At 47.5% G+C, this 278399-nt stretch overlaps 4 protein-coding genes and 1 long non-coding RNA gene across 15 annotated transcripts in view; 3 read left to right on the forward strand and 2 right to left on the reverse strand.

Annotated features, from left to right (window-relative positions):
- The first annotated feature begins 356 nt into the window (after positions 1 to 356).
- LOC144592842 (uncharacterized) lies at positions 357 to 10113 on the forward strand. Its single transcript, XM_078397987.1, has 2 exons — positions 357 to 5600; positions 9103 to 10113. Exons 1-2 carry the CDS (start codon positions 395 to 397, stop codon positions 9960 to 9962), a joined length of 6066 nt encoding a protein of 2021 aa, XP_078254113.1. The 5' UTR covers positions 357 to 394; the 3' UTR covers positions 9963 to 10113.
- A 7515-nt stretch (positions 10114 to 17628) lies between these two features.
- On the forward strand, positions 17629 to 19793 carry LOC144593182 (uncharacterized). The gene is made up of 3 exons (XR_013547217.1): positions 17629 to 17703; positions 18022 to 18075; positions 19726 to 19793. It is a non-coding gene; the product is annotated as an uncharacterized LOC144593182 (long non-coding RNA).
- An 11721-nt stretch (positions 19794 to 31514) lies between these two features.
- Positions 31515 to 131727, reverse strand: osbpl1a (oxysterol binding protein-like 1A). 6 transcript variants are annotated; one of them, XM_078397988.1, is made up of 27 exons: positions 131601 to 131727; positions 129691 to 129776; positions 128638 to 128712; positions 125312 to 125423; positions 122760 to 122845; positions 121358 to 121502; positions 117721 to 117788; positions 114600 to 114644; positions 114031 to 114104; positions 113871 to 113934; positions 112470 to 112571; positions 111440 to 111565; positions 108220 to 108301; positions 103129 to 103235; positions 90652 to 90802; positions 71994 to 72141; positions 54051 to 54126; positions 50363 to 50497; positions 46459 to 46556; positions 43314 to 43496; positions 42234 to 42341; positions 41382 to 41471; positions 39744 to 39870; positions 39017 to 39142; positions 37916 to 38039; positions 36163 to 36253; positions 31515 to 33146 (listed from the first exon to the last, which is right to left on the reverse strand). In XM_078397988.1, exons 1-27 carry the CDS (start codon positions 131725 to 131727, stop codon positions 33044 to 33046), a joined length of 2859 nt encoding a protein of 952 aa, XP_078254114.1. In that variant the 3' UTR covers positions 31515 to 33043. The 6 variants fall into 6 exon arrangements, with proteins under 6 accessions (XP_078254114.1, XP_078254116.1, XP_078254118.1 ...); XM_078397990.1 differs by lacking the exons at positions 103129 to 103235; positions 108220 to 108301; positions 111440 to 111565; ... (9 more) ...; positions 129691 to 129776; positions 131601 to 131727 and adding an exon at positions 99847 to 99917; XM_078397992.1 differs by lacking the exons at positions 90652 to 90802; positions 103129 to 103235; positions 108220 to 108301; ... (10 more) ...; positions 129691 to 129776; positions 131601 to 131727 and adding an exon at positions 100704 to 100821.
- Positions 131728 to 140548: 8821 nt separating this feature from the next.
- Positions 140549 to 167473, forward strand: impact (impact RWD domain protein). 2 transcript variants are annotated; one of them, XM_078398669.1, is made up of 11 exons: positions 140549 to 141059; positions 146287 to 146409; positions 148746 to 148798; positions 150858 to 150920; positions 152639 to 152724; positions 154639 to 154758; positions 155162 to 155256; positions 161390 to 161463; positions 165519 to 165609; positions 166495 to 166629; positions 167312 to 167473. In XM_078398669.1, exons 1-11 carry the CDS (start codon positions 141012 to 141014, stop codon positions 167363 to 167365), a joined length of 942 nt encoding a protein of 313 aa, XP_078254795.1. In that variant the 5' UTR covers positions 140549 to 141011; the 3' UTR covers positions 167366 to 167473. The 2 variants fall into 2 exon arrangements, with proteins under 2 accessions (XP_078254795.1, XP_078254796.1); XM_078398670.1 differs by lacking the exons at positions 140549 to 141059; positions 148746 to 148798 and adding an exon at positions 141137 to 141265.
- A 33617-nt stretch (positions 167474 to 201090) lies between these two features.
- The window catches only part of znf521 (zinc finger protein 521), a 313369-nt gene continuing 236060 nt past the window's right edge, over positions 201091 to 278399 (reverse strand). For all 5 annotated transcript variants that reach the window (XM_078397998.1, XM_078397996.1, XM_078397997.1 and 2 more), the window contains 3 exons: positions 238823 to 238954; positions 235651 to 235766; positions 201091 to 201754 (listed from right to left, as the gene is read on the reverse strand). In XM_078397998.1, the coding sequence (XP_078254124.1) occupies positions 201725 to 201754; positions 235651 to 235766; positions 238823 to 238954 (278 nt within the window). In that variant the 3' untranslated portion in view covers positions 201091 to 201724. The remainder of the gene's footprint in view (positions 201755 to 235650; positions 235767 to 238822; positions 238955 to 278399) is intronic.

Raw genomic sequence — 278399 nt, forward strand, 5'->3', positions numbered from 1 at the left:
ACCTGTTCCTCTTCCATATGAAACTCTAATTATGACTCAGCCTCATCGACAAGGTCCTCTACCTTGTCCTGCTCCATATGACTACATGGTTAAAAGTTCACCCATTCATCAAGAGATTATACATCCCCCATATGAACCACCAAAATCACCAGTTCATCAAGTAACCATACCTTCTACAGGTGACAGCAAGATTATGTCTGCTTCACCAGCAGCTGAATCTCCACAGCAGACGGTGACTTCACCTCCTCAAACAGAACGTGCACCTACGACTTATAGTAACAAGACCATGGAGGTTTGTCCGGCTCCTGGCTCATTAACATCTCCCTTAGGCCGGGGTACGTCCCCAGTCGCACCTCAATATGAACGTAAATCCCCAGCTATTTACCAACCATCAATGACATCTCAATATCAGTCCCCTCCTGTTTACGCACAACCTGTACCGTCTCCATTTCAACCTTATTATCAAGGGGTGCCACATCAATATGCAAATGTTGGTCCAGTTGTTTACCAGCCCTTATCATCTCAATACAATAATAGATCTCCTGTTTATCAACAAACCACATCACCTCAATATCCATTAATGAATCAACAAACAGTGCCTCTTGGATATGACAGTTGTTCTCCACCCATCGAAGACAAGTCTGTTTATAAATCAACCGTTGGTGACGCTTCATTATCTCGACGTGTCGAACAACCATCTGTGTGGCTCCAATCACCTTCTCCACAGGAAGACTTAAGGATGAGCTCTGTTCGTCAAGAAACTTCAGCTGCTGGAACTGGAGAGGTCTCAATTATTTGTGAGGACCATTCATGTGATCAGTGTAAGAAGGTACCATCCATTCACCAAGATCAGATGGCTCCTGGCAGTACGACATCTATCTGTGAAGAACATTCATGTGAGCGTTGTATGAGTCAGGACAAAACATCTACGAGTGGTGGAGTCACAACAGTGTGTCAAGACCATTCATGTGATGAGTGCATGAAGAAGTCATCTACTCAGCTGCTCGTATCTGCTCCGAGTGGCGATGTCGCCGCTGATTATAAAGAAAATTTGTGTGATCAATGCAAGAAGTTATCTCGTAAAAAGTTATCAGCTGCTCCAAGTGGCGATATCGCGGTTGATTGCAAAGAACACTCATGTGATATGTGTAAGCAGAAGTCAGCTAGTCGGCAACAATTATCCTCTGCTCCAAGTGGTGATGTCTTAGCAGTGTGTGAGGAACATTCATGTGATCAGTGTAAGAAGTCAACAACTCAACAAGTAACCTCTGATCCATGTGATGAAGATGTTGCAGCAGTTTGTGAAGAACATTCTTGTGATCAATGCAAAAAATCAATTTCTAGTGAACCAGTATCCTCTGCTCCAAGTGGCACTGTCGCAGCTGTTTGCGATGAACATACATGCGATCAATGCAAGAAGTCAGATACCCTTCTAGTATCCACCACTCCAAGTGGCAATGTTGCAGCTGTTTGTGAAGAACATTCATGCGATCAGTGCAAGAAGTCAGATACCCGTCCTGTATCCACCGCTCCAAGTGGCAATGTCTCAGTTATTTGTGAGGAACATTCATGCGATCAGTGTAAGAAGTCAGATACACGTCCTGTATCCACCGCTCCAAGTGGCAATGTCTCAGTTATTTGTGAGGAACATTCATGCGATCAGTGTAAGAAGTCAGATACCCGTCCTGTATCCACCGCTCCAAGTGGCAATGTCTCAGTTATTTGTGAAGAACATTCATGCGATCAGTGTAAGAAGTCAGATACCCGTCCTGTATCCACCGCTCCAAGTGGCAATGTCTCAGTTATTTGTGAAGAACATTCATGCGATCAGTGTAAGAAGTCAGATACCCGTCCTGTATCCACCGCTCCAAGTGGCAATGTCTCAGTTATTTGTGAAGAACATTCATGCGATCAGTGTAAGAAGTCAGATACCCGTCCTGTATCCACCGCTCCAAGTGGCAATGTTGCATCTGTTTGCGAGGAACATTCATGCGATCAATGCAAGAAGTCAGATACCCGTCTTGTATCCACCGCTCCAAGTGGCAACGTCTCAGTTATTTGTGAGGAACATTCATGCGATCAGTGCAGGAAGTCAGATACACGTCCAGTATCCACCGCTCCAAGTGGCAACGTCTCAGTTATTTGTGAGGAACATTCATGCGATCAGTGCAAGAAGTCAGATACACGTCCAGTATCCACCGCTCCAAGTGGCAATGTCGCAGCTGTTTGTGAGGAACATTCATGTGATCAGTGCAAGAAGTCAGATACCCGTCAACAGGTATCCTCCGCTCCAAGTGGCAATGTATCAGCTGTTTGTGAGGATCATTCATGCGATCAGTGTAAGAAGTCAGATAGTTATCAGCAGGTATCCTCCGCTCCAAGTGGCAACGTCTCAGCTGTTTGTGAGGATCATTCTTGTGATCTGTGCAAGAAAAAGTCATCTGGCAGTCAACAGTTTTTGTCCGGTGCAAGTGGTAATCTCTCACCAGTCTGTGAGGAACATTCATGTGATCAGTGCAAAAAGTCAGATAACCGTCAACAAGTATCCGGCGCTCCAAGTGGCAATGTATCAGCTGTTTGTGAGGAACATTCATGTGATCAGTGTAAGAAGTCAGATAGTTCTGCACAAAGATCCTCCGGTGGAAGTGGCAACATCTCACCTGTTTGTGAGGAACATACATGTGATGTGTGCAAGAAGAAGTCATCTGGCAGTCAATTTCAGTCCGGTGCAAGTGGTAATCTCTCACCAGTCTGTGAGGAACATACATGTGATCAGTGCAAGTTGTCATCTGATGATCACGGATTATCCTCTGCTAATAGTGGCGATGTCTCTTCTGCATCTGACGAACATTCGTGTGATAAGTGCAAGAAGAAATCATCTACCTGTCAGTTGTCTTCTGCTCAAAGTGGTAATGTTTCTTCTGCTAGCGAGGAACATTCGTGTGATCAGTGCAAGAAGAAATCATCCACCTGTCAGTTGTCCTCTGCTCCAAGTGGTGATGTTTCTTCTCCTTGCGAGGAACATTCGTGTGATCAGTGCAAGAAGAAATCATCCACCTGTCAGTTGTCCTCTGCTCCAAGTGGTGATGTTTCTGCTGGCGAGGAACATTCGTGTGATCAGTGCAAGAAGAAATCATCCACCTGTCAGGCGTTGTCCTCAGCTCCAAGTGGTGATGTTTCTTCTCCTTGCGAGGAACATTCGTGTGATCAGTGCAAGAAGAAATCATCCACCTGTCAGGAGTTGTCCTCTGCTCCAAGTGGTGATGTTTCTTCTCCTTGCGAGGAACATTCGTGTGATCAGTGCAAGAAGAAATCATCCACCTGTCAGGAGTTGTCCTCTGCTCCAAGTGGTGATGTTTCTTCTCCTTGCGAGGAACATTCGTGTGATCAGTGCAAGAAGAAATCATCCACCTGTCAGGAGTTGTCCTCTGCTCCAAGTGGTGATGTTTCTTCTCCTTGCGAGGAACATTCGTGTGATCAGTGCAAGAAGAAATCATCCACCTGTCAGGAGTTGTCCTCTGCTCCAAGTGGTGATGTTTCTTCTCCTTGCGAGGAACATTCGTGTGATCAGTGCAAGAAGAAATCATCCACCTGTCAGGAGTTGTCCTCTGCTCCAAGTGGTGATGTTTCTTCTGCTGGCGAGGAACATTCGTGTGATCAGTGCAAGAAGAAATCATCTACCTGTCAGGAGTTGTCCTCTGCTCCAAGTGGCGATGTTTCCTCGGTTTGCGAGGAGCATTCTTGTGATCAGTGCAAGAGGTCATCAACTTCTCAACAGGTTTCATCTGCTTCAAGTGGTGATGTCTCAGGCGATTGTCAAGAACATTCATGTGACCAATGTAAGAAGAAATCATCGACCAATCAACAGTTCTTGTCTGTTCCAAGTGGTGATCTGTCCACAAGTTGCCAGGACCCTTCATGTAATCAATGCAATAAAAGATCATCCACCTCTCAACCAGCCTTGTCTGTTCCAAGCAATGATCTTTCAGGTGATTGTCAAGAACATTCATGCGATCAGTGCCGGATATCATCCTCATCTGGTGCAGAACTTTCAACTGCTACAAGTGCTAACCCCTCATCCAGTTGCCAGGACCATACATGCGATATGTGTCAAAAGGCGTCTTCCACACGTCCAGAACTTTCATCTGCTCCAAGTGCTAATGTCTCATCCAGTTGCCAGGACCATACATGCGATATGTGTCAAAAGGCGTCTTCCACACGTCCAGAACTTTCATCTGCTCCAAGTGCTAATGTCTCATCCAGTTGCCAGGACCATACATGCGATATGTGTCAAAAGGCGTCTTCCACACGTCCAGAACTTTCATCTGATCCAAGCGCTACTGCCTCATCCAGTTGTCAGGACCATACATGTGATCAGTGTAGGAAGGTGTCCTCCACACGGCCAGAGTATTCATCTGCTCTAAGTACAAATGCCTCATCTAGCTGTCAGGATCATTCTTGTGATCAGTGCAGGAAAGTGTCCTCAACTTGTCAAGATCAAGATTATTCATCTGGTCTAAGTACGAATGCTTCATCCAGTTGCCAGGACCATTCATGTGATCAGTGTACAAAAATGTCCTCCACGTGTCAAGATTATTCATCTGCTCCAAGCACCAATGCTTCTTCGAGTTGTCAAGATCATTCATGTGATCTCTGCACGAAGACATCATCTGCTCAAGATTATTCATCGGCTCCAATAGGTGAGTCATCTGTTTGTCAAGAGCATACGTGTGAGCAATGTAAGAAGGAGTCATCTACCCAACAAGTCTATTCCTCGGCTCCAAGCAGCAATGCCTCGTCTAGTTTTCCAGAACACTCATGTGATCAGTGTAAAAAATCTGCATCCGGACAAGAAGATTATTCGTCAGGTCCGAGTCGCACTATCTCATTTGGTTGTCAAGATCCTTCGTGTGAACAATGCAAGAAGGCTTCATCTAAACCTATTAGCAATGTTTCAATGGCTGACCAAGAACATTCATGTGATCAGTGTAGAAAGGAATCATCTACTAATCAAGAATCTGCACCATGCGGGACATGTTTAGAATGTGCCTCAAAAGCCTCTAGTCAAAATTCAACAAGTGGTCAAGATATCCAGGCTCCAACTTTGCAGTGCTTGTATAAAGCTCCATCATCTGCAGATGGTCCACCATATAATACGTCAACTGAGCCGTCAACAACTTTCAGTCCACAGAACAGTATATGCAAGGCCCCACACTATCAGCAAGGAAGTCCTGATGGAGGTAATTATGACACAGTACCCACTAATAAGCCTATTTTCATGCACCTTTCCACAAAATGTTGCATTGTTAACTACAGTGATTCAGCAACTTGCATTGAACCTGTAACTTACCATGAAACCACAATGCACCAAGTGTCAGAAATCCACTTGAAGGATGAACCTGAAGCAGTTTGCGATAAAGAGGAGCCACCTAAAGAAGCAGAGGCTGATGCATGTTCCGTTGAGGATAAGAAACCTGAGCAAGCATCACCCTGTCCTCCATCTGAAGAGGATACATCCTGTCGTAGCTCTACAGATTCTGTATGTGACAAATCAGAAGGGGATGCATATGATAAAACATCCACTGGCGAAGCGTGTGCCGGTAAGGAAGATTCAGATATTTGAAGATTAAATAATTTTAATCAAAATTTCTGAACGTAAAAGAATAGGAAAGAAAATGTTGGTCAGTCATATCTTTCTACCGAGCAATGAACGTTGTCAGTCCAAAGGAGATACTTGTAGTTAAAATAGGTTGGGGAATTTACAACTTGCTTTCAACTGTATCAAATTTGCACTTGACAAAGTCACCCACTTAAAATCGCATTGGATTTATAACTGACCAATTGATGCTGAGCTTGGTATACATTCTCCCAACACATAACGACATTCCTTTGTTTCAACTTAGGGGTTTAAGATAAAATTAAGGAAAGGGTAGAAATTATATTTAATTATAGCATCACCCCAACTGCTGTTGTCACCCAAGGCCAGGCTAAAGAACTGTGTAGGTGTCTCTGCCAAGAGAGATTTGCCAAGAAATAGATCCAAGATCAAGTTTTTTTTTCTCTACGTTTCCTCATGATCCAGATATTGCAAGAATGCTCACTCAGCTTCAGAAGGTAAAATTGACATTCCCATGTCTTCTTAACCATGTTATTTACCATTATCCCTGTAGACAATTCCATCCTTTTCCAAAGAACACAATCAATCACTAATAACCAAAGAATCTCCCTAAAATTTAAACCCTTCTCTTCGGTTTCCAACCATGTGATTACAAAGGGCACACAAGAGAGGAATAGATCAGGTAGATGCACAGTGTCTCTTGCCCAGAATAGGCGAATCAAGTTCAAGAGGAGATAGGTTTAAGATGAAGGGGTACCTTTCTCACACAAAGGGTGGCGGGGGTATGGAACAAGCTGCCAGAGGAGGTAGTTGATGCAAGGACTATCCCAACATTTGAGAACAAGTTAGACAGGTACATGAATAGGACAGGTTTGGAGGTATACGGGCCAAACGCAGGCAGGTGGGACTAGTGTAGCTGGAATATGTTGGCAGGTGTGGGCAAGTTGGGCCGACGGGCCTGTTTCCACGCTATGACTATGACAACCAATTTCCATTGTCTTTCAGGCCGTTGTGGTTTGGAAAGTGGCCTGCGATGAGTTAATGAGATCATACTATAAAAACAACCTGGCATTCCGCTATCCAAAATGGCCAATCAGCCTGCCCTGTTTATTTTGAAGCCAGTGCAGATCCTTTTATGTGTATATGTTGTTCTTTTTGTTACAGTTTAAGTGTATTGGTATTGGTTTATTTTTAAAGTGGGTAATGTAAAATTAGGAAGATGGAGGAAAAAAATGCACGTGACAAAAGGGTATAAAAGATGTGAAGTTTAAACTCTGCCTGTCTCCTTCCTCACAGATCCCTCAGGCTTTATATTTCACTCCTCTCCTTGTCTGAAACTTTTTTATCTTCTTTTCAACTCTACTCTGTCACAATCTGCACCCATCTGCCAGTCACTCCTCTCCCTCACTTGCCAGGCTTTCCCCCACCACACCTCCAGCTTTCTTCCCCCGTACTCCATCAGTTTGAAAAACGGTCCCAACCTGAAACATGACCTCTCCATTCCCTCCACAGATGTTACCTGACCCATTGAGGTTCTCCAACATGTTGTGTTTTGAGGGAACGCAAAGTTGTACCTAAATTTCATGAATTATCATGTACCGTGAGTTGTATGGATGCAGCGAAAGCAAAATGAACATACGACATATGGAATTCACTGTGAAAATGGTTGACGTTTCGGGTCAAGACCCTACTTCAGAGTCTGAAGAAGAATCTCGAACCGAAATGTCAACCATTCCTTCCTCCAGAGAAGCTGCCTGTTCCGTTGAGTTTCTCCAGCATTTTGTGCCTATTTTCGGTGTAAATCAGCATCTGTAAAACCAACCAGTAAACCAGAAGTCAATGAAGTCTCAAAGTCTGCCTAAACCTACCTTATCTCCCATTGCTAAACACTTTAACTCCGCCTCCCATTTCCACATTGCCCTTTCTGTCCTGGGCCTCCTTCATTGGCAGAGTGAGGCCCAGCGCAAATTGGAGGAACAGCACTTCATATTTCGCTCTGGCAGCTTACACCCCAGCGTTACGAACATTGACTTCTCTAATTTCATGTAACCCTTGCTTTCCCTCTCTCACCATCGTTTCCCCTTCCCAGTTCTCTAACCAGCCTGACTTTCTCCGATTACATTTTATCTCTGTTTGCTTCGTAGTTACCTTCTCCCAGCTAACAATGATCTATTCTACATTTTCCTTGATCTCCATTCCCTTTGTCCTGTTTTCACGCCTCACAGACCTTATCTATGTATCTCCCTCTCCCCTAACATCTGGCTGAAGATGGGTCTCGACCCAAAACGTCACCCATTCCTTCTCTCCAGAGATGCTGCCTGTCCCGCTGAGTTACGCCAGCATTTTGTGTCTATCTTCGGTTGAAACCAGCATCTGCAGTTCGTTCCTAAACATACGTTAACTGACTGGATTGCTCTTGAGAATGAGCATAACTTCACTGAGCCAAATGATTCTAAATTGGGATGATCAATTACATCATTAGCTCCAGTTATTAATTAACATACCGTTAACCACGCAAGATCAGCCAACCATTTGAATTGCTATCAAGCTTTCTTTTCCACAAGACGTTAACAATTACATGGATTTAAGGTGAAAAGGAAATCATTTATCAGTGACCTGCAGGAGCAATTTCTTTATACAAAGGGTTCTACATAATTGGTGTAGGAAAATAACTGCAGATACTGGTACAAATCGAAGCTATCACAAAATGCTGGAGTAACCAGCAGGTCAGGCAGCATCATGGAGAGAGGGAATGGGTGACGTTTCGGGTCGAGACCCTTCTTCAGACTGAAGAAGGGTCTCGACCCGAAACGTCACCCATTCCCTCTCTCCTAGATGCTGCCTGACCTGCTGAGTTACTCCAGCATTTTGTTCTACAGAATTGGAACAAGCTGCCGGAGGAAGCGGTAGAGGTGGGCACATTATCAATGTTTAAAAGATATTTAGACAGCTACGCAGATAGCAAAGGTTTAGAAGGATATGGGCCAAATGCAATACGTTGAACTGGCTTCTATTATAAAACTTCGTCGGCATGGATGGGTTGGGCCGAGGTGCCTGTTTCCTTGACTCTAAAGTCATCTCTTGCAGGAAAATAATCATCTTTTCTTGACAATTCCCAGTCAACTCCTAAATTCCAGGCTACAGCACTCTGTCCTTCACTCAAACATTCAAATCACCGTCACAATCATCTTATTTTCTTCGGTGACTGTCTATTCAGCATTAAAAAGCAGTCCATAACCTGACGTCAAGCTGTGCTACTTCAATAATTCATTATTCATTCCAATCGCTACTATCAATCTGTATCTGTCGGTGTGTGTAGTCTTTCCTCACACACACTTTTCCTAACCATAACTTTGCTACGCTCTTTGCAAATATCTGTAGCTCCAACTACCAGTACTCCAGTTGAGTATCCTCCTGTCATTGTTAGTTATTGTTGTTTACATCCATTTTGATTCCATTCACATGATGTTTGCTTTCCAATATAGGTATTCAGAAACCTGAACAGACTGACAATGATGCTAGCTGCCCATTACATTCGTCTAGCAATGATGGGGTCACAACACCTCCCTTCACTGAGGAACAGACATCAGACTCCATTCCACATTGCCATCTGGCTCAAACTTCTTCAAACGAAGCAGCAGATGCAAAGTCTCATTCTCCAGAAATGGATCTTGTTGCATCTTGTCCCGAGGAAAAGAATGCTGAGGGCAAGGACAAGCAATTGCCCTGCATGGTTGATAAGGGCTTTAAAATGGTGTATGGTAGAATTGATGAGTTGGGAACTAAAATGGATGATTTAATTGGCAGTATTAAAAATCTTGCTGATGTAATGTCCAAGGACCAAACTGCAGATGAGAAGCAACAACGAAAAGCAGAACCTACCGCAGAAGGAACATGCCCAGCAAAATCTTCAGAAGCGACTCCAGCAGCAGCAAGATCTCCAGAACCAACACCAGCAGCAAAATCCCCAGAAGCAACCTCACCTGGGACAAAATCTCCAGAACCAGGGTCACCTGAGACAAAATCCCCAGAAGCAATGACTCAAGAAGGAGCGAAATCCCCAGAAGCAGCAACTCCAGGTGAGGAATCAGCTGAAAAAATATCTCCAGAAGAAACCACACCTGGAGGAAACCCTCCAGAAGCAACAACCCCAGGAGCAGAATCACCTGGAGCTAAAACACCAGAAGCAACAATGCCTGGAGAAGCATCACCAGGAGCAATAAGTCCCGGAGCCAAGACCCCAGATGCACCAGAGGCAGAAGCAGAAGCAACAGATCCAGAAGCAAAAACGCCAGAACCAGAAGTAGAAGCAGAAGCAGAAGCAGTAGAATCAAAAGAAGAATAAATGACAGAACCGGGACAACAATGTATTCTACTCTCTTTGAATCTGTGTGGAAAGACTGTCTAGGGTATGTCTTCTTAAGCAAAACACAAGAGAAGGCTGAAGACAATAGTTATGATAGTGAATCCTGGTACTTTAAAGAAACTTGTAAGAATCTGTGCAATAAAGATCTAATTGCCAATTAGTTCCCATTTCTTTAAAAAAATTCTAGATAGTAATTCCCATTAATTGCAAGGTAATATGTTTAATTCATGCATGTCTTGATGAGGATCACACATATTTAGATGTTTCCTCCCTTAGTCCTGCACAAGCTGACTATGCAGCTTCGTTTTCATGCTAACTGGTAGCGGGGGAGGGGGCCCTGCTACCATGTGCGGCGACAGGCAGTAGATAGGACTGTTTGGTACTTTCTTTGTCGGTGCCGACACATGGCAACACTTGTGTGCTGCCTAAGTTGTAAGCAAAATAAAGTATCATTCATATCTGGTCAAATCATATGCATTATAATATATACAATTACCATTTATAGCAAAGCTGGAACTATATATGAAAAATAATAAAATAGAAGGATTCATTGATGAGTTTAGACGATGAAGGGTGAAGGGGAACAATTTCTTGGAAGCTTCTCTAAAAGTCCTTTTACCAGCAGTCAGGCCAAAAGAACAGAATTGTATGGCACTGTAAGTAGAGCCTGGATTTCTGATACCAGACAATGGAATCGGACTAAGCATATCATGTTTGATTCATTTTGGATACACATTCTGATGAAATATTCAGGTTCAGATCAAGCCATGCCCTGGCAGTCTGGCTCACTACGTTATCTAGGTCAGGATGATTTGTTGTACAGGTGATTCTTACATCAAGGGGGTGGGCTACATTTCTAGAAAGCAGGCTGTATCACATTTTCCCATAAAGTTAAGCCGCATCATCAATGCTCTCAAGTTGTAACAAAAAACTGAGTTGATTTTACTTTTTTTCCACATGAATTCCATGAGAATGTTTTATCCCATATCTCAAATACTTGGAGTGATTTGAGCATTTAATAAGGGTGAATTTTCATAACCTGAACAGCCCTCATGCATTACGTGGCCACTGCTCACATTTGATTGATTTAATTGACTGAAAGACACAGCATGGAAACAGGCCCTTAAGCCCACCGAGCCATCTACGACCATCAATCACTCGTTCACACTAGTTCGATGTTATACCACTTTCGCATCCACTCCCTACACACAAGGGGCAATATACAGAGGCCAATTAACCTACAAACATGCATCTCTTTTGGATGTGGGAGTAAACCTGGAACGCCCGGGGGAAACCCACGTGGTCACAGGGAGAACATGCATATTCTGCACAAATAGCACCCGAGGTCAGGATGGAATCTGGGTCTCTGACACTGTGGTAGCTCTACCAGCTGTGACATTTAGTGTTTGCCCATCAAAATTATCAATTTATTATTGTCACAATACAGTGTTAGAGTGAAAAAATGTTGCTTTATGTGCTACCCAGTCAAATCATACACAAGTAAAGAAGTAGATCGATTGTAGTGCATAATAGTAGATTCTCTTTAGGGATATCATGCAGAGTCGCCAAGTTACTGGTGCCATCTTGTAATTATCAATTCTCTGGTCTCTGCAAATATAGTCTGATCTTGGCCGAAGGAGATATGCATTTCTTATTTTTGTTCTTTTGTCATTTGAATGTATGGTGTTCTGAAGGCACTGGGTGAGTCTGGGGCTGTGGATGATATAGAGTGCCTGGTCCAGTGCCATGCTGTCAGTTCCTTTCACAGCCATGCAGCTGCTGAACGCTGAGCTCGATATGCTTGCTCACTAGGCCGCTGTAGAACCTCCAGTGATCGCCTTGTTTTCCCATTCCTACATGTATATTTATGGCACCTCCAATCGCAGTAGGTAATGAGAAACTTGAGGTACCGCCTCCTACAGATGCCCCTGCTTCTTGCTCCGAGGTTGCCATGTCCTGCTTGAGCAGCAGAATAGGTCTTCTCAAGCTGACCACGACTTTAGGCCACTTTCCGAGGCATGTGGGAGGCGAGTTATACTTACAATGATGACTAGATTACTTGTCATAAAAACTACACGTACGTGGTCTTTGATCAGGTTTAGTTTTATACCAAAGCAAGCCTAACTGAAAGTTAGCTCCATAAAAGGTTAAAGTGAGAAATTACAGTTTGTGCAGGAAGTCAGCAATACCTCATAATGCTACTTTGCAAATTCCAAATAGCCTTTCCTTTTATACGTTACACTACTCTTGCCTTCCATAAGGAACTGTCTCAAAGAGTTTGCCACCAGTAAATATTTTCATCTTAGGACATACCACTGAAAGGCTATTTGGAGGTGTAGTGTTCTGAGAAAAACTTTCTCGTCGCAATTTTCCACAATGCATACCTCTTTTCACATTGAATCCCATATTATAAGTAGAGATGCTTTCTTGTTTTACTCTCATATTAAGCCATTTTATCAGCTATGACAATGTGACTGTCATTTAACAATTGGGCCATTTAGATTCTGTCAAATAACATGTACGTGCATTTGGAAAGCCATAGGTTGTGTAGTGATAGTAATGTTTTGTGCATGGGGAGTGGTGTCCCACGAATTTTGAAGAGATATTCAAGAAGGATGATAAGGGCAAGGCAGTAGAGGTAGTTCATATGGACTTCAGCAAGACCTCAGATAAGATTCTGCATGGTAGGCTCCTCTGGATCTAAATCAATAATATGGATGAGAATGTACAAGGAATAATTAGGTTTGAAGATGACATTAAAACATAGTATCACAGATGGTTATCAAAAATTACAGCATGATCTGGATCAGCTGGGCAAGTGGACTGTGGAATGGCAAATAGGAGGTTTATTCAGGTAAGCGTGAGATGTAGCATTTCGGCATGTCAATGCAATGGTAGGTCCTTCAGAGTAAACGGTCTGGAGATCAAGGTGGAGTTTACATTATCACCATGACAACGTGGGTTTCCTCCGTGTTCCAATTTTCTCTCACATCAGAAAGATGTATTGGTTTATAGGTAAATTGGCCTCTGTAAATTGCCCCATGTCTACTGTAGGGAGTGGATCTTCTTTTGTGTCCATCATTCAAATGTTGCATCACTATCATCGTCCGTCCTGAAAAGGGCGACAATCAGTGGGAGCCTCACTTGTACAGTAGGCGATGGTGGTCGCAGAATTAGTTCAGGACATTTCCAGTTTCCAGCCCGCGACGTGGATGCTTCTGCTCTGGGGCCAGGGAGTGGAACAGAAAGTGGGATAACATAAAACTAGTGTGAACGGGTGATCGACAGTGGACTCAGTGGGCCAAAGGGCCTGTTTCCATACTGTATCCTTAAACTAAACTAAACTCATGGGATTAGGCAGCATCTGTAGAAGAGTCCCAACCCAAAACATCGTCTGTCCATTTCCCTCCACAGATGCTGAGTTCTTCCAGCACTTTGCCTTTGGATCTACTACTATACTTTTGTTTTGATTACACTGCATACTTTGGTTTTTGCACAATAATGATTATCTAGTATTACTGAATATTTATATTATTGATTATTGTATATTTATCGATATGCCATAATGTTAAATTATCTGCAAAACTGCAGAGTAAGAATTTCATTGTTCTGTTGTCAGTACATATGACAATTAAACACCTTGACTCCCTCGAGGAGCCACTGACCATGAAGGTCGCATCTTCAGATAGTACAGCCAGGAACTGCAGATGCTAGTTAACAAAGAAAGGTACAAAGATCTGGAGTAACTCAGTTACTCTTTAGTTTATTGTCACATGTACCAAAGTACAGTGAAAATATTTTGTTGCGTGCTATCCAACTCAGCGGGTCAGGCATCTCTGGAGAACGTGGATGGGTGATGTTCAGGTTGGGACCCTCCTTCGGACATTGTAGGGCAAAGGAAAAAACTGGAAGGGAGGTGGGGGCAAGACAAAGCATGCAAATAATAGGTGAATACAGATTTGGAGGGCTTTTGTTGGGCAGATGGTTGGACAAAGGCCAGAGATGAAAAGACAGGTGTGATACAAAAGATTTGAAAAGTTCTGGATTGAGAGGCAAGAGAAAGGAATGTAGGTAAAGGGGTAAGAAAGAAATAGGTATAAGTCCAGGCAGGGCACCAGGGAGTGGGAAGAATGGGGTGTATGTGGGTGAAAGATGAACGTGGGTTGGCAGGTACCTAAAATTGGAGAATTCAATGGTTATCCCATTGGGTTGTAAACTACCCAAGTGAAATATGAGGTGCTGTTCCTCCAGTTTATGTGTGTCCTCACTCTAGCAATGGAGGAGGCCCAGGACAAAAAGGTCAGTGTGGGAAGGAGTTGGATTAGCAACCAGTAGACCTTGGCGGACTGAATGTCACCATTCCATGTTCTCCATCAATGCTGCCTGTCCCGCTCAGTTACTCCAGCACTTTGTGTCTTTCTTCACTAAATCTGAGGTGGTCACATATCCACCCTGCCGGTCACGTGTCCCCGAGTGACGTCGACAATCCCGCCGTTGCAGCGGGCGGGAAAACGCAGGCGCCGCGCATGCACGACGAGGTGCTGCGAGGCAGGTAGAGGCGGCGGAGCGTCGAGCGCCGCCGGGACCCAGTCCCTTCTCCTTCTCCTTCTCCTTCTCGGCCCTACATGGTAAGAATAAGGAGCATCGAGTACCTCGTTCCGTGCGACGTGTAATTTAACGGCAAAGACGGGTGGACTGCTGACCCAAGGGCGTGGAGAGCCTGGTTTGGGGGAGCAGCAGCTCCGTCGCCATCTTGGAGGCGGTGTGCGCGTCCTGCGGAGTGGCTGCGTGCGGGGACAGGCGACACGTGACCGCGCTGGCCCACGTGACCCGTCCGTTCGGCCCCTCGTCACCGTTCCCTCCCATGCTGACTCCGTGACCCTCCACCCAGGTCAAGCTCTCTGCACCGCGGCCACCTTCAGCTGAGGGAAGCAAATCAAAAGGGAAAATCCGCCCCCAAAACCACCGACCACCACAATCGTGTGTTGGGTATTGTAAATAGCATTTGTTGGCATAGAATTTTTCAGCTGATAACTTTCCACCGTTTCTTTAAAATTCTTTTAGTATCTGGGTGCTAGATCTCGATGACCAGATCTAGGCGAGAGGTAGACCTAGGCGATCAGTATCTAGGCGGCCATTTCACAGAACATTTGCGTTCAGTCCGCCAAGATCTCCCAGTTGCTAACCATTTTAACTTCCCTTCCCATTCCTACACTGGCCTTTCAGTCCCGGGCCTTGTCCATTGCCAGAGCGAGGCCACGTGCAAACTGGAGGAACAGCATCTAATATGCCACTTGGGGGGCTTACAACCCAACCGTATGAACATTGATAGACACAAAAAACTAGAGTAAGGCAGCATCTCTGGAGAGAAGGAATGGGTGACGTTTTGGGTCGAGACCCTTACGAACATTGAATTCCCCCACCTCCTCTCTTTGGCTATCTCCCTTCAATCTTTTCTCAATCCCTTTATCTTTCCTTCATTAGCTTTTCTCTGCAATCCATTTGACAATTCGACCCAAAATATGAATGGTTTTCATCTCCAGTGATTTTGCCCCATTTGCTGAGTATTTTAAGCATTCTGTGTAGGAAGGAACTGCAGATGCTGGTTTACACCGAATTGTAAACAATTTGCAGATAGATACTGGTTAACACAGAATTGGGAGTAGGGGAGGCAGGTAGGAAGAAGTGTAGTCCAGATGGCTGCGGGAGTCAGTAGGCTTATAATAGCTAAGAAGGGCCTCGACCCGAAACGTCACCCATTCCTTCTCTCCCGAGATGCTGCCTGACCTGCTGAGTTACTCCAGCATTTTGTGAATAAATCGATTTGTACCAGCATCTGCAGTTATTTTCTTATATAGGCTTATAATAGCTGTCAGTCGATGGTCCACCTCCTGTGATAGAGACGGTGTGATCAAGAAACAGAAGGGAGATGTCGGAGATGGTTCAAGTGAATTTGAGTGCAGGATAGAAATTAGTAGTGAAGTTAATGAAGTCAGTGAGTTCTGCATGGATGCAGGAGGCAGCCCCGATGCAGTTGTCAATGTAGCAAAGGTAGAGTTCAAGGATAGGCCCAGTGTTTGATGTACCCTACAAAGAGGCAGGTATAGCTGGAGCCCATAGCTATGCCTTGGATTTGGGGGAAGCGGGAAGGGTCGAAGGAGAAGTTGTTAAGAGTAACAGCCAGCTCCACTAGGCGGAGGAGTGTTGGTAGAGGGAAATTGGCATCCGTCTACGCCCAAGATGAGATGTTGCATAGCAAGACATCTGGCATGTCCTCATTCTTTAGGTAACAGGGTTCCCATCTTCTATCATAGATGAGGCTCTCACATGTGTCTCCTCAGATCCTGCAGCTCCACTCTTGCACCCCCTCCCCCCAGTCGCAATGTGGGCAGAGACCCCCTAGCTACCTTTCACCCCATCAGCTGTCGTATACAACACATAATCCTCCCAACAATTTGGCTACCTCCAACGAGATCCCAATACTAGCCACATCTTCCCATCTCTACCCCTTTCTGCAGAAACTGTTCCCTTTGCAGCTCCCTTGTTAACAGATCCCTTCCTATACAAACCAGTCCCTCCCCAGGTACTTTCCCCTGCAATCGCAAGAGATGCAACGCCTGTCCCTATACCTCCTCCCTCGACTCCGTCCAAAGACCCCAACAGTCCTTTTATGTCAGGCAGAGCTTCACATGCACCTCTTCCAACCTCAACTACTGTATCCGCTGTTCCAGTTGTGGACTCCTATGTATCGGCGAGACCAACGCAGGCTCGGCGATCGTTTCGCTGAACACCTTCGCCTAGACCTACATTTTTTTCCAGGTGCTAAACACTTTAAGTCTCCTTCCCATTCCCACACTGACCTTTCTGTCCTGGGCCTCTTCCACTGTCAGAGTGAGGCCCAACTCAAATTGGAGGAACAATTCATATGCCTGAATATGGAATATTCATCTCATATTTTGCTTAGGCAGCTTATAACCCATCGGTATGAATATTGATTTCTCTAATTGAGTAACCCTGGCGTTCCATCCCTCTCTATCCCTTCCCCATCCTAATTCTCCGACTGGTTTCACTGTTGTCCTGATTAAATTTAACTGATTGTGTGCCTCTTTGTCACCTTCCCCTTAGCTATCAATGATCAATACTACATTTCCCTTTGAACTTTGCCCCCTTTGATCTGTGTTTTCACACCTTACCCTTCCATATCTCTCTGTCTCCCTCTCCCCTGCCGCTCAGTCTGAAGAAGGGTCTCGACCCGAAAATCACCTATTCCTTCTCTCCAGAGATGTTGCCCATCCAGCATTTTGTGTCTATCTTAAGCATTCTGGGTTTTATTTCAACGTTAGATCAGTACGATTTATTGTTTACTTTCACTGTTTTCCAGTGTTGCACTAGGATGGCAATTGTGTCAACCTGTCTGCATTAATGGAGTTGTTTAAATGACAACTAAGGTATGTGGAAAATATTATTTGTTTGTTTTATCTTGCATGTTTTTGAGAACTATGCAGTAAATCAACTATGTAGAAAACTATACAGTTTTTGTACCCTTTAATTCAGAACCACTGAACAGATCCCTGGAAGATGGCCTGCGATAAAGCTATAATTCCTTACGGCTTCAAGACTGTCGTGAAAACACTTGGGAAAATTGTTCTGTTAAAACAACCTGCAGATATACACAAATTTGCCTCCATTTATTTCAAAGAATTATTAGCGTTCAGAGCTGGTTTGTATTCGTTATGTTCCTTTATCGCACTACTATTGTCTATTCATTTGTCTGTGTTTTTTATATGTACTGACTTTTTTTGTTATGAGTTTTACGAGTAATATGTTTATGTATCTGTTGTGTTGCTGCAAGTAAGAATTTCATTGTTCAATTTCGGGGCATATGACAATAAAATATTCTTGACTATTAGAGGATTTTTTTCAAGGATACATACTTTTGAAAACTGTCTGGGAAAGCTTTCTATTTTTGTTTTCTTGAGACATTCAACATTTCATTTCTTTTTGCCAATCAATAACATTTTCTATTTTTCTTTTGCAGTTAATCCATCCCTTGATTTAAAAGAACTGGTGAATTTATTCTATGTAAAGAAGGGTAAGAGAGTCAAATTTGCCGTATTTGGTAAACAATTTTGATTTAAGTATTTAGAGGCTGACAATTGGAACACAGTGTTCAGTTTTGGTCACCCTGCTGTAGGGAGCATGCCATTAAACTGAAAAGGGAGCAGGGAAGATTTACGGGGATATCGCCAGGATTCGAGGGCCTGATTTATAGAGAGAAGTTGGGCAAGCTAGGGCTTTATTCCTGGGAGCACATGAAGCTGAGGGGTGATCTTAGAGAGGCATATAAAATCACGAGGGCTTTATTGAAGGTGAATGCAGTCTTTTAGCCAGAGTAGGGAAATCTAGAGATAGAAGGCTAAGGTTTGAGGTGAGAGGGAAAAGATTTAATAGGAACCAGAGGGGCATCTTTTTCACACTGGTGGAACAAGTTGTCAGAGGTAGTTGAGGCCGGTGCAATAACAACATTTAAAAGACATTCGGACAGGTACTTGGAGAGGAAATGTTTAGTGGAATATGGGCCAAACACAGGCAAATAGGACTAGCTGAGATGGGGTATCTTGGTTGCCAGGGACTTGTTGGGCTGAAGGTCCTGTTTCCATTCTGTATGACAATAAATAAAAAGATGGGATTTACTTGGAGCAGACAGAAATTATTTTCCTCAGTTGTTTAAAACAACATTATTATTGTATAAAGTGCAATTTAGTGGTCTCCTAATAAATACTGGATTAATAATAATAACAAAATGTTCCTATTAATGTAATATCCTATTTTTCTTGTAAATAAAAAGTCACAATCTTGCAGCCCGCAGTGTATAGATTTTGCTCTATTTTTTTCATTCGTTTTCCCACATACACTGACAGGCAATAGGTTTTATCACCAAGAATCAACCTATTACCTGCCAGGAGCTGGTTGAAGACTCAGTTGAGACCCAGTTTGAAGAGGGGTTTCGACCCAAAATGTCACCTATCCAAGTTCTCCAGGGATGCTGCCTGACCTGCTCAGTTACTCCAGCACTTTGAGTCCTTTTGTATTTTACTTGCTGGACTTTATCCTGCCCCTGCTCTTTTCCAGCTTTCTTTCTACCCCCACTACAATCGTTCTGAAGAAAGGTCCCAAACCAAAATTTCACCAATCCGTGCCTCCACAGATGCAGCTGCCTGACTTGCTGACTTACCACGGCACTTTGTGTCTTTTATCGATGTAACATTGGTTCAGAATTCAGGCTTTTGGCCAGTAGCACCTTGGACGGCACAGTGGCGCAGCAGTATAGATGCTGCCTCACAGCGCCGGAGACCCGTGTTTGATCCTGACGACAGAAAATGCCTATGTGAAGTTTGCATGCTCTCCCAGTGACCATGTGGGTTTTCTTTGGGTGCTCCGAATCCCTCCCACATTCCAAAGACGTGCAGGTATGTAGGTTGATTGGCTTCGGTGAAAATTGTAAGTTGTTCCTAGTGTGTATGATAATGCTACTGTACGGGGTGATTGCTGGTCGGAATGGACTCAGTGGGCCGAAGGGCCTGTTTCCACACATTATCTTTAAACTAAACTAACTTGAGAGCCATGGTATTGTACTTTGTAGATATCACAGTAAAGGTACTTAGTTTCTAAAATTTAGATGATTATTATGTGGGTTAAACCAAAACTACTCGTGATATTTGATTGTTTTGTGTTCAACAAGTAGTGATAACTGAAGGTTTGGAGAACAAGACGGCATCTGAGCCAGAATCTGCTGACCAACATAACCAAGATGTATCTCTTCCTTGCAATAAGTTTGCACCCATCGACCAGAAAGCTTGCTCCTCTATTATGTGCCCCTCCTTCGAAGCTATGCCTGTTAGGCATGAGGATTCAATGCAGAGGGGATCAATGACAGATTCAAGCACTAATAAATCGAATGCAATGTTCACGGAGGAACTTGCTGAAAGGGCAGCTGAAGATAAACCTTGCTTTGTGTATCTTTACACGAGTTCTGTGAACCAGGATAAATCTGCGTTTGCTTACATTTGTCCAGATGTTTCTTTAGTTGAACAAGACAACAGATTAAAGATCATTAAGCAGGAACCAGCTCACCTTGACGCTACAGTGCCGAACATGACCGATAAAGGCCCCAGCTCTAACTGCAGGCATTCGTCCAAAGAATTCAGTAGCATTCCAATTTTGACTCGGATACAACAAGCCCAGGTTTATAAAAGCACAAACATGCAAGTGCCTGTTCACAAGAGTGGAAAGATGACTCGAAGATCAGAATCTTTTCCAGAGACTTGTTTGCTTCATCGAGTGCTCTCATCTGATGAGACAGTGATCCAGAACCCAGTCCATATGATTCACAAAGCAGTTCCCATTCATTCCGAGGCAATTTCAGCCTACGCGGAGCATATTCCCATTCTGTCCACTGACCTGTCGGTGCTGAATAGCTACAAACAACATTTGCTTCCTCTGGAAGGTGATTCGATTGCCACAGTTGTGTCAGACGATAAGGAATTTGGTGAGAAGCATCTGGAGAAATGCAATTCTCATGAATGTCTCTCACTCCCTGAAAGTGGAAAAATAACAGGGGAAATACCAGGAGGGTCAGCTGAAAATGTGCAGAACACTGAGGCAACAAATGTGAATGATACACATCCAAATAGGATGGAATATGTAAAAGAAACTGGTAAGATTTTATTGATTCATGTCTGTAATAAAAACCTTTTTGAGTCTGAAATTAATACAGCTTGTATTTAACAGTTGATCATCAACTTCAGATTTTACAGCAAAAGTAAACAGACTGCTGGAGGAACTCAGAGAGTCAGGCAGCATCTGTGGAGGGAAATGGTCAGTTGACATTTTGTATCAAGAGTTCCACATAGGAGATTAGTGGGCAAAATTAGAGCACATGGTATTGGAGGTAGGGTACACTGACATGGATAGAAAATTGGTTGACAGACAGAAAGCAAAGAGTGGGGATAAATGGGTCCCTTTCAGAATGGCAGGCAGTAACTAGTGGGGTACCGCAAGGCTCAGTGCTGGGACCGCAGCTATTTACAATATACATTAATGACTTGGATGAAGGGATTAAAAGTACCATTAGCAAATTTGCAGATGATACAAAGCTGGGTGGTAGTGTGAACTGTGAGGAAGATGCTATGAGGTTGCAGGGTGACTTGGACAGGTTGTGTGAGTGGGCGGATGCATGGCAGATGCAGTTTAATGTGGATAAGTGTGAGGTTATCCACTTTGGTGGTAAGAATAGGAAGGCAGAGTATTATCTGAATGGTGTCAAGTTAGGAATAGAGATCTGGGTGTCCTAGTGCATCAGTCACTGAAAGGAAGCATGCAGGTACAGCAGGCAGTGAAGAAAGCCAATGGAATGTTGGTCTTCATAACAAGAGGAGTTGAGTATAGGAGCAAAGAGGTCCTTCTGCAGTTGTACAGGGCCCTAGTGAGACCGCACCTGGAGTACTGTGTGCAGTTTTTGTCTCCAAATTTGAGGAAGGATATTCTTGCTATTGAGGGCGTGCAGCGTAGGTTTACTAGGTTAATTCCCGGAATGGCGGGACTATCATATGTTGAAAGACTGGAGCGACTAGGCTTGTATACACTGGAATTTAGAAAGATGAGAGGAGATCTTATCGAAACGTATAAGATTATTAAGCGGTTGGACACGTTAGAGGCAGGAAACATGTTCCCAATGTTGGGGGAGTCCAGAACAATGGGCCACAGTTTAAGAATAAGGGGTAGGCCATTTAGAACTGAGATGAGGAAAAACTTTTTCATTCTTAGAGTTGTGAATCTGTGGAATTCTCTGCCTCAGAAGGCAGTGGAGGCCAATTCTCTGAATGCATTCAAGAGAGAGCTGGATAGAGCTCTTAAGGATAGCGGAGTCAGGGGGTATGGGGAGAAGGCAGGAACGGGGTACTGATTGAGAATGATCAGCCATGATCACATTGAATGGCGGTGCTGGCTCGAAGGGCCGAATGGCCTCCTCCTGCACCTATTGTCTAAGGGTCTCAACCCAAAACGTTGGCTACATTTCACTCCACAGATGCTGCCTGACTGCATCTGCAGTGTCATCAGATTTTTATATATATTGTCATATAAGTAAAAGAAAACCTGAACTCCTTTGTACTTTATCTTACGTTATACCCTTTACTCTGTATCTGTGCACTGTGTACGGCTAGATTGTAATCATGTATAGTCTTTCCGTTGACTAGATAGCATGCAACAAAAAAGCTTAACACTGTACCTCGGTACACGTGACAAAAACCTGAACTAAGGTTAAATTAAAAGAATAAAAAATAGAACAATACCATTGCATTGTCATGTAGAAAAGTATATTAGTCTTAAAATATTTTAGTGGCTGTTTTGGTAGTTGATTCATTCTGTGGCATTCATGTAGATCAATCGATGGCAAGTGGTGAATTGCAGTAAATCAGCAATAGGGATAATTGCCCGCTCGAGTCCTGAGCTGACACTTTACTGCAACAGCTGAGTTTAGTTCAGATACAGCATGAAAACAGGCTGTGTATCCCTCCAAGTGCACACCGACCACCAATCACCCATTCACATTAGTTCTATGTTATCCCACTTTCTCATCCTACACACTAAGGGCAATTTACAGAAGTCCCACTCCTACAAACCGGCACGTGTTTGGAATGCGGGGGTAAACCGAAGCGCCTGGAGAAAGCCCACGCGGTCACAGGGAGAACGTACAACTCCATACTGACAGCACCTGTAGTCAGGGTCTCTGGTGAGGCTGCAACTCTACCACTGTGCCGCCCATTACTGAGCGTTTGCTGTGCTTTCAGAAAGGTTCACTTGAACGAGGCAAGTTCTCATCTGCTCTGATCAGTCTGAAGAAGAGTTCTGACCCTCTGTCCATTCTCTTCAAAGATGCTTCCTGAATTGCTTAGTTTACATAGACCAGTATTGACTCCCCACTGATTTCCAATTGCTGGCTCAACATCAACTGTCTTGCCTTCTCCACTGCCCTTCCCCACTCCAATCTCACCCCTTCTGAGAACACAACTCTCCACTCACTAAGAAGCAGTCAGTAGAAGAGTCCCAAACTGAAATATCACCTGTCCATGTACTCCAGAAATAGAACAGTACAGCACAAGAACAGGCCCTTCGGCCCACAATGTCTATGCCAAACATGATGTCAAGACCATCTCTTTATCTGCACATAATCCATATCCCTTCATCTCCTGCATATCCATGTGCCAATCCAAAATTCTCTCTAAGTGCCACTATCATATCTTCCTCCACCACCACCCTGGCAACACGTTCCAGGCACCCACCACCCTCTGTAAAAAAAAAAATCTTGCCACGCACATCTCCTTTAAAATGTGACCCTCTCACCTTAAAGCTATGCCCTCTAGTAATCAGGAAAAAGGTTCTACCCTATCTTTGCCTCTCATAATTTTATATACTGATGCTGCCTGACCTGATGAATTATTCCAGCACTTTGTATCTTTTTTGTAAACCAGCATCTGCAATTCCTTGTGTCCCCATAGAACAGTACAGCACAGGAACGGGCCCTTTGGCCCACAATGTCCATACCGTACATGGTACCAGATTAATTTCCTCTACCTCTATGAGTTCCTCCAGCACTTCATCTTTTGCTCAAGGTTCCAGCATCTGCAGTTTCCAATGCTTCCATTGGCTGTCTCGAGTGGTGTAAAGTATCTCACAGCACTGTATCAATGAAGTGCAGTAAAACTGTCCAGTTACGTCACTGAAGCAGTTTATTTGGACATATGCATGGACAGGAAAGGTTTAAAAGGATATGGGCCAAATGCAGGCAAGTTGGACTATCCTAGATGGGGCATATTGGTTGGCATGGACATGTTGGGCCGAAGGGCATGTTTCGGTGCTGTATGATTCTATAACTCTATCTGGTTGCAATTACTTGTTTTTTTGTGAATATTTCCTGTGCAGATGTTTGGGTGCCACAATTCCTATATTGTTATCAATGATTATCCTTCAGAAGTTCTTGACTGGTTGAAAGATGCGTTGGGACAACCCAAAGACATACAGGCCACTAGTTTGGACTTCAACGTTATATCTTTGCACTAAATGTTGAACCCTTTATCTTTAATTGTGCACTGTGGACGGCTTAATTGTATAAATGTATAGTCTTTTCTTTCACTGGATAGCGTGCAAACAAAAGCTTTATCATATCATATCATATATATACAGCCGGAAACAGGCCTTTTCGGCCCTCCAAGTCCGTGCCGCCCAGCGATCCCCGTACATTAACACTATCCTACACCCACTAGGGACAATTTTTACATTTACCCAGCCAATTAACCTACATACCTGTACGTCTTTGCATTGTATCTTGGTGCACGTGACAATAAACTGAACTAAACGTATGCACTTAGGTGGCACTAGAAAACTGTAGGCACTAGAAAGCCACTTCCTCCATGCCCTCACCCCCTCACCCCCTCCCCAGTCCACCTCGCCTTGCCCTCCAAATGACTGATTGCATATGCCCAGAGCTGCCTCTGACGTTTGGAATGACTTATCCAACAAGAACTCCTGTAATGAAGGGTAGACAACATGAGAAATAAGGACAGGGATGTTCTGTAGCCCTTCAGGCCTGCTGAACCATTCATTAACATCATTATCACCCTTTAATGGCCGGCCTTAACTCCTGCTTCCTACCTACATCCCATAACTCTTGATTTCCCCGTAGTTCAATTAACCAGCTCTCTCGCCTTTATGAGGAAATATATGAGGATGTTGGGTGTTGCCATGGCAGCTGCCTCCGGGTGTTTTATTCATTAACTCGTCTTATTGAACACCAGATTAACCAATGTCAACTATCAGGCAAAGATTATTTAGTGAAGTACGTCTCCTTGCAACCTTAGGTACGATTTTGAAGAAGTCTGAAGAAGGGCCTCAACCCGAAACGTAACCTATTCCTTTTCTCAGGAGATGCTGTCCGACCCGCTGAGTTTCTCCAGCTTTTTGTGTCTATCTCCAATTTTTCTGTTCACCTATCAGTTTGAAGTAATTTCGACAAACTTCCTTGAAACTTATAAATAAAACTGCTCTGCTGTGCATGGAATCTCTTTGTGATCCAAAGAGCTCATTACGGTGAAGAGACACAAAGTGCTAGAGTAACAGCAGGTCACGCAGGATCTCTCGAGAACGTGTACAGGTGGTGTTATGGGTTGGGACCCTTCTTCAGATATGCTAAAAGTAGCTTTACAGGTAGATCGGGTGGCCAAGAAAGCTTTTGGCACATTGGCTTTCATCAGTCACAATATTGAGTATAGAAGTTGGAATGTTATGTCACAGTTGTACAAGACATCGGTGAGACCACATTTGAAATATTGTGTTCAGTTTTGGTCACCCTGCTGGAAAGGGTGCAGAAAAGATTTATGGGAATGTTGCCAGGACTCAAGGGCATGAGCTACAGGAAGAGGTTGGGCAGGTTAAGACTTTATACATTGGAGCACAAGAAGATGAGGGGTGATCTCGCAGGTTTATAAGATCATGAGGGGAATAGAGAGGGTAAATGCACAGAATCTATAACCCAGAGTGGGGAATCAAGAACCTGAGAACATAGGTTTAGGATGAGGGAGGAAAGATTTATTAGAATCCTGAGGGGCAACTTTTATATACAAAGGGTGGTGGGTATATGGAACGAGCTGCCAAAGGTGGGAGATAAGGCAGGTTTTAACATTTAAATGGCATTTGGACAGGAAAGGTTTAGAGGGATATGGGTCAAACACGGGCAGGTGACACCAGTGTAGATGGGGCATCTTGGTTGATCTGGAAAGTTGGGGAAGGGCCTGTTTCCGTGTTGTATGATTATGAGATTGTAGTGGGGAGGAGAGAAACTGGCAAAAGGTCAGGGCTGGACAAAGCTTGCAAGTAATAGGTGAAGTGAAATGACAAAAAAGTGTGAGATAAGTGTAGTAGAGCAGCGAAATGTGAAGCCAGAGGAAGGAATATAGGGGAAAGGAGAAAGAGAGAAATTGATGCATATCTAGGTGGGGGTACAGGAAAGAGGGTTAGGGGGAATGGAGGTTGAGGGGAGTTTGCAGATTAATTACCTAAAATTGGAGAATTCAATGATCATGCCTTTGGGGTTGTAAGCAAAAGGAAAATTAAGGTGCTGTTCCTCCAGTTTGCAGGTGGCCTCACTCTAGGAATAGAGGAGGCCCAGGACAGTAAGGTTATTATGGGATGAGGAGTTAAGATGGTTAGCAACCGGGAAATCCAGCAGGCCTTGGCGGACTAACTCACTCTCCTGCCCCCTCCCTTACCTGTGCCCGATGCCTCTTCTATTCTGCGTTCTGTATCTTCCCCATTGCTCTACCTATTGTACTTGAGTTTGACCTGATTTTATATATGGATAGTATTATCTGATCTGTTTGGATAGCATGCAAAACTCGATACATGTGACAATAATAAAGCTAAACCATATCTTTTCTGATACTTTTTGGCTTTTCATCTCTGGTCTTTGTACAACCATCTGCCAATCGAAACCTCCCCTCACACGTATCCACCTATCACTCGCCAGGCTTTGTCCTGCCCTTCCTCTCATCCAAGCTTTTTTCCCACTACTACAATCAGTCTGAAGAAGGGTCCCAACCCAAAATGGCGCTTATCCGTGTTCTCTAGAGATGCTGCCCGAGCCGCTGAGTTACTCTAGCACTTTGTATCTTTTCTTGTAAACCAGCATCTACAATTCTTTGTGAGTTCATTACAATGAAATGGAAAGGATTTAGCTGCAGCTCATGTATTTTACTGGAGAAAAAATAATACTCCGAACTGACGTTCTTGGATTAGTGTCTTTTGAACTGTTCCATCTTGCTGGGAGGCAGTGGGTGATTAGGATTTGATTTGTGCTGCTTGACAAAATGCTTTATATAGAATTAGTAGTAGTCTATTGATTCAGTACTTGTTGAATGTTACACCAGCTGTTAGAATGAGTTCCTCAGTAACGGATTAGAGAGTATTAGCTAAAGGAGATGTTCAGCAAACTTGGATTGTTTTCTCTGGAGCGTCAGAGGCTGAGGGGAGACCTGATATAAATTTATAAAATTATGAGAGACATAGATGGGATAGACAGTCAGAAACGTTTCCCCAAACTGGGAATGTCAATGACCAGACGGCAAGGCTTTAAGATCAAAGGGGGAAAGTTTTAAATAGATGCGTGGGGCAAGGTTTTTTTACACAGAAGGTGATGAGTGACTGGAACATGCGGCCAGTGGTGGTGGTGGAGGCAGATACGATAGTGGCATTTAAAAGGCTTTTAGATAGGCCCATGGATCTGTGTTGGGTCCACTGTTGTTTGTCATTTACATTAATGATCTGGATGATGGTGTGGCAAATTGGATTAGTAAATATGCAGATGATACTAAGATAGGTGGAGTAGTTGATAGTGAGGTAGATTTTCAAAGTCTACAGAGAGACTTGGGCCTTTTGGAAGGGTGGGCTGAAAGATGGCAGATGGAGTTTAATGCTGATAAGTGTGAGGTGCTGCATTTTGGTAGGACAAATCAAAATAGGACGTACAGGGTAAATGGTAGGGAATTGAGGAATGCAGTGGAACAGAGGGATCTGGGAATAACTGTGCATTGTTCCCTGAAGGTGGAATCTCATGTGGATAGGGTGGTGAAGAAGGCGTTTGGTATGCTTGCCTTTATAAATCAGAGCATCGAGTATAGAAGTTGGGATGTAATGTTGAAATTGTACAGGGCATTGGTGAGGCCGAATCTGGAGTATGGTGTGCAGTTCTGGTCGCCAAATTATAGGAAGGATGTCGACAAAATGGAGAGGGTATAGAGGAGATTTACTAGAATGTTGCCTGGGTTTCAGCACTTAGGCTACAGAGAGAGGTTGAACAGGTTGGGTCTTTATTCTTTGGAGCGTAGAAGGTTGAGGGGGGACTTGATAGAGGTTTTTTAAATTTTGAGAGGGACGGACAGAGTTGACGTGGGTAGGCTTTTCCCTTTGAGAGTGGGGAAGATTCCAACAAGGGGACATAGCTTCAGAATTGAGGGACAGAGGTTTAGGGGTAACATGAGGGGGAATTTCTTTACTCAGAGGGTTGTGGCTGTATGGAATGGACTTCCGGTGGAAGTGGTGGAGGCTGGCTCGATTTTATTATTTAAGAGTAAATTGGATAGGTATATGGATAGGAGGGGATTGGAGGGTTATGGTCTGAGTGCAGGTAGATGAGACTAGGTCAGGGAGAATGGTCGGCGTGGACTGGTAGGGCCGGACAGGCCTGTTTCCATGCTGTAGTTGTTATATGTTATATATGATATGCAGGGAATGGAGGGGTACGGTTCAGGAGCAGGCAAAGGAGATTAGTTTAACTTGGATCCTTGGATTAGTTTAACTTGAATTATCCAAGTTTAGGTCATCTCTAACCAACCTCCCGTCCACTTTTTGCTCCCAACCACCTACACTCATCAAACCGTCTCACACCTACTGTTCTTATTCCTGGGCTTTACTCCATCTGCCTACCCCCCCCCCCCCCCCCCCGCTTTTGTCCACCTCTCCCCTTTTCAAGCATCCTCCCCCCCCCCCCCCCCCCCATAATCAGTCTGAAGGATCTCGACCCGAAAAGTCACCTATCCATGTTCTCCCGTGATGCTACCTGACCCACTGACTCAAAATATGATCTTTCTCGAAACAATATGTATAAAAATGCTGGCTAGGCTGTTAAAAGTCCACATTTCGTATTGCTGTTCTAGTTTACTTTTCAAGTTGGACAGTGACGCAGCAGGTAGATCTGCTACCTCATAATACCAAAGATACTGGTTCGATCCTGATCTCAGGTGCTGTCTGTGAATAATTTGCACGTTCTCCCTACGACCGCATGGTGTTCTGGTTTCCTCCCATATCGCAAAGACGTGTGGGTTTGTAAGTTAATTGGCCCTCTGTAAATTGCTACAAGTATATATTGATTGGCCAAACGCCCTAATTCTATTCCTATAATGTATGAAGATGCATAGGCGTGAAAGTGGGATAACATAGAACTAGTGTGAATGGGTGATCGATGGTCAGTGCGGACTCAGTGGTTATGTTATATGTCCAAACCAAATAGCTTGGTGGCGCACTGATAGGGTTACTGCCTTACAGCACCGGAGACTCGGGTTCGATCCTGCCTACAGGTGCTGTCTACGGAGTTTGTACGTTCTCCCCGTGACCTGCGTGCGTTTTCTCCAGGATCTCTGGTTTTCTCCCACACTCCAAAGACGTATGGGTTTGTAGATTAATTGGCTTGGTGTAAATGTAAATTCTTCCTAGTGTGTGTAAGTGCGTGGGGATCGCTGGTCGGCGTAGACTCGGTAGGCCAAAGGGCCTGTTTCCGCGCAGTATCTCTAAACGAGACACTAAACATTGTCATGACTTTTCCCAAAATTGTATGCATGCCTTTTCTGATCTGCATTTGCCCTGTGCAGGAGTTGATAAAACTGTAAATGAAACACAGGATATGGAATCTATATCGACGCACTCCCAAAGTGAAAGAAATTCCGAAAATGATTTTTATCCAGCCCTGACTTACTGCAGTTACAGTCCGGCATCAAACCCACTGGATGTACACATGTTGCATTCGGAAACTCAGCAGGAGTCACTTAGCATCATAACTGAAGTCTTCCACAAGATGCTGCTCCGACTGGGCGATCTGGAACTCCGAGTGCAAGACATGGTGAATCGTCTCGGAGACTTGACTCTCACCGTGAACGAAATACATTCTGCTATGAACATCACGGTAACAGGTAACGCATTTAGTTGTAACTGTTTTGATCAGCATGAGAGTTATTTTCAAAATTAATTATGAAGCATAGTTCCGTGGTCATATCAGTGTCAATCTACTTAAGTGGAAGATCAGGATACAACAAAAAGTCTGATTTTCTGCAATAAAAATGGCTTTGTAATTCAATTATGCTTTGTTGTCCAGTGTCCATCAGGTTTATAAGGTAACAGTTAATTCAGCGAATTGAGCCTCTACGCTCTAAAGACGAGGTGAATCCTGCTAAATTATATATATAAAAAATGGACAAAGTGAACGTTAGTATACAAGGGGAACGTGCAACCAAAGGGATGCAGTTTCAGCATTGAGAGGCTAGATAGGCTTGGACTTTTTTCATTGGAGCTTAGGGGCGATCTTCTACAAATGCTCCATACAACATGTTAGTCTGGCCCGACAAGAAACGTGGCCTTTCCACGTTCTCCAGAGATCCCCAGGCTTCTGAACGGCCCTTCCATAAGCTAGGGTACTGTCCAATTCACCTCTACCCCATTGCGGATATTGAACTTTGTCTGTGAAACTCAGGTGCTACAAAATATATATTCTGCACTCTGTATCTTTCCCCTTGCTCTACCTATTGTACTTGAGTTTGAACTGATTGTATTTATGTATGGTATTATCTAACTTGATTAGCTAGCATGCAAAACAAAGCTTTTCACTGTGTATCAGTACAATAATGAACCTAAACCTTAGATGTGCAAGAATATGAGGGGCATGGATGCAATGAACTCAGTCTTTTTCCCCTACAATGGTGAGTCTAAAACTAGAAGGCACAGGGTTAAGATGAGAGTGGAGAGAATTGAGAGACCTCAGGAGAACTTTTTTTCCCCACTCAGAGGGTATCCGTATCTGGAACAAGCTGCCCAGATTAAGCAAGAGAAGTGGACACAATTACGAATTTTATGCGAAAAGGACGGGTTTAAAGGGACATTGGTCAAATGCAGGCAATTGGGACTGGTCCTGCATGTCAACTTGGTCGGCATGGACTAGGTTGGCCGAAGGGCCTGTTTTAGTGCTGTACAGACAGCTCAATGGCTCTGTGACGGTGGAGCATTTAACACCAAGTTGGGGAGGAATTGGGTTGTGACCCTTTGGCATTCTTTGCTCCAGTGGGCTCATTCGTTTCCCACCATCACTATTCCCATCCCTATCCACCCCCCCCCCCCCCACCCTCACTGTAATTTAAAACCAACTTTATTTTCTCTTTTCCTCATATAAAGGGTTTTGGACCTGAAAACATCACCTTTGTTTCTCTCTCCACAGATGCTGCCTGGCATGCCAGGTGTTTCCTACACTTTGTTTTTATTTCAGATTTCCAGTAGCTGCAGTTTTTCAAAAACATTTTCTCGATTGGGGACGGTGCAGTGGTAGAGTTGTTGCCTTACAGCGCCAGAGACCGGGGTTCAATTCTGACTACGGGTGCTGTTTGTACAGAGTTTGTATGTTCTCTCTGTGGCTTCATGGGTCTTCTTTGGGTGGTCTGGTTTCCTCCCACACTCGAAAAACATACAGGTTGGGAGGTTAATTGGCTTTGGTAAAATTGTGAATTGTCTCCAGTGTGTAAGATAGTGCTGATGTACGTGGTGATCGCTGGTCGGCGCAGACGCAGTGGGCTGAAAGGCTTGTTTCCTCGCTGTATCTCTCAAGTCTATTTTAGACATTGAAATATTCAAGTTTTTTTGTAAAGCCTTTATTTAGCAGCAATAACATTTTATATATTTGCATTAAATGACAAAACAGTTGTTAAAAATCCAACAGTATTGCCCTTACGTTAATTCTGAAATGTAAACTAGATACCTAGAAATACGATACTTTAATCCAATACTCTGCCAGTGGGGTTCTAAGAACAGACCCAGGAGGTACAGAGATTGATCTCAAGCCAGCTTCAGGTTCTCCAATGTTGAGAAATGAAAATAGAAAAAAATATCAAGTGACTTAACAATCCAATCAGAAGTTTAATCGAATTCAGTGACAATGCATCACCCACGTAAAATGTGCTGAAAGTTGAGGGATTGTTTTTTTAAAATTCCAGTTATTTCATATTTTTGTATCAATTGGATGATGTGCACACATGTTGCCGGGGCCAATAATTGTTAGTATTTCACAATCAATTGAATTGATTGATTTAATTAAAGATTGTTTAATTGATGATTGATTTACAGGGAAGATGAATTGTAAATCTGCAGAGAATAGAATTCACCATTGTAGAATGGGAGTGTTTTGTCCAATTTGTTTATGGTGTATAAACCGATCATTATCTCAGACATTGCAGCTTTAAGAAAACACGACCTGAGTTGTCTTTTTTTAATCTAAGTTTCAGATTTCAGGAACTCAAGCTCTGATGTTCTGTACAAATAATTACACAATTCTCTTTACACTTTTTAGCGATACAGCTTATCAAACTGGGGCCGCAAAGCTGCTCACGGCTTTAGAACTCCTGAGTAAAACACTACATGACAAGTCAAATTCAAAAACAAACACACATTAAATAAACGGAAAAAAAAAGAAACTGGAAAATAAATGTTATGATTTACTAACGACTGACTTAATAATAGGCGGGAGCACTTTGCACTAAGGTAAAGATATACTTCCACACACACGCACACTTCTGGAGTGAGAGGTCCTTTACAGAGATAGCAATCTGAACACTTGTTCATTCTATGTCCGCCGAAGTAATTCAATTAATGGGCGACTGTTGCAGTTTCTATGGGAAAATGTACTGTGTACAAAGCAGTTTGAAGAGGGGGGGCTGCTTTATAATTACAGTCTTTATCTCTACAACTGATCAGAACAAATGCAATATTCACTCCCCCTTGCATGTTGTTGAAATACTGTAACATTATTAACGTGATGTGAGAATGATTAAGTTAAACACGAACAACTGGGTAAAAACAGTAAAGTTACCAAACAATAATCTGTCTTAAAGTCCACAGGCCAATTATGCTCCAAGATCACTTTCCACGAAACCCAGCCAGAGGTATGTCGACACTTTCGTGCCGAGGTTTCAATAATTGTGCAAAAGCTGGAGAAACAGCAACAGGTTCTCAGTGAGAGAGTTCTAGGGTAAATACTTGGCAGTACTTAATAACTCTCAACAGACATTAGTGCTGGAAGAAATGAAACAGAAGTAGATTTGCATTTGGTTGAGGTTGTACTGTTTAAAAAAATATCTGTCCTGAAACTTGCCCACGGTAGTAAGTAGTGAGACGCTGACAGAATCAATCTTCAAGTGTTAATAAATGTCATAGCAACGCGAATAATTCCTGTCCCAATACCCTCCGGAGTACAGCCAGTCTGACGCACCTATGTATGGATTGGGCCCTTGATGGAACCACCTGTAAAGAAATCGCATTAAAGTACGTGAAGGTTAAAAAAGAATACACAGCTGAATAAAAGTGGAATAAAAACAGAAACACTCAGGGTCAGGCAGTACATGCGTAAAGAGAAATGGAAATCGGCCCTCTGTAAATTGCCCCTAGTGTGTAGGCAGTGGATGAGAGAGTGGGATAACAGAACTAGTGTGAATAGGTGATTGATGGTCGGCGTGGATTTGGTCGGCCTGTTTCCATGCTGTATCGTTCATTTTATTTATTTATTTATAATGAATGATCTCTTGCTATCCACTTTGCTGCTGTAACTGTAAATATCCCCGGTGTGGGACGAATAAGGGAATATATTATTATTATTAAATTATTATTATTATCTCCAAAACTAAACTAAACTTTTCAATAAAGGATTGGATATTGATTTTGGGCTTTATCTCATTTAAGTGTGGCCAATCATTTCTCCAAATATCAGGTTTGGATTCTAATCAATAATCAAAAATACAATAAATTAATAACAGTAATACCAGGTAATCATAATAGTGCATAAACCAAAGTCCAGGGTGCAACCACAGATATGGTCCAGAGAACATCATAATTTAGACTTTAGCGATACAACGGGGAAACAGGCCCTGAGTCCGTGCCGACCAACAACCACCCCGTACACTAGCTCTATCCTACACTCTGGGATCAATTTACAGAAGCCAATTCACGTTCAAACTTGCACGTCTTTGGAATGTGGGAGGAAACCGGAGCACCCAGAGGAAACCCGCGCGGTCACAAGCAGAACATGCAAACTCCGTACAGACAGCACACGCAGTCAGGATCGAATCCAGATCTCTGGTGCTGCAAGCTAGCAACTCTCACTACGCCATTGTGCCGACCCCAATTGTCGACTGCGACATGCCTCTAATGTGGAAGAGTGTCGGAAGAAGAATCTGGGATAAGGTGATGAGTACGTGAGAGGGGATGAGATACAGGGCAATGAAATGGGGAATAAGACTGCAAACAGATAAATTCCATACAGCCAGCACCCATAATCAGGATAGAACCGGGTCTTTGGCACTGTAAAGCAGCAACTCTACCGCCATGCCACTGCTGCCCATTGCATATCAAAGAGAGTCAATATTAATCCAAGCATTAAAAACACACAGCAAGAGCAAACAGGGTGCAAATGAACCAAACCTGGGCCCCTCTGCCAACTGGTTCCTTGGGGGATAATTGTAGAGAGAAGCACAGATCATTAGACTATATTTGAACAACATTTAATTTTGCTAAACCGAAATTCAACCTTCAAATCTATGAATAAAGAACATCTGATTGTTGGATTGATTGAAAGTTACAGCATAGAAACAAGCCCTTCGGCCCACCGAGTCCACACCCACCAACGTTCACCTGTTCACACTTAGACATGGAGGGATATGGATCACGTGCAGGCAGAGGAGAATAGTTTAACCGGTTTGTGTTTGTTGCAGACATCGTGGGCGGAAGGGCCTGTCCCTGTGCTATACTGTTTTTGTTTTGATTGACTGAAAGATACAGCATGGAAACAAGCCCTTTAGCCCACTCAGTTCACGCCAATCATCGATCACTCGTTCACACTAGATTGATTAGTAAGGGTGTCGAAGGTGATGGGGAGAAAGCAGGAGAATGTAGTTGAAAAAGAAAGATAAATCAGCATTGATTGAATGGTAGAGTGGACATAATGGGCTGAATGGCCTAATTTTGCTCCTATGACTTATGAACATGAAAATGTGACAAATGTACAACTTTCAGGTCTTTAAGTTCAAGGCAGCCACTCGGGTTAATGTAACTTGGGACACATCAACATTAAAATTACATATTACCCAATGAATGTCACATTTAGAACAATGAACAGCACAAAAATAAAGACACAAAGTGCTGGAGTAACTCAGCGGGTCAGGCAGCATCTCTGGAGAACATGGATAGGTGTTCCGGGTTGGGACCCTTCTTCAGATCGAAACCTTCAGTCTCGCCTCGAAATTTTACCTATCCATGTTCTACAGAGATGCTGCGTGACCCACTGAGTTACACCAGAACCTTTGTGTCTTTTTCTGTAAACTAGCATCTGCAGTTCCTTGTACATAGCGCAGCACAACGGACAGGCCCTTGGGCCTACAATGAGGTCAAGTTAAACTAATCTCTGCCTGCACGTGACCAATATCCCTCCATTCCCTACATATCCATGTGCCTAAAAACCTCTTGAACACCACTACTGTATCCACCAGCACCCCTGGCCGCATGTTCCAGCCACACACCACTTTATGTATTAGAAATTTGCCCTGCACGTCTCCTTTAAACTTTTCCCTTTTCAGCTTAGAGCTATGCCCTCTCTCACATTTCTTATGTCTTATTTTCTTATACGTGGACAGAAGACGTACCTGTTTACTTTCTCTTTCCCCCTTTCATTGTCCTATCTCCCATCCCCTCTCACATGCTCATCACCTTCTCCCTGATTCTCCCTCCGACCCACTCCCACACTAGAGACACGTTGCAGTCGACAACTGGGGGTGGCACGGTGCCACAGCGGTAGAGTTGCTGCCTCAGAGATCTGGGTTCAATCCTGACTATGTCTGTACAGAGTTTGTATGTTTTCTCTGTGACTTCGTGAATTTCCTCTGGGTGCTCCGGTTTCCTGTCACATCCCAAAGACATGCAGGTTTGTAGGTGAATTGTCCTCTTGTGTGTAGGGTGTGAATGGGACAACGTAGATCGATGGTCGGCGCAGACTCAGTAAGCTGAAGGGCATGTTTCCATGCTGTATCTTTCAATCAATCAATGCAGGGCTGAGCGTAATCATGAACAGCATCTACTAATGAGAACTTTAACACCAATTTGAACAGCTATTTTAGTTCTGACATGTGACGGAATCATTCCAAATTGTAAGAAATCAGTCTCATTAAGTTATCTGGATCTATACAAATGAAGGTATCCGGGGGAGAATATCTTAATCTTTTAAAACTAACAGTAAGCTACAAAAACATAAGCGATTAAATTCAGCACTAACTTGTTTTTCCATTCAGTGTTGGACTTGGCGCGCTGTTTGCGTGCAGCTCTTTGCTTCTCTTCCAATCTCTTCTTCTCTTCGCTGGCTAAATCTACAGAACGGGAAAGTTTGCAGAGTCATACAGCATGGAAACAGGCCCTTCAACCCAACTCATCCATGCCCACCAAGATTCCCCATCTCAGATAGTCCCATTTGCTTGCGTTTGGTCCATATCCCCCCCATAAACCTTTCCTATCCATGTTTAGCTTAGTTTTGTTTAGAGATACACAGCTCTTCGGCCTACCGAGTCCACACCGACAATTTATACTTATACCAAGCCAATTAAACTACAAACCTGTTTATTCACAAAATGCTGGAGTAACTCAGCAGGTCAGGCAGCATCTCGGGAGAGAAGGAATGGGTGACGTTTCGGGTCGAGACCCTTCTTCAGACTGATGTCAGGGCTGCGGGACAAAGGAATGATATAGGTGGAGACAGGAAGATAGAGGGAGATCTGGGAAGGAAGAGGGGAAGGGAGGGACAGAGGAGCTATCTGAAGTTGGAGAAGTCGACGTTCATACCACCGGGCTGCAAACTGCCCAGGCGAAATATGAGGTGCTGCTCCTCCAATTTCCGGCGGGCCTCACTATGGCACTGGAGGAGGCCCATGACAGAAAGGTCAGACTGGGAATGGGAGGGAGAGTTCAACCTCATCTATTGCATCCGCTGCTCTAGATGTCAACTTATTTACATCGGCGAAACCAAGCGCAGGCTCGGCGATCGCTTCGCTGAACACCTGCGCTCGGTCCGCATTAACAAAACTGATCTCCCGGTGGCCGAGCACTTTAATTCCCCCTCCCATTCTGACCTGTCATGGGCCTCATCCAGTGCCATAGTAGGCCCACCGGAAATTGGAGGAACAGCACCTCATATTTCGCCTGGGCAGTTTGCAGCCCGGTGGTATGAACGTCGACTTCTCCAACTTCAGATAGCTCCTCTGTCCCTCCCTTCCCCTCCTCCTTCCCAGATCTCCCTCTATCTTCCTGTCTCCACCTATATCCTTCCTTTGTCCCGCCCCCCTGACATCAGTCTGAAGAAGGGTCTCGACCCGAAACGTCACCCATTCCTTCTCTCCCGAGATGCTGCCTGACCTGCTGAGTTACTCCAGCATTTTGTGAATAAATCGATTTGTACCAGCATCTGCAGTTATTTTCTTAAACTACAAACCTGTACGTCTTTGGAGTGTGGGAGGAAACCGAAAATCCACAGATACACTACCCTCTGACTAAAGAAATTCCTCCTCATCTCCTTTCTAAAGGTACTTCCTTTTATTCTGAACTGTGGCCTCGAGTCCACATCCACTCTATGCAATTCTTTCACTGTCCGGTAAGTTTCAATGAGGTCCCCCCTCATCCTGAACTCCAGCAGATACAGGCACAGTGCCATCAAACACTCATCAATCATTCCTGGGATCATTCTCATAAACTCCTCTGGACACTCTCCAATGCCAGCACATCATTCCTCAGATATGGCCCCCAAAACTGCTCACAATATTCCAGATGCGACTGACCTGTGCCTTATAAAGCCTTTGAATTACATCCCTGTTTCGACCCAAAACGTCGCCTATCCATGTTCTCCAGAGATGCTGCCTGTCCCGCTGCGTTACTCTAGCACTTTGTGTCCTTTTGCATATCAACCAGCATCTGCAGTTCCTGGTTTCTAGATAATGAAGGCTGCTTTCTCACCGTCTGCGTGACGTTACACCTGGTCATACCTATGTCTCCATTTTCCATCGCTTTAATGTCAGGCCGTAATCGACAATCTGTGGGAGCAATGACGTTTTCCATTTCCTTATCCAGTTCGTTCAGTGACATTGCAAAGTTGGTGAAATTGTACATCTGTCCAAAAGATTTCAATAAAACTAATTACTTGCTTGTGCGACTAAAATAGAAACTACTGACACCTTTAACACCTGGATTTTGCAAGACAGAACGATCTTGAGCAAGGAGGCCTTTGCAGAACTAAACATTAACTGGAATTTACTGTTTATATTATATTTATTTTTATATTTATTTTATATTTCAGATACAGCGCGGAAACAGGCCTTTTCGGCCCACCAAGTCCGCACCGCCCAGCGATCCCCGCACATTAACACTATCCTAGACACACTAGGGACAATTTTTTACATTTACCCAGTCAATTGATCTACATACCTGTACGTCTTTGGAGTGTGGGAGGAAACCGAAGATCTCGGAGAAAACCCACGCAGGTCACGGGGAGAACGTACAAACTCCTTACAGTACAGCACCCGTAGTCAGGATCGAACCTGAGTCTCCGGCGCTGCATTCGCTGTAAGGCAACAACTCTACCGCTGCGCCACCGTGCCGCCCATTTATTTATTTTAGAGATACAGCATGGAAACTGGCCCTTTGGCCCACGCCAACCATCGATCACCTATTCACACTGGTTCTGTTATTCCACTTTTTCACATCCAACAATTTACAGAGGGCCAATTAACCTACAGGCCCGCATATCTTTGGAGTGTGGGAGGGAACCAGAGCACCCGGAGGAAACCCACATGGTCAGAGTGCGCGTAAACTCCACGTACAGGTAGGGACAACACAGAGGCACAGCGGTAGAGCTGTTACCTTTCAGCGCCAGGGACCCGGGTTCGATCCCCATTACAGGTGCTGTCTGTCTGGAGTCTAAAGTCAGCACCCAATGTCAAGATTGAATCCGGCTCTCTAGAGCAGTGAGGCAGCAGCTCGGCCAGCTGTGCCGCTATGTCGCCCAACTACCTTAAATTATTATAAAGAGAACCGTCACACTTCTATCTACCGATTCTTCTCACGTTCAAGGGAGTCAAGAGACTGACCTGTTCAGAGTTTGATGGCCTTGGTGCTATTCTCCACAGCAACCGACTTCCGGGTATAACTTGTACACTCTCCGAGGAATCTGGCAGTGGCATGTCATCCAGATCCGGTTTCTCCGAAGCTACCGACTAGGATAATCATACAGATCATAGATTCATACAGTGTGGAAACAGGCCCACCTGCCTGCGTTTGGCCTATAGATAGATCCCTCTAAATCTGCCTTATACATGCACCTGTCGGAATGTTTCTTAAATGTTGTTCAGAAGTTCATAAGTTGTAGGAGCAGAATTAGGCCATTTGGCCCATCATGTCCACTCCACCATTCGATCATGGGTGATCTATCCCTCTCAACCCCATTCTCCTGCCTTCACCCCATAACCCCTGACAATGGCCGAGTAGACTTGAAGGGCCGAATGTCCTAATTCTGCTCCTTGAACTTACGAACACGGACATTGTGGGCTGAAGGGCCTGCTCCTGTGCTGCACCTTTTGTACGTTCTATGTTCTATAGAAATGCAGGGAATGGCGTGATATGGATCACGTGCAGCTAGTGGAGATTAGTTTATATTAGCATCATGTTCGGCATGGACATTGTGGGCTGAAGGCCCTGTTCTTGTGCTGCCCTGCTCTATGATCCAGTTACAGCACAGACGTGAAGCTACATGTTCGAAGCAGAGTAACGGCATGGAACAAACAACCCGGCAACGATTTAAATTAATTCACCATTTACCGATTTAGTCGATTTCTTCTCCTCCGCGTTTTTCTTGTCATTCTTCTTGTAGGTGTCGAAGGTACTAGGGTCGACGGCCCACAGACACTCTGTCCACTTGCCATAGATGGCACAGAGCTTCCTCTTACTGCAACAGAGCAGGGAACAACATTCAGCATAGACCGACCGGCATGTCCCCAACAACTCTCACCAACCTCTACAGACATGCCACTGGATGCATCACAGCATGGTTTGGGAACAACTCCATCCAACACCGTAAAAAATTGCAGAGAACTGTGGACGTAGCCCCGACCATCACGCAAACCAACCTTCATTCCATTGACTCCATCTACACCTCACGCCAGGCCAGCAGCATAATCAAGGACGAGTCGCACTCTGGCCACTCCCTCTTCTCCCCGCTCCCTTAACTGGAACACGCACACTTCCAGTTTCAGGAACAGTTTCTTCCCAGCTGTTATCAGGCAACTGAACCATCCTTCCAACGTAGAGGGCAGTCCTGAACTACTGTCTACTTTATTGGAGACCCTCTGACTGGCTTTATCTTGCACTAAATGTTATTTCATTTATCATGTATCTGTCCACTGTGAACGGCTCGATTGTAATCATGTATAGTCATTCCGCTGACTGGTTAGTACCCAACAAAAGCTTTTCATTGTACCTCAGTACACGTGACAATAAACTAAACTAAAGTGTGAAGTGCAGTAAACCCTCGCGTTTCAGAGGGATTGCATTGTTAGAAAACCCTTTTTACATGTTTTCTTAACAATCCCTTTCCCATTGAATACCACATTATAAGTGGAGAGGTGTTCCCACAGGAAGTTTTTCACAACATAAACACACATCTGATGCAAAACAAATCTGTTCACTGTACCTCGGTACAAGTGACAATAAACCTAAACCTAATGGGAGGCGGATTTGCTTTGGAAACTTACAAACCCACACGCCTTGGAGCTCAGGAGAATGAGGGCTAATCTTGGAGGAGTATAAGATCATGAAGGGAATAGATAGGGTGAATGCACCAAATCTTTTACCTAGGGTAAGGGAATCAAGAACCAGAGGACATAGGTTTACGGTGAGGGAGGGAAAAGATTCTGTGCGATGTATAGAAAACGGAATTCTGATTGTACGTGTATGAAGGAACCACAGATGCTGGTTTATAACGAAGATAGACACAAAGTGCTGGAGTAAGTCAGCGGGTCAGGCAGCATCTCTAGAGAAGAGGAATAGATGACTTTTGGGGTCGAGACCCGTCTTTATTCTGATTGTATTGCAGGCAGGAGAGAAAGGATTGCCGGGAAATAGATGTAACATTGTTTGATAAAATGTCATAACCAGAGTGCCTTGTCGGTTTCCAAAGTAAATTCTTTACGTGGCCTTCCATTAGGTTTAGGTTTAGGTTTATTGTTGTCACATGTACCGAGCTTTGTTTTGCATCAGACATGTGTTTGTTTATTTTTAAACACACAAATTCTGCAAGAGTGAATAAAGATTCAATATATCTCAATTTTCTGGTCACAATTTGTGAACTTGATAAAGTGGCATTTCTGCCGTATCACAGGGGAAGACTGTACGAGAGCAACATTAGGAGCAAAATGGTTTGATGCATTGTAACAAAATGGGCAGAAAGATTCATCCTACCTTTTGTCCTGAATATAGCCTTCAACTTTATGTAATTCTTTGCCAAAGAGACCACATGGTTTAAAGTTCAGAATACATTTCTCTCCTGACCTGTGGACAGACAAACACAATTCATAAATCACCACTTTTGATCAATCAACGTTTGATTGATTGAAAGTTGCAGCATGGAAACAGGCCCTTCCGCCCACCGAGTCCTCGTCGACCACCCGTTCACACCAGTGCTATGATCATCCACCTTCGCATCCACTCCCCACACACTGGAGGCAACAAAGCGGTCAATTAACCTACAAACCCGCAAGTCTTGGGGCACAGGAAAATGAGAGGTAATCTTAGAGAGATGTATAAGATCGCAGGGGAATAGATCGGGTGAATGCACCAAGTCTTACCCAGGGTAGTGGAGTCAAGAACCAGACGGCATAGCTTTAAGGTGAGAGGGGAAGATTTAATTGGGACCTACCTGAGGGGCAACATTTTCACGCAGAGTGTGGGTGGATGGAATCAGCTGCCGGAGGTGGTGGTTGAGGCAGGTACTATAACAGCATTTAAAATGACACCTGGACAGGTACATGGATAGGAAAGGTTTGGAGAGATATGGGCCAATCGCAGGCATATGGGTCTAGCACAGATAAGGCATCTTGGTCGGTGTGGCCTAGGGCCTGTTTCCATGTTCTATAACTCTACGAAACCAGAGCACCTGGAGGAAACCCACACGGTCACAGGGAGAATGTGCAAACTCTACAAAGAGCAGAGCACCAGAGGTCAGGATCAAACACGGGTCTCAGGCGCTGTGAGGCAGCGGCTCTACCCGCTGCGCCACGATTAGGATGAATTCGAACGCGGCACAGTTCTTACTTGTGATTGATTATCTCCACGTTTCCGTACTGTTCAATCCACAAACGGCCAACGATGATGTTATGCACACAGCAGGTCGGGTTTGACCACGTGTAAGATTCGTTGTGTCTGTAAGAAGAATACAGCAGTCGCTGGCAGGTGCAATAGGTGTATCGCCAACGCACTCGCTGCTGTCGTATCTGCCTCCACCATCACCCCTGGCAACGCATTCAAGGCTCCCAACACCCTCTGCAAAACACCTGTCCCGCACATCTCCTTTAAACTTTGCTCCTCTCACCTTAAATCTATGCCCTCTAATATTCCATCTGGGAAGAAGATTCTAACTGTCTACCATATCTATGCCACTCATGATTTTATATACTATCAGATCTCCTCCTACAAACGTGCAAACTCCGCACAGACAGCACCCGTGGTCAGGATCGAACCCCAGTCTCAGGCGCTGTAAGGCAGCAACTACCGCTGGCTGCACCACCGTGTCTTCGGTTGGACTACAGACTACGGTTTTTGCACTATTATGGTTAACTAGTATTATTGATCTTTAATTATTGCATTTTTGATTATTATTATTATCTGCGACATTGTGTTTACAGGCCTAGAAAGCTACAACTAGTTCGAGCTTCATTCTTCCATTGTCGGTACATATGACAATGAAACATTCTCCACTCTCTTGAATCTGGCACTTATACAGTTAATGCAAACCCTGGCACTTACACAGTTGACAAGGATTTAAAATGGAAACAAATTATTTATTTATCTTGCATGAGCCTACAAGGATTATTTCCTAAAGATAGACACGATTATTTCCCAAAGATAGACACAAATTGCTGGAGTAACTCAGCGGGTCAGGCAGCATCTCTGGAAAAAAAAGATGGGTGATGTTTCGGGTCAGGACCCTTCTTCAGACCTACGATTATTTCCTAAACCAGATAATAAGGTCATAAGTAATAGGAGCAAAATTAGGCCATTTGGCCCATAATGTGTATTTCCAATGCAGTCACTGTTTTGCTGTTTATTTCAACCATTGCAATCAGCATGTCATGTTTCCACGACTCTCCGTGACCAACAGAACCCGCTACTTACTTGTTAAGTTCTAATGTTATAATTCCTTTTGGTTCGGCTTCCACGCTCTTCCCCCAAAATTTCAGTTTAGGATATATGGATCCATGGAAAACAAACTTCTGATGGAGTCCCTCAGCATGGAACACACTGACTGGAGGGTGGTGGCTAACTTGTTCTGATATCAGCTTGAATCCCAGATCCTGTCTGTGGAAACAGGCAGTTCATTAACTTAGAGATGAGACACAAGGAACTGCAGATGCTAGTTTACAAAAACAAAAACACAAAGTGCTGGAGTAACTGGCAGCACGGTGGCGCAGCAGTAGATTTGCTGCCATACAGCGCCAGAGACCCGAGTGCGATCCTGACAATGGGTGATGTCTGTAGAGAGTTTGTACGTTCTCCTTGTGACCGCGTGGGTTTTCTCTGGGTGCTCCAGTTTCCTCCAACACTTCATAGACGTACAGGTTTGTAGGTTAATTGGCATCTGTAAATCGTTGCATATACCCACCACCCACTGTGTGAAAAGGTTGCCCCTCAGGTTCCTATGAAATCTTTCCCCTCTCACCTAAAACCTTTACTCTCTGGTTCTTGATTCCCCTACTCTGAGTAAAAGACTTCCATCTACACCGCATCTGTGCCCAGGATGAGGTGTTCTGTACAAGGTCATCGGAGATGTCCTCATTCTTTAGGAAACGGGGGTTCTCCTCTTCCATTATAGATGAGGCTTTCACTAGGGTCTCCTCTATATCCCGCAGCTCCGCTCTTGCTCACCCTCCCCCTATTCGTAACAAGGACAGAGTCCCCCTTGTCCTCACCTTCCAGCCAACCAGCCGTCGCATACGACATATTATCCACCACCTCCAACGGGATCCCACTACTGGCCACACCTTCCCATCTCCACCTCTTCCTGCTTTCCGCAGAGACCGTTCTCTCCGAAACTCCCTGGTCCACTCGTCCCTTCCCACCCAAACCACCCCCTCCCCAGGTAACCACAGGAGATGCAACACCTGTCCCTTTACCTCCCCCCTCGACTCCATCCAAGGACCCAAACAGTCTTTCCAGGTGAGGCAGAGGTTCACCTGCACCTCCTCCAACCTCATCTACTGATCCGCTGTTCCAGGTGTTAACTTCTCTACATCGGCGAGACCAAGCGCAGGCTCGGCGATCGTTTGGCTGAACACCTCCGCTCAGTCCGTCTTAACCTACCTGGACTCCCGGTGGCTTAGCACTTCAACTCCCCCTCCCATTCCCAATCTGACCTGGGCCTCCTCCATTGTCAGAGTGAGGCCCAACGCAAATTGAAGGAACAGCACCTCATATTTTGCTTGGGTAGTTTACACCCCAGCGGTATGAACATTGACTTCTCTAATTTCAGATAGTCCCTGCTTTCCCTCTCTATCCACTCCCCCTTCCCCTTCCCAGTTCTCCCACTAGTCTTCCTGTCTCCAACTGCATTCTATCTTTCTCCCGCCTCTCCCCTGACATCAGTCTGAACAAGGGTGTCGACCCGAAATGTCACCCATTCCTCTCCTGAGATACTGCCTGACCCGCTGAGTTGCTCCAACATTTTGTGTCTACCTTCGATTTTAACCATCATCCGCAGTTTTTTTTCCATAGATCCTGTGCGTTCACCCTTTCCATCCCCATAATTTTATACACTTCTAGAAGATTTGCAGGGACTGTTCTCCCTGGAGCGCAGCACAGCACAGGAGGCTGAGGGGTGACCCTGTAAAGGATTTTTTTTAAATCATGAGGGACATAGATGAAGTGATGGTCTTTATCCCAGTACAGATGAGTCTAAAACTCGGGAGTACAAGTTTAAGGTGAGAGGGAAAAGATTACATATTAACCCAAGGGACAACCTTTTTTCCCCCACACAGTGTGGAACGAGCTGCCAGAGGAGGTAGTTAAGGCAGAAACAATTACAATATTTAAAAGACAATTGGACACATACGTGGATATGAATGGTTTAGAGGGATATGGGTCAAAAGCATGCAACTGGTACTGAGATGGGTTATCTTGGTCAGCATGGACGAGTTGGTCCAAAGGGCCTGTTCCATGCTCTATGGCTCTACAACAGTACAGATGTTGTATAAATGTCTTGCTTGTTTTTCCTTGCATTTCGCTGGCTTCTCATAGTCATAGCATGGAAACAGGCCCCCTTGAGTCCTACTTGCCCACACTGACCAGCATGTCCCATCTACATTAATCCCATCTGCCTGTGTTTGGTCCATATCCCACTGAGCCGATCCAATCCATGTCCCTTTCCATAAGTTTTTTAAATATTGTGATAATACCTGCCTCAACTATCTCCTCTGGCAGCTCGATCCATAATATCGACCACCCTTTGCGTGAAAAAGCTGCCCCTCATCCCTATTAAATCTTTCCCTCCTCACCTTAAACCCCATGTCCTCTAGTTCTTGATTCCCTTTCTCTGTGCATTTACCTGATCTATTCCTCTAATGATCTTATACACCTCTATAAGATCACCCCTCATCCTCCTGCACTCCAAGGAATAAAGTCCTAGCCTGCTCAACCTCTCCCTATCGCTCAGGCCCACAAGTCCTGGAAAGGCAAATCCTCTCTGCACCATTCCAGCTTAACTACATCTTTCCTATAACTGGATGACCAAAACTGAACACAATACTCTAAATGTAGCCTCACCAATGTCTTGTACAACTGCAACATAAAGTCCCAACTTCTATACTTAATACTCAATACTCAAGGCCAATATGCTGAAAGCCTTCTTGACCACCCGATCTACTTGTGACAACACTTTCACCTCCTTCTGAAAGGAATTGATGTTTAGTTTAGTTTAGAGATAAGCGCAGAAACTCCCTGCACACTCACACTATCCTACACACTAGGGACAATTTATAATTATCCCAAGCCAATTGGAGTGTGGGAGGAAACCGGAGCACCCGGTGAAAACCCACGCAGTCACGGGGAGAATGTGCAAACTCCGTACAGACAGCACCCGTAGTCAGAATCAAATCCGGGTCTCTCTCTGTGGCTGTGAAGCGGCAACTCTATCGCTGTGCCACTGTGCCACTGTGCCGCGCTAAGGATCTTTGCCTCCAACACTTGTGGTGGTGAATTTACACATCGGCAGCGCACCACTAATACACTGGTCAAGGCGAATGAGTGAAGCAAACATATTGCTCACCTGATAAGTTCATAGGTCTCGCCGAGCAGGGGGTTAAATGGCTTCCCCGTTCTCTCCCACTGAGACGCCACGGCTGAAACCGCAAAGGCTGCCACACACTGTAGTCCGTAAAAATAAAAAGTGCAGAAAAGATCTGTGAGAGTTGGACAGTCATACAGCACGGAATCAGGCCCTGAGGAGACCCAAGATGCTCCATCTACACCAGTCCCACCTGCCCGCGTTTGGCCCATATCCCTCTAAACCTTAAATGGACACTGAGTGTTGGAGTCAGGCAGCATCTCTGGAGGACAGGTAACGTTTTTGGTCGGGACCCTTCTTCAGACCCGACCCGAAACTTCTATACTTAGATCCATTTTCTCCAGAGATGCTGCCCGACCTGCTGAGTTACTCCAGCATTTCGTGTCTATATTTGGTATAAAACAGCATCTGCAGTTCGTTCCTACACATTCTCTCTAAACCTTAGCTGGAAACAAAGTGCTGGAGTAGTTCAGTGGATCAGGCAGCATCTCCAGAGGTCATGGATAGGTGACGTTTTGGGTCAGGTCTGAAAAAGGGTCTGGACCCAAAACGCCACCTATCCATTTTCTCCAGAGATGCTGACTGACCCGCTGAGTTACTCCAGCATTTTTTTTGTCCATCTTTGGTATAAACCAGCTTCTGCAGTTCTTTGTTTCTACATTCCTCTAAACCTTACCTATCCATGTACTCTCCAAATGTCTTTTAAAAGTTGTTCCCTCAGGTCCCTATTAAATCTTTGCCCTCTCATGGGCGGCACGGTAGCGCAGCGGTAGAGTTGCTGCTTTACAGCGAATGCAGCGCCGGAGACTCAGGTTCGATCCTGACTACGGGTGCTGCACTGTAAGGAGTTTGTACGTTCTCCCCGTGACCTGCGTGGGTTTTCTCCGAGATCTTCGGTTTCCTCCCACCCTCCAAAGACGTACAGGTATGTAGGTTAATTGGCTGGGTAAATGTAAAAAAAATTGTCCCTAGTGGGTGTAGGATAGTGTTAATGTACGGGGATCGCTGGGCGGCACGGACTTGGTGGGCCGAAAAGGCCTGTTTCCGGCTGTATATATATGATATGATATGATATGTTAAACAATGCCCTCTAGTTCTTGATTCCCCTGCCTTGGGGAGAATACTGTTCATTTAGACAGGTACATGGATAGGATAGGTTTAGAGGGATATGGGCCAAACGCAGGGAGGTGGGACTAGTGTAGATGGGACATGTTGGTTGGTGTGGGCGTTAGGCCGAAGGGCCTGTTTCCACACTATATGTCTATGACCTTTCCTATCCAAGTACCTGTCCAATTGTCTCTTAAATGTTCAGTCTTATTCCCAGGGTTAGGCATTCTGAACACTCAGTCCTTTTCCCCCACAGCGATGAGTCTAAAACTGGAGGGCACAAGCTTAAGGAGAGAGGGAAGAGATTTAAGATGGACCTGGGGGACATTTTTTTTACTCAGTCCATAACTGGAAGGAGCTGCCAGACGTGGTAGTTTTAATCCCTTCATCCAAGTCATTGATGTATATTGTAAATAGCTGCGGTCCCAACACCGAGCCTTGTGGTTCCGGGAATTAACCTAGTAAACCTACGCTGCACGCCCTCAATAGCAAGAATATCCTTCCTCAAATTTGGAGACCAAAACTGCACACAGTACTCCAGGTGCGGTCTCACTAGGGCCCTGTACAACTGCAGAAGGACCTCTGCTCCTATACTCAACTCCTCTTGTTATGAAGGCCAACATTCCATTGGCTTTCTTCACTGCCTGCTGTACCTGCATGCTTCCTTTCAGTGACTGATGCACTAAGACACCAAGATCTCGTTGTACGTCCCCTTTTCCTAACTTGACACCATTCAAATAATAATCTGCCTTCCTATTCTTACCACCAAAGTGGATAACCTCACACTTATCTACATTAAACTGCATCTGCCATGCATCCGCCCACTCACACAACCTGTCCAAGTCACCCTGCAACCTCATAGCATCTTCCTCACAGTTCACACTGCCACCTAGCTTTGTATCATCGGCAAATTTGCTAATGGTAGTTTTAATCCCTTCATCCAAGTCATTGATGTATATTGTAAATAGCTGCAGTCCCAACACCGAGCCTTGCGGTACCCCACTAGTCACTGCCTGCCATTCTGAAAGGGACCCATTGTGGTAAAGTTCATACGTTCATATTCATAAGTAACAGGAGCAGAATTAGGCCATTCGTCCCATCAAGTCTGCTCCGCCATTCAATCATGGCTGATCTATTTTTCCCTCCTAACCTCATTCTCCCGCCTTCTCCCCATAACCTCTGACACCCGTACTAAGCAAGAATCTATCTATTTCTGCCTTAAAAATATCCATTAAAAATAGTCAGGAAGTCATGATGCAGGTTAGTCAGCATTTGGAATATTGTGTCAGTTTTGGTTGCCCCATTACAAGAAGAATGTGGATTTTGGAGAAGTTGCACATTAGGTTTACCATAATGATGTTGAAACAAAGAACTGCAGATGCTGGTTATATCAAAGATAGACACAAAGTACAGGAGTAACTCAATGCGTTAAGCAGCATCTCTGGAGAAAAAGGATAGGTGTTGTTTCCGGGTCGGGACCCTTCTTCAGAAGAAGGGTTCTGACCAGAAACGTCACCTATTCCTTTTTCTCCAGAGATGCAGCCTGACACGCTGAGTGACTCCAGCACTTTGTATCTATCATTACCATCATGATGAGTGGATTAGGAGGTTTTTGCGATAAGGAGAGGTTTAGTTTAGAGATACAGCGTGGACGCAGACCCTTCGGCCAACCAAGTCCGTGCCGACCAACAATCACCTGCACACTAGTTTTATCCTACACACAAGCAACAATTTACAGAGACCAATTAACCTACAAACCTGCATGCCTTGGTAATATGGGAAGAAACTGGAGCACCCCGAAAAAAACCAAGCGGTCACAGGGAGAGTGTGCAAACTCCAAGATTGGCAAACTTGGATTATTTTCACTGGAGTGAAGGTTGAGGTGAGATCTGATAGAAGTATATATAATTATTAGATTTATAGATAGGGTAGAAAGTCTTACCCCCAGGGTATAAATGTGAAAGACTAGGAGGCATAGTTTTAAGATGAGAGATGAAAAGTGTAAAGGAGATATGCTGGGCATTTTTATTTTTTACACACAGAGTAGGGGGCGCCTGGAACAGGCTGCCAGGGGTGGTAGGTGAGGCAGATGCAATAGTGCATTCAAAAGGCTTTTAGGTAGGCACATGGATACGCAGGGATACAAATCACGTACAGGCAGTGGAGATTAGTTTAACTTGAGAAAGACGCAAAATGCTGGAGCAACTCAGCGGGTCAGGCAGCATGTCTGGAGAAAAGGAGATACCTTTACTCTTGGTGCCTGTTCCCGGGTGGCACGGTGGCGCAGCCAGAGACCCGGGTTTGATCCTGATTACGGGTGTTGTCTGTACGGGGTTTGCACTTTCTTCCCGTGACTGCATGGATTTTCCCCAGGTGCTCCTGTTTCCTTTCAGACTCCGCAGGTGTACAGGTTTTGTAGGTTCATTTGACTTTGGTAAAAATTGTCAATTCTCCTGAGTGTGGGATAGTGCTGGTGGCGAGGGTGATCGCTGGTCAGTGCGAACTAGATGGGCCGAAGGGCCTGTCTCCACGCTGCATCTCTAAACTAAAGTAAACTAAAAGATGCTGCCTGACCCGTTGAATTACTCCAGCACTTTGTCTCTATTTTAGTATAAACCAGCATCTGCAGTTCTTTCACACAAATCTATTTTACCTGACAACACTGGGCATGGACATTGTGGGCCAAAATTCCTGTCCCTGTGCTATACCGGTCTATTGCTAGTGTGTGGAACAGAAGCTTTGTGGTGCACAGCAGTGTTTCAGCGAACAGCTGACGTACCTGCATCCTGTCCAGTGAAGTCCGGGAGCTGATTGCTTCATGGATGAGGTACGTATGCTCCATGTATTCTGTGAGCCTCTGGAGAAAGCTGAGTGGCTCGTTAAATATAACCGGCATCGCGATCTTCGACAGCTCCTGCAACAGAGAATTTGCAGGTGACCTTAACTGTGACCTTTACGCAGAAAACACACCTAAATAGAGTCATAGAGTCACGCAACGTGGAAACAGGCCCTTCGACCTAACTTGCCCACGCCGACCAACACGCCCCATCTACACTAATCCCACCTTCCCGCGCTTGGCCCATACCGCTATAAACGTTGAGTATAGACGTTGGGAGGTCATGTTGCGGTTATATACGACGTTGGTTAGGCCACGTTTAGAGTATCGTGTTCAATGAAGATAGACACAAAATGCCGGAGTAACTCAACGGGTCAGGCAACGTCTCTGGAGAAAAGGAATAGTTGATGTTTCAGGTCGAGACCCTTCACTATTATGTTCAGTTTTGGGCACCATATTATAGGAAAGCTGTTGTCAAGCTGGAAAAGGTGCAGAGAAGATTTATGTGGATGTTGCCAGGACTCGAGGGCCTGAGATAAAGGGGGAGTTTAGCAAGGACTGTATTCCTTGGAGCACAGGAGTATGTGAGGTGATCTTATAGAGTTGTATAAAATCATGACAGGAATAGTTGATGTTTCAGGTCGAGGTGGACTCTTGCCCAGAGTATGGGAATCGAGAACCAGAAGACTTGGGTTTAAGGTGAGGGGAGAAAGAATTAATAGGAACCTGAAGGCAACTTGTTCACACAAAGGGTGGTGGATGTATGGAACGAGCTACCGGAGGAGGTTGTTGAGGCAGGTACTATCGCAATGTTTAAGAAACATTTAGACAGGTACATGGATAGGATAGGTTTAGAGGGATATGGGCCAAACGCAGGGAGGTGGGACTGGTGTAGATGGGACATGTTGGTTGGTGTGGGCGTTAGGCCGAAGGGCCTGTTTCCACACTATATGTCTATGACCTTTCCTATCCATGTACCTGTCCAATTGTCTCTTAAATGTCCAGGGTTAGGCATTCTGAACACTCAGTCCTTTTCCTCCACAGTGGCGAGTCTAAAACTGGAGGGCACAAGCTTAAGGAGAGAGGGAAGAGATTTAAGATGGACCTGGGGGACAATTTTTTCACTCAGAGGGTAGTCCATAACTGGAAGGAGCTGCCAGAGGAAGCTACAGACTTGGATGCAATTATAACTCTTAAAAGACATTTGGACAGATTTATGATTAGGAAGGGTTTAGAGGGATATGGGCCAAAAGCTGCTTAAATGCCTCTATTGCATCTGCCTCCAGTTCCAGGCATTCACCGCCCTGCATAAAAAAAAACACCCTGTACACCACCTTTAAACTTTGCCCCTCTCACCTTAAAGCTATGCCCTCTTGCATTTGAAATTTCCATTCTGGGAAAATGGTTAGAAGCATAGAAAATAGGTGCAGGAGTAGACCATTCAGCCCTTCGAGCCAGCACCGTCATTCAATACGATCATGGCTGATCATCCAAAATCAGTACCCCGTTCCTGCTTTTTCCCCAGATCAATTGATTCCGTTAGCTGGAGAGCTAAATCTAACTGTCTACCCTGCTGAAGCCACTTTACCACTTGTTGAGTGATACATGTTGGTGCCATCACTACAGTTTAACAAAAGAATATGCAGGTAAATGGAACGAGCTTAGATGGGGTGTCTTGGTCAACATGGACAAGTTTTGGCTGTTTCCGTGACTGTGACTCTGCATCTGATGCTAGAGATGGGTCTCGGAAGTGAAAGAACACTACTTGGAGTTCTGTCCACTGAGTAAATTCTATTTAAGGCTCCACGGACATTTGTAATAGTCTGTATTTCAATAGAACATGGAATTGGGATCTAGGAATAGGGAATCAAAGGATATTGGGGAAAAAGCAGGGTCCTGAATTTGGATGATCAGCCATGATCATATTGAATGTTACCGTGAATGCTCTCCAAAACCAGGTTTGACGAGCCCAATGGCCGACTCTTACTCCTGCACCTATTTTTTTTTCTATGTTTAATTGTACAGCACAGGAACAGGCCCTTTGGCCCACAGCCGGACATGAACATGACATGAAGTTAAATTAATCTCCTCTGCCTGCACATGATCCATATCCCTCCATGCCCTGCATATTCATGTACCTATCTAAAAGCCTCTTGTGCTGGCCCACCTGAAAAATATTACAAAACCCCTGCTGGACCCCCTGCAGTTTGCATACCGTGGAAATAGATCAGTGGATGACGCAGTCAACCTAGGCCTGCACTTCATCCTCCAGCACCTAGACCGCCAGGGGACCTGTGCAAGGGTTTTGTTTGTGGATTTTAGCTCTACATTCAACACCATTGTGCCAGAGCTACTACACTACAAACTCTCCCAGCTGACTGTGCCTGAACCCCTCCGTCAGTGGATTACCAACTTCCTGACGGACAGGAAGCAGCATCTGAGGCTAGGAAAGCATATCTCGGTCCCGCTGACCCTCAGCATAGGTGCACCGCAAGGCTGCGTACTCTCCCCTAACCTTTACTCTCTCTACACCAACGACTGCACCTCCACAGACTCCTCTGTCAAGCTCCTCAAGTTTGCGGACGACACATCCCTGATTGGACTGATCCAGGATGGGGAGGAATCTGCCCACAGATAGGAAGTGACACAGCTGGCGTCCTGCACAATAGACAATAGGTGCAGGAGTAGGCCATTCGGCCCTTCGCCCCAGCACCGCCATTCACTGTGATCATGGTTGATCACCCACAATCAGTACCCCGTTCCTGCCTTCTCCTCATATCCCTTGACTCCGCTATCTTTAAGAGCTCTATCTAGTGATGTCCTGGTGCCTTCGCAACACCTGGAGCTTAATGCTCTTAAGACAGTGGAATTGATTGTAGACTTTAGGAGAGCTCCCCCTCCCCTCCCCCCACTCATCATCAACAACACCACAGTCACATCTGTGCAGTCATTTAAGTTCCTTGGAACCATCATCTCCAGGGATACTTAAATGGGGGGCCACCATCGACTCCACAGTCAAAAAGGCCCAACAGAGGATGTACTTCCAGCGGCAGCTGAGAAAACACAATCTGCCACAGGCAATGATGGTCCAGTTTTATACTGCCATCATAGAGTCTGTCCTCACCTTCTCCATCATGGTCTGGTTTGGCTCAGCCACCAAGCACGACATCCAGAGGCTGCAGCGCATCGTTCAATCAGCCGAGAAGGTTGTTGGCTGCAACCTTCCCCCCATTGACGAACTGTACACTGCAAGGTCCAGGAAGCGAGCGGGTAAGATCATCTCTGACCCCTCTCACCCTGGCCACAAACTCTTTGAAGCACTTCCCTCTGGAAGGCGACTCCGGACTGTCAAAGCAGCCACAGCCAGACATAAAAACAGCTTTTTTCCCCACGAGCAGTAGCTCTACTCAACAGCCCAAAAGTCTGTAGCCTCCTTTTGCTCTGGTATTTTATTTCATTCTTCACATGTTTAAATTATAATGTTTCATTTGTAATTGTCTACTGTACATCGTGTTGTTACTTGCGAGCAAAGCACCAAGGCAAATTCCTTGTATGTATATATACTTGGCTAATAAAATTTATTCAATTCAATTCAATCCTCTATGATTTGCATCTATAAACACCCACACACCATTCCAATGCACTTGCGTAGTATACTCCAAATGCTGAAGTCATCTCTGGAAAACATTGGTGCTGGCAAGCTTGATCTGAAACAGAGAAGAAAGCAAAAAAAACCTCCATGAACATAATTAATAACTTAATCTGACCAGCTATAAATGCAATTTAGCTCGGCACGGTGGCGCAGCTGTAGAGTTTCTGCGTTACAGCTCTTGCAGCGCCGGAGACCCGGGTTCCATCCCAACTACGGGTGTTGTCTGTACGGAGTTTATACGTTCTCCCCGTGAGTTTTTTCCAAGATCTTCGGTTTCCTCCCACACTCCAAAGATATACAGGTATGCAGGTTAATTGATTTGGTATAAGTGTAAATTGTCCCTAGTGTGTGTAGGATAGTATTAATATGCGGGGATCGCTGGTCGGCACAGACCCGGTGGGCCGAATGGCCTGTATCTCTAAACTAAACTAAACTAATTTCTTTGGTTGAGCGACACAGTAGACCTACTGCCGCACAGTGCCAGAGACCCGGGTTCATTTCTGACCTCAGGTGCTGCCCGTTTGGATTTTGCGCGTTTTCCCTGTGACCGCGAGGGTTTCCTCTGGGTGCTCCAGTCTCCTCCCACATCCTAAAGATGTGCGGGTCTGTGGGTTAATTGGGCCTCTGTAAATTACCCTTTAGTGTGTTGGGAGTGGCTGAGAAAGTGGGATAATATAGGACATGAGGATTTGAGGGTCTGAGCTATCGGAAGAGGTTGAGCAGGCTGTGGCACTGTTCCCTGGAGTGCAGGAGGAGGGGTGATTTTATAGAGGTGTATAAAATCATGAGAGGAGTAGATCGGGTGGACACCCAGCATCTCTTGCTTCGAGCCAGCACCGCCATTCAATGTGATCATGGCTGATCATTCTCAATCAGTACCCCGTTCCTGCCTTCTCCCCATACCCCCTGACTCCGCTATCCTTAAGAGCTCTATCTAGCTCTCTCTTGAATGCATTCGGAGAATTGGCCTCCACTGCCTTCTGAGGCAGAGAATTCCACAGATTCACAACTCTCTGACTGAAAAAGTTTTTCCTCATCTCATTTCTAAATGGCCTACCCCTTATTCTTAAACTGTGGCCCCTTGTTCTGGACTCCCCCAACATTGGGAACATGTTTCCTGCCTCTAAGTAGGGGATTCGAGAAACATATCTCAAATGTTTAAACCTTAAAAGGTTTAAGATGAAAGGGGAAAGATTTTATACACAGAGATTGATGGGTGCCTGGAAAACACTGCCAGGGATGGTAGTGGAGGCAGATACAACAGTGGCATTTAAGAGGATTTTAGATAGGCATGTGTAAGGGTAGGGAATAGGATATGCATCAAGTACAGGTAGAAGAGATCATGCTTCACACACACTTTGTGGGCCAAAGGGCCTGTACATGTTCTGTACTGTTCTGTATTCTAACATACAGATAAAATATATCACAAACAATTTATCAGTTATGCCAGGTAACCTCTTTATTTATAATCATAGAACACAGAAATGTACAGCATAGGAACAGGACCTTCAGCCAGCAATCTTTATGCTAAATCAAACTGCCTTCTGCCTGCACGTGATCCATTCCCTGCATATCCATGTGCCTATCTTAAAGCCCCTTATACATCATGGTCATATCTTCCTCCACCACCACTCCTAGCAGCGCATTGCAGGCACCCACCACCCTCTGTGTAAAAAAAAAACTTGCCCCCCACATCTCCTTCAAACCTTACCACTCTCGCCTTAAAGCTATACCCTCTAGTCTTTGACAATTTTGTTTGTTAGAATTGGTGAGAAGTGCTTGGAGATATTGCAGGACGCTGGACACAAAGTGCTGAAGGAACTCAGCAGGTCAGGCAGAATCTCTGGAGAAAAAGGATGGGTGACGTTTCAGGTTGGGACCCTTCTGCAGACTGAAAGTAGAGGTGGGGAGGGGGGGGGGGGGGGGGGTGGGTGGTGCTGGAGGTAGGAAAAGGCCAGAACAAATCAGGGTTGGCAACGGATGACCAAGATGGCTTGATTGTTATCATGTGTAGTCTTTGCGCTGACTGGTTAGCGCACACAAAAGCTTTTGACTGTACCTCGGTACATGTCACAATAAATCAAACTGAGCTCAAGGAAGGGTGGAGCCCATAATGGCCCATTGTTGGCTGGGGAAGATATGATAACAAGATGGATACAGAGATGTGAATAGTAGAACTGGTAGGACAACTAGGGGGGGGGGGGGGGGAGGGAATGCAGGGATTACTTGAAATTACAGAAATCAGCGTTCATACCGTTGGGCTGTAAGCTGCGCATAAATAGACCTTAAAATCTGGGCAAATAAGCCAGATAAAGAGCCACAATCACGTAGAGCAAATGCACAACAACTATCATCGCACCACCTGTATTATTTATACAGTCTGACATGACATATCAGCCAGCACTTCATTGTTAGACTATTCAACACAGGCAGCTTCAAATTACAGAGATTGGCTTTCCAATTTTTCCTTGACACTTTGCCAATTAGTCTCAATATCTAAACATCCGCAATGCAACAACACCAAAACATAAGAATTTAGTTTAGTTTAGAGATACAACGCGAAAACAGGCCCTTCGGCCCACCGAGTCCGCGCTGACCAGCGATCCCCGCACACTAATACTATCGCATATACACTAGTGACAATTTATAATTATACCAAGTCAATTAACCTATAAGCCTGCACATCTTTGGAGTATGGGAGGGAACTGGAGATTCCGGAGAAAACCCATGCAGGTCACGGGGAGAATGTATAAACTCCGTACTGATAGCACCCGCAGTCAGGATCAAACCCAGGTCTCTGGCGCTGTAAGGCAGCAACTCTACCGCTGCGCCGCCATCTTTTATCTGGGTCAATTCAACGTAAACGCACGGACTCCCCTCAACCCCAAAGAACTTTAGAGTTTTAAACTCGAAGAGAGATAGGACAGACTTGGATTGCTTTCTCTGGAGCATTGGCTGTTGATGGGGAGACCTGATAAAGTATATAAAATTATGAGAGGCATAGATGAGGTCGACACTCAGAACCTTTTTCAACCAGGGTTGAAATGCAAAGACCAGAGGGCAGAGCTTTATTGTGACAGGGGCAAAGTTTAAAGGAGTTGTGTGGGGCAATTTTTTTTTTTACACAGAGGGTGGCGGGGTGCTAGGAACACATTGCCAGAGATGGAGATGGAGGCTGATACGATAAGTGCCGTTTGACGTTTGGATAGGCAGGGAATGGATTATGTACAGGCAGATAAGGGCCTAAGGTGAGAGGGGCAAAGTTTAAAGGAGATGTGTAGGGCACATTTTTGTTTACACAGTGGTGAAGGCCTGGAACGCATAGCAACGAGGGGTGGTGGTGGAGGCAGCGGCATTTAAGAGGTTTTTGGATAGGTACGGATATGCAGGGAATGGAGGGAGAGGCATTATGTGCAGGCAGAGGAGATTAGTTTAACATGGCTTCATGTTCAGCACAAACAATGATGGCCAAAAGGCCTGTTCCTGTGCTCTATGTTCTGTTAAAATACGGAGGATTTCAAAATGTCCATGGAGCCTTAAACAGATTTTACTCAGTGGACAGAACTCCAAATAAGTGTTCTTTGTGTTTCGAAACCCGTCTCTAGCATCAGGTCCAGAGTCACAGTAACGGAATCAGGCCCTTCAGCCCAACTCGACCAAGCTGACCAAGATGTCTCATCTAAGCCAGATTCATTTGCCTGCATTTGGCCGATATCCCTCTAAACCTTTCCAAAAGACTTTTAAGTATTGCTGCTCTATCTGCCTCAATTACCTCCTCTAGTAACTTGTTCCATACACCCACCAGTATCTGTGGGAAAAGTTGCCCCTCGGGTTCCTATTAAATCATCTCCTTCTCACCTTAAACCCAAGATGTTCAATACTTGATTTACCTTTGCTGGGAAAATGACTGTGCATTCACCCTATCTATTCCCCTCATGATTTTATACACCTGTATAGAATCACCCCACAGCCTCCTGTGCCCCAAGGAATAAAGTCCTAGCCTGCCCAACCTCTCCCTGTAGCTCAAGCCCTCCAGTCCGTGCAACATCACTGTAAATCATCTCTGTACACTTTCCAGTTTAATAACATCCTTCCTATACCAGGGTGACCAAAACTGAACACAATACTCCAAATGTGGCCTCACCAAAGTCTTGTACAACATTCCAACTTCTATGCAGAAACAAAGACATACAGATGCCGGTTAATACACAAAAGGGCGCAAAGTGCTGGAGTAACTCAGCAGGTCAGGAAGCATCTCTAGAGAACATACTGGAGTCCGAAGAAGGGTCTTGACCCGAAACATGACCTACCCATGTTCTCCAGAGATGCCATTTTCAGGAAACTATGAACTTGTACGCTTAGATTACTCTGTCCCACAATAGTCTTCAGATTACCAAAAAGTGTGTTCCTAAAAGCCTTTCTATCGAGTTGATTCAATGGGAAACTGGACAAAGTTTTGGGTTTGACTTTCATTATTGTTGAATTGGTCTCTGGTGAAGCATCATCTGCAGACAACACATCGAAGACAGTTTGAAGAGCAAAGATACAAATGTCAGCATCTCATCTCTCTCTTAAAGCACCAAGACACACCTCCAAATCTCAAACTGGCCTTGAAGTTTCGTTTTTAGTTTAGTTTAGAGATATAGCGTGGCAACAGGCCCTTTAACCTACCGAGTCAGTGCAGAGCAGTTTTAAATACTTGGGAGTCCGCATCACAGAGGATCTGACGTGGGCAACGCACATTGCCGCACTGGTGGGTAAGGCAAAGCAGCGCCTTTACCACCTCAGACAACTGAGGAAATTCAGAGTGTCTCTACTCTGGGGCTGTAGAGAGCATCCTGTCCGGCAACATTACAGTCTGGTTTGGGAACAGCTCTGCCCAGGACAGGATGGCCCTGCAGAGAGTAGTGCGTTCGGCAGAACGCACCATGGGAACTACACTCGTCCCCCTGCAGGACCTATACATCAGGAGGTGCAGATCCAGAGCAAGCAAGATCATGAGGGACCCCTGCCACCCCAGTAACGGACTGTTCCAGATGCTACGATCAGGCAAACGGCTCCGCTGTCACGCTGTGAAAACGGAGAGGATGAGATGGAATTTCTTCCCACAGGCCATCAGGACTGTCAACTTTTATAACCCCAGAGACTAAATATTTTTGTCTACACTATAGTAACTTATTAACTTTATTTGTATGCTGTAACTGTAATTCTTTTTTGTGCACAATCCACAGGCATTGCCACTTTCATTTCACTGCACATCATGTATGTGTATGTGACAAATAAATTTGACTTGACTTGACCAGAGATTCCCCCGTACCCTAGCACTATCCCACACACTAGGGACAATTTACAATTATTACTGAAGCCAATTAACCTACAAACCTGTACGTCTTTGGAATGTGGGAGGAAACCGGAGCCCCCGGAGAAAACCCACGTGCTCATGGGGAGAACGTACAAACTCTGTACAGACAGCACCCATAGTCTGGATTGAACCCGGGTTTCTGGCACTGTAAGGCAACAACTCTACAACACGCCACCGTGCCACCCGCTAAACACGTTTCTAAAGATCTATACACAGATCCTCCAGTGATTCAGTCTTTAACTTGTGGAAATTTAAGTTGAGTCCCACACCACTAAGTTCAGGAACAGATACTTTCCTACAACCGTCTGGTTCTTGAACCAATCTGCACAACCCCAATCCTACCTTGGCCCTGGAACACTGCAGATCATCTCTTGCACTACCATGGACTTGTTTTGTTTTCTAATTATGTAATTTGCACTAACTTCTCGGGTTTTTTTCTAATTGCGTTTTGCGCTGCTGACTTGTTTTTTTTAAAAACTCAGTCTTTGTTTTTACTGTGTGGAGAATTTTCTGTAATTTTATATATAAAATAAATACAATTCATGTTTAGTGCATTGTCCGAGTCTATGTGCCTGTGTTGCTGCTGCAAACAAGATTGTCATCGTACCTGTACCTCACGGTAGTTGCACAGATGACAATAAACTCAACTTGACAAACTTTAATCCATTCACTTCCTCCGATATTCCCCCTTTGGGTTTCGATCGTGGAAGATACAAAGATTGACATGGCTCTGGAGTGTTTCATCTTCCAACCCACCTCAGTGCAGATATTTCACTTTTTCTCCGTAACTGTAACACTACATAATGCACTATTGATGCGGACTATGGCGTATACTGAAGGCCGAACCCGAAACTTCACCTATTCACCTCTTCTCCAGAGATTTTGCCCGACCCGGTGGCTCAATCCAGCACTTTGTGTCTTTTCCAATAACTTGCTCCTTCATCTAGCTGACACGGAGGGAGAGGTTGTTGTTCAATCCTATGAGATCAATATTTATGCTAAAATCCTAGAGTCTCAGTTAAACAAAACTGATTCAAGTCTGAAGAATGGTCCTCTCTTGAAACTTTGACTGTTCCATTTCCCTCCACAGATGAATATCAGTTGCTGCACCGCACTGTAACAGGCCCTTCAGCCCACAACGTCTGTGCCAACCATGATGCCAAGACCAACTCTTATCTGCATGCACATAATCCATATTCTCCATTCCCTGCATATCTGTGCCTATCCAAAAGTCTTAAACGCCACTACTGTATCTGCCTCCACCACTACCCATGGCAGCACGTTCCAGGCACCTATGTGGAAAAAATAAACTTAGACCGCACAACTCCTTTGAACTTTGCCCCTCTCACCTTAAAGCTATACCCTCTAATCATTGACATTTCCAACCTGGAGAAAAGATTTGGAATATCTACCCTATCTATGCCTCATAATTGTATATACTTCTAGCAGGTCTCCCCTCAAACCTCCAGAAACTGCCTGAATTACTGAAATCCCCCAGCAGTTAGTGTTTTTATATTAGTTTACGTGTTTTTTAAATTTCACGGGCAAAATGCTAACTGTAAATACTTTACAATTTCTACATTTTTCCGCAGAGCTCAGTTCCGTTTTACTTACTGTGAAAGCACTTAGGCAATACCTTTAAAAAAAATATAGAACATAGAACAGTACAGCACAGGAACGGGCCCTTCGGCCCACAATGTTTGTGCCGAACATGATGCTAAGTTAAACTAATCTCATCTGTCTGTACATGATCCAAATTCTTCCATTGCCTGCACTTCTGTGTGCCCATTCAAAAGCCTCTTCAAGACCACTGTCATATTTGACCCCACCATTACCCCTGGCAGCGCGTTCTAGGCACCCACCACCCATTGTGAGGGGTGGAGGGAGGACGGGGAGGGGGGAGGGGGGGAGGAGCAGGTGCTGCACCAATGCAGGAGAGGTTTGGCCCAACGGGTCCACTTGGTCTAGTCACGTTTAAACCTCCCACCTCTCACTTTAAAGCTATGCCCTCTAGTGTTGGGACATTTCCACCCTGGGAGAAAGGTTCAGACTGTCTACCCTATCTACGTCTATAAGACAAGCATCACGTTGTCTAGCTCCAATATCTGAAATTTATTCGAGTAAAGCAGTAACAGCATAATGCGTCGATGTTTAGGTTGCCGAACGCCGAGATATTTCCTGGCATTATTGGACCACTAAGGACTCCTGACGCCCATACTAATCAATAAACTGTCAATCTCTGCCTTACAATATCCATTGACTTGGCCTCCTAGCCTGCCCAACCTCTCCCTATAGCGCAGGCCCTTGAGTCCTGGCAACATCTGTGTAAATCTAATGAGATCGACATGTACAAAAATTGGATCTAACATAAAGAATAGATCTGATGTGCACTCTGCATTGTAATACAAACTGATACAACACTGAACTGAACTGGAACGGTTGGTTTTCACCAATAGAATCCTAGAAGAGGAAAAGAGGCTCTTCGGCACAGCTTAATAACAACTAAGATGCCCCGTTTGCCTGTGTTTCACCCAGGTACCTCTATCTAAACCTTTCCTGCTCATGTTCATAAGTTAGAGGCGCAGAATTTTTGTCCATTCAGCCCATTGAGTCTACTCAGCAGTTCAATCATGGCTGATCTATCTTTCCATCTTAACCCCATTCTCCTGCCTTCTCCCCATAACCCATGACACCCGTACTAATCAAAATGGTGTTTTTAATGGCATCTTTCCAACAGCAAGGGCACCAAAACTGAATGAAAACTGAAGGGCACCAAAAACTGAAGACAGGTCCTTGGCATTTTATGCTGGGGTCATGGGCTTGAAAAGTAGCATGTAAATCAAAAAGCGCACAATCAAACATACACCGAGCACCATACGAGACTGCACTGCCGATTGAAATGAAGGTAAATAACATTGTCCGGCATCATCAAGCTTGTCAAGGATAAATTTGAGGACGTTATTCCAAAAATGTGTGGAAATTAAACTTTGGTAGTAATTAGACAAGCGCATTATTCTAAAAATGCATAACTCAAGCACACACAAAAAGCAAGGTGCCTGTAGAGTCATACAGGATGGAAACAGGCCCTTCGGCCCAACTTACACACACCGACCAACATGCCCCATCTACACTAGTCCCACCTGTCTGCATTTGGCCCATATATATCCCTCTAAAACTGACCTATCCATGAACCTGCTTCGTAAAAGTAACCTCCTCTGGCAGCTCGTTCCATACACCCACCACCGTTTGTGTAAAAAGTTACCCCACATGTTCCTATCAAATCTATCCCCCCTCACCTTAAACCTGTGTCCTCTGGTTCTTGATTCCCCTAACCCTTGTATAAACTGGAATTTAGAAGGATGAGAGATCTTATCGAAACGTATAAGATTATTAAGGGGTTGGACACGTTAGAGGCAGAAAACATGTTCCCAATGTTGGGGGAGTACAGAACAAGGGGCCACAGTTTAAGAATAAGGGGTAGGCCATTTCGAACTGAGATGAGGAAAAAAAAATTCAGTCAGAGAGTTGTGAATCTGTGGAATTCTCTGCCTCAGAAGGCAGTGGAGGCCAATTCTCTGAATGCATTCGAGAGAGAGCTGGATAGAGCTCTTAAGGATAGCGGAGGTATGGGGAGAAGGCAGGAACGGGGTACTGATTGAGAATGATCAGCCATGATCACATTGAATGGTGGTGCTGGCTCGAAGGGCCGAATGGCCTCCTCCTGCACCTATTGTCTATTGTCTATTGTAACCCGGGCAAGAGTCTGTGCATTTACCCGATCTATTCCTCTCATGTTTTTGTACACAATGCACTCCGATTCATTGAACTTATTTTGCACAATTAAGCACCATGCAAAGTATGGTGCATGCAAAGGCTTACTAAACGTTAGAGTTGTTTTTAATACAATTTAATTTTTACAGTACACGATCGCAATCATCGGCAAAGATTCACATGGATGATAAAGTGGAGCTTCCCATCATGGACATATCAAGCTCCTTTCTGCTCAAAATCCACGCTAAGCTACAATATCTATTCCACCCGCAGATCCCTGGTAATACTGAAAGCAGCGAGTTAATTAGACAGGATGGTGAAACATCCAAAATTTCATCTGTCCACTCCCTCCAAAGATGAGCGTTTGATGGCACTGGGCCTGTACTCGCTGGAGTTTAGAAGGATGATGGGGGGAGTCTCATTGCAACTCACCTAATAGTGAAAGGCCTGGAGAGAGTGGATGTGGAGAAGAAGTTTCCACTAGTGGGAGAGTCTAGGACCAGAAGCTATAGCCTCAGAATAAAAGGACGTACCTTTAGAAAGATGAGGAGGAATTTCTTTAGTCAGTGGGTGGTGAATCTGTGGAATTCATTGCCACAGAACGGCTGTGGAGGCCAAGTCAATGGATATTTTTTTTAAGGTGGAGATTGACAGGTTCTTGAATAGTATAGGTGTCAGGGTTATGGGGGGAAGGCAGGAGAATGGGGTTGAGAGGGAAAGATAGATCGACCATGATTGAATGGCGGAGTGGACTTGCTGGGCTGAATGGCCTAATTCTGCTCCTACAACATATGAACTTATGCAGCCTGACTCCCCCGAGTTCCTCCGTACTTTGGGTTTTGATTTTGAGTATTTTCAATGTTTTTTTTTGTTTGTCAGAGGATTGAATTGAGCAAAACCACTGATAAAAAGGGGAGAAACATTAAGGTGGAAACTTATCTTTGAATATCGTTTCATGAAAAATGTAAGTCTTCAAGGTCCAATGAGGAAATGATTTATTTTCCTAGTTGATAGCGTACAGTATTCCCCACTACAGGGTGTAATGGCAGCACAGTGGCATAGAGCTGCTGCCTCACAGTGCCAGAGACCCAGTTTGATCCTGACTGTGGGTGCTGTCTGTACAGAGTTTGTACGTTCTCCCTGTGACTGTGTAGATTTTCTCCAGTTGCCCCATTTTCCTCCCACATTCTAAAGACGTGCAGGTTTGTAGATTAATTAGCCTCCAGAGGGTGCAGGGAATGGATGATACAGTCAGGCATGTGAGTGAGGTAAAAAAAAGAGGCAAAGAGCCGAGCACTTGCGCAAGGTGTACAGCGGGGTCAAACAATTGGAAATGTTTTGAAAACTTACACACAAAATTACTCGTTTCAAGCCTCTTTTAGTGCATTTCAAAGTTAAAACGGACATTACAAAATAATGTCACTGTATACTAATAACATTTTGAAGTATATTCACACACATTAATTGATAATCAGCCCAAAAATGTGGTAATTGGCTTTTCTGCTGTGTTTTATATTTTAACCCCGTCTGAATTAATTTAGTTATATAATCTTGCACTTAAATTTGATTTTTACTCATTACAGTTCCACCGCTGATTTTCTGGCACTCTTGGTTCCAGAGCTTTGCTGGTTTATCCAGCCGGCCAAGGAAGTCGGCTATGGGGATAGATTTGCTGGCTCCAGCTGGGCTGGAGTTCCAGAGCCCCGGCCGCAGATTGCAAATTCAACCCACTGATCGGCCGTGGAAGTCCCAATGAGGTCGAGATTGGCTGCCTCGCCCAGCCTGGGTGCCACATTTTTGGGGATACTTCCAGGGCGCGGGGGATTTCTTGCGGAACTCCCAGCGATCTCTAGCGGAACCCTAGTGTTCATTACAGGTCTATACATCATTTATTTTCTTTGTCCGATCCGATTTCTCCGTTGGTAAACGCAATTTTGGCAAAGTGAAAAACACTGAAGTCAATAGACAATAGGTGCAGAAGGAGGCCATTCGGCCCTTCGAGCCAGCACCGCCATTCAATGTGACCATGGCTGATCATTCTCAATCAGTACCCCGTTCCCGCCTTCTCCCCATACCCCCTGACTCCGCTATCCTTAAGAGCTCTATCCAGCTCTCTCTTGAATGCATTCAGAGAATTGGCCTCCACAGTCTTCTGAGGCAGAGAATTCCACAGATTCACAACTCTCTGACTGAAAAAGTTTTTCCTCATCTCAGTTCTAAATGGTCTACCCCTTATTCTTAAACTGTGGCCCCTTGTTCTGGGGCATGCAAAAAGCGCGGAAAATAGATTTTTAAAACGCGTAAATCCGCAGAAATGTGGAAATTCCACATGCCTGTAAAGTGGGATAACATAGAACTAGTGTGAACAGGAGATCGATGGTCGACATGGATTTGGTGGGCCGTGGGCAAGAGGTCCAATTCAGTCAAGCAATCCAAACTTTCCTCCCCAAAACCCCGGTATCTTGGATCACCAAGTGAGGATACCACTGCTAATATTATAAAACAGAAACAGATGATAGATAATAGGTGCAGGAGGAGGCCATTTGGCCCTTCGAGCCAGCACAGCCATTCATTGTGATCATGGCTGATCATCCACAATCAGTAACCCGTGCCTGCCTTCTCCCCATATCCCTTGATTCCACTAGCCCCTGGAGCTCTATCTAACTGTCTTTTAAATTCATCCAGTGAATTGGCCTCCACTCCCTTCTGTGGCAGAGAATTCCACAAATTCACAACTCTCTGGGTGAAAACGTTTTTTTTCACCTCAGTTTTAAATGGCCTCCCCTTTATTCTTAGACTGTGGCCCCTGGTTCTGGACTCCCCCAACATTGTGAACATTTTTCCTGCATCCAGCTTGTCCAGTCCTTTTATAATTTTACACGTTTCTATAAGATCCCCTCTCATTCTTCTAAATTCCAGTGAATAAAAGCCCAGCCTTTCCAATCTTCCAAGTTACCAGCAAAAGTGTTGTCCCTTATCCTCACCAAAGATGATCAAAAGCTTTGTCAAAGAGGTGGATTTTACAAAGCACTTCATGGGAGGATAGAAAGACTTAGGAATCACCAGCGCTTAAGACAGAGTCATTAAACTGCGTCCCAGAACTGGAGCGATGAATCTCAGAGGATTAAATCTTAAAAGATTACAGCCCAAGGACCAGATGACCTACAAACCAGTCTTGAAAGTGGTGAGTCATCAAAACTCCTTACATTGTGGATTGTGTCCTGCAAATTCTGCAGGTCGCAAGCATCTTCCTAGGTATATAGCGGGGTGTGGATCAGGTACAGAAATGGGCGGAGAAATGGCAGATGGACTTTAATGCGAGCAAGTGTGAAGAGTCGCACTTTGTGAGGTCAAATTTAAGGGGAAAATGTACAATGAATGAAATGACTCTTAACATCATTGATGGACAGAGGGATCTTGGAGTCCAAGTCCCTACCTCCTTGAAAGTAGCAACGCAAGTTGATTGAGAGGTAAAGGCGGCATATGGTATGCTTGCTTTCGTAGGTCGTGGCATTGACTACAAGAATCAGAAAGGGTATGATTCATGTTCATAAATTATAGGAGCAAAATTAGGCCATTCAACCCATCAAGTCTACTTCACCATTCAATTCACTCTCAACCTCATTACATAGAATCATAGAAACATAGAAAATAGGTGCAGGAGGAGGCCATTTGGCCCTTCGAGCCAGCACCGCCATTCATTGTGATCATGGCTGATCATCTACAATCAGTAACCTGTGCCTGCCTTCTCCCCATATCCCCTAATTCGACTAGTACCTAGAGCTCTATCAAACTCTTTTAAATTCCTCCAGTGAATTGGCCTCCACTGCCTTCAGTGGCAGAGAATTCCACAAATTCACCACTCTGGGTGAACAAGTTTCTTCTCACCTCAGTTTTAAATGGCCTCCCCTTTATTCATAGACTGTGTCCCCTGGTTCTGGACTCCCCCAACATTGGGACCATTTTTCCTGCATCTAGCTTGACTGGTCCTTTTCTAATTTTATACATCTCAATAAGATCCCCTCTCATCTTTCTAAACTCCAGTGAATACAAGCCCAGTCTTTCCAATATGACAGTCCCTCCATCCCAGGGATTAACGTCGTGAACCTTTCTCCTATCTTTCCCCTAACCCGTGAAACCGTGATGCAGCTCTATAGGACTTTGGTTATACCAAATTTTGAGTATTGCGTGCAGTTCCTAATGCCTCATTACAGGATGTGGAGACTTTGGAGAGGGTGCAGAGGAGGTTTACCAGCAAGCTGCCAGAATGATTAGGGGGTATTAGCTACAGGGAGTGGTTGGACAGACTTGGATTGTTTTCTCTGGAATGCCAGAGGTTGCAGGGAGACCTCTGCAAAATTATGAGGGGCATAGACAGGGTAGTCGGTCAGAACCTTTTCCCCCAAATGTAAAAAATAAAAACTACAGGGCATAGCCTGAAGGTGAGAGGGCCAAGTTTAAAGGATTTCTTTTTACACTCTGAGGGTGGTGAGTGACCGGAACGCATTGCCAGGGGTATAGGTGAGGAAGATACAATAGTGGCATTCATGATACTTTTGGATAAGCACATGGATAAGTGGGGAATAGAGGGCGATGGATTATGTGCGTAGATAACAGTTGGTTTTGACATCATATTCGACACAGACATTTAAACTTTGCAAATTCAGCAAAGAAACAGGCTCTTTGGCCCATCGAGTCCTTGCTGACCAGTGATCCCCATACACAAGGACTATCCTACATACTAAGGACAATTTACAAATTTTTTCAAAGCTAATTAACCTACAAACCTGTACGTCTTTGGAGTGTGGGAGAAAACTGAAGCACCTAGAAAAAACCCACGCCGTCATGGGGAGAACGTACAATCTCTGTACAGACAGCACCCATAGTCAGGATCGAACCCGGGTCTCTGGCGCCGTAGGGTAGCAAGTCCACTGCTGCGCCACCGTGCCACCAACAAAACATTGTGGGCCGAAAGGCCTGTTCTTGTACTGTACTGCCCCATGTTCTATGATCTTTGTATGTATTAAAATTATTGCATTTGTATAAAATCATGAGGAATTGATAGCATGAATAGCCTTTTATACACGGCTGTGGAATCAAAAACAAGAGGATGTAGGTTTCAGTGAGAGGAGAAAGATTTAAGAGGAACCCAAGGGGCAACTTTTTTTTCATAGGTTGGCAAGGATATGGAATGAGCTGCCAGAAGAGGCATTTGAGGCATTTGAACATCATTTTGTTTAGATTAGTTTGGTTATACACCATGGAAACAGCCCACTGAGTCCACGACAACCAGCGATCATCCCGTACACTCGTTCTATCCGACACACCAGGGACTATTTCCAGAAGCCAATTAACCTACAAACCTTCGCGGCTTTGGGACGTGGGAGGCACCCGGAGAAAACCCAAGGGAGAACATACAAACTCCGTAAAGACAGCACCTGTAGTCAGGATTGAACCTGGGTCTCTGGCGCTGTAAGGCAGCAACTCTACCACTGCACCACTATGATTGACAATAACAAACTAATAGCAATCATTGCCCAGGTGGTCACCAATAGGTGGAATCACACTCAGAATAGGAAGGGGATGAGGGGCCAACATCTGCTGGTTGACCCTTATCTGGTCTTGAGTCAGCTTTATACTGTAGGCAAACAGGCCCTTCAGCCCATCATGCTGATCTCTCACACCCATTCATGCTTTCGGGATAGGTCTTTCCTTTTTGTCAGGCCTTACTTTACGATATGTCTGGAACCTATTCCTTATTCTTCATGAGCTACAGGGAGAGGTTGGGCAGGCAAGGACTTCATTCTTTGGAGCTCAGAGGAGGCTGAGGCATATAAAATTATGAGGAATAGATAGGGTGAATGCACAGAGTCTTTTACCTAGGACAGGGGAATCAAGAACCAGAGGACAAAAAGGTTTGAGGGGAAAGATTTAATAGGACCCTGAGGGGCATCTTTTTCACACAGAGGGTGGTGGGTGTATGGAACGAGCTGCCAGAGGAGATAGTTGAGGCAGGTACTATAACAGTATGTAAGTCATATGGACAGGTACATGGATAGGAAAGGTTTAGAGTGATGGGGGACAAGTTGGGGCAAATGGGACTAGCACAGATGGTTATGGGTGCCAAATAGCAACACTCTAAAGTCTTCTATACAATATCCTAATTTACGACCATTCAATTTTGCCAATGTGTTGAAACAGTGTAATTAAAGTATATTTAGAGTCATATAGCTTTACAGCAGAGAAGCAGGCCCTTCGGCCCACCTTGTCCATGCCCACCAACTTGGCATCCTGCACTAGTACTATTTGCCTGGATTTGTATCCCTCTAAATCCTTCCGATCCATACATCTGTCCAAATGTCTTTTAAAAGTCATCATTGCATCCGCTTCTATTGGTTCCTCTGGCAGCCCATTCCGGATACAGACTACCCTCTGAGTGAAAGGTTTGCCTCGAGATCCCTCTTAAATCTCTCTCCTCTCACAAGCCCTCTAGTTTTAGAATCCTCTACTCTGGGAAAGAGACTGTGAGCGTCCACTTTATCCATACACCTCAATAAGGTCACCCCACAGCTTCCTATGCTCCCAGGGAAAAAAGTCGTAGCCTATTCAACCACTCCCTATAACTCAAGCCTGCAAACTCGGGTAACATCCGGGAGACCAAACCAAACACAACGGTTTATTCTTGGTCATCTGTCATATTGGAGTGGCACATTGGCGCAGCTGGTAAAACCACTGCCTCACAGTGCCGGAGACCCGGGTTCGACCCTGACCTCGGGTGCCATCTGTGTGCAAGTTTACGTGTTCTCCGTGTGACCATGTGGGTTTTCTCCAGGTGCTCCGGTTTCCTCCCACATCCCAAAGACTTGCGGGTTTGTAGACTTCTGTAAATTGCCCTTAGCGTGTACGGAGTGAATGCAAACATGGGATAACATAGAACTAGTGTAAAGGGGTGATCGATGGTCAGCGTGGACTCGGTGGGCCAAAGGGCCCAGTTATATGGAGTGCTAGCATTGCTGCCTTACAGTGCCAGAGACTTGGGTTCAATGCAGTAGCTTTCATTTCAATATATTTAGAGCCATTAAGAAACCCACACAATATAATCAAAAACACTAACAGTCGCAGGCTTGAAGAGGTAACTAGATCAGAGGACAGTGAACCACAGATGATACTGGAGCAGAGAATATCTCTTACATTCATTAAAATTTAAGTCTTGGTATCAAGTGTGTTCTTTCAAATATACTGCGGGATAAAAAAGCAAAGAATACATTCGTAGACACGAGGAACTGCAGGTGCTGGAATCTTGCATAGAACACAAAGTGCTGGAGGAACTCGGCGGGTCAGGCAGCATCCGTGGAGGGAAATAGGCAGGCGACGTTTTGGATCGGGGCCCTTCTTAAGACTAATGGAGTAGGGGGGGGGGGAGAAAGCTAGAAAAGAGGTGTGGGGGGCAGGGAAGACTGGTGGGTGACAGGCGGATACATGTGGTGGGAGGTTTACTTGGCAGATGAATGGACAAAGGCCAACTCCATAAGATATTGGAGCAGAATTAGGCCATTCGGCCCATCAAGTCCACTCTGCCATTCATTCATGGCTGATCTATCTTTCCTTCTCAACCCCATTCTCCTGCCTTCTCCCCATAATTTTATATACTTCTATTAGGTCTCCCCGCAGACTCCGACAATCGAGAGATAACGACTCAAGTTTGTCCAACCTCTCCATGTAGCTAATACCCTCCATGTATGCAACGATTATTAAACAGGGGGCACCAAGGGGCTACACAGTGGCACAGTGAAAGCATTGCTGCCTTGCAGCGCCAGAGACTTGGGTTCAATCCTGACTATGGGTGTTGCCTGCATGAAGTTTGTACGTTCTCCCTGTGACTGCGTGGTTTTTCTCCAGGTGCTCTGGTTTCTTTCCACATTCCAAAGATGTGCAGGTCTGTAGGTTAATTCGCGTCTGTGAATTGTAAATTGTCCCTAGTGTGTAGGATAGTGCTCGTGTACAAGGATCACTGGTCGGCGCAGACCTGGTGGGCAGAAGGACCTGTTTCCGCACTGTATCTCTGAAGTATACGTATAGACTTTGCTGTTTTTAGTCGCCTTTCAAATTCAGTCTGGACTGATGTAACAGCCAGTAACACAGTGAAAAGGTCTTGTTTACGTGCAAAGAAAAAACTAAACATAATTACAATCAAGCCGTCCACAGTGCTCGGATAATGGATAAATGGTACAACATTTAGTACAAGAAAAAGTCTGACAAAAGATGGTCAAAGCTCTCCAATGAGGTAGATGGGAAGTCAGGACCGCTCTCTAGTTGGTGATCCAGTTGCCTGATAACAGCTGGAGAGAAACTGTCCCTGAATCTGGAGGTGAGCATTTTCACACTTCTGTACCTCTTGCCTGATGGGAGAGGGTGGTGAATCTGTGGAATTCATTGTCACGGATGGCAATGGAGGCCAAGTCATTGAGTATTTTTAAAGCAGAGATTGATTAGTAAGGGTGTCAAAGGTCAGGGGGTGAAGGCAGGAGAAAGGGGTTGAGGGAAAAATGGATCAGCCATCATCGAATGTTGGTGTAGACTCAATGGACGGAATGGCTTAATTCTGCTCCTACGACTTATGAACTTAAAATTTTGTAGAAATAAATTTGCATTCTTCTCATATGTGTAATGGTTTTATTGGGTGAACGGGTGATCGATGGTCAGCATGGATATGGTGGGGCGAAGGGCCTGTTTCCATGCTGCATCTCCACACTGAGACTAATCTCCCTGTGTGCGGTTTCATGACTCACCTGTATTTGGTGAGGCCATTGGTCTGGGCTGGATTTTCCTTCTCCGACATGTTTGACTGCTCCGTGTTGCTACAGTTCAAAGGCTCTTCGTCAGCGGAGTAGCTCGCTACCGTTTCAAATCCACTCAACGAGTCCGCCGAGTCAGAATCTGCAGCCAAACACACGGCCGTCAATATGCCCCCTTTCCAATGGTTCAATGGTACTTTATTGGCATGTCATGAGAGGAACAGATGAGCTATGGGGAGAGGTTGGGCAGGCGAGGACATTATTCCTTGGAGCGCAGGAAGATGAGCGCTGGGGTGATCTTATAGAGGTGTATAAAATCATGAGAGGAATAGATCGGGTAGACGCAGAGTCGCTTACCCAGAGTAGGGGAATCGAGAACCAGAGGACATAGGTTTAAGGTGGGGAAAGATTTCATAGGAACCTGAGGGGTAACTTGCACAAAGCGTGGTTGGTGTATGGAACGAGCAGCCGGAGGAGGTAGTTGAGGCAGGTGGTATTGCAATGTTTAAGAAACATTTGGACAGGTACATGGAGGGATATGGGCCAAATGTAGACAGGTGGGACATGTTGGTCGGTGTGGGCAAGTTGGGTCGAAGGGCCTGTTTGCATGCTGGATGACTCTATACTCTATGTACCGAGGTACAGTGAAACTCATTTTTTGTGCACAGTTCAGTACAAGTATCACAATACGTAAGCAGTCAGATACATCTTAGATAAGCATCTCAGATAGCGTACACGTGTTTAACAGTAGTACAGTGAGAAAGTATACAGTCACCAAATTTGATGCCATTTAAGTCCCAAAGTTATAGGTATCGAGTTCTTGACTTTAGACTTTAGGGATACAGCGCAGAAACGGGGCCTTCGACCCACCGAGTCCACGCCGACCAGTGACCACAGCGTACACTAGCATTATCCTAAACACTAGAGACAATTTACAATTTTACTGAAGCCAATTCACCTACAAACCTGTACATCTTTGGAGCGTGGGAGGAAACCAGAATACATGGGGAATGCCCACGTGGTCAAAGGGAGAAATACAAGCTCCGTACAGACAGCACCCATAGTCAGGATTAAACCTGGGTCTCTGGCGTTGTAATGCAGGAACTCTACTGCTGCGCCACTGTGCCGTCCCAAGCAGGACCATGATGGCCCGTTGTCCTGGCGACATGCAGGGTTGGCTTGGCCAAGCTTGGCAATTGGCATCGTCCACCGTTGCTCCACTGCTCTGTGCCACTGCAGGCCACGTCCGATCCACAAACTACGTCTGTGCAGTTGTAACACCCAGTACTACTCCCTCTGCACTCTGCAAACTTTGACACATTACCTTGATCAGTACTGTGTAAACCCTGGTACCTGCCCACAATAAATGCTCTAAAAGGGAGACGTCAGCTCGGAGAGGATAGAACGAGCGTGCGGGTGATCGTTGGTCAACACGGACTCGGTGGGCCAGAGAGCCTGTCTCCATGATGTATCTCTAAAACTAAATGTACAGAAGCCAGAAAGCACACACCATCAGACTCAGGAACAGCTTCTTCCCTTCTGTTATCAGGCTTCCGAATGGTCCTTCCATGAGCTCGTGTATTGTCCGATTCACCTCTACCCCATTGTAGACATTGGAGTTTGTCTCTGGAACTAATGTGCTACGATGCTGAGAACTATATTCTACACTCGGCATCTTCCCCTTTGGTCTACCTTTTGTACTTGAGTTTGACTTGATAGTATTTATGTTTGGCATATCTGATCTGTTTGAATAACATGTAAAAAAAAAACACTTTTCACTGCGCCTCGGTACAATAATAAACCTGACAATAAACTTAAACCCAAATCTAAATGCCAGGAACTGCAGATGCTGGTTTACCAAATTCAAAGTGCTGGAGTAACTCAGCAGGTCAAGCAGTGCTTTATTTTGATTGTTTATTATGTTATTTATTGAGTTTTATGTTTACAGACCTGTCGTGCGGCTGCAAGTAAGAATTTAATTGTCCCGTTTCGGTACACATGACAATTTAACTCTCTGGAGCCTCTCTTGATGTCCGGAGAAATGCAGAGATGACGTTTCAGCTTGGGACACTTCTTCAGATTGATTGTGGTAGGGATGGGTGGGGGGGGGGGGTGAGAGAAAGTTGGAAAAGAGACGTGGGTGTGGGGACGGGAGCAGGAGAGCAGCAGGATTCACAGAGGGGGAGCAGATAGGGAGGCTCCCACAGAACTCCCATCGGAGAGAGGAGGACAGCTTCTTCCAGCTGGGCATACTTTGAGGCGATGGTAGAGACAGTCGGCTGTGGAGGCCAACTCAATGGATATTTTCAAGGTGCAGATTGATAGATTCTTCATCAGTAAGAGCGTTATGAGGAGAAGGCAGGAGAATGGGGTTGAGAGGGAAAGATAGATCAGCCATGAGTGAATGGTGGAGTAGATGGGCCGAATGGCCAACTGCTGTTCTTATGACTTTTATGAACTTAAAATTCTGTGGAGATTCTCAGGATGGCAACGAACTCAAATGTACACTAAATATTTGTCAAGTAAATTTACAATCAAACAACATGGAAACATAGGGCCAACTTGGTTATGCTGACCAAGATGCCCATCTAAACTAATCCCATCTACTTTCATTTGACCAATAACCCTCCATAACCTTTCCTATCCATGTATTTGTCCGAATGTCTTTTAAATGTTGCCATTGTACCTGCCTCAACTACCTCCTCTGGCAGCTCGTTCCATTCACCCATCCTGAGTGGAAAAGTTGCCCCTCAGTTTCCTTTTAAATCTTTTCTCTGTCATCTTAAACCTATGCCCTCAGGTTCTTGATTCCCCTACTCTGCATTTTTCCTTATCTCTCCCTCTCATACTCCTGTTTAGGTGTTGTTGGGGAGTACAGCCTACCTGGGGGCAGCGACGGGGCCCGGGCCTCTGGCACGGAGTCCGGCCCTGTTGCTCAGAAGGGTAGGGAAAGGAAGAGGAGAGCGATAGTAATAGGGGACTCTATAGTGAGGGGGTCAGATAGGCGATTCTGTGGACGCAGTCGGGAGACCCGGATGGTGGTTTGCCTCCCTGGTGCCGGTGTCCGGGATGTGTCTGAGCGTGTCCAGGATATCCTGAAAGGGGAGGGAGAGGAGCCAGAGGTCGTGGTACATATAGGTACCAACAATATAGGTAGGATAAGAGAAGAGGTCCTGAAAGGAGAATTTAGGGGGCTAGGAAGAGAGTTAAAAAAAGGACTAGGTAGAGGATTGAAGTGTAGGACATCTAAGGTTGTAATCTCTGGATTACTCCCTGTGCCACGAGCTAGTGAATATAGAAATAGGAGGATAGAGCAGTTTAATGTGTGGCTCAGGAGTTGGAGCAGGGGGGAGGGATTTGTTTTTCTGGATAATTGGGCCTGTTTCTGGGAAAGGTGGGAACTGTATAGGCCGGACGGTCTCCACCTTAACCAGAGGGGGACCAATATCCTGATGGGGAGGTTTGCTAGCACTGTTGGGGAGGGTTTAAACTAATTTGGCAGGGGGTTGGGATACAGCATGGAGCTAGTATAGGGGGTGAGGAGAAGGAAAATATAGAGGAAAAAAATGGTCAGATTGGGAGGCAGAACAAGAATGCCCCAGCACAATGGGGTAGGGCAAGTCTGAACGGCATTTATTTTAATGCAAGGAGTATTGGAAGCATGGGGGATGAATTGAAGGTGTTACTGAACACATGGGAGTACGACATTGTTGCCATTACGGAAACATGGTTGAAGGAAGGGCAGGACTGGCAGCTCAATATTCCAGGATATAGAATCTTCAGGAGAGACAGAGAGCAGGGAAAAAGGGGAGGGGGTGTTGCAGTATTAATCAAATAATCTATTTCTGCTGTAAGAAGGGATGACATATTAGCGGGTTCCTCAAATGAGGCTATTTGGGTGGAATTGAGAAATAGAAAAGGGGCATGCACCTTACTGGGTGTATACTACAGACCCCCAAACAGTCAGAGGGAAATAGAAGAACATATTTGTAGGCAAATCTCGGGGGTGTGTGAAAACAACAGGGTGGTAATAGTAGGGGATTTCAACCTCCCGAATATTGATTGGGATAGCCAAAGTGTCAAGGGCCCAGAGGGTGCAGAGTTCCTAAGGGTCATCCAGGAAGGCTTTTTGAGCCAATATGTTGAAAGTCCAACAAGGGAGGGGGCGGTATTGGACTTAATCTTGGGAAATGAGGCCGGACAGGTGGCTGAAGTGTCAGTGGCAGAGCATTTTGGTGACAGTGATCACTATTCAGTGATATTTAAGGTGGTAATGGAAAAGGATAAAGAGGGACCAGAGGAAAGAGGAAAATTTCTAAATTGGGGCAAGGCCGATTTTAATCTGATAAGGCAGAAGTTGGCCCTGGTGGACTGGGATCAGCTTCTCGTGGGGAGGACCGCATCAGAACAGTGGGAGTCATTCAAAGGAATAATTGAAAAAGTACAGAGGAAGCATGTTCCCCTAAAGTTTAAGGGTGGGACAAACAAGTCCAAAGAACCTTGGATGTCGAACGATATAGTAGGATTGATTCGAAAAAAAAGGGGGGCTTTTGGAAGGCATAAAGAACTTAAGGCACAGGCATCATTAGAGGAATATAGAAGGTGTAGGGCAGTTCTTAAAAAAGAAATTAGGAGAGCAAAAAGGGGCCATGAGATAGCACTAGCGGGCAAAATAAAAGAAAATCCCAAAGTGTTCTATAAGTATATCAAGGGTAAGAGGATAACGAGGGAAAGAGTGGGGCCCATCAGGGACCATAGTGGAAAGCTGTGTGTGGAGCCAGAGGATGTAGGAGATGTTTTAAATGAATTTTTTGCATCTGTTTTTACGAGGGAGGAGGGCGATGCGGACTTAGAAATGGAGCAGGAGGGTTGTGATGTTCTTGAGCATATTGCTATTGACAGGGAGGCGGTGCTGGAGGCTCTGGCAGGCTTAAAAGTGGATAAGTCTCCGGGCCCTGACGAGATGTATCCCAGGATGCTGAGAGAGGCAAGGGAGGAGATTGCGGGGGCTCTAGCACAAATTTTCAGAGCCTCTCTTGCAACAGGGGATGTACCGGAGGACTGGAGGATAGCTAATGTGGTGCCATTATTAAAAAAGGGCAGTAGGGATAAACCTGGGAACTACAGGCCGGTGAGTCTGACATCGGTGGTGGGGAAGCTGCTAGAAAAGATTCTGAGGGACAGAATCAGTCTTCACTTGGAGGATCGAGGGTTAATTAAGGATAGTCAACATGGCTTTGTTAATGGAAGGTCGTGTCTGACTAACTTGATTGAATTTTTTGAAGGGGTGACCAAGGAGGTAGATGGGGGTAGTGCAGTGGATGTGGTATACATGGATTTCAGTAAGGCTTTTGACAAGGTCCCACACAGGAGACTAGTCAAGAAGGTAAGAGCCCATGGGATCCAGGGCACCTTGGCAAAATGGATAAAAAAACTGGCTTAGTGACAGAAGGCAGAGGGTGATGGTAGAAGGTTGCTTCTGTGAGTGGAGGCCGGTGTCCAGTGGGGTGCCGCAGGGATCGGTGTTGGGTCCCTTACTGTTTGTAATCTACATAAATGATCTGGATGTCAACGTACAGGGCATGATCAGCAAGTTTGCAGATGACACAAAGGTAGGAGGGGTGGTGAATAGCGAGGAAGGGATCTGAAAGCTGCAGGAAGATATAGATGAGATGGTCAGATGGGCGGAGCAGTGGCAGATGGAATTTAATCCTGAAAAGTGCGAGGTGATGCACTTTGGCAGAAATAACTTGGAGAGGGAGTACACCATGAATGGAAGGACCCCAGGGAAGACAGGGGTACAGAGGGACCTTGGAGTACAGGTACACAAGTCCTTGAAGGCAGCAGGACAGGTGGACAGGGTGGTCAAAAAGGCATATGGGTTACTGGCCTTCATTAGCCGGGGCATCGAATATAAAAGTAGGGGGGTAATGATGGAATTGTACAGAACACTGGTGAGGCCACAGCTGGAGTATTGTGTACAGTTCTGGTCACCACATTATAGAAAGGATGTGATAGCTTTGGAGAGGGTGCAGAGGAGATTCACCAGGATGCTGCCAGGGATGCGCAGCGGTAGAGTTGCTGCTTTACAGCGAATGCAGCGCCGGAGACACAGGTTCGATCCTGACTACGGGTGCTGCACTGTAAGGAGTTTGTACGTTCTCCCCGTGACCTGCGTGGGTTTTCTCCGAGATCTTCGGTTTCCTCCCACACTCCAAAGACGTACAGGTATGTAGGTTAATTGGCTGGGTAAATGTAAAAATTGTCCCTAGTGGGTGTAGGATAGTGTTAATGTACGGGGATCACTGGGCGGCACGGACTTGGAGGGCCGAAAAGGCCTGTTTCCGGCTGTAGATATATGATATGATATGATATGAAGGGCCTCGGCTATGAGGAGAGACTGGGCAGACTGGGGTTGTTTTCCCTGGAGCAGAGAAGGCTGAGAGGGGACATGATCGAGGTGTACAAGATCATGAGGGGCATGGATAAGGTAGATGGGGGGGAACTTCTTCCACTGGTGGAAGGTTCAACAACGAGGGGACATAGATACAGGGTAAGGGGAGGGAGGTTTCGGGGGGTTGTGAGAAAGAGCTTTTTCACCCAGAGGGTGGTTGGAGTCTGGAACTCACTGCCTGGGGTGGTGGTGGAGGCGGGAACACTCACAACGTTTAAGAGGCATTTGGATGGGCACTTGAAATGCTACAACATTCAGGGCTACGGTCCAAATGCGGGAAAATGGGATTAAAATTAGACTGTGTTTGGTAACGGGCGGCGCGGACACGATGGGCCAAAGGGCCTCTTTCTGTGCTGTAGGACTCTATGACTCTATGACCTCTATAAGATCACCACTCATCTTCCTGCGCTCAAAGAATGAAGTGCTCGCCTGCCCAACCTCTCCCTGTAGCTCAGACCCTCGAGTCCTGGCAACATCCTCATTTGAAGGACACAAAAGGGAACATTTGAAGGGCATGAGGGTTATTGATGGCAAGTTATCAGTACAATTATTGATCAGATAACTAGGTTGCTCAAGTCGAACATTCACCGTAGAACACAAAAAATCCTTGATGAATTTTGTGGCCATAGTTTGGTTTTCATTAGAACACAATGCCAATTCCTTCAGTTGAGGTAGCTGTTCATCAGAACCCCCAAATCCAAAACTGAAAGTTAAGACACAAGGAAACTGCAGATGCTGGTTTATAAGGAAGGACACAAGGTACTGGAGTAACTCAGCGAGTCAGGCAGCATCTCTAGAGAACATGGATAGACGACGTTTCATGTCAGGACCCTTCTTCAGACTAATAGAGTCCCAATCTGAAACGTCGCCTATCCATGAACTCTAGAGATGCTGCCTGACTCGCTGAGTTACTCCAGCACTCTGTGTCGATAGATCAGAACGTGTATATCAATGTTCCCTCTCTCCAGCACCATCTCTTTAAAGAAAGATTTACCAGTCACTCTCATTTCCACAGCACGGTCAAACAAAATACTTTAAAAAAGAAATCTCAGCAATAAAATAACTTAGCACAAAATGACCTTTTTTACCCCCCTAAAGGTTAAATTGCAAGTTAAAAAGTTCAATCACACAAATTCACTTTGAGGGATTATGGATCTTTTTGCACAATTTGTCAGCTTGTTAATGTGTAATGAGACCAAGGCGTATTAAACACACGATATTCTCATTGAGAAATAACCCGAGGAAAGCAGATTTTAAGTATTTCCCATGAGGAGGCAATGATGAGGAAAATAAACTTAAACAAGTCCTGTGCTGGAGGGTACAGATCACAGTAACGCTCATCGTCAGATGTACAAGTTCGATGAGGTCAGGTAGGATGGAAACATTGCAGCAGCAGCAACACAGGCAGTGACTCAGACAACAGACAGAAACATATATGACACACGCACACAAACACAGAGGCACACACACACACATACATACACACACACACAGACAAACACACACATGCAAAGACAGAGACACACACGCACACAGACACACACAGACGGACACACACACAGACATACACACAAGGACAGACACACAAACACACAGAGATAGACACACACACAGAGACGGACACACACACACACACACAGAGACAAACACACACATGCAAAGACAGAGACACACACGCACACAGACGGACACACACACAGACAAACACACAAGGACAGACACACAAACACACAGAGATGGACACACACACACACACACACACAGACAAACACACACATGCAAAGACAGACACACACGCACACAGACACACACAGACGGACACACAAGGACAGAGACACAAACACACAGAGATAGACACACACACAGAGACGGACACACACACACAGACAAACACACACATGCAAAGACAGAGACACACACACACACACACACACACACACACACACAGACGGACACACAGACGGACACACACACAGACAAACACGCATGGAAAGACATAGACACACACACACAGATAGACACACGGGCGCACAGGGACACGGGCGCACAGGGACGCGGGCGCACAGGGACACGGGCGCACAGGGACACGGGCGCACAGGGACACGGGCGCACAGGGACACGGGCGCACAGGGACACGGGCGCACAGGGACACGGGCGCACAGGGACACGGGCGCACAGGGACACGGGCGCACAGGGACACGGGCGCACAGGGACACGGGGACAAAAAAGGTCAAAGTGCTGGTGTAAGTCAGCAGCATCCCCAGAGAGCAACAGGGAGACCAACACATTAAACACACAAGTTCTGCAATTCAATGAAATGAATGACCATGAAAAGGAAGAGGTGAGTACGAAATATTACAGAGGGTGAGGTCAGTGCGGTCCACACTTGACCTGCCCACTCTACACCGCCACCCTGGGGAAAGAGACTGCGTGCGTCCACCCTCCCCACAGGAGCCGCGCGCGGGGAAGTTCGGAGCCGAGCGGGGCACCGGTTGCCGGGCGTAGCAGACACGCACCCACCGTGGACGGGAGATCTCGGCGTAGTGACTGGAGGCTCCATCCACCGAGGGCAGAGGGTGGAGACGGCACGTCGCTGGCACGAGTCCCACCTGCCCCGCACTTGGTGGGAAAGCTGACGATCAAGGCACGCGGAGTGCTCAACACAGCACCTTCACACAGGGAGGGAGGGAGGGGGCAGCTCCACCAAGCTCCAGAGCTCCGGTACTCCGAGGATATTTCCCTCTCCACTCAAGTGCCCGACGCTGTGCAGAGGGGAATGAGATGCCTCGTGTCAGGGGCAAGGTCACAACCAGGTCCCGGGCGGGTTGTCTTGCCACAACATCGAAGCCTTCTCCTGGTACCCAGACACCACGGGCTGGAGAGTGCAAAGTCCGAGTTGGCTGGCCCGCACCGCCTGCAGCAACTGGGAACGCGGCCAAGGCAAGAGATTGTTTCCCGGTTGTCATGGTGCCTCGTGGACAAGGACAGAATGGAAACAGCTCTGGTGACACCGCTCCCTGTCCCCGCCCACACCACCCAGGGACAACAACGCACCATCTCCAAACATCAGGGGGAAAACAACATGTGCCCGATATTGCAGCTGCCCACCCAGACAATAGACAATAGGTGCAGGAGGAGGCCATTCGGCCCTTCGAGCCAGCACCGCCATTCAATGTGATTATGGCTGATCATTCTCCATCAGTACCCCGTTCCTGCCTTCTCCCCATACCCCCTGACTATGCTATCCTTAAGAGCTCTATCTAGCTCTCTCTTGAATGCATTCAGAGAATTGACCTCCACTGCCTTCTGAGGCAGAGAATTCCACAGATTCACAACTCTCTGACTGAAAAAGATTTTCTGGCTCTGAAAGCCCTGGAAGGCAGCAACTCTACCGCTGCGCCATCGTGCCGCCCCTAAGTGTTATTAAGTTAGTGTTGTTCACCAACTTAACTCAGCTTAGTTTAGTTTAAAAATACAGTGTGGAAACAGGCCCTTCGGCCCAATGAGTCCGTGCCAACCAGCAATCACCCGTTCACACCAGTTTAGTTTAGAGATGCAGTGTGGAAATAGAGCCTTTGGCCCACTGAATCCATGTTGACCAGCGATCACCTGTTCTCCCTAGTTTAGTTTAGATTAGATATACCGTGTGGAAATAGGCCCTTAGGCTCATGAATCCACACTGACCATTGATAGCCCGTAGACTAGTTCTATCAACATTCTAGGGACAATTTACAGAGTCAAATTAACTTAAAACCTGTATGACTTTGGAATGTGGGGGGAAACCGGAGCACTTGGAGAAAACCCACGCGGTCACAGGTAGAACATGCAAACTCCGCACAGACAGCACCCGTAGTCAGGATCGAGCCTGGGTCTCTGGCGCTGTGAAGCAGCAACTGTGAGGTTGCACCACCGTGCCACTGCTGATCAACTAAAGTACAAGCTGAATGCTACAAAACCCAGCAGCACAACATTTCCAGGGGTTAACAGGGTAGATGTGGAGGTGGAGGCACAAGGAACTGCAAATGCTGGAATCTTTAGCAAAAATCAAAGTGCTGGAGGAGCTCGGCGGGTCAGGTAGGATCTGCGGAGAGAATGGACAGGTGATGTTCATGGCGGGACCCTTCCTCAGAGTGAATAGACAATAGGTGCAGGAGGAGGCCATTCGGCCCTTCGAGCCTGTACGCACCGCCATTCAATGTGATCATGGCTGATCATTCTCAATCAGTACCCCGTTCCTGCCTTCTCCCCATACCCCCTGACTCCGCTATCCTTAAGAGCTCTATCTAGCTCTCTCTTGAATGCATTCAGAGAATTGGCCTCCACTGCCTTCTGAGGCAGAGAATTCCACAGATTCACAACTCTCTGACTGAAAAAGTTTTTCCTCATCTCAGTTCTAAATGGCCTACCCCTTATTCTTAAACTGTGGCCCCTTGTTCTGGACCTCCCCCCAACATTGGGAGGTGGATCTCAACCTGAAAGGTCGCCTGACCATTCCCTCCATTGATGCCGCCTGACTCGTTGAGTTGCGCCAGCACTTTGTTAGATGTTGAGAAGCTTTGGTTTACCTTTGGTTTAAACCAGCACCCGCAGTTCCTTCATACATAAACCCGCAAACCTGCACTTTTTTGGGATGTGGGAGAAAACCGGAGCATCCGGAGGGAACCCACACGGTCACAGGGAGAACGCACAAACTCCACACATACAGACAGCACCCAAGGTCATGATCAAAAACAGGTCTCTGCTGCTGTGAGGCAGCAGCTCTACCCACTGTGCCACTGTGTCACTCCAATAGGATGGAAGTCGAAGAATAAATTATTGTGTTTGGTTTGGTCTTTCGGATGTTACCTGGGCTTGCGGGGAGCTACAGGGAGAGGTTGGACAACCTCTGTTTGTAAGAGCCTGAGGGGTGATCTTATTGAGGTGCACAAGATCATGAGGGACATGCATAAAGTGAATGCTCACGGTCTCTTTCCCAGGGTAGAGGATTCTAAAACTAGAGGGCACAGGCTTAAGATGAGGGGGGAAGAGATATGAGTGACCTCGGGGGCAACGTTTTGATAAGAGGGTAGTCCACATCTGAAATGAACTACGAGGAAGCTGTAGAAGTAGATACAATTATGACTTTTAAAGACATTAGTACAGATGTTTGGATAAGGAAGGGTCTGAAGAAGGGCCTCAACCCAAAACGTCACCCATTCCTTCTCTCCAGAGATGCTGCCTGTCCCGCTGAGTTGCTCCAGAATTTTGTGTCTACCTTGGATAAGGAAGTGTCAAGAGCGATATAAATTCATAGGTTCTAGGAGCAGAATTAGGCCATTCGGCCCATCAAGTCCACTCCGCCATTCAATCATGGCTGAGCTATCTTTCCCTCTCAACCCCGTGCTCCTGCCTTCTCCCAGTAACCCCGGATACAAGGACTAATCAAGAATCTGTCAATCTCCGCCATACAAAGATCCATGGACTTGGCCTCCACAGCCGTCTGGGGCTTTGAATTCCACAGCTTCGCCACCCTCTGACTAAAGAAATCGCTTCACATCCCCTTTCTAAAGGTACACCCTTTTATTCTGAGACTGCGCCCTCTGGTCCTAGACTCTCCCACTGCTGGGATATGGATCAGCACCTGAGGTCAGGAGTCTGTGGCTCGGTGAGGCAGTGGCTCTGCCTGCTGTGACACTGTGCTGCCCTAAATCTGAGGGAACAGTGGAGCGGAACGCCTTCTGTTCATTATTCTGCCATCCCTTGCACTCAGTGTCCCTGCAGATGTCGAGTCAGATGTGCAGTAATTTATTTCAGAGCCAATGATCACACTTAACATGCCGCTATAAGGAGGGGGTCAGTGGTTTCATACTCGTCTAGATGCTGCTCTGTGCAAACGTCTATCAATGGTGTGTCACATTTCCAACGAGCGCTGCACATTAAGCCCAGACTATTCCCTCTTGTGAAATGAAACATTAATAATGCATAAGCTCTTCAACTAAAATAGCAGCACAAGGAAGGAGAGATCAAGTGACGCTCACACAAGACAATCGATTCCCTGGGCTCCTCAATAATGAAACTGCAGCAGTTCAACGGCACTGGGATTTTTATCCACCGCCCGCATCCCTGACAACGCAACCATTCACACTCTGTACACAAGGTGGCGCCACGGCTTGAGCCACTGCCTCACAGCGCCAGAGACACGGGTTCCATGAGAGAGAGAGAGACAGAGAGAGAGACAGAGAGAGAGAGAGAGACAGAGAGAGAGAGAGACAGAGAGAGAGAGAGACAGAGAGAGAGAGAGACAGAGAGAGAGAGAGACAGAGAGAGAGAGAGACAGAGAGAGAGAGACAGAGAGAGAGAGAGACAGAGAGAGAGAGAGACAGAGAGAGAGAGAGACAGAGAGAGAGACAGAGAGAGAGAGACAGAGAGAGAGAGAGACAGAGAGAGAGAGAGACAGAGAGAGAGAGAGACAGAGAGAGAGAGAGACAGAGAGAGAGAGAGACAGAGAGAGAGACAGAGAGAGAGAGACAGAGAGAGAGAGAGAGAGAGAGAGAGAGACAGAGAGAGAGAGACAGAGAGAGAGAGACAGAGAGAGAGACAGAGAGAGAGAGACAGAGAGAGAGAGACAGAGAGAGAGAGACAGAGAGAGAGAGACAGAGAGAGAGACAGAGAGACAGAGAGACAGAGAGACAGAGAGACAGAGAGACAGAGAGAGAGAGAGACAGAGAGAGAGAGAGAGAGAGAGAGAGAGAGAGAGAGAGAGAGAGAGAGAGAGAGAGAGAGAGAGAGAGAGAGAGAGAGAGAGAGAGAGTGTGTGTGTGTGTGTGTGTGTGTGTGTGTGTGTGTGTGTGTATATAGAGTTTGCACATTCATAGAGTCATACAGCGTGGAAACAGGCCCTTCGACCCAACCTGCCCCACACCGGCCAACATGCCCCACCGACACCCGTCCCACCTGCCTGCATGTGGTCCATATTCCATATCCCCTTAAATGTTTCCTATCCAAATGTTTCTTAAACTTTGCGATAGTACCTCCTACCCTCAACTACCTCCTTTGACAGCTCATTCCATACATATTTGTGTAGAAAAGTTGCCCCTCAGGTTCCTATTACATCTTTACCACCCCCCCACATTAAACCTAGGTATACATATATACACACACACACGTATATAAATATAAAATGTACACAAAATGCTGGACTAACTCAGCAGGTCAGGCAGCATCTCAGGAGAGAAGGATTCCTTCTCTCCTGTGATGCTGCCTGACCTGCTGAGTTACTCCAGCATTTTGTGAAATAAATACCTTTGATTTGTACCAGCATCTGCAGTTATTATCTTATACTATAAAATATACACACACATACATACATATACACAGAATGTTTTTTGTTGTTTGACATAGTGTTACAGGGTACTAAGTTTCCATATTCTGTTGTGCTGCTGCAAGTACGAATTTCACAGCTCCGTTTGGTGACATCTGACAATAAAACACTCTTGGCTCTTAATCTCCTTTACCTGCACATGATCCAGATCCCTGCATCTCCATGCACCTATCTAAAAGACACTGAAATGCCACTATCGTATCTTCTTCCACCACCGCCCCTGGCAGCACGTTCCAGGCACCCACCACTCATTGTGTCAAAAAAATAACCTGCACGCAAATCTCCTTTTAAACATTCTGCCTCTGATCTTAAGCCTGTGCGCTCTAATTTTGGAATCATCTACCCTGGGAAAAAAAGACTGTGTGCATTCACTTTAATCCATGCCCCTCATGATCTTGTACGCCTCAATAAGGTCACATCCTCAGCCTCCTACAAGGAAGAGTCCCAGCCTCTCCCTGTAACTCAAGCCCACAAGCCCAGGTAACCTCCTGGTGAATCTCTTCTGCACCCTTTCCAACTTAATGACATCCTTCCTGTAGCTGGGTGACCAAAACTGTGCACAATACAGTAATTGAACAATTCAAAATATGAAAATATAGAAAGCTCAGCAATGCAGCGAAGAAACATGTTCCTGACCCACTGAATTTACATTAACCGTCAAGAAGCCATTATTCTCCCCACGTTCCATCACCAATCCCCACCCCCATCCACGATCACAAGTAATTTCAGAGAGTTGTGGACGTAGCCCAGACCATCACACAAACCAACCTCCCTTCCATCGCCTCGATTTACGCAAGGCCACCAGGATAATGAAGGACCAGTCTCATCCCGGTCACTCCCTCTTCTCCCCCTCTCCCATCAGGCAAGAGGTACAGAAGTGTGAAAACGCACAGCTCCAGATTCAGGGACAGTTTCTTCCCAGCTGTTATCAACCAACTGAAACATCCTATCACCAACTAGAGAGCGGTCCTGAGCTACTATCTACCTCATTGGAAACTCTCGGACTATGTTTGATCAGACTTTACTGAACTTTATCTTCCACTAAACGTTATTCACATCATTTCCTTTATCCCGACTATGCACACTGTGGACGGCTCGGTTGTAATTATGTTTTGTCTTTCTGCTGACTGGTTAGCACGCAACTAAAGCTTTTCACTGTACCTCGGTACACGTGACAATAAACTAAACAAACTCAAACCTCTCAATACTACCCCACACCTAAACTCATGGCAATTTACAGAGGCCAACTAACCTACAACCTACATACGTATTTGGGATGTGGTAGGAAACCGGAGCACCCGGAGAAACCCACACAGTCACAGGGAGAAGGTGCAAACTCTACACAGACAACACCCAAGGTCAGGATCAAACCCGGGTCTTTGTTGCTGTGAGGCAGCAATTCTACACTGAATCTGAAAGAGGGAAAAAGGGGAGGGGTCGATACCTGAAACTGGAGAATTACAACTACATCAGTTTGATCCATTGTAGTTCTTCCCTTGCCCATGTGTTTTTTTTACCCTGTATTATCTTACACTGAATTCAATATTTCTAACTTACTTCCCCTGATTTCATCCACCGAGGATCCTTCAATCTAATCGCTTCTAGGGATGTCCTTGGTGGGAGCTCGGTTCCCGATCTCCGGCGCACGGTGTCATCCTGAAATCGCCGATTGCTGCAAACCGACCACACTCGGCGCTTGCGGACGGCTCCTAACCACAGGACTCCACTCACCCAACGCTGACCACAAGGTCGGCGCTAACCTACTTAAATAAACCTCTCTAAACACACCTCGGACAGCTGCCAAGATTAGACGTAACAGTCAGCACAGTTTACACATGAGCTCGACACAAAGTGCTGGAGTAATTCAGCGGGTGAGGCAGCTTTTCTGGAGAAGAGGAATAGGTGACGTTTTGGAATCTGAGACCCTTCTTCAGACTGAGTGTCAGGGGATTGGGTAAACTAGAGATATGACAAGGTACAAAGAACAAATGAATGAAAGGTATGAACAGGACAAATCAAAGCAATTCACGAGCTACTCAGGAATAGCTTCTTCCCCTCTGTTATCAGACTTCTGAACAGTCCTCCCATAGTGTCTGATTCACCTCTACCCCATTGTGGACATTGGACTTTGTCTCTGGAACTGTTGCACTACAATGCTGAGAACCATATTCTGCACTCTGTATCTTCCCCTTTGCTCTACCTATTGTACTTGAGTTTGACTAGATTGTATTTATGTATGGTATCAGATTGAATAGCATGCAAAACAAAGCTTATCACTGTACCTTGGTACATATGACAATAATGAACCTAAACCAATATCTCCACAATTGTAGTTTAATCCTGACTCCAGGTGTATAGGAAAGAACTGTAGATGCTGGTTTAAATCGAAGGTAGACACAAAACGCTGGAGTAACTCAGCGGGACAGAAGGAATGGGTGACGTTTCAGGTCGAGCCCCTTCTTCAGACCTCTCTGTGACCGCGTGAGGTTTATTTTTGGGTGCTCCGGTTTCCTCCCATATGCCAAAGATGTGTAGGGTTGTAGGTTAATTAGCTTCTGTAAAATCGTTCCCAGTGTGTGGGACAAAACTAGTGTATGGGGTGATGGCTGGTTAGCACAGACCCGGTAGGCCGAAGGGCCTTTTTTGGCACTGTAATCGAAACCAACCTCAAATCTAATTGTCCAACCATCTGCCTATCAAACACCCAATCACCTGTATCCACCTGCTACACTTTTCTTACCCCTCCTAGCTTTCTTCACCCCCCCCTTCACAATCAGTCTGAATTCCCCCCCACAAGCACACTAGATGCAGGAAACATGTTCCCGATGTTGGGGGAGTCCAGAACCAGGGCCCACAGTTTAAGAATAAGGGGTAGGCCATTTAGAACTGAGATGAGGAAAAACATTTTCACCCATAGATTTGTTAATTCATGTAATTCTCTGCCTCAGAAGGCAGTGGAGGCCGATTCACTGGATGCATTCAAAAGACAGTTAGATAGAGCTCTGAAGGCTAGCTGAATCAAGGGGTATGGGGAGAAAGCAGGAACGGGGTACTGATTGTGGATGATCAGCCATGATCACACTGAATGGCGGTGCTGGCTCAAAGGAGCTACTCCTGCACCTATTGTCTATGTATCAGTCTGAATCCCTCCCCACATCAAATCTACATTCAGCTCGTTTATCTACAAAGACCACCTCAAGGAGCTGAAGCAATCGGTTACGTCTAACAGTGAGTTGGAACAAGGGCATGATACTGACTGCAGCCTGGTTTAAATACTGTAGGGATTATGAACTCAAGATCCATTTCAGAATTTAAGTAGCTAATCCTGGTTATTATTCCAGTGCATATCCTTCCTGCGTCATTCTTTTTCACAATGGCACAGCGGGTAAGGCCGCGGTCTCACGGTGTCAGAGACCTGGGTTCGATCCTTGACTACGGATGCTGTCTGTGTGGAGTTTGCATCCACATCAACCCGCACAAGTTCGATCCTGATCTCAGGTGTGGAGTTTGCACATTCTCCGAGACCACGTGGGTTTCCTCTGGGTGCTCCGGCTTCCTCCCACGTCCCAAAGACATGCGGGTTTATAGATTAGTTGGCCTCATTGTGAGAAGTTTCAGCAACCCCCCCCCCCCCCCTCCAGCATACCGTTGACAAAATATAGACACAATATGCTGGAGTAACCCAGCAGGACAGGTAGCATCTCTGGAGAACATGGGTAGGTGACGTTTCAGGTCGGGGGTCTTCTTTAGTCTGATTGTAGGTGTGGGAGGGGGGGGGGGGGGGTAATCTGGAAGAGAGGAGAGCAGGACATTGCCTGGAAAGTGATAGGTGGATACAGGTGAGGGGTGCTTATGATAGGCAGATAGTTGGACAAAGGCCAGAGATGAAAAATCAGAAGGTGTGAAACAAAGGGATTGAAGAGTTCCCAATTGTGAAGCCGGAGGAAGGATGGGGTGAGAGGGGAAGGATAAATGTAAGTCCAGGTGGGCACAGTGGAGAGGGCGTTGGAGGAGGGGGCTGTTAGAGGTTACGTAAAATTGGAGAATTCAATGTTCATGCTGCTGGGTTGTAAGCTGCCCAAGTGGAATACGAGGTGCTGTTCCTCCAGCTTGTGTGTGGCCTCACTTTGGCAATGGAGGAAGCCCAGGACAAAAAGGTCAGTATGGGAACGGGATGACGGTCCAAAATGGTTAGCAACGGGGAGATCCAGCAGAACTTGGCGGACCGAGCGCAAGTGTTCAGTGAAACGGTCGACGAGTGTATGCCTGGTCTCGCCAATGTTTCTACAGGGTAAACTGAAAGTTAGGCTCACCTTTAGAATTTAGAGATACTGCGCGGAAACAGGCCCTTTGGCCCACCGAGTCCACGCTGACCAGTGATTACCCCGTACACTGGCACTGTCCTACACACGAGGGACAATTTATAATTTTAACAAAGCCAATTAACCTACAAACCTGTACGGCTTTGGAGTGTGGGAGGAAACCGGAGCACCCGGGAAAAAAAACCCATGTAGTCACAGGGAGAACGTACAAACTCCGTACAGACGGCACCCGTAGTCAGAATCGAACCCTGGTCTCTGGCGCTGTGAGGCAGCAGCTCTACTGTTGCGCCATCGTGCCTCCCTGGTTGTGGAGATTTAGGTTTAGTTTTATTATTGTCATGTGTACCGAGGACCAGTGACAAGCTTTGTTGTACCTGCTCTCCAAACAGATCAGCTAATACTATACATAAATCCAATCAAGCCAACTCAAGTACAATAGGGTCTACACAATAGCTGCTTCCGTTTCGGCTTGAAGCCAGTGGGGGGACTGATCACTGCCATCCTTGGCACACTTACCCGAGATGGCATCATAGAACTCATCATCGCTCAGCGCGCTGTGCGGCGGTGAACCCTTGACGACAGACTGCTCCAGTTCATGGTGCTCACAGGCCAGAGTCTGCAGTGCCTCCGACAGGATCCTGTTCTTCTCCTGCTCCTGCTCCAATCGCTGATTCCGCACCCGAGGAGAAAGGAAATGGAAATTACTAACCCACGACAGAGCGACCTAGAGTTTGGGTGGGGGGGGGGGGGGGAGTGGAACGACGGAGATGCCAAGACCGTCACGCATGTACCTGCACATGATTCACATCCCTCCATTCCCTATATATCCTTGCGCCTATCCAAAGTCTCGTCAATGCCGCTATCGGATCTGCCTCCACCACCACCCCGGCAACTCTTGCACTACCACGGACTCGTTTTATTTCCCGATTATGCTTTTGCACTAACTAATGTCTTGTCCCTTGCACAGAATTAATTGTGGACTGCTACGTGTAATTCATGTACCATTTGTTTTTGTGTGCATGTGTGAATCTGTGCAACTCCCTAAGACTTTGGTCAGGCTGCATTTGGAGTATTGGAGGCTTTGGAGAGGGCGCTGAGAGGAGGCTTACCAGAGTGCTGCCTGGATACGAAGGTACTAGCTGCAGGGAGAGGCTGGACGAATTTGGATCGTTTTCTCTGGAACGCCAAAGATTGAGGGGCGATCGCATAGAAGTATATAAAATGATCAGAGTCATGGATAGGGTAGACAGTCAAAGCCTTTTCTCCCAGGGTGGACAGGTCAGCGGCCGGAGGGCATGGCTTTAAGGTGAAATGGGCAAAATGCAAAGGAGATGTGCAGGGCAAGTTTTGTTTTTCACAGAGTGGTGGGTGTCTGGAGCATGCTGCCGGGGCTGATGGTGGAGGCACACACAATGGTAGCGTTTAATAAGCTTTGAGATAGGCACATGGATATGGATCACATGTAGGCAGAGGAGATGTTTAATTTGGCATCGTGTTCAATAGTCAATAGTCATTTATTTGTCACATACACACAAATGTGCAGTGAAATGAAAAATTACCCGCAGTTCAACAATAAGACCAATAGGAATAATCAATAAAAATGCAATAACACATACAATCATAAACTAACACCAAACAAAAAAAAACATCCATCACAGTGAGTCTCCTCCAGTCCCCTCCTCACTGTGATGGAAGGCCAGAATGTCTTTTCTCTTCCCCTGCCGTCTTCTCCCGCGGTCAGGCAGTTGAAACATAGAAACATAGAAAATAGGTGCAGGAGTAGGCCATTCGGCCCTTCGAGCCTGCACCGCCATTCAATATGATCATGGCTGATCATCCAGCTCAGTAACCTGTACCTGCCTTCTCTCCATACCCCCTGATCCCTTCAGCCACAAGGGCCACATCTAACTCCCTCTTAAATATAGCCAATGAACTGGCCTCAACTACCTTCTGTGGCAGAGAATTCCACAGACTCACCACTCTCTGTGTGAAGATTCCACAGACTCACCACTCTCTGTGTGAAGATGCCACATTGGGGCGGTCGGGGCAGCACAGACATTGTGGGTCGAAGGGCCTGTTCCTGTATTGTACTGCTCTATGGTCTATGTGCCTGTGAAGCTGCTGTAAGATTTTCATTGTACCTGCACCTCACCGTGGTTGTCCGTACGACAGTGAGTGTGAACCATCTGTAAGAAGCTTGCCCCAACACAAGAACTGTTTCTGTGCAGTGAACTTAACGCCACCTAGTGGTGCTAAGGAGAGCTTTAGGCGTTTGAGAAACAGCGAAGGAACAGGCCCTTCGGTCCGCGCCGACCAGCGATCACCCCGTACACTAGCACTATCTTACACACTAAGGACAATTTACAATTTTACCGAAGTCAATTAACCTACAAACCAGATTGATCCCTGGGAAGGCGGGACTTTCATATGAAGAAAGACTGGATAGACTGGGCTTGTACTCGCTGGAATTTAGAAGATTGAGGGGGGATCTTATAGAAACATATAAAATTCTTAAGGGGTTGGACAGGCTAGATGCGGGAAGATTGTTCCAGATTTTGGGGGAGTCCAGAACCAGGGGTCACAGCTTAAGGATAAGGGGGAAGTCTTTTAGGACCGAGATGAGAAAACATTTCTTCACACAGAGAGTGGTGAATCTGTGGAATTCTCTGCCACAGAAGGTGGTTGAGGCCAGTTCATTGGCTATATTTAAGAGGGAGTTAGATGTGGCCCTTTTTGCTAAAGGGATCAGGGGGTATGGAGAGAAGGCAGGTACAGGTTACTGAGCTGGATGATCAGCCATGATCATATTGAATGGCGGTGCAGGCTCGAAGGGCCGAATGGCCTACTCCTGCACCTATTTTCTATGTTTCTATAAACCTGTACGTCTTTGGAGCATGGGAAGAAACCGGAGCACCCGGTCTAAACCCATGAGGTCACAGGGAGAACGTACAGACAACATACAGACCGTACCCGTAGTCAGGATCGAACCTGCGTCGCTGGCGCTGTAAGGCAGCAACTCTACCGCTGCTCCTCCGTGCTTGCCTTACTCCAGCATTTTGTGATTCTCTTTCTAAATTTACATGCTGCTGGTTACGTTGCTTTGAACCTTCAGCATGTTTTGGGATGAGTCAGGTGTGCTCATACGCACGCACACACACACACACACACACACAGGTGCCTCATCTGTGCACTGATCCAAGCGCAAGTAAACAGCATCTCATTCAAATGCAACAAAGCAAGGATAATCATCAGTAAATGAATCAAATAGATCAACAGGCGTTGGCTGGCTGGCCTGCTGCACTGTTTGGCTCCTTTACCGAGGAGTGAGAGTCACAAGGGAATCGATCCCCGAGACAGCTCCAGATACTGCAATAACATTTTTTAAATGCTGGAGCCACGCAGTGGCTGCGGCAGTCAGCGTCTGTGGAGGAACATTTCAGTTCCGAAACCCTTTGTCAGAACAGAAACATGTTCAGTTTAATTTAGAAATACAGCATGGAAACAGGCCCTCCGGCCCACCAGGTCCGCGCCGACCATTGATTCCAGCTCAAACCAGTTCTATCATCTCAATGTCTTAAGCAGCAGGGGAAGAGGAGAAAAAGAGATTGAACATAGAACAGCACAGCACAGGAACAGGCCCTTCGGCCCACAATGTCCATGCCGAACATGGTGCCAAGTTATATCAATCTCCTTTGCGTACACGTGATCCGTATCCCTCCATTCCCTGAGTTACTACAGCACACTGCCTGAACTGGAGTAACTCGGCGGGTTAGGCAGAATCGTTGGAGACAAAGGATGGGCAACGTCTCATGTTAGGTGCCTTCTCTTAACAAACACGCTCCTCGCAAAGGTTTCTACACACAGAAAACAAGTTTTGACAAAAGAGGGAACAAATCGAGCAGTTTGATTGTTATCCGTCCTCCCCCCATGGTGCATGTCGCAATCACGGTCACCCTCGACAATGATCCGGAATCTCACACAGGGCCTTGTTCTCCATTTCAAAGCCAGCAGCCGGATTGCCCCGCTGCTCCTGAGAGACAATTACGTCCTCGTTCATTTGTGAGATTGATTAAATTAATTGGCATAACCTATCAACAGCACAAAAACTCATTGTTTTTTTTATAGATATATAGATATAACAATTGGTAAGATGTCAAAGTATCTCCCAGACTGGGAATATAAATCTTACAAAAGTGACTCACAGCCATGTTGATAGAAGGTAAGGAGATATCCACTTCAAGTTGAGACAACTTTAATAAAGACCTTTGACCACAGAAGCTAGCCACAGAGGTTCAGCTGAATCAACGGCTCGCATTATCTCCCTGCATCAATCTCTCGTGTGATCAAAATAGAAACAAGCACTACTATTTTGGTTGATTTGCCCAGCACACAACCAGATTTGGCCGGGTGTGAAATTTAACACCGTAGCGCGAGCTAAAACCGAGGGGCACTAAATAATTACACCGCTTTTAGATTCAATAAATTCGAGCCCAGCCCTTGCCTGAAAAAACAAAACAGCGTCTAAATCATGAGGGGGGAATAGGTAAATCTTGAGGGGACGCACAGAGTCTTTCTACCCTAAGGTAGGGGAAAACAAGAACTAAAGAGCATAGGTTAACGAGAGAGGGAAATGGGTGTATAAAATCACGAGGGCAACAGATAGGGTAAATGAGTTTATAAAACTATGAGAGGCACAGATACAATAGACACCGAACCTTTTTCCCCAGGGTGGGAATATCAAGCAGAGCAACAAGATCAGGGGAAGGTAGGTTTAAGTTAAGGGGTGTGCCAGAGTGAGGTCACACACAAACTGGAGAAGTAATACCTCATATTCCACGGGTAGCTGAAAACTACCCGTGGAACGTTTAATTCTCTAATTTTAAGTAACTTCTACTTACACTCACTTCCTCCTCCCCCCTTGCCTATTGCTCCCTTCCTCCTCCCTAGTCGTTTTACCAGTTCCACAGTTCTCCACATTGTTTTCCTCGTGAGATCACACCTTCCCCGGCCAACAATGGGCCCACCCTGCATTTGTGGGGGGCCCTGGTCTTTTCTCACCTCCAGCACGTCACCCCTCCCCCACCTCTTACTTTCAGTCTGAAGAAGGGTCCCGGCTTGAAACGTCACCCATCCTTTGTCTCCAGAGATGTTGCCTCACCCGTTGAGTTACTCCAGCACTTTCGGTCTATCTTTGGTATAAACCTTTGCTATTCAGGGCGTGCAGCGTAGGTTTACTAGGTTAATTCCCGGAATGGCGGGACTGTCATATGTTGAAAGACTGGAGCGACTAGGTTTGTATACACTGGAATTTAGAAGGATGAGAGGAGATCTTATCGAAACTTATAAGATTATTAAGGGGTTGGACACGTTAGAGGCAGGAAACATGTTCCCAATGTTGGGGGAGTCCAGAACAAGGGGCCACAGTTTAAGAATAAGGGGTAGGCCATTTAGAACAGAGATGAGGAAAAACTTTTTTAGTCAGAGAGTTGTGAATCTGTGGAATTCTCTGCCTCAGAGGGCAATGGAGGCCAATTCTCTGAATACATTCAAGAGAGAGCTAGACAGAGCTCTTAAGGATAGCGGAGTCAGGGGATATGGGGAGAAAGCAGGAACGGGGTACTGATTGAGAATGATCAGCCATGATCACATTGAATGGCGGTGCGTACAGGCTCGAAGGGCCGAATGGCCTACTCCTGCACCTATTGTCTATTGTCTAAACCAGAATCTGAAGTTCCTCGCTTCTACTGAATGATTAAAGCAGGGTGATTTATTTATTATTTTACCCCGAGGGTGGTGGGAGCCTGGAACGCACTGCCAGGGGTGTTGGTGGAGGCAGACACGATAGTGGCGTTTAAAAGGCTTTTAGATAGGGACATGAATATGCAGGGAATGGAGGGATATGGATCACGTGCAGGCACAGGTTAGTTGAACTTGGCGACGTTTCGGGTCGAGACCCTTCTTCAGACTTCAAATCTTCGAAGGAACATACTGCAGGTCTTTGGATGAAAATCAAAGTCTTCCAAATGACTGAAGCTCTTCAGACAGTCACTGTGGCTGACTGGAATGAGCAGACGGTAAATTAGCTGCACCTCTCTACGAATCGCGAGCATGCTGCCAGTTAAAGGATCCCGTGCCTATGTTTCGCGACAGAGTTTTCCCAGTCTCCGCGAGCTGCTGACACTCTGCTGTTTGTTCCCACCGTCTGATCCACGCAGGCACTCAGGGGCGCAGCGGGAAATGGCAGCCTGCTACACACACACACACACAGCTCCCACCTCAATCATGTAATGGGTTGGAGTAACTCAACAGCATGTAATCAAGACACACCCCACCTTTCATCAAACAGAAACCACACACACTGCACGTCGAACAGAACTGCAGTGGCACAAACAATCAGAACCCCGAGTATTCTCGGTGGGCCGAATGGCCTAGTTCTGCTCCCATGACTTATGAATCTCCTGCGCCATCTATGATTCGACCGATTTTCATGAATCAGACCACCAACATTCTCATCCAAGGCATTCATATACAGGAAAAACAACAAGGATAGATGTAAAGTGTTGGAGTAACTCGGCGCAAAGTTTAAAGGAGATCTTCAGGGCAAGTTTTAGAACATAAACCAGTATAGTGCAAGAACAGGCCCTTCAGCCCACAATGTCTGTGCCAGGCATTATGCCATGACCATCGCTCAACTAGGATCAAGAAACAGCAGATGCTGGTTTACACAAAAGGGCACAAAGTGCTGGAGTAACTCTGCGGGTCAGGCAGCATCTCTAGAGAACATGGATACGTGACGTTTCAGGTCGGGACCCTCCTTCAGACTGATTGTGTGGGTTGGGGTGGGAGAACAAATCTGGGAGAGAGATGAGGCAGAACAATGCATGATAGGTGGTCAGAGGCGAGGGGGGGGGGAGGGGGGGAGGGGGGGAGGGGGGCGGTGTTTGAAGAGAAGATAGTTGGTAAAAAGGCTGGAGATTAGATCAGATGTGAGACAGGCAGATTGAACAGGGTGGCACGGTGGTGCAGTGGAGAGCTGCTGCCCCCACAGCGCCAGAGACCCAGGTTCGATCCTGACCTCGGGTGCTGTCTGTGCGGAGTTTGGATTTTCTCCCGGTGACCACGTGGGTGCTCCGGTTTCCCCAACACTCCAAAGACGTGCACGTTAGTAGGTTAATTGGTCTCTGTAAATTGCGAAAGTGGGATAATATGTAACGAGTGTAGGGGTGTTTGTTGGTCGGCGTGAAACTCAGTGGGCCAAAGTATCCCTGAATTTAAAAAAAAACTAAAGTTGCAAGTTGAGAAGCCAAAGGAAAGAATGCAGGGGGAGGGGGAGAGGAGAAATAGATGCCATTCCATTTCGGGCGGTGCCTCACTCTCCCTTTTCTCCCCACCTCCCCCCTCTCCCCTCTCCCCTGGCCGCACCTAGACACACCCAGTGGTGGCGGTGGAGGAAGATGCAACCGTGACATTTTAGAGGCCTTTGAATAGGCGCATAGATCTGCAGGGAATGGAGGGACATGGATCACGAGTAGGCAGAGGAGATTAGTTTAACTCAGCATCGTGTTCAGCACAGATATTGTGGGCCGAAGGGCCTGTTCTTGTGCTGCACCGTTCTATGATCTCTCCTCAAAGCACCTCCTTAGTACCTCTGAATGCACTCTTAAAATGAGCCCCATGTTCCTCTCAACTGACGATAGTGCCATTTAAGAGACCTTTAGGGGGTGTTTGGCACACATGCCTTCACCGGTCATGGATTTGAGAACAAGGCAGTTAAGGGCATACCTTGATAGAAGTATTTAAAATTGAGAGGCATAGATAGGGTGGACAGTCAGAACCCTTTTCCACAGGGTGGAAATGTCCAATACTGGAGGGCATTGCTTTAGGTGGGGGAAAGTTTAATGGAGATGTGTTTTTGAAAGCACAGAGTGGTGGGTGCCTGGAACGTGATACCAGGAGTGGTGGTGGAGGCAGATACCAGAGTGGCTATTAAAAGGCTTTTAGATAGGCACATGGTTATGCAGGGAATGTAGGGATATGGTTCACGTGCAAGCAGGTAAGAGTTCGTCATGGTATCATGTTGGGCATAGACATTGTGGGCCGAAGGGCCTGTTCCTGTGCTGTACGGTTCTATGTTCTAAATAATTGCTTTGCTAAAAATTAACTCCAAGGACTCCTTCACTGAAATAAATTCTAACAAGGAATTGATTTGGCAAATGATACTGTCGCCCCAATGTCCTTCCACATGAACAAATAAAACTGCAAGGTGACTTTTGGTCTTATAAAAATATCACAGCGAGTTAGAACTTAGCAGAACAGGTAAACAGATCTGTGCCTAACTAATGTTTTATTCACTGTCAACGTGACCTCCCTGTTCTGTAATCTGTGGCTCAGCTGATAAGAGTCATAGTCGTATGGAGAAGCAACACTTCCTTTGGCCCACCACACCCGTGCTAACCACTTTGCACATCGAGACTTTGAGGCTTTAGAGGTACAGTGTGGAAACGGGCTCTTCAGCCCACCCAGTCCACACGACCAGAAATCACCCCGTACACTAGTTCTGCCGTACACACACTGGGGACAATTTACAGAAACTAATTAACATACAAACCTGCACGTTTAAGGATTGTGGGAGGAAACCCACGCGGCAGAGGGAGAACATACAAACTCTGTACAGATAGCACCCGTGGTCAGGATCGAACCAGGTCTCCGGTCAGCAAGTCTACTGCTGTGCCACTGTGCATTACACCTACCCCATTTCCCTATATTAGGATTGTATCCTCCTGCACCTTGCCTATTTAAGTCACTGGGTGGCACAGCGGGTAGAGCTACTATCTCACAGCACTAGAGACCTGGGTTCGATTCTGACCTCAGGTGCCGTCTGTGTGAGGAGCTTCTCCACACAGAGAGTGGTGGGTATATGGAGCGAGCTGCTCGGGGAGGTAGTTGAGGCAGGTACAAGAACAGCATTTAAAAGACACGTGGGCAGGTAAATGGATAGCAGTGGGTTTGAGGGATATGGGCCAAAGGTGAGCAAGTGGTCACCTTGGTCAGCAGGGATGAGTGTTTCGGTGCTGTGTGACTCTACGTCTATGAACTTGCAAGTTCCCTCCGCGACCGCGTGGGTTTCCTTCCACATCCCAAAGACATGCGGGTCTGTAGGTTAATTTGCTTCCGTAAATTTCCCCTAGTGCGTAGGGAGTGGATACAAAAGCTTAGTTTGATTTAAAGATGTAACGTCGAAACAGGCCCTTCGGCCCACCCAGTCCGCACCGATAACGTGCAACTAGTGTGAACGGTGATCGAAGGCTGGCGTGGACTCGGTGGGCCGAAGGGCCTGATTCCGTGCTGTATCTCTAAACAGCCGTTTTCCCCACCTTAAATTCTCTTTGTACCCTTCTATTTATCTCTCTCCCCCGACCCTCAGTCGCGATAAGGTTCCCAATACAATTGTGACTTTTAAAAGACATTTGGACAGTTATTTGGATAAGGAAGGGTCTGAAGAAGGGCCTCAACCCAAAACGTCACCTATTCCTTGTCTCCAGAGATGCTGCCCGACCCACTGAGTTACTCCAGCACTTTGTGTCCATCTTCGGTGACACATATACGGTTAGTCGAGCAACTGCCTCCGTATTGTACCATACCGACCACAAACCATAAACACACAAAGATCTACATGTTCCTTAAATATGATTATAGCCGTCATGCACTTACTATTTCCAGGAGCAGGTGGTGGAAAAATGATTCACTTCAAACTGCTTTTAAAAGTCTGCATCACTGTAACATTCTGGCAACTGGTGTTTGTGGCTGCATCGCCCATTTTCAGATCAGGAGACACAGGACGAGCGTCAAAGCCTCTCGCCCATTTCCGCTTCACACTGCATCTGGGTCAGTCCACGCTGACTGAGGATTTGCAGTCATGTAATACCAATTACATGGAACTCTACTGGTCCCGTTGCACTGCCTCGGAACAGCAGGCAGCTCTATGGTGGAGGGTTTGGCACTTTAACTTGAGCAAAACAGAGTGCTGGAGGAATTCAGCGGGTCAGGCAGCATCCTTGGAGGTTAAATGGACAGGCGACGTTTTGAATTCAGACTGATGGAGTAGAGACGGCGAGAAAGCAGGGTCAGTCTGAAGGAGGGTCCCGACCCGAAACATCATCTGTCCATTTCCCTCCACAGATGCTGCCTGACCCGCTGAGTTCCTCCAGCACTCTTTGTTTTGCTCAAGCTAAAATGCCAACTTCTCCATCACTGCAGTTAGAGCTGTTGAGATGTATTACGCAACAATAACAGGATGAGTAAAGACCGATTCGATTTACAAACAGACGCCTGTTTGAAAAATCCAAGGGCTTTCAAACAGAAATTGTACAACATTTGAAAACGAAAGCACATTAACCATATATGAACTATAACCTTCCTCATTAGTTTAGTCTAGTTTAGAGATACAGCGCGGAAACAGGCCCTTCGGCCCACCGAGTCCGCACTGACCAGCGATCCCCGCACACTTGCATTATCCTACACACCAGAAACAATTTAGAATTTTTACCAAAGCCAATTAAACTACCAACCTGCTTGTCTTTGGAACGTGGGAGGAAACAGAAGATCCCGGAGAAAACCCACACGATCACAGGGAGAACGTACAAACTCCGTACAGACAGCACCTGTAGTCAGGATCGAACCTGGGTCTCGGGCGCTATGAAGCAGCAGCTCTACCACCGTGCCTCTGCACCGTAACCATCTCCTCCACCACGTAGATATCAAGCGGTCTCCCAAGTCAGTTCCTAAATTCAACGTTAATTCTTTTTTGTTTTGAGGAAGTTATGCATAAATTATCTTTTTGGTAATTCAGATGGTGGTGGGTGTATGGAATGTCCTGTCAGGGGAGGTATTTGAGGCAGATACTAGTCTGAAGAAGGGTCTTGACCCGAAACGTCACTTATCCATGTTCTCCAGAGATGCTGCCTGACCTACTCCAGAACCTTGTGTCCTTGTGTATTAACCAGCATCTGCAGGTCTTTGTTTTTACATTGAAGCAGGTACTATAACAGAATCTAAAAGACACGTAGAATATAACATGGATCGTAAAGGTTTAAAGAAATATTGGCCAGATTGGTCGGCATGGGCAAGTTGGGCCGAAGGGCCTATTTCCGTGCCGTCTGACTCTATAACTCATTGTTAAATCACCCAGAAACCACAGAGTTGCAAAATATTGATGATAAATACAAAATAGATGTAGCAATGCTATCTTACACTGGATGGGCTTGTGTACATTTTCACAGATATCCTTGTAAGGATATCACCACACAATTGTTTTGTTTAGTTTAGTTTAGAGATACAGCGCGGAAACAGGTCCTTTGACCCACCAAGTTCGTGCCGACCAGCGATCATATATACGCTAGTTCCATCCAACATTCTAGGGACAATTTACAGAAGCTAATTAACCTACAAGCCTGCACGTCTTTGGAGTTTGGGAGAAAACCGGAGCAACCAGAGAAAGTACATGCAATCACAGGAAGGAAGTGCAAATTCCACACAGACAGCACGAGGTCAGCAGGATTGAACCCGGGTGTCTGGCGCTGTGAGGCAGCAGCGTGACCTGCTGTGCCACTGTTCTGCCCTAAACCTTTATCCTTTTACCACAACACAATAAATTAATTAAACTTTACCTCCAAATATTCCCAACAAAGATACTTGCATTCTTGTAGCAACTTGCACATCCCTTTGGGGACAACCCAAGGCCCTTGACGGCCACAACAATGTGCCTGTACTGCTGTCACCATGGCAACGCACTCGAGCGCATCAACGGATGCAAAGGTTATCGAGAAGCAGCAAACCCTCACAGGAAAGTAGCAGAACCCAGGATCACGACAAGCCCCAGATAACGTTCTGCGCTCAGATCTCACCCACGCTAATGTCGATCAGCACCACACCATGCCCTTCCCCAGAGGCGTGGCAGCATCTCGTGTACCCGCCTGGGAGAGAGGACGGGCACAGGCCCACAGATCACCATGTGGCAGCGGCCAGCACCAAAACCCCTCACTCTCGCACTGCTGTCTCACCGGATCACAAACCCTGGTCTCAAAAGAGGAACGAGATAGTGAGAGGGAGAGAGAGAGATGAGACACGGAGATAGAGAGAGAAAAGAGAAAAAAATGAGAAATGAGAGAGAGAAAGAGAAAAAAAGAGAAATGAGTGAAAAAGGGAAAAAATGAGGAATGAGAGAAAAAGAAAAAAAATGAGAAATGAGTGAAAGGGAAAAAATGAGAAATGAGAGAGAAAGAGAAAAAATGATGAATGAGAGAAAAAGAGAAAAAATGAGGAATGAGAGAGAGAAAAAGGGAAAAAATGAAAAATGAGAGCGAGAAAAAGAGAAAAAATGAGAAATGAGAGCGAGAAAAATGGGTAGGGAAGGTGGAGGTGGAGGTGGAGAGGGAAAAAAAGGGAGAGAACAATGAGAGAGAAAGAACCAGCTTGGAGTCAGGGAAAAGGGTGGGGGGGGGAGGTGAAAGGATGGAAGGTGTTCTACAATTAACCTACAAATCAGTATGTTTTTGGAATGTGGGATGAAACTGGAGCGCCCGGAGAAAACCCACGCGGTCACAGGTAGAACGTTCAAACTCCCTACAGACATACCCATAGTCAGGATCGAACCCGGGTCTCTGGCGCTGTGAGGCTGCAACTCTACCACTGCCGTCCCCATTCCCCCCAGAGTCTGAAGGAGGGTCTCAACCTGAAACTTCACCCATCCTTTTTCTCCAGAGATGCTGCCTCACCCGCTGAGTTACTCCGGCACTTTGTGTCTATCTTCGGTAGAAACCAGGAACCATGCAGTTAGTTTATGCACCAATTTTCCAAGTCGGGTGAATGTCTAAGCAATGGGACTAGCTTGGAAGGGGCATCTTGGTCGGCATGGATGAGTTGGGCTGAAGGGCCTGTTTCTGTGCAGTTTGACTCTGTGCTTCAGTGACACACACACACAAAGGCAATACCAACCACTTCTTGCTTCCCCAGCAGGGAGATGCAGTCGTTCAGGGCTCCGCCCATGGCCTGTGAGCACTCAGTGATGTCCTTCAGCTTCTGCAACACTTGCGGGTACAGTCCTGCAACACACAACCTGACGTTCAGTTCTAGTTTTGGAAGGAACTGCAGATGCTGGTTTACACCGAAGATAGATTAAAAAAGTGCTGGAGTAACTCAGCGGGTCATGCAGCATCACTGGAGAACATGCAGGGGTGGCGTTTCGGGTCAGGACCTTTCTTCAAACTCCATCATCTCTGGAGAAAAGCAATAGGAGGAATTCAGAGACTGAAGAAGGGTTCCAACACAAAACGCCGCCCATTCCTCTTCTCCAGAGATATTTAGCTTTATCTTCGTTTAGAGATCCAGCATGGAAACAGACCATTCGGCTCACTGGATCCGTACCGACCAGCAATCACCCGTTCCCACTAGTTCTATGTTATCCCACTTTCTCAATCCACTCCCTGCACTCTAGGGACAGTTTACAGAGACTAATTAACCTACAAATCCGTACGTCTTTGGGATATGGGAGGAAACCGGAGCAGCCGGAGAAAACCCACACGGTCACAGGGAGAACTTGCAAACTCCACCAAGGCAGCACTTGAGGTTGGCATCAAACCTGGGTTTCTGGCGCTTTTGTACATTTTCAAAGAACTATGTACCCGCAACCCTCTGCTTTACCACACTCCCCAGAGCCCTGCCTTCAAATCTAATGAAGGGTCACGGCCTGAAACATTGACAATTCCTTTCCCCGCTCTGATACTCCAGAGTTCCTCCAACAGTTTGCAACACAAAGCGCTGGTGAAACTCAGACAGCAATCGACAATAAACAATAGACAATAGACAATAGGTGCAGGAGTGGGCTATTCAGCCCTTCGAGCCAGCACCACCATTCAATGTGATCATAGCTGATCATTCTCAATCAGTACCCCGTTCCTGCCTTCTCCCCACACCCCTTGACTCCGCTATCCTTAAAAGCGCTATCTAGCTCTCTCTTGAATGCATTCAGAGAACTGGCCTCCACTGCCTTCTGAGGCAGAGAATTCCACAGATTTACAACTCTCTGACTAAAAAAGTTTTTCCTCATCTCCGTTCTAAATGGCCTACCCCATATTCTTAAACTGTGGCCCCTGGTTCTGGACTCCCCCAACATTGGGAACATGTTTCCTGCCTCTAACGTGTCTAACCCCTTAATAATCTTATATGTTTCGATAAGATCTCCTCTCATCCTTCTAAATTCCAGTGCACACAGGCCTAGTCGCTCCAGTCTTTCAACATATGACAGTCCCGCCATTCCGGGAATTAACCTAGTAGCAGAAAGTTCCCGACCCGAAACATCGTCTGCCCATGCCCATTTCCCCTCTCCAGATGCTGCCTGACCTGCTGAGTTCCTCAGGCACTTTGTTTTTTGTGAAAACAAAATGTTGGCTTAAATTCAGAAATGTTACCAACAGGAAAGAGAATATCGTGGAAATATGTGGAGTATAAAATCTAATTGTCCATCCCTCAGGCACGGCACAGTATCGCAGCAGTAGCACCACTGCCTCTCAGCCCCAGAGACCTGGGTTCAATCCTGACCTCAGGTGCTGTCTATGCATGGAGTTTGTATGGTTTCCCTGTGATCACGTGGGTTTCCTCCAGGTGCTCCGGTTTCCTCCCACATCCCAAAGACGTGCAGGTTTGTAGGTTAATTGGCCCTGTTGTAAATTTCCCCCTGGAGTGCAGGGAGTGGATGAGAAAATGGGATAGCATAGAACTTTTGTGAACGGGTGACTGATAGTCGGCTGAAGGGCCTGTTTCCAGGCTATATCTCTAAAACAGCATCCTGAAAGATGGGTGTACAAACTTTCCCAACAGACACATCAAACACAGTGAGTTACAGCAGAGATCTTAGCTTCAGATTCATTCTTAATTAGATGATCCCATCAGAAGATGAAAGGACTTTTATCCTGATTTAAGATTTGTACGTCAGCATTTGAATTAGTTTAAGGCAGTGGTAATTTTATACGCAGGAAGAGGGGAAGTCTAAGGAACTGATGCACTGCTGAGAACTATATTCAGCATTCTGTATCTTCCCCCTTCCTCGACAATGTATTAGAGTTTGACCTGATTGCATTTATGTATAGTATTAACTGAGTTATAGAATCATAGAGTCATACAGGCCCAACTTGCCCCCCACCGACCAACATGTCCCATCTACATTAGTCCCACCTGCCTGCGTTTGGCCCATATCCCTTGAAACCTGTCCTATCCACCTGTCTAATTGTTCCTTGAACGTTGTGATCGTCCCTGCCTCAACTATCTCCTCCAGCAGTTTGTTCCATTAACCCACCACCCTTTGTGTGAAAAAGTTACTCCTCAGATTGCTAATTGGATAGCATGCAAAACAAAGCATTTCACAGTAACTCGGTACACGTGACCTAAACTTAAAACTGAGCATAATCATCGTCTCAGAAGATGTGACCTGGATGTTCAACTCAAATTACTGTGCAAAAATATGCGGAAAGTTTTTATTTTACACAGAGGGTGGTGGGTGCCACGTAGAAGAATGGACACATAGTGAAAGGCCTGGATAGAGTGGATGTGGAGAGGATGTTTCCACTAGTGGGAGAGTTAGGACCGGAGGTCACAGTCTAAGAATAAAAGGACGTCCCTTTACAAAAGGAGATGAGGAGGAATTTCATTAATCAGAGGGTGGTGAGTCTGTGGAATACTTGTGGAGGCCAAGTCAATGGATATTTTTAAGGCGTAGATTGACAGACTCTTGATCAGTTAGGTTGTCAGGGGTTATGGGGAGAAGGCAGGAAATGCGGCTGATTGGGAAAGATGATTGAATGGCAGAGTAGATTTGATGGGCCAAATGGCCTACTTCTGCTCCTAGAACTTATGTAATTATATGGTTCGACCCTGACCTCGGGTGCTGTCTGTGCGGAGTCTGCTTTTTCTCCCTGTGACCACGGGGGTTTCTCCGGGTGCTCGGGTTTTCTCCCACCTCCCAAAAGGCGTGCGGGTTAGCAGGCTAATCAGCCCTCTGTAAATTTCCCCCTGGTGTGTAGGTGGCGGATGAGAAAGGGGGATAACATAGAACTAGTGTGGGTTGGGTGATCGATGGTCGGCTGGACGTGGTGGGCCTGTTTCCGTGCTGTATCTCTAAACCAAACTGAACTAGAGTGTGGGTGATCCGTGCGTATCTGTGTCTGGTGAGCAGAGGATCTGTTGAAGTCAGCGCAGGCTCAGTGCCATTGCCAGCACCTTCAGTTGTACCGGTGATCAGAAGGGTCTCGGCCCAATACGTCACCCATTCCTTCTCACCAGAGATGCTGCCTGTCCCTCTGAGTTACTCCAGCTTTTTGTGTCTATCTTCGGTTTAAACCAACAACTGCAGTTCCTTCCCACACATTTCATATATCCCTTCCCCAGCGCTAATGAATAACCAGCTTAATATAAATTAATAAAACCATTTAACTCACCAGATGTAAAAAATCAGCAAATTTCTAAATTATGGTTTGATGCAACTGAAACATAAAATGTTACGCGTGGCGAAAAAACAAAGAGATGGAGGCATTCCCCTACCACTCGCCAGGCTTGGCCCTACTCCTCCTCTCTCCCAACTTTCTCCCCCCATCTTCCCCACCCCGACTACATCAGTCCCTTCTTCAGACGCAGCATTCCTGGAGAAAGGGAGCAGGAGGAATTCAGAGTCTGAGGAAGGGTTCTGAACCAAAAACTCACCTCTTCTTTTTCCCCAGAAATGCTGCCTGATCTGCTGAGTGACTCCAGCACTTTGTGTCTTTTACTGTGCTGTTCTATGTTCTGTATTCATTAGAAGGCTTGGCATGAAGATGTAATTTTAATGGTGGTGCCTTTTCTTGATGTACACAATAAGATCCCCTCTCATCCTTCTAAATTCCAGTGTATACAAGCCCAGTCGCTCCATTCTTTCAACGTATGACAGTCCCGCCATCTCGGGAATTAACCTCGTGAACCTACGCTGCACTCCCTCAATAGCAAGAATGTCCTTCCTGAAATTTGGAGACCAAAACTGCACACAGTACTCCAGGTGTGGTCTCGCCAGGGCCCTGTACAACTGCAGAAGGACCTCTTTGCTCCTATACTCAACTCCTCTTGTTATGAAGGCCAACATGCCATTAGCTGTCTTCACTGCCCGCTGTACCTGCATGCTTCCTTTCTGTCACACTCAAGTGCAATAGGTAGAGCAAAGGGGAAGATACAGAGTGCAGTATATCTCAGCATTGTAGTGCAAACTGTTTCAGAGACAAAGTCTAATGTCCGCAATTGGGCAGAGGTGAATCGGACAGCACCCTGGCTTCTGGAAGGACCGTTCAGAAGCCTGATAACAGAGGGGAAGAAGCTGTTCCTGAGTCTGGTGGTGGGCGCTTGCAAGCTTCCGTAACCTTCTGCTGGACGGGAGCGGGGAGAAGGAGGAAAGACTGGGGTGGGATTAGTCATCGATTATGTTGGCTGCATCTCTGGAGACAGAGGGATGGTTTCATTTCAGGATGCAGGGTTTCTACAGGGTTTTACAGGTAGATAGGGTGGTTAAGGAGTGCTGTACAATGGTCTTCATCTATCAGCGTATTGAGTACAGAATTTGGGGATGTTATATGACAGTTGTACAAGACATTGGTGAGGCCACATTTGGAGTATTGTGTTAAATTTTAGTCACACTGTTATAGGAAAGATGCTGTCAAGTTGGAAAGGATGCAGAGAAGATTTACGAGGATGCAACAGGACTCGAGGGCCTGAACCATAGGGAGAGGCTGGGCCTCAAGGATGTGCTTCCTTGGAGTGTAGGAAGTCCAGTTTTGGTTACCAAGCTATAGGAAGGATGTTGTTAACCTGAAAAGAGTGCAGGGAAGATTTACGAGAGGGGAAGAAGCTGATCCTGAGTCTGGTGGTGCACGCTTCTAAGCTTCTGTACCTTCTGGCGTATAGGAGCGGAGGGGGGGGGAGGGGGGGGGGGGGGGACGTCTTTGATTATGTTGTCTGCAACTGCAGTGTTTTGTATCTCCAAAGTTTAAGTGCGGTTCTGAACAAGATCTCTACCTTTCGTAGCCTCTGGACCTCCGACCAAACTCAGCAAATTGGAAACTTCCTTGTCGAGTTTCTGTTGGCAGCTTTGCACCGTCTGTGGGGAGAAGGTGGGAGGATGAACGTCAATGTACAAAGCTCCCGGCGGGCGCCACAGAGCCGTCACGAGCGGCTGTCAAGGCCGGGCCCTATAGAAGTTGCCGGAGGTCAGACGGGGACAGGGCGTCGAGAACAAAGGGGGTCCAGCTTGGGGGGTGTGGGGGGGGGGGGGGGGGGGAGGGGTGGGGTGGGGGCGCCGAGAAAACAAAGAGGGTCCATTGGGGACTAAATGCAACACTTTGTAACTTTGTCGGTGGCACGGTGGCGCAGCGGTAGAGTTGCTGCCTTACAGCGAATGCAGCGCCGGAGACTCAGGTTCGATCCTGACAACGGGCGCCGTCTGTACGGAGTTTGTACGTTCTCCCCGTGACCTGCGTGGGTTTTCTCCGAGATCTTCGGTTTCCTCCAACACTCCAAAGACGTACAGGTATGTAGGTCAATTGACTGGGAAAATGTAAAAAAAATTGTCCCTAGTGTGTGCGTAGGATAGTGTTAATGTGCGGGGATCGCTGGGCGGCGCGGACTCGGTGGGCCGAAGGGCCTGTTTCCGCGCTGTATCTCTAAATCTAAAATCTAAATTTAAAAAAATCTAAATCTATACGTGGTGACGCTTTGCACTTTGTGCATGGTTTGTAAAACAAAGAATTTCACGGTGACACGACACATGTGATAATTAAACTATCATTCATTCAAGTGCTGGAGTAACCCAGCTGGTCTGATGTGTGAAGACGCAAAATGTCACCTATCCATTGGTAACCCAGCCATGATCACATTGAATGGCGGTGCTGGCTCGAAGGGCCGAATGGCCTCCTCCTGCACCTATTGTCTATTGACCCGCCAAGTTACTCCAGCACTTTCATGTCAACCAGCATCTGCAGTTCCTCGTTTCCAGATAAGAGATGGTCTTGGCACCTTGTTCAGCACAGCCCTTGTGGGCCGAAGACAAAGGTCGCAGACAAAGTTACAAAGTGGTGCATTTAGGCCCCAAAGGTCCCTCTTTGTTCTTTGTTCACATCTGCTTCAAACGTTGCCCCTCTCAACTTAGAGCTATGCCCTCTAGTATTTGACCTTTCCATCATGTGTAAAAGGTTCTGACTGTCTCCGCTATCGATGCTAACCTCTGCTAAGAACCCCATCTATATAATTCCGATTAATATTTTAAGATAGGAAGAGTTATTTTTGAACAATCCAGCCCTTTTTCAACACTGGTTGATGGGAGCCCTGATAGAAGTGGATAAAATTATGAGAGGCATAGATATGGTAGACAGTCAGAACATGTTTTTCAAGGTGGAAATGTCAAAGACTAGAGGGCATAGCTTTAAGGTGAGAGGGTGGTGGGTGCCTGGAACGTGCTGCCAGGGGTGGAGGTGGAGGCAGGTATGACAGTGGTGTTTCAGAAGCTACACGTGGCACATGGAGACGTAGGGAATCGGGGGGGATATGAATGCACAGATTAGTTTAACTTGGCATCCCGATCGGCACGGACATTGTAGGCCGAAGGGCATGTTCCTGTGCTGTTCTGTGTTCGATGTTCCCAGGAGGCAGTCGGATGTACTACTCCAGTTGCCCAGTAGAGAGAGGCAGTGAGCAGATCAGCGGCAATCTTAAGGCCGAAAGCAACACCAAGAGAGGAGAGGGCCTACGTGCTGCCCACAGATGCTGCCTGATCCGCTGGGTTACTTCAGCACTTTGTGCAAGATTTCAGCATCCGCACCGCTTCGAGGCCACCAAGAATCACTAGCCGTCTGCTGACACGTGCTTGGGACAGATGTTGCACAGAGAAAACTACCGGCCAACAGCTGGATACAATAATGATGGGACTCATCTCCCAACCCAAATCCTCCTGCAGAAACAGTGAGGAATCTGCGTAAAAAGGACAACAATGCAGGGAGATCGAACGCAAAAAAAACACGTCCCGACTCGAAACGTCACTCATCCTTTTTTTACCCCCAGAGATGCTGCCTGACCCGCTGAGATATACTCCAGCACTTTGTGTCTATCTTTGGTATAAACAAGCATCTGTAGTTCCTTTCTACACCTATCCATGCAGACAATGTGTCTACGGCCTTGCCCTTGTTAATCTTCATGGTTACCTCTTCAAAAACCTCAATCAGGTTTGTAAGACACGATCTCCAACATACAAAATCGTGCCTTGTCCCTAATCACCCCATGTCTATCTAAATGCAAATATATCTTATCCCTCGGAACCCTCTCCCGTATCTTACCTGCCACAGTGTTAGGCTCACTGGTCGACAGTTCCCAGATTTTGCTTTGCACTCCTTGTTAAACAGAGGCACAACATTAGCCTCCCTCCAGTCTCCAATTGGAAGAATGTGCAGCCAAATTTCTTTGCTTCTTTCATTTTACACAGAGACCATTTTTATATTCCAAGCTTCTTCATTGATTGAATTTAAATTCACAATCTGTCACGGCAAGATCAAACTTGTGTCTTCAACTTATTAACCCAGAATCTTGCATCTTATCGTAATAGATCCAACAGATCCAACAGCGTCAACAGCTCCCATAACCCAGAACAAAGCCACACTGCTGTTACCAGCAGTCGTAGAGTCAAACAGCACAGAAACAGGCCCTTCGGCCATCTCGTTCATGCCGACCCATACACCCCACATCCCCTTTCAAAACCTTTCCTATCCATATTCCTGATCGAATGTCTTTTACATGCTCGAGATCCTGTTGCATTTCTTGATAGCCTTCTTGACGTGCGGGTTTGTAGGTTAATTTTAGAAAACCAACATGAGGGATGACCATCAGCGTCCAAGTCTCCAGGCTGGTGTAACCAGCACCAGCACTGTGGTCACGGTGGCGCAGCGGTACAGTTGTTGCCTTACAGCGAACGCAGCGCTGGAGACCCGGGTTCGATCCTGCCTACGGGTGCTGTCTGTAAGGAGATTGTACGTTCTCCCCATGGGTTTTCTCCAAGATCTTCGGTTTCCTCCCACACTCCAAAGACTTACAAGTTTGTAGGCTAATTGGCTTGGTAAATGTAAAAAGATTGTCCCTAGTGGGTGTAGGATAGTGTTAAAAATTGTCCCTAGAGGAGGATACTTCCAGGATAGTCCCTGGTGGACTCTTCGGAAGTGATGACCACAAGATACAAGAATCCAGCCCAATGTACCTTCAGTGAATCCTGCAGGGACTCGTTAGATGGCAAATCCTCCTCTTCTTCGTAGTCACTGAACTGGTCTTGGGAGCAGTAGTGAGTGCTGTAGGCAGAATGTTCCTCAAATGCCTGAAGCCACGTCTAGATTTAAAAAACATGGAGAATTAGTTTAGTTTATTGTCATGTGTACCAAAGTGAAAAGCTTTTTGTTGCGCGCTAACCAGTCTGGGGAAAGACTATAAGCCAATACAATCGCGTCATCCACAGTGTACAGATCTGCTGTTGCAGTAGAGGTTTACAGAAGTGGAGCAATTGTAATGAGTGATTGCAGATCCACTTCTGGGACCAGCAGGCAGACAGTGCCCTGGCATGGGCACCATTTTGGATCCGGATTAAGATGTGGAGGCTTTGGAGAGTGTGCAGAGGTGGTTTACCGGAATGATGCCAGGATTAGGGGCTTTTAGCTACAGGGAGAGGTTGGACAGACTTGCATTGTTTTCGGACGTACGCGCACAGACAGACGGACGGGCGCACAGACAGCAGCGAGACAGGGGGGGCGTGCGCAGACAGGGGGGGCGCGCGCAGACAGGGGGGCGCGCGCAGACAGGGGGCACGCGCGCGCAGACAGGGGGCACGCGCGCGCAGACAGGGGGCACGCGCGCGCAGACAGGGGGGCGCGCGCACAGGGGGGCGCGCAGACAGGGGGGCGCGCAGACAGGGGGGCGCACAGACAGGGGGGCGCACAGACAGGGGGGCGCACAGACAGGGGGGCGCACAGACAGGGGGGCGCACAGACAGGGGGGCGCACAGACAGGGGGGCGCACAGACAGGGGGGCGCACAGACAGGGGGGCGCACAGACAGGGGGGCGCACAGACAGGGGGGCGCACAGACAGGGGGGCGCACAGACAGGGGGGCGCACAGACAGGGGGGCGCACAGACAGGGGGGCGCACAGACAGGGGGGCGCACAGACAGGGGGGCGCACAGACAGGGGGGCGCACAGACACACAAACGGACTAGAATCCAGTGATACAACCGTTACTCACTTGACTTGTATGAATCAGTGAGTTCTTGAGATGGGTTTTGAAGATGTGGACACTGTCATCAAAGAACTTGACCGAGAAGTGTCTGTCGCCCATTCCTTTAACCTTTGGGGCGAGAGTACTTTGACAATGAGAATCTCAGTAGCAAATGAAGTCTCCCTTCAGTTTCTCTACCCAAACTTGTTGGGAGAGGGGATCCCGCTGAAATACAGCATCAAAGCAGGCCCTTCGGCACAACTCCTCCAGGCCGACCAAGATGCTACATCTAAGCTAGTTCCCAATTGCTGGACGCAAGTCATACAGCATGGAAATACGCGTTCGGCCCAACTCATCCATGCCAACCAAGATGTCCCCTCTAAGCATGACCCATTTACCCGTTTGGCCCATATCCCTCTAAACCTCTTTCCTTTCCACTTACAGCTGATACCAGGGCCATGGTCACAATCCAAGCCCATGAAGATCTGGCCCATGATGGCGGGCTTGGGTCAGGTTGGGTTTATCCTCCACCAGAACACTTGAGATAGGGTTGGATTAGGCTCTGTCAGCACAGCATCTTATCCGGTTTGGGGTAATGTGCCTGGTATTACAGGGGTGCAGCGGGTAGAGCCGCTGCCTCACAGAGCCAGAGACCCAGGTTCGATCCTGACCTTGGGTTCTATCTGTGTGTGTGTAGTTTGCATGTTCTCCCAGTCACTGCGTGGGTTTCTTCCGGGTGCTCCGGTTTCCCCCCAGATGTAGACGTTTGTAGGTTAATTGGCCTCTGTAAATTGTCCCTAGTGTAGAAGGAATGCATCAGAAATTGGGATAACATCGTGTGAAAGGGCGATGGATGAACAGCGTGGACTCGGTCGGACGAGGGGCCTGTTTCCATGCAGTATCTAGAAACCAAACCAAAGACTCAAACCAAACCCTGTGTAGGAAGGAACTGCAGACGCTGGTTTGAACCAAAAAAATACTGGAGTAACTCAGCGGGTCAGGCAGCATCTAGAAAGAAAAGGAATAGGTGACATTTTGGGTTGGAACCCTTCTTCAGACTGAACGTTACCTATTCCTTTTCTCCAGAGATGATGCTCGACCCATTGAGTTGCTCCAGCATTTTGGGTCTATCTTTAGTGTGAACGGGTGATCGATACTTGGCATGGACTCGGTGAGCTGAAGGGCCTGCTTCCATTCTGTATCACTAAACTCAAACTCAACTCCAACCGTGCCCTCTGGTCTTTGACATTTCCCCGCTAAGGGGGGGTGTAGGTATCTTCTATTATCTTGCACCATGTTCTGTCCTCTTCACACGAGTGGCTCCTGGTGCAAGGTCCTTAACCTGAAGCTTCGCCCGTTCCTCTCCCCACACACCGTGCCGACCGCCACCGCCTTTCCCGACCTGCGAGCTGAGGGCCGGGGACGTACCATGCAAGCGGCTTGCGTGAGATTCTTGCAGCCCAGTCGGTGAGCCTCAGCCGTCGCCTCACACCTGAGGTACAGCGGAAAGGACAGAGTTAGGGCCTCCGATCAATGGGCGGGTCCACCCGGTCGAGAGATCGCGCCAAGGGGGACCGCTCACACTTACTGGCTGTGAAACCAAGACAACACTCCATGTTCGAGAACCACCCAGAATAGGTTCCATCCAAAGAATCTGGAACGCTGAAAAAAAATTAAAAGCCAATCAGACCAACGTACAGGGTTTCGGTTCAGGTTTATTATCGTGACGTCTACCGAGGTGCAGTGTAAAGCTTTGTGCATGCTGCCCTGTCAGATCAGGTCATCCTCAGGTGTCTAAAGAAGGGTCTAGACCCAAAGATTCTTTCGCCTGACCCGCTGAGTTACACCAGCACTGCGTGGCAATCTTTGATAGATGAGACATTAAACCAAAACTCCATTTACAAGCTCAGGTGGATGCCAAAAGAAATCTAGTCGGAGTATTTCAAATTGCGTGTATAGTCTTGTATATAGTACTGTGTATAGTCAATGTATAGTCTTTTCGCTGACTGGATAGCATGCAACAAAAAAGCTTTTCACTGTACCTCAGTATATGCGAGAATAAATTAAACCAAACATTTTGGGCTGAAGGCCCTGCATCTATTAAATGGATACATCACATTGATAAGTTCTCATTAATGTACATGGAAATTAGTTTACCTTAAACAGAGGTCCTTCAAACCGCTGCACCATTTTATACATTCCCTAAAGAGGAAAAATAAAATGAAATCAGTTACAATATTTGTCCTGAACTCATTGCTAAAAAAAAAAAAACATTATCAAAGATTTATACTCTTTTAGCAATAATGCTGATAATCCAACACCTTAATAAGCGGATCTTGCATCTAAATCTTTCCTCGTTTAAAACTGGATGCTCATTGCTGTTTGCCAATGATCACGGCAGTTATCTCCAATCCAACTAAGAGTCACACAGCGTGGGAACAGGCCCATCAGCCCAACTTGCCCACACTGACCAACATGCCCCATCTACACCAGTCCCACCTGCCTGCATTTTGGCCTATATCCTTCTGAATCTGTCCTATCCATGTACCTGTCCAAATGTGTCTTAAACATTGCGATAGTATCTGTCTCAACAACTTCCTCCGACAGCTCATTCCATACACCCATCATCCTTTGAGTTCAAAGTTGCCCCTCAGGTTCCTATTAAATAGAAACATAGAAACATAGAAAATAGGTGCAGGAGTAGGCCATTCGGCCCTTCGAGCCTGCACCGCCATTCAATATGATCATGGCTGATCATCCAGCTCAGTAACCTGTACCTGCCTTCTCTCCATACCCCCTGATCCCTTTAGCCACAAGGGCCACATCTAACTCCCTCTTAAATATAGCCAATGAACTGGCCTCAACTACCTTCTGTGGCAGTTAATTCCACAGACTCACCACTCTCTGTGTGAAGAAATGTTTTCTCATCTCGGTCCTAAAAGACTTCCCCCTTATCCTTAAGCTGTGACCCTTGGTTCTGGACTTTCCCAACATCGGGAACAATCTTCCTGCATCTAGCCTCTCCAACCCCTTAAGAATTTTATATGTTTCAATAAGATCCCCCCTCAGTCTTCTAAATTCCAGCGAGTATAAGCCTAGTCTATCCAGTTTTTCTTCATATGAAAGTCCTGCCATCCCATCCCAGGGATCAATCTTTCCCTACCCCCTCACCTTAAACCCATGTCCTCTGATTCTCGATTCCCAACAAATACAGAGCAATCCTAACAACTATAGAGCGGTCCAGAGCTACTACTTGCCTCATTGGAGACCCTCATAATATCTATAATCGCAATTTACTGGACTTTATCTTGCACTAAACGTCATTCCCTTATCCTGTATCTGCACACTGTGGACGGCTCGATTGTAATCATGTTTAGTCTTTCCGCTGACTGGTTAGCACGCAACAAAAGCTTTTCACTGTACCTCGGTACACGTGACAATGAACTAAACAAAGCCATACCCTACTCTAGATAAAAGACTCAATGCAGCTCACTTACTCAATGCAGACTAGGTGACCGTTTCACCGAACACTTGCACTCGTTCTACCAAGGTCTACTGGATCTCCTGCCTTGTGATTAGCACTGCAATGAGGTCAACAAACATTTCCCCCCCCCACCCCCCTCTCACCCTTCCCCCCCCCCCCCCCTCTCCTCCTTGTGCCCTGCCTGAACGCACACCCATTTCTCACACTGGACAGAGCCCAGACCATCACACAAACCAAACTCCTTTCTATTGACTCTATCTATACTTCACGCTGCCTCGGCAAGGCCACCGGCATAATCGAGGACCAGTCTCACCCCGGTCACTCCCTCTTCTCCCCTCTCCCATCAGGCAAGAGGCACAGAAGTGTGAAAACGCACACCTCCAGATTTAGGGACGGTTTCTTCCCAGCTGTTATCAAGCAACCGAACCATCCTATCACCAAATAGAAAGCGGTCCTGACCTACTATCTACCTCGTTGGAGACCCTCAGACTATCTTTAATCAGACTATATCTTGCACTAAACCTTATTCCCTTTATCCTTTATCTGTTCATGGTTATGATTATACTCATGCATAGTCTTTTCTATGACTGGTTAGCACGCAAACAAAAGCTACTCTCTGTACCTCGGTACACATGACAATAATAATAAACAAAACTAAACCCTTCCCTTCTACCCCACTACTGTCCTCTTCCACTTACATCCATTCCTCTGGCCTCACATTTCACTCCTCTTCTCTCCTTATCTCACAGCCATTTGTCTTCTTTTCATCTCTGGCCTTTGTCTGCATATTTGCCTATCAAACCCCCCTCACTATCCACCTATCATTCACCAGCCTTTGTCCTGCCCCCTCACTATCCCCCTCACTATCCCCCTCACTATCCACCTATCATTCACCAGCCTTTGTCCTGCCCCCTCACTATCCCCCTCACTATCCACCTATCATTCACCAGCCTTTGTCCTTCCCCGTCACTATCCCCTTACTATCCCCCTCACTATCCACCTATCATTCACCAGCCTTTGTCCTGCCCCCTCACTATCCCCCTCACTATCCACCTATCATTCACCAGCCTTTGTCCTGCCCCCACCTTTCTAGCTTTTACCCGCTCACTACAATCAGTCTGAAGAAGAGTCCCGACTCAAAACGTTACCAATCCATGTTCTCCAGCGATGCTGCCTGACCCGCTAAGTTATTCTAGCACTTTGGGTCTATCTTCAAAATAGACCAAGTTCGAATATCCTATTCTAGGAAGGATGTGGAGACTTGAGAGGGTATACTAGAATGATGCTAGGATGCTGCAGAGAGAGAGGTTGGTCGGATCTGATTGTTACTCCACCACTTGGTGTGTGTTTTTTCCCCCACTCAGCGCAGCGCTAATCACGAGGCAGGAGCTACACAGCACTGTCTCATTGCGGAATCCCAATGAGATCGTGCAGGGAAAGCCGTGGGAAAGCCCAGCGTTAACCCTCACCCCACAGCTACAGAACCGGTGGCGCAGCGGTAGAGCTACTGCCTTACAGCGCCGGAGACCCGGGTTCAATCCCGACTATGGGTGCTGTCTGTACGGAGTTTGTGCGTGACCTGCATGGGTTTTCTCCAAGATCTTCCGTTTCCTCCCACACTCCAAAGACGTACAGGTTTGTAGGTTAATTGGCTTGATATTAATGTAAAATTGTCCCTGGTCGGTGCAGACTCGGTGGGCCGAATGGCCTGTTTCCGCACTGTATTTCTAACTACACTAAGCTAAACCACGCTTACATCTAAAACAACACCCCTGAAGAAATGGACGGACCAACCTTGTGCGATTTGCCACCGAATATTTGTCTGATCTCCGCGCCACAGGCCAGGTCATAAGGCAACTGATCTGTGAAAGAAAATTCAGAGGAGTTTAGAAGGGGCTGTGACCACCGACTCCATCTACAAGTTGCAGATGTAGCCCAGCACATCACACTGACCACACTCCCCACCATTGATTCCATCTACAAGTTCTTAAGTTATTGGGGCAGAATTACGCTATTTGGCCCATCGAGTCCACTCTGCCATTCAATCATGGCTGATCTATCTTTCTCCCTCAACCCCATTCTCCTGCCTTCTCCCCGGATGGCCACAACGCATAGATCAACTTGCACTTTACCCTGTCTAAAAACTGTTACAATTGTTTCGTTTCATTGGGTTGCTGTTAATTACTTAAATTATTGCATCGTATGGGAGGCGCATTCCCAATCTCGTTGTACCCCTCGGTACAATGACAATAAAGATATATTGTATTGTATTGTATTGTATTGTATAACCCCTGACACCCTTACTAATCAAGAACCTATCAATATCTTCTTTAAGAATACAAAAAAATGGCTTGGCCTCCGCAGCTGTCTGTGGCAATGAATTCCACAGATTCACCACTCTCTGACTAAAGAAATTCCTCCTCATCTCCTTTCAAAAGGTCTGTCCTATTATTCTGAGGCTGTGCACCTCTGGTCCTGGACTCTCCCACTAGTGGAAACATCCTCTCCACACCCACTCTGTCCAGGACTTTCACTATTTGGTGAGGTGTCCTCATAGAAAGTTGTGGATGTAGCCCAGTCCATCACACTGTCCAGACCATTGACTCCATCTACACTTCAAGCATGAAATGTGAGGGCAAGTTTCTTTTATACACGCACGCACGCACGCACGCACACACACACACAGAGAGTGGAACGTACTTCCAGGGGTGGTGATGGAGGCAGATCCAATAATGAGGTTTACGAGTCTTTTAGATAGGCACATGAATACGTAGGGAATGGATTATGCGCAGGTAGATGAGACTGTCTTATAGACAATAGGTGCAGGAGTAGGCCATTCAGCCCTTCGAGCCAGCACCACCATTCAATGTGATCATACAATAGACAATAGACCATAGACAATAGGTACAGGAGTAGGCCATTCGGCCCTTCGAGCCAGCACCACCATTCAATGTAATCATGGCTGATCATTCTCAATCAGTACCCCGTTCCTGCCTTCTCCCCATACCCCATGACTCCGCTATCCTTAAGAGCTCTATCTAGCTCTCTCTTCAATGCATTCAGAGAATTGGCCTCCACTGCCTTCTGAGGCAGAGAATTCCACAGATTTACAATTCTCTGACTGAAAAAGTTTTTCCTCATCTCCGTTCTAAATGGCCTACCCCTTATTCTTAAACTGTGGCCCCTGCTTCTGGACTCCCCCAACATTGGGAACATGTTTCCTGCCTCTAACGTGTCCAACCCCTTACCATCCCCTCTCATTCTTCTAGATTCCAGTGTATACAAGCCTAGCCGCTCCAGTCTTTCAACATATGACAGTCCCACCATTCCGGGAATTAACCTAGTAAACCTACGCTGCACGCCCTCAATAGCAAGAATATCCTTCGTCAAATTTGGAGACCAAAACTGCACACAGTACTCCAGGTGCGGTCTCATTAGGGCCCTGTACAACTGCAAAAGGACCTCTTTGCTCCTAGCACTATGTCTTAGCACTATGGCTCATGATAGTCATGGCGATATGGCTCATGTGCAGGCAGAGGAGATTCGTTTAACCTGGCATCCTTTTCAGCATAGACATTGTGGGCTGAACGGCCTGTTCCTGTGCTGTACTGTTCTATGACAGTCCAGTACTCATGCAGTATTGAGTTTAGTTTATGTACTAAGGTGCAGTGAAATGCCTTTTTGTCGCGTGCTATTCAGTCAGTAGAAAGACAATCGAGCCATCCACAGTGTACAGATTCTGGGTAAAGGGAATAATGCTTAGTGCAAGATAAAGTCCAGAAATGTCCCAGTTGAGAGGGAGGAGAGGAAAGCTGGGAGTGAGGAGAGGCAGGACAAAGCATGGCAGGTAATACGTGCGCACGGACGAGGGCGGTTTAGATGGGCAGATGGTTGCAACAAAGGCCAGAGATTAAAGCAGAAGGTGCAAGACAACAGGATTGAAGAGTTGTAAATCGTGAGGCCAGAGGAAGGAATATAGGAGGAGGGCGACAGGAGAAACAGGTGGGAGCCCAGGTGGGGCACAGGAGCTACCTAAAACTGGACAGTTCAATGTTGATACCGTTGGGTTGTAAGCCTGTGAGTTTATAAATTCATAAGTTCTAGGAGCAGAATTAGGACATTTGGCCCATCAAGTCAACTGCGCCATTCAATCTGATTTATCTTTCCCTCCCAACCCCATTCTCCTGCCTTCTCCCCATAACCCCTGACACCCGCACTAATCAAGAATCTGTCAATCTCTGCCATAGAAATACCCTAACGACACCCTCCACAGCCTTCCGAGGCGATCAATACCGCAGATTCACCACCCTCTGACTAAAGAAATTCCTCCTCCTCCTTTCTAAAGATACGTCCTTTTGTTCTGAGGCTCTGACCTCTGGTGCTAGACTCCCCCACTAGTGGAAGCATCCTCTCCATAACCACTCTAGCCAGGCTTTTCACTATTCGGTAAGTTTCAACCAGGTCTCCCCTCATTCTTCTCAACTCCAGTGAGTACAGGCCCAGTGTCATCAAACACTCATCTTATGTTAACCCAACCATTCCTGGGATCATTGTCGTAAACCTCCTCTGGACCCTCTCCAGTGCCAATGCTTCCTTTGCAGATATGGGGTCCAAAGCTGCTCACAATACTCCAAATGAGGCAAGACCGGAGTCTTACAAAACCTCAGCATTCAACATGGACTGAAGTTGTAAAAACTACAGCAAGGAGATACGAGAGGTTCATGAAGGAATGGTAGGGCACTGGGGAGTGTTGTAGAGCAGAGGGATCTGGGAGTGCAGGTACACAGTTCCCTGAAAGTGGCATCACAGGTAGACAGTGGGGCTTGGGTCGGCCCACCGCGGATCTTTCACCGTCCGGCACGGCCTGGAATAGGCCGCGGGATTTTCTCTGCCCGGCGGGGGCTTCAATGTCGGGAGCCACGACCACCCCGACGTGGCAACTTCAACAGCCTGACTGCGGGAGAAGACGGCAGGGGAAGAGAAAATACATTCTGGCCTTCCATCACAGTGAGGAGGTGACTGGAGGAGACTCACTGTGATGGATGTTTCTTTTTGTTTGGTGTTGGTTTATGATTGTGTGTGTTATTTCCTTTTTTTAATGCTTATTTTTATTGGTCTTATTGTTGGACTGTGGGTAATTTTTCATTTCACTGCACATTTATGTGTATGTGACAAATAAATTGACTATTGATTGACTATTGAGAGGGATCTAGGAGTGCAGGTACATAGTTCCCTGAAAGTGGCATCACATGTAGATAGGGAGTGTTGTCGAGCAGAGGGATCTAGGAGTGCAGGTAAATAGTTCCTTGAAGGTGGCATCACAGGTTTATAGGACGGTGAAAAAGACTATTGGCACATTGGTTCCTGGGATTATTCTCGTAAACTGCCTATAAGATGCCCAAGTTGGATAGCAGTTGCTGCTTCTACTCACTGTTGATGTTCTTGATGCTGGACTTTGCACCGTACTTGAGCAGTTTGATGACGCACTGCCTCTGTCCCCGATAGGCCGCACAGTGCAGCGGAGTGTTCCCCAGCTTGTCTGTACAGTTCACGTCCGGAGGGCTCGACCGGTTCAGCTGGGAGCAAAGACCAACATGGAACAACACTTGCCACGCACGGACCCAACACTGACCCCATTCCATGCCGCCTACACCCGGCCCATCAGGGGTACTGACCACCCCACCATCGAAGGGATCTGCAATAGCACGTCACCGAATACACTACCAAACCTCTACAGGTTTACAGTGGGGAGCAAACCAACTGGAAGCAACGCAGCCTGGTTCAGGAACACGAATGCCCAGGAATGAGAGACAATAGGGCATTCGAGTTGCTGAACCAGGCTGTTGTTGGCTTTACCGCTGAGCCACTGTGCCAAGAGTGGTGGACACTGCCCGGTCCATCCCCACCGTTGACGGGATCTACCGGAGTTGCTGCCTCAAAAAGGCAAGCAAAATCATCAGAGACCCACACCACCCTGGCCACGCTCTCATCTCTACTGCTACCATTGGGAAGGTGGTGCACGCTCTCATCTCTACAGCTACCATTGGGAAGGTGGTGCACGCTCTCTTCTCTACTGCTACCATTGGGAAGGTGGTGCACGCTCTCTTCTCTACTGCTACCATTGGGAAGGTGGTGCACGCTCTCTTCTCTACCGCTACCATTGGGAAGGTGGTGCACGCTCTCTTCTCTACTGCTACCATTGGGAAGGTGGTGCACGCTCTCTTCTCTACTGCTACCATTGGGAAGGTGGTGCACGCTCTCTTCTCTACTGCTACCATTGGGAAGGTGGTGCACGCTCTCTTCTCTACTGCTACCATTGGGAAGGTGGTGCACGCTCTCTTCTCTACTGCTACCATTGGGAAGGTGGTGCACGCTCTCTTCTCTACTGCTACCATTGGGAAGGTGGTGCACGCTCTCTTCTCTACTGCTACCATTGGGAAGGTGGTGCTACCATTGGGAAGGTGGTGGTGCAGCTTCTTTCCAGGAACCATCAGGCTCTTGAATGCTGCAAACACCAACTAAATTACGAGCCACAACCTACCTTGATTGCACTTGGGACTTTGGGCTTCGATCTTGTTTTTGCACAGGTAGAACCTGCAAACTCCACTCAGAGACAGCACCCGAGGTCAGGATCGAACCCGGGTCTCTGGTGCTGTGAGGCAGCAGCTCTACCCGCTGCGTCAACGTGCCACTAAATGATGGGCCAAAGGGCCTCTTCCTCGGCCAAGTGATTCTGCTTTGAATTCTCCAGCGGAGAAGGGAAGGCAATAGGTTAACGGTACTCTGTCCAGCAGCCCTGCCATCTCTCCAGCGGCCACTGCAACAGTGCTCACCAGTGCAGTAATTCCTGCTGTATCACCCTCCCGTGCAGCCATCAGCAGCAACTCCTCCATTTTCCTCAGTTGCGTCATCTCAGCGGCTGTTTAAAACAAACACAAGAAGTGGCTCCATCAGAGAAACCTCAATCTTAGAGAGACACAAAAAGCTGGAGTAACTCAGTGGGTCAGGCAGCATCTCTGAAGAACATGGATAGCTGACAATTTGGGGTCGGGACCCTTAGATTTAGTTTTAGAAATACGGTATGGAAACAGGCCCCTCGGCCCACCGGGTCCGCGCCGACCATCGACCACCCAGTAAACTAGTTCTATCCTATGCAATTTACAGAAGCCAATTAACCTACAAACCTGCATGTCTTTGGGATGTGGGAGGAAACCGGAGCACTCGGGGAAAACCCACGCGGTCACAGACAGAACACGCAAACTCCGTACAGACAGCACCCGTGGTCAGCATCTCTGGCGCTGTGAGGCAGTGGCTTTACCGCTGAGCCACTGTGCCAATAATACCAGTTGAGATAAACTCAAGTACAATGGGTAGAGCAAAGGGGAAGATACAGAGTGCAGAATATAGTTCTCAGCATTGTGGTGCATCAGTTCCATAGACAGTGTCCAATGTCCACAAAGGGGTAGAGGTCCTTGGTCCTCCAAAATATTCCAAATGGAATTTAAACTGGAGGTGAATCGGACAGTACCCTAGCTTATTGAAGGACCGTTCAGTAGCCTGATAACAGAGGGGAAGGAGCTGTTCCTGAGTCTGGTGGTGGGCGCTTTCAAGCTTCTGGTGCCTTCTGCCGGACAGGAGAAGGGAGAAGGAGGAATGACTGGGGTGGGACAAGTAGTAGAAACAAGGAAGTGCAGATGCTGGCTTACACAAATTGCTGGAGTAACTCAGTGGGTCAGGCAGCATCCCTGGAGAACATGAATAGGTGATGTTTCGGGTCGGGACCCTTCTTTAGGCTGTTAATAGGGAGTTGGGGAAAGGTAGCTGGAAGAGAGGAGGGGCAGGACAAAGTGTGAAGGTAATGGGTGAATAATAGGCAACAGGGTGGTCAAGTCGTTGGTTATGTTGGCAACATGAAGTGTAGATGGAGTTGATGTTGGGGAGTCTGGTCTGTGTGATGGGTTGGGCTACATTAACAACTCTACTTAACAGAAAAACACAAATTGGAAGAACAGCACCACATATTTTGCTTGGGCAGCTTACAACCCAGCAGTATGAATATTGATTTCTCCAACTTCAAGTAACTCTTGCACTCCCTCTCTCTGTCCCTCCCCCAACCAAGTGCAGGAACTATGTTCCCGATGTTGAGGGAGTCCAGAACCAGGGGTCACCAGGGCCGTCTTAACGCATGGGCCTGATGGGCACTTGCCCGGGGCCCCACGAGCATAGGGGCCCCATTTTATCGACCATTTACATTTTTATTCCTGTGAGTAGTTGTCGTAGGGGCCCCTGTACACTGCTTTGCCCGAGGCCCATAATGCTGTAAAGACGGCCCTGGGGGTCACAGTTTAAGAATGAGGGGTAGGCCATTTAGGACTGAGATGAAGAAAAGCCTTTTCACCCAGAGAGTTGTGAATTTACGGAATTGTCTGCCGCAGAAGGCAGTGGAGGCCAATTCACTGGATGTTTTCAAGAGAGAGTTGGATATAGCTCTTAGGGCTAACGGAATCATGGGATATAGGGAAAAAGCAGGAACGGGGTCCTGATTTTGGATGATCAGCCATGATCATATTGAATGGCGGTGCTGGCTCAAAGGGCCGAATGGCCTACTCCTGCATTTATTTTCTATGTTTCTAGTCGTCATGCTGGTTTCACTGTTCATATCCCTACTTTATCACCTTTTCCACAGCCAATAATGGATGTTGTGGGCTCCACCTGTCTCTGGTCATCAGTGCCAGCTCTGATTTGTTCTGTACCTTTTTATACCTCTAGTTTCCCTCACCATTGTGGGCTCCACCTTTCCTTGATCTTCGGTGCTTTTTGCATATCTTTCATTCATTTGTTCTATGTACCGTCTATATCTCTCGTTTCCCTCTGCCCTGACTCTCAATCTAAAGAAGGGCCTTGGCCCGAAAGGTCAACTGTTTCTTTTCTCCAGAGATGCCGCCTGACCGCTGAGTTGCTCCAGCACTCTGTGTCTATCTACAACTCTCTGCTATTTCGTGCCGTCTTGGGCAGAGCTGTTCCCAAACCAAGGAGTCATAGAGCACGGAAATAGGCCCTACGGCCCAACTTGCCCACACTGACCAACATGTCCCATCTACACGAGTCCCAACTACCTGCATTTGGCCCTAATCATTCTAAACCTATCCATGTACCTGTCTAATTGTTTCTTAAACGTTGCGATAGTCCCTGCCTCAACTACCTCCTCCTGCAGCTTACTCCATGCACTCACCACCCTTTGTGTGAAAAGGTTACCCCTCACATTCCTATTAAATCTTTCCTCCTCACCTTAAACGTATGCCTTCTGGTTCTCGATTCCCCTACTCTGGGCAAGAGAGACTGCATCAAATCAGGAGCTGGGCAAACCCGTGATAGTTCCTCTTACCTTCCAGCATACAGCGGATGTCCTCATCCTGGGTCACTCCTTTGGCCATCTGCCCGTCCCCATTGATGACCCCAGCGTCTGCACTGTACTGCAACAGCAGCAGAACCAGCTCCTGCAACACACAACGCAAGATCATTCTGCTGAACACCGACGCTCCATCCACCTTAGGTCATAAGGAATAGGAGTAGAATTAGGCCGCTCGGCCCGTCAAGTCTACTCTGCCATTCAATCATGGCTGAGCTATCACTCCCTCCTAACCCCATTCTCCTGCCTTCTCTCCATAACCTCCGACACCTGTACTAATCAAGAATTTATCTATCTCTGCCGTAGAAATATCCACTGACTTGGCCTCCACAGCCTTCTGTGGCAAAGTATTCCTCAGATTCACCACCCTCTAACGAAATTTCTCCTCATCTCTTTCCTAAAAGAACGTCCTTTAATTCTGAGGCTTTGACCTCTAGTCCTAGACACTCCCATTAGTGGAAACATCCTCTCCACATCCACTCTATCCAAGCTCTTCACTATTCTGTATGTTTCAATGAGGTCCCTCCTCTCATTCTTCTAAACTCCAGCGAGTACAGGCCCAGTGCCGACAAATGCTCATCATAGGTTAAACTACTCATTCCTGGGATCATTCGTGTAAACCTCCTCAGGACCCTCTCCAGAGCCAGCATATCCTTCCTCAGATATGGTGCCCAAAATTGCTCATAATATTCCAAATGCGGCCTTACCAGCGCCCTATAGAGCCTCAGCATTACATCCCCGTTTTTGTATAGAAGCCCTCTTGAAATAAATGCCAGCATTGAGTTTGCTTTCTTTACTACCGATTTGACTTGCAGATTAACTTTTTGAGAAATCCTGCACCAGCACTCCCAAGTCCCTTTGTATCTCCTATTTCTAGATTCTCACCCCATTTAGAAAATAGTCTACGCCTATTTAGGGGTGGCACGGTGGCGCAGCGGTAGAGTTGCTGCCTTACAGCGAATGCAGCGCCGGAGACTCAGGTTCGATCCTGACTACGGGCGCTGTCTGTATGGAGTTTGTACGTTCTCCCCGTGACCTGCGTGGGTTTTCTCCGAGATCTTCGGTTTCCTCCCACACTCCAAAGACATGCAGGTTTGTAGGTTAATTGAATGGGTAAATGTAAAAATTGTCCCTGGTGTGTGTAGGATAGTGTTAATGTGCGGGGATCGCTGGGCGGCGCGGACTTGGTGGGCCGACAGGACCTGTTTCCGTGCGGTAGAATCTAAATCTAAATCTTTATTCCCACTACCAAAATGCATGAGTCCCCACTTTGCTACACTACATTCCATCGGCCACTTCTCTGTTCACTCTCCCAACCTGTCCAAGTCCTTCTGCAGAGTCCCTGCTTTCTCTACACTACCTAACCCTCCATCTATTTTCGTATCATCCGCAAACTTTGCCACAAAGCCTTCAATCCCCTCGTCCGAATCACTGATAGACCGTGGTGCTGCGGACCAGGCAGCATCTGAGGAAGGACGCACATAGGTGACATTTTGGGTTGCGACTTTCCTTCAGGCTGATTGGAATGGGGGGAGAAAGCTGCAACAGTCAGTTGAGGGCTGGACAAAACCTGGGCAGAAATGTCAAATTATAGAGGGAATAACTTTAAGGTCAGATGAAGAAAGTTTAAAGGAGAAGTACGAGCAGGTTTATTGTGTTTTTTAAACATACACAAGAGAGTGGTGGGAGCCTGGAACATGCTGGAGGCAGATACGATAGTGGTGTTTACGAGCCTTTTTGATAGGCATATGGATATGCAGGGAATGGAGTGTTATGGATCATTTGCAGTCAAAGGAGATTTGTTTAATTTGGCATCATGTTCAGCAGGGACATTGTGGACTGAAGGGCCTGTTCCGCTGAAACAGCAGTTTTGAGCCTAACCCCCCTCCCCCCAGCACCTGATTTAACCGAGGAACCTAGAGTGGGCTGTCAGGAACTTGGAATGACATTGAGCAGAGCTTCAAAAAGGGACACTTGAATTGATTGATTGATTGAAAAATACAGCATGGGAACAAGCCCTTCGGCTCACTGAGTCCACGCTGTCCATTAATCAACCGTTCACGCGAGTTCTACGTTATCCCACTTTCTCATCCACTCACTGCACACTAGGGGCAATTTACAAAGGCCAATTAATCTACAAACCCGCACGTCTTTGGGATGCGGGAGGAAACCAGGGCACCCAGAGGAAACCCACATGGTCACAGGGAGAACGTATAAACTGTCCCCTCACACCCATAGTCAGGATCAAACCTGGGTCTCTGTCACTGTAAGGCAGCAGCTCTACCGCTGCACCACTAGTACTCCTTTATGCAGAACTAATATAGTGCATTAGTGCAGGTATGCGGGATTAGTGCAGAGTCACAGTGCAGCTTTATCGGACACTGGTTAAGCCGCATTTGGCGTCTTGTGTGAAGTTCTGGCCGCCACATTACAGGAAGGATGTGGGAGCTTTGGAGAGGATGCAGAGAAGGTTTACGTGCAAACTCCACGCAGACTTTAGAAGGGCTCAACATCCGAGGACGTACACGCCACTGGAGATAAATGGAATTACTGGGGATAGGGTGAGCAGCTTTAAATACCTGGGAGTCCACATCACAGAGGATCTGACATGGACAACACACATTGCCGCACTGGTGAGTAAGGCAAGGCAACGCCTTTACCACCTCAGACAGCTGAGGAAATTCAGAGACTCTTTGAGGATCCTTCAGTGCTTTTACTCTGGGGCTGTAGAAAGCATCTTGTCCAGGAACATCACAATCTGGTTTGGGAACAGCACTGCCCAGGACAGGAAGGCTCTGCGGAGAATGGGAACTACACTCGGCCCCCTGCAGGACCTATATATACATCAGGAGTTGCAGATCCAGAGCCAGCAACATTATGGGGGACCCCTACCACCCCAGCAACAGACTGTTCCAGCGGCTACGGTCAGGCAAACGCCTCCGCTGTCACGCTGTGAAAACAGAGAGGATGAGACGGAGTTTCTTCCCACAGGCCATCAGGACTGTTAACTCTCATATCACCAGGGACTAATTTAATTTACTGTATTAATTTATTTTTTGTGTTAAAAAAAAAAAATCCTATTCTGTTTTGTAGTTTAGCACAACCCGCAGACGTTGCCACTTTCATTTCACTGCCCATCTTGTATATGTATGTGATAAAGTTGACTTGACTTGACAGGCTTCGAGGTCAGGACCAAACCAGGGTGAGGCAGTGGCTCTACCCACGATGGCACTGTGCCAACCCTGATATTGAACAACATTCAGTGTAGCTTTTTGAGAATCTATAAGAACCTTCCCCCTCACCTTCCTGCCGGTGTAGGCAGCTCTGTGCAGCGGAGTATCCCCAACATCATTCACCACGTTCACATCCGCTCCGATCTGGCAACGACAACACAAACCAGGAAATAATCCTCTACTTCAAGTCAGGATACAATACCCGGATTACTGATCAATGGTACTTTATTGCTACATGTACAGAGTGAAATTCAGTTTCGTGTACAGATCAGTACACCTATCACTATACATAAGCATTTAGATACAACTTAGATAAGCATCTCAGATACAGTACAAGTGTATAGCAGCAGTACCCTGAGACAGTATACAGAGTCACCAGTATTGTGTTCAGTTCTGGGCACCATGTTATAAGAAAGATGTTGTTAACATGGAAAGGGTGCAGAGAAGATTTACTAGGATGGCGCCAGGACTCGAGGGTCTGAGCAATAGTGAGAGGTTGAGCAGGCTGGGACTCTATTCCCTGGAATGCAGGAGGATGAGGAGTTACAGCACTTTGGTCAACGTGGGTTGTTTTTAAATGTGCTATACAAATAAAATTGACTTGACTTGACTTGACATAAATAGACCAGGTGAACACACAGAGTCTCGGCCTAAATGGCCCACGCTGTCCAACATGCCATATCTCCATTTGGACCATATCCCTCTAAACCTATCCTATCCATATACTTATCTAAATGTTTTTTCAAATGGAACAAGCTCTCAGAGAGGGTAGTTGAGGCAGGGACTATCGCAACGTTTATGAAACATTTAGAGAGGTACATGGATAGGATAGGTTTAGAAGGATATGGGCCAAATGCGGGCAGGTGGGACTAGTGTAGATGGGGTATGTTGGTCGGCGTGAGCAAGTTGGGCCAAAGGGCCTGTTTCCACACTGCATGGCTCTAAAAATACCCTCAGTTAACCACTATAAGATCAACCCTCATCCTCCTGCGCTCCAAGGAATAAAGCCCGAGCCTGTCCAACCTCTCCCTATAGCTCAGACCCTCGGGTTCAGTTGTTGACAATCTTTATGTTATTGACGTGAAATTTCAACACAAAAGCACGCAAAGTCTGAAAACTTACCTTTAGTAATTCCTCCACCACATCCTTATGTCCAAAGTAACAGGCCAAATGCAAGGGGGCCCAGCCTAAGTTAGACTTAGTCTGACCTAAAACACAACAACTAGTTAGTCAATTAGTCACAACACTGCCCTGGTATAATAGAAGGCACTGCCTCAGAAAGGCAGCCAGTATCTTCACGAGTTACTCCAGCACTCTGTGTCCTTTTTTAAATTTATCTATCGCACTTGATTTTGCATTGATTGCATCTATGTATAGTGTAGATTAGTTCATTATTGTCATATGTACCGAGGTACAGCAAAAAGGTTAAGTTTGTGTGCTTTCCAGTCAAGAAAAGATGATACGTGAATATGAAAGACAATGGATAGCATGCAAATCAAAGTTTTACACTGCACCTTCGTATACATAACAATAATAAATTATTGTAGAGAAACATAAGGAACTGCAGGTTTACCAAAATAACACACAAACTGTTGGAGGAACTCAGCTGGTCAGACAGCATCTGTGGAAGGGAATAGACAGGCAACGTGTTGGGTTGGGTTGGGAGCCCTCTTCAGACATTGTAGCAGGGGAGAGAAAGCTGAAAAATATATATTTAAAAATCCACATGCTCTCATCTCGCTGCTACCAGAGTGAAGAGGGTACAAGAACCTGAAAGCCAAGCCCTCTGGCGTTGATTTTTCCATACTGGGAAAAAGGTTGCGACTGTCTACTCTATCTAAGCCTCTCATAATTTTATATTAGGACCGAGATGAGAAAACATTTCTTCACACAGAGAGTGGTGAGTCTGTGGAATTCTCTGCCACAGAAGGTAGTTGAGGCCAGTTCATTGGCTATATTTAAGAGGGAGTTAGATGTGGCCCTTGTGGCTAAAGGGATCAGGGGGTATGGAGAGAAGGCAGGTACAGGTTACTGAGCTGGATGATCAGCCAAGATCATATTGAATGGCGGTGCAGGCTCGAAGGGCCGAATGGCCTACTTCTGCACCTATTTTCAATGTTTCTATATACTTCTCTCAGGTCTCCCCGCCACCTCCAATGCTCCAGAGGAAACAATCCAAGTCTGTCCAACCAGTTCTTGTAGCTAATAGAGTTTTGTTTTGCTTGCACGACGGAATTCAGTTTTGTCTGGTTACCTAATATTATTAATTGTTAATTTAGTAATGATTGTATATGTATGCGTTATTGCAATAATGTGCCTGTAAAGCTGCAGCAAGTAAGAATATCATTGATCTGTTACCGGTACATATGATAACTATACATGGTGAGGATACAAAGTGCTGGAGTAACTCAGCAGGTCAGGCAGCATCTCTGGAGAACGTGGATAGCTGACATTTCAGTTTGGGACCCTTCTTCAGCCTCAAGTCCGAAGAAGGATCCCGATCCAAAACGCTATCTAGTGAAGAACCCCAACCCAAAAAGTCACTGATCCATATTCTCCAGAGATGCTGCCTGACTCTCTGGATTACTCCAGCCCTTTGTGCCTTACTTTGTAAACCAGCCTCTGCCATTCCTTGTTTCCACCATTGAATTGAATGCAGCGCAGTGGCACAGCAGGAGAGTTGCTGCCTTACAGAAACCCAGGTTCAATCCTGACAATGGGTACTGTCTGTACGGAGTTTGTACATTCTCACTGTGCCCATAGGTTTTCTCCGGGTGCTCCGGTTTCCTCCCACACTCCAAAGATGTACAGGTTTGTAGGTTAATTGGCTTCGGTATAAATTGTATATTGTCCCTCGTGTGTATGGGATAGTGTTAGTGTACGGGGTGACCGCTATTGCTAGTGTATGGGGTCCTGACCCGAAACGTCAACTATCCATGTTCTCCAGAGATATGCTGCCTGACCCGCTGAGTTACTCCAGCACTTTGTGTCTCTTTTTGATAATTAAACGTCCTTGCCTCTTTCCTACTCACCTTTACAGTTGACATTGAGAGGTGTCTTTCCTTCCTTCTGGGCTTCCAGCAGCTGTCTCAGGCCAGGCAGGTCACCATTTCGAGCCAGATAAAGCAACTGGTCTTCCATCTCCCTCTGCTCCTCCATCTCAACCTCAAAACAGATCAAAATGTAATAAAAATAAGCTGCAGGTGCTAGTTTATACAATAGATAGAATCACAATGATGGAGTAACTCAGTAGGTCAGGCAGCGCCTCTGGAGAACATGGATTGGTGAGTTTTTGGGTTGGGACCCTTCTTCGGTCTGATTGTGGTTGGATGAGACCTCCCCATCTTCAATGGGATCTACAAGAGATACTCTCTCAAAACGTCACCTACCTGCTGTGCCAGCCCTTTAACGTGGCATCGTGTTTGCCACAGCCTTCATGGGCTAAAGGGTCTGTTCCTGTACTCTGTTCTGCAGTGGTACCTCTGAGCTACGCACAAACATTGTACGTAGGGCTAAAGCTGCCAGAAACATTACAAAACTTCACAGGAAGTGTGACAGTTCCTTACTTCCTCATTGTCTCCCTCTCTCCAGAAGCCCGAGTCAAGGCAAGTTCCCTTCACCATGCTGACCGCTGCTCATAGTTGCTCCTGCATATTCATGAGCCTGTCCAAAAGCCTCTTAAACACCACCATCGTATCTGCCTCCACCACTGTCTAAAAGCCTCTTAAACACCACTATTGTATCTGCCTCCACCACCACCCCTGGCAGAACATTCCAGCCCCCCACCACCCTGTTTTAGTTTTAGTTTTAATAAAGCACGCAAACAAGCCCTTCAGCACACCGAGTCCACACTGACCAGCGAACACCCCATACACTAACACTATCCTACACACACTAAGGACAATTTATATTTATGCCAAGCCAATTAACCTACAAACCTGGAGTGTGGGAGGAAACCAGAGATTCCAGGGAAAGCCCACACAGGTCACAGGGAGAAGATTTAAACTCCATACAGACAGCACACCCGTTGTCAGGATTGAACCCGGGTCTCTGGCGTTGTAAGGCAGCAACTCAACATAAAGCTCTAAAGAGAATCTGGTTTGGGTTGAAGGGCCTCCTCTAGTTCAGTTCCCTTTGTGAGAACGTACAACATAGAACAGTACAGCATAAGAACAGGCCATTCGGCTCACAATGTCTGTGCCAAACACAATGCCAAGCTAAACTGATCTCAACGCGGCACGGTAGCGCAGTCGTAGAGCTGCTGCCTTACAGCGCCGCAGATCCGGTTTCAATCCTGACTGTGGGTGCTCTATGTTCGGAGATTGCACGTTCTCCCTGTGGCTGCGTGGGTTTTAACCGGGTGCTCCCCCCTCGCCTGTGTTCACCTGTTACCTGTCATGCTTTGTCCTGCCTCCCTCAGCTTACTTCACTCCCCACAACAAGTCCGAAGAAGCATCCCGACCTGAAACGTCACCAATCCGTGTTCTCCAGAGATGCTGTCTGAAATAGGGTCTTGACCCGAAACGTCACCTATTCCTTTTCTCCAGAAATGCTGCCTGATCCGCTGAGTTACTCCAGCACTTTGCAGTTCCTTGGATGTTTCTTGCTTTGTCGTACTGGGTTTACAAACAATGTCACAATTCAAGCATGCATCAAGCTACGACCAACAAAGCACACACACCTCGACTTCATCTGAAGATTCAGGGAGTTCGGCAAGTCTACAACGACTCTTTACTACTTCAAGATGCACCGCGGAAAGCATACTGTCGGATTGCATCACAGCTTGGTTTGGGAACAGCTCAGCCAAAGACCGCAAGAAATAGCAAAGAGTTGTGGATGTAGCCCAGTCCATCACACAGACCAGACTCCCCACCGTCGACTCCATCTACACTTCACGTTGCCTCAGGAAAGCAGCCAACATAATCAAGGACCACTCACACCCTGGTCATTCCCTCTTCTACCCTCTCCCGTCAGGCAGAAGATACAAAAGCTTGAAAGCACCCACCACTAGATTCAGGAACAGCTTATGCTATAAGACTACTTAACAGTCCTCTCATAAGCCAAGAGTACAGTCACGATCCTACCTCATTGCCGACGTGACACTTTTTAACCTGCACTTTTTCTCTGTAACTATAACACTGTAACACTATATTCTGCACTCTGGTATTTTTCTCTTTGCACCACCTATTGTACCTATGTATGGCATGATTGTACTCATGTACAGTATGATTTGACTGGATAGCATGCAAAGAAAGTTTTTCACTGTACCTTGGTATAAGTGACAGTACAAAAAGCACAATATCATTGTTGTTCTCCCGGTGACTGGTGCCAGGATGGCACAGTCGAACAGCTAATAGAACTGCTGCCTCACAACACCAGAGACTAGGTTCGATCCTGGCCTTGGGTACTGTCTTGTGTAGAGTTTGCACATTCACCTTATGACCATGGGGGTTTCCTCTGGATACTCTGGTTTCCTCCCACATCCCAAAAGACGTGCAGCTTTGTAGGTTAATTGTTTAGTTTAGTTTATTATTGTCATGTGTCCTGAGGTACAGTGAAAAGTGTTTTTGGTGTTGACAATAATAAGTGTAAATGGAGTCAATGGAGGGGAGGTTGGGGTTTTGTGGACTGCATCCAGAACTCGGAAGTGTGATCACTGTTTCAAAGTGGAGAAGACTGCTTCAGCTTTACTCTCTGTGACAGCTCTACCAAGTGAGACACAAATTCCCAGAATACCATTGAATGGATGTGATGGAAGATTGGTGATGCAGTGAGAAATTTTATGGTTAACTTTACTGGGTTTATTAGGATATTGTACAACATTCTTCTGAAAACCTGTTCAGCTTGTAAGATGTACAAAAACATTGTAGTGTCGCAATTCTGTGCAATAAGTTGCTGGCTTTTTAGTACAGCTGCTGCAAGAAGGAAATAAGTTGGTTCCCGACTTCTAAACTCATTCTATTTTGCTTTCCAAAACTGGGCATATTTTGGAAATAATTAACAAAGTCACCCTTTGTTTAATCGCTGTGACTGTCACAGAAACAGCAACAACTGATGATGTTAAGAAAAATAAGTACCAATTGACAATAAAACAAAATGACAATATCAAATAAAACAATAGCTGTCACTGAAAAAACTATTCTTACAATCTAACATTTCAAACACGGTTCACGCACCACAGACAAGTAATACAGCAAACCAAATTAAATATGTAGGAAGGAAATGCAGATGCTAGTTTACAAGAAAGATGGACACAAAAAGCTGGAATAATTCAGCAGGTCGGGCAGCATCTCTGGAGAAAAGGAATAGATGACGTTTCAGGTCGAGACCCTTCAGACAAATTAAATAACTGTTGAAAAATTTACACCACAAACTTTGTGGCTATGCTGCAAAGATTTCAAAGTAAAGCCCCATGGCAAACTAAACTGAACGCACAGAGTGCAAGAGTAACTCAGCTGACTTACTCCGGCACATTGTACCTTTTTTTGGAAATTGGCATCTGCAGTCATTTGTGTTTACAAATGAAACATAAATGTTATGAAGTTTGCATGGTACTACAAATTTTGTGGCAATATATAAAAAGAGTTTCAATGTAATGCAAAACTACAAACCAAACCAAACTAGAAGCACAAATGCTAGAATAACTCGACTGAATTACTCCAGCACACATTTTTTTGTAAACAACTGCATTATAGTTTCCGCTGCAAACTTCAGTGGCGATGTATGCAAACGGTTTCAAATACAAAACACAAGCCGAACCAAATTAAATATAAACTGTTATAAAGTTTACACTACAAACTTTGTGGCAATGCATGTAGCAATGCAAAGGAACTGAACAAATTAAAACTAGACACATAGTAGTGGAATAACTCAGCGGGTCAGGCAGCATCTCTGCAGAAAAAGGATGGGTGACGTTTCGGGTCGGGACTCTTCAAACAAGTTAAATAATGCATACAACGTGCTAGAGTAACTCAAGCATATTGTCTTTTTTTATGAAAACCAGCATCTACAGTCGCTTGCCTCTGCAAACTAAATACAACTGTTGCAAAATCGAACGAACTGGTGGTAATGCATGCGAAAGTTTCAATACAAGACAACTGCTAGAAAATTGCAAACTTCGTGCCAATGCAACTAATGCCAGGTTTTACAATGGAGCATTGGGTTGACTGATTCCATGCTGCAATACAAGAGATACACGGCGCTTTGCTACAGTCGCTTTACCTGGGGATCCGGGCTCGGGCTCCAATGGAACGTTGACCCGGGAGCGCGTGACCGCGTAGCGGCAATGTTGCGGGCGGGGATCCCTGGTGTTGCTGTTTACCAAGCGGACGGGTCGCGGCGTGGGACACACCGCCAGGGCGGCCTCTCGCATGCATGAGTCAGAACTCTTCTTGCATTGCAAACTTTACAGTAGTTGTATTTGATTGCTGGTGTGTTTCGTTTCGTTTTTGGTGATACAGCACGGATACACCCACCGAGTCTACGCCGAACAGCGATCCCTGTACACAAGCACAACCGGGACAGTTTTTAACCTAAGTCAATTAATCTTCAAACCTGGGGTAGACACAAAATGCTGGAGTAACTCAGTGGGTGAGGCAGCATCTCCGGAGAGATGCCAAGTCAAGTCAAGTTTATTTGTCACATACACATACACGATGTGCAGTGAAATGAAAGTGGCAATGCCTGCGGATTGTGCAATTTTTTTTTTCAATTTCAGCATATAAATTAAAATTAATACAGAATTTTTTTTTTAGTCCCTGTAGTTATAATAGTTAACAGTCCTGATGACCTGTGGGAAGAAACTCCGTCTCATCCTCTCCGTTTTCACAGCGTGACAGCGGAGGCGCTTGCCTGACCGTAGCAGCTGGAACAATCCGTTGCTGGGGTGGCAGGGGTCCCTCCTGATCTTGCTTGCTCTGGATCTGCACCTCCTGATGTATAGGTCCTGCAGGGGGGGCGAGTGTAGTTCCCATGGTGCGTTCTGCAGAACGCATTACTCTGCAGGGCCTTCCTGTCCTGGGCAGAGCTGTTCCCAAACCAGACTGATGTTGCCGGACAGGATGCTCTCTACAGCCCCAGAGTAGAAGCATTGAAGGATCCTCAGAGACACTGAATTTCCTCAGCTGTCTAAGGTGGTAAAGGCGCTGCTTTGCCTTACCCACCAGTGTGGCAATGTGTGTTGTCCATGTCAGACCCTCTGTGATGTGGACTCCCAGGTATTTAAAGCTGCTCACCCTACCCACCGTAGACCCATTTATCTCCAGTGGTGTGTACGTCCTTGGATGTTGAGCCCTTCTAAAGTCCACAATCAGCTCCTTAATTTTTGTGACATTCAAGAGGAGCCTGTTGTCCTGACACCAGAGTGCCAGATCAGCCACCTCCTCCCGGTAGGCCTTCTCATCGTTGTCGGAGATCTGGCCCACCACCACAGTGTCATCAGCAAACTTGATGATGCTGTCTTTAGATTCAGTCTGCAGAAGGGTCTCGACCCGAAACGTCACCCATTCCTTCTCTCCAGAGATGCTGCCTGACCCGCTGAGTTACTCCAGCATTTTGTGTCCACCTTCGATTTAAACCAGCATCTGCAGTTTTCTTTCCTAACCTTCAAACCTGTACGCCTTTGCAGTGTGAGAGGAAACTGGAGCACCTAGGGAAAACCCACGCGGTCACAAGGAAAACCTACAAACTCCACACAGACAGCACCTGTGTTCAGGATCGAACCCGGCTCCCTGGCGCTGTGTTGCCTTGCACTGAAACCCAGCCGTGTCTGCGGCAGCTAACATCACTGTAATAGGTCAGGCAGCATCTCATAGAGTCTTATGGCGTGGAAACATGCCCTTCGGCCCAACCTACAAACACCGACCATCATGCCCCATCCACACTAATCCCACCTGTCTGGATTTGCCCCATATTCCTGTAAACCAGTCTTCACCACTCTGGTCTCCTACATTCCTGGGTGTTCGAGTTGCCGAACCAGGAATCTAGTTGGTATGCTCTCTACTGCACACCTGTAGAAGAACGTTTATCTCTCCACGTTTCTCCGGCAGGTGCTGGTCTCCAAAAAAAAGGCACTCATGTCACTTCTTTGGGATTCTCCTTCCCAGACTGCCAAGTGTTCTCTAGAAATCATAACAAAGATTTGCATTTATATAGCACCGTTCATGTCTTTCACTTCTTCTGAGCACTCGGGTGGTACAGTGGTGCAGCTGGTAGAGCTGTTGCCTCACTCTCACCAGAGACCCAGGGTCGATCCTGACTACGGGTGTTGCCTGTATGGAGTTTGCATGTTCTCCCTATGACCAAGTGGGTTTCCAAGTGGGTTACCTCCTTGCAGACCTTGCACTTTTTATTTGCAATTTCTCTTGTAACTGTAACACTATAACATTATATTCTGCACTCTGGTATTTTTCTCTTTGCACTACCTGTTGCACTTGTGTATGGTTTGATTGTACTCATTTATGGTATGATTTGACTGGATAGCACACAAATACTGTACCTCAGTACGTTACAATAATAACCCAACCTCGATGCCTATGAACCTCATCATTGTCAGTTGAGTGGTGTTCCGTTAGTTCTGAAGATTAGCTCCTTTGCATTTGCTCTGCCAATTGCAGGGTGGGTTAGAATCACAGATTTATAACCCTTCAGCCAAACATGTCCATGCCGACCAAGATACACCATCCAATCTAGTTTCATTTTGCTACACCTGACTCATATCACTTCTCAGTAAAGACACAGATCCACTACCATCCAGCCATCCAGTACCACTTCTGTAGCTTCTGACAGACCCAAAGCAATCTCCTGCCTTGCTGTCATAGATCTCTTGGATGCATTTTAGTTTATTTTATTTTAGTTTATTGTCATGTGTACCGAGATACAGTGAAAAGCTTTTGTTGTGTGTTAACCAGTCAGCAGAAAGACTATACATGATTACAATCGAGCCACCACATTGTACAGACACATGATAAAGGGAATAACGTTTCATGCAAGATAAAGTCCAGTAATGTCTGATTAAAGACAGTCCGAGGGTCTCCAATGAGGTAGATTGTAGCTCAGGGTGCTCTCTAGTTGTTGCTAGGATGGTTCAGTTGCCTGATAACAGCTGGGATGAAACTGTCCCTGAATCTGGAGGTGTGCATTTGCTGGTGGCATGAAGTGTAGATTATGTCAATTTATGTAGACGATGGAAACATTTTATCAGTTGTTGGGGTTTATCCTTCTTCAAACCCGCTAGGACATCTAATTCCATCTACTATTTAATCCAGCATTATCAAAGGGACGACAGACACAAAGTGCTGGAGTAACTCATCTCTGGAGAACGTGGATAGGTAACATTTCAGGTCGGGACCCTTCTGACTGCAAGGGAAACCTTGTGAATATAAATTTCAGAATTCATTTTATTGATGTTTTTAATACCTTGTTTATTCCACGGATGATGCGGTCTCCCAGGTTCTGCACACCGCTCTCTCGCATCGGGACAGCCAGAAGGGGGGCTATGTGAGGATGCTGTTCATTGACTTTAGTTCAGCTTTCAACACAATAGTCCCCAGCAGACTGGCTGAGAAGCTGCTGGAACTGGGGCTTAGCACCCCTCTGTGTGCCTGGGTCCTGGACTTTCTCACCGCCAGGCCCCAAGTGGTCAGGATGGGGGAACACACATCTAGCCCCCTCACCCTGAACATAGGATCCCCTTAGGGTTGCGTCCTTAGCCCCCTACTGTACTCCCTGTACACACATGACTGTGTGGCCAGGTTCAGCTCAAACTCCATCATCAAGTTTGCTGATGACACTGTGGTGGTGGGCCGGATCTCCGACAAGATGAGAAGGCCTACCGGGAGTAGGTTGCTAATCGGGCACTCTGGTGTCAGGACAATAGCCTCCTCTTGAATATCACAAAAACTAAGGAGCTGATTGTGGACTTTAGAAGGGCTCAACATCCAAGGACGTACAAGCCACTGGAAATAAATGGGTCTACTGTGGATAGGGTGAGCAGCTTTAAATACTTGGGAGTCCACATCAAAGAGGATCTGACATGGGCAATGCACATTGCCGCACTGGTGGGTAAGGCAAAGCAGCGCCTTTACCACCATAGACAGCTGAGGAAATTCAGTGTTTCTGAGGATCCTTCATTGCTTCTACTCTGGGGCTGTAGAGAGCATCCTGTCCGGCAACATTACAGTCTGGTTTGGGAACAGCTCTGCCCAGGACAGGATGGCCCTGCAGAGAGTAGTGTGTTCGGTTGAACGCACCATGGGAACTACACTCGCCCCCCTCAGGACCTATACATCAGGAGGTGCAGATCGAGAGCAAGCAAAATTATGAGGGACCCCTGCCACCCCAGCAACGGACTGTTCCAGATGCTACGGTCAGGCAAACGCCTCCGCTGTCACGCTGTGAAGACGGAGAGGATGAGACGGAGTTTCTTCCCACAGGCCATCAGGACTGTTAACGTTTATAACTCCAGGGACTAAATTTTGTCTTCTCTGTATTAACTGTATTAACTTTATTTATATGCTGTAACTGTAATTATTTTTTGTGCACAATCGCAGGCATTGCCACTTTCATTTCACTGCACATCGTGTATGTGCATGTCACAAATAAACTTGACTTGACTTCAATAAAGCCTACTAGGCTTTGGTGATTCAAGTGTTTCCACAGTCAGAACCGTTTTCTTAGGATGGAAACATCAAACTTGCATTCTGGAGGGTATAGCGTTAAGTGAGAGGGGCAACATTTAAAGGAGATGTGTTGGACAACTTTTTTTACACAGATTAAACAAGACATGTTCAATCCAGCAAACTAAAATCCCACCAGCGCTCTGGGCTTTGTGCTGTGAGCAATCCGAGGCGGATGCGGGCGGGGCGTCATGACCTATGACGCGCCTTGAATACGCCCTATACCTGGCAATGTGGGGGCGGGGCCAGTGCCGCACATGCGCACTGTCTGGAAACTCACAGCAGGAGACAGAGACAGACAGACACAGAGAGAGAAAGACAAAGACAGAGAGAGAGAGAAAGACACAGAGAGAGAGAGAGAGAGAGAGATAGAGACAGAGAGACAGAGACAGACAGAGAGAGAGAGATAGAGACAGACAGAGAGAGAGAGAGAGACAGAGAGACAGAGAGAGACAAGAGAGACAGACAGAGAGAGAGAGAGAGAGAGAGAGACAGACACACAGAGAGGGACAGAGAGACAGACAGAGAGAGAGAGAGAGAGAGAGAGAGAGAGAGACAGAAAGTGAGACATACACAGAGAGAGAAAGAGAAAGTGACAGAGAAAGAGAGAAAGAGAAAGTGACAGAGAAAGAGACAAAGAAGAAACCTAGAGAGGGAAAGGGTGGTGGAAAGAGACAGTGAATGGGAAGGGGAGAACAGTTGAGGTAAAGAGAGGGAAGGAAGGAGAGAGAGAGAGAGGGATATAGAGAAAGGGAGGGGGATCCATAAATGACTGGAGAAATGGCTGAGCCTGAGGAGGAAAACATTCAAAAACAGGTGAGCAATTTGGTGGGGTTTAGAGCACAGGAGAGGGTGGTGGGTATATGGAACAATAGACAATAGAAAATAGGTGCAGGAGAAGGCCATTCGGCCCTTCGAGCCAGAGAAAGTATTGAGGCAGGTACAATAACAACATTTAAAAGACACTTGGACGAGTACGTGAATAGGAAAGGTGTCGACGGAAATGGGCCAAATGCTGGCAGGTGGGTGGCACAATGGCGTCCCGGTAGAATTGTTGCCTTACAGCGCCAGAGACCAGATTTCGATCCTGACTACGGATGCTGTCTGTACAGAGTTTGTACGTTTGACTTGTGACTGGGTTTGACTTGTGAGTTTTCTCTGGGTGCTCCAGTTTCCTCCTACGTCCAAGACATGCAGGGTTGTAGGTTAATTACTTTCTGTAAATTGTCCCTAGTGTGATCACTGGTCGGTGCAGATTCGGTGGGTCGACAGGCCCGTTTCTGTGCTGTATCTCTAAACTAAACTAAAGACGCGACTAGTGTAGATGGGGATTTTAGTCGGCATAGGCAAGTTCGGCCGAAGGGCCCGTTCTCATGCTGTATAGGGGGATTGCACGTAAGGTCGTAAGGTCAAAGTGTCTGACGCACGGAGTCGCTCAAGGCATCTGGAGGAAATGGCAGCTTCCGGCATACACTAGTAACACATGCAACACGTACATTCTTACCTTAAAAAACACCAAAATGGTCAATCTTTGTGCTGTAAAAAATGAGGATGAAGCTAGAGGATCTGGCGGAGGAAGAGAAACCGGGAGAAACCGGGAGAAAGCCCACGGACGCAAGAAGCAGCTGGGAAGACGTCTGGCCAGCCAGCGGGAGAAGGGGAAACGCGGCCGGGAAGGGAGGCAGGAGAGCAAGGCCGAGAAGCAGAGGGCCATTGACCGGCCAGCGGGGGGAGAAAAGAGGAGGAGGAGGAGGAGGAAAGGACGGGGTTGAGTGAGCTGGGAGAGGAGCAGTGGGAAGAACCCGAGCCGAGGGGCCTGGAGGTCCGCAGGGGCAGAAGCATCGAATGCTGAAGGTCGGCGATCCACCTGAGGGCGAAGGGCCCAGGCCGTGCTCGACGGCCTTGGAGGAGGAGGCGGTGGAAGAGGTGGAGGAGCGGAGTGTGGAGCCCGAAGAGGAGGGGGAAGAGGACTGGGGAGAGGCTGATCGGCAGCGGAGGACGAGCTGGGCTGGGCGCTGGGAGCCGAGGCGGAGGATCAGGCCACGGCTCTGCTCGGCGGCCCCAGCCACGAGGTGTTGAGCACCGGTTCAGTGGAAGCGGAGCCCGGCTGACGGAGATGGTGAGCGGGGAGAAGGGCTGGAGGGCCAGCAGGAGCGGCGAGGGGCCGAAGAGCCGCAGGAAGCGAGGCGCGGAGCAGGGGCGCCGAACCTGGAGGAGCGAGGAGTGCAGGAACGGGGAGAGGTGGTGGGATGTTCGTAGAGCTGGGAGGGAGTCGGAGACGCGCTGATGGGTGAAGATGGGGGAAGCTGAGCTGCAGCAAAGTGCAACCACTATATTCAACTGCAACACCCTCTCAAATTAGGACTGCCGAATTGTTCCACAACAGAAGTCCTTCCAAACATCAAATAGAAGAAAAAGACTAAGCAAAATCCTGCTACCCCAGGAATCAATCTGGTGAACCTTCTCTGTACTCCCTCTAAGGCAAGAATGTCTTTCCTCAGATTAGGAGACCAAAACTGTACGCAATACTCCAGGTGTGGTCTCACCAATGCCCTGTACAACTGCAGCAGAACCTCCCTGCTCCTATACTCAAATCCCCTCACTATGAATGCCAACATACCATTCGCTTTCTTCACTGCCTGCTGCACCTGCATGCCTACTTTCAATGACTGGTGCACCACGACACCCAGGTCTCGTTGCATCTCCCCTTTTCCTAATCGGCCACCATTCAGATAATAGTCTGCTTTCCTGTTCTTGCCACCAAAGTGGACAACCTCACATTTATCCACATTATACTGCATCTGCCATGCATTTGCCCACTCACCTAACTTATCCAAGTCACCTTACAGCCTCCTAGCATCCTCCTCACAGCTAACACTGCCCCCCAGCTTCGTGTCATCCGCAAACTTGGAGATGTTGCTTTCAATACCCTCGTCCAAATCATTAATATATATTGTAAATAGCTGGGGTCCAGCACTGAGCCTTGCAGTACCCCACTAGTCACTGCCTGTCATTCTGAAAAGGACCCGTTTATTCCTACTCTTTGCTTCCTGTCTGCCAGCCAGTTCTCTATCCACATCAATACTGAACCCACAATACCGTGTGCTTTAAGTTTGCATACTAATCTCTTATGTGGGATCTTGTCGAAAGCCTGGAAGTCCAGATATAACACATCCATTGGTTCTCCCTTATCCACTCTACTAGTTATATCCTCGAAAAACTCTATAAGATTCGTCAGACATGATTTACCTTTCATAAATCCATGCTGACTTTGTCCAATGATTTCACCACTTTCCAAATGTGCTGCTATCCCATCTTTAATAACTGACTCTAGCATTTTCCCCACTACCGATGTTAGACTAACTGGTCTGTAATTCCCCGTTTTCTCTCTCCCTCCCTTTTTGAAAAGTGGGGTTACATTAGCTACCCTCCAATCCTCAGGAACTGCTCCAGAATCTAAAGAGTTTTGAAAAATTATCACTAATGCACCCACTATTTCTGGGGCTACCTCCTTAAGCACTCTGGGATGCAGCCTATCTGGCCCTGGGGATTTGTCGGCCTTTAATCCATTCAATTTACCTTAACACACTTCCCGACTAACCTGGATTTCACTCAGTTTCTCCATCTCATTTGACCCCCGGTCCCCTGCTATTTCCGGCAGATTATTTATGTCTTCCTTAGTGAAGACAGAACCAAAGTAGTTATTCAATTGGTCTGCCATGTCCTTGATCCCCATGATCAATTCACCTGTTTCTGACTGCAAGGGACCTACATTTGTTTTAACTAATTAGCTTGGATGCTGTAGAATCTCTATGGGTAGAACTGCGAAATAGCCAAGGGCAGAAAACGCTTGTTGGAGTTTTGTACAAACCACCTAACAGCAGTAGTGAGGTTGGGGATAGCAACAAACAGGAAATTAGGGATGCATGTAGCAAAGGTACAGCGGGTATCATGGGTGACTTTAATCTACATGTAGATTGGGCTTAACCAGATTGGTAACAACACTGAGGAGGAGGATTTCCTGGAGTGTATACGGGATGCCAATATGTAGAGGTACCAACTAGAGGGCAGTTCATCCTGGGCTGGGTATTGTGCAATGAGGAAGGATCAGCTAGCAATCTTGTTGTGCAAAGCCCCTTGGGCAACCGTGACCATAATTCTGCATTAAGATGGAGAGTGACACGGTTAATTCAGAGACAAGGGTCCTGAACTTAAAGAAAGATAACTTTGATGGTATGAGACGGGAATTGGCTAGGATAGACTGGCTAATGATACTTAAAAAATCGTTGAAGGTGGATATGCAATGGCAAAGATTTTACAGATTGCATGGATGAATTACAACAATTGTTCATCCCTGTCTGGCGTAAAAATAAAACAGGGAAGGAGGCTCATCCGTGGCTAACGAGGGAAATTAGGGATAGTGTTAAATCCAAGCAAGAGGCATATAAATTGGCCAGAGGAAGTAGCAAACTGGAGGCCTGAGAGAAATTTAGAATTCAACAGAGGAGGACAAAGGTGTTAATTAAGAGGGGATAATAGAGCATGAAAGAAAGCTTGTGGGGAATATAAAAACTGACTGTAAAAGTTTCTATAGATATGTGAAGAGGAAAAGATTAGTGAAGACAAATGTAGGCTCCTTACAGTCAGAAATAGTTGAATTTATAATGGGAAACAAGGAAATGGTAGATCAGTTAGTCAAATACTTTGGTCTGTCTTCACTAAGGAAGACACAAACGACCTCCCAGAAATACTAGGGGACCAAGGATCTAGCGGGAGGGAGGAACCGAAGGGAATCCACATTAGACAGGAAATTATGTTAGGTAAACTGTTAGGACTGAAGGCAGATAAATCCCCAGGGCCTGATGGTCTGCATTCCAGAGTACTTAAGGAGGTGGCCCAAGAAATCATGGATGCATTGATGTAAAGAAAATAACTGCAGATGCTGGTACAAATCAAAGGTATTTATTCACAAAATGCTGGAGTAACTCAGCAGGTCAGGCAGCATCTCAGGAGAGAAGGAATGGGTGACATTTCGGGTCAAGACCCTTCTTCAGACTGGGTCTCAACCCGAAACGTCACCCATTCCTTCTCTCCCGAGATACTGCCTGACCTGCTGAGTTACTCCAGCATTTTGAGAATAAATACCTTTGATGGATGCATTGATGATCATTTTCCAATGTTCTACAGATTCTGGATCAGTTCCTGTGGACTGGAGGGTAGCTAATGTAACCCCACTTTTTAAGAAAGGAGGGAGAGAAAGCAGGGAATTATAGACCAGTTAGCCTTACATCGGTAGTGGGGAAGATGCTTGAGTTGATTATTAAATAGCAGTGCATTTGGAAAGCAGTGACAGGATCAGTCAAAGTCAGCATGGATTTATGAAGGGAAAATCATGCTTGACTAATCTTCTGGAATTTTTTGAGGATGTTACAAAAATGGATAAGGGAGAGCCAGTGGATGTGGTGTATCTGGACTTTCAAAAAGCTTTTGACAAGGTCACACACAAGAGATTGGTGTGCAAAATTAGAGCACATGGTATTGGGGTAGGGTATTGACATGGATAGAAAACTGGTTGGCAGACAGGAAGCAGAGAGTAGGAATTAACGGGTCCTTTTCAGAATGGCAGGCAGTGACTAATGGGGTGCCGCAAGGCTCAGTGCTGGGACCCCAGTTATTTACAATATATATTAACGATTTGGACGAAGGATTTAAATGTAACATCTCCAAGTTTGCGGATGACACAAAGCTGTGTGGCAGTTTGAGCTGCAAGGGGGATGTTATGAGGTTGCAGGGTGACTTGGATAGGTTGGGTGAGTGGGCAAATGCATGGCGGATGCAGTATAACGTGGATGAATGTGAGGCTATCCACTTTGGTGGCAAGAACAAGAAGGCAGATTATTATCTGAATGGTGTCAGGTTACGAAAAGGGGAGGTGCTCAGTTAAACAACTCGGTTGGCATTGCCACGTTGGGGCGAAGGGCCTGTTTCCATGCTCTGTAGCTTTGTGATTCGACTAATGCTCCAATTTATGTTTACGTTTCAGATAGATGAGGTAGAAGCCGTGTCATCCATCTATGAAGAAAACTGGAGTGTTGTCGATGAGGCAGCGAGGATATTTTGCATCAGGATCGTTGACCCAGAACCAAAATGGACCATCAGTCTCCAGGTATCCGCCGTGCACTGTGTACAGGTCTGGTCGCCACACTACAGTGAGGATGTGGCAGCAGTAGAGGGTGCTGAAGAGACTCACCTGGGATGTTGCCTGGACCAGAGGGCTGTAGTTATAATTTAGATTTAGTTTAGAGTCATACAGCACAGAAGCAGACCTTTTGGCCCAACTTGCCCACGCCGACTAAGATGCCCCATCCTCACTAGTCCCACCTTCCCGCATTTGGTCCATATCCCTCTAAACCTTGCCTTTCCATGTACCAGTCCAAATTTCTTTTAAATGTTGTTGTAGTTTCTGCCTCAACTACCTCTTCTGGCATCTTGTTATATATACTCACCTTCCTCTGTGCCCCTCAGGTTCCTATTAAATATATACCCACCCCACTATATCCTGCACTCTGTATCCTACCCTTTTGTTCTATCTAATGCACTTGAGTTTGACTTGACTTGATTGCCTCGATAGATATTTCCACTGTTGGGTGAGTGTAGAACCAGGGGGCACAGACTCGGAAAAAAAGGACGTGCCTTTAGAAACGAAATGAGGAGAAATATCTTTAGTCAGAGGGTAGTGAATCTGGAATTCATTGCCACAGATGTCGGTAGAGACCAAGTCATTGGGAATATCTGTAGCAGAGATTGCCAGATTCTTGATTAGTACGGGTGTCCGGCGTTATTTAGATTTTGTTTTAGATTTAGATTTAGAGATACAGCGCGGAAACAGGCCCTTCGGCCCACTGGGTCCGCGCCGCCCAGCGATCCCTGCACATTAACACTATTCTACACACACTAGGGACAATTTTTTAAAAACATTTGCCCAGCCAATTAACCTACATACCTGTATGTCTTTGGAGTGTGGGAGGAAACCTAAGATCTCGGAGAAAACCCACGCAGGTCACGGGGAGAACGTACAAACTCCGTACAGACGGCGCCCGTAGTCAGGATCGAACCTGAGTCTCCAGCGCTGCATTCGTTGTAAGGCAGCAACTCTACCGCTGCGCCACCGTGCCGCGGTGAGATGGCAGGAGAATGGGGTTGAGAGGCGAAGGTAGATCAACCATGATTGAATGGCAGAGTAGACTTGATGGGCCGAATAGCCTAGTTCTGCTCCTATGAGTTATGAACTTATGATATTATTTATGCATGGTATATCTGATCCGTTTGGATAGAATGCAAAACAAAGCTTTTCACTGTACCTCTGTACACGTGACCTTAATAAACCTGAACGTAGACCACTGCATTCTTTCAGGTGAAGGTGCTCCCATGGTGCTGTCGGGAAAGGGTCCAGGATTTAGGATAACATAGGATCCAAGATCCACGTGAAAGCACACTGACGCTTCTTAGTTTTGTTTTAGTTTAGTTTAAAGATACAGTGCCCAAACAGGCTCGCCGAGTCCGCACCGTCCAGCGACCCCCCGCACACTAGTGCTATACCACACACACAAGGGACAACTTACACTTGTACCAATCCAATTAACCTACAAACCTGTACGTCTTTGGAATGTGGGAGGAAACAGAAGATCTCAGAGAAAACCCTCGCAGCCACAGGGAGAACGTAAAACTGTACAGACAGCACCTGTAGTTGGGATCGAACCCGGGTCTCCGGCGCTGCAAGTGTTGTGAGGAAGCATCTCTGCAGCTGCGCCACCGTGCCGCACCCCCCTTCTTTAGAAGGCTTAGGATGCTCGGCATGTCCCCAACAAGTCTCACACAGAGGTACCGTGGAAAGCATTTTATTGGGAAATATTACAGCAAGGTTTGGGAATAGCTCCATCTAAGATCACACAAAATTGCAGAGAGTTGTGGATACAGCCCAGACTATCATGCAAATCAACCTCCTTTTCATTGACTCCATCTACACTTCACGCTGCCTTGGCAAGGCCACCAGCATAAGCAAGGACCAGTCTCACCTCGGCCACTCCCTCCACCCCTCTCCCATCAGGCAAGAGGTACAGAAGTGTGAGAACACCTCCAGATTCAGGGACAGTTTCTTCCCAGCTGTTATCAGGCAACTGAATGATCCTCTCACCAACTAGAGAGCGGTCCCATCTACCTCATTGGAATCCATTGAACTATCTTTAATCGGACTTTATCTGGCACTAAATATTATTCCCTTTAACACTTGATTGTAATCATGTATAGTCTTTTCACTGACTGGATAGCACGCAAAAGAAAGCTTTGAACTGTACCTCAGTACACGTGACAATAATAAACTCAACGACCCAGTGATGGTATAGGAAGGGTGATGTATCTCTAATTCAGGATGGTGTGTGACTTGGAGGGGAACCTGCAATTAAATTCATGTTGTGATAACGGTTTAATCTGTTTGTGTAACAGGTAACGCTCCCTCCTGAATATCCCACTGCGGCACCACCAGTCTATCAGTTGAAGTAAGCATCATTTCTTCATGCGCATTGCTGTGATTCCACCTTAACCTACCTTGTTAGGCCATTGCTGTGGTTCCACTTTAACCTACCTTGTTAGGCCCTTGTAATAGTGTCCACCCGATCAAACGGAGTTCATTTTTTTTGCACTTTCCAATTCCTGCCCAGCCAAAGAAATGGCAGCTGGAGACACAAGGAGCGGTGCCAGTGGTAGAGTGGCTGCCTCACAGCACCAGAAACCCCGGTTCGATCCTGACTGCGGGTGCTGTCTGTACGGGCTTTGTACGTCCTTTGGTGGTAAGAATAGGAAGGCAGATTATTATCTGAAAGGTGTCAAGTTAGGAAAAGGGGACGTACAACGTGATCTGGGTGTCCTAGTGCATCAGTCACTGAAAGGAAGCATGCAGGTACAGCAGGCAGTGAAGAAAGCCAATGGAATGTTGGCCTTCATAACAAGAGGAGTTGAGTATAGGAGCAAAGAGGTCCTTCTGCAGTTGTACAGGGCCCTAGTGAGACCGCACCTGGAGTACTGTGTGCAGTTTTGGCCTCCAAATTTGAGGAAGGATATTCTTGCTATTGAGGGCGTGCAGCGTAGGTTTACTAGGTTAATTCCCGGAATGGCGGGACTGTCATATGTTGAAAGACTGGAGCGACTAGGCTTGTATACACTGGAATTTAGAAGGATGAGAGGGGATCTTATCGAAACGTATAAGATTATTAAGGGGTTGGACACATTAGAGGCAGGAAACATGTTCCCAATGTTGGGGGAGTCCAGAACCAGGGGCCACAGTTTAAGAATAAGGGGTAGGCCATTTAGAACAGAGATGAGGAAAAACCTTTTCAGTCAGAGAGTTGTGAATCTGTGGAATTCTCTGCCTCAGAGGGCAGTGGAGGCCAATTCTCTGAATACATTCAAGAGAGAGCTAGATAGAGCTCTTAAGGATAGCGGAGTCAGGGGGTATGGGAAGAAAGCAGGAACGGGGTACTGATTGAGAATGATCAGCCATGATCACATTGAATGGTGGTGCTGGCTCGAAGGGCCGAATGGCCTACTCCTGCACCTATTGTCTATTGTCTATTGTCCTCCCTTGATTGCCCGGGCAGAGTGGATATGGAGAGGATGTTTCCATTTGTGAGAGAGTCTAGAACCAGAGGTCACAGCCTCAGAATAAAAGGACGCATCTTTAGAAAGGAGATGAGGAGGAATTTCTTTAGCCAGAGTCAAGTCAAGTCTACTTTATTTGTCACATACACATACAAGATGTGCAGTGAAATGAAAGTGGCAATGCCTGCGGATTGTGCTAAAACTACAAACAGAATAGATTTTTTTATTTTAAAAGACACAACACAAAAAATATATTAATGCAGTAAATTAGTCCCTGATGATATGAGTTAACAGTCCTGATGGCCTGTGGGAAGAAACTCCATCTCATCCTCTCTGTTTTCACAGCGTGACAGCGGAGGCGTTTGCCTGACCGTAGCAGCTGGAACAGTCCGTTGCTTGGGTGGTAGGGGTCCCCCATAATGTTGCTGGCTCTGGATCTGCACCTCCTGATGTATAGGTCCTGCAGGGGGGCGAGTGTAGTTCCCATAGTGCGTTCAGCCGAACGTACTACTCTCCGCATAGCCTTCCTGTCCTGGGCAGAGCTATTCCCAAACCAGATTGAGTTGTTGCCAGACAAGATGCTTTCCACAGCCCCAGAGTAGAAGCACTGAAGGATCTACTGAAGGATGGTGAATCTGTGCAATTCATTGCCACAGACGGCTGTGGAGGCCAAGTCATTGGGTCTTTTTTAAGTGGAGAGTGACAGATTCTTGATTAGTAAGGGTGTCGAGGGTTACGGAGAGAGGGCAGGAGAATGGGGTTTGGAGGGAAGGCAGGAGAGAGAAAGATAGATCAGCCATGATTGAATGGTGGAGTTGACTAGATGTGCCAAATGGCCTACTTCTGCTCCTGTGACTTATGGTCTTATGTTGGCATCGTGAGCGTTCCATTGAGGTGTCGTTGACCACAAAGCTTTGCTGCAGCGCTTCATTTCACTTTCCTTATTTCTGTCGGTTTCAGTGCTCCTTGGCTGAGAGGACACGAGCGAGCGGCACTCTCCAACGACCTGGAAGAAATCTACCTGTAAGTCGATCTAAATTTAGACTAAATTCAAACGGTTATTCTCTTGCAATGTAGACACAGGGAACTGCAGCTGCGGGTTGACAATGTGCTGGAATAACTGTGTCAGGTAGCATCTCTGGAAGATGTGGATAGCCAACATTTTCAGTCAGGACCCTTCTTCAGACTAATTTGGATTGTTGGGGGGGAGGGAGGAAGGACAAAGCCTGGCAAGTAGCTGAAGAAGGGTCCTGACCAGAAAGGTCACCTGTTTCCCCAGAGATGCCTGACCCGCTGAGTTACTCCAGCTTTTTGTATCTATCTCTGGCAAGTAATTGGTAGATAGAATGGGCTGGGGGGTGTTAGTACAATCAAACAATCCCCTCCACTCCCACTGAGTGCAATCAGTCTGAAGAAGGGTCCCGACCCGAAACATCACCAATTCATGTTCTGCAGAGATGCTCCCTGACTCATTTAATTACTTCAGCACTTTGTTTTTTTTTTGCACTGTACATTTTGAATGGAATATGTGCCATTTCCATAATAAGTACTGTAGTGAAGTGTGCAGGAAGCTGGAACTGCAGATGCTGGTTTACACCGAAGATAGACACAAAAAGCTGGAGTAACTCAGCGGGTCAGGCAGCATCCCTGGGGAAAAGGAATATAGAAACATAGAAAATAGGTGCAGGAGGAGGCCATTTGGCCCTTCGAGCCAGCACCGCCATTCAATGTGATTCTGGCTGATCATCTACAATCAGTAACCTGTGCCTGCCTTCTCCCCATATCCCTTGATTCTACTAGCCCCTTGAGCTCTATCTAACTCTCTTTTAAATTCATCCAGTGAATTGGCCTCCACTGCCTTCTGTGGCAGAGAATTCCACAAATTCACAGCTCTCTGGGTAAAAAAGTTTCTTCTCACCTCAGTATTAAATGGTCTCCCCTTTGTTCTTAGACTGTGTCCCCTGGTTCTGGAATATGCGACGTTTCCAGGCGAGACCCTTCTTCAGTAAAGTTGTTCAGTTACTAGATTAGCAGGCAGAATTCTAGCTCATGGATCCCAAGAACAAAAACTGCTGGAGGAACTCAATGGACCAGGCAGCATCTGCATGCAGGTCGGGTCACCTCATTACAGGAAGGAGGTTGGGGCTTTTGAGAGAGTGCAGAAGAGGTTTACCAGAATGCTGCCTGGATTAGACCGTATCAGCAGGAAGAGGTGGGACAGATTAGATTGTTTTCTCTGGAATTCTGGAGATTGGGGAGAGACCTGATAAAAGTATTTCCAGAGATACAAGTATAAAAGAGAGGCATAGATCGGGTAGACAGTCAGAACAGAGGGCATAGCTCTAATATGAGAGGGTCAAAACGTTACGGAGATGTGCGCTGGCTAATCTTTCTTTAATAATTTTTCTCTGGATGATAAGTGCCTGGAATGCACTGCCAGAAGAGCTGATGGAGGCAGATAAAATTGTGGCGTTTAAGAGTATGGGCATTTGGATATGCAGGAAATGGGGAGGATATGGGTTATATGCAGGCAGATAAACGTCTTGGCATCATGTTCGGCACAGACGTTGTGGGCCGAAGGGCCTGTTCTTGTGCTGTATTGTGCTATGTTCTATGACAGGGACTGTGGCATTGAAAGACCTGAGGGTGCCCATCTCCAATGAAACACTGTACAGGGATGGAGCAGGGGTTTGACAACGAGAACTTGTGGCCCTGTTTTTTATCTGGTTAATCTGTTTCAGGCAAAATTCAGGAGACTGCGTCCTGTTCCTGTGGGTACAAAAGATTCAGGAGTTTCTGCAGCTGAAGGCTCGGTCGAATAGTGCAGGTATCTCTGTTACTGATTCTTTGCATTAGCGATTAGACTTTAGAGATACAGCGCAGAAACAGGCCCTTCAACCCACAAGTCCATGCCGACCAGCAATCACCCTGTACATTAGCACTATCCTACACACTAGGAACAACTTACAATTTTACCAAAGCCAATTAACCTGCAAACTTGCACAACTTTGCTGTGTAGAAGGAAACTGGTGTACCCAGAGAAAACCCATGCAGTCACAGGGAGAACGTACAAACTCCACACAGTGAGCACCTGTAGTCAGGATTGAACCCAGCTCTCTGGCATGAGTTACTCCAGCATTTTGTGTCTATCTTCGATTTAAACCAGCATCTGCAGTTCTTTCCTACACATTTTATCACCTATCAATGTTCTCCAGAGATGCTGCCTGACCCGCTGATTACTCCAACACTGTGTCTTGTTTACTAAACCATCATGGATAGGATGGGTTTAGAGGGTTTTGTGCCAAGTGTGGGAGGTGGGACTCGTGTGGATGGAGCATGCTGGTTGCCGTGGGCGATCCTGATTATGGGTGCTGTCTGTATCGACTTTGTACATTCTCCCTGTGACCGTGTGGGTTTACTCCAGTTGCTCTGGTTTCCTCCCACATCCCAAAGATATGCAGTTTTGTAAGTTAAGCATGCAGGTACAGCAGGCAGAAATGAAAGCTAATGACATGTTGGCCTTCATAACAAAAGGAGTTGAGTAGAGGAGCAAAGAGGTCATTCTGCAGTTGTACAGGGCCCTGGTGAGTCCACGCCTGGAGTATTGTGTGCAGTTTTGGTCTCCAAATTTGAGGAAGGACATTCTTGCTATTGAGAATGGAGCGACTGGGCTTGTATACATTGGATTTTAGAAGGATGAGAGGTGATCTTATTGAAACATATAAGGTTATTAAGGGATTGGACACGCTAGAGGCAGGAAACATGTTCCCGATGTTGGAGGAGTTCAGAACCAGGGGCCACAGTTTAAGAATAAGGGGTAGGCCATTTAGATCGGAGATGAGGAAAAACATTTTCACCCAGAGAGTTGTGAATCTGTGTAATTCTCTGCCTCAGAAGGCAGTGGAGGCCAATTCTCTGGATGCTTTCAAGAGAGAGTTAGATAGAGCTCTTAAAGATAGCGGAGTCAAGGCATATGGCTCATGTCGACCAACATGCCCCATCTACACTAGTTCCTCCTGCTTTCATTTGCCCCATATCCCTCTAATCCTATCCATATACCTGTTTAAATGTTTCTTAAATGTTGCGATAGTACCTGTTTCAACTACCGCCTGTGGCAACTTATTCCATACACCCACCACCCTTTGTGTGAAAAAAAGTTACCTATCAGGTTTCTATTCTATCTTCTCATCTTAAACTTAGGTTTTCTGGTTCCTAATTCTCCTACTGTGGGCAAAAGATCTATCCTTCTCATAATTTTGTGCATGATTTTAACTCTCTCTTGAATACATCCAGAGAATTGGCCTCCACTGCCTTCTGAGGCTGAGAATTCCACAGATTAGCAACTAACTCTCTGGATGAAAACGTTTTTCCACCTCTGTTCTAAATGGCCTACCCCTTATTCTTAAACTGTGGTCCCTGGTTCTGGACTCACCCAACATCGGGAAAATGTTTCCTGCCTCCAGCGTGTCCAATCCCTTAATAATCTTATATGTTTCAATAAGATCCCCTCTCATCCTTCTAAATTCCAGGAATTCCATACAAGCCCAGTCGCTCAATTCTTTCAACATATGACATTTCCGGGAATTAACCTCGTGAACCTATGCTGCACTCCCTCAATAGCAAGAACTCCATTTCCCTTTACAGATGCTGCCTGACCCGCAGGGAATTCCCAGTACCTTATTTTCTAATAAGTGTCCTGTTTTAGTATGTGCTGCTTCAGATGTGATCTGTTTTGCAACAGCCCAACATGGACACAAGGGGACGGAAGAGGCCAAAGTAGATCATCGGGCAAGTTCAACTTCCGTTCATTCGCCTTCTCGACATATTTCACCTAGCGACGCCTACTGCCAAAGCTCAGATGGTGAGTGTTGGAGACATTTCTGCTTTCAGATGAATCCTTGCTGGGTGGCACAGCGGTGCAGCAGTAGAACTTTATATCTCTAGTTTCCCTCTCCCCTGCCTCTCAGTTTGAAGAAGGGTCTCAACCTGAAATGTCACCTATTCCTTTTCTGCAGAGATGCTGCCTGACCCGCTGAGTTACTCCAGCATTTTGTGCCTATCTTCCATGATTCCTTTGATTTGTTCTGGCCTTTTCTCGCCTCCAGTTTATTTCTCCAACCCCCCCACCCACGCCTTTATCTTTCAGTCTGAAGAAGGGTTCCGACCCAAGATGGCACCTATTCCTTTTCTCTAGAGATGCCGCCTGACCGCTGAGTTACTCCAGCATTTTGTGTCTAAGATTTATCGATTGTGTCAACTTTCAGATGAAGACCTTCCTCCAATGGTCCACGGGGACCCTCTCACAGATCGGAGGAGCACATTCCAGGCCCACCTCGCCCCTGTGGTGACACTGAAACAGGTTGGTCTCGGCGCAGAGGCGGGAGGCGAGGTTGTCCTGTTGTATTTAGATGTGTGCTCCATCCCTGTAATGATACCAACTCTCTCTAATTCCTCATGATTAGCTCTCCCCTAATCCCCTTTGCTGGTGCCCTCCCCTAAATCCCCTTTACTGGTGCCCTCCCCTAAATCCCCTTTACTGGTGCCCTCCCCTAAATCCCCTTTACTGGTGCCCTCCCCTAAATCCCCTTTACTGGTGCCCACCCCTAATTTCCCATTTATTAATGCCCTTCCCAAATTCCACATTATTGGTGCCCTCTAATTCCCCATTTACTGGTGTTCTCCCCTAATTCCCCATTGCTGGTGCTCTCCCCTAATGCCCCATGTACTGATGTTCCCCACTCTCCCCTAAATACCCATTTACTGATGCATTTGGAGAATTCAATGGTTGTTGCCAGGATTTGCACTGTCCTCTCATCTTAAAGATCTACTATTTATTTTGGTCAGTATTTCTCTCTTCCAAAAATAACTCCCTGCCCTTAAAATGCCAAAGTTGTCATTTTAATGATAATTCTAAAATATAATATATTTTGTTTAATCCATAATATATTTCAGTTTGAGCATCTGGTCTGGGACTTTGAGCATCTGAGCACTTCGACAAACTCATCGCTGAGCGATACAGCGAGCATAGCTGTTGCCTCACAGCGTCAGAGACCCGGGTTCGATCCTGAACTCCAGCGCTATCTGTGTGGCGTTCGCACGTTCTCCGCGTGACCACGTGAGTTTCCTCCCGCATACCAAAGATGTGCGGGTTTGCAGGTTAATCGGCCCTCGATATTGCATCTAGTGGGTGAGAAAGTGGGATAACATAGAACTTGTGTTGTATCGTCAGTGGGTAATCAATGGTCAGCGTGGACTTGGACCTGATGGGCCAAAGGACCTGTTTCCACGCTGTATCTCTAAACCGAACCAAACTAATCAAAACCATCTTGACAGCCGCCTCAAATGTTTTTCTGATGAGTTTAATAATGAGTGGCTGGAAAATATTTATTATTATGAGGAAGATCGTTGTTTGTTAGCACATCTCCTCGGAGAATTTAATTGAAATTTTATGAGCTCTTTAAGAACTTTTTGATTTGAAAAGAGGTTTTAATTTCTTATCGCTTAGTGTAGCCGCCGCTGTATTAACCTGGCATTTGCATTTCTTGTCATTGCATTAATTCATAATGATGGTAAGAGATCAAATTAGGCCTTTGAAATCAAAACAGCACCGACTTGATTAAAGCTGATTTGGAGCCTCATGAATACTTTTATGTCCATTTAGAATTAGAACCGCTGTATAATGTATGAGCTTACCACAAAGTGAGCCAAAAAGCATGGAAAACAGCCAGTTAAAAGGCCTAAATGAAAATATGCTCTATCGTTAAATAATAATAACATTGGTGTTGATTTGTTCACATTCAGTGCAAATTTACAAAGACCTGTTTGGGGAATTCACTGTTTTGTACATTAGCATGGGTTTTGATTGATTGAAAGATTAGGTCTAGTTTTTAGTTTTAAAAATACAGCATGGCCAGGTCCTTCGGCCCGTTGATGCCAACCAGGATCTATCCTACACACCAAGGACAATTTATAGAAGCCAATTAACCTACAAACTCGCACATCTTTGAAGTGTGGTTGGAAACCGGAGCATCCGGAGAAAACCCACGCGGTCACAAGAAGAATGTATAAACTCCGTACAGACAGCACCTGTAGTCAAGATCGAACTCGGGTCCCTGGCGCTGTAAGGTACAACTCTACCGCTGCGCCACTGTTCCGCCACGATGCAGTGCAGAAACAGGTCCATTGAGTCCACGCCGACCAACGATCACCTGTACACTATTTCTATCCGACACGCTGGGGGCAATTTTACAGAGGCCAATTGACTTACAAATCTGCACATCTTTGGGATGTGGGAGGAAACTGGAACTAATCGCCTCTGTCTGCTCGTGATCCATTTATCTCCATTCCCTGCATATCCATGTGCTGATCGAAACCTCTCTTAAACACCACTATTGTATCTGCCTCCACCACTATTCTTGGCAGCACGTTCAAGGCACCCACCACCCTCTGTGTAAACAATAACTTGTCCCACACATCTCCTTTAAACTTCCCCTCTCACCTTCAGACAGTAGCCTATGGAAGGACTGGTAACAGAAGGGAAGAAGCTGTTCCTGAGTCTGGCCGTGTACGCTTAGAACAACCTTCAGTACCTTCTGCCAGACGGGAAGTGGGAAAAAAGGAATGACTGGGGTGGGACAAGCCTTTGATTATATTGGCTGCTTTGCCAAGGCAGCATGAAGTGTAGATGGAGTCGATGGTGGGGTGTCTGGTCTGTGTGATGGTCTGGGCTACATCCACAACTCCCTTTCAATTTCTTGCGGTCTTGGGCAGAGCTGTTCCCAAATCAAACTGCGATAAGGAAATGCTCAGGAGGCCCTACATAAATTTAAGGTTGTTGTTTTTATTGATCACAGTTAATGGATAGGTGGGTGCTGGCCTATGCTTCCTTTTTTATCTTGTCACTGCTTGACAAATATTGCCAACAACAAAATGGAGACACAAAGAACTGCAAGTGCTGGAATCTTGGAACAGAACCCAAAGTGCTGGAGGAATGCAGAAGGTCGCAACGTCTAAGAAGGGAATAGACAGGTGATGTTTTGGGTCGGGACCCTCCTTGAAATAGGCAAGAGTTCGGCACAGGTCCCTGATACTCATTTCAAGAGTGCAGAGAAGATTTATGTGGATGTTGCCAGGTCTCTAGGGCCTGAGCTGTAGGGAGAGGTTGTGCAGGCTAGGACTTTATTCCTTGGAGCGCAGGAGGTTGTGGGGTGATCTTATGGGGGTGTATAAAATCATGAGGGTAATAGACAGGGTGAATGCACAGTCTTTTACCCAGAGTTGGGGAATCAAAAATCAGATGACATAGGTTGAATGTGAGAGGGGAAAGACATAGGAACTTGAGGGGCAACCTTTTTACAGAAGGTGGTGGGTATATGGAATGAATTGTCAGAGGATGTCGTTGAGCAGGTTGTATAGCACCATTTAAAAGACATGTTGCATGGGAAGGAAAGTTTAGAGGGATATGGACCAAACGTGGGCGGGTGGGACTAGTGTACATGGGGCATGTTGGCTGTCAAAGTCAGGTTGGGCCGAAGGGCCTGTTTCTGTTCTTTCGTACTCTATGACTTTAAGCAGTGAAGAAAGCGAATGGTATGCAGTGAAGAAAGCGAATGGTATCAGTGAAGAAAGCGAATGGTATGCAGTGAAGAAAACGAATGGTATGTTGGCATTCATAGCAAGAGGATTTGAGTTTAGGAGCAGGGAGGTTCTGCTGCAGTTGTACAGGGCCTTGGTGAGACCGCACCTGGAGTATTGTGTGCAGTTTTGGTCTCCTAACCTGAGGAAAGACGTTCTTGCCTTAGAGGGAGTACAGAGAAGGTTCACCAGATTGATCCCTGGGATGGCGGGACTTTCATATGAGGAAAGACTGGATAGACTGGGCTTGTACTCGCTGGAATTTAGAAGACTGAGGGGGGATCTTATAGAAACATATAAAATTCTTAAGGGGTTGGAGAGGCTAGATGCGGGAAGATTGTTCCCGATGTTGGGGGAGTCCAGAACCAGGGGTCACAGCTTAAGGATAAGGGGGAAGTCTTTTAGGACCGAGATGAGAAAACATTTCTTCACACAGAGAGTGGTGAGTCTGTGGAATTCTCTGCCACAGAAGGTAGTTGAGGCCAGTTCATTGGCTATATTTAAGAGGGAGTTAGATGTGGCCCTTTTTGCTAAAGGGATCAGGGGGTATGGAGAGAAGGCAGGTACAGGCTACTGAGCTGGATGATCAGCCATGATCATATTGAATGGCGGTGCAGGCTCGAAGGGCCGAATGGCCTACTCCTGCACCTATTTTCTATGTTTCCATGTTTCTATGTTTAAGCCTAAATCTGTTCAAGACCCAAACTATTTCACTGCTTGTGTTAATTGACGATGATTCCATTTTAGCAGCTACGTAAATCCTGCTAACCAGACATTTTAAGCATCATATTTGATCATTATGCTGTTCCTTGGTAATTAACTCCAATTGTTTCTTTGAGAAACTTGCTGCGGAAATAAATGTGTCCTTGGGAATAATTCTATCTGTGGATTCAGATGGTAGTGGTAAAATGCGGAAGCTTTATGGTATGCGTTGAGCTACTCTTACTGTTATCAGACTGTAATTGCTCTGTAGTATCTGCTCTTCCTAGTTTAATTTGACGTATTAGAACATAACTTGCCAAAAAACGCTCATGATAATCACTTTGGAGATTGACTTCATATGGTCTTCCCATACTATTTAAGTTCTGGCTCGTTAAAATGGTTAACGCTGATGATAAGTGTACAATCATGGTCGATGATCTTGCAGATCAAGCAAAAAGATCTGTGAGTCTTCAAGCAGATGACTGAGAATAACAGTGTAGTACAGCACAGGAACAGGCCATTTGGCCCACAATGTCTGTGCTGAACATGATACCCAGACAATCTTTTATCTGCTTGTGCATAATTCATGTCCCTCCATTCCCTGCATATCCATGTGTTCATAAGTTCTCGGAGCAGAATTAGGCCATTCGGCCCATCAAGTCTCCTCCGCTATTCAATCGTGGTTGATCTATCTTTCCCTCACAACCCCTGTCTCCTGCCATCACCCCAAAACACCTGACACTCTTACTAATCGAGAATCTATCCAGAAGTCTCTTAAACACCATTGTGCTATCTGCCTCCACCACCACCCCTGGCAGCACGTTCCAAGCATCCACCTGTGTACAAAATCTTCCCCTTGCACATCTCCTTTAAACTTTGCCACCCTCACCTTAAAGCTATGCCCTCTAGTATTTGACTTTTCCATCGTGGGGAAAGAAAGTTTTGAATGTCTTTGGAAGAGCCTTGTGGTCTCATAATTGCTACAAGGCTTACAATTCCATAACTCCCTAAAAGTGGTAGAGAAGGCACTTGGTTTGCTTGTCTTTACAGATCAAGGCATTGAGCATAAGAATCAGGAAAGTATAACGCAGCTTTGTAGGACTTTGGTTAGACTTTTTCCCAGAGTAGGGGAGTCTAAACTAGATGGCATATGTTCATGTGAGACGGTAAAGATTTAATAGTAACCAGAGAGTTGTGAATCTGTGGAATTCTCTGCCTCAGAAGGCAGTGGAGGCCAATTCTCTGAATGCATTCAAGAGAGAGCTAGATAGAGCTCTTAAGGATAGCGGAGTCAGGGGGTATGGGGAGAAGGCAGGAACGGGGTACTGATTGAGAATGATCAGCCATGATCACATTGAATGGCGGTGCTCGCTCAAAGGGCCTCCTCCTGCACCTATTGTCTATTGTCTGAGGGGAAACTTTTTTCCACACAGGGTGGTGGGTAGAGGAGTTGAGCTGCCAGAGGAAGTAGTTGAGGCAGGTACTATAACAATATTTAAAGTTCATTTAGGGAGGTACATGGATAGGAAAGATTTAGAGGGATAAGGGCCAAATGCAGGTAGATGGGGCGTGCTGAGATAGGGCATCTTGGTCGGCACGAACAGGTTGGGCTGAAGGGCCTGTGTCCGTGCTGTATAACCCTATGAACGCCTCGATGTTTATTATAGAAAACGCCTAAGACAGGTCAGTTAGTTTTGGAAATATCTCTACTGATGTTTTTCCACTTCCTCTTCTTTCATTCATTTCACTCCTGCCATCGGGAAGAAGGTACAAGACTTTGAAAACTGTAACGTCCAGGTTCAGGAACAGCTTCTTCCCAACAGCCAACAGTCTATTAAACACTGCAACCTCCCAATAACCTCTGAGCTACATAGGCTTGGGGGCATTAGTTTTGTCTTTTTGCACTATTATTGCTTTTTTAATATATGTGTGTGCAGATATACTCGCACTGAGCCTATTTTTCTTTCTTGTTTATTATACTGTGTGACAGTGTACTATGTTTACATATCCCGTTGTGCTGCTGCACGTATGAATGTTGTTGTTCTATCCGGGTCCTATGACAATAACACACCCTTCTTGACTCTTCGACAAGGGATCTTAGTGACGTATTACAGGCGTCAAAGGCTGAGGACATTTTTCTTTCTGTTTCTGTTCAGGTGAAAATGCATCTTCAGAAGCTGTATCAGAACAAGAAGATTGCCGGCGCCACACACAACATCTATGCTTACCGGTAGGAGACGGCAAACTGTGTCAGAACGACATCTTAATTATGGATCTAATCAGGGTGGATACAAAGATCCTTCGCTTTAGTTTAGGAAGGAACTACAGATGCTTCGTTTACACCGAAGATAGACACGGTGGCGCAGCGGTAGAGTTGCTGCCTCACAGCAAATGCAGCGCCGGAGACTCGGGTTCGATCCTGACTACGGGCGCCGTCTGTACGGAGTTTGTACGTTCTCCCCGTGACCTGCGTGGGTTTTCTCCGAGATCTTCGGTTTCCTCCCACACTCCAAAGACGTACAGGTATGTAGGTTAATTGACTGGGTAAATGTAACAATTGTCCCTAGTGTGTGTAGGATAGTGTTAATGTGCGGGGATCGCTGGGCGGCGCGGACTCGGTGGGCCGAGGGGCCTGTTTCCGCGCTGTATCTCTAAATCTAAAAAAAAATTTAAATCTAAAATGCTGGAGTAACTCAGCGGCTCAGGAAGCATCTCTGGAGAGAAGGAATACGTGGCGTTTCAGGTCGAGACCCTTCTTCAGACAGTATTTTGTGTCTATCTTCATTTTAGTTTAGTTTGGAGATACAGCATGGAAACACACCCTTCCACCCACCGAGTCCGTGCCCACCAGCGATCACCCCGTACACCAACACTATCCTAAACACACCAGGGAAAATTTACAATTTTACCGTAGCCAATTAACCTACAAACCTGCACGTCTTTAGTATGGGAGGAAACTGGAGCACCCGGAAAACACTCTCGCGATCACAGGAAGAATTTCAAACTCCGTACAGATAGCACCAGTAGTCAGGATGGAACCTAGGTCTCTGGCGCTGTAAGGCAGCAACTTTACCAGTGCGTCACCGGGCCGCCCGATTGTGGTATGTTAGTCCATGGCACTGGTTTGGCAATGGGTCATTAAAAGGCTGACTACAGCAAGATATAGACTATAGAACATTACAACATAGGGTCAGGCCCTTTGGCCCACAATGTCTGTGCCAGTCTAGATGCAAGACCAAAGTGTTATAGGAGTCATCATCATACAGCACAGAAACAGGTCCTTTGGCCCAACTTACCCATGTTATCCTTACTTATCCAACTTGTAGGATCTACTGAATCCCACGACAGAAAGCAAAGGACAAACGACATTTTGCTGAGCCAGACACCTTGTGTCACGTTTACCCCGGAAGCCCCTTTTACCTACATTCTCACCAATCATAACCCGTGTGCAGATAAGGCCAATTAGTGCGTCTGACCTTGGAGTTGTTATTGAGCTCTTGTGGCTGGGCCTTCTCGTGAGACTGCTGGCGAGTCGCCAGCGGTGACGGGCTGTATGCAAAACCAACGTGGGCATGAAGGCGCCACAGCTCCCCCCTCAGCCTCTGAAGGTGGCGACTGTCCCCTCAGCCTCTGAAGTGCTCAGCCACCGGGTGATCAGGTTGGTTAAGGCGGACTGAGCGAAGGTGTTGAGTGAAACGATCGCCGAGCCTGCGTTTGGTTTCGCCGATGTAAAGAAGTTGGTCATGGGTAATAGGGAAGTAGAATAGTTTGGTAGAAAGCGGCGGTAGAAATTCATCATCCCCAAAATCGCCGTAATTGGTTTAACGAATTTGGCACTGGATAGTTTCGGATTCCCTGCACCTTTGCTTTGCCGGGCAGGATGCCGTTCTCCGTCACGAGACGCCCGAGGAAAGTTAGTTCGCGAGCGCCAAACACGCATTTGTTCGCGTTGATGACAATCCCACATTTGTCGAGATCGCTGGAACAGTAATCTGAGGTGTTTCTTGTGTTCGCCTTCGCTGGAGCTCGCTACCAACACGTCGTCGTTGTATGCGCAGACGAAATCGAAGCAGGAGAGTACATGGTCCATGAAACGCTGGAACGATTGTGCTGCCTTCCGTAAACCGAAAGGCATCCGTAGAAATCCCAACGTCCCAAACGGAGTGACCAGGGCTACCTTGGGAATATCAGCAGGCTCGACCGGAATTTGTCAATACGTGCGCCCGAGATCGAGGCTCGCGAACACCCGCTTACCCTGTAGGCTTGCAGAGAAATCCTGCAAATGTAGGGTGCTGCATCGATCTGGAATAGTGGCATGGTTCAGTGAACGGTGGTCGCCGCAGGGTCGCCAATCTCCGGGAGACTTCTTCGGGACCATGTGAAGAGGTGATGCGCGGCAGCTCGTAGACCTGCAGTTGATCCCGAGCTCCAACATATGGTCAAATTCGTCCTTTGCAACTTTGAGGCGATCTACGGGTAACCTGCATGCTCCTGCCGAAACTGGAGGGGCCGCAGGTGTGAATATGATGCGTGACAGAGTGTTTGATGTCATTGTGCAAGACGGAGTTATTAGTCATGGAAATAGTTTAAGTAACTCCTGATATGGGCCGGTGCTGGGTTGGAGGCTGGTAAGATGAGAGATAGTCATTGCTGGACGGCAGATGCAGTTCACCTGTGTGCGTGCGGGTGCAGTAATCACTTAAGCGGCGATTTTTTAAATCCACCAGCAAAGAGAAGTGTGAAAGAAAATAGACAATAGGTGCAGGAGGAGGCCATTCGGCCCTTTGAGCCAGCACCGACCGCCATTCACCGTGATCATGGCTGATCATCCACAATCAGTACCCCGTTCCTGCCCTGTCCCCATATCCCTTGACTCCGCTATCATTAAGAGCTCTATCTCACTCTCTCTTGAAAGCATCCAAGGAATTGGCCTCCACTGCCTTCCGAGGCAGAGTGGTTCCACAGATTCACGAATCCGCTCTGATAATGGGTTTTGATACACTGGCGACTGTGAAAATCCAGCGAAACGTTTTCTGCAGACTGAAGTCGAGCGTGACTGATTTCTGACCAAATGCTGGAATTGTTTGAACACATCTGGCACTGGGTGAAAACGCTCTTGGGAGCCGGGAGGAACGACCGATAACCCGGCGCTGGAGTCAATGAGATATTGGGTACCCGAAAGGCGATCGCTGAGAAAAAGGTGGAGGCTAGTTTGCCCACGAGCAGCAGTCGCCTCCACTGCCGGGCCTCATCAATATTCTTGCTATTGAGGGCGTGCAGCGTAGGTTTACTAGGTTAATTCCCGGAATGGCGGGACTGTCATATGTTGAAAGACTGGAGCGACTAGGCTTGTATACACTGGAATTTAGAAGGATGAGAGGGGATCTTATCGAAACGTATATGATTATTAAGGGGTTGGACACGTTAGAGGCAGGAAACATGTTCCCAATGTTGGGGGAGTCCAGAACAAGGGGCCACAGTTTAAGAATAAGGGGTAGGCCATTTAGAACGGAGATGAGGAAAAACTTTTTCAGTCAGAGAGTTGTGAATCTGTGGAATTCTCTGCCTCAGAAGGCAGTGGAGGCCAATTCTCTGAATGCATTCAAGAGAGAGCTGGATAGAGCTCTTAAGGATAGCGGAGTCAGGGGGTATGGGGAGAAGGCAGGAACGGGGTACTGATTGAGAATGATCAGCCATGATCACATTGAATGGTGGTGCTGGCTCGAAGGGCCGAATGGCCTCCTTCTGCACCTATTGTCTATTGTCGTATGGCGTCATTGATTCAGGATTAAGGAGCAGGTCCTTCACGCCCATGTTGGTTGTAAAAACAGCTGGGACGTGGAGTTATACTTCGTCGACTGACACCCTGTCACTTTTATCGTCATACATTTCGTGAGTAAGTGGAAGGTTGCGCATGGCAACGGGGTCACCAGTTGTAGGATCGACTGAATCCCACGACAGAAAGCAAAGGACTACCAACGTTTAGCTGAGCCAGACACCTTTATTCCGGAATCCCCTTTTACCAACATTATTACCAATCATAACCCGTGTGCAGATAAGGCCAATTAGTGCGTCTGACCTTGGAGTTGTCATTGAGCTCTTGTGGCTGGGCCTTCTCGTGAGGCTGCTGGCGAGTCGCCAGCGGTGACAGGCTGTATGCAAAACCAACGTGGGCGTGAAGGCCCCACAGACTTATCCTTCTGCACATAATCCATATCACTCCTTTCCATGCCTACCCACGTGCCTATCCCAAACGCCACTTAAATGTCACCACTATTTCTTTAGGATATATTGTGAAGACAAGAGGACGTTCATTCAGGACTGTGAAGATGATGGTGAGACAGCAGCCGGAGGCCGGATGCTCCATCTTATGCAGGTGAGAGTACCTACAGCATGGAAACGGGCCCTTTGGCCCATCGAGTCCATGCCGACTATTGATCACCCATTCACATTAGTTCTATGTTTACCCACTTCCACATCCGCTCCCTACACACCGGGGGGGCAATTTACAGATGGCCAATTAACCTACAAACCCGCAGTGTGGGAGGAAACTGGAGCACCCAGAATAAACCCATACGGTCACAGGGAGAATGTACAAACTCCACACAGACAGCATCTGAAGTCAGGATCGAACCCAGGTCTCTGGCGCTGTGAGGCAGCAGCTCTACCCGCTGTGTCACTGCGCCGTTATAGGAAGGACAAAGGCTAAGGATAGTTTCAATAACTTCACTCTCCGTTTCAATGTAGCCTCACCTCTCCCACCAACACCTTTCTTCCCCCAACCGCAATCAGCCTGAAGAAGGGTCCCGACCCGAAACGGCACCTGTCCTTCCCCTCCACAGACGCTGCCTGACCCGCTGAGTTACTCCAGCACTTTGTGTCTTTTTTTTGCAAACCAGTATCTGCAAATCCTTGTTTTTGCAGATCGCCAGACATTGGCACTCTGTTTCCTTGCCTTATTGTCTAGACTTGAGAGAGATACAGTGCAGAAACGGGCCCTTCGACCCACCTAGTCCACGCCGACCAGCGATCACCCCGTACACTAACACTATCCGACACACGAGGGGAAATTTACAATTCAACTGAAAGCAATTAACCTTCAAACCTGCACGTGGGAGGAAACCGGAGCACCCGGAGAAAATCCATGAGGTCACAGGGAGAACGCAAATTCAGGATCGAACGGCTGCCTCCTCCTTGACTCTCCGGTCTTCGGTTCCTCCAGCACTTTGCGTTTCCCCCCATGATTGCCTTACTCCTGCAGATTTTGGACGTGCGTAACGTGATGGTCGTGGTGTCGCGGTGGTACGGGGGGATTCTGCTGGGGCCCGACCGGTTCAAGCACATCAACAACTGCGCCAGGAACCTGCTCGTTGAAGAGGGATACAGCGAACCAGCGGTAAGGGTCATTGAGTCACAAGCCCTTCGGCCCAACTCACCCATGCCGACCAATATGCCTCATCTAAGCTAATCACATTGATCTGCGCCCCTGTCGACCAAGGTGCCCCATGTAAACAGGTCGTAGAGTCATACAGCTTGGAAACTTATCCACATTGACCAACATGCCCCATCTACACTCGTCCTACCAGCCTCTAAACCTGTCCTTTCCACATAGCTGTCTAAATGTTTTTTAAGCGTTGAGATTGTACCTCAACTACCCCCTCCGGCAGCTTGTTCCATACACCCACCACCCTTTGTGTAAAAAAAAATGTTACTCCTCAGGTTCCTATTAAATCTTTCCTCCTTTGCCTTAAACCTATGACGTCTGGTTCTCGATCCCCCCTACTCTGGGCAAAAGACTGTGCGTTTGCCGGGTGTATTCCACTCATGATCTGGTACACTTCTATAAGATCATCCCTCATCCTCTTGCACTCCTAGGAATAAAGTCCTAACCTGCCCAATTTCTCGCGATTGCTCACGCTCTCGAGTCCTGGCAACAGACTCATAAATTTTCTCTGCATGCTTTCCAGCTTGACAACATATTTGTTATAACATGCTGACCCCAAAACTGAACACAATACTCCAAATGTGGCCTAGTCAACGTCTTCTATAACCTCTATACTGTGCGTTTAATATTTTAGGGGGAAGTTTCAAAGACGCCCGTAAAAAGCAAAAAGCCAAAGAACAAGAAATGAAAATGAACAGAGGCTGCAACATCAGTGTTTTACAGAGAATGGCTAAGAATGAGATCAACCAATGGACCTGGGCCCAACTGTCCTATTTCAAGGAACTATGATTAAATAAGCTCACTGAACCCACTCACTCCTGTTACACTGTCTATTTCTGGAGCAGCACCCTGTGGTCTACATACCCTTATATTGCCACAGTCATCAGTTGTGCACGGTGGTGCAGCGGTAGAGTTGCTGCCTTATAGCGCTTGCAGCGCCGGAGACCCAGGTTCGATCCTGACTATGGGTGCTGTCTGTACGGAGTTTGTACGTTCTCCCCGTGACCACGTGGGCTTTCTCCGAGATCTTCGGTTTCCTCCCACTCTCCAAAGACGTACAGGTATGTAGGTTAATTGGCTTGGTGTATGCGTAAATTGTACCTAGTAGTAGGATAGTGTTAAAGTGGTGGGCCGAAGGTCCTGTTTCCGTGCTGTATCTCTAAATGAAAATAAACTAAACTATTAACTATAAACTAAAAGACATAGCAGAATTAGGCCATTCGGCCCATTGAGTCTGCTCCGCCATTCAATCATGCCTGATCAATCTTTTCCTCTCAACCAAATTCTCCTGCCTTCTCCCCGTAACCTTTGGCACCCTTACTAATCAAGAATCTGTCAATCTCCGTCTTAAAAATATCCAATGGCTTAGCCTCCACAGCCATCTGTGGCAATGAGGCGATAAACCTCAAACCTGCACGTCAGACTGAGAGTCAGGGGAAAGGGGAACGGGACATATAGACGGTGATGTGGAGAGATATAATGTTTTCCAAGGGACGGAGTGGGGAATGGTACGGGATGGATTCCCTCTGGCCTGCAACATTCCAAATCACAATAAAATTCCTGTGTGCTGTCTCCCCCCACTGGATTAATAATGTATTATCCTGTAGTGAATTCCTCCATGGCACCCTTTAGACTTTAGTGATACAGCGTTGAAACAGGCACTTAGGCCCACCGAGTCGTCGCCGACCAACAATCACCAAGTGCATTAGTTGTATCCGACACATGAGGGAACAATTTACAGAAGCTAATTAACCTACAAACCCACATGGTCACAGGGAGCGCATGCAAACTCCACACAGACAGCACCCGAGGTCGGGATCAAACCTGGGTGTCTGGCGCTGTAAGGCAACAACTCTACCCACTGCACCACTCTGCCTCCACTGGATGCCAGCGTGGTTGCCATGGATATGGTGGGCCAAAGGTAGTGTAAGAAAATAACTGCAGATGCTGGTACAAATCACAGGTATTTATTCACAAAATGCTAGAGTAACTCAGCAGGTCAGGCAGCATCTCAGGAGAGAAGGAATGGGTGACGTTTCGGGTCGAGACCCTTCTTCAGACTCCAATATGGTGGGCCAAAGGGCTTGTTTCCGTGGTGTTCAGCTCTAAGCCTCTAATGAATATCACAGTGTACTCTGAACGTGTCCCGTGACTGACTCCAACACAACAGTGAGGCGGAGTGATACGCAGAGTTCCAGTGTACCCAATGGCTTCCAATGTCCACCATCCAGAAAGGTTGAGGAGGCTGGAAGGTTTTTTTCCTCAAGAGAATGACGTGAGGTGGCCAGGAGGAGATCAAAACATTTCACAAGTTCTAGGAGCAGAATTTGGCCATTTTAGCCTATCAAGTGTACTCACCATCCATTCTATCATGGCTGATCTATTTTTCCTTCTCAATCCCATTCTCCTGCCTTCTTCCCATAACCCCGACACCCGTACTAATCAAGAATCTGTCAATCTCCGCCTTAAAAATATCCATTGACGGCCTCCACAGCCTTCTGTGGCAAGTCCATAGATTTAGCACCCTCTGGCGACAGAAACTCCTCTTCTCATTTCTAAAGATACGTCCTTTAATTCTGAGGCTATGGGCTCTGGTCCTAGACATTCGCACTAGTGGAAACATTTCCTATAGAGTCATAGATACAGTTCAGAAACAGGCCATTCAGACCAACAAATTGCCGCCAACTATCTTCCACCCATTTACACATAGTTATTGGTTCATACATCACGGAAACAGGCCCTTCGGCTCAACTCGTCCACACCGACCAAGATATCCCATCAACGCTAGCACCACCTGCCTACATTTGGCCCACGTCCCTCTAAACCTTTCCTGTCCATGTACCTGCCTAAATGTATTTTAACTGTTGTTGTGGTAGGATCCATCCCCATCTCAATAGATCAATGTTGTTTTTATCGTCATGTGTAAATGCACAATGAAATTATTTTCTTACATACAGTCCAGTAGAGTATTGCAATACCCAAGCATAATCCCTAATTAGCAAATTGTATAGAAATAGTCCACTGATCCCGCATGCAAGAGGCGCCATGTTTTGGCGTCATTTTCAAAGGCCAGTCCGCGCTCTGGTTCTTATGAGCAGTGCCCAATCCAGGCAAGCCCCAGGCTGTTGTGGGCCTCCGGCCATCTCCTCGCCCGTCTACCTTTGTTACCCGGGGGTGCCTCCCGCAGCAGAGCACAAGGTCGCGGTGGCTCAGACCCCGGGTTGCCTCTCCTCTCCTCTCCCATCGCATCAGTCGTCGTCTCGAACACTGGTCGATCTACCTGCCTGTCCCGTGATTCTCACCAGTTCGTTTCTCTAAACCCAGCAATTCCAGTCCTGCATTTTGAGATAATGGCCTTAATTTCCCAGCTTGTTAAATTAAATTGCTGAAACTATGCTCTAATTTGACGGCTTAATTTATCCTCACAGTAAATCGTGGTGTAGCTCGGGTGAAGTGCCACATTAATAGCTCAGTAACAGCTAAATGGAGCTAATTCACAGTTATTTCATAATACCTCAGTCTTCAGGACAATTATGGCCATTTGCCCCTCTCATCGAGGCATGTCATCTGGTAACAATTGCAAGTGGGGGGGGTGGGGTGGGGCGGGGGGAAACCTTTATTTTATTAGGTCTCTTCCCCGGGGCGCGGCTCGGCTGCGGGCCTTAACATCGTCAGCGCAGCTCGGCTGCGGGACGTTTCAGTGCCCGGTGCGGCTTGGCCGCTGGACTTAACATCGTCAGCGCTGTTCGGCCGCGGGACGTTTCAGTGCCCGGTGCGGCTCGGCCGTTGGACTTAACATCGCCCGGTGTGGCCGAGGGACGTTTCGGTGCCCGGGGCGGCTCGGCCGCGGGGCCTTCCATCCCCTTGCGGGGGCTGTGCGTGTCGTTTGCCTCGGTAGGGGTCGAGCTGCCTGTCCGTGGGTGCGGGGGGAAGAGAGGGGAAGTTTTGTTGCCTCCATCACAGTGAGGGGGTGTTTGGAGTCACTGTGATGGATGTTTGTGTTGGGGTCGGGTGTCCTGTGTTCTTTTCTTTTTGCTGTATTTTGTGTGACTGCTGAAATTTCGCTCGGTGTTGTGCCGAGTGACAATAAAGTGTTATGTTATGTTATGTTATGTTATGTTTGATGTATTGCAAAGACTACAGAAAGGGCGTCACAGTGGCGCCGCTGATAGGAATTGCTGCCTCACTGTGCCAGAGACACGGGTTCAATCCTCACCTCAGCTGCTCTCTGTGTGGAGTTTGCACATTCCAATGTGCCTGTAAAACTCTAGAAATAACAATCTAATTATTCCATTCCCAGTGCATGTGAGAATTAAACACCCTCGACTCTTGATCAGCCAGCCTTTTACGAGCAGCTTTTAGTTTAGTTTAGAGATGCAGCGCGGAAATATGCCCCTTTGGCCGACTGAGTCCGCGCCGACCAGCGATCCCCGCACACTAACGCTACCCGACACGCACTAGGATGGCGCACAATTTTACACACAATTTTCCCGAAGCTAATTAGCCCACAAACGTGGACGTCTTTAGAGGGTGGGACGAAACTGGAGCACCCGGAGAAAACCCACGCGGTCACGGGAAGGACATACAAACTCCCTCCAGACAGCACCCATAGTCAGGATCGGACCCGGGTCTCTGGCACTGTGAAGCAGCAACTCTACCGCTGTGCCACCGTACCACCCTGGCTGCTGTGGTACATGGTTTATCCTGTTCCCGGTTTTTGTGTTGTTGGGAAAGGTTTTTGAAGACACAAGCCTCTGCAAATGCAGCAAGTGGCGTAGCTGGTAGTTGCAGCCTCACGGCGTCAGAGACCCAGGTTCGATCCTGACCTCGGTTGCTGTCAGTGTGTGAAGTGCACGTTCTGCCTGTGACCCGTGGGTTTCCTTCGGGTGCTCCGGTTTCCTCCCACTTCCCAGAGATGTGCGGGTTTGTTGATTAATTGGCCCCCTTGTAAATTGCCCCCAATGTGTAGGGAGTGAATGAGAAAGTGGGATAACTTAGAACTCGTGTGAATGATCGATCGATTGTCAGCATGGACTCATAAAGTCATGGAACCATACAGTCATGCAGCACGGAAACAGGCGCTTTAGCCCACCTTTCCCACGCTGACCAAGATGCCCCATCCACAGTAGTCGCACTGCTCATATTTGCCCATATCCCTCTAAATCTTTCCTATCAATGTACGTGTCCAAATGTCTTTTAAGTGTTGTTATTGTACCTGCCTCAACTACCTCCTCTGGCAGTTTGTTCCATACACCCACCACCCTTTGTGTGAAAAAATTGTCCCTCGGGTTACTATTAAATCTTTCCCCTCTCACCTTAAACTTATGTCCTCTGGTTCTTGATTCCCTTAGTCTGGATGAAAGATTTTGTGCAATTACCCTGTGTATTCCTCTCATGATTTTATACACCTCGAAAAGATCACCCCCTCAGCCTCCTGCGCTCCAAAGAATAAAGTCCTCGCCTACTCAACCTCTCCCTATACCTCAGGCTCTCTAGCCTGACCAACATCCTCATCAATTTTCTCTGTACTTTTTCCAAACTTAAGAACACCTTTCTTATAACTGGGTAATAAATCTGAACACAGTACTCCAAATGCAGTCTCACCAACATCTTGTACAAGTGTAACATAACATCCCGACCTCTATGCTCAATACCTTGACTAATGAAGGCCAATACACATTCTTGGCCACCCTATCTATCTGTGAGGCCATTTTCAAGGAACTATGTACCTGTTGCACCCCTCGATCCCTCTGCTCTACAACACTCCCCAGGGCCCTGCCATTTACTGTGAAGGTCTTGACTTCCCAAAATACAACACCCCGCATTTCTCTGTGTTAAATTCCATCCACCATTCCTCAGCCCACTTGCTTATCTGATCAAGATCCTGCTGTAATTTCTGATAGCCATTTTCACCATCTACGATACCATCCACGTTAGTCTCATCTGCAAACTTGCTAATCACTCTCTTCCAAATTATTAATATAAACCACAAACAGCAATGGGCCCAGCACCGATCCCTGAGGTACATCACTAGTCAGAGGCCTCTGCTTGCTTCCACAAAGCCAATTCTCTTTCCAGTTGACTAGCTCTCCCTGGATCCCTTGCGTTCTAACCTTCTAGAGCAGCCTACCATGCTGAACCTATTAAATATTGGTGGGTCTCTTTCCAAGCTGTATCTTTCAATCACCTCATTGAAGCCATCAAAGAAAATAACTAAGATAACTCTGGAAAGAGCTGCTGGAAGAGGTAGACACAAGTGCTGGAGCAACTCAGGCAGCATCTTTGGAGAAATGGAACAGGTGATGTGTCAGCTCATAACCCTTCTTCAGAGGAGGTGGTTGAGGCAGGTATTTACCATAACGTTTAAGAGGCATTTAGACAGGTTCATGGATAGGATAGGTTTAGAGGGATATGGGCCAAAGGCAGGCAAGTGGGACTAGTGTAGATGGGGCATGTTGGTTGGCATGGGCAAGTTGGGCCAAAGTGCCTGTTCCCGTGCTGTGTAACTCTATGATGCTAACCTTCCTACATATTTTGGAAGGTAAGAGGTTAAGGAAGCCTGGACCGTGGAATGCAACTGGCTCTGTTTGCTTGATCCCTCTTGTCTTGCCAATTTCTGCAGCTCATTTACAACTGTACCTGGACTCTCTTCCAAGGACCAGCCACTTCCCAACTATGCAATAAAGTTTGTGCCTAAAACAGACGCAGGCAATAAATTTAGACCAGAGCTTTGTCATAAAAGTCCAGACGCCTCCAGAGGGAGAAGAAAGAGACTTAACCCTTCAACGTCCGAGTTTAGTTAAAACATTTGGTGACACCGAGGGGGGAAACAGCACGGAAATAGGCCCTTCGGCCCACCAGGTTTGTTAGGGGTGGCACGGTGGTGCAGCAGTAGAGCTGCTGCCCAACAGCACCAGAGACCCGGGTTCGATCCTGACTCTACGGAGTTTGTACTTTCTCCCCGTGACCGCGTGGGTTTACTCTGGGTGCTCTGGTTTCCTCCCACACACCAAGACGTACGGGTTTGTAGGTTAATTGGCTTCGGTAAAAATGTAAATTGGCTCTAGTGTGTAGGATAGTGTTAGTGTACAGGGATCGCTGGTCAGCATGGACTTGGTGGGCTGAATGGCCTGTTTCCGCACTGTATTTCCAAACCAAACTTTTAAAAAAACACTGACCGTCTAACATCTGTTTACTGTGTGGAGTTTACGTGTTCTCCCAGTGACCGCGTGGGTTTCCACCAGGTGCACCGGTTTCCTCCCACATCACAAAGACGTGCGGGTGTGTAGGTTAATTAACCCTCTGTAAATTGCCCCCAGTGTGTAGAGTGGATGAGAAGGTGTGTGTGGCCTCACTCTGACAGTGGACGAGGCTCTGGACTGAAAGGTCAGTGAGGGAATCGGAAGGCGAGTTAAAATGTCTGGCAAATGGGAGATCTGCTTTTATGCATGCCTGCTTCAATTATTTCAAGCAGATTAAAATATCAGGCTAGGAAACTTCCCATGGGCCCGGTAAGATAATAATTTATCACGGTGTAAATTCACAACTTTTAATTTGAAGGTCTGGGTGGAAATTTCCGACAAATTTCAAAATCCAGATTTGAAGGCACTAAAGCAAACATTTCTTACAGAATTTCCACTCCCATCAGCAAGAAACTCTTGGAGAAAAGAAAGGCACATATTGTAGCAGCCAGCTTTCCTTACACATTCGTGACACGTTTAGAGGTTTAGGCTCAGTTTTCAAGAATGCGTTGGAAAGAATTTAAAATGGAGAAGGAAGTGTTAGTACCTCGTGTTCCTCCAGACCTCTCACCCCATGTATTTATCCACTTCCTCTTGAATATGCTGTTCACCTCTCTGGTTCAATGGTACTAGGGGGCATAGCTTGAAGGGAAGAGGGTCAAAGGAGATGTGCGGGGCACATTTTTTACACAGTGAGTGCCTGGTATGCACTGCCAGGGATGGTGATGGAGGGAGATACAATAGGGGATTTAGATCCTTAGAGTTACAGTGATACAGCGCAGAAACAGGCCCTTCAGCCCACCGAGTCCGTGCCGACAGTGATCTCCGAACACCAACAATATCCTACACACTAGGGACAATTTACAATTTTACCAAAGCCGATTAACCCACAAACCTGTACATCTTTGGGGTGTTGGGGGAAGCCGGAGCACCCGGGGAAAACCCACTCGGTCGCAGGGACAACGTACAAACTCCGTACAGGATCGAACCCGGGTCTCCGGCGCTGTAAAGCAACAGCTCTACTGCTGCTCCACTGTGCTGCCCATTTAAGGGACTTTTCGATAGGCAGATAGATGGACAGGGAATGGAAGGACATGGGTTATATGCTGGCAGATAAGAATTGGTCTTGACATTATATTCAGCACAGTCATTACAGGCTGGAGGGTCTGTGCCTGTGCTGTAATGTTCTATGCTCTAGGTACATGGTTGGGAAAGGTTGAGAGGGAATGGGCTAAATACTGGCAAACAGGACTGACTTGTGTGGACAACTTGGTGGGCATGGGAGAGTTGGGCTGAAGGTCTTGTTTCCATGCTGTGTGACACTCTGACTCTATGACAGTAGCAGGTAGACGTGCAACATGGAGGACAAGGGCAGCAGGAAGACCACACACGCAGGTTCTCTTCTAAGGCACACACCAACCTGAGTTTGAAACATATGACACAAAGTGTTGGATTTTGACCCACTGAGTTCATAGAGAGTCATACAGTGTGGAAACAGGCCCTACGACCCAACTTTGCCCACACCGACCAACATGTCCCATCTGCAAAATAGAGTCCAGTAAAGCTTCCTGAGCCAATCACAGAACTTCCAAGCTTTCCGAGGATGAGGGAGGTGATCTGCTCCAGTTCCTAAGTTCTAGGAGCAGAATTAGGCCGTTCGGCCCATCAAGTCTACCCCGCTATTCAGTCAAGGCTGATCTATCTTTCCCACTCAACCCCATTCTCCTGCCTTCTCCTCATAACATTTGACACCCTTATTAATCAAAAACCTATCAATCTCCGCTTTAAGATACCCAATGACTTGGCTTCCACAGCTGTCTGTAGCAATGAATTCCACAGATTCGCCGCTGTTTAGTTTAGTTTCGAGATACAGCACGGAAACAGGCCCTTTGGCTCACCGAGTCCGCACCGACCAGCAATCCCCACACACACTTAACACTACCCTATACACTAGGGATAATTTGCCTTTTTTTAAACCGAAGCCTATTAACCTACAAACCTGTATGTCTTTGGAGAGCGGGAGGAAACCAGAGCACTGGGAGAAAACCCTTGCAGTTACGGGGAGAACGTACAAACTCCGTACAGACGGCACCTGTAGTCAGGATTGAACCTGGGTCTCTGGCGCTGTGAGGCAGCAACTCTACCGCCGTGCCACCCCTGCTGCCTCTGCCTCAGGAAGTTCTAAAGATGACAGACCGTTCACTGCTGCCAACTTCCCCAGCAGCCTCCACCACCCCGAATCACGGCCACACACCAGCCGCGAGCCGTGCTGTGCTTGGAGCTGCTTGACTGAGAGCGATTGACCTCTGCTTGTTTCTGTGCTGTATGACTCTGTACAACAGTACAGCACAGGAACTGATCTTTCGACCCACAATATTCATGCCGAACACGATCCCAAGCTGAACTGATCTCCTCTCCCTGCACGTGATCCATAATCCCTCCGTTCCCTCCATATCCATGTGCCTAACTAAAAGCCTCGCAAACACCACTATCGTATCTGCCTCCACCACCACCCCAGGCAACACGTTCCAGGTTCTCACCACCCTCTGTTGTAAAAAAAACTTGACCCTTCACATTCCCTTTAAACTCTTCCCGTTTCACCTTATGGCTATGCCCTCGAGTCTTTGACATCTTCACCCTGTGAAGAAGGTTCTGACATTCTAAAGATAGACACAAAGTGCTGGAGCAATTCAGCGAGCCAGGCAGTATCGCTGGAGAAAAAGGATGGGTCGGGACCCTTCTTCAGACTTCTACCTCTATCTATCTGTGCTTCTATAATTTTATAAAGTTCCATCAGGTCTCCCCTCAACTTCCAATGTCCTGGCGAAAACAATCCAAGTTGCTCCTGTTCCTGTTGGTGGGGAGCGGGAAACATATGGATTCTCCCGGGAGCAGGGCGGATGCGGAAGGAGAGGATGTGTGCGGGCAGAGGGGGCATCCTGACACTGGAAGCAGGAAGTGTGCATGGGAAATGCAACGCTGGTTCACACCTGCCCTTCCTCGCCCTCCCTCCTCACGGAGTCCCTCTCGGCCTCAACCTCACCTCGTTCTCCCCCCCAGGGCAGAATCGACATCACTGGCCGACATCTGCTCCAGTTGCTGATGCTGCCCAACGCGCTGAGACACTCCAACAACTTGTGTCTCTCTTTATCCGGTCCAAACACTTGCAGGTCGCAGCCAAGAGAACATACACCTCACGGGAGTAAGAAAGTTCCATCTACACGACAAGCTGCCTGGGCAAGGCCACCAGCGTAATCAAGGACCAGTCTCACTCCCTCTTTAGTTAAATCTAGTTTAGAGATAGTGAAGAAACAGGCCCTTCAGCCCACCGAGTCCACACCGACCAGCGATCACCGCACACTAGCACTATCCTACACACTAGCGACAGCTTACAATCTTTACCGGTCAATTAACCTACAAACCTGCACGTCTTTGGAGTGTGGGAGGAAACCAGAGCACCCGGAGAAAACCCTCGCGGTCATATGGAGAACGTACAAACTCCGTACAGACAGCACCTGTAGTCAGGATCGAACCTGGGTTTCCAGCGCTCTATCGCTGCGCCAATGTGCCGCCCCTCTCCCATCAGGCAAGAGGTACAGAAGCGTGAAAACGCACACCAGTTTCTTCCCACCTGTTAATCAGGCAACTGAACCATCCTATCAACTAGAGAGCAGTCTTGACCCATCTACCTCATTGGAGACCCTCAGACTATCTTTATTCAGAAGATAGACACAAAAAGCTCGAGTAACTCAGCAGGACAGGCAGCATATCTGGAGAGAAAGAATGGGTGACGTTTCGGGTCGAGACCCTTCTTCAGACTGGTGGTTTAGACCAGTCTGAAGAAGGGTCTCGACTCGAAATATCGCCCATTCCTTCTCTCCAGAGATGCTGCCTGTCCCGCTGAGATACTCCAGCTTTTTGTGTCTATCTTCGGTTTAAACCAGCATCTGCAGTCCCTTCTTACACATATCTTTAATCAGACTTGACTGGACTTTTTCTTGCACTAAACATTATTCCCTTTATCCTGCATCTATGCATTGTGGACAACTTGATTGTAATCATGTATTGTCTTTCCGCTGACTCGATAACAAGCAACAGATTACTTTTCACTGTACCTCGGTACACATGACAATAAACTCAACTACACTAAACTTAAGTTTGGCGGGTATCCAATCACTCTTACTCATTTCTACTGATGCACCAGAGAAAGGTGATTGATTTACTCTGTAAATCAATAGTCACCAGGATCTCCCGGTTGGTGGCATTGGCATTTTAATTCCGTTTCCTCTCACCACCAGACTCAGGAACAGCTTCTTCCCCTCTGTTATCAGGCTTCTGAACTGTCCTTCCATAAGCTGGGGTACTGTCTGATTCACCTCTACCCCATTGTGGACATTGGACTTTGTCTCTGGAACTGATGCGCTACAATGCTGAGAACTATATTCTACACTCTGTATCTTCCCCTTTGCTCTACGAGTTTGACTTGATTGTATTTATGTATAGCATTAGCTGATCTGATTGGACAGCGTGCAAAACATAGCCTTTCACTGTACCTCGGTACACGTGACAATAATAAACCTAATCTATAATTGGCATCGACATTGTGGCCTGAAGGGCCTGTAACTGTGCTGTACTGTTCCAAGTTTGTTCTATGTTGTCCTATGTTCTAAATTTGGCACAGACATTACCAAAGACTAGAGGTCATAGTTTTAAGGTGAGAGGGGCAAAGTTTAAAGGAGATGTGCGGGGCTAGTTTTTTTTTATCCACAGAGTTGTATGTGCCTGGAACGCACTGCCAGGGGAAGTGGTGGAGGTAGAAACGGCAGAAGAGGCTTTTGGATAGGCACACGGATATGCGGGGAATAGAGGGACGTGGAGTATGTGCAGTTGGTCTGGGCATCATGTTTGGCACAGACATCGTGGGCCGAAGGGCCTATTCTTGTGCTGTACTGTTCCCTGTTACTCCTGCGATCCACCTCGCTGAATACGATTAGCGGATAAATGGCTGGCTCTATCCACTAAAGAACAATCTCGCTCCCTGCCAACTGTGCTGAGTTCCCTTTGCAGAGATTTCTCTTTGATTGAATGCTAGATTTTGCCTTACACAGCAATGGAACAGAGTCTTAGACCCCAGATGCCAGCAAGGCTATTCCCCCTGTGCCTCGATAAGGAAGGCACATACATTCCATCAATAAATTAATTGCAGGAAAGAGACACAAAGATTCTCATAATTGTTTCATAATTATTGATTTGTGGATGAGGCAGTTTTTTTTAATTAGGGTTGGCCTCTAAACTAATCAAGATCACTGTCAACATGGATTTTATCATTAGGCTGAGTGGATGTTCCGAGGCTCTTCATTGCTATTAAAAAAATGAGCTGTGTCTTTGTTGCATTTTAGTCTTTTTTGGTGAATTTCATGCAGGTACGCAGAAAGCACTCGGGAAAGTATAGAAACAAGGAACTGCAGATGCCGGTCTACAAAAAAAAACATACACACATAAACATGAACATGCTGGAGTAACATACGCACAAAAACATAAACATGCTGGAGTAACTCAGCGGGTCAGGCAGCATCTCTGGAGAACGAGGATAGGTGACATTTCGCGTCGGGACCCTTCTTCAGATGAAGAAGAACTTTGAAGCGACCCGCAACGTCACGTATCCACGTTCTCCAGGGATGCTGCCCGACCCGCTGAGTTACTCCAGCACTTTGTGTGTTTGTTTAAAACAGAAAGGTACAACAGAGGAACAGGCCCTTTGGCCCACAATGTCTGTGCCACACATAATGCCATGACCAACTCTTACCTGCCTGCTCGTGACCCACATCTCTCTATTCCCTCACGACTATGTCAGACAGAACAGAATCGTTTTTTCTCCTGTAGGACAGTACAGCACAGGAACAGTCCCTTTGGCCCACAATATACATGCTGAACATGAAGCCAAGCTAAACTAACCTCCTCTGCCTGCAAGTGATCCATCTCCCTCCATTCCCTGCATATCCATGATTGGAAATAAGATTGTAAACTGTCCCCAGTGTGTAGGATAGTGCTAGTTTTTTAGTTTTAGTTTTAGAGATACAGCGCGGAAACAGGCCCTTCGGCCCACCAAGTCCTCGCCAACCAGCGATCTCTGTTACACCAGCACAGAGGAATGCGGGGATCACTGGTTGGCATGGACCTGGTGGGCCAAAGAGCCTATTTCCACGCTATATCTCTGGACTAAACTAAACTAAACCCATGGCGACGTTCCTGCAATGACCCCGTGCACACACAGGAGCAGCAGCCTGATTCACACTCCAGAGGGTGGTGAATTTGGAATTCATTGCCACAGATGGCTGTGGAGGCCGCCAATGGATATTTAAGGCAGAGATTGACAGGTTCTTGATTAGTAAGGGCGTTGGGTGTTATGGGGGGGAAGGCAGCAGAATGGGGTTGAGAGGGAAATATAGATCTGCCATGATTGTTTAGTTTAGTTTAGAAACACATCGCGGAAACAGGTTCTTCGGCCCACTGAGTCCATGCCCAACAAAGATCCCCGCACACTAACACTATCCTACACACACTAGGGACCATTTACAATTATACCAAGCCAATTCACTGGATGTTTTCAAGAGAGCGTTAGATTTAGCTCTTAGGGCCAAAGGAATCAAGGGATATGGGGAGAAAGCAGGAACGGGGTACTGATTTTGGATGATCAGCCGTGATCATATTGAATGGCGGTGCTGGCTCGAAGGGACAAATGGCCTACTCGTGCACCTATTTTCTATGTTTCTATGTAAACCTACAAACCTGTACGTCTTTGGAGAGTGGGAGGAAACCAGTGCTCCCGGAGAAAACCCACGCAGTTATGGGGAGAAGGTACAAACTCCATCCAAACAGCACCCGTGGATGGAACCCAGGTCTCTGGTATTGTAAGGCATATTGAATGACGAAGCAGAGTTGATGGGTGGAATGGCCTGATTCTGCTCCTGTGAATTATAAAGATGAGCAGTACTGCAGTACTGAGACAGGCCAGCAGGTGTCAGTGAAATGCCTTTCTTGGTTCCACAGACAGTCAGTGCAGTGAGTCCTATTTAACATGCACCCTGGTGTCACCAACTCACCAGCTACAATTACTAAATGTAAATTACTTTATACATAATTATTTTAATATTAATGTATGCCACACCAGCTGCATAAAAATCAGCAGCTGGACCCAACTCAGGAGGAACTAAATTAACTTGCATTCTTGTGACACCTTCTGCAACCACAGCGCTATTTAAAGCAGCTGGCAGCTACTGAGCAGCGAGGCAGTGTCTGAAGAATGGTCTTGACCCAAAACGTCACCCATTCCTTCCCTCCAGAGATACTGCCTGTCCCAGCTTTCCGTGTCTATATCCAGTGTCTGATGTCCATACAGAATGATCCCATAATATGGTTGATCACTGCCATAATCAACAACGTTAAGCAATTCTTCCAACCTACCTCATATGCACTTTTATTTATCCGCACTTTCTTTCTAACTGTAACACTATATAGACTTGGGGGCATTATTTTTGACTTTGCATCATTACTATTTATTTATCAATATATTTTGTTTTTGTACATATATTGCAGACCTTTTTTAGTTGATTATTATGGGTTTTATAGAGTACTGTAATGTTTACATATCTGTTCTGCTGCTGCAAGTGAGAATTTTATTGTTCAGTTTTGGGACACATGATAATAAAACGCTCTTGACTTGATTCTTGCCTATAACGATTTAACGCAATATTCTACACTCTAGTATTTTTGTCTTTGCACTACCCGATGTATTTGTGTATGGCTTGTTTGTATTCATGTGTGGTATGATTTGACTGGATAGTACCAAAACAGGCCGCCACAGTGGCACAGCTGGTAGAGCCGCTGCCTCACAGTGCCAGAGCCCCAGGTTCAATCCTGACCAACATTCAAAGACTTGTCCCACCCTGGTCATTCCTTCTCCCCGCTCCTGTCAGGCAGAAGGTACGGAAGCTTGAAAGTGCGCACCACCAGACTCAGGAACAGCTTCTTCCCCTCTGTTATCAGGCTTCCATAAGCTAGGGCACTGTCCGATTCATCTCTGCCCCATTGCAAACATTGGACTTTGTCCCTGGAACTGATGCGCTACAATGCTGAGAACCATATTCTGAACACTGTATCTTCCCCGTTGCTCTCCCTATTGTACTTGAGTTTGACCTGATTGTATTTATGTGTAGTATTATCTGATTTGATTGGATAGCATGCAATACTTTTCATTGTATGTCGTGACATTAATAAGCCTGGATTGTGCCTGGTTTGGAGGGTATTAGCTACAGGGAGATGTTGGAAAGACATGGGTTGTTTTCCCAGGAGCGATGGCACTTGAGGTGAAACTTAATAGACTTGACCTGGGTTTGACTCTGACTATAGGCGCTGTCTGTGTGTGGAGTTTGCACGTTCTTGCAGTGACAAAGTGGGATTCCTCTGGGTGCTCCGGTTTCCTCCCACACCCCGAGGACGTGCGGGTTTGCAGTTTAATTGGCTTCTGCAAATTGTCCCTGGTGTGTAGGGAGTGGATGGGAAAGTGGGATAACGTAGAACTAGTGTAAACGGGTGATCGATGACCGGCGTGTACTTGGTGGGCCGAAGGGCCCGTTTCCATACTGTATCTCTAAACTAAACCAAATCTTTTTGCTGCATCTTGGTACATGTGACAATAATATGCCAATACCAACAATCCATTTAAGCCTCCCTGATGTAAAGCATTGTGGAGTTGATCTAAATGTTCCGGGCTGCTAATTGTGTAATATCCCCACAACACTCTGGAAATGAGGTTGGACTGGGATTTACACAGCAAGATCCCAGTGTGGTCTCCTGAGTCCGATGTGCTTGATTAGAATTACCAATGTTGATTACTTCTCTTTTTTTTTTAAATCTCGGAGCTTGTTCAATTAATAACTCAATTTACAATCTCACCTCAGCCCCATGAGTCTCAGTACTGATTCTTGAGAGAACCTTTACCAAATCCTCAGCTACATAGTTAGCATTTTCCTGAATCAAATAAACATATTACTCACCGCCTGTTTTATATCCACCCACAGAAGGGTCAATTAATTTCCTGTTCTCTTCCGAAACTTCTACATCATCCTAATAACACACTGCCGCAATTTGTGCGCGGCACAGTTGCTCAGCGGTAGAGTTGCTGCCATACAGCGTCAGAGATCCTGGTTCGATCCTGACTAAGGGTGCTGTCTGCACGTTCAGACTGTGACCGCGTGGGTTTTCTCCGGGTGCTCCGGTTTCCTCCCACATTCCAAAGACAGACAGGTTTGTAGGTTAATTGGCTTTGGTAAAAAAAATTGTAAATTGTCCCTAGTGGTGTAGGATAGTGCTAATGGTGGTCAGTGGGCAGCGCATACCCGGTGGGCCGAAAGGCCTGTTTCTGTGCTGTACCTCTGAACCAAACTAAAGCATGCATCTGCTGTTCTTGGTCTTGGCAGTGAAGATCGTCAGGCACACAAGGACCAAAATGGACGGGGACAACTTCCAGGGGTACCTGTTTCACTTAGAGGGTAGTCCGTATCTGGTGAAGGGTCTCGACCCGAAACTGCACCCATTCCTTCTCTCCAGAGATGCTGCCTGTCCCGCTGAGTTACTCCGGCTTTTTATGTCTGGAGTCCGTATCTGGTATCAGTTATATATAGAATAGTACAGCATAGGAACAGGCTTTTGGCCCACAATGTCCATGCCAAACATGATGCCTATGAACAAATGGACTCATTCTGCTCCTACAACTTATGAATTTATGATGCTAAGCTAAACTAATCTCCTCTGTCTGCACATGATCCATATCCCTCCGTTCCCTGTGTATACATCTGCCTATCCAAAAGCTTTTTAAACAAAAACCACTATTGTATCAGCCTCCACCACCTCCTCTGGCAGCACGTTCTAGGCACGCAGCACCTTGTATGTACAAAATGTGGCCTTCATGAATTATAGCATCAGCGCACTTGCAATACAATTAATTACAACTTTTAAAAGACTTTTAAAAGAGCAAAGAGTGTCGGAAGGAGCTGCAATTGCTGATAGACACAAAATGCAGAAGTAACTCAGCGGGTCTGGCAGCATCTCTGGAGAAAAGAAATAGTTGTGGTTTTGGGTCGAGACCCTTCTTCAAACGGCCTTCTTCAGATTGAGAGCTTGGGCAGATATATGGATGGAAAGGGTTTCGAGGGCTATGGGCCAAATGTAAGCAAATGGGACTAGCCCGGTTTGCCAACTTGGTCGGCAAGGACAAGGTGGGCTGAAGGACCTGTTTCCGTGCTGTATAGCTCTATGACTCTATGCCAAAACATTTTCACCCTTACTAAATCAGAATGGATCCTTATATCAAGTTGGTAGTTTAACCATCATTGTTGCCAAGGCTAATGTGTGTGTTTTCCCAAATTCTATCATTAACTGAATTTAAATTCCACAGATGTTGTGGTGGGATTTGAATTCAGGTCTCTAGGATGATAACCCTGACCTCTGGGTTACTGACCTCTGTGCTGACCAGTGCCGTGTGAGAAGTGAAGGTACGTTTGTAGTTGATCCACACTGCACTATATGCCGACAGTGGACGGGGTGAATGTTTCTCCTGGATATGTTAGCGTCGGTTTATTATTGTCATGTGTACCAAGTGAAAAGCTTTTGGTTTTGTGCTACCCAGTCCAATCATACCGTACATGAGTACAATCATGCCATACACAAGTACAACAGGTAGTGCAATGAGAAAAATAACAAAGTGTAGAATATAGTGTTCTACGGAGGAGCCAGCGCTGCCGTCGCAGCTGCGGCTTGCCTGCAGTCCGTCTGTCTTTTGTGTTTTTTGTTGTTTTTGTCTGAATTGTGGTTTTAATATGATGTAGTGTTGTATGTTATGTTTTTGGGGGGGGTGGGGGGGGGTGGGAGGGAACAGGAACTGTAACTGTAACATTCTCTCTCCAGAACGGAGACGCGACCTTTGTTCTGTGTCGTGTCTCCGTTCCCGTTGCGGCCTACCACCGGCCATTCACCTGGGACCACCTGGGTCTCTGGTTCGCAGAGCCCGCGGTCCGGACTCACCACCTGCGGCGCTGGCTGCCTGCGAATGCTGCGGGAACGGCTGCGACTCGTCTCCGGAGGCTCCGGCGCGGGCCGCGTGGACGTCGGAAGCCCGCAGGCCCCTGGATGGGGGCCGACATCGGGAGCTCCGGCAGCGGCAGAGGCAACGTGTTCGCCCGCCCCGAATCGCGGGGCTTGGGTCGGCCCGCCACGGACCTTTCACCATCCGGCGCGGCCTGAAATAGGCCGCGGGATTTTTTTTTCACCGCCCAGCGGGGGCTTCAATATCGGGAGCCCCGACCGCCCCGACGTGGCAACTCCAACAGCCTGACCGCGGGACAAGACGGCAGGGAAGAGAAAAAGACATTCTGGCCTTCCATCACAGTGAGGAGGGACTGGAGGAGACTCACTGTGATGGATGTTTCTTTTTGTTTGGTGTTAGTTGTGATTGTTTGTGTTATTGCATTTTTATTGATTAATCTTATTGGTCTTATTGTTCAACTGCGGGTAATGTTTCATTTTACTACACATTTATGTGTATGTAACAAATAAACGACTATTGACTATTGACTATTGACTACACAGCATTATGGTTTTACTGTTACAGAGAAAAAGTGCAAGGGCCACAATGAGGTGCGTTGGAAGATTGGGACTACACCCTAGGTTATGGGGGAATCGTTCAGCAGTCTGATAACAGCGCGGAAGAAGCTCCTCCTGAATCTGGCGGTGCGTGATTTCAAGCCTCTGTATCTTCTGCCCGACGGGGGAGAGGAGAAGAGGGAATGACCAGGGTGTGAGTGGTCCTTGATTATGTTGGCTGCTTTCCCGTGGCAGGGTGAAGTGTAGATGGAGTCGATGGTGGGGAGTCTGGTCTGTGTGATGGACTGGGCTACATCCACAACTCTCTGCAATTTCTCGTGGCCTTGGGCAGAATTGTTCCCAAACCAAGCTGTGATGCATCGTCTTACAGCTCCTCCCTTTCCTGTGCCCACCAACCCAATGTACACCCATCTCTCCCACTATAGACAATAGACAATAGGTGCAGGAGGGGGGCCATTCGGCCCTTCGAGCCAGCACCGCTATTCAATGTGATCATAGCTGATCATTCTCAATCAGTACCCCGTTCCTGCCTTCTCCCCATACCCCCTGACTCCGCTATCCTTAAGAGCTCTATCTAGCTCTCTCTTGAATGCATTCAGAGAATTGGTCTCCACTGCCTTCTGAGGCAGTGAATTCCACAGATTCACAACTCTCTGAGTGAAAAAGTTTTTCCTCATCTCCGTTCTAAATGGCCTACCCCTTATTCTTAAACTGTGGCCCCTGGTTCTGGACTCCCCCAACATTGGGAACATGTTTCCTGCCTCTAACGTGTCCAACCCCTTAAGAATCTTATATGTTTCGATAAGATCCCCTCTCATCCTTCTGAATTCCAGTGTATACAAGCCTAGTCGCTCCAGTCTTTCATCATATGACAGTCCCGCCATTCTGGGAATTAACCTAGTGGACCTACGCTGCACGCCCTCAATAGCAAGAATATCCTTCCTCAAATTTGGAGACCAAAACTGCACACAGTACTCCAGGTGCGGTCTCACCAGGGCAGTACTCCAGGTGCGGTCTCACTAAGGCGAGATCTCGCCCCTCCCCTCTTTTAACCCCCACACCTCGGGCCCTTCGGCCCACCACTGACCAGCAATCCCCGTATACTAGCACTATCCTACACACTAGGGACAATTTACAATTTTACTGAAGCCAATTAGCCTCCAAACCAGCATGTCTTTGGAGTGTGGGTGGAAACTGGAGCACCCGGAGAAAACCCACATGGTCACAGAGCAAATGTACAAACTCCGTATAGACAGCGTCCATAGTCAGGATCGAAACCGAGTCTCTGGTGCTGTGAGGCAGCCACTCTACCACTGCACCAATGTGCCACACCTCAAGTTGAAATCTGCCCTCTGGATATAATCTATATCCATTGACATTCAAAGCAGAGTATTACCTGAATGGTGACCGATTGGGAGAAGGGGAGATGCAACGTGATCTGGGTGTCATGGTGCACCAGTCATTGAAAGCAAGCGTGCAGGTGCAGCAGGCAGTGAAGAAAGCGAATGGTATGTTGGCATTCATAGCAAGAGGATTTGAGTTTAGGAGCAGGGAGGTTCTGCTGCAGTTGTACAGGGCCTTGGTGAGACCGCACCTGGAGTATTGTGTGCAGTTTTGGTCTCCTAACCTGAGGAAAGACGTTCTTGCCTTAGAGGGAGTACAGAGAAGGTTCACCAGATTGATCCCTGGGATGGCGGGACTTGCATATGAGGAAAGACTGGATAGACTGGGCTTGTACTCGCTGGAATTTAGAAGACTGAGGGGGGATCTTATAGAAACATATAAAATTCTTAAGGGGTTGGAGAGGCTAGCTGCGGGAAGATTGTTCCCGATCTTGGGGGAGTCCAGAACCAGGGGTCACAGCTTAAGGATAAGGGGGAAGTCTTTTAGGACCGAGATGAGAAAACATTTCTTCACGCAGAGAGTGGTGAGTCTGTGGAATTCTCTGCCACAGAAGGTGGTTGAGGCCAGTTCATTGGCTATATTTAAGAGGGAGTTAGATGTGGCCCTTTTTGCTAAAGGGATCAGGGGGTATGGAGAGAAGGCAGGTACAGGCTACTGAGCTGAATGATCAGCCATGATCATATTGAATGGCGGTGCAGGCTCGAAGGGCCGAATGGCCTATTCCTGCACCTATTTTCTATGTTTCTATGTTTCTATGTTTCTAAGACACAAGGTAGGCATAAAATGCTGGAGTAACTCAGCGGGTCAGGCAGCATCTCAGGAGAGATTTTGGATGACGTTTCTTCAGACTGATGTCAGGGGAGGGGGCGGGACAAAGATAGGAGGTAGTTGGAGACAGAAAGACAGTGGGAGAACTGGAAATGGAGGGGGGGGGGAAAGAGAGGGAGAGAGGAGCTTTCTGAAGTTAGAGAAGTCAATGTTCATACCGCTGGGTTGTAAACTGCCCAAGCGAAATATGAGATGCTGTTCCTCCAATTTGCACTGGGTCTCCCGATGACATTGGAGGAGGCCCATGACAGAAAGGTCAGACTGGGTGTGGGAGGGGGAGTTGAAGTGCTGAGCCACTGGGAGATCAGGTTGGTTAAGGTGGACTGAGCGAAGGTGATGAGCGAAACGATCACCAAGCCTGCGTTTGGTCTCGCCGAAGTTGACAACTGGAACAGCGGATACCATAGATGAGGTTGGAGGAGGTACAGATGAACCTCTGCCTCACCTGGAAAGACTGTTTGGGTCCTTGGATGGAGTCGAGGGGGGAGGTAAAGGGACAGGTGTTGCATCTCCTGCGGTTGCAGGGGAAAGTACCTGGGGAGGGGGTAGTTTGGGTGGGAAGGGATGAGTGGGCGAGGGAGTTACGGAGGGAACGGTCTCTGCAGAAAGCAGAAAGGGGAGGGGATGGGAAGATGTGGCCAGTGGTGGGGTCCCGTTGGAGGTGACGGAAATGTTGGAGGATAATTTGTTGTATGTGACGGCTGATGGGGTGGAAGGTGAGGACAAGGGGGACTCTATCTTTGTTACGAATAGGGAGAGGGCGAGCAAGAGCGGAGATGTGGGATATAGAGGAGATGCTAGTGAGAGCCTCATCTATAATGGAAGAGGGGAACCCCCGTTTCCTAAAGAATGAGGACATCTCTGATGCCCTTGTATGGAACACCTCATCCTGGGCACAGATGCGGCGTAGACGGAGGAATTGGGAGTAGGGGATAGAGTTTTTACAGGAAACAGGATGGGAAGAAGTGTAGTCAAGATAGCTGTGGGAGTCAGTAGGTTAGTAGTAGATGTAGTAGATGCACTAGTCTGTCTCCTGTGATGGAGATGATGAGATCCAGAAATGGTAGGGAGATGTCAGAGATGGTCCAAGTGTATTTAAGGGCAGGATGGAAATTAGTGGTGAAATTTATGAAGTCAGTGAGATCTGCATGTGTACAAGAGGTAGCACCAATGTAGTCGTCAATGTAGCGGAGGTAGAGTTCGGGGATGGGCCTGGAACAGGGATTGTTCGACGTACCCGACAAAGAGGCAGGCGTAGCTAGGGCCCATGCGAGTGCCCATAGCTACGCCTCAAATTTGGTGGAAGTGGGAAGAGTCAAAGGAGAAGTTGTTGAGGGTAAGAACCAGCTCTGCTGGGCGGAGGCACAAAGTGATCAAGTAAAGTTTTTGATTTAGAGGGAAAAGTTTAAGAGGTTTAAGAGGTTTAAGAGGGGAAAGATTCAATAGGAACCTGAGGAGCCTGTGGGTAGGTGATGTTTTAGATCAAGACGGGGATCGCTGGTCGGTGTGGACTCGATGGGCCGAAGGGTCTGTTTCCGTGCTGTATCTCTAAACTAAACTAAACAAAGACCCATCTTCAGACAGTATAAGAAGATAACTGCAGATGCTGGTACAAATCGATTTATTCACAAAATGCTGGAGTAACTCAGCAGGTCAGGCAGCATCTCGGGAGAGAAGGAATGGGTGACGTTTCGGGTCGAGACCCTTCTTCAGTATTCCTTCTCTCCCGAGATGCTGCCTGACCTGCTGAGTTACTCCAGCATTTTGTGAATAAACCCATCTTCAGACACGTGGACAGCTATATGGATAGGAACAGATAATATCTAGAATAGATAGTGTAAATGCATAGTCTTTTACCAGGAGTAGGGGAATCAAGAACCAGGGCACATTGGTTTAAGGTGAGAGGAGAAACAGTTAATAGCAACCTGAGACTCAACCTGTTTGCCCAGAGGGTGGGGGGTGTATGGAACGAGCTGCCAGAGGGTGGGGGGTGTATGGAACCTGTTTGCCCAGAGGGTGGGGGGTGTATGGAACCTGTTTGCCCAGAGGGTGGGGGGTGTATGGAACGAGCTGCCAGAGGAGGTAGTTAAGGCAGGTACTGTCTCAATATTTAAAAGACTCGAACAGGTACATGGATAGGACAGGTTTAGAGGGATCTGGGCCACACGCAGGCAGGTGGGACTTGTGTAGATGGGACACGTTGGGTGGGCAGTGTGGGAAAGTCAGTGGGGGGGGCTGTTTCCAGGCTCTGTGAGACTCTGTGGCTCTCACCTTATGCCTACTCTAAAGATCTATCCCTCTCATAATGTCAGACACGTTCGCCCCTCAGACTTCTGAAGGAATCGAGGGGGAAACGTTACGAATGTTTTCCAGAGATGCCCCAGAGGAAGGCCTCCCGGGGAATGAACGATTGTGAGCTCAGGAGGTGGTGGTTCTATAAAAGGAGATTGATTCAGGAATCTGGCAATTACTGGCCCGTTATCTCACTGCCCGGTCGGGACCATGCCTCAGGGTGCATGGGATGGTGCTTTAAAGGGGTGTAGAGGAAGCATTGAGCACACGGGGAGCAAGCAGCATGGGATTAAGAGTTATAGGGTCACATCTAAAAACCGAGCTGAATTCTCTGAGTGCAGCCGAGAGTTTGGATCCCGTATCCTTGAACCCTGAGGCAGATCCACATTCGTACAACGTCGAACAGTGCAGCAAAGGAACAGGCCTTTCAGCCCACAATGTCTGTGCTGAGCATGATATTGAGTTAAGCAAATCTCGTCTGCCTGCACGTGATCCATAACCCTCCATTCCCTGCATATCCATGTGGAATAACACTATGGTCGGGGTGGGCTCAGTGGTTGGCGGGCCTCGTTCCATGCTGTTTCTTTCAATCACTAATCAATCGATCAATCAATCAATCAATAAATCAATCAATCAACCAAAGTGCTGGAGATACTCAACGGGTCAGGCAGCGTCTGCAGAGGGAAATGGATAGATGATGTTTCAGGTCACGATCCTTCTTCAGTTTGGGCTGAAGGACCTGTTTCTATGCTGCATCTCTTAGCTAAATTCTGCCTCTATGTCTCATGATCTGAAGATTGATGGTCGGCATGGTCTCAGTTCATAAGTCCATAAGTGTTAGGAACAGAATTAGGCCATTCGGCCCATCAAGTCTACTCTACCATTCAATCATGGCTGATCTACCTTTCCCTCTCAACCCCATTCTCCTGCCTTCTTCCTGTAACCTTTGACACCCGTCAAGAATCTGTCAATCTCTGCCTTAAAAATATCCATTCACTTGCCCTCCACCGCCGTCTGTGACAATGAATTCCACAGATTCACCACCCTCTGACCAAAGAAATTCCTCCTCATCTCCTTTCTAAAGGTACATCCTTTTATTCTGAGGTTGCGCCCTCCGATCCTAGACTCTCCCACTCATGGAATCATTCTTTGGCCCACTGATCACCCGTCCACACCCGTTCTATGTTATCCCACTTTCTCATCCACTCTCTACACACTAGGGGCGATTTACAATTCACTGAAGCCAATTAACCTGCAAACCTGTACGTCTTTGGAGTGTGGGAGGGATCTGGAGCACCCGGAGAAAACCCACGTAGTCACAGGAAGAACGTACAAACTCCATACAGACAGCACCCAAGGTGAACCTGGATCTCTGGCGCTGTGAGGCAACGACTCTTCCCACCCGCTTCACCTGCACCAGTCCTGTTTGCTGGTAGAATGTAAACTGGGACACAGCTGTGTGCTTCCCAGCAGAGACCTCTCTCTCTGTGTCTCTCTCTGTGTCTCTCTCTGTGTCTCTCTCTCTGTGTCTCTCTCTCTCTGTGTCTCTCTCTCTGTGTCTCTCTCTCTCTCTGTGTCTCTCTCTCTCTCTCTCTCTCTCTCTCTCTCTCTCTCTCTCTCTCTCTCTCTCTCTGTCTGTCTGTCTCTCTCTCTCTCTCCCCCCTCTCTCTCTCCCTCCCTCACTCCCTCTCTCCCTGACGAATTTTATTGATGGAGCTGAAGATCATTTGTTTCGGAGAAGCCCGCAGTTGGAACAGAAGCAGGTTGACGAAGAGTGATCACTTGTGCCACAGATTCAGCCCTGACAAGGGACGTGTGATAACATCCCTGGAGAGGGCTTGAGCATTAGGGAGCAGAGAGCAGGAGAGGGAAAACGGCAGGGGAAGGGAGAGGAGGGGGCATGGTGAGTGAGAGGCAATGGGATGTAGTGGGAGGGGGCAGGTGTGAGACGGGAGTGTGACCAGATGGACGTGAGAAGAGGAGGGAGGGGAGAGAGCGGTCCCAATGATGGGAGAGGTAACTAAGGGGGACGCAAAGTTCTGGAGTAACTCAGCCGGTCAGGCAGCATGGACTGGCGACATTTCTGGTCGGGACCCTTCTTTAACTCAATGGGTCAGGCAGCATCTCTGGAACATTTGGATAGGTGACGTTTCGGGTCAGGACCATTCTTCAGTCTTCGGACCAGCATGAGAGCATGGATAGGTGACATTTTGGGTTGAGAACTGAAGATGTTCATAAGTTCACAAGTTCCAGGAGCAGCATTAGGCCATTCGGCTCATCAAGTGAACTCTGCCATTCAATCATGGCTGATCTATCTTTCCCTCCCAACCCCATTCTCCTGCCTTCTCCCCTGACATCCGCACTGATCAAGAATCTTTCAATCTCCGCCTTAAAATACCCATTGACGGCCTGCACAGCCGTCTGTGGCAATGAGTTCCACAGATTCACCACCCTCTGACTAAAGAAATTCCTGCCCATCTCCTTTCTACAGGTACGTCCTTTTATTCTGACCCTGTGCCCTCTGCTCTCTCCCACTAGTGGAAACATCCCACCCCAGAAGGGTCCCAGCACGAAACGTTGCCTATCCATGTACTCCAGGACGCTGTCTGGCCCGCTGAGTTGCTCTTTGTGTATCTCTTTTTTTACGTTCAATTCTGTTCCCATTTTGGAGTCTGCTCGTACTTTATGGGACACTCCGAATTGTTAAGGCTTGGCACCGATCTCAACAGCAGAGAACTTGGAACAGGGACCCAACCGTGTCTGTTTTGCTGACCCTGTGGGCAAATTGGGCAGTAAAAGTTTGTCAAGAACAACTTGTCTGAAGTCTGTTGGAAGTCATAAAACAGTGAGTGACCTGTGGACCGCAGAGTTGCGGAGTTTTGAGAGCAGTCCGCTTTAAAATGAGAGTAGACGGCAGTAATTTAATATCGCTGGCCTCTTTCGTTCCCATGTGGCTACGACTCACAAAGAACTGCAGAGACTCTGCCAATCAGAAATCGTACGCTCAGCTCATCTGTCCCTGTTCCACACCAGCCTCTCGATCCCCCCTTCCCCGCCATCGACTCTTTACACCTTGAACAGGCCCCTCGGCCCACCAAGTCCGTACCGACCAGCGAGCACCCCGTACACTAGCACTATCCCGCACGCTGGGGACAATTTACAATTTCAACCCTAGCCAATTAACCCACAAACCCGCACATCTTTGGATTGTTGGAGGAAACCGGGGCACCCGGAGAAAACCCACGCGGGCACGGGGAGAAGGTACAAACCCCATCCAGACGGCACCTGTAGTCAGGATCGAACCTGGGTCCCTGGCGCTGTGAGGCAGCAAGTCTACCGCTGCGCCACTGTGTCTCCCCAAAGGGTTCCCTCCATAGTTGGGACTAGCGTAGATGGAGCATCTTGGTCGGCATGGACGGATTGATCCGAAAGGCCCGTTTCCGTGCTGTGTGACTCTTTGGCTCTGCAGAACGGTACGGCACAAGAACAGACCCTTCGGCCCACAATGTCAGTGCTGAGCATGATGCCAAGATCAACTCTTATCTGCCTGCACATAATCCACATCCCTCCATTCCCTGCATATCAATGCCTCTTAAGCACCGCGATCGCATCTGCTGCCTTCTCCACCACCACCCCTGGCAATGTGTTCCAGGCACCCACCACCCTCTGTGTAGTCACCAGGGGTCTACATATAATAACACATCGTTATTTAACTAAGTATATCTATATGAACATATAAGGATGTATGAGTATTTTTGTATTAATATCTGACTTATTATACGGGTGGGTGACTATATTTGTATTTATATTTTGTATGTAAATGGTCGGGTATATGTGTATATATGATTGGCCTAATGTATGTATATATATATCAGATGTAGTTAATATAGACATTATTGTGTAAATAGGTATATTCATATGGTTGTAGGGGTGAGTGAGTATATATGTAGTTATATAGGTATTTTAGATATTAGTTATTATAGATAATACTTGATAAATATTGATTAGAGAATGGGGGCAGGATTAAATAAGTCCACACTTCTTCCTATTCCTTTTCGCACATGTAAAGACGTTAAGTAATGGATGAAATTCTTTGTATTTCTTTCTGTTTTTTTTTGGTTTATTTTGTTTTTTAATTGATGTCTTTTAACATGTACGAAATAAAATAAAATGAAATGAAAAATGAAAACTTGTCCCGCACATCTCCTTTAAACTTTGCCCCTCTCACTTTAAAGTTGTGCCAGAACTGCTCACAATGCTCCAAAGGTGGCCCATTCTCTGCTTTGTAAAGCTACAACATGATTTGGTCACTTTGTGTGGCCCACGTATGCTCCTGGCAGGATTGGTGTCTCGTGCCTCCTCTGGCAACTCGTTCCATATTCCTACCACCCTCTGTGTGGAAAGATTGCCCCTCAGGCCCCTGTTAAATCTTCCCCCTCCCACCTTAAACCCATGTCCTCTGGTTCCTGATCCCCCTACTCTGGGCAAGAGACTGCGCCTTCACCCATTGCGTACCTCTGTAAGATCACCCCTCAGCCTCCTGCACTCCAAGCAATGAAGTCCTAGCCTGCCCCAACCACTTCCTATAGGTGAGTTACTCCAGCACTTTGTGTCTGCCTTTCGTAAACCAGCATATGCGTTTCTCCCTCTAAACCTTTCCGATCCATGTACCTGGCCATGCCTTTTAAATGTTGTTATAGTACTTGCCTTAACTACCTCCTCCGACAGCTCGTTCCGTAAACCCACCACCCTCTGTGTGGAAAAGTTGCCCCTCGAGTTCCTATTAAATCTTTTCCATCTCTTCTTAAACCTATGGTTTTTGATTTCCTTTGCCATGGGGAAAAGACTGTGCATTCACCCTATGTATTCCCCTCTGGGTTTTAGACTTCCACCCTGGGAAGCAGACTGCAAGTAACTAACTACCTGATCCACCCCTGTTTTTGATTCCTATGTGCCTGCATTATGAGGAAAGATATTTCTCCTAAACCCCCATGGGAATCATTCAAGACTGGCTTCTATTTATGATTTCCAGATGTGAACTCCCCCAGATGTGGAAACGTCCCAACTCTGTCTGTCTCCACGAACCTCTTCATCATTTTGAGCATCATAATCAGGTCACAGTTCCCTCTCTGATCCACAGGCCTCTCTCAACAATGCTGACGTTCCCAGGGGGCCGCGACCTGTTGGGGGGGAGCCCTCTGAGCCGGGCCCTGCTCATCCCCCAACACCAGAGACCAGTTGAGTTCAGTTTACTGCCACGTGTACCGACCGAGGTACAGTGCAAAGCTTTTGTTGCGTGCTAACATAACATAACATAACAACACTTTATTGTCACTCGGCACAACACCGAGCGAAATTTCAGCAGTCACACAAAATACAGCAAAAAGAAAAGAACACAGGACACCCGACCCCAACACAAACATCCATCACAGTGACTCCAAACACCCCCTCACTGTGATGGAGGCAACAAAACTTCCCCTCTCTTCCCCCCGCACCCACGGACAGGCAGCTCGACCCCTACCGAGGCAAACGACACGCACAGCCCCCGCAAGGGGATGGAAGGCCCCCCGGCCGAGCCGCCCCGGGCACCGAAACGTCCCGCGGCCACACCGGGCGATGTTAAGTCCAACGGCCGAGCCGCACCGGGCACTGAAACGTCCCGCGGCCGAACAGCGCTGACGATGTTAAGTCCAGCGGCCAGTCAGCAGAAAGACGATACATGATCACAATTGAGCCGTCCACAGTGTACAGATACAGCCTAAAGGGAATAATGTGAATAAGATTTAGTGCAAGGTAAATTCCGATCAAAGAGAGTCCGAGTGTCTCCAATGACGTAGATTGTAGTTCAGGACTGCTCTCTAGTTGTGGTAGAATGGTTCAGTTGCCTGATAACAGCTGGGAAGAAACTGCCCCTGAATCTGGAGGTGTGTGCGGTTTCACACTTCTGTGCCTCTTGCCTGATGGGAGAGGGGAGAAGAGGGAGTGACTGGGGTGAGACTGGTCCGTGATTATGCTGGCGGCCTTCGCGAGGCAGCGCGAGGGTATAAATGGAGTCAATGGAAGGGATGTTGGTTTGCGTGATGGTCTGGGCTGCGTCCACAACTCTCTACAACTTCTTGCGGTCCATCCAGGTGGAGCTGGCCCCAAACCAAGCTGTGATGCATCTCGATAATAAGCTTCCCACGGTGCATCTGTGGAAGTTGGCGGGGGGTTGTTGCGAGGATGGAGGCGGCCATGACGATGGACGCGATGGGCGAGGAGCAAGGGCAGTAGGAGAGTGGAGAGTTTAGTTTAGTGTCACGTGTACTGCGGTTCAGTGAAAAGCTTTTGTTGCGTGTCAACCAGCCGGCCGAAAGACGACACATGATTGCAATCAAGCCGTCCACAGTGTTCAGATACAGGATAAAAGGAATAATGAGAATAACATTCAGTGCAAGATAAAGTCAGTAAAAACCAAAAGATAGTCCAAGGGTAATTGTAGGATGGTTCAGTTGTCTGCTAACAGCGGAGTTGTTTACTCCAGCACTTTGTGTCTAACTTCCAAATCTGTCCAACCTCTGCATATAACTAATACCCTCTACATTTTGTACGCCTCTCATAATTGTAAACACTCATATGAAAATCAGTGGAAGCTCTTGAGATTGAAAGGACATGTTCTTACTATATTTACACCATCAGCACCCCCTTCACAATTTAAGACCCTACCTTAAGTTAATTTAATTAATGTAACATTACAGCCTTAGTCAATGCAAACGATTAGTGACCCAACATAATTTTTCTTGGGGGAGACGAACTATTTCAGTGCAATTTATTAAATATTAGACACCAGCGCAGAATATTTCAGCTGACATTTTAAAAAAGAAACACATTTTATTTAAATAGGTCCCTTGAGATTACAGCAGAAAAACTGATAATTATATTAAATATACATAAACAGCAATTGTGTGTTTACGCATGCAGATTGTTATAAAAACCTGATTTAGTACTCATTGTTGTTGAAGTCTTTTGAACACTTTCCCAGAGGAATCATGTTTAATGACACGTTTTGATGAAAGATGTCATACAGTCTTATTCCATATTTAATTAACTTTCTCTTTTATTTGACAAAAAAAAAAACCGCAGGCACAAGACAATAACAAACATCTCGGGAAAGTAAGGGAAGGTTTTGAAACATCAGCTAGACCTTGTCATGTGATGTGCAATACAAGACCGGCAACATAAGTATCTGCTACTGGGGAATTTCAAGCCCGTGGGACCCCATTACAAGAATCTCCATCGCTTACTAATAAAAATTCTAAACTGAAATTAGAAAACAAAGCAATTAAAGACCACCAGAGAATTAAAGAAAGGAATTCTGCTTTTTGTTCACATTACAGAGGGTTCTGATGATAACTAAGAGAAATTCCTGGGCCATTGCGTGAGAACCATTTACACTCTTCGCTCTGGCCTGCTGAATGAATATTATTTACGGCCCTTCTCCTGTTGGCTGTGGAGGTGATAACCAATGCCTCTTTACCACTCCACTTGTTGTGTGAGAAAGTGTCTTCCCGTAGACATCTCTAACCAAGAGTGTCGGAGGCTTAGTGGTTGAGTACATTCAAGACAGGGATCGTTAGATTTGTCAGTCCGAACGGTATAAAGGGGATGAAGTCAGTGCAGGAAGATGGTGCTGAGGTAAAGGGTGGCACGGTGGTGCAGCGGTAGAGTTGCTGGTTTGCCAGATTTACCCCGGTTTGATCTGGGTCTCTGGCACTGTGGGTGCTATCCGTATGAAGTTTGTACGTTTTCCTGTGAACGCATAGGTTTTCTCTGGGTGCTCCGGTTTCCTCCCACACTCCACAGACGTGCAGGTTTGTGGGTTAATTAGGCTAGGGTTGAAATTGTAAATTGCCCCTGGTGTCTAGGGTAGTGCTAGTGTACGGGGGGTGACCGCAGGTCGGCGCGGACAGCGTGCTGAAGGGCCTTTCCTCCACGCTGTTTGTCTTCGGCCCACTGAGCCTGTACCATTTGCACCACCCATTTGCGCTGATCCCATTTTATTCTCCCCTCCTCCCCAATCGACGACCCCGGGACCACCCGCCCTTTCAAGATTCTCTCCCTCGATCACCCGTTCACGCTAGTTCTGTGTTTATCCAACTTTCTCATCCACTCCCAACGCACTCGAGGCAATTTACAGAGGGACAATCAATCTCTAAACCCACACGTCTTTGGGATGTGGGAGGAAACTGGAGCACCCGGAGGAAACCCACGTGGTCGCAGGGAGAACGTGCAAATGCCATGCAGGCACCATCTGAGGTCAGGGTCGAACCGTGGGTCTTTGGTGCTGTGAGGCGGCGGCACGGTGGCGCAGCGGTAGAGTTGCTGCCTTACAGCGAATGCAGCGCCAGAGACTCAGGTTCGATCCTGACTACGGGCGCCGTCTGTACGGAGTTTGTACGTTCTCCCCGTGACCTGCGTGGGTTTTCTCCGAAATCTTCGGTTTCCTCCCACACTCCAAAGACGTGCAGGTTTATAGGTTAATTGACTGGGTAAATGTAAAAATTGTCCCTAGTGTGTGTAGGATAGTGTTAATGTGCGGGGATCGCTGGGCGGCGTGGACTCGGTGGGCCGAAGGGCCTGTTTCCATGCTGTATCTCAAAATGTTAAAAAAATCTAAAAAAGCACTACCTGCTGCACCACTGGAGGAGAGAGGGTGGAAGGGTGGGAGCAGGACAGGGTTTGTGGCATCCGAGATCCAAATGAACCATGATTCGTATAACCCACACCACATACAACGTAGAACAGTACAGCACAGGAACAGGGCCTTTGGTCCCCAATGTCCTTGCCGAACATGATCAACTCTTATCAGCCAGCACGTGATCCATATCCCTCCATATCCATGTGCCTATCCAAAACCCTCTCAACCCTACTATTGCATCTGCCTCCACCACTGCCCCTGGCATCACTGCCCGTTCCAGGCACCCACCACCCTCTATGGAAAAGATTTGGCCCATACATCTCCTTCAAACTGTACCTCTCACACCTTAAAGCTACGGGCTCTGGTATATGATTTTTCCACCCTGGAAAAAAGGTTCTGACTGTCTACCCTGTCATAATTTTATACACTTCTATCAGGTCTCCCCTCAACCTCCAGTGGTCCAGAGAAAACAATCCAAGCCTGTTCAACCTCACCCTGTAGCTAATACCCTCTGATCTAGGCAGCATTGTGGTAAGTCTTTTGGGCATCATTGTCGCGTAGGGATGTTTCTGACAAAGAACGCAGTGGGCTGAACATTGTGCTATCATAATTCTTTGATGTTTCCATCCTACCCTGTCTATGTTTGTCATCATTTCATATACTTCTATCAGGTTTCCCACTTCAATCTCTGGCGCTCCAGAGAAACCAACCTGAGTCTGTCCGTCCAACCTCTCCCTGAGGTGGTCCAACATCTCCTTAATACCCTCTAATCCAGACGTGATTCTGGTAAACCTCTGCACCCTTTACAAAGTCTTCACATCCTTCCTGCAAGGGGACAAGCAGAACTGCACATGACAGTCCAAATGCAATCCCAGCCAAGGTCTAATCCAAGTCTGAAGAAGGGTCATAGAAACATAGACAATAGGTGCCCAATTCGACCCTTCGAGCCGGCACCGCCATTCAATATGATCATGGCTGATCATTCAAAAATCAGTACCCCGTTCCTACTTATTCCCCATATCCTTTGTTTCCTTTCGCCCCAAGAGCTAAATATAATAGACAATAGACAATAGGTGCAGGAGGAGGCCATTCGGCCCTTCGAGCCAGCACCACCATTCAATGTGATCATGGCTGATCATTCTCAATCAGTACCCCGTTCCTGCCTTCTCCCCATACCCCCTGACTCCGCTATCCTTAAGAGCTCTATCTAGCTCTCTCTTGAATGCATTCAGAGAACTGGCCTTCACTGCCTTCTGAGGCAGAGAATTCCGCAGATTTACGACTCTGAATGAAAAAGTTTTTCCTCATCTCCGTTCTAATTGGCCTACCCCTTATTCTTAAACTGTGGCCCCTGGTTCTGGACTCCCCCAACATTGGGAACATGTTTCCTGCCTTTAATGTGTCCAACCCCTTAATAATCTTATATGTTTCGATAAGATCCCCTCTCATCCTTCTAAATTCCAGTGTATACAAACCTAGTCGCTCCAGTCTTTCAACATATGACAGTCCCGCCATTCCGGGAATTAACCTAGTAAACCTACGCTGCACGCCCTATGGTCCCGACCAGAAACGTCACATATATGGGCGGCACGGTAGCGCAGCGGTAGAGTTGCTGCTTTACAGCGAATGCAGCGCCGGAGACTCAGGTTCGATCCTGACTACGGGTGCTGCACTGTAAGGAGTTTGTACGTTCTCCCCGTGACCTGCGTGGGCTTTCTCCGAGATCTTCGGTTTCCTCCCACACTCCAAAGACGTACAGGTATGTAGGCTAATTGGCTGGGTAAAAATGTTATTAAAAAAAAAAAAATTGTCCCCAGTGGGTGTAGGATAGTGTTAATGTACGGGGATCGCTGGGCGGCACGGACTTGGTGGGCCGAAAAGGCCTGTTTCCGGCTGTATATATATGATATGATGATGATATCCTTTTTTTTCTCCAGAGATGCCGCCTGACCGGCTGAATTATTCCAGCACTATATGCACTCCAGCACTATGGCCAGTGGAGGCCAATTCTCTGAATGCATTCAAGAGAGAGCTAGATAGAGCTCTTAAGGATAGCGGAGTCAGGGGGTATGGGGAGAAGGCAGGAACGGGGTACTGATTGAGAATGATCAGCCATGATCACATTGAATGGCGGTGCTGGCTCGAAGGGCCAAATGGCCTCCTCCTGCACCTATTGTCTATTGTCTATATGTTGCGTCCTATCAAGCTTCATCATGACTTCCTGACCCTTAATGCCCCGCACAATGAAGGCAAGTGTACGAGAAAGCTTTATTGATGCAAGTGTTTATTTCTTAATATGAACACAGTAATTCCAGTAAAATCCAGGTTGAGACAGCAGAATAAACATGAAGAACAGGTATGGTTAAGTATCATTTAATTGACTGGAAAGTTGGTCGTACAGAATTCTGCCAAAGGAAGTTTAAACGCAAGAATCTCCTGGTGGTTCCTGGTTGGGGGAGATGGTTGATGCTCTTTATACATTATATCCATCATGAGGGGCTATGTATCTGTCACGGCGGTAAGGACCACGGTCACAGTTCATGGTTCTCGAGGGTGAACCAGTTTCGGGCTGGCACGGAGGTGGGGGTCAGTAAGATAATGCATGTGTAACACTTTGTACATACTATATATATAGTACATATCTCCACACACGCACTCACGCACACACACATGCCCACGCACAAGCGTACACACACACGCACACGCACGCGCACACACACACACACACCCACACACAAAGTCTGTGTGTTAGTTTAAACGACATGGAAAAAAAAAAATCAATATTTGGACGGGTCGAATGCGCGTCTATTTTATATTATAATACAATTCTCTTTCTCTGCTCTCCAAAAAATGTCCGCCTTTGAAATCTTCCTCGGAAAAGGGGCGAGGAAGTTGTCCATTTTCGATAATGAATCTTCCCAGAGCGTGGCGCCATGTCTTGTTATTAGCTGCTGTGTTGCGTCATCGTATGATTCTGGAACCAGAGGGGAAGAGAGGATTAAATGTTGTCCACAAAACAGTACAGGGCAGGAACAGTGGCACAGCGGGTTGAGCCACTGCCTCACAGCGCCAGAGACCCGGGTTCCATCCTGACTACCGGTGCTGTCTGTGTGGAGTTTACACATTCTCCCCTTGACCGCGTGCGTGGGTTTTCTCCGGGTGCTCCGGTTTCCTCCCACAGCCTAAAGACGTGCCCGAGCGGGTTTGTAGGTTAATTGGCCCCCTGAAAATTGCCCCTAGTGTGTAGTGGATATGAAAGTGGGATAACATAGAACTAGTGCGAACGGGTGATGGATGGTCGGCGTGGACTCGGGTGCACCGTAGTACCTGCTTTCATGCTCTATCTAAGAACAGGCCCTTCAGCCCACAATGTCCGTGCCAAACATGATGCCAAGTTAAAGTAACCTCCTCTGCTTGCATGTGATCCATGTCCCTCCATATCCATGTGCCTATCTAAAAGCCTCTTAAACACCACTATCGTATCTACCTCCACCACCACCACTGGCAGCGCGTTCCAGGCACCCGCCGTCTGTGTAAAAAAACAGGTTCTAACTGTCTACCTCTCGTGCCCATCTTTTCATATAATTAGGAGCAGAATTAGGCCATTTAGTCCATCGAGTCGACTCTGCCATTCCCCCCATAACCCCTGACACCCGTACAAATCAAGAATCTGCCAATCTCCACCTCTAACCCTCTTATCCCAAGGTTGTGACGTCAAGAACCAGAGGACATAGGTTTCAGGTGAGAGGAAAAAGATTTAATAGGAACCTGAGGGGCAAGCTTTTCACTCAGAGGGTGGTGGGTCAACAGAACGATCTGCCAGAGGAGGTAGTTGAGGCAGGGACTATCACAACATTTAAAAAGTACTTGGACAGGTGTCTGGATAGGAAAGGTTTAGAGGGATATGGGCCAAACACGGGCTAGTGGGACGAGTGTAGATGAGACATCTTGGTCGGGGTGGGTAAGTTGGGCCAAAGGGCCTGTTTCCACGCTGTACAACACAGAGACAGCCCAGCATTCCTGTTTTAACTTTTACTTAATACAAATTACATCTGCCGTCTCCAGATTATATCTGGCCAATTTTCTGGATAACTTGCTGGCCCATTATTCAAACAATGAGTTCATTATTTAACTGTAAAATATTTTACAAGGTTCAAAATATAACCGTAAATAGCCAACTTAAGCACGACAGCTTGTAATCCCCACTTAACCCTTGGCAACCGGGTGGTAATAGAACGTAGAACAGTGATTTTGTGTCTACCCCCAGTAGAGCAGAGGATGTGTGAGAAGGAACTACAGATGCTGGTTTACAACGAAGAAAGACACAAAATGCTGGAGCAACTCAGCGGGTCAGGCAGCATCTCTGGAGCAAAGGAATAGGCGATGTTTTGGATCAAGACCCTTCCTCAGACTGAGAGTCAGGGGAGAGGAAAACTAGAGGTAATGAAAAGGTTCGGAACAAATCAAAACCGGCACCGATACCCAAGGAAATATCAAATGCAGATCTATAAAAACATATCCATATACCTATCTAAAAGTCTCTCAAACACCACTATCGTACCTGCTTCCACCACCACCCTTGGCAGCACGTTCAAGGCCTCCTCCACCCTCTGTTTACAAAAACACCACGCACATCTATATACTAAAACTCTCGTTTGTTTGTTTGTTTGTTTCTGAACTACAGCCAAAACGGTGCACAATAGCACAACAATTTTAGGCCCACCTTACTCACCATCGTCCCTTTGGTGCTAATGGAAGGTTTCATTGAAATCGATGTTGTATTTTTAAAGTTATACGCATTTTAAAGTTTAAATCTATCTCCCAGGGAGGGTGGGGGGAGGGAGGGAGGGACGGGGTGGAGGGTGGAGGGGGAAGAGGGAGGATAAGGGGGTTGAGGGGGATGGAGTGGAGGGGAGGGGAGAGGGGGAGGGGAAGGGGAGGGGGGAAGGGGAGGAGGAAGGGGAGGAGGGAGGGGGTGGAGGGAGGGAGGGGAGGGGGAGGGAAGGGGGAGGAGGGGGAAGGGAGGGGGAAGAGGGAGGATGAGGGGAGGTTGAGGGGGATGGAGTGGGGGGGGGAGGGGAGAGGGGAAGGGGAGGGGGAAGGGGAGGAGGGAGGGAGGGGAGAGGGGGAGGGAAGGGGGGAGGAGGTGGGAAGGGGGGGAGAGGGGAGGGGGTGAGAGGGTGCTGCACCAATGCAGGAGAGGTTTGGGCCCAACAGGTCCGCTTGGTCTAGTCTCCTTTAAATGTTTCCCCTCTCACCCTCAAGCTGTGCCCGAATAGCTTTCACATTTCCACCCTCCGACTGTCTATCCGAGCTCATTGGATATCTTTTAGGATTTGTAATCGGCTATCTTGCACTAAACATTGTACCCTTTATCCTTAGTGTAAGAAAATAACTGCAGATGCTGGTACAAATAGACAATAGACAATAGGTGCAGGAGTAGGCCATTCGGCAACTTCGAGCCAGCCATTCATGGCTGATCATTCTCAATCAGTACCCCGTTCCTGCCTTCTCCCCATACCCCCTGACTCCGCTATCCTTAAGAGCTCTATCTAGCTCTCTCTTGAATGCATTCAGAGAATTGGCCTCCACTGCCTTCTGAGGCAGAGAATTCCACAGATCGAATGTATTTATTCACAAAATGCTGGAGTAACTCAGCAGGTCAGGCAGCATCTCTTCTCTCCTGAGATCCCCTTTATCCTTTATCTGTGCACTGTGGACACTTTGATTGTAATGATGTATAGTTCTTTCATTGACTGGTTAGTACGCAACAAAAAGCTTTTCACTGTACCTAGTGTACACGTGACAAGAAACTAAACTGAACTAAAGTAAACTAAACTGAACTAACCTAAACAAACAGTAGTGGGGGAACACCTTCACCAGAGGACTCCAGCAAATCAAGGCAGTACATCAGCACGAGCTTCTCAAGGGGCAATTAGGAATGGGCAATAAAAGTTGGCGCTGCCAGCAAGAGCCAGATGGTGAAAATAAATAAAAGATCCAGACAAACTGTTGCCCTGAGGCAGTTTTCGTGATGAGATTTCTGGAATCTGGCTTCAGAAATCTGGTCATCGAGTCTTACAGCGTGGAAACAGGACCTTCGGCCCAACTCGCCCACATCGACCAACATGTCCCATCTACACTAGTATAAGAAAATAACTACAGATGCTGGTACAAATCGAAGGTATTTATTCACAAAATGCTGGAGTAACTCAGCAGGTCAGGCAGCATCTCGGGAGAGAAGGAATGGGTGACGTTTCGGGTCGAGACCCTTCTTCAGACCATCTACACTAGTTCCACCTGCCTGCGTTTGGCCCATACCCCTCTAAATCTGTCTTATACATGTACCTGTCTAGATGTTTTTTAAAGGGTGTCAGGGGTTATAGGGAGAAGGCACAAGAATGGGGCTGAGAGAGAAAGATAGATCAGTCATGACTGAACGGCAGAGTAGATCTGACTGGCCTAATTCTGCTCCTATCACTTATGAACATATGAGACATTGTGCCTCAACTATCTCCTCCAACAGAATGTTCCAGATACCTACCACCCTTTGTGTGAAAAGGTTGCCCCTCAGGTCCCTATTAAATCTCCCCCCCCCCCCTCACCTTAACCCTATGGTTCTTGATTTCCTTCCCCCATGCGTAAAAAACTGCATTCACCCTATCTATTCCCTTGATACCTGCTGGCAGTTCGTTCCAAACACCCACTACTCGCTAAGAGAAAAGGTTGTCCCTCAGGTTCTTATTAAATCTTTCCTCCCTCACCTGAAACCTATGTCCTCCGATTACCACCCTACTCAATAGACAATAGACAATAGGTGCAGGAGTAGGCCATTCGGCCCTTCGAGCCAGCACCGCCATTCAATGTGATCATGGCTGATCATTCTCAATCAGTACCCCGTTCCCGCTTTCTCCCCATACCCCCTGACTCCGCTATCCCCAAGAGCTCTATCTAGCTCTCTCTTGAATGTATTCAGAGAATTGGCCTCCACTGCCCTCTGAGGCAGAGAATTCCACAGATTCACAACTCTCTGACTAAAAAAGTTTTTCCTCATCTCTGTTCTAAATGGCCTACCCCTTATTCTTAAACTGTGGCCCCTGGTTCTGGACTCCCCCAACATTGGGAACATGTTTCCTGCCTCTAACATGTCCAACCCCTTAATAATCTTATACGTTTCGATAAGATCCCCTCTCATCCTTCTAAATTCCAGTGTATACAAAACCTAGTCGCTCCAGTCTTTCAACATATGACAGTCCCGCCATTCTGGGAATTAACCTAGTAAACCTACGCTGCACGCCCTCAATAGCAAGAATATCCTTCCTCAAATTTGGAGACCAAAACTGCACACAGTACTCCAGGTGCGGTCTCACTAGGGCCCTGTACAACTGCAGAAGGACCTCTTTGCTCCTATACTCAACTCCTCTTGTTATGAATGCCAACATTCCATTGGCTTTCTTCACTGCCTGCTGTACCTGCATGCTTCCTTTCAGTGACTGATGCACTAAGACACCCAGATCACGTTGTACGTCCCCTTTTTCTAACTTGACACCATTCAAATAATAATCTGCCTTCCTATTCTTACCACCAAAGTGGATAACCTCACACTTATCCACATTAAACTGCATCTGCCATGCATCCATCCGCCCACTCACACAACCTGTCCAAGTCACCCTGCAACCTCATAGCATCTTCCTCACAGTTCACACTGCCACCTAGCTTTGTATCATCGGCAAATTTGTTAATGGTACTTTTAATCCCTTCATCCAAGTCATTGATGTATATTGTAAATAGCTGCGGTCCCAACACCGAGCCTTGCGGTACCCCACTAGTCACTGCCTGCCATTCTGAAAGGGACCCATTTATCCCCACTCTTTGCTTTCTGTCTGTCAACCAACTTTCTACCCATGTCAGTACCCTACCTCCAATACCATGTGCTCTAATTTTGCCCACCAATCTCCTATGTGGAACCTTGTCTGTACTCTGGGTAAAAGACTCTGTACATTTACCTTATCTATGGTTAATGGAGTTTAATGCATGACCACCCTATCTAGCTGTGACAGCACTTTCAGGAAACTATGTACCTGCAATCCTAGCAATGGCCTTCCATCCCCTTGTGGGGACTGTGCGTGTCGGTCGCCTCAGTAGGGGTCGAGCTGCCTGTCCGTGGGCGTGGGGGGGGGGGGGGGGAGAGAGTGGAAGTTTTGTTGCCTTCCATCACAGTGAGGGGGTGTTTGGAGTCACTGTGATGGATGTTTGTGTTGGGGTCGTGTGTCCTGTGTTCTTTTCTTTTTTGTTGTGTTCTGTGACTGCTGTAATTTCGTTCGGTATCTCGGTACCGAATGACAATAAAGTTCTGTGTATAATGCAGTTAAGTGCGGGGTGTTGTATTTTGCAAAGTCAAACCAGGGCAAGACCTCTACAGTGAATGGCAGGTGGATGTTGTAGAGCAGAGGGATATAGGAGTGCAGGTATATAGTTCCTTGATAGTGACATCACAGGAAGATAGGGAGTGTTGTGGAGCAGGGGGATCTAGGATTGCAGGTACATAGTTTCCTGAAAGTGCTGTCACAGCTAGATAGGGTGGTCATGCAGCCCTTGGGAACGTTGGCCTTCATCAGTCAGGGTATTTGGTAGCGAAGTATGGACGTGATGTTGCAGTTGTAAAAGACGCTGGTGAGGCCACATTTGGCGTACTAAGTCTAAGTCTTAGCACATACATGTATGCATGTGTGTGAGTGAGGCAAAAAGTAGAAAGACAATGCTGTTGAATATGTGGCTGAAGGAGATGGCGTAGGAGGAAGGACTTCTGATTCATGGACCATTGGGATCTCTCCCAGGGCAGGAGTGACCTGTAGAAGAGGGAGAGACGGCTGCAGCTGAACTGGAGGGGGACCACAATCCTTGCAGGGAGTTCGTACTAGAGAGGGTTTACACGAAAGGAGACAGGGGAGTGGCAACCAGAGTAGTAACTCAGAATTTGGAAGGTAGAAGTTAGGACAAATAAGTCTCGAAAAAAGGACAGGTCGAGTCTTTGAGTGACACAGCGTGGAGACAGGCCCTTCAGCCCAACGTGCCCCATCTACACTAGTCCCACCTGTCTGTGTTTGGCCCTTATCCTTCTAAACCTGTCCTATCCATGTACCTAACACAAATGCATTTTAAATGTTGTGATAGTACCTGCCGCAACTACCTATAGTAGTTATTAGTACCTTTTTCAAGCAAAGGGTGGTGGGTATATTTTACGAGCTGCCGGAGGAGATAATTGAGGCAGGACCTATCACAACGTTTAAGAAACATTTAGGCAGGTACATGGATAGGATAGGTTTAGATGGATATGGACTGGTTAGCATGCAACAAAAAGTGGTACACGTGACAATAAACTAAACTAAGATGGGATTTACACAAAATGCTGGAGTAACTCAGGCAGGCAGCACCTCTTGAGAAAAGGAATAGGGTGATGTTTCGGGTCGAGACCTTTCTTCAAACATTCTGAAGAAGGGTCTCGACCCAAAACGTCACCTATTCCTTTTCTCCAGAGGTACAGCCGGACCTTGTGAGTTACTCCAGCATTTTGTTTCTATCTTCAGTGTAAACCAGCATCTGCAATTCCTTCTTAAACTACACTAGGAAAGGATTTACTTGTATTTGGAAGAGAATGGGTTAATCAGGGACAGTCATCATGGCTTTGCACAAGGCAGGTCGTGTCTTTTTCTAACGCGATTGATTTTGTGAAGAAATTATGAAGGTGATTGATGAGGATTGGGTTGTGGATGTTGTCTATATGGACTTTGGTAAGGCATTCGACAAGGTCCCTCATGGTACGCTGATGCAGAAGATTAAGATGCATGGAATCCATGGTGTTTTGGTGGTTGGATTCGGGACCGGATCACCCGAAGAAGACCGAAGGAGGAAGGAGGTTATTGTGGATGGAGGTCTGTGAGCAGTAGTGTTCTGCAGGGATCAGTGCTGGGACCTCTGTTCTTTGAGATATATATAAATGACTTGGATCAACATGTAGATGGGTTGATTAGTAAGTTTGCAAACGGCGCAAAAAAATTCTGGAGTTGCGGGCTGTGATGAAGGCTGTCACAGGATACAGAGTGATATAAATCAGCTACAGAAATAGGCAGCGCACTGGCACATGAGTTTAGAATTTAGAGATACAGCGCGGAAACAGGCTCCTCAGCCCACAGAGTCCACGCCGCCCAGCGATCCTAGCGCTATACTACACACCTGGTTCAATTTTACAACTTTCCAAAGCCAATTAACCTACAAACCTGTACGTTTTTGGAGTGCGGGAGGAAACCGGAGCACCCGGGGAAAACCCACGGTTACAGGGAGAACGTACAAACTCCGTACAGACAGCACTCATGGTCAGGGTCGAGCCCGGGCCCCGCTACCGCTGCGCTACTGTGCCGCCTTAATTTAATCCGAGCAAGTGTGAGGTGTTTTAAAAATTTTTTTTTTTTTACAATAGGTGCAGGAGGAGGCCATTCGGCCCTTCGAGCCAGCACCGCCATTCAATGTGATCATGGCTGATCATTCTCCATCAGTACCCCGTTCCTGCCTTCTCCCCATACCCCCTGACTCCGCTATCCTTAAGAGATCTATCTAGCTCTCTCTTGAATGCATTCAGAGAATTGGCCTCCACTGCCTTCTGAGGCAGAGAATTCCACAGATTCACAACTCTCTGACTGAAAAAGTTTTTCCTCATCTCCGTTCTAAATGGCCTACCCCTTATTCTTAAACTGTGGCCCCTGGTTCTGGACTCCCCCAACATTGGGAACATGTTTCCTGCCTCTAACGTGTCCAACCCCTTAATAATCTTATATGTTTCGATAAGATCTCCTCTCATCCTTCTAAATTACAGTGTATATTGTTAGAATGGTTCTCCATGTGGGGAGATTGAATGTAAGGGGGAAGAGTATACAGTTAATGGCATGACCCCTCATAACATTGATGTACAGAGGGATCTTGGAGTCCAAGTTTACAGGTCCCTGAAAGTAACAACGTAAGTACATCGAGTGGTGAAGGTGGCATATTGTATGCTTGCCATCATCGTTCAGGCATTCAGTATAAGAATCAGGATGTCATCAAACTTTGGCTAAGCTGCATTTGGAGCACTGCATGCAATTCTGGCCACCCCATTACAAGAAGGGTGTAGAGGCTTTGGAGAGGGTGCAGGTGTGGTTTACCAGAATGCTGCCTGGATTAGGGTATTAACTACAGAAGGAGGTTGGACAGATTTGGATTGTTTTTTTCTAGAGCATTGGAGGCTGAGGGAGAGCTGATAGACGTTTATAAGTCAGGAAGCAGCATGTGAGGCTGGGAACGCACATCTCGGACCCGCAGACCCTCAGCATAGGAGCACCACAAGGCTACGTACCCTCCACTCTCCTTTACTCTCTCTACACCAACGATTGCCCCTCCACAGACTCCTCTCAAGCTTCTCAAGATTGTGGACGACACAACCCTGATTGGACTGATCCAGGATGGGGAGGAATCTGCCTACAGATGGGAAGTGACACAGCTGGCGTCCTGGTGCCATCGCAACAACCTGGAGCTCAATGCTCTTAAGACAGTGGAACTAATTGTAGACTTTCGAAGAGCTCCCCCTCCCTTCCCCCCACTCACCATCAACAACACCATAGTCACATCTGTGGAGTCATTTAAGTTCCTTGGAACCATCATCTCCAGGGACATTAAATGGGGGGCCACATTTGACTCCACAGTCAAAAAGGCCCAACAGAGGATGTAGTTCCTGCGGCAGCTGAGGAAACACAATCTGCCACAGGCAATGATGGTCCAATTCTATACTGCTATCATTGAGTCCGTCCTCACCTTCTCCATCATGGTCTGGTTTGGCTCAGCCACCATAAGAAGGTTGTTGGCTGCAACCTTCCCCCCATTGACAAAAACTGTGCACTGCAAGGGCCAGGAAGCGAGCGGGCAAGATCATCTCTGACCCCTCTCACCCTGGCCACAAACACTTTGAAGCACTTCCCTCTGGAAGGCGACTCCGGACTGTCAAAGCAGCCACAGCCAGACATAAAAACAGCTTTTTTTCCGCGAGTAGTAGCTCTACTCAATAACCAAAAGTCTGTAGTCTCTTTTTGCTCTGGTTTATTTCATTCTAAACCGTAATGCTGTATTCTTAATGTTTTATGCTTTATTCTTAATTGTTTACTGTATGTTCGTGTTGTTACTTGCGAGCGGAGCACCAAGGCACATTCTTTGTATGTGTACATACTTGGCCAATAAACATATTCATGCATTCATTCATTCATTCATAAAATTATAACCGGCATAGACAAGGTAGACATTCAGAACCATTCTTGCAGGGTAGCAATGTCAAAGAAGAGAGGGCTTAGCATTAAGGTCAGAGAGGACAAGTTTAAAAGAGATGTAAGGGGAAAGTTTTTTTACACTGAGGGCGGTGGGTGCCTAGAACATGCTGCCAGGGGTGGTGGTGGAGCAGATACGATAGTGGTGTTTAAGGGGCTTTAAGGTAGGCAGGTGGATATGCAGGGAATGGAGGGATATGGATCACGTGCAGGCAGGGGAGATTAGTTTATTGACATCATGTTCAGCACAGACATTGTGGGCCGATGGTTTTGTTCCTGTGCTGTACTATGTTAATGTTGTCTGTATGTATATGTGTGTGTGTATCTGTCTGGCCGTCTGTTGTCGATAGTGTGTATGTGTGTGAGGTGTTGTGTCTACAGCGGATAGTTTGTGTGTGTGTGTGTGTGTGTGTGTGTGTTTGTGTGTGTATGTGAGTGTGTGTATGTGTGCCTATGTGTGTGAGCAAGTGTGTGTGAGCCCGTGTGTGTGTGGGAGCGTGTGTGTGAGTGTGTATGAGGGTGTGTGTGAGTGCATGAGTGTGTGTGTGTGAGGGTGTGTGTGAGTGTGAGGGTGTGTGTGAATGAGTGGGTGTGTGTGAGTGCGTGTGTGTGTGAGCGTGTGTGTGAGTGCGTATGTGTGTGAGTGCGTGAGTGTGTGTGTCTGTGAGGGTGTGTGTGTGTGAGGGTGTGTGTGAGGGTGTGTGAGCGTGTGTGTGAGCGTGTGTGTGTGTGAGGGTGTGTGTGAGTGAGTGTGTGTGTGTGTGTGTGTGAGGGTGTGAGGGTGTGTGTGAGGGTGTGTGAGGGTGTGTGTGAGTGAGTGTGTGAGCGTGTTTGAGTGAGTGTGTGTGTGTGTGAGGGTGTGTGTGAGTGAGTGGGTGTGTGTGAGGGTGTGTGTGAGCGTGAGTGTGTGTGTGTGAGGGTGTGTGTGAGTGAGTGGGTGTGTGAGCGTGTGTGAGTGAGTGTGTGTGTGTGTGAGGGTGTGTCTGAGTGAGTGGGTGTGTGAGCGTGTGTGTCTGTGAGGGTGTGTGTGAGTGAGTGGGTGTGTGAGCGTGAGTGTGTGTGTGTGAGGGTGTGTGTGAGCGTGAGTGTGTGTGTGTGAGGGTGTGTGTGAGCGTGAGTGTGTGTGGAGCGTGTGTGCGTATGTGCGTGAGTGTGTGTGTGTGAGGGTGTGTGTGTGAGTGAGTGAGTGTGTGAGCGTGTGCGCACCAGCACGCACAGGGCCATCTGAAAGCTGACTCTCACAGTGCCTGCAAGTTTCCGTGTGTTATCTTTAGCCCGGCAGCAAAAGGAAAAAGCTTCTTTAAATGTGTCTGCCCATCTCCCCGAGGCGTGGAGCGATATCCCTGTAGTGGGCAATGGAAGGACAGAAGCGCTAGCCTTATTAATGAATGTGGACTATTATGAGACTGCCTGACTCCTGCTATGCTCCCTGAAGCATATTCTGTACGTGACTAAGAATGCCAGAATATTGACATAAAGCAAGCTCTGCTCCTCTAAGGAGAATTACTCCTTGGATGTAATGTAGGCTCATAACAGCTATTAGAGTACTAAATAAACTCCTCTGGGTATACTGCTGACATATACTGTATTCTCTCTTTCTCCACACATTAGGGGAACTTCCGTCTAAAGGTATTCTCAAGGACAGCATTCAAAGGACTTTAGCTGGAAGCCAACATGAGTGGGATCGCTGTCAGTCTTTGGTACATTGCAGAAAGTCTCTGGTTTCCAATCAATGCCACTAGGTCGGCTTTATTTTATTTCCCGATTTCAGCTCGGTGGAGCTGCTCAATTAGGATGCCAATTAACAATCGCTCTGCCAGAGGAAAAGGGAAGAGTATTAGATGGGAAAGGTGGGGAGGAGACAAAATAAATCAGGAGCATTAACATCCTGCAGACCAGACCGGCTCTCCGAAACGGCAGACAGCGAAACACAGCAATCCATCGCAAATAGGCAGGAAATAAAAAGGCACAAAGTGCTGGAGTAACTCAGCGGGTCAGGCAGCGTCTCTGCAAAACATGGATGGATGACTGTGTAGGGAGAAAAAGGCAGATGCTGGTTTGAACTGAAGAAAGGCACAAAAATCTGGAGTAACTCAGCGGGTCAGACAGCGTCTCTGGAGACAAGGAATAGGCAACGTTTCAGGTCGAGACCCTGCTTCAGACTGAAGAAGGGTGTCGACCCAAAACGTCATCTATTCTTGTTTTCAGAGATGCTACCTGACCCGCTGAGTTACTCCAGCTTTTTGTGTGGGTGTGTGTTTGGATAGATGTCTGTTTGGATCGGGACCCTTCATCACACTGATTGTGGTAGAGAGGTGAAAGCTGGTAAAGACAAGTGGGAGTGCGACAATGCCTAGCAAGTGATAGGTGTAAACAAGGAACTGCAGATGCTGGTTTACAAATAAAAGTGCAGGTCATGGAGTTATAGATTAATCGAGTCATACTGCGTGGAACCGGGCCCTTCAGCCCAACTTGCCCACGCTGACCAACATGCCCCGTCTACACTAGTCCCACCTGCCTGCGTTGGGCCTATATCCCTCTAAACCTGCCCGATCCATGTACCAGGGCAGGACAAAGTGATAGAAACAAGGAACCGCAGATGCTGGTTTACTAAAAAAAGACTAGAAGTGCTGGAGTAACTTAACGTGCCTGGCAGCGTCTCTGAGGAACAATAACAGGTGACGTTTCGGGTCGGGAGTCTTCTTATTGTAGGGGGGAGAAAGCAGGAAATGAGAGGTGGGGGTGTGATAAAGCCTAGGGAGTGATAGGTGGATACAGTTAAGGGGGGGGGGGAAGTGATGGTCAGATGGGTGGACAAAGGCCAGTGATGAGAAGAAGAGAAAAGGTTGTGAGATAAGGAGATAAGAGGTGCGTGATGTGAAGTCAGAGGAAGGAATCTGGGTGGAAAGGGATGGGGGACCGGGAAAGAGTTGTTCTGGGTTAGTTATCTTGTACGGTATATTGAGTTGGACATTGTTAAACTAACCAACAACCGGCTTCACATTTCATGCCTCTTCTCTTCTTACCTCATGGACCTTTCCCACCTTCCCATCTCTGGTCTTTGTCCACCACCCATCTGCCAATCAAAACCCCCCTCACCTGTATCCACCTATCACTCACCAAGCTTTGTCCCATCCCCCACGTCTCTCCCAGCAAACTGCAATCAGTTTGAAGAAGGGTCCCGACCCAAAACGTCACCTATCCATGATCTCCAGAGATGCTGCCTCACCCGCTGAGTTACTCCAGCACTTTGTGTCCTTTTTTTTTTAGCACCCCAGCACCGCCAGTTCCTTGTTTCTGTGAATAGACAAAGACTGGAGCTTTGCTTTCTTGGCCTAGTGTCTAGTTTAGTTTAGTTTAGCTGAGAGATACAGCATGGAAACAGGACCTGAAGAAAGGTCCCTCCAACGATGCTGCCGGACCTGCTAGTTCATCCTGCAATTTGATTGATTGATTTGCAATTTGATTGAGTGAAAGATACAGCATGGAAACAGACCCTTCGGCCCACAGAGTCCACACTGACCCGTTCACACTAGTTCTATGTTCTCCCACTTTCTCGTCCACTCCCTACACACTAGGCACAATTTACAGAGGGCCAATTAACCTGCAAACCCGCACATCTTTCGGATGTGGGAGGAAACCGGAGCACCCGGAGGAAACCCACGCGGTCACGGGGAGAACGTGCAACCTCCACACAGACAGCACCCGAGGTCAGGATCGAACCTGGGTCTCTGGCGCTGTGAGACACCTGCTGAGCCACTGTGCCACCCTTCGGAAGTCATCAGGCAGTTTTTATTTAAAGGACATGTTAAGAGATATCAATAAAGATCGTGAGTGTGCACAGGCACTAAATCCACCTCCTAAATCTTTTTACTGAAGTTTGAACAAATGTCCCGGCCCCAAACGTCGCTTATGCATTTTCTCCAAAAGATGCTCCAGAGTTACTCCAGCACTTTGTGCCTTCCTACCCTGTCTGGCCTTCTGTCCCCCTTGCAATCCTTGCCTCTTGTTCATCCTTCTTGCCCCCTCCCCTCCCAGTGTCCGTTTATTTCAGTACGGCATTTGACAAGGTTCCGCATGGTAGGCTGCTCTGGAAGGTTAGATCGCACGGGATCCAAGGAGAGATGGCTTCATGGAAGGAAGCAACAGGTGATGGTGGAAGGTTGCTTCTCAGACTGGAGACCCTGTGATGAGTGGTGTGCCTCAGGGATCGGTGCTGGGCCCCGTTACTGTCATCTACATCAATGATTTAGATGAGAACATACCGGGCAAGATTAGCAAGTTTGCTGATGATGCAAAAGTGGGTGGTTTTGCAGATAGTGAAGATGGTTGTGAACAACTGCAGCAGGATCTGGATCGATTGATCCAGGTGGGCTGAGGAATGGTTAATGGAATTTAATACAGCGAAATGAGAGGTGTTGGATTTTGGTACGTCTAACAAGGGCAGGACCTACACAGTAAATGGTAGGCCTCTGGGTAGTGTTGTAGAGCAGAGGGATCTAGGAGTACAGGTGGATGGTTCGTTTAAGGTTGAGTCACAGGTAGATAAGGTGGTCAAAAAGGCTTTTGGCACATTGGCCTTCATCAGTCAGAATATTGAGTATAGAAGTTGGGAGGTCATGTTGCAGTTGTATTAGACGTTGGTGAGACCACATTTGGAGCATTGTGTTCAGTTCTGGGCACCATGTTACACCATGCAAATTAAACTCATCTTCTCTGCCTGCACGTGATCCATAATCCCTCCATTCTCTGCATATCCATGTGCCCATCTAAAAGCCTCTGAAACACCACGAATATACACCGCAGCACAAACAAAACTGCTCACTCTTCAACTAAATCAATTAATGTTCCAACAACTCTAAGCAGGAGAGGGAGGTTCTAGACACAAGGAACTGCAGATGCTGGTTTACAAAAAAAAAAGACAACAAAGTGCTGTAGTAACTCAGCGGGTCAGGCAGCATCACTGGAGGACACGGATAGCTGTCGTTTCAGCTCGGTGCCCGTCTTCAGGCTGATTGTAGTTGGGGAAGAAAGCTGGAAGAGAGGAGGATGCAGAACAAACTCTGCCGAGTGATAGGTGGATACAGGTGAGGAGGGGATTGGCAGATGGGTGGACAAAGGCCAGAGACGAAAAGACAAATAGTGTGAGACAAAAAGATGATAGAAGATGCGTCAAATGTGAAGCCGGAGGAAGGAATATCGATTGAGGGGGAAGGGGAAAAATGTGGGGGGGAGGTGATCCTTCTTCAGACTGGCTGCGTTCAGATGGGGGAGTACAAAGCTGGAAGCGAGGTGGAAGACGGGACAAAACCTAGCGAGTGATAGGTGGATACAGTCTGAGGAAGGGTTAAGACCCGAAACGACACCCATCCACATCCCCCCCGAGATGCTGCCTGACCCACTGAGTCACTCCAGCACTCTGTGTCTTTTCATGTGAATTCTTCTCTGCAATCTCTATGCACTCAAAGAGTCATATAGTGTAGAAACAGGCCCTTAGGCCCAACTTGCCCACACCAACCAACATGTCCCATCTACACTAGTCCCACCTGCCTTTCAGTCTGCCCACACCCCTCTGAACCTGTCCTATCCCTGTACCTGTCCAAATGTTTCTTAAACGATGCTATGGTTCCTGCCTCAAGTACCTCCTCTGGCAGCTCATTCCATACACCCACCACCCTTTGTGTACAAAAAGTTACCTCTCAGGTTCCTAGTAAATCTTCCTCCCCCCCCCTCAATTTAAACCTCTGTCCTCTGGTCCTTGGTTCACTCATTCAGTGAGAGTTTAGCTACCCTGCCCAAATCCATTAAGCAGTGATCTGGGTTAACACCGTGGGGTAGTAAACACACCCTGCCAATAAATATGTACACTATGCTGGATGCTCTCAGCCATTGCCATTTCTGGGAGATAATGTGCAGCAGATAGAGAAATAAATCAGAGCGTGCAGGGCTTGGGATTACTGGGTGCGGAACAAACCTATTCTTCTTCAAGCGTTTGAACAGCACTTTGCCTGTTTAAGAGGTCTGTGCACAGTAATGGGTGTTGTAGAAGTCATTAAAACTAATGGAGCCTGTTTTTCTGTTCTGTAATGTGAGTTTACAGTGCACCAGGGGGTTCCCGACGAGCAAATTTATGTAGTTTAATAGTCTTTACTGACATTAATCAACTAACTGTTTTGTGAGGTTCTTGCAGGAGTGTGCAGTAAAGCCTCTAGTGTTTGTATTGTTGTGATCACACAATCTCCCGACCATTGACATCCCTGAGAATGTGTGCACCAATGCTGTAGACCGGTTGAAACGATTACACCCGCCTGCACCAACTGTTCAAAGACTAAGCAGCAGTCGGTGGTGGAGAAGATCACGAGCTTTGGGTTCCCGGGTGCAGATATCACCAACAACTTGCCCTGGTCTGGCCAGCGTGGCATGGTGGCACAGCGGTAGAGTTGCTGCCTCATCGCGCCAGAGACCCGGGTTCGATCCTGACTACAGGTGCTGTCTGTACGGAGTTTGTACGTTCTCCCTGTGACCGCGTAGGTTTTTCCCGATGGTCCGCTTTCCTCCCACACACCAAAGACGGACAGGTTTGTAGTTTAATAGCCTTCGGTAAAATTGTAAATTGTCCCTAGAGTGTAGGATAGTGCTAGTGTGTGGGGATCGCTTGTCAGTGCGGACTCAGTGGGCCGAAGGGCCTGTTTCCGCGATGCATCTCGAAATTAAACCAAAAAAACACACTGAAGGTACGGTTAAGGAAACGATGCCTCTACTTCCTTAAATCTTGCTTGGGCTGCTCACAACCCAGTGGTATGAACATTGATTTCTCTAATTTTAGTCTGAAGAAGGGTCTCGACCCGAAACGTCGCCCATTCCTTCTCTCCTGAGATGCTGTCTGACCTGCTGAGTTACTCCAGCATTTTGTGAATAAATCTCTAATTTCAAATAACCCCTGTGTTCCCTCTCTCTCTCTCCCCTCTCCCCCACCCTAGTCCTCCTACAAGTCCCACTTTGCATTCCTGTATCCCCTCGTTATCACCTCTTCCCCAGCCAACAATGGGCCATTGTGGGCTCCACCCTTCCACGGTCATCTGTTGCCGGCCCTGCATTGTTCTGGCCTTTTCTTACCTCCAGTAACCTGCCCCTACTTTCAGTCTGAAGACGGGTCCCAACCCAAGACACCACCCATTAGTTTTCTCCAGAGATGCTGCCTGACCCGCTGAGTTGCTCCAGCACTGGGTCTTGTTCACCGCTGATGCCTGCTGCCTTTGAGTGGTTGGCACAAGCGCATGTAATCATGTCTATCCGCAACTTCCTCAGGAGGCTAAGGAAGTTCAGCGGACCTGAAACGCAAGGAACTGAAGATGCAGGAATCTTGAGTAAAACACAAAGTACTGGAGGAACTCAGTGGGTCAGGAAACATTCAGGTAGGGACACTTCTTCAGTCTGAAGAAGGGTCCTGATGTGAAAAGTCACCTATCCATGTCCTCCAGAAATGCTGCCTGACCCGCTGAGTTACTCCAGCTTGTGTTTTCCAGAAATTCAGCAAGTCTCCAACAAATCATACGTGCTTCTGCAGATGTACCGTAGAAAGCAACCTATCCGAATGCATCACAGCTTGGTTTATGGAACAGCTCTGCCCAAGACCGCTGGAAATTGCAGAGTTGTGGATGTAGCCCAGCCCATCACACAGAACTGACTCCCCACCATCGACTCCATCTACACTTCACACTGCCTCGGAAAAGCAGCCAATATAATCAAAGACTTGTCCCACCCCGCTCATTGCTCCCGTCAGGCAGAAGGTACAGAAGCTTGAAAGCGCGCACCACCAGACTCAGGAACAGCTTCTTTCCCTCTGTTATCAGACTTCTGAACGGTCCTTCCATAAGCTAGGGTACTGTCCGATTCACCTCTACCCCATTGTGGACATTGGACATTGTCTCTGGAACTGATGCGCTACAATGCTGAGAACTATATTCTACACTCTGTATTTTCCCCTTTGCTCGTACTTGAGTTTGACTTGATTGTATTTATGTATGATAATTTATGTATTGCATTATCTGACCTGCTTGGATAGCATGCAAAACAAAGCTTTTCACTTAATGCCCTCTAGATCTTATTTACCCTAAACAAAACCTGCTCCCCTCATGATTTTACACACCTCTATAAGATCAACAGCCTCCTGTGCTTCAATGATTAATGTCCTAGCCTTCCCAACCTCTCCCTATAGCACAGACCCTCGAGTCCTGGCAACATCCTCGTAAACCTGCGCCCTATCCAGCTTCCTGACACCCTTCCTACGGCAGAGTGACTACATCCCAACGATGTCCCCCCCCCTCCCGTGCAAGGGAAGTACGATTAAGGGTGCAGATCCCACATTCCCATCCCCACCCTCCTCAACACGACCCCACCTCACCAGCACATAGGTTGAAGGTGAGGGGGGGGAAAGATTTGATAGGAACCCGAGGGGGTAACCTTTTCACACAAAGGGTGGGGGCTACGAGCTGCCGGTGGAGGTAGTCAAGGCAGGGACTATCACAACATTTAAGAAACATTTAGACAGGTTCATGGACAGGACAGGTGGTTAGAGGGATTTGGGCCAAATGCAGGCAGGTGGGACGAGTGTAGATGGGGGAATGTTGGTCGGTGTGGGCAAGTTGGGCCGAAGGGCCTGTTTCCACGCTGTATGGCTCTTAGACTCTGTGACCTCTGATCCCGTCAGTAGCCAAACACTTGTGCTTGGTCTGCCAAGGCTGACCAGATCTCCCAGTTGCTAGGGCGGCACGGTGGCGCAGCGGTAGAGTTGCTGCCTTACAGCGAATGCAGCGCCGGAGACTCAGGTTCGATCCTGACTCCGGGTGCTGTCTGTACGGAGTTTGTACGTTCTCCCCGTGACCTGCGTGGGTTTTCTCCGAGATCTTCGGTTTCCTCCCACACTCCAAAGACGTACAGGATTGTATGCTAATTGGCTGGGCAAATGTAAAAAAAATTGTCCCTAGTGTGTGTAGGATAGTGTTAATGTGCGGGGATCGCTGGGCGGCGCGGACCCGGTGGGCTGAAGGGCCTGTTTCCGTGCTGTATCTCTAAATCTAAAAAATCTAAAATCATTTCAACTCCCCTTCCCATTCCCACACCAACCTTCTTGTCCTGGGCCTCAGTTGACCGCACGCAAACTGAAGGAACAACACCTCATATTCCTCTTGGGTAGCTTACAACCCTATAGTATGAACATTGAATTCTTCATTTTTAAGTATCTACAAACAATCTCCCCCCCCCCCCCAACCTTCTCCCCTCCCTTTTTATCCCCCCCCCTCAGGGCGACAGGGTGGTGCAGCGGTAGACTTACTGCCGCACAGCGTCAGGATCACGGGTTCGACCCTGACTACGGGTGCTGTCTGTGCAGAGTTTGTACACTTTCCCTGTGACTGCTTGGGTTTCTCCGGGTGCTCCACCTTCCTCCCACATTGCAAAGACAAGCAGGCTAATAGGTTAATTGGCTTTGGTAAAATTGCAAATAGTCCCTAATCAATAAGGTACAATTGAATCATTGGATCACGGTGTGTGAGGTAGTGCTAATGTACAATGTGTTCACTGGTCGATGCGGATTTGGTGGCTGAAGGGGCTGTTTCTGCGCTGTATATCTGAACTTGATTAAATTAGATTTTAGATTATTTAGATTTAGAGATACAGCGCAGAAACAGGCCCTTCGGCCCACCGGGTCCGCGCCGCCCAGCGATCCCCGCACACTAACACTATCCTACACCCACTAGGGACAATTTTTACATTTGCCCGGCCAATTAACCTACAAACCTGTACGTCTTTGGAGTGTGGGAGGAAACCGAAGATCTCGGAGAAAACCCACGCAGGTCACGGGGAGAACGTACAAACTCCGTACAGACGGCGCCCGTAGTCAGGATTGAACCTGAGTCTCCGCTGTAAGGCAGCAACTCTACCGCTGCGCCACCGTGCCGCCCTTTAACGTGCCAATTAACGTGCAAACTCGTACGTCTTTGGGATGCGGGAGGAAACCGGAGCACCCAGAGAAAACCCACGCGGTCACAGGGAGAACGTGCGAACTCCACACAGACAGCAACAGTAGTCAGAATCGAACCCACGTCTTTGGCACTCTTCCGCTTCGCCACCGTGCAGTTGCTCCAGCACGTTGCGTCTTTTCTCTAAACCATCGTCTGCTGTTCTGTGCTTCTCACCACCAGCTGACTGCTTCGTGGCCCCTATATGTTTGAGAGGGTCAGTATGGAGGAACATTACCCAGAGATAGCTGTGCACTTTGCTATCTAATTATCCCTGGGTCACTGCATTCCCGGATACAGGGGCAACATCTCAGCTGCAGCGCGTCGGAGAAAGGGAGGAAAAAATAAATCCGAGTGGAAAAAAAAAAAATAGCTGTACGAGGGAAGTGAGTCAGGGAGGTCAACAGGGACAAGTATTTTCAAAGTTAATTAATATGGGACTGAGAGGGTTGGTGTCAAAGACCTTCAGCAGCTCAGAAGTGACTGAGCGGTAATGATAAGAGAAATCTGCAGGGATTCCTACCTGGGGTGAAAGATTCACAATAGCACGCCCAAGAGCCTAGCTAAAGCAAAAAAACCTCCAGCTGATTTCTCAGCTGAGCAAAGCAAACTACTTTCGAATGGACAGGTCGGGAAAAAGACCAAACAAAGAAACCCTGAGGAAGGACCCTCCTTACTGTGAGAGGGAAGGAAGTGCAGATGCCGGTTTATATCGACGACACACACAAAATGCCGGAGGAACTCTGGGGGCGGCACGGTGGCGCAGCAGTAAAGTTGCTGCCTCGCAGCGCCAGAGACCCAGGTTCGATTCTGACTGCGGGTGTTGTCAGTACGGAGTTAGTACGTTCTCCCTGTGACCTGCGTGGGTTTCCTCCGGGTGCTCCGGTTTCCTTGCACACTCCAAAGACGTACAGTTTCGTAGGTTAATTGGCTTCGGTAAAAATTGTAAATGGTCGCTAGTGTGCAGGATCGTGGTTGTGCGGGGATCGCTGGTGGGCTGAAGAGCCTGTTTCAGCGCTTTATCTCACAACTAAACTAAATGAAACGAAACCAAATTCAGCGGCTCAGGTGGCGTCTCTGGAGAAAAGGAATAGGTGACGTTTCGGGTCGGAACCCTTCTTCAGTCCGTAGGGGTGCAACCTGACCCCCTGAGTTACTCCAACATTTTGTATCTATCTTAGTTTAGTTTAGTTTACTATTGTAACTGAGGTGTACTGAGGTGCAAGATAAAGTCCAATTGATGATAGTTCAACGATCCCCATTGAGGTAGATGGGAGCTTTGAGTTTAGTCTAGTCTGGTTTATTATTGTCCCATGTGCCGAGGTACGGTGAAAAGCTTTTTGTTGTCAGCGGAGAGACTATACATATACAATCAAGCCATTTAGCCATCAACAGTGTACAAATACAGGTTAAGGGAATAACGTTTGGTGCAAGATAAAGTCCAGAGAAGTCCGATTAAAGATAGTCCAAGGATCTCCAATGAGGTAGAGAGTAGCTCTGGAGTCTGAGGAAGGGTCTCGACCCGAAACATCACCCATTCCTTCTCTCCTGAGATGCTGCCTGACCTGCTGAGTTACTCCAGCATTTTGTGAATAGCTCAGGACCCCTCTCTAGTTGGTGATAGGATGGTTCAGTTGCCCGATAACAGATGAGAAGAAACTACCCCTGAATCTGGAGGTGTGTGCTTTCACACTTCTGTACCTCTTGCCTGACGGGTGAGGGGAGAAGAGGGAATGACCGGGGTGCGACTGGTCCTTGATTATGCTGGTGGCCTCGGCGAGGCAACGTGAAGTGTGGAAGGGAGGCTGGTTTGTGTGATGGTCTGGGCTGCGTCCACAATCCTCTGACCTTTACAGAGGGCACATTATCACAGATCGATACCATAACCTATTTTTGGCATGTGTTGGTTGGAACGGTGCCTGGGAAAGAATTGATGACAGAAGGGACTGTAGATTTAAATTTACTTGAGAGATACAGTGCAGAAACAGGCCCTTCGTCCCACCCACTCCGCGCCGACCAGCAACACAAGCACTATCCTACACACTAGGGACAATTTACAATCTTTACCAAATCCAATAAACCTACAAACCTGTACATCTTTGGAGTGTGGAAAGAAACCGGAGCATCCAGAGAAAGCCCACGCAGTTAAGGTGGAGAACGTACAAACTCCATGCAGTGAGCAGCCGTAGTCAGGATCAAACCTGGGTCTCTGGTGCTGTAAGGCAGCATCTCTACCGAAGGTGAGGGTATTGAGTACATTATTTTACAGTTATAAAAGACGCTGGTGAGGCCACATTTGGAGTATTGTGTTCACTTTTGGTCACCCGCGACAGGAAGGATGTTGTTAAGTTGGAAAGAGAGAAGATTCACGTGGATATTGGCAGGGTTTGAGGGCCTGAGCTGTAGGGGGAGGTTGAGCAGGCGAGGACTTTATTCCATGGAGTGCAGGAAGATGAGAGGTGACCTTATAGAGGTGTATAAAACCATGAAGGGAATCAACAGGGTGAATACACAGAGCCCTTTACCCAGTGTAGAGGAATCGAGAACCAGAGAACATAGGTTTAAGGTGAGGAGGGAAAGATTTAATAGGAACCTGAGGGGTAACCTTTTCATACAGATGGTCATAAGGTCGTGAATGGAACAGAATTAGGCCATTCGGCCCATCCAGTCTCCTCCACCATCGATCTCTCCCTCCTCACCCCTGATACCCATACCAATCGAGAATCTGTCAATCTCTGCCTTAAAAATATCCATTGACTTGACCTCCACAGACTTCTGTGGCAAAGAATTCCACAGATTCACCACCCTCTGACTAAATAAATTCCTCCTCATCTCCTTCCTAAAGGCATGTCCTTTAATTCTGAAGCTGTGCCCTCTTGTCCGAGACTCTCCCACTAGTGGAAACATCCTCTCCACATCCATTCTATCCAGGCTTTTCACTATTCGGTAAATTTCAATGAGGCCCCCCCCCCTCATCCTTCTAAACTCCAGCTGGTTTAGATGCACTAGAGATGGTGGTGGGTGTATGGAACGAGCTGAGGCAGCACAAAACCTGTCTTTAAAAGTCACTTGGAAGGTTAAATGGATAGGGAAGGACATGGATATGGGCCAAATGCAGGGCTTAGATAATTAGGGGGAGGGAGGGAGAGGAGAGGGAGAGGAGAGAGAGAGAGAGAGAGAGAGAGAGAGAGAGAGAGAGAGAGAGAGAGAGAGAGAGAGAGAGAGAGAGAGGGAGAGAGGGGAGAGAGAGAGAGGAGAGAGAGAGAGAGAGAGAGAGAGAGAGAGAGAGGAGAGAGAGAGAGAGAGAGAGAGAGAGAGCGAGAGAGAGAGAGAGAGAGAGAGAGAGCGAGAGAGAGAGAGAGAGAACCAAAAGGGAGGGAGATAAAGAGAGAGGGGAGAGGGAGGAAGGAAGACAGTTGGAGGGAGAAGGAGGGTGAGAGAGGGAGTGTGGGAGAGTGAAAGTAGGGAGCGGAGGGGGAGAAAGAGGGGGGAAGGAAGGGAGAGGGAGAGGCAGAATGGGAGAGGGCCAGAGAGAGGGGGAGGGAATGAGGGAGAGAGAGGGAAAGTGGGAGGGAAAGAGGGGAAGAGCGAGAGAGTGAGAAAGAGGAGGGAGAGGGTGAATGTGGGAGGGAGAGGGAGAGAAAGGGAGAGTGAGGGAGAGAGAGATGAGGGCAATATGATCCAGTTTTACGCTGCCATACTCCAGCGTGCTGAGTTGCAACAGGAGCCTGCAGAGGTTTGACAATGCAGGAAGACATTAATGCATGTGTTCTTTAGCCATCGAGGCCTTTCTTCAGAGCATCTGTTGACATCATTCGGGGAAGCCAACAGGGAGGCTGTGATGGGGCGGGTGCACAGTGGGGTCATCAGAGAATGGGCTGGGGGATGATCGCCTTGTACCCTCCCTCTCCCTCTCCCTCTCCCTCTCCCTCTCCCTCTCCCTCTCCCTCTCCCTCTCCCTCTCCCCCCCCTCCCCCCCCCTCCCTCTCTCTCTCTCTCTCTCTCTCTCTCTCTCTCTCTCTCTCTCTCTCTCTCTCTCTCTCTCTCTCTCTCTCTCGCGTGCTCTCTCTCGCCTGCTCTCTCTCTCTCTCGCGTGCTCTCTCTCTCTCTCTCGCGTGCTCTCTCTCTATCTCCCTCAATCTGTCTCCCCCTCTCTCTCTCGCACGCTCTCTCCAAAACACACTGCATAAAATACAGTGCTCACAAATGGGCCATAAATCACAACTTCACGAAGCGTGACTGGAGTGGAGTACAATCGGTTCAGAAAAAGAGCAAATTGACTGTGAGTGTGGCTTTTGATTCCCACTAACTGTGTGAGCGCTCCCGTGGGACTTGCCATCTCGTCTCCTGCACGGTGCGTGGACCGCTCTCTCTCTCAGGGGGCGCAGGCACAGCTATGCCTCCACAGCACCACAGCACAGTCTGAGAACAGCTCCATCCAAGACAGCAGGAAACTGCAGCCTTGTGGATGCAGCCCAGACCAACCTCCCTTCCATTGAAGATGAGACAAAAAGCTGGAGTAACTCAGGCAGCATCCCTGGAGAGAAGGAATAGGTGGCATTCCGGGCCATTCCGAGACCTTTCTTCAGACTTCCGCTGACTCCATCTACACTCCACGCTGCCTCGGCAAGGCCGCCAGCGTAATCAAGGACCAGTCTCACCCCTCTTCTCCCCTCAGATCCTGGGGGGACAGGGCTTTCTCCATCGCTGCTCCCACCCTATGGAACTCACTACCCCAAACCGTTAGAGACTCCTCCTCACTCACCACATTCAAAACATCACTGAAGTCTCACCTGTTCAGTACTGCCTTCAACCACTGAAGGTCACCTCACCTTCTGTCTCCTTTCTCTGTTCGTTTACTTATTTATCTATTTATTCACTTCCCTATGTTCTCTAAATCCCTGTAAAGCGTCTTTGAGTGTATGAAAAGCGCTATATAAATGTAATGCATTATTATTATTATTATTACAGTATGTGATAACGCACACCTCCAGATCCAGAGACAGTTTCTTCCCAGCTGTTATCAGGCAACTGAAAAATCCTACCATCAAGCAGAGAGCAGTCCTGACCTCCCATCTACCCCATTGGAGATAATCTTTAATCGGTCTTTTCTGGATTTTATCTTGCAATGAACGTTATTCCCTTTATCCTGTATCTGCACACTGTGGACGGCTCGATTGTAATCGTGTCTAGTCTTTCTGCTGACTGGTTAGCACGCAACAATAGCTTTTCACTGTCCCTTGCTACACGTGACAATGAACGAACCTGCTCAGCTGATGGGCGCTGAGGCTATTTGGCCCATTAGATCTCATAAACTCATACAGCACAGAAACAGGCCCTTCAGCCCAACCTTCCCATGCTGACCAAGATACCCCATTACAAATATCCAATTCCGGCCTTCACAGCCGTCTGTGGCGATGAATTCCACAGATTCGCCCCCCCCCCCCCTCTGACTAAAGAGATTCCTCCTCATCTCCATCCCAAAGATACGTTCTTTTATGCTGCGTCTGTGCCCTCTGGTCCTAGACTCTCCCACCAGTGGAAACATCCTCTCCACATCCACTCTATCCAGGCCTTTCCTTATATCTGCTCGCATTTGGCCCATATACCTCTGAATCTTTCCTATCCACATACCTGTCCTTACATAACAAAAGGAACTGCAGATGCTGGTTTATAAACAAAAAATAAACAAAGTGCTGGAGTAACTCTGCAGGTCAGGCAGCACCTCTGGAGATCGTGGACAGATGTTCAAGCGACAAGGGTGTTTTATTGTCCGATGTCCCACGTAGAACAATGAAATTCTTAGCGGGTTGGGACCTGTCTTCAGATTCATCAGATAGTGGGAGAGTTGTTGGGTGCACATCCAAGTGGGGCACAGGAAAGAGAGGGGTAAAAAGGGGGATGTATGTGCAGGTTACTCAGCTGCACGGAGGCAGAAAGGAAAGCTCTTCAGCGGATAGTCCATAGAGGACCATCGGAACACAGCTACCAGACTTGGAGGGCATCTACAACACACGATGCCTCAGAAAAGCCACCAGCATCCACAAAGACTCTTCACACCCCTGCAACAGTCTGTTCGAACTCCTTCCATCAGGCAGACGATACAAGGCCTTCTACGCCCGCACCTCCAGACTGAGGAACAGCTTCATCCCCAGGGCCGTAGCTGCTATGAACTGGTCCTGCAGAGCCGGATGGTCACATCGCACAGTGATCCGGCACAGATCTACTTGCACTTTATTCTGTCTTAAAACTGTTACAATTTGTTTTGTTGGGTTGCTGTTGTTTAAATTAACTAAATTATTGCATCGTATGGGAGGCGCATTCCCAATCTCGTTGTACCCCTGTACAATGACAATAAAGATATATTGTATTGTATTGCAGTTACTTAAAACTGGAGAATTCAACGTTCGCACCATTGGGTTGTAGCCCACCCAGGCGGAATATGAGATGCTGCTCCCTCCAGTTTGTGTGTGGCCTCACTCTAGCAATGGAGGAGTCCCAGCGGGTTATTTGAGTACCCTGCATGTAAACCGATAGCGCCTAAACCAGGCAACTGTCTGCGTGCTTGTTCCAGAAGTGGATCTGCAATCACATTACAATCTCTCCACTCTTTTAAACCTCTACTCCAACAGCAGCATTTCTTACTCCACCTATGCTCTTCTTAATTTCCGCTCAGATCTGTACTCACACGAGTGAGCTTACGTGGACTTGAGTTACCAGGACTTGATGCTCTGAGCTACAGGGAGAGGTTGAGCAGGCCCGGTCTCTACTCCATGGAGGGCAGGAGGATGATGGGTGATATAGAGGTGTTGTTGTTGTTGTTCGTCCTTCGGGTTCGAAGATGACCGTGACTTCACTTTCAGTTGGGGGATTGGTGACTGTGGGTCCGGAAGTGACTGGTGAGGCCAATCCGGACCCGGAAGGCACGCCCACACGTAGGACACAAGTGGATGGGTGCTGCAGTGGAAGTGGAGGTAGCCCGGGCCTTGCGCGCGGTGCGTTTCCTCTGGGCCTCTGCAGTGCGTCTGTTCTCTGCTGCACGGGCTCCTGTGGTGAGCTTGCTACGCCAGGTTGGACGGTCCAGAGCAAGAGACTTCCAAGTGCTGAGGTTGATGTCCAAGTCTTTGAGGGACACTTTGAGGCAGTCCTTAAACCGTTTCTTCTGTCCTCCTACTGAGCGCTTGCCCTGACACAGTTCTCCATACAGAAGCGGTTTTGGCAGTCGACTCTCGGGCATTCTGACGACATGGTCTGCCCATCTGGCTTGGGCTTTCCGTAGGAGGGTGTGGACGCTGGGGATTCCGGCCCGTTCCAAGACCTCTGTGTCGGGAATTTTGTCCTGCCACCTGATGTGAAGGAGTCTGCGTAGGCAGCTCAAGTGAAAGTGGTTGAGCTGTTTGGCATGTCTGCTGTAGATAGTCCAGATCTCACTGGCATAGAGAAGAGTGGTGAGTACCACTGCACGGTAGACCTTCAGCTTGGTGGTAATGCTGAGTCCTCTCCGCTCCCAAACATTCTCACGGAGTCGCCCAAAGGCAGCGCTGGCCTTGGCAATCCTGTTGTTGACCTCAGCGTCAATGTTCACCACTGAACCACTGAACCAATGTTCATCACACGCGAGAGTGTACTACCCAGATAGGTAAAGCTGTCAGTGTACAAAATGAGTGGAATAGATTGGGTAGTCGCACAGAGTCTCTTGCCCAGTGTAGGGAAATCAAAAACCGCAGGATATAGGTTTAAGGTGAGGGGGGGGGGAAAGATTTAATAGGAATCTGAGGGGTAACCTTTTCACACAGACGGGTGGTGGGCACATGGAATGAGCTGCCAGAGGAGGTAGTTGAGGCAGGTACTATCGCAACATTTAAAACCATTTAGACAGGTACCTGGATAGGACAAGTTTAGAGGGATATGGGCCAAATGCAGGCAGGTGGGACTAGTGTAGAGGGGACAGGTTGGTCAATGGACCATGTTGGTTGGTGTGGGCAAGTTGGGCCAAAGGGCCTGTTTCCACGCTGTATGACTCTATAAACGTTATTCCCTTTATCCTGCATCTGTGCACTGTGGACGGCTCAATTGTAATCGTGTATAATCTTTCCGCTAATTTGTTAGCACGCAACAAAAACAGAACAGCACAGCACAGGAACAGGCCCTTCAGCCCACAATGTCCGTGCCGAACATAATGCCAAGTTACACTAATCTCCTCTGCCTGCACGTGATCCATATCCCTCCATTCCCTGCATATCCATGCAAGAGTTTCTTAAACACCACTGTTATAAGGAGCATATCCTGAACAGTCAATGTCAGATCCGGGTAAGAACTGGGAACAAGGAATTGCTGGTTCCTCCACTGGTTTGATCCCTCTTCCCTGCATGTTCCCCCTCCCCCACCCCCAACTTTTCACCCAGAACTTCCATATATTACAGGGGAAAAGTGCAAAGTCTGCAATGAGGTAGGTTGGAAGATCGCGACTGCACCCTGGCCTTTGGGAGGACAGTTTAGTTTAGTTTAGTTTAATTTAGTTTAGAGATGCAGCATGAAAACAGGTCCGTTGGCCTACTGAGACAATGCTGACCAACAATCCCCCTCACACTAGTTCTAACCTACAGGTTAGAAAAGACATACAGCTATGTAGGTTAATTGGCTGGGCAAAATGTTAAAAAAAAAAATTTTTTTAATTGTCCCTAGTGTGTGTAGTATAGTGCTAATGTGCGGGGATCGCTGGGCGGCGCGGACCCGGTGGGCCGAAGGGCCTGTTTCCGCGCTGTATCTCTAAAAAAAAAATCTAAACCTACACACTGGGGACAATTTACAGAAGCCAATTAAACTACCATCCTGCACGTCTTTAGAGTGTGGGAGGAAACCGGAGCACGGAGAATGTTCAAACTCCACACAGACAGCATCCAAGGTCAGGATGGAACCCGGGTCTCTGGCGTTGCAACTCTACTGCTGCGCCACTAAGTCTGATAACAGCGGGGAAGAAGCTGATCCTGATTCTGGTGGCGCATGCTTTCAAATTTAAAAATTCACTCTCACGCTAGTTTGGTTTCGTTGAAGGTGGTGTATTGTCACGTGTACCGAGGTATGGTGAAAAGCTTTCTGTGATGCGCGCTATCCAGTCAGTGGAAAGACAATACACGATTACAATCGAGCCGTCTACAGATAAAGGATGAAGGGAATAACATTTAGTGCAAAAGTCCAGATCTGAGAGAAGATTAGGAAGAGCAGAATTTAATGTAAGAAATGCTGCTGTTGGAGTGGAGGTTTAAAAGAGTGGAGTGATTGTAATGAGTGATTGCAGACTCACTTCTGGTTTAGTGTAAGATGGTCTACTAAAATCCGATTAAAGACAGTTCAAAAGTCTCCAATGAAGTAAATGGGAGGTTAGGACCGCAGTCTAGTTGGTGATAGGATGTTTATAAATTCACAAGTTCATAACTCATAGGAGCAGAATGAAGCCATTCGGCCCATTGAGTCTACTCTGCCATTCAATCCACCTTTCCCTCTCAACCCCATTCTCCTGCCTTCTCTCCTTAACGCCTGACACCTTTACTAATCGAGAATCTGTCAATCTCCGCCTGAAAAACAGCTGGGAAGAAACTGTCCTTGAATCTGGAGGTGTGCGTTTTCACACTTCTGTACCTCTTGCCTGATGGGAGAGGGGAGAAGAGGGAGAGGGGAGAAGGGGGGGTGAGGCTGGTCCTTGGTTATGTTGGTGGCCTTGCCGATGTTCAAGGTGACGGACATGTGGCTGGGGGCAGGGTTCAGGTTTGCTATTAGCATCCACCCTCAGTGCTGGGCTGAGGATTGGAGCCACACTTCATGCAATGTCACTGAGCTGGTTAGCGGAAGACAATGGAGCAGCGAACCGCCGACACTAATATATGCGCAAGCGCAAGGATATTATTCCCCCTTTCCAACTCTGTTTAAAACTGTTGAATTTAATTAGTAGCAAGAAACAAAGCACTGGAGGAACCCAGAGGGTCAGGCAGCATCTGGGGAGGGAAAAGGACAGATGACGTCCCGGGTCGGGACCCTTCTTCACATCGAATTACTCCAGCACTTTGTCTAGAACATAAAATGGGACAGTACAGCACATGGATAGGCCCTTTGGCCCACAAAATCCTTTGAGAATAAGGGGTAGGCCATTTAGAACGGAGATGAGGAGATGAGGAAGAACTTTTTCAGTCAGAGGGTGGTGAAGGTGTGGAATTCTCTGCCTCAGAAGGCAGTGGAGGCCAGTTCGTTGGATGCTTTCAAGAGAGAGCTGGATAGAGCTCTTAAGGATAGCGGAGTGAGGGGGTATGGGGAGAAGGCAGGAACGGGGTACTGATTGATAGTGATCAGCCATGATCGCATTGAATGGCGGTGCTGGCTCGAAGGGCTGAATGGCCTACTCCTGCACCTATTGTCTATTGTCTATTGTCTATAGAACATGATGCTAAGAACAGCACAGGAAGCAGCCCCAATGTCTGTGCCAAACATGATGCCAAGACCAACTCATCTCCCCTACCTGCTCATGAGCCATATCCCCCCATTCCCTGCATATCCGTGTGCCTATCCAAAAGCCTCTTCAATGCGTCTATATCCTTGAGGCTTTGTGAAGTTCATTCCATTGTGTGGTAAACTGTAAAACTATCATTGTAAAACTAACTAACAACAACCCATTTCCCTGGCCAACATGGAATAGGTGACATCTCAGGTCAGGACCCTCTTCAGGCTGAAAGAACGTCACCTATCCATGTTCTCCAGAGGTGTTGCCTGACCCACTGAGTTACTCCAGCACTCTTGTGTCTTTTTTTTTGGCAAAATAGCAGATCCTTGCTTCAACAAACCTTTCCCTTCCCACCAGTATCCCATCCTCAGGCTTCATATTTTGTGCCTCGTCTCTCCTTATCTCACAGCCTTTGCTCCCATCTCTGACTTTTGTCCACCCATCTGCCTCTCACCTGCATCTACCTGTCACTCGCCAGACTTTGTCTTGCCCCAATGTCCTTCCAGTTTTAGACAATAGACAATAATAGACAATAGGTGCAGGAGGAGGCCATTTGGCCCTTCGAGCCAGCATCACCATTCAATGTGATCATGGCTGATCATTCACAATCAGTACCCCGTTCCTGCCTTCTCCCCAAACCCCCTGACTCCGCTATCCTTAAGAGCTCTATCTAGCTCCCTCTTGAAAGCATCCAGAGAATTGGCCTCCACTGCCTTCTGAGGCACCACTGCCTTCTGAGGCAGAGAATTCCACAGATTTACAACTCACTGACTGAAAAAGTTATCTCCCCCACCCCACCCTCCACTTCAAACAGTGTGAAGAATGGTCCCGACTCAAAACATCACCTATCCATGCTTTACAGAGATGTTGCCTGACCCGCTGAGTTACTCCAGCACTTTGTGGTGTTTTTTTTGTAAACCAGCAAGGATGAGCAAACCCATGTAGTTACAGGGATATCCTACGTACTCCGTACAGACAGCACCCGTAGTCAGGATCAAACCCGGGTCTCTGGCGCTGGGAGGCAGCAACTCTACCGCTGCGCCACCGTGCCGTGCTGTTAAAAAGAGGATTGAACAAAGCCGCAGTCTAAAGTGTTCTGATGCAATTGTTCTCTGCACAATGAGGATGGTAAACATCGCTTTTCGTGGGACGCGGGTCCCGTGGTAGGAATTATCAGGCCTTTACATCACGCATCTCCAGTTTGATAAATGCTACAGACCGTGACAGTACACCAGCACTGCACCTACTCAGTCTCAGTCATCACAAACGCTTTAAACAGAATTGCAAAAATCGATTAGGTTTCTGAAACATGCTCACGGACACAGATGAGGGGTGATTTTATCGAGGTGTACAAAATCATGAGAGGAACAGATCAGGTAGACGCACTGAGTCTCTGGCCGAGCGTCTCTTGCCCTCTTCCATCCTCTGGCTTCACAATTTGCAACTCTCCAATCCTTTTGTCTCGCACCTTCTGTCGTTTCATCTCTGCCCTTTGTCCAACCGTCTGCCTATCAAACCCGCCCTCACTCGCGTTCACCTGACCTGCCGCTCCTCTCTTCCAGCTTTCTTCCCCCTCACCAATCGGTCTGAAGAATAGATCGGGTGGACGCACACAGTCTCTTGCCCAGGGTAGGGGAATGGAGAACCAGAGGACATAGGTTTACGGTGAAGGGAGGGAAAGATTTAATAGGGACCTGAGGGGCAACTTTTTCATGCAAAGGGTGGTGGGTGTATGGAACGATCTGCCAGGGCAGGTAGTTGAGGCAGGTACTATCGCAACGTTTAAGAAACATTTAGACAGGTACATGGGTAGGACAGGTTTAGAGGGCTATGGGACAAATGCAATCAAGTGGGACGGGTGTAGACGGGACGTTGGCCGGTGTGGGAAAGTTGGGCCAAAGACTCTATGACTCTTTGTTGTAAGACTCTATGACTCTATGACTCATAACTCCCGTCAGCTCTCTGTTTGCGCATCAATGTCTCCTGTTCCTTGAGGAAGGATATTCTTGCTATTGAGGGCGTGCAGCGTAGGTTTACTAGGTTAATTCCCGGAATGGCGGGACTGTCATATGTTGAAAGACTGGAGCGACTAGGCTTGTATACACTGGAATTTAGAAGGATGAGAGGGGATCTTATCGAAACGTATAAGATTATTAAGGGGTTGGACACGTTAGAGGCAGGAAACATGTTCCCAATGTTGGGGGAGTCCAGAACCAGGGGCCACAGTTTAAGAATAAAGGGTAGGCCATTTAGAACAGAGATGAGAAAAAACTTTTTTAGTCAGAGAGTTGTGAATCTGTGGAATTCTCTGCCTCAGAGGGCAGTGGAGGCCAATTCGCTGAATACATTCAAGAGAGAACTAGATAGAGCTCTTAAGGATAGCGGAGTCAGGGGGTATGGGGAGAAGGCAGGAACGGGGTACTGATTGACAATGATCAGCCATGATCACATTGAATGGCGGTGCTGGCTCGAAGGGCCGAATGGCCTTCTCCTGCACCTATTTTCTATTGTCTATTGAAGGTTTGTTCTCCGTCATATTCTCAACCCGATTCCTTCTCCCCTTTCTGTCCCTCCATCCCTTCCCTGCGTCCGCAGGTGTTACAGTAGAGAGCACACTGACTAGATGCGTCACGACCTGTGCGGCAACTCCAGGAATGAAGGAGACTACAGAGAGTGGTGCATCACAGGTACTGACCTCCCCACCATTGAAGGGATCTACAGGAGGCGCTGCCTCAGAAAGGCTGCCAACATCATCAAAGACCCACACCACCCTGGCCACGCTCTCATTTCATCGGGAAGAAGGTACAGGAAGCCTGGGAACCGTGACCTCCAGCGTCAAGAACAGTTCCTTCCCAGCAACCCTTGAACACTGCACAACGCTAACCACTACCTCAGCAACCATGATCTTAGGGTCAGAGAGTCACACAGCACGGAAACAGACCATTCGGCCCAACTTGCTCATGCCTACCAAGATGCCCCATCTACATCAGTCCTACCTGGCTGTGTTGGCCCTCGAGAACATCTTCTATGAACTATGTCTTTGGTTGCAGTACGGACTTCTGTTTTGCATTATTTTGGTTAATAACATTACTGATTAATAATGTATTGTGTTTTTGAATATGATATATGATCTGTGTTTACGGGCTTGTAAAGCTGCAGCAAGTAACAAATGTCTTTGTTCTGCAGTCGGAACATATGCCAATTAATCGATCTTGACACTTGACTCATTTTCATGCAGTCTCCAGATCACCCCAGGATTTTCACTCTGCAGATTTAACCTGTTTGCTTTATGGATCACAGAATCGCCAGCATTTATTGACCTTTCCCAATTGTTCTTGAGAACAGCAACTGCTTTCTCGACCCACTGCACTCCTTCTGGTGAAGGTACTTTTACAGTGTTCTTAGCTGTAGTCATAGCATCACACAGCACGGAAACAGGCCCTTCGGCCCAACTCGTCCATGCCAACCAAGATGCCCCTTCCAAGCTAGTCCCATTTGGCCCATATCCCTCTAAATCGTTCCTATCCATGAACTTGTCCCATTTGTCTTTTAAATATTGTTATTGTTACCTGCCTAAACTACCTCCTCTGTCAGCTCGTTCCAAGTGTGAAAATGTTGCCCCTCAGGTTCCTTTTAAATCGTTCCCCTCTCACCTTAAACCTATGCCCTCTGGTTCTTGAACTTCCACTCTGGGTAAATTTCCCGTGTCTATTTCTCTCATGATTTTATACACCTCAAAACGATCACCCCTCAGTCAGTCTCCTGTACTCGAAGAAATAAAATCCTAGACTGTCCAATGTGGGAGGAAACCGGAGCACCCGGAGAAAACCCACACGGTCACAGAGAGAACGTACAAACTCCGTACAGACAGCACCCGTAGTCAGGATCGAAACCGGGTCTCTGGCGCTGGGTGGCAGCAACTCTACCGCTGTGCCACCGTGCCGCCTGGACTAAACTAAACCCAGGCCAGCACTGGCATGGTGGCGGGCGTGCGAGCAGAGTGGGAGGTGCTTACCTGCAACTCTGTTTGGAAGAAGAATTTCTGTGGACAGTGTGAGCAGTCGTAGATCTTGTCCTCCTGGCCGTGGGCTGAGAAGATGTGTTGCTGCAGCTTGTTGGCCTGAACAAAGGCTGAGGAGAGAGCAGAGGAGAGTGGATGATGGAGCCGACCTGGAGGTGGGAGCCCGTGAAGTGTATATACACACGCACGCACGCGCACGCACGCACACACACGCACGCACGCGCACACACGCACGCACGCACGCGCACACACACACACACACATACGCACAGCTGCACTACAAACACACACACTACACACATACACACACACACACACATTACTAAGACACACAACCACAACCACACTCACACTACAGGCACACACACTGCACACATACACACACTACACACACACTTACATGCACACAGGCACACGCGCACACACATACTACAAACACACAAGACACGCACACTACAAACACACACACTACTAACACACCCACACATACTAGACACACACACTATAAACACACACACTAACACACACACACACACAAACAACAAACACACACATTATAATCACACACACTTACATGCATGACCACAGACATACGTTTGCATACATACACAAACATGCATGTACATGCACATCTGTGCAAGCACACACACGCACGCTCTAATATTGATTGAAAGATACAACATAGACATAGGCCCTTCACCCACCGAGTCTATGGTGACCATCAATCACCGGTTTACATAAACTCCACGTAATCCCACTTTCTCATCCATACCTACCCACTTGAGGCAATTTACAGAGGACTAATTAACCTACAAACCCAGCACGTCTTTGGCGTGTGGGAGGAAACCAGAGCACCCAGAGAAAGCCCACACGGGGAGAACATACAAACTCCGTGCAGACAGCACTGGTAGATCAGCCATGATCGCATTGAATGGCGGTGCTGGCTCGAAGGGCTGAATGGCCTACTCCTGCACCTATTGTTTATTGTCTATTGTCTCTGGCGCTGTGAGGTGGCGCTCTACCGCTGCGTCACCGTGTCCTGTTCTATGTTCTATTAAGGTTTTCTATTGCCGTGGGGTGGAGGGGAGGGGAGGTGGAGGAGAGGGGACAGAGGAAGGGAGAGGCTCCCACAGAGCAAGCCCTGGGGCAAGCGTCAGGAGAAAGGGGACCATCGTGAGCATAGGGGGGCCATGGGAGATTGAAGGGGGGACCCAGCGAGGGAGCGGCCTGTTGCCACGTGCGACCTGGTTCGCTGCTGCGAGGAGAACATAAGACAGCTCGGTGACATCTATGTAACTTTGTCAGCACCAGAAACGGGGCGACTCTTGTGGACTGGCTCGGTGAGGTCTGGTGTATGGTTTTACCGGAGTTGTGTGCAAAGCAAAGCATTCCACTGTACCGAGGTACACGTGACAATAAAGTCTCATTGAATCATTGTATGACTGAATGATTGGGTAACACCCCTTGCTCAGCGATTACAGCCACTGCCAGGGCTTCCATTTTAATGATCGCAGGCAAGACCTCAAAAAATGTGGAGGGATGTTTACCAGGGAGAGACGAGCCATTCATAATTAAACAGTTACTGCCACAGGCAGTGGTCGGGATGGGTAAAGGGATCCTTTATCGGATGTATATCTGGTGCGCTGTGACCTACAATGTCCACACACACACACACTCGCACCCAGCCATTATCAAAAGATGGATGAGGCATAGTCAGACAGCGCGGAAACAGGCCCTTCGGCCCAACCCGTCTATGCCGACAAATAAGCCCCTTCCATACCAGTCCCACCCGCCCGTGTTCGGCGAATAGTGAAAGGCCAGGATAGAGTGGAAGTGGAGAGGATGTTTCCACTAATGGGAGAGTCTAGGACTAGAGGCCACAGCCTCAGAATAAAAGGATGTTCCTTTAGAAAGGACATGAGGAGGAATTTCTTTAGTTACAGGATGGCAAACCTGTTGGAACTCATTGCCGCTGTGGAGGCCAAGTCATTGGATATTTTTAAGGCGGAGATTGATAGATTCTTGATTGGTGCGGGTGTCAGGGGTTATGGGGAGAAGGCAGGAGAATGGGGTTGAGAGGGGTAGATAGACCAGCCATAATTGAATGGCAGAGTATTAGTAGGCCTAATTGCCTAATTCTGCTCCTAGAACCTATGAATTTATGAACTTATGGTATCTCACCATATCTTTCCTATCCACCTATTTGTCCAAATGGCTTTTAAATGTCATTACTTGCCTCAACTATCTCCTTGCAATCTCAAGTCATTCGTTTAAGGTGAAGGGGAAAAGATTTAATAGGAATCTGAGGGGTAACTTTTTCACATAAAGGGTAGTGGGTGTATGGAACAAACTGCCAGAGGAGGTAGTTGAGGCAGGGACTATTCCTACATTTAAGAAAAAGTTAGACAGGTTCATGGATAGAATAGTTTTGGAGGGAAATGGACCAAACGCGGGCAGGTGGGACTAGTGTAGCTGGGACACGTTGGCCAGTGTGGGCAAGTTGGGCTGAAGGGCCTGTTTCCACACTGTATCACTCTCTGACTCTAAGTGCCTGCACTGATGTGAATAGAAGAACATAAAATTATGAGGGGCATTGAGAGGGTAGACAGTCAGAAAAAGAGAGAACGTACAAACTCCACACCCTTCCCCTCCCCTCCCCTGCCCCTCATGTCACATACCCCTCCCCTACCCTCCGCACTCCTCAACTTCCCTCCCCTCCCCTCCATTACACCCCCATCCCCTCCCCTCCATTAAACCTCCATCCCCTCCCCTCCATTACACCCCATCCCCTCCCCCATCCCCTCCCCTCCATTACACCCCCATCCCCTCCCCTCCCCTCCCCCCATCCCCTCCCCTCCCCATCCCCTCCCCTCCATTACACCCCCATCCCCTCCCCTCCATTAAACCCCCATCCCCTCCCCTCTATTACACCCCCATCCCCTCCCCTCCATTACACCCCCATTCCCTCCCCTCTCCCCCATTCCCTCCCCTCCAATAAGCTCCCATCCCCTCCCCTCCCCTCCCACCCCCTCCCCTCCATTACACCCCCATCCCATCCCCTTTCCTTGCCCCTGTTCTCCAATTTCCTCTTCCCTCGCCACCCCTCCCCATCCCCCCTCCCCTGCCCGCCCCTCCCCCGCTCCCCTCGCTGAGCCCAGACCCCTACCTGTGAAGCAGACGGGACATTTAAAGGTGCCGCCCATTCCCTCGAAGCTGTGTTCGATGAGGTGACACTGGAGCTTGGCTGGGGAGTCGAACGTCTGACTGCAGAGTTTGCACTCGTGGCTCAAACCTTCCTCTAGGGAGGAGCAAAGTGGGAAAAGACATTAGTATTGTTCAGAGCAATCACCGCCAATCCTATTGCCAAAGGATACCGTCTCTTCACAGGCCGATATATCACTGGACGTTATAGAGACACACACCGTGGGCCCAGACCGTCACACAGACATAGGTATCGAGTTATCGCCTGGTCTGCAGCCAACTGCAGGCTCCACCATTCAATAATCATCGTTGTTTTTTGCACATCTTTCATTCATTTGTTCTATGTACCGTCTATATCTCTCGTTTCCTTGTCCCCTGACTCTCAGTTTGAAGAGGGGTCTCAACCCAAAACGTAACCTATTCCTATTCTCCACAGATGTAGCATGACCTGCTGAGTTACTCCAGCTTTTTGTGGCTATCTTCAATTTAAAGCAGCATCTGCAGTTCCTCCATACACACAGACGAACCTCCCTTCCATTGACTCCATCTACACTTCACGCTGCCTCAGCAGGGCCACCAGCATAATCAAGGGCCAGTCACACCCTGGTCACTCCCTCGTCTCCCCTCTCCCTTCCAGCAAGAGGTACAGAAGTGTGAAAACACACACCTCCAGATTCAGGGATAGTTTCTTCCCAGCTGTTATCAGGCAACTGAACCATCTTACCAACAACTAGAGAGCAGTCCTGAGCTACTATCTACTTAATTGGAGACCGTCGGACTATCTTTAATTGGACTTTACTGGACTTTATCTTGCACTAAACATTATTTCCTTTATCCTGTATCTGAACACTGTGGATGGCTTGATTGTAATTATGTGTTGACTTTCCACTGACTCTATAGCACGCAACAAGGAAGCTTTCTGGAGTCCAGAACAAGGGGCCACAGTTTAAAAATAAGGGGTAGGCCATTTAGAACTGAGCTCTTAAGGATAGCGGAGTCAGGGGGTATGGGGAGAAGGCAGGAACGGGGAACTGATTGAGAATGATCAGCCATGATCACATTGAATGGCGGTGCTGCACCTATTGTCTATTGTCTATTGTCTTTTCACTGTACCTCGGCACACGTGATAATAATAAACGGAACTAAACACACAGGGATAGCACAAGGCAGGCAAACAACGCCCAACGTAGACACAAGGAACTGCAGCGACCGGTCTGCAATAAAAGTACAAAGTGACGGAGTAACTCAGTAGGTCAGGCTTTTCACTGTACCTCAGTACACATGACGATCAACTAAACTAAACTAAAGAATGCCTTTGCCATCCTCGACACACACACGAGCCCTCGATTTAAACTCATAACACAGTCGCCAAATTGAACCGACAACGGCATCTAGCGATTGCTCGGCAGAGGGTGGGTAATCAGAAATTAAATCTGTTCACATTCTCTTATCAATGCATGGCAGCGCTCTGAATGAAAATGTCTTCCCTCTTGCCCACCTACCCTCCTGAAACCACGCTGCGTGGAGTTATCGGACACCTCAGTTTGCCGAATGTATTTACCATCTTAACCAGGACGGTGATCAGTTTGGTAGGGGGAGGGGAGGGGGGGGGGGGGGAGGACGACAAAGAAGGAACTGAAAGCAAGATTGAAATGACAATCAAGAGGGAAGGATCACGCAGAGTACTTGGTTAAACAGCCGGGAACCAAGATGACAGTTTAGTTTAGGGAGGAACTGCATATGATGGTTTAAAACCAAAGACAGGCACAAGATGCTGGGGGTAACTCAGCGGGCGGGACAGGCAGCATCTCTGGAGAAAAGGAGTAGATGGCATTTCAGATCGAGACCCTTCTTCGGACTGGGAGTCAGGGGAATGGGGAACAAGAGATGTAGACGGTCCTTAGGACAAATGAATGGAAGATATGCAGAAAGCAACGATACTCGTGGAAATGTGGAGCCCACAATGGTCTAGTGTTGACTATGGTAAAGGTGATCACTCACCCACCCGAGTCATCGAGCTAGTCCTGCTGTCATCTTGTTGAGCCCCACTGTCTGTATAACTCGTTATTACCTATCCCTCTATTTCTATACTCAATACTTTCACAGATGAAAGCCAATGCGCCAAAAGCCATTTGATCAACATGGCCATTGGCTGTATTTAAGAGGGAGTTAGATGTGGCCCTTATGGCTAAAGGGATCAGGGCGTATGGAGAGAAGGCAGGTACAGGTTACTGAGCTGGATGATCAGCCATGATCATATTGAATGGCGGTGCAGGCTCGACGGGCCGAATGGCCTACTCCTGCACCTATTTTCTATGTTTCTATGATCACCTTATCTACCTGTGATGCCACTTCCGCGGAACGATGTACCTCTCTGTACCTGAACTGTACCCCGGTAAAATTGCCCCGCTGTTGGTCTGAGTGAGGCTAAGGCCAGGAAAATTCTCAGACTATCTTTGAACACTCAAGGATTCTGTGGAGTGAAACTCTGACAGGACTAACAGTACACTGTGCTCACTGTCAGGAAATACACCAAGTATATTTTGTTTTCCTTGACAGCATTAGCTGTGCAGCATTAGTCTGTCAGCTACAAAGAAAATATAGATGACAGCGGCAGTGTGCATGGCCCAGAGCGCTTACAACACTTACGTTTTGGAGTGGAGTTGCTGCCTCACGGCACCAGAGACCCAGGTTCAATTCTGAATGTGGCTGCAGTCTGTATAGAGTTTGTCCCTTTCTCCCTATGACTGCGTGGGTTTTCTCCGGAAGCTTTGGTTTCCTCCCACACTCCAAAGACGTGCAGGTTTGCAGGTTAATTGCCTTGGTATAATTATAACTTGTCCCCAGTGTGTGTAGGATAGTGTAAGTGCGCGGGGATCGCTGGTCGGCGCCGACTCGATGGGCCGAAGGGACTGTTTCTACACTGTATCTCCAAACCAAACTAAATTAAAACTAAGCACTTTCTCCGACAACTCATACTTCACCAGAGCATAGAGCTATACAGCAAGGAAACAGGCCATCCCGCCAAACTGGTCCCTGCTGTCTAAGTTGGGCCATCTAAGCTCGTCCCACCTGCCCGCTGCGTATGGCCCACATCTGTGGAATACACTGTGGATCAGTGAATCTGTGCAATTCACTGCCACAGACGGCTGTGGAGGCCAAGTCAATGGAGACTGACAGATTCTTGATTAAAACGCGCATGGGTAGGACAGGTTTAGAGGGATGTGGGCCAAGTACGGGCAGGTGGGACACGTGTAGATGGGGCATGCTGGGCAGTGTGGGCAAGTTGGGCTGAACGGCCTGTTTCCCAGCTGTATGACTCAACGACTCCAGAAGAGTCCGTTTTAAGATAGTTCAAAGGTCTCCAGTAAGGTAGATGGTAGGTCAGGACCGCTCTCCTGAGAGGACAGTGGTGGGTGCCTGGAACGCACAGCTGGGGGGGGGGGGTTGAGGACACAGATACGATAGTGGTATTCAAGAGAATTTTAGGATATGCAGGGAAATGGAGGGATATGGATCACGTGCATAGGTTCAGAAGTAGTAGGATTAGGCCCATCAAGTCTACTCCCTCATTCAATCAAGGCTGATCTATCTCTCCCTCCTAACCCCAATCTCCTGCCTTCTCCCCATAAGTCCTGATACCTGTACTAACCTCTGACACCTGTGCTAACCCCTGACACCTGTACTAACCCCTGACACCTGTACTAACCCCTGACACCTGTACTAACCCGCCACCTGCACTAACCCCTGACACCTGTACTAACCCCTGACACCTGTACTAACCCCTGACACCTGTACTAACCCGCCACCTGTACTAACCCCTGACACCTGTACTAACCCCTGACACCTGTACTAACCCGCCACCTGTACTAACCCCTGACACCTGTACTAACCCGACACCTGTACTAACCCCTGACACCTGTACTAACCCCTGACACCTGTACTAACCCCTGACACCTGTACTAACCCCTGACACCTGTACTAACCCCTGACACCTGTACTAACCCCTGACGCCTGTACTAACCCCTGACACCTGTGCTAACCCCTGACACCTGTACTAACCCCTGACACCTGTACTAACCCCTGACACCTGTACTAACCCCTGACACCTGTACTAACCCCTGACACCTGTGCTAATCAAGAACCGGTCAATCTCCTCGTGCGGGCGGAGGAGATTAATTTAACTCAGCACCGTGTTCTGCATGGAGGTTGTGGGCCGAAGGGCCTGTCCCTGAGCTGTACCGTGCTAGGTTGTAAGAGCGAGCAGGCGAGAGGGTTGTCAGTGTGACGGTGTGTGGATGAGTGGAGAATGTGCTTGTGGCAAGGGCAGAGAGAGAGAGAGTAGTGGTCAGGCCGCGTTGAAATTCATGGCCAGTCTGCATTGTCAATACTTTGCAATTGTTCTGTACAACTCGGCAGGGATTAGAGCTGAGGGGGTGTCGAGATAGGAATACAAATAAAGAAGGAGGTTTTGGTTCTCTTCCTCTCGTTTCCATCAGGTGATTTTAATCTGCTTCAATAATCGGGTTAGGGAATAGACAGTAATTCCTGTTGCCTGACGAGGGATTTAGATATTTTCACTCCACTGTATCTATCGCAGGTGTAAATCAGATAAATTAACACTGTAGAGATGGAGGCAAGGCCATCCAGCCCCTCACGCCTAGCCCGCCAGTCAATGATAGAAACAAAGTGCTAGAATAACTCAGTAGGTCAGGCAGCATCTCTCGAGAACATGAATAGGTGACCTTTTATATCGGGACGTTTCTTCAGACTTTAGTTCCTGAAACGTCACCTATCCATGTTCTCCAGAAATGCTGCCTGACCCGCTGAGTTACTCCAGCACTTTGGGTCTTTTTTTGTTGTAAACCAGCCTCTGCAGTTCCTTGTATCCACCATTTTTAAATGAATGAGGCACGGTGGCGCAGCGGTAGAGTCGCTGCCTTACAGCACCAGAGACCCGGGTTCCATCCTGACTACGGGTGCTGTTTGTACAGAGTTTGTACGTTCTCCCGGTGCCATGTGAGTTTTCTCCGGGTGCTCCGGTTTCCTCCCACATTCCAAAGACATACAGGGTTGTAGGTTAATTGGCTTTGGTAAAAACTGTATATTGTCCCCAGGTGTAGGATAGTGGTGGTGGTGTACAGGGTGATCGCTGGTCATCAGTGGGCCGAAGGGCCTGTTTCTACGCTATATCTCTAACCTAAACTAGACTAATTGATTGAAAGATTCAACATGGAAACAGGCCCATCAGCCCATTACACCACCCGTTCACATCAGTTCCATGTTATATCACACTTTGTCATCCACTCCATGCACACTAGAGACAAATTACAGAGGCCAATGAACCTACAGACCCTCACATCATTGGGAGAGCACGGTCACAAGGAGAACGTGCAAACTCCACACAGACAGCACCTTTGGTCAGAATCGAACCAGCTACACCAATGCTCTCAACCTTTGTTCCCTGCTGTGAGCGGAAAGATAATACATGATTGACCAAACAGATTATATCAATCATTATATCAAACCATATGTTTAGGCCAAACAGAAAATATTTTGCAGATTTCCCAGTTAATTTGACCAGCGCTAGTCAGTTCTCAGGCAAACCGCAATTGATGGGAAGTCTGTTTAATTATGCGCTCACACCTGACTAATGGGGACACCACAGGCACAGGCAAGGAGAAGTGTTTAGTTTAGTTGACTTTAGTTGATTGTTACGTGTACCGAGGTACAGTGAGAAGCTTTTGTTGTGTGCTAATCAATAAACAATAGGTGCATGGAGGAGGCCATTCGACCCTTCGAGCCAGCACCACCATTCAATGTGATCATGGCTGATCATTCTCAATCAGTACCCGTTCCTGCCTTCTCCCCATACCCCCTGACTCCGCTATCCTTAAGAGCTCTATCTAGCTCTCTCTTGAATGCATTTAGAGAATTGGCCTCCACTGTCTTCTGAGGCAGAGAATTCCACAGATTCACAACTCTCTGACTGAAAAAGTTTTTCCTCATCTCCGTTCTAAATGGCCTACCCTTTATTCTTAAACTGTGGCCCCTTGTCAGCGGAAAGACAATACATGATTACAATTGAGCCGTCCACTGTGTACAGATACATGATAAAGGGAATAACGTGAATAACGTTTAGTGCAAGATAAAGTCCAGTAAAGTCCGATCAAAGATAGTCCGAGGGTCTCCAATGAGGGAGATAGTAGGTCAGGACTGCTCTGTAGTTGGTGATAGGATGGTCCAGTTGCCTGAGAACAGCTGGGAAGAAACTGTCCCTGAATCTGGAGGTGTGTGCTTTCACACTTCTGTACTTTGTGCCTGATGGGAGAGGGGAGAAGAGGGAGTGACCGGGGTGAGACTGGCCCTTGATTATGCTGCTGGCCTTGCCGAGGCAGCGTGAAGTACAAATGGAGTCAATGGAAGGGAGTAAGAAAGAACTGCAGATGCTGGTTTAAATCGAAGGTAGACACAAAATGCTGGAGTAACTCAGTGGGTTAGGCAGCGTCTCTGGAGAGAAGGAATGGGTGACGTTTCAGTTCAAGACCTTTCTTCAGACTGATCAATCTGAAGAAGGGTCTCGACCCGAAACGTTACCCGTTCCTTTTTCTCCAGAGATGCTGCCTGACCCGCTGAGTTACTCCAGCATTTTGTGTCTACCTTCAATGGAAGGGAGGTTGGTTTGTGTGACGCACCTGTAGAGGTTGACGGGGACAGGGAGCGTGGTGACGCTTCCCTTCCTCAGCCGTGTCCACTGGCAGCCAGCCAAGAACACCAAGAGGCACGGCACATTACCAGCACCCTGGGACAAAGGACATGCGCCACAAACGCCAAGCGGATTTAACCCTTCAGGTTCCCGGAGGAACAACGGAGACCCAAGCAGGATGCAGCTCTGTTGACCAGGCCGGCACACTCTGAGAGCGACGTGAATCCGGCAACAGGGTTTCCCGAGAAAATATCGACATGCTTCAGTCAAACTCCACTTTCAAATTGCTCACACCTCACCCTGTCTCTGACCCCCACCAGCCCCATCACCCCTCCCAGCCTCTGTAACCCCCCCTGCCCATACACCCCTCCCAGCCTCTGTAACCCCCACCAGCCCCATCACCCCTCCCAGCCTCTGTAACCCCCCCTGCCCATACACCCCACCCAGCCTCTGTAACCCCCACCTGCCCTACTCCATCCCAGCCTCTGTAACCCCCTCCTGCCCCTCCCAGCCTCTGTAACCCCCCCCTCCCCATACACCTCTCCCAGCCCCTGTAACCCCCCTCTCCCCATACACCTCTCCCAGCCCCTGTAACCCCCCTCTCCCCATACACCTCTCCCAGCCCCTGTAACCCCCCTCCCCCCATACACCTCTCCCAGCCCCTGTAACCCCCCTCTCCCCATACACCTCTCCCAGCCCCTGTAACCCCCCTCTCCCCATACACCTCTCCCAGCCCCTGTAACTTCCACATGCCCCTACTCCACCCCGTCTCTGTGACGCCCACCTGCCCCTACACCCCTCCCTGTCTCTGTAACCCCCACCAGCCCCAACACATATTCCCACTGCTCCCTAAATTCACAACCCGAATAACTGGCGCTGCCTTGCAGTAGTGATCTCTGGATCGGATCGGATCGGCACGGTGGCGCAGCGGTAGAGTTGCTGCCTCACAGCGCCAGAGATACGGATTCGATCCTGTCTACGGGCTCGGTCTGTACGTTCTCCCCGTGACCGCGCGGATTTCCTCCGGGTGCTCCGGTTTCCTCCCACACTCCAAAGACGTGCAGGTTACGGGGAGAAGGCAGGAGAATAGGGTCGAGGGGGGAAGATAGATCAGCCACGATTGAATGGCGGAGTCTGAAGAAGGATTCCAGCCCCGAAATGTCTCCTATTCTTTTTCACCAGGGATGCTGCTTGACCCGCTGAGTTACTCCAGCACTTTGTGTCTATCCTCTGCGCAAACCAGCATCTGCAGTTTCATTCCTGCAGTTTGCAGGTTAATTGGCTTTTCAGTAAAATTGTAAATTGTCCCTAGTGTGTAGGATAGCGCTGGTGTACAGGGTGGTCGGCATGGATTCGGTGGGCTGAAGGGCCTGTTTCCGCGCTGTATCTCTAAAGTCTGAAGTCTGGAGTCCTCCCGGGTGTAACAGCGCCCTCTGATTGCTCACACAGAGCAGAACCCTCTTCCCCATTTCCCACCTGTCAGATCCCCGAACTTTCAACTCTTCATCAAAGAAGCGTTGGCTGGGCCTTCACTCCCGAGACCCCGTCGAAAATCAGCATAAATATCCTTTTATCTTATGCATGTAGACAGCTCGACTGTCTACCAATAAAGAAAGCAAAATCATTTCAACATGTTCCTTAATCGTCACCATCTCCCACCGGATCACTGCTGTTTAGTTTAGTTTAGAGATACAGCGCGGAAACAGGCCCTTCGGCCCACCGAGTCCGTGCCGACCAGCGGTAGAGTTGCTGCCTCACGGAGCCAGAGACCCGGGTTGAATCCTGACTACGGGTGCTGTCTGTATGGTGAAACGGAGATGTAAGGAAAAGCGGGCGCACGCTTATCTAAGGCCACTGTGAGAAGCTAGGGAGGAAATTGCAGGCGCCCTGGCTGAGTTGGGTCTCGACCCGAAACGTCACCCATTCCTTCTCTCCCGAAATGCTGCCTGACCTGCTGAGTTACTCCAGCATTTTGTGAATAAATACCTTCGATTTGTACCAGCATCTGCAGTTATTTTCTTATACTATGAGTTATAAGATTCATCATTAGATAGGGGTGAGGTGCCGGAAGACTGTGGAGGGTGGCTATTTTAGAAGGAACAGCCTGGGAACTATAGACCAGTGAGCCTGACCACTGTGGTAGACAGGTTACTGGAGAGTATTCTGAGGGATCAGATAGAAATGCATTTGTATAGACTGGAGACAGATTAGGGATAGTCAGCATGTTTTTCTTTTGTAAGTGGGAGATCATGTCTCATGAATCTGATTGTTTTTTGAAGAAATAACTCAAGAGATTAATGAGGGCAAAGCCGTAGACATTGTCTATATGGACTTCAGCAAGGACTTTGCTCTGGAAGGTTAGATCACAAACGTGAGCAAATGCAATGTGTAGATGGGGTATCTTGGTCGGCGTGGGCTAGTTGGGTCGGAGGGTCAGTTTCCATGCCGTGTGACTCTATGACTATGACTCGAGGGCCTGAGCTATAGGGAGAGGTTGGGCAGGCTAGGATTATATTCCTTGGAGCGCAGGAGGATGAGGGGTGATCTTATAGAGGTGTCTAAAATCATGAGGGGAATAGATTGGGTGAATGCACAGTCTTTTACACAGGGTAGGGAAATTGAGAACCACAGGTTAATGGGGAGAGTGGTAAGATTGAATAGGAACCCAAGGGGCAGATCTTTACTCAGAGGGTGGTGGGTGTATGGAACGCGAGCTGCCACAGGAGGTAGAGAAGTGTAGATGGAGTCAATGGAAGGAAGATCCTTGGCAGACCGGGCACAAGTGGGAAGTATGGGAATGGGAAGGGGAGATAAAACTGGACGGCATGCTGGCGCTGGGGTAGAGTTCAGTTGCGTACAGTTTGGTTTTCTAATCTGAGGAAAGACATTCTTGCCATAGAGGGAGTACAGAGAAGGTTCACCAGATTGATTCCTGGGATGGCAGGACTTTCATATGAAGAAAGACTGGATAGACTCGGCTTGTACTCGCTGGAATTTAGAAGACTGAGGGGGAATCTTATAGAAACTTACAAAATTCTTAAGGGGTTGGACAGGCTAGATGCAGGAAGATTGTTCCCGATGTTGGGGAAGTCCAGAACAAGGGGTCACAGTTTAAGGATAAGGGGGACGAGATGAGAACGTTTTTCTTCACACAGAGAGTGGTGAATCTGTGGAATTCTCTGCCACAGAAGGTAGTTGAGGCCAGTTCATTGGCTATATTTAAGAGGGAGTTAGATGTGGCCCTTGTGGCTAAAGGGATCAGGGGGTATGGGGAGAAGGCAGGTACAGGTTACTGAGTTGGATGATCAGCCATGATCATATTGAATGGCGATGCAGGCTCGAAGGGCCGAATGGCCTACTCCTGCACCTATTTTCTATGTTTCGATCCTGACTAGGGGTGCTGACAGTGTGGAGTTTGTACGTTCTCCCTTTGACCGCCTGGGTTTTTTCCCAGGTGCTCCGGTTTCCTCCCACACTCCAAAACCGTGCGGGTGTGTAGGTTAATTGGCTTGGGGAAAGTTATCCCTCGTGCGTAGGATGCTGTTGGCGTGTGGGGTGATCGATCGCTGGTTGGCACAGACTCGGTCGGCGGGCCAACTGGGCCCGTTTCTGCGCTGCAGCGCCAAAGTCCGAAGCTTTAAAATAGTCAGCGCTTGGTTTCGCTCCGGCACGTTGTATTTTTTTGCTCAAGATTCCAGCATCTGCAGCCTCTGGCGGCGGCTCCAGTGGCTTGTTTCTGTGTTGTGCACGTTAAGCAATCACGAAGATTTAAGGTAATTTCCTTCGCTAAGTTGTGATCAGGAATGTGCGGCCTCAATGGGGGCTGTTAAATGGGAATTGCTTTGGTACTCGAAGGCAGTTGTGGAGAAGTGGGGACGCATTCAAACGGACTCAGGGGGTCGGTGCCCTTTCTCCCCTGTAACTTACTTCCATCCCATCCCAAATTAAAAACTTCTATAAAAGCACAATTGCAGCAGCCAGCAGGAATATAATACCGTCTCGAAGGGTTACCATAATAGTTCTTTAATTTAGCAGAATTAATGCTGCTGTGCATAGCGATTGCTAATCCCATTGTTTTTCTTAACCCAAAAGCGGAACGGATGATGGTGGGGGAAGTCGAACCAGTCATCTTATTGCAAGGCAGACATTGCGTTAAATGCCGCCTGGAAAACCATTAAGCCTTCCCTGGGTACAGCGCTGCAGAACGAGGAGGCTGGGAGATCTCTCCAGGTTATGGTGGAACAGGGACTCTTCATAGAGATATAGAGCATGGAAACAGGCCTTTCAACCCAACTTGCCCACACCGACCATCTACACTAGTCTCACCTGCCTGCGTTTGGCCCATATCCCTCTAAACCTGTCCTATCCATGTGCCTGTCTAAATGTTTCTTAAACATTGCGATAGTACCTGCCTCAACTATCTTCTCTGGCAGCTCGTTCCATACACCCAACACCCTCTGTGTGAAAAAGTCACCCCTCGGGTTCCTACTCAATCTTTCATCCCCTCACCGTAAACCTTTGCTCTCACTTTCCCCCCCTCACCGTGAACTTAGCTCTCGATTCCCCTCCTAGGGGTAAACGAGCATTTACTCAATCCATTCCTCTCACGATGTTGTCCACCTCTATGAGATCACACCTCATCCTCCCTGCGTTGCAGGGAATAAAGTCCTGGCCTGCATAACGTCTCCCTGTATCTCAGGCCCTCGAGTCCTGGCAACTTCCTTGTAAATCCTCTGCACTGGATTAACCTACAAACCTGTACATTGTTGGAGTGTGGGAGGAGACCGGAGCACCCGGAAGGCAACGCGGTCACAGGGAGAGCGTACAAACTCCACGCAGACAGTACCCGAGGTCAGGATCGAACCCGGGTCTCTGGCGGTGTGAGGCGACTGCTGTTTCCTGGGTTGTTTTTTTTCAGATCGATTTTTATGTTATTTTGGAGAATGAATTTGGGACAATTTGGTGTCCTGTGCGGTGGACAACGTACGGCGGCATTTTGGTGGCAAGACGTGTCGTTGAGTCATACATTGCCCTTGACTGGTCGTTCAACATCTGGGCTACATGAGGTTGGACAGACCTTTCTTTGCCAAAGGAACAAAGGGTTGATGAGAGACAGAGGCGTTACTCTGGCAGCAAGGAGGATTCAGAAGGGAGTACTGTCTGTTTCACTCGTTATCACCTACCCCACAGCCAACAATGGAGCATTGTAGGCTCCACCTTGCCTTGACCATCGGTGCTTTTCGCATATCTTCCATTCATTTGTTCTTGTGTGCCATCTATATCTCTCGTTTCACTTTCCCCCGGCTCTCCGCCTGAAGAAGGGTCTGGACACTGGGACACTGCCTGACCCACTGAGTTACTCCAGCTTTTTGTGTCTATCGTCTGTGTAAACCAGCACCTGCAGTTCCTTCCCACACACGATCTGTTCCTTTTCCACCGTGCAGTATTCTGGTTAGTTTTCCACCGGCGCTTCATTCCCCATTGTGCTCAAGGATTCCTGGATGTTCACAGCGTGGAAAATCCCTCAGATTCAGGAACGGAAACGAGCGGCAAGAGAGATGGGAGGGATGTGGAGGGGAGGGAGGCGAGTGAGTGGAGTGAATGGAAGGCCGGGAGGGGTTGGAGGGCGGCGGGAGGGGGAGTGCAGGAGGGGAGGTGAACGGGAACATCGTGAAGGTGCATCAGATGTGGTAGTGGGTTCCCAGACAGTGTACGTTGTTCTCACGTTTGGCTCAATGCGTGTGGTGTTTTGGTGCCTTGGTCCCCTGACTGACTTTCGCTGCTGTCTCTACTTCACAATTGATTCAACCTTCCATCAGCATGGAAACAATGAGGGTGGTACGGTGGCACAGCGGGTAGAGCTGCTGCCTCACAGCGCCAGAAACCCGGGTTCCACCCCGACCTCAGGTGCTCCGTCTGCCTGTAGAGTTTGCACGTTACGCCTGTGACCGCGTGGGTTTCCTCCGGGTGCTCCGGTTTCCTCCCATATCTCAAAGACGTGCGGGTTTGCAGGTTAGTCGGCCCTCTATAAAATTGCCCCTAGTGTGTAGGGAGTGGATGAGAAAGTGGGACAACATGGAACTTTAGATAGTTCCTCTGTCCCTCTCTTCCCCTCCTCCTTCCCAGATCTTCCTCTATCTTCCTGTCTCCACCTACATCCTTCCTGTGTCCCGCCCCCCCTGACATCAGTCTGAAGAAGGGTCTCGACCCAAAACGTCACCCATTCCTTCTCTCCCGAGATGCTGCTGAGTTACTCCAGCACTTTGTGAATAAATACCTTCGATTTGTACCAGCATCTGCAGTTATTTTCTTATGGAACTAGTGTGAACGGGTGATCGATGCTTGGCGTGGACTCGGTGGGCTTAAGGACCTCTTTCCATGCTGTATATTTCGATGAATTCAGTGTTGGTGAGAACGGGATTGTACAAAGACCAGAGCAAAGTGCAGCACTGTGGTGCAGCGGGTAGAGCTGCTGCCTCAGAGCCAGAGATACAGGTTCGATCCTGACTATGGGGCGCTGTCTGAGTGGAGGCTTTGCGTTCTCCTTGGGACCACGTGGGCTTTCTCCGGCTGCTCCTGTTTCCTCCCACGCTCCAAAAACGTAGGTTAATCCCATGCAGTAAATTGACCCAAGTGTGTGGATGGGAGATAGGATCTGGGACGGGTCGATGGGAATGTCGGGAGAAGGAAACAAGATTCATGTAGGATCAGTGTAAATAGGTAGATGATGGTCAGCATGGATTTGCTGGGCCAAAAAAACCTGTTTCAAAGAGTTAGAGAGCTGCACAACACAGAAACAGACCCTCCACCAAATTCATCCATGCCAACCAAGGTGCCTTTCTGATCTAATCCAATTGCCCTGTCTTTGGCCCAAGTGGCCCAGCGGTAGAGCTGCTGCCTCCCAGCGCCAGAGACCCGGGTTCGATCCTGACTATGGGTGCCGTCTGTACGGAGTGTGTACGTTCACCGTGTGGGGTTTCGCTGGGTGCTCCGGTTTCCCCCCGCACTCCAAAGATGGACAGGTTTGTAGATTATAGGCTTCTGTAAAAACATTGTAAATGTTTCCTAGTGTGTCGAATAGTGCAAGTGAACGGGGTGATTGTTGGTCAGTGCAGACTCAGTGGGCTGAAGGGCCTGTTTCCGTGCTGTATCTCTAAAGTCTAGAGCCCACATCCCTCTAAACCTTTCCTATCAATATGCCCATCCCAAATGTAGAGACGAGGAAACTCTTCAGTCTTTCCCGACTTTCAGTTTTTCAGTTCTACGTTATAGCACTTTCACATCCCACGTATTAGGGGCAATTTATAGAAGCCAACTAACCAACAAACCTGTACGTCTTTGGAGTGTGGGAGGAAACCAGAGCACCCGGAGAAAACCCACGCAATCACAGGGAGAAGGTACAGCCTGATTCGCTGAGTTACTCCAGCATTATGAGTCCATCTTCAGTGTAAACCAGCATCTGCAGTTCCTTCCTAACCAATTGAGCCATGGACATTTTGGGCATGGACATTGTGGGCCAAAGCCCCCTTTCCTGTGCTGTACTATGTTTCACATTCTTGAGAGAGAGAGAGGCAAAGAGTAAGAATTAAATATATCCCGATGATTTGTATCCTCTGGTCTTGTCACACACACATACACTTACACCGACATACGCACTCACTCACACACACACACACACATACAGACATATACAGTATAAGAAAATAACTGCAGATGCTGGTACAAATCGATTTATTCACAAAATGCTGGAGTAACTCAGCAGGTCAGGCAGCATCTCGGGAGATTTCCTATATCCTATATCCTTCAAAAGTATGAACATCGACTTCTCCAACTTTAGATAGTTCCTCTGTCCCTCCCTTCCCCTCCTCCTTCCCAGATCTCCCTCTATCTTCCTGACTCCACCTATATCCTTCCTTTGTCCCGCCCCCCTGACATCAGTCTGAAGAAGGGTCTCGACCCGAAATGTCACCCATTCCTTCTCTCCCGAGATGCTGCCCGACCTGCTGAGTTACTCCAGCATTTTGTGAATAAATACAGACATATACACGCGCAGACACAGTCAGATACACACAGACACACACACAAATACACACAGACACACACATACACGCACACATGCACACATATACACACACACGCACAAGCAGATACACATACATGCACACACACAGCCACGCACGTACACCGACACACACACAGACACACACATACACAAAAAAACACACAGCAGACACATAAACGCACACATGCACACATATATACACACACACAATCAGATACACACACACACAGCCACAAACATGCACACACACACACACACCGACAGACACACATAACGGCACACACACATATTCACACAGACACACACACACAGACACACAGATACATACAGATACACACGCGATCCCACACTTCCTGCCTGGGACCCAATGCCTATTCAAATCCGCTGCAGGCAATCAGCAGTCTTTGACTTCAGCTGAGGCTCATTAAGTTCCCAAGAAGAATGTGCATTAAAAAATATGGCCACATAATGAGACGCGCACAAAAGGGATGTGTGACTATTTTTGATAAGTGCGGGGCAGATCAAGAATGAGCGGCGGGCAGAGTTCTCTGGTGGGCTGCGGTACCGGCCCAGATCTCTGGAAATTATTACTGGAGAGCACAGCAGCAGAGGGACCCTGGGCAGGAGAGACCCCAACGCTCTTCCTAACGACAGCAAATGAGCCGAGTTTAATTAGGGGGGAATTAGAATTGAAAAATTATATATTTCCCGTACCCGCGACTGAGGCTTTGAGACAAGCACACTGTCGAGATGCACCACTGCTCGGTTTGGGAACAGTTCTGCCCAAGACCGCGAGATATCGCAGAGAATTGTGGATGCAACCCAGTCCATCACACACAGACCAGTCTTGCCCCTGAAGACAGAATGCAGAAACAAAGAACTGCAGATGCTAGTTCATGCAAAAGTAGGATACCAAGTGCAGGAGTAACTCAGCGGGTCAGGCAGCATCTCTGAAAAAAGGTGGGTGACGTTTTGGGTTGGGACCCTTCTTCAGACTGAAGATTGGTCTTGACCCGAAGCGTCACCTATCCATGTTCTCCAGAGGTGCTGCCTCATCATCTGAGTTACTGCTGCACGTTGTTGCCCCTAAAGACCATTTTCATCCCGATCATTCCACCTTCACCCCTCTCCTCTCGGGTAGAAAACACAAAAGCCGAAAAGCACGTACCACCGGATTCAGGAACAGCTTCCTCTCCGCTGTTAACAGACTACTGAACGGTCATATCATATCATCATATCATATATATACAGCCGGACACAGGCCTTTTCGGCCCACCAAGTCCGTGCCGCCCAGCGATCCCCGTACATTAACACTATCCTACACCCACTAGGGACAATTTTTACATTTACCCAGCCAATTAACCTACATACCTGTACGTCTTTGGAGTGTGGGAGGAAACCGAAGATCTCGGAGAAAACCCACGCAGGTCACGGAGAGAACGTACAAACTCCTTACAGTGCAGCACCCGTAGTCAGGATCGAACCTGAGTCTCCGGCGCTGCATTCGCTGTAAAGCAGCAACTCTACCGCTGCGCCACCGGTCCTTCCATAAGCTCAGATGTAGTCCTGATCTCCCAACCTATCTCACAGTGGACATCATACAAGTTTCTCTGTAACTGTCGGGGCGGCACGGTGGCGCAGCGGTAGATTTGCTGCCTTGCAGCGCTTACAGTGCCGCAGACCCAGGATCGATCCTGACTACGGGCGCCGTCTGTACGGAGTTTGTACGTTCTCTCCGTGTCCGCGTGGGTTTTCTCCGAGATCTTCGGTTTCTTCCCACACTCCAAAGACGTACAGGTATGTAGGTTAATTAGCTTGGTAAATGTAAAAAATGTCCCTAATGTGTGTGCAGGATAGTATTAATATGCGGGCATCGCTGATCGGCGTGGACTCGGTGGGCAAAAGGGCTTGTTTCTGCACTGTATTTCTAAACTAAACTAAATTACTGTAAACTGTAACGTGAAAACAAAGTAACACTATGCATCACATCTTGGTTTGGGAACAGCTCTGCCCAAGACTGCAGGAAATTGCAGAGTAGTGGATGTAGCCCAGTCCATCACACAGACCAGACTCCCCACCATCGACTCCATCTACACTTCACGCTGCCTCGGGAAAGCAGCCAACGTAATCAAAGACTTGTCCCACCCTGGATATTCCTTCTTCTCCCCGCTCCGATTGGGCAGAAGGTACAGAAGCTTGAAAGTGCGCACCACCAAACTCAGGAACAGCTTCTTCCCCTCTGTTATCAGGCTTCTGAACGGTCCTTCCATGAGCTAGACGCACTAGGAGCAATTTACAGAGGCCAATTAACCCACAGGTCTTTGGAGTGTGGGAGGAAACTGGAGCACCCGGAGAAAACCCACGCGGTCACAGGGAGAATGTACATAGGTAATCAAGGACCAGTCTCACCCCGGTCACTCCCTCTTCTCCCCTCTCCCATCACTCAAGAGGTACAATGTGTGAAAACGCACACCTCCAGATTCAGGGACAGTTTCTTCCCAGCTGTTATCAGGCAACTGAACCATCCTATCACCAACTACAGAGCAGTCCAGAGCTACTATCTACCTCATTGGAGACCCTTGGACTATCTTTAATTGGGCTTGACTGGACTTGCCCTCAACATTACTCCTTTTATCCATTATCCGGACACTGTGGATTGCTCGATTATAATCATATATCGTTTTTCCGCTGACTGGTTAGCACGCACCAAAAGGCTTTTCACTGTAACTCGATACAGGTGACAATAATAAACTAAACCCTAAGCACACAGGCTGCACCCGGGATCGGGATTGAACCTGGATCTCCGGCGCTGTGAGGCAGCGGCTCTACGCGCCGTGCCACCATGCCGCCAAATCGTGCTCCAGTTTCTCAGGGTTTGTAATTGGGCAAGGATTCCCGAGTACTGCCAGAGCCCTGGGTCCGTGTCGATCCAGGCGCTGGCTCCGTGAGGACTTTAGGGGAGTTAGGGCGGCACTGCAGTAGGTAAAGTTGCTGCCTCACAGCGCCAGAGACCTGGGTTCAAACCTGAGTATGGGTGCTGCCTGTACGGAGTTTGCACGTTCTCCCTGTGACCGCACGGGTTTCCTCCGGGTGTTCCCGTTTCCTCCCAAACTCCAAAGACGTGCAGGTTTGCAGGTTAGTTGTCTTGGTAAAAATTGTAAAATGCCCCTGGTGTGTGTTAAAATAGTGTCAGTCTGAAGAAGGGCCCCGACCCGCAAACGTCACCCATTCCTTCTCTCCTGAGATGCTGCCTGACCCGCTGAGTTACTCCGGCATTTTGTGTCTACCTTCGATTTGAACCAGCATCTGCAGTTATTTTCCTACACGTTACTGATCGCTTGGTCAGCGTGGGTACTTATTCACAAAATGCTGGAGTAACTCAGCAGGTCGGGCAGCATCTCGGGAGAGAAGGAATGGGTGACGTTTCGGGTCGAGACCCTTCTTCAGACTGATGTCGGGGGGGGCTGGTCAGCGTGGGCTCAGGGCCTATTTCCGCGCTGTATCTTTAAACTAAACTAAACTAATTGGGACTAGTTTTAGGTGAGACATCTGGGTCGGCATGGGCTTGTTGGGCCGAAGGGCCTGTTTCCGAGCTATATCCCTGAACTAAACTAAACTACGTCCACTCACCCCTCCGTTCGGCAGATCTTTGTACCTTTGTGATTCTCTCTTTTTTTTTTCGGGAAGCAGAACCACAGGTTCTCGATTATGCAGAGAATGTCTGTGGGCTGATGAAATAATGGCATTACGGCAGCATTCTCTGAGGTATCAGTGTGACCACCTCCCCTGCAGTGCTTCTCATTCACACTCCCATTGTTCTCTCTCCAGTAATTGTTCCCCATTTCAATCCCACCAGGGACAAAACTATTTTTTGATTAAATTAACTTATTCATGAGCAGCATGTCTCTGTTAAACTCACACTGTAGCCACCGCAATCATTATTTATTTACTTTTAAATCGGGCACTTCTGAAGTCTATAACGGTTTACAACTTGTGGAACATGGGTAATCTTGTAGCCATTGGGTAGCCCCTGCTCTTCGTAAAACCCACGTCCCTTTCTGTCAGAAGAAGGGTCTTGCCCCGAAACGTCACCTATTCCTTTTCTCCAGAGACGCTGCCTGACCCGCAGTATTACTCCATCCGGCTTTTTGTGTCTGTTTCCCAGTCTTTCCCCAATGGGGGCTATTCCCAGACTTGTCCCAGAGAGACATACAGCACGGAAACCGGCCCTTCGGCCCAACTAGTCCATGCCGACCAAAATGCCCTGTTTAAGATAGTCCCGTTTAGCTTAGTTTAGTTTTGTTTAGAGATACAGCATGGAAACAGGCCCTTTGGCCCACTGCGCCGAACAGCGAACTATCCCACACACTGGCGTCAATCCTACTAGCTCGCACTACCACACACACTAGAGACAATTTACAATTTTTACCGAAGCCAATTAACCTAAAACCTTATAAGAAAATAACTGCAGATGCTGGTACAAATCGATTTATTCACAAAATGCTGGAGTAACTCAGCAGGTCAGGCAGCATCTCGGGAGAGAAGGAATGGGTGACGTTTCGGGTCGAGACCCTTCTTCAGACTGATCAAACACCTGGTATTTATTCACAAAATGCTGGAGTAACTCAGCAGGTCAGGCAGCATCTCAGGAGAGAAGGAATGGGCGACGTTTCGGGTCGAGACCCATCTTCAGACTGGAGTCTGAAGAAGGGTCTCGACCCGAAACGTCTGTCTGAAGAAGGGTCTCGACCCGAAACGTCACCCGTTCCTTCTCTCCTGAGATGCTGCCTGACCCGCTGAGTTACTCCAGCATTTTGCGAATAAATACATTCGATTTGTACCAGCATCTGCAGTTATTTTCTTACACAACCTACAAACCTGTACATCTTTGGAGTGTGGGAGGTAACCGGAGCACACGGGCAGTCACATGGGGAACGTATAAACTCTGTACAGCCAGCACCTGTAGTCAGGAACAAACCCGGGTCTCTGGTGCTGTAAGGCAGCAACTCTACCGCTGCGCCACCGTGTGCCCACTGCTGGGCTTTGATCAGGGCGGCACAGTATATATTATCACCAACTTCCTCATCGTGTCGGCGTGGACATGATGGGCTGAAGGGTCTGTTTCCATGCTGTACCTCGAAACTAAACGAATCTTGGTGTCACATTTGGCGTGGACACTGGGGGGGCTGAAGGGCTTGCTGTACTGTTCTGTGCTGTACTTAAAACATAGAAACATAGAAAATAGGTGCAGGAGTAGGCCACTCGGCCCTTCGAGCCTGTACCGCCATTCAATATGATCATGGCTGATCATCCAGCTCAGTAACCTGTACCTGCCTTCTCTCCATACCCCCTGATCCCTTTAGCCACAAGGGCCACATCTAACTCCCTCTTAAATATCGCCAATGAACTGGCCTCAACTACCTTCTGTGGCAGAGAATTCCACAGACTCACCACTCTCTGTGTGAAGAAATGTTTTCTCATCTCGGTCCTAAAAGACTTCCCCCTTATCCTTAAGCTGTGACTCCTGGTTCTGGACTTCCCCAACATCAGGAACAATCTTCCCGCATCTAGCCTCTCCAACCCCTTAAGAATTTTGTATGTTTCTATAAGATCCCCCCTCAGTCTTCCAAATTCCAGCGAGTACAAGCCTAGAGGCAGGAAACATGTTCCCAATGTTGGGGGAGTCCAGAACCAGGGGCCACAGTTTAACAATAAGGGGTAGGCCATTTAGAACAGAGATGAGGAAAAACTTTTTTAGTCAGAGAGTTGTGAATCTGTGGAATTCTCTGCCTCAGAGGGCAGTGGAGGCCAGTTCTCTGAATGCATTCAAGAGAGAGCTAGATAGAGCTCTTAAGGATAGCGGAGTCGGGGAGTATGGGGAGAAGGCAGGAACGGGGTACTGATTGAGAATGATCAGCCATGATCACATTGAATGGCGGTGCTGGCTCGAAGGGCCGAAATGGCCTTCTCCTGCACCTATTTTTTATTGTCTATTGTCTATTGTCTAGTCTATCCAGTCTTTCTTCATATGAAAGTCCTGCCATCCCAGGGATCAATCTGGTGAACCTTCTCTGTACTCCCTCTAAGGCTACCGTTCTACGTTCTGTGTCCTTAGACTGAAACAACACGTGGCTAGGAAGCTTTTGGAAACCGGAAAAAAAAATCAATGTGTTAATAATTTGCCCAGTGAGTAGCAGTGTGTGGATTCTGCCCGAGCCCTCCCTGTTGGGCCTGGCCTCAGGCTAACCTGTCAAGACAGCGGCTGAAGGCTTCGACTGAACATCAATAATTGCAGCTCCAATCTGGATCTGGTACTGAGTTGGGTTTGCAAGTGGAGTGAAGGGATTTGTAATGAAACACAAGCAAGGTGCGGGAGAGGAGTCCAGCAGTACAGGCATGCGCAGGGAAAGTTTGTAACAACAAACTAAAGAAAGCACAAAGTTTTGGAGTAACTCAGAGGGTGGGGCAGCATCCCTGGAGAACGTGGACAGGTGATGCTTTGGGTCGGAACCCTTCTTAAGATCAAGAAAGGACACAAGTGCTGGAGTAACTCAGCAGGTCAGGCAGCATCCCTGGGGAACATGGACAGTGACGTTTCGGGTCAATAGACAATAGACAATAGACAATAGGTGCAGGAGTAGGCCATTCAGCCCTTCGAGCCAGCACCGCCATTCAATGCGATCATGGCTGATCACTCTCAATCAGTACCCCGTTCCTGCCTTCTCCCCATACCCCCTCACTCCGCTATCCTTAAGAGCTCTATCCAGCTCTCTCTTGAAAGCATCCAACGAACTGGCCTCCACTGCCTTCTGAGGCAGAGAATTCCACACCTTCACCACTCTCTGACTGAAAAAGTTTTTCCTCATCTCCGTTCTAAATGGCCTACCCCTTATTCTTAAACTGTGGCCCCTTGTTCTGGACTCCCCCAACATTGGGAACATGTTTCCTGCCTCTAATGTGTCCAATCCCCTAATTATCTTATATGTTTCAATAAGGTCCCCCCTCATCCTTCTAAATTCCGGTGTATACAAGCCCAATCACTCCAGCCTTTCAACATACGACAGTCCCGCCATTCCGGGAATTAACCTAGTGAACCTACGCTGCACGCCCTCCATAGCAAGAATATCCTTCCTCAAATTTCTCATAGAGTCATAGTCATAGAGCCATACAGCAGAGAAACAGGAGCTCCAGCCCAACTTGCCCACGCTGAACAACATGCCCCATCTACACTAGCCCCACCTGCCCACCATTGGCCCATATCCCTCCAAACCTGGCCTATCCATGTATCTGTCCAATTGTCTGTTGAATGTTGTGATAGTCCCTGCCTCAACTACCTCCTCCGGCAGCTCGTTCCATACACCCACCACCCTTTGTGTAAAAAAGTTACCCCTCAGACGCCTATTAAATCTTTCCCCCCTCACCTTAAACCTGCGTTCTCTGGTTCTTGATTCCCCAACTCTAGGCAAAAGGACTCTGTGCGTCTGCCCGTTCTATTCTTCAGACTGATTGAAGGGGAGGAGGGGGAAGAAAGCCGGAAGAGAGGAGGGGAAGGACAAAGCGCGCCAGGTCATAGGTGAACACGAGTGAGGGGGGTGTAGGGAAATAACTGCAGGTGCTGGTACAAATCGAAGGGATGACAAAATGCTGGAGTAACTCAGCAGGTCAGGCACCTTCTAGGAGAGAGGGAATGGGTGACGTTTCGGGTCGAGACCCTTCTTCAGACTGATGTCAGGGGGGCGGGACAAAGAAAGGATATAGGTGGAGACAGGAAGAAAGTGGGAGAACTGGGAAGGGGGAGGGAGGAAAAAGTGAGAGACAGAGGAACTATCTAAAGTTGGAGAAGTCAATGTTCATACTGTTGGGCTGCAAGCTGCCCAAGCGAAATATGAGGTGCTGTTCCTGAGTGAGGGGGTGATAGGCAGGGGGTTGGACAAAGGGCAGAAGGATTGGAGAGTTGTGAATAGTGAAGCCGGAGCAGGGAATGTGGGTGAAGGGGGAGGGAAGAAATAGGTGCACGTCTAGATGGGACACAGGGGAGGTGGGGAAGAAAATAATAATAATGCATTTTATTTATATAGCGCTTTTCATATACTCAAAGACGCTTTACAGAGATTTAGAGAACATAGGGAAATGAATAAATAGATAAATAAGTAAATAAGTAAACGAACAGAGAAAGGGGACAGAAGGTGAGGTGACCTTCAGTGGTTGAAGGCAGTACTGAACAGGTGGGACTTCAGCGATGTTTTGAATGTGGTGAGTGAGGAGGAGTCTCTAACGGTTTGGGGTAGTGAGTTCCATAGGGTGGGAGCAGCGATGGAGAAAGCCCTGTCCCCCCAGGATCTGAGTTTGGTCCGGATGTGGGGGGATAGGAGATTGGCAGCAGCAGAGCGGAGGGTGCAGGTGGGAGTGTGCCTGTGGAGGAGGTCGGTCAGGTAGGATGGGGCCAGGTTATGGAGGGCTTTGTAGGTGTGTGACTTGAAATGAAAAGGGGGAGTGTGGGAGAAAGAAGAGCAGGAAGAGGTGAAGGGGTTACATAAAATTGGAGAATTTACCAACTGGTATATTCACTCTGACATTCAGACACGCAGGCATGATGCTGGCATTGGTGAGGATCCAGAGGGTGTTGACACGAATGATCCCGGGTTTGACTGGGTTAACCTATGGTGAGCTTTTGACGGCAATGGGCCTGTACTCGCTGGAGTTTAGAAGGATGAGGGGGGGGGGACCTCATTGAAATGTGAAAGGCCTGGATAGAGAGGATGCAGCGAGGATGTTTCCACTAGTGGGAGAGTCTAGGGCCAGAGGTCACAGCTGCAGAATAAAGGGACGTTCCTTTAGGAAGGAGATGAGAAGTGGGTGGTGAATCTGTGGAATTCATTGCCACAGACGGCTGTGGAGGCCAAGCCATTGGATATTTTTTAAATGGAGATTGAAAGATGTTGATTAGTATGGGTGTCAGGGGTTATGAGGAGAGGGCACCTTCTTTCTGCAATGACCCTGTCCAAAGATCTACCCTCTCTGCCTCTAATATACTCAGGCTCTACTGGTTCAGTAACTCGAGCACGCCTGAGTGAAGAAGGCTCCACAAAACGTCACACGCAGACAGCGCCCGAAGTTGGGATCGAACCCAGGTCTATGGCTCTGTGAGGCCATGGTTCTACTCAAGGGCCCCGGGTTGTTCATTCTGACAAGGAAGCACCCCCTCTATGCGACAGGGATACCAGGCAGGCTTTGCAAAATTGTTGGTGTAGAAACATAGGAAATAGGTGCAGGAGTAGGCCATTCGGCCCTTCGAGCCTGCACCGCCATTCAATATGATCATGGCTGATCATCCAACTCAGTAACCCGTACCTGCCTTCTCTCCATACCCCCTGATCCCTTTAGCCACAAGGGCCACATCTAACTCCCTCTTAAATATAGCCAATGAACTGGCCTCAACTACCTTCTGTGGCAGAGAATTCCACAGATTCACCACTCTCTGTGTGAAAAAAAACTTTCTCATCTCGGTCCTAAAAGACTTCCCCCTTATCCTTAAACTGTGACCCCATGTTCTGGGGTCACCCTTCGTACTGGGGCCCATTCTGGTACAGCGGTAGGTTGGATTATAGTTTAATGTACCTCATGGAATACAGAACAGTCATAGAACATAGTGCTCGTCTCAGATAACTAGACTAAGAACTGGAGTAACTCGGCGGGTCAGGCAGCACATCTAGAGAAAAGGAATAGGTGACATTTTGAGTCGAGACCCGAAAGGTCACCTATTACCTTTCTGCAGCGATGCTGCCTGACCCGCTGAGTTACTCCAGCATTTTGTGTCTATCTTTGGTGTAAACCAGCATCTGTAATTCCTTCCTACACATAGTGCTAATCTTACTGCTAGAACTGGGGTGCAGCCGTAGAGTTGCTGCCTCACAGGCAGTACGGGCAGGTTGGGCCGAAGGGCCTGCTTCCACGCTGTAGGGCTCTACGACTCTAAGATGCAATCCTCGCCATTCCAAACAAAACATGTTGCATTAACAGTGGATTCCAATTACTAAAAATAAACAGATCAGCGCTCCAGCATCTACTCCCTGAACTAATTATTCAGTTTGTTTCTGCGTAGGTTTAAAAAAATATATATTAATCTCTGAGCACAGTTGGAAGCAAGTAGGAAGTTCTGGACACAAGAGTCAGTGGGAAGGGGACAGTGTTTAGTTTAGTTTAGTTTCGAGATACAGCGCGGAAACAGGAGCTTCGTCCCACCGCGCCCGCGTCGACCAGCGATCCCCGCACATTAGCACTATCCCACACACACGAGAGACAATTTACAATTTTACCGAAGCCAATTAACCTACAAATTCACTTATTTACATCGGCGAAACCAAGCGCAGGCTCGGCGATCGCTTCGCTCAACACCTGCGCTCGGTCCGCATTGGCCAAACTGATCTCCCGGTGGCCCAGCACTTCAACTCCCCCTCCCGCTCCCAGTCTGACCTTTCTGTCATGGGCCTCCTCCAGTGCCATAGTGAGGCCCACCGGAAATTGGAGGAACAGCACCTCATATTTCGCCTGGGCAGCTTGCAGCCCAGTGGTATGAACATCGACTTCTCCAACTTTAGATAGTTCCTCTGTCCCTCTCTTCCCCTCCTCCTTCCCAGATCTCCCTCTATCTTCCTGTCTCCACCTATATCCTTCCTTTGTCCCCCCCCCCTGACATCAGTCTGAAGAAGGGTCTCGACCCGAAACGTCACCCATTCCTTCTCTCCTGAGATGCTGCCTGACCTGCTGAGTTACTCCAGCATTTTGTGAATAAATACCTTCGCTTTGTACCAGCATCTGCAGTTATTTTCTTACACAAATCCACACGTCTTTGGAGTGTGGGAGGAAACCGGAGCACCTGGAGAAAACCCACGTGGTCACAGGGAGAACGTACAAACTCAGTACAGATATCATCCGTAGTCAGGATTGAACCCGGGTCTCTGGGGCTGTAAGGCAGGAACACTACCGCTGCGCCACCGTGCTGCCCAGTGGTAAAGAAGGTGTCTGGTATGCTAACCTTTATCGATCGGGGCATTGAGTGTAAGACTCTGGAAGTCACGTTGCAACTTAATAGGACTATGGTCTGATTGCATTTAGAGTATTATGTGCTGCTCTGCCCCATTACAGGAAGAATGTGGAAGCGATGGAGAGGGTGCAGAAGAGGTTTACCTGAATGCTGGCTGGATTAGAGGGTATTAGCTATAAGGAAAGTTAAGAGGCGTGAATCGTGAAGTCAGAGACAGGAATGTAGGTGGGAGGGAGGGGGGGGGAGGGGAGAACTAGGTGTGAGTTCAAGTGTGGCAGCATGAAGAGAAGGGTGAAGAAGACAAAAAAAAATAGAAGACTGCATGGTCATCATTTGCTTATCACCTCAGAGAGCGATATGATGCTGGCTCGAAAGGCCAAATGGCCTCCTCCTGCACCTATTTTCTGTGATCTGGGGTATTGGAGCATTGCGTGCAGTTACAGGAAGGATCTGGACGCTTTGGAGAGGGTGCAGAGGAGGCTTACCTGAATGCTGCCTGGATTAGAGACTGCAAGTTACAGAGAGAGGTTGGACAGACTTAGATACTTTCCTCTGGAATGCCAGAGGTTGAGGGAAGACCTGATTGAAGTGTATAAAATTATGAGAGGCCTGGATCCGAGCAGCCGGTCAGAACCTTTCTCCTCTGATGATTGAGGGGATTGGGCACGTTGACGAATACTCATATGAATTTCTGCAAGTGTATGGACACATAAAGCTGGAGTAACTCAGCGGGACAGGCAGCATCTCTGGAGAGAAGGAATGGGTGACGTTTCAGGTCGAGACCCTTCTTCAGACTGGTTAGGGATAAGGGAAACGAGAGGTATAGACGGTGATATGGAGAGATAAAGAACAATTAATGAACGATATGCAAAAAAGTAACGATGAAAAAGCAAACAGGCCATTGTTACTGTTTGTTGGGTGAAAATGAGAAGCTGGTGCGACTTGGGTGGGGGAGGGATAGAGAATGAGGGAATGCCGGAGTGACCTGAAGTGAGAGAAATCAATATTCATACCACTGGGCTGTAAGCTGCCCAAGCAAAATATGAGATGCTGTTCCTCCAATTTGCGTTTAGCCTCACTCTGACAATGGAAGAGACCTAGGACAGAAAGGTCTGTGTAGGAATGGGAAGGAGAATTAAAGTGTCCGGCAACCGGGAGATCAGGTAGGTTCAAGTGGGCTCACCGAAGGTGTTCCGCAGAACGATCGCCCAGTCTGCGTTTGGTCTCGCCGATGTACAAGAGTCCACATCTTGAACAACGGACACAGTAGATGAGGTTGGAGGAGGTGCAAGTGAACCTCTGGCTAATCTGAAAGGACTGTCGGGGTCCCTGGACAGAGTCGAGGGGGGGATGTATAACGACAGGTGGTGCATCTTCTGTGGTTGCAGGGGAAGGTACCTGGGGAGGGGGTGGTTTGGGTGGGAAGTGATGAGTTAACCGGGGAGATGCGGAGGGAACGGTCTCTGCGGAAGGCGGAAAGGGGTGGAGATGGGAAAATGTGGTTAGTGATGGGATCCCGTTGGAGGTGGCGGAAATTTCGGAGGATTATGTTTTGTATGTGACGGCTGATGGGGTGGAAGGTAAGGACTAGAGGGACTCTGTCACTTGTGGGAGGGGGAGCAAGGGCGGGGCATCGAGGAGACTCGAGTGAGGGCCTCATCTATGATGGGAGAGGGGAACCCCCGTTCCCTAAAGAATGAGGACATCTTGGATGTTCTAGTATGGAACACCTCATCTTGGGGGGCACCGATGTAGACGGAGGAATTGGGAGTAGGGGAATAAAGACTTTGCACGAAGCAGAGTGGGAAGAAGTGTAGTCGAGATAATTGTGGGAGTCAGTGGTTTGTAATAGACGTCAGTCATTAGTCGATTTCCTGTGATGGAGACGGTGAGATCAAGAAAGGGGAGGGAGGTGTCAGAGATGGTCCAAGTGAATTTGAGTGCAAGATGAAAATTAGTGGTGAAGCTGATGAAGTCAGTGAGATCTGCATGGGTGCAAGAGGTAGCACCGATGCAGTCGTCAATGTAGCGGAGGTAGAGTTCGGGGATAGGGCCTGTGTACGTCTGGAACAGGGATTGTTCAACGTACCCTACAAAGAGGCAGGCATAGCTAGGGCCCATGCGGGTGCCCAGAGCTACGCCATGGACTTGGAGGAAATGGGAGGAGTCAAAGGAGAAGTTGTTGAGGGTGAGGCCTAGCTCCGCTAAGCGGAGTAGAGTGTTAATAGAGGGAAATTGGATGGTTCTGTGATCGAGGAAGAAATGGAGGGCTTTAAGGCCTTCCTGGTGGGGGATGGAGGTGTAGAGTGACTGAACGTCCACAGTAAAGATGAGAGAGTGGGGGCTCGGAAAGAGGAAGTGATCAAAGAGATGAAGGGCATGTGAGGTGTCTTAGACATAGGTCGGGAGAGATTAGACCAGGGGGGATAGGATGGGGTCCAGGTACATGGAAATCATTTCCGTGGGACAGGAGCAGGCGGAAACAATGGGTCTGCCGGGGCAATTGTGTTTGTGGATTTTGGGGAGAAGGTAAAATCGGGCTGTGCGGGGCTGGGAAAGGATAAGGTTGGAGGCTGTGGAAGGCAGACAGCCATAAGTGATGGAATCAGAAATGGTGTGTGAGATTAAGGCCTGGTGCACATCTCTGGGATCATGATCCAAGGATAAGTAGGAGGAGATGTCTGAGATTTGTGGCCTGGCCTCAGCCCGGTAGAGGTCAGCGCGCCAGACTACCGCGGCACCTCCCTTGTCGGCGGGTTTGATTATAATGTCAGGGTTGCTGCAGAGTGAGCGGAGGGCTGTACGTTCAGAGAGGGTGAAGTTAGAGTGGGTGAGGTGAGTGGAAAAGTTGAGACGGTTGATGTCACGCCGGCAGTTAGAAATAAAGAGATCTAGAGAGGGTAGAAGGCCATTCTGGGGAGTCCAAGAGGAGAGGGAACTGGTGGAGATGGGAGAAGGGGTCATCACTGGGTGGTGTGGACTCCTTCCCATCAAAAAAGGCACGGAGGCAGAAGCGATGGAAGAAAAGCTCTACATCGTGGCGGGACCGGAACTAGGTGAGGTGGGGGCGGAGGGGAACGAAGGAGAGGCCTCTGTTGAGGACAGACCTTTCCAAATCGCAAAGCTGGAGGTCAGAGGGGATGGTGAAGACACCACAAGGGTGGGGGTTGGGGTCAGAGGAGGGCCGGGGAGTGGACAAAGGCCGAAGTGATATCTGGTTAGGGGATGGTGATTGTTCAGAGAGGAGGCGGGTGTGAGGACTATTGTACGGGTGGGGCGTGGTCGGGGAAACCCGGTTAAAAGAGGGGGAAGGGGGAGACCATTCACTACTGAGGTTCCCTGTAGGGAGTGGGGGGGGGGGTAGAAGTAGGACGGAAAACATACCGAGAGGTTGCATCACGGCCTGGTCCAGCAACTCGAACGCCCAGGAATGAAGGAGGCTACAAAAAGTGGTGGACACTGCCCAGTCCATCACGGGTACTGATCTCCCCACCATCAAAGGATCTACAGGAGGCGCTGCCTCAAATACACTGCCAGCTTCATCAGGGACCCACGTCACTCTGGCCACCCGCTCATCTCGCCGGGAAGAAGGTCGAGGAGCCTGGGAAACGTGACCTTCAGGTTCAAGAACAGCTTCTTCCCAACAACCATCAGGCTCTTGAACAATGCACAACAACTAACCTCAGCAACTGTGATCATCCATGGACTGTGTCTTTGGATGTAACAAGGGCTTCGGTTTTGCTCTATCACGGTTACCTAGTTGTGCTCTTTATTGTATTATTGATTATTATATATGAATCCATGTGTTATTGCGTTAATCATCCTGTCAAGCTGCAGCGAGTAAGAACGCCATTGTCCCGTTACTGGTATATATGCCAATGAAACATTCCTGACTCTCATAGGTTCATAGAAACATAGAAAATAGGTGCAGGAGTAGGCCATTCGGCCCTTCGAGCCTGCACCGCCATTCAATATGATCATGGCTGATCATCCAACTCAGTATCCCGTACCTGCCTTCTCTCCATACCCCCCTGATCCCTTTAGCCGCAAGGGCCACATCTAACTCCCTCTTAAATATAGCCAATGAACTGGCCTCAACTACCTTCTGTGGCAGAGAATTCCACAGATTCACCACTCTCTGCGTGAAAAAAAACGTTCTCATCTCGGTCCTAAAAGACTTCCCCCTTATCTTTAAACTGTGGCTCCTTGTTCTGGACTTCCAACCCCTTAAGAATTTTGTAAGTTTCTATAAGATTCCCCCCCTCAATCTTCTAAATTCCAGCGAGTACAAGCCGAGTCTATCCAGTCTTTTTTATATGAAAGTCCTGCCATCCCAGGGATCAATCTGGTGAACCTTCTCTGTACTCCCTCTATGGCAAGAATGTCTTTCCTCAGGTTAGGAGACCAAAACTGTTCATAAGGCATAGGAGCAGTATTAGGTCATCGAGTCTACTCCACCCATCAATCATGGCTGATCTATCTTTCCCTCTCAACCCCATTCTCCTGCCTTCTCCCCGTAACCCCTGACACCCTTACTAATCGAGAATCTGTGAACCCTCTGCTTTACAAATACCCACTGACTTGGCCTCCACTGCCGTCTGTGGCAATGAATTCCACAGATTCCCACCCTCTGACTAACGAAATCTCTCCTCATCTCTTTTCTAAAGGTATTTCCTTTTATTCTGAAGCTGTGGCCTCTGATCCGAGACTCTCCTGCTGGTAGAAACACCCTCTCCACATCCACCCTGTGCAGGCCTTTCACTACTCGGTAAGTTCCAATGAGGTAGGTCTTGGTAAAAACTAGAGCCTGGTAATTTAATGACACAGCGACAGAGACCTGGGTTTGATCCTGACTCAGGCTGCTGTCTGTGCGGAGTTTGCATGCTCTCCTGGCGAACGTGTGGGTGCTCCTCCCACTCTCCAAAGACGTGCAGGTTTGTAGGTTAATTGGCTCCAGTAAAAAAAGTGTAAATTGTCCCCAGTGTGTAGGGTAGTGCTAGTGTAACGGGGTGATCGCTGGTCGGCGCAGACTCGGTGGGCCGAAGGGCCTTTATCAGCGCTGTGTGTCTAAACTAAACCAAACTCCCTCCCCTCCCCTGTCCAATGTCTAAAGTAAACGGACGTCTTGTCCCACAGAACCACAGAAGCAAACACAAAAAAGCTGGAGTGGCTCAGCGGGCCAAGCACCATTTCTGGAGAAAAGGAATCGAAGAGGTTTCGGGTCGAGACCCCTCTTCAGACCAGGAGTCAGGGGAAAGGGGAACGAGAGATATGGACGGTACTGAGGATAAATGAATGCAAGATATGCAAGAAGCAATGATGATCAAGGAAATATGGAGCCCACAATGGTCCATTGTTGGCTGTGGGATATGGGGATAACGAGTTATACACACAGTGGATACAGCAGGGCGACGGTAAAACTAGTGCGTAGACGAGGGTGGGGGAGGGACACCGAGAGGGGAGCTGCAGGGGTTACTTGAAGTAGAAGCAGTATTTGTTCTCGGGACAGACACAAAATGCTGGAGTAACTCAGCAGGACAGGCAGCATAGCATCTCTGGAGAGAAGGAATGGGTGACGTTTCGGGTCGAGACCCTTCTTCAGACTTTGGTCTCGACCCGAGACGTCACCCATTCCTTCTCTCCAGAGGTGCTGCCTGTCCCGCTGAGTTACTCCAGCATTTTGTGCCTGTCTTCGGTGTAAACTAGCGTCTGCGGTTCCTTCCGACACATTTGTTCCCGGGAGTCAGGCGTGGTTACACCGCCCCTTCCCCTCCGCCCCTCCCCACCGCGTCCTTTTGTCCGTAGCGCTGGGAGTCGGCCTTTGCCCGGGCACCAGGTGCTTGCTCTCGGCCGAGAGGAGTCACGCATGGCTGCTTCTGAATGAAGCAATTACTCCCCCCCCCCCCCCCCCCCCACCCCCCAACCCCCCTCCAGCACCATGCAAAGGAGTTGGCAGGAACAGGGTACCACAGTGCCAACATCCAACAAAACTGGCACTGGCTTCATCTCCATTAACCCTTCGCAGCAAGGACCCTGCCCCAGTCAACCCAAGCTCCTCCGTTTAAAGCTGAATCGTTGAAGACTCGGCAGATTCACACTCCCCCCACCCCCCGTCCCCCGTCCCCGTAAACCTATGCCCTCTGGTTCAGTGTAGGAAGGGACTGCAGATGCTGGTTTAAACCGAAGACAGACACAAAAAGCTGGAGTAACTCAGCGGGTCAGACAGCATCTCTGGAGAGAAGGAATGGATGATGTTTCGGGTCGAGGAGAGTCTAGGACTAGAGGTCATAGCCTCAGAATTAAAGGACGTTCTTTTAGGAAGGAGATGCGGAGGAATTTCTTTAGTCAGAGGGTGGCGAATCTGTGGAATTTGCCACAGAAGGCTGTGGAGGCCAAGTCAGTGGATATATTTAAGGCAGAGATAAATAGATATTAGAGGTTACGGGGAGAAGACAGGAGAATGGGGTTAGGAGGGAGAGATAGATCAGCCATGATTGAATGGCGGAGTAGATTTAATGGGCCGAATGGCCTAATTCTGCTCCTATCCCCTTATGATCTTATGAAACGGCATCTATTCCTTTTCTCTCGAGATGCTGTCTGACCCGCTGAGTTACTCCAGCTTTTTGTGTCTGTCTCCGGTTCTTGATTCATAGAGTGATATAGCATGGAAACAGGCCCTTTGACCCAACTTGCCCACACCGACCAACATGTCCCATCTACACATATTCTACCTCGCTGCATTTGGCCTATATCCCTCTAAACCTGTCTAATGTTGCAATCGTACCTGCCTCAACTACCTCCTCCGGCTGCACGTTCCATACACCTACCATCCTGGGTAGGCCATTTAGAACTGAGATGAGGAAAAACATTTTCAGTCAGAGAGTTGTGAATCTGCGGAATTCTCTGCCTCAGAACGCAGTGGAGGCCAATTCTCTGAATGCATTCAAGAGAGGGCTAGATGGAGCTCTTAAGGATAGCGGAGTCAGGGGGTATGGGGAGAAGGCAGGAATGGGGTACTGATTGAGAATGATCAGCCATGATCACATTGAATGGCGGTGCTGGCTCGAAGGGCCGAATGGCCTCCTCCTGCACCTATTGTCTATTGTCCTTTGCGTAAAAAAAATGACCCCTCAGGTTCCTATTAAATCTTTCCCCTTCCTCACTTAAACCTATGCCCCCTTGTTCTTGATTCAATAGACAATAGACAATAGACAATAGGTGCAGGAGTAGGCCATTCAGCCCTTCGAGCCAGCACCGCCATTCAATGCGATCATGGCTGATCACTCTCAATCAGTACCCCGTTCCTGCCTTCTCCCCATACCGCCTAACTCCGCTATCCTTAAGAGCTCTATCCAGCTCTCTCTTGAAAGCATCCAACGAACTGGCCTCCACTGCCTTCTGAGGCAGAGAATTCCACACCTTCACCACCCTCTGACTGAAAAATTTCTTCCTCATCTCCGTTCTAAATGGCCTACCCCTTATTCTTAAACTGTGGCCCCTTGTTCTGGACTCCCCCAACATTGGGAACATGTTATCTGCCTCTAATGTGTCCAATCCCCTAATTATCTTATATGTTTCAATAAGATCCCCCCTCATCCTTCTAAATTCCAGTGTATACAAGCCCACTTCTAAATTCCAGTGTATACAAGCTCTGGGCAAGAGACTCTGTGAGTTCACCCGATCTATTCCCCTCCTGACTTTATACACCTCTGTAAGATCACCCCTCAGCCTCCTGCATTCCAAGGATTAGAGTCCCAGCCTGCTCAGCCTCTCCCTGTAGCTCAGGCCTCGAATCCTGGCAACATCCTTGTAAATCCTCTCTGCACCCTTGCCAGCTGAATGACACCCTTCCAATACCAGGGGGATTAAAACCGAACGCCATGCTCCGAGTGTGGCCACACCAACGTCAAAAGCCTTTTATTGTCACATGTCCCAAAATGGAACAATAAAATTCTTACTTGCAGCAAAACAACAGACGAGTAAACATAAACTCCCATTATAAACAACAAAAAATAAGCACACAAATAAATAGACAGTACGTCTTGAACAACTGTAACATAACGTCCCAACTATATTCAATAGCCTGTGATGAAGGCCAATGTACCAAAGGCCTTCTTGACGCTCAACGCCTTCGCTCAGTCCGCCTTAACCAACCTGATCTCCCGGTGGCTGAGCACTTCAACTCCCCCTCCCACTCCCAGTCTGACCTTTCTGTCATGGGCCTCCTCCAGTGTCATAGTGATGCCCACCGCAAATTGGAGGAACAGCACCTCATATTTCGCTTGGGCAGCTTGCAGCCCAGCGGTATGAACATTGACTTCTCTAACTTTAGATAGTTCCTCTGTCCCTCTCTTCCCCTCCCCCTTCCCAGTTCTCCCACTGTCTTCCTGTCTCCACATGTATCTTTTCTTTGTCCCGCCCCCCCCGACATCAGCCTGAAGAAGGGTCTCGACCCGAAACGTCACCCATTCCGTCTCTCCAGAGATGCTGCCTGACCTGCTGAGTTACTCCAGCATTTTGTGATACCTTCGATTTGTACCAGCATCTGCAATTATTTTCCTACACAAAAGCCTTCTTGACCACCTTATCAACCAACGATGCCATTTTCAGGGAACTATGTACCTGTACTCCTAGATCCCTCTGCTCTACAACACTCTCTATCTTCCTGTACCTGTACTCATAGCACATAGAACCGTACAGCACAGGAACAGACCCTTCAGCCCATAATGTCTGTTCTGAACATGATACCGAGACCAACTCTTATCTGCCTGCACGCGATCCATATCCCTGTAAATCCATGTGCCTATCCAAAAGTCTCTTAAATGTCACTCCCATATCTGCAATCAATAGATAGACAATAGACAATAGGTGCAGGAGTAGGCCATTCAGCCCTTCGAGCCAGCACCGCCATTCAATGCGATCATGGCTGATCACTCTCAATCAGTACCCCCGTTCCTGCCTTCTCCCCATACCCCCTCACTCCGCTATCCTTAAGAGCTCTATCCAGCTCTCTCTTGAAAGCATCCAACGAACTGGCCTCCACTGCCTTCTGAGGCAGAGAATTCCACACCTTCACCACTCTCTGACTGAAAAAGTTCTTCCTCATCTCCGTTCTAAATGGCCTACCCCTTATTCTTAAACTGTGGCCCCTTGTTCTGGACTCCCCCAACATTGGGAACATGTTTCCTGCCTCTAATGTGTCCAATCCCCTAATTATCTTATATGTTTCAATAAGATCCCCCCTCATCCTTCTAAATTCCAGTGTATACAAGCCCAATCGCTCCAGCCTTTCAACATACGACAGTCCCGCCATTCCGGGAATTAACCTAGTGAACCTACGCTGCACGCCCTCCATAGCAAGAATATCCTTCCTCAAATTTGGAGACCAAAACTGCACACAGTACTCCAGGTGCGGTCTCACCAGGGCCCGGTACAACTGTAGAAGGACCTCTTTGCTCCTATACTCAACTCCTCTTGTTATGAAGGCCAACATTCCATTGGCCTTACATTTGCCTTGATTTTCCTGTGCTCTATCCAGTCAAATGATTTTACAAGCAAACTCACCCTATCTATAAAGCCTGACTCTTGCCCGTTAATAATTTGGGTTTCAGATTGTAGGCTTTAGAGATACAGCGTGGAAACAGGCCCTTCGGCCCACCGAGTCTGCGCAGACCAGTGATCACCCCGTACACTAACAGTATTATACGCACTAGGAAGAATTTACAATTTTTACCGAAGCCAATTAACCCACAAACCCTCATGCCTGGAGTGTGGGAGAAAACCAGAGCACTTTGTGGCTTTGTTTAACGATAAGTTTGAGTCTGAGTTTGGTTGATTGCCACGTTTACCGAGGTACAGTGAAAAACCTTTGTTGCGTGCTCTCCAGTCAGTGGAAAGACCATACATGATTACAATCGAGCCGTCCACAGTGTACAGATACATGACAGTGGGAATAATGTGAATAGCCTTCAGCGCAAGATAAAGCCAGCGAAGTCCGATTAGAGATAATCCAAGGGTCTCCAATGACGTAGATAGTAGTTCAGGACCGCTCTCTAGTTGGTGGTAGGATGGTTCAGTTGCCTGATAACAGCTGGGAAGAAACGGTTCCTGAATCTGGAGTTGTGCGTCTTCACACATCTGAAAATCTTCCTTGATGGGAGAGGGGAGAAGAGTGAAATTTGTCTTTGATTATGCTGGAGGCCTTGCCGGGGCAGCTTGAAGTGTAAATGGAGTCAATGGAATGGAGGTTGGTTTGTGTGATGGTCTGGGCTGAGTCCACAACCGTCTGCAATTCCTTGCGATTTGCGGATGGAGCTGTTCCCAAACCGTGCTGGGATGCATCCCGATAAAATGCACATCTTTACAACTCAGCGCCTGACCCCCTGAGTTTAGTTCAGTTTTGTTTTTAGTTAAGTTTAGAGATACAGCGTGGAAACGGGTCCTTCGGCCCTCCGAGTCCATGCTGACCAGCGATCCCCACACACTGACACTATCCTACGCACTAGGGCGGCACGGTGGCGCAGCGGTAGAGTTGCTGCTTTACAGCGAATGCAGCGCCGGAGACTCAGGTTCGATCCTGACTACGGGTGCTGCACTGTAAGGAGTTTGTACGTTCTCCCCGTGACCTGCGTGGGTTTTCTCCGAGATCTTCGGTTTCCTCCCACACTCCAAAGACGTACAGGTATGTAGGTTAATTGGCTGGGTAAAGGTTAAAAAAAAAAATTGTCCCTAGTGGGTGTAGGATAGTGTTAATGTGCGGGGATCGCTGGGCGGCACGGACTTGGTGGGCCGAAGGGGGCCTGTTTCCGGCTGTATATATATGATATGATATGATATGATAAGCCATTTAACCTACAAACCCAATTGTCTTTAGAAGGACGAGAGGGGATCTTATTGAAACATATAAGATTATTAAGGGGTTGGACACGTTAGAGGCAGGAAACACGTTCGCAATGTTGGGGGAGTCCAGAACCAGGGGCCCACAGTTTAAGAATAAGGGGTAGGGCCATTTAGAACTGAGATGAGGAAAAAAAAATATTCAGACAGAGTTGTGAATCTGTGGAATTCTCTGCCTCAGAAGGCAGTGGAGGCCAATTCTCTGAATGCATTTAGAGAGAGCTAGATAGAGCTCTTAAGGATAGCGGCAGTCAGGGGGGTATGGGGAGAAGGCAGGAACGGGGGTACTGATTAAGAATGATCAGCCATGATCACATTGAATGGCGGTGCTGGCTCGAAGGGCCGAATGGCCTCCTCCTGCACCTATTGTCTATTGAGTGTGGGAGGAAACCGGAGCACCCAGAGAAAACCCACACGGTCGCAGAGAGAACGTATAAACTGCCGTACAGACAGCCCCGCTGTCAGGATCGAACCTTGGGTCCCTGGCGCCTTGAGGCAGCAACTCTACCGCTGCGTCACTGTGCTGCCCCAGCACTCGAGCATGTGTGTCTTTTTAAAATGTTGCAGAGAGCTGATAGGGTTTTCCTTTTAGTGAGAGTAGATAAAAACAATATTTGAGGGGAATGTCTGGGGTTAAAGCTGGAAGTCGTGAACGAGGCAGGAGGGTTTTTTGGGAATTGAGATTTTTGCCTACGATCCAAGCCCACTTTTGCTGACACAAACCTCCAGGCCTTTTCCGTCACCTTCACATGGTGAGATGGAACAAGCCAGCTCCCTCTGTACTCTCAATTAGACCGAGAAAACAAGGAGCAGAAGTTCTCTGTAATTCAATTCCCAGCGGTGGGTTCTTCACACTGCAAGTGCTGACAGCAGCACGGCTTCCATCGCTGCTCGGCTGTCTGACGCCCCCCCACCGCACACCGCCATCTCAACCCCCCCACCCCGGGGGTGGTGACACACCGCTCGCCCTCCGCACCCCGTCGCCGCACGGGGGGGCAGAGCAACAGAGAGAGAGAGAGAGAGAGATGAGAGAGAGAGAGAGCAGCCGCGGGAGAGAGTGGCAGAATCAAAATGGGGAGAGGGAGAAAAAACAGATAGGGAGAGGGTCAGTGAGACAGACACTAATGGAGACAAAGACAAGGCAGAGAGAAGAGAGGAGAGAGAGAGGGAGAGAGAGGAGGAGAGGGAGGGAGAGAGGGAGAGAAGAGAGAGAGAGAGAGAGAGAGAGAGAGAGAGAGAGGGAGAGGGGAGAGAGGGAGAGAGAGAGGGAGAGAGAGAGGGGAGAGAGGGAGGGAGAGGGAGAGAGAGAGGGGAGAGAGGGAGAGAGAGAGGGAGAGAGAGACAGACAGTGATGGAGACAAGGACAGGTAGAGAGACAAAAACAGAGAGGAGAGAGAGAGAGAGAGGAGCGAGAGGAGAGATAAATATGCAGGGAATAGACTAAGAGATAGGAGTGTGTGAGAGATAGAGGAGACAGTCAGAGAGTGATGGAGAGAGGAGCAGATCCAGCAGATATAGCAGTTATTCTTATTCCCTTTTTCTCCCTATGTCCATCACACTCTTGCCCACCTGTTCTCTCTCTCTCTCTCTCTCTCTCTCTCTCTCTCTCACCTCTCCTCTCGCTCTCTTCTCTCCTCTCATCTCTCTCCACTTCTCCTCTCTCTCTCTCTCTCTCTCTCTCGTCTCTCTCCTCTCTCCTCTCTCCTCCTCTCTCTCTCTCTCCTCTCTCTCTCTCTCTCTCTCTCTCTCTCTCTCTCTCTCTTCTCTCTCTCTCTCTCTCTCATTCTCCATCTCTCTCCATCTATTACTGTCTCTTTCTCACCCTCATTCTCCACAGTCTATCTCTCTATTCCACTTTCCTCTCTCTCTCTCTCTCTCTCTCTCCTTCTCACTCACTTACTCTCTTTCTCTCTCTCTTTGCCTCCATCAGTTGATCTCCCTCTCATTCTGCTGTCAGTCTATCCCCCTGATTTTTCTCTGCCTCTCCTCCACTCTCTCACTAACTCTTTCCCATATACTCCCTATATCTTAATCTTAACCCCTGCCCATCATTTTTTCTCTCTCTCTCTCTCTCTCTCTCTCTCTCTCTCTCTCTCTCTCTCTCTCTCTCCCCCCCCCCATCTCCACCACTGTCTCTGATGTCCTCTCTCCCTCTCTCTCTTTCTCTCCCTCCCTTTTCCCCTTTCCCTCTCTTTCCCCTCTCACCCTCCCCTCGGCCACCTCCCTTCCCCACTCTTTCTCTCCCTCTCTGCCCCCTCTCTCCCCCTCCAATTCTCACCCCCATCCCATTCCTCTCTCCCTCTCCTCTTCCTCTCTCCCTTTCTCCCCCTCCTCCCTCTCTCTGCTGATGGAAGGGGAAGGTTGATTGCCAGTCCAGCAGGAGTGAGAGTGAACCAGTCGATAAGCTCCCAGTTCCAACCAGCACTAGAATTCTGGCATCTGCTGTAAAAAAATTCCTGAGTGTGAATTTCCGTACAGTTAATGAGCAAATGTTTAATATCCCGGGCTTTTCAATGTAATTGGGATTTATGGAGAAGCTGGATCCAAACACATGTGCTGAGCACAGACAGCTCAGTGCCTCGACCACAGTGCCTGTAATCATCCATTTATCCACATTCTTTCATATCCCATCCAGCAGGTGGATGTTGTACAATACAGACTGCAAGCTGCAACTGTACAGCCGTGTTAAGCTAACAACCAATACATTGTGTAAGGTTGGGCAATCTTCTCCACTACAACGCGCGGTAATCATGTCATCTTGTACCTCTAATTAGGACTTTAAACCTTGCATTTTATTTCTTCCAGGGATATAGTTCCAGTGTCCCTCGCGCTAG

Source organism: Rhinoraja longicauda, chromosome 4 (genome assembly GCF_053455715.1).
Source record: "Rhinoraja longicauda isolate Sanriku21f chromosome 4, sRhiLon1.1, whole genome shotgun sequence".
Taxonomy (NCBI): domain Eukaryota; kingdom Metazoa; phylum Chordata; class Chondrichthyes; order Rajiformes; family Arhynchobatidae; genus Rhinoraja; species Rhinoraja longicauda.

Excerpts from the sequence above, each read along its gene's own strand:
- impact (XM_078398669.1), top strand. The coding sequence starts at position 141,012 with ATGACTGGAGAAATGGCTGAGCCTGAGGAGGAAAACATTCAAAAACAG. Across the intron at positions 152,725-154,638 it reads GGCTCGGTCGAATAGTGCAG|CCCAACATGGACACAAGGGG; the intron begins GTATCTCTGTTA and ends GTTTTGCAACAG. Across the intron at positions 161,464-165,518 it reads CACAACATCTATGCTTACCG|GATATATTGTGAAGACAAGA; the intron begins GTAGGAGACGGC and ends CTATTTCTTTAG.
- osbpl1a (XM_078397988.1), bottom strand. The coding sequence starts at position 131,727 with ATGGAGGAGCAGAGGGAGATGGAAGACCAGTTGCTTTATCTGGCTCGA. Across the intron at positions 112,572-113,870 it reads TCACGCAAGCCGCTTGCATG|GTTAAAGGAATGGGCGACAG; the intron begins GTACGTCCCCGG and ends CTCGCCCCAAAG. Across the intron at positions 108,302-111,439 it reads CCCTGCAGGATTCACTGAAG|ACGGTGCAAAGCTGCCAACA; the intron begins GTACATTGGGCT and ends TTCTCCCCACAG.
- LOC144592842 (XM_078397987.1), top strand. The coding sequence starts at position 395 with ATGACATCTCAATATCAGTCCCCTCCTGTTTACGCACAACCTGTACCG. Across the intron at positions 5,601-9,102 it reads CACTGGCGAAGCGTGTGCCG|GTATTCAGAAACCTGAACAG; the intron begins GTAAGGAAGATT and ends TTTCCAATATAG.